The 288,358-nt window shown below is 42.5% G+C and overlaps 1 protein-coding gene across 2 annotated transcripts; it reads right to left on the minus strand.

The window, feature by feature from the left end:
* Positions 1 to 16,620: 16,620 nt before the first annotated feature.
* GAB1 (GRB2 associated binding protein 1) lies at positions 16,621 to 145,583 on the minus strand. Of its 2 annotated transcripts, XM_075860404.1 has the most exons (11): positions 144,983 to 145,583; positions 66,405 to 66,699; positions 50,629 to 50,842; positions 40,418 to 41,013; positions 37,605 to 37,684; positions 37,212 to 37,515; positions 27,404 to 27,493; positions 24,249 to 24,336; positions 22,808 to 22,931; positions 22,301 to 22,423; positions 16,621 to 17,331 (listed from the first exon to the last, which is right to left on the minus strand). In XM_075860404.1, exons 1-11 carry the CDS (start codon positions 145,085 to 145,087, stop codon positions 17,173 to 17,175), a joined length of 2,178 nt encoding a protein of 725 aa, XP_075716519.1. In that variant the 5' UTR covers positions 145,088 to 145,583; the 3' UTR covers positions 16,621 to 17,172. The 2 variants fall into 2 exon arrangements, with proteins under 2 accessions (XP_075716519.1, XP_075716520.1); XM_075860405.1 differs by lacking the exon at positions 27,404 to 27,493.
* Between the last annotated feature and the right edge of the window lie 142,775 nt (positions 145,584 to 288,358).

Consider the following 288,358-nt stretch of genomic DNA (forward strand, 5'->3'; position numbering starts at 1 on the left):
TCTGCATCCTCCGGACGGATACATTTGGTATATACACGGATGATGAGGGTTATATACAGGGTTGATGGGGTAATATACAGGGATTATGGCGGGCTGGTATAGACAAGAATCATGCTGGTCCCTGTATATTAACCCCATCATTGATGTATATATCAGCCCTGTATATAGCCCTCATCATCCCTGTATACAGGGACGGGAGTTATGACCGTGGACCAATAGGATGCATGAAATACTGGTATATGGCAGAAGACCAGCGGAATCTGAAAATATGCGCCAGGTCACTCGGAGCAGAGGGATCTCCTTCACTCATTGCAACGGGGTTGGTTGAGTATGTATTTTACTATTTTTGTGGGGGCAGTGTCCAGCGGTATATTATATACAGTAGTATACAGCAGGCTTAGGGGATCTATATTCATTTAGTGGTGTATCATGCAAATAGGGGGCGTGGCCTAAAATAGTTAATCATAATAGAGGTTACATGTTCAATTAATCGTGATTTTGATTTATGCCATAATTGCCCAGCCCTACCAAAATCTCTGAGCATGTCCTAAGCACACGTTTTATTTTGGGCCTTAAAGAGGCTCTGTCACCACATTATAAGTGCCCTGTCTCCTACATAAGGAGATCGGCGCTGTAATGTAGGTGACAGTAATGCTTTTTATTTAATAAAACTATCTGTTTTCACCACTTTATTAGCGATTTTAGATTTATGCTAATGAGTTGCTTAATGCCCAAGTGGGCGTGTTTTTACTTTAGACCAAGTGGGCGTTGTACAGAGGAGTGTATGACGCTGACCAATCAGCCTCATGCACTCCTCTCCATTCACTCAGCGCATAGGGATCCTGCTAGATCCTTATGTGCTGTCTTATACTAAACACATTAACAATACTGAAGTGTTTAGACAGTGAATAGACATTCCACGGGATGTCTATTCACAATCTCTGCACTTCGTTACTGTTTCTGTGGTAGTTACAGCAGAGGACGCGTAATCTCGCGAGATTACGCTGTAGATGACGGGTTACAACGAGATTACACTTTGCTCTGCTGTAACTACCACAGACAGAGTAACGAAGTGCACAGATTGGAATTCCTATTCACTGTCTAAACACTTCAGTATCGTTAATGTGTTAGTATAAGACAGCACATAAGGATCTAGCAGGATCCCTATGCGCTGAGTAAATGAATGGAGAGAAGTGTATGACGCTGACTGGTCAGCGTCATACACTCCCCTGTACAACGCCCACTTGGTCTAAAGGAAAAACACGCCCACTTGGGCATTAAGCAACTCATTAGCATAAATCTAAAATCGCTAATAAAGTGGTGAAAACAGATTGTTTTATTAAATAAAAAGCACTGCTATCACCTACATTATAGCGCCCATCTCCTTATATAGGAGATAGGGCACTTGTAATGTAGTGACAGAGCCTCCTTAAAGGGTTTTTTCCAGAGTCCACATTTATCACTTATCCACAGGATGTTATAAGTGTCTGATCACTGGGGGTCCGCTTGAACCCCCACCAATCACTAGAACGTGGGTCCGGAGCTCCCTGTTCTTTCTCACCCCCCAGAGTGCCTAGTTGAATAGACTGGCGGTCAAGCTTGCCCCCTGCCGCTCCGTTCAATGTCTATGGTAAGAGTAAATATTGCCAAGCGCTGTACTCCACTGTCTCTTTAGTCCTATAGACTTTGAGTAGAGCGGCAGCTCGCATGCTCGTCTGCACTCTATTCAAAGTACTCACTGTGGTCTTGCAAAATGGACTGCAAATTGACTGCTCCGTGTCCACACAGTCTACGAGGACATTCCATCTTCAACATTGATGGGATAACCAGAGGATAGGCCATAAATGGCTGGTAGGTGTTTAAACCGAACGGGAGTCCCTTGACTCTTCTTTGCGGACTCATGCCTGGCACATTCTCCATAGAAGTGAGTGGAGAGGTGGCCGTGCTAGCGCACGGCTCTTTTCAGTAAAGTTTATGGGATTTGTGAAATAACCCAAACATGTGGGATCTCATTAGAACAGCGCGTGACGAAGACAAAAGCCCTCTGCATCATCTGAAGGTTTCCTTTTGTTGTCAACAACATCCCCGAATCTCGTTTCCCAACCAATGACATCCTGTCCAAGAAATAGAAGCATCCCGCCCGTCACTTATCTCATTCTAAACTTTACGGATCTCCCATTTCAAAACTACCTCTTCTCTAAATGGTCCTCCTCTGTCTTTGGTTCCTCCAGTTTCTCATCCCTCTAAAACATCAACCTCTCAATTTCAGATGTAGCTTCCTTCGGTGACCGCTTGGACAAGAAATTGGGTTCCTTATCCACGTCCATCTTTGTTGCTGGCAGATCGTCTTGCCGATCTCCTTTTGCTTCCACCTGGGTCAGCAAGTCAATCATAGTCTGGACATGTCAGTTACATTAAAGGGGTTATCCCATGAATCCAATTCTATTGAAAACCTCCCACATCCACCTAAATATCAAATATTTGGGTAAAATGTTACCTTTTACTTAATGTTCCTCTATCTTCCAAGCCCATCAGGACAAGAGTTTCGGTGGGGGCTAAAGGGTGTGCCGCAGTGGCGTAACTACCACGGTAGCAGCCGTAGCGGCTATTACGGTGCCCGCGGCTTGAAGGGGCCCATACCGCCAGCCGACACGCACCCCCCCCATATGCCCGGTGGCACCGCTAGCAGCCGTTATGACTGCTACAGCGGTAGTGTCGGTAGTATGGGGCCCGCACTGCCGAGCCTCAAACAAGTATGGGCCGGGCGACACAGGCCCTCTCATGCCCGTAGGGGTCGCTAGCACCGGAGGGGGTCCCGATGCTAGTGACAGCCAAATACATGCATTAGCACTGAATGGCCGGGCATGTTCGGTGACCGACCATTCAGCGCCTTACAATGAAGCTGATTGGCTAGCGGCGCGATGTCTTCGCGCAGCTTCCATGCTTGAAAGGCGCTGATTGACGGGGCAAGTCATTCTGCCCCGCCAATCAGCGTCATTGTCAGCTCGTCGTTCAGCTCCTGCAGACCCGCTCAGAAGAGAGCAGGTATGCGTTCCCAGCCAACAGCGTGGGAATGGGGTCATGTGAGTATGTAAAGTTTTTTTCTCATAAAACTATGAGTGGCATTATCTTTAGTGGGGGCTCTATCTACAGGGGGGTGTCTAAATGTGGGCCACTATATACAGGGGGGGTCTATATGTGGGGAACTAGCTACAGAGGTGGTCCGTATGTGGGGCACAATCTACAGGAGGGGTCTATATGTGGGGATATGGGCCACTGTCTACAAGGGGGTCTATATGTGAGGCACTATCTACAGGGGTGTCTATATGTGGGGCACTATATACAGGGGGAGCTATATGTGAGACTATAGAGGGTGGGCTATATGTAGAGCACTATATAGGGGAGCTATTTTTTAGGGCACTTTCTATGGGGGTGGGCTATATGTGGGACACTATACAGGGATGGGTTACCTGTGGGGCACTAGCTACAGGGTGGCTATATGTAGGGCACTGTCTACAGGGGTGGGCTATATGTGGGACACTATATACAGGGGGAGCTATATGTGAGACTATATAGAGGTGGGCTATACGTGGAGCACTGTCTATAGGGGAAGCTATATGTAGGGCAGTACGGTGGCTCGGTGGTTAGCACTATTGCCTTGCAGCTCTGGAGTCCATATGTCGGCACTATCTACGGAGAGTTGTATGTGGGGCCCTATCTACAGAGGCTCTATGGGGGTCAATATTTACAAGGGGCTATGGGGGCACTATCTACAGGGGGCACGGTGTGTGTGACAGTGTATGGTATGATTATAATCAGGGACACAGTGTATGGCACTATTATAGTTAGAGGTGCACTGTATAGTACTATTATAATCGGACACAGTGTATGGCACTATTATAGTTAGAGGTGCAGTGTATGGTGCTTTATTATACTTCGAGGTGTTGAGAATTTTAACTTCGTTTATAGGTGCAGAAATGTTTTAAAAGTGAGAAGCTGAAGACATTTGAGCGGAAAACTGCAGAAATGGGTCGTGGCCGGTAGAAATCCATCATAATTGTCTGGACCGGAGGGAGAAGAAAAGAACTAGACCAGTGAGTCACTTGATGTAAATGTTTGTTCTGCCACTAATCAGTAATGTAGTCGCTGTATGATCTGCAGCGAGATGATGGGTGGTATGATTTTTTTTTTTGTGAAACAGCAACTCCCAGCATATCCTCACTATTGTTCGGGCCATGCTGGGAGCTGTAGTTTTACACCGTACAAACCTATACGGCAGGGGTTGCACTAAATTGAGCTGTATTTGTTCCGGTATTGTATATATGTACGGAAATTTGTTCTGATTCTGTATATATGTACTGATCTTGGTTCTGATACTGTATGTAAGTACTGAGCTTGGTTCTGATGCTGTATGTAAGTACTGAGCTTGGTTCCGGAGCTGTATATACGTATGAGATTGGTTTTGGTGCTGCATATATGTAATGAGTTTGGTTCTGGGGATGTATTTATGTACTGAGGTTGGTTCTAGTGCTGTATATATGTATTGAGCTTTGTTCTGGTACTGTATATATGTACTGAGCTTGGTTCTGGTGCTGTATTTATGTACTGCGCTTGGTTCTGGTGCTGTATATATGTACGGAGCTTGGTTCTAGTGCTGCATTTATGTACTGAGCTTGGTTGTGGTGCTGTATATATGTACGGAGGTTGGGTCTAGTGCTGTATATATGTACTGAGTTTGGTTATGGGGATGTATTTATGTACTGAGCTTCGTTCTGGTGCTGTATATATGTACTGAGCTTTGTTCTGGTGCTGTATATATGTCAGGTTTTGGTTCCGGATCTGTAATTATTTGGGATATATTTATAATAATAAAATTGCAGGGCAAATGGAATTGTTCTCACTTCACTGTATATTTAATGGGAATCTGTCAGGTAGTTTTAACCCCTTGAACCGCTATCCTTTTCGGCAATACGTGACCTGACCATATTTCCAAACATTCCCTTGTATGTTTTTTTCAGATGCAGCAAACTCCTTAAAATCCACTTTTAAAACGGCTCACACTATATGCCAATTACTCAGTAGAGGGTCATGGGGCGGTGCCGCTATCCTGAAGAGTCACATAGTCCTGCCTCCAAACCCACCTTTCCATGTTTGAGTAACATCTCCCTGGCTGCTACAACTTTCTCGGATGTGCCATTGCCTTGTAGCACTATACACAAGGGAGGGGGCTGTGTGGCACTATACACAAGGGGGCGCTGTGTGGCACTATACACAAGGGGGCGCTGTGTGGCACTATACACAAGGGGGCGCTGTGTGGCACTATACACAAGGGGGCGCTGTGTGGCACTATACACAAGGGGGCGCTGTGTGGCACTATACACAAGGGGGCGCTGTGTGGCACTATACACAAGGGGGCGCTGTGTGGCACCATAGACAAGGGGGCGCTGTGTGGCACCATAGACAAGGGGGCGCTGTGTGGCACCATAGACAAGGGGGCGCTGTGTGGCACCATAGACAAGGGGGCGCTGTGTGGCACCATAGACAAGGGGGCGCTGTGTGGCACCATAGACAAGGGGGCGCTGTGTGGCACCATACACAAGGGGGCGCTGTGTGGCACCATACACATGGGGGAGCTGTGTGGCACTATTTACAAGGGGGGGTCTGTGTGTGGCGCAATCTACAGGGGTCTGTGTGTGGCACTTTCTACTAAGGGGGGGGGCTGTGTGGCACTATATACAAGGGAGCGGGGCTGTGTGGCACTATATACAGTGGGAGCTGTATAGCGCTATATACAGTGGGGGCTTTATGGCGATATTTGCAGGGGGAGGTGGGGGCACTATCTACAAATGGGGTGTGACACTATAGGCGGGGCTATATAGAACTGTCTACAGGGGGGCTGTATGGCACATTCTACAGGGGGTACAATTTATAAGGGGGGCTGCTTGTGGCACACAGGGGGGGGGCCCCGGTCAAGAGTCTGCTATTGGGCCCAGTCTTTCCTAGTTACGCCCCTGGTGGGCCGCATCGCCGCAGCTGTTAAAGGGAATGTGTCACGAATTAAACTTTTTTTTTTTTTTAGTAAGTTACTTATTTCTATTATATTTTTTAAGTTTTTTTGCTGTATTTTTTTTTTCTACCACATGGTGGAAAGTATTAAAAATGAAATAATAATTTGACATGTTTTCCTTTGTTGGCCACCAAAGGTTGCACTTCCCAGAATTACAGCAAGGTGAATAAAGCAAAGCAACCTGACTCACAGCTGCCGTAAATGTGGGAGGGAATTTCACCCCCCCCCCCTACAAGCCAGGAAAAGGTGTCTTCAAATTGCTAAGCAGTGTCCGGCTGCCATTTTGGGTGTGATTGTACAAATGGCAGCTGGCAGAAGCTATAGGATACACCAAAAGGCTAAGGGTATGTTCACACGCTTACTAAACAAAGGGAAAATAGCTCCTGATTTTCAGCCATTTTTTAATCAAACTCGCATTTTTGGCAGTGTTTTTTACGGCCGTTTTTGGAGCTGCTTTTCTATAGGCAATGAAAAATGGCTCCAAAAACATCCCATGAAGTGATATGCACTTCTTTTTGGCGGACTTCTTTTTACGTTCCGTTTTTGGAAAATGGCCGCGTAAAAAACACCCCGTCGGAACAGAACGCCGTATTTCCCATTGAAACCAATGGGCAGATTTTTGTAGGCGTTCTGCTTCCGATTTGAAACCGTTTCTCGGGACGTTTACGGCCCAAAAAACAGCTGAAAACACTGCGTGTGAACATACCCTTAGAATTATGAAAGTGAAGTGAATGACTTTTCAGTTGACAGGTTCACACGGCGTGTATTTGACACATTTCTTCTGCGCATTTTACATGCCAAAAACCGCATCAAAAAACTCTTGATTTTGCATGTTTGAGGGGATGTGTGTGTGTGTGTGTTCGAGTGCGCGCGCGCGCACAGCCCTGCCCCGCGCGCGCACACTAAGCTCTGCCGCGCGCGCACACTCAGCTCTACCGCACGCACACTCAGCTCTGCCGCGCTCACACGCACACACTCAGCTCTGCCGCGCGCGCACGCACACCCACACTCGGCTCTTCTGCCGCGCGCGCACGCACACCCACACTCGGCTCTTCTGCCGCGCGCGCACGCACACCCACACTCGGCTCTTCTGCCGCGCGCGCGCGCTCGGCTCTTCTGCCGCGCGCGCGGCTCTTCTGCCGCGCGCGCTCGGCTCTTCGGCCGCACGCGCGCGCGCTCGGCTCTTCTGCCGCACGCACACAGCTCTGCCACACACACACACACACACACACACACACACACACACACACACACACACACACACACACACACACACCAGGGGAGGGTGGCATCGGGAGGGTGGGCCACCGAAGGGGGGGGGCGGTCACGAGAGCGGGGTCTGTGAGAGAGGGACAGAGACACACACACCTTACCTGCAGTGCAGCCGGTCTTCATAATGGCGCCTGCTATTTCCCTACAAACAGCTTCTATGCTGGGTGGCTCTGAACTGCGACTGCGCAGTACAGAGCCAGATAGCAGAAGCACTGAACGGGAGCAGTTCATTGTGTCCTATGCCCTGTAGCTGCCGTATTCCATCTGTGTATGTGTCGTTAAGAGACACATACACCGATGAAATAAAACATGGCAGCCCCAGTACAGTAAGAAAGTGTTAATAAAAAAACTTTGTGTGTGAAAAATTAAATAAAGTCAATATAATATTTTATTAAATAAAAACACAAATTAAAAAAAATAATAATCATGACTGTCCCTTTAAATCCTGCATCCTTTCCCCATACTGTAGCTAACGTAGTACACACTTTACTCATATGACAAAGAGAGAAGATGGCAATTACTTTGTGCCAGTTCTTTACGAGTCAGAGAAGCCGAGGATGCCATTGTAAAATCAAATGCTCCAGCACTCCATATAGATGCTCATTTGGGCTCAAGTCTGGCGAATTAGGGGGCCAGGGAAGTACTTGGAAGTCTTGGTCGTGCTCTTCCAACCACTGTCGGACATTTCTAGCCATGTGACATGTCGCATTGTCTTGCTGAAAGATTCCATCTGCTCCAGGGAATACAAACCGCGTGTATGGGTCGACGTTATCTGCAACGATGGATTCATACTCAAATCGGTTAAGAGTGCCTTCCACATGGATGAGTGGTCCCAGAGAATGCCATGAAAAAATTCCCCAGACCATAACGCTGCCGCCACCAGCTTGTGTTCTTCCAGCAATGGTTGCAGAGTGATTGTTCTTTGATGTTTCTCGCCTGACACGCCAACGTCCATCTGTTCCATGAAGCAGAAAACATGACTCATCGGGGAAGGCAACCCTTTGCCAATCATCGGTGGTAAAATTTCGATACTGCCGTGCAAATGGAAGCCTTTTTTCCCGATGCCCCTTTGTTAGCATAGGAGCAGTGACCATCCGTCTGTTTTGGAGCACCATACGCAGTAGGGTTTGCCGAAATGTTGTTTTAGACACACGTCTGGTAGCCCCCTGGTTGATTTTCACGGTGAACTGCTCCACTGTAACGTGTCATTCGGCCCTCACGCACCTTCGTTCACCTCTCACATCAATGGCATGTGGTGCTCTGCAGTTTCCACGTCGGATATTCCCAATGGTGCCATTTGTCCAGTCAAAATACACTTTTGCCACAGCATCCTGCGACCAGTTCACAAACTGCGCTGTTTGAGACATACTGCCACCATTTGCCCGAAAGCCAATAATCATCCCTTTTTTTCATTATTGTTTTATTATAAAAAGGTGTCACACAATTTAATTGAGCTGTTAAATATGTACAAGTCTTTTCATGATGTTCATCATACAAGCCAAGTGTTGCTTATTATCTGAGGCCCTTCGGGCTTATTCAGATGCGTGAAAACCACTGACCGCACACAGACACACATCCGTGTACAGTCCGTGTCAATTATATTGAAAAAAAAATGCTTGCAAGTACGTGAAAAACACATGCCACATGCAAAGTACACTGACGCAAAACGCAACGCACACGGACAGATTTACACACTTTTTATGTGCGTAAATGTGTCACGCTCGTGGGAATGCAGCCTTGGGGAATCACAATTGTAAAAAAGATTACCTGGTAAGATCTCAATGATCACCTACCTGCAATGCTGAGCACTTTTTGTAGATTGTTCATCCTTAAGTTATTGAGGAGAATGATGGCCACATTTTGATTCTTGCCTGAATTAGGCATCGTACTAAACTTATTGTCAAAGGGTAAATAAACTTTCAGAAAATTTCTGCCATGTGATAGTGACATGTCAGAATTTTTGATCGGTGGGGATCCGAGCACCGAGACTCCCACCAATTGCTAAAACAAAGCGGCAGAAGCTCTCGATTCAGCGCTGAGCCACTTGGTTTCTGATCGGCTTTCCGAGAAAAGCCAATCGGAAACGATGTGGCTCAGCACTCACCCGAGCGCTTCGATGGGGGTCTCCGTGCTCGGAACCCCACCAATCAAAACTTCTGACGTGTCAGAAGTTTTCTGAAAGTTTAGTCACACTTTAATGTATATGACAGGCACCAATTCAATTAGGTCACCCACAGAACTTATGATGATGCATATTTCTGTTGCTAATAAGATGCAGCTAATATCCTCGATCTTGACCATAGTAATTCCAGATCAACATGGGATTTGCTATCTTATGAGGTTTCCTTGCAAGATCTCTATTTTACTTCTATGTATTGCACGAAAAGGTAGTACTTAATTTACAATCTTTCTTGGTGTGTTTTGTCTCCTGAAGTTGCATGACCAAGAATTTTTTTTAAAATTCTGATCCTTAGGCAGGATTTTATGCGCAAGTGCTCCAGCACGCTGCAAGCCCTGCCCCTCTGCTCTGAGTGACGGCTCTAGCAGTCTCCTGATTGGCCGCTAGAGCTGTTACCCAGAGCAGAGACTGGCACTTCCTACCGCCACCCCAGGGGAATCAAACGTCAGTTTCTCAATCATGCAACTTGCATGACCAAGAAAAGGTACGTTTAAAAAGCCCTTCCCTTCCCCTCCCCTATATTACCCTGTCAGCAGGGTGATGGGAGGCCTTAAAACTGCGGACAGATTCCCTTTAAACCAGTTATAGACCTCTTGGCTTATTATGTAACTAAGGGCTCATTCACACGAATGTGAACCTCGTCCGTGTGGCAGCCATTAAAACAACGGCCGTCACACAGACCCAAGCATTTCAATGGGGTTCAATCACACGACCGTTGTTTCAACGGAGCGCGCGAGCGCTCCGTTGAAAAAAACAGGACCTGTCCTATGTTATTGCGTGTCACGCCTCCCTCCATAGACTGTAGTCTGTGTGGGATCCGTGACATCGAGGCCCGCACGGGTCCACCTCAGACGTGGAAAACGGCAGTTTTTCACGTCCGAAGTGAGCTACATTCGTGTGAATGTAGCCTTAAAGTTTCGTCAGCATTAGTCCCAGATTCAGTTCAGACCTTCATGTCTTTGATTTACAAAGGATAACTTCACATATCTTTAATCTCATGTCCCAAGTTATTTTAGGATGTCCTGTGTGTATTGCTTTGTCTACTTTATTAATACAAACACTACCCTTTATACACGTTTCCATATACCTGAATATATACATTTCTATATGTGAACAACTTCAAGACATGAATGTGAGAAGCGGTCTGTCAGTGTTCAGGACTGTATATAACATACCTTACCACTATCCCCATCATAGACTCCTGAGTCACTGTCCTTTTCAGGATATATAAATAATATACAAACAACTATAAATTATAGAATGGTGTGTACGTATTTCCGATATCAGAAATACTGATGCACATTTGCGCCTCAGTCTTTACCTATACTCTAATAGTGAGATTTTAGTTATTATATCTTAAAGGGTAACTAAACGTTCAAAAAACTTCTGACATGTCCGTAGTTTTGATTGGTAGGAGTCCGAGCACTGAGACCCCCCCCCCCCCACCAATCTCTAAAATTAAGCAGCAGAAGCGCTCAGTTGCTTAGCTTCGGCTTTTTCTGGAAATCAATGTAGCGGCGTACGGGCGCAATAGAAAGTCTATGAGCCTGTACTCCGATACATCAGCTTCCCGGAAAAAGCCAAACCGGAAGCGGCGGAGTGCTTCTGCACATGGACCCATGCAATTCAATAGGGCTATTCACACAGACGGTTTCCATGCAGCGTGTGTCCGTTGCGTGAAACCCACTGCATATGCTATTCTGGTCCGTTTTGCGGACCACATCGCCCATTGAAGCTTATGGGGGTGCGTGAAAATCACAGACCTGTGTGCTGTTCAAGCTTCACACACCAGTTGCTGAAAAAAAGAGAAAAAAAAGTTTTAAAAAACCGTACACCAACACTGACATGAAAAACTGATGCCCCCACGGAACAAAACACTGATGGCACAGAGAACTGCAACGCATGAAATATGGTGTGTTTTTGCGGACGCAAAACAGACACGTTCGTGTGAATCTGGCCGTACTGAAAGAGTATGTGTTGTACCACTTTTCCATTTTCAATGATAGAGGTTATGATACCTGCACCACACTTTGTCCTAAAATTCAGAGTATTTTAGGAATTTTGTAGACTGTCATTACAAAGAGTAGAAGGATACAGAGGAATCCAGTAAGTGCAGAGAATTTCCATGAAGTCAGGCCTAAAGAAATGATTCATGTGCTAATCTGCCATATTTATACTGTTTGTATTGTATTTGCGCCATCTACTGGACAATGATGTACAATACAGTAAGGTGGTTTCAAATTAACAATTTTGTATGATAAATTAAAACACATGCTTATTGATAAAATGGTTTGTAAAGTAGAGGTTTATACTTTTACTTTATATTGACAGATATGCAATTAAAACATCCTGTAGATAAATTCACGAGATCTTGGAATTGTTTAATTTACCAGGAACGTGATAACTTTATTTTTATTTTTTTTTACGCTAGTTTCAAATAGAAACAAAATAATTGCCTTAGCATCGCATCATACGAGCCTATAAGATACTGTACTTCTGTTGCATTTTGGCTTATTTAGACCAAGTTCAAACAGTGCATTTATAAAAGGGAACCGGTCAGTAGTTTTATACAGGATGGGGAGTGTAGCTACTATACCGGTGGTATTAGTCATGCAAGTTGCAACAAAAACAACTGAATGCCCTGGCGCCGCGTTCACAAGTGCTGCGGAAGCGGCCCCTTCATGTACAAGTGCTCCAGGCTCTCCTCACTGAACACTGCCAGTCCCTCTCCCTCCGCTGTGAGTATAGGGGGGCGCTTCCAGAACACTTGCAAACATGGCACCCCGGGGCATTAAAATGTCGACTTCACCCCCCAATCTGGACTTGTTTCTCCTTCATACCCCTCTTTTCTATGGCACAGACTTCTTCAACCCCTTTTTCCACCGGTAGGGTGAGCCGTTCATTGTCTGATTTATCTTGCATAATTGGCACTCCCTGTTGAGGAGGATGGTAGTGGCACACTTTAATCTATGAAGGATCCCTTCCATGCACTCATAGGGAGGTCCTGTGTCTAGATTTACTCCTCCATTCCCCTTTTGCTGCATTTCTTTTTGTCTGTATGGTTTGAGTACATACATGTGATTGTGAATCTGTCACCCGTATCATTGGACCTGTTGCACAGGAAGACAGCACTTATCCCGGCCATGCTATTAAGTCTGCACGCTACTGAATAAAAGCCTGTGCGAAAACTCAAAAAAATCTCGACTTCACAGTCATGCAACTTGCCTGTCCGACAACATCGGAATACTAGCTACACTGACAAATTTCCTTTAATGACATTTGTGTATGAAGCTTTTTCAAACTAAAACTGGAAATGGATCTACTCCTAAGGCCTTATTCACACGAACGTGTTAAACATCCGTGTGATGGCCGTTGAAATGTTTTTTATTTTTTTTTAGAGCTAAGAGCTGAGGTGACCAAAAACCAGCGATTTTGGGGTTTTAAATTCTTTATTTACAGCGTTCACACGGCCGTTGTTTCAATGGACCGTGTGAAGGGTCCGTGAGAAAATAGGACATGTTCTATTCTTTCTGGCTTCAGGCATCCCCCATAGATTCTAGTATATGGGGGATGCAGGATATCGCGTCTCGCAGCGCAGAGCACGGGGGTGCAGAGCACAGATGCACGTCCGAGATGCACAACGCCGGTGTGAATCCGGCCTAACTGAATATCCCAATTAAGGCGGTGGGGGGTTAATTTCCTTATTCAGTCTCAATACGTAAAATTTTTTAGAATTGCCTCTTCCAAGAATTGTACATCACAGAAAACAACCTCTTTTATATTGTAGTGACTTCTAGATCACTGCATAGACTTAGACCGTGACGGGCAAAGCTCATTGTGCTTCCGGTTACTGTAAGAGGTGGAAAGTTCGGCTCTGGTCACATGACGTTATGTCTTTTTGGCCTCTGTGGATGGGGGGTTTGCCATTTTTAGTAAAGGTTACATTCAGCACCACATACCCTGTATTGGGCCTTGTTACTCAACAACTAAATAGACCGACAATGAGGCAAGTGTGAGACTTTTTTTGCGCTGGGCTCCTTTAGTTTAACACCTATCCAAATTTCAAGATGTTGAGAAAACTGTATATCCTAAAAAAAATCTACAGATCCACATATTTAAATGATAAAGAAAAAAAATGTCATGAAATTGGATTACAATTGTAGTAACAAGAGGACGTTTTTTTTTGAAAAAAAAAAAATACAAAAATGGGAGAACGCAGAGATGTTCAACTGCATCAAGAAACCGATGAAACGATCCATGCCGCTATTACACAAAGACAGACGTTAACAGTGAGAAGATGCAAGAGGCAGAAACTATACAGTGAGCAAGAGAGGTTTATTTCTGTAGAAGTGGGTGCGTGGGCATTCGATCCTGCACTGGTGTCAGTGACAGAAAGTACCAGTTTTACACATTAAAAAACAATAAAAATACACATTCTTAAGTCACATGGGAGAAATGATCTTGTCTAACACTCTTCCACATGACATCCAAGTACCAGGTCAATAGCTTGTGTTCCAGCTGGTACTTATGAACACTTTGCCTGTGCCCATTGTACGTACAGTCTGAGGTGCGTTTAGTGTTTAAGACATTCTTGGCCAAATCCATGATTGATTCCAAATAAACATAGCGGTGGTGTAGAGAACGGCAGCTCAGGCTGAACAACGCGTGGGCACAGAGAAATCGCCCGTACGTATGAGTCCAAAGGAAGCACATTCCATTTGTGAATTTAACTCTATGGTACAGATATTATTAACCATTTACAAGAATAATTTGCTGACTGGGTAAACGTAAATGCCATTCCATATTGTAAATATTTTTCGGTTACCAATTGACTTTACAGTACATACACAAGGAGAAGAATTTGCATGCCCGAACAGTAGTATTATGCACGTTAGCAGAATTATAAAGTCTTATTTATAACTAGGGATTTATTCATATATTTAAATTTTGGCAAGAAAAAAAAAAGTACAAATGCTAAATCCTGTTTAAAGAGACACTATCATCACTTTGGATTTTATTTTTTTGGCAGTGTGTTTTTATGGTTTTCACGTGTTCTTACATCTGGTGTCTAAACAGGTTACACTGCAAACAGATTTTAAAAAATAAAAATAAAATAAATGAATCTGGTTTTACATCCTACATGAAACTGAATGTTATCACTTCATAAATCACAGGCGGGAAGAATGACAAGTGTAGAGTACTGCCTCAGATGAGACCCAAACGGGAGAGAGGGGTGCGATATCTGGGACGGGCTGCTGATGTCACTGCCCTTGGCAGAATCTAGTCTGTTGACTCATTGTAAAGAATCCCTCCTGTGAAGACGGGGGTGTTTCCATTAAAAGCGTTTTCTCAGAAGACAACCCTGTCCATATGGTCTAGGTACTATGCTTTAGGTACACCCCTCTATGAGCCAGAGCTGAGAGCCATCCGGAATGAGTTGCTCCAGCAGTGGCGGACCAGACGGGAACGGCCGCTGCAGAGGAAACTTTTAGCCAGACTGGAATTCCTCCGGTGTGAACAGCTAACTGCAAGCACTAGAGAAGCCGGATCCAGCTTCCATACAAAAAAGTTGTGGTCTTCATGAGACAACCCCTTAAAAGACCATCTCCAGGAACTAAAGAAAGTGAAATACAAACGAAATTTTATACTAGATGACCTAAGCAAAATTATTTTTTTACTTTGTTTTTATTTTAAAGAAGCAAGGATTTTTTTTTTTCCAATGATAATGTCCCTTTAAAAGATCCTTGGCATAAAACAGTTAATTCTAAAATGGAGTAACATTACAACTATCACTACGCTCATAGCACTATAGGGGTATTTACGAAGCTCCTTATGTACACCATAGCACTGCTTTTTTTTTTTTTTTCCAAGAATGCCAGGCCGTCAACTGGTAAGAGATCATAGCAAATTATGGGAATTATTAAATAGTATGTTTAAAAAAAAAAAAAAAAAAAAAAAGGTAAATAAGTAGGCTTATATAAAACAAGTTGCATAGGAAATTTTAAATATAAGGCAAAGCAGGTGTTAATTTAAAAAATGCCAATGCAAAAGGGCACAGTGGTGTCAAAACATTCGGCTTATGAACACAAATCACAGTATTGTACTTGCGCTAGAAAAGTTATGGCAGCGATCTCCAAAGAGCATTACAGTATTAGAACAGTTTTACATGCTTAAATGTCACTGTAACAACCTGATCATTGTATTAGCACCGCAGTGCTGTCTAAGTACCTGATTAATATTAATCCGCCTTCCGCATCCCACATTACAAAAAATGCTACTTAAAAACAACATGACACGAGGACTGCAGACTCTAAATGTGATGAGCGCAGCCCATTTATGCCAATTATTTGACTATTTCTTAGCGTAAGATCCTACCCTGCAGAATCTCCACCGAATGGACACAGAATATGTAAATAAAAATACATTATTGTATTGTAAGAAATGCTCAACATAACTGACGGACTACCATAATGTAATCAGAGCTGCTTAACATATTACGGATTACCAGTATACAACGCCTCTCCCCTAAATGAAAACGTTTAAAGGCTTCCAGACAATAATATTGGTTCTAAATGTTCGATAGGTCGGGGTCCGACCGCAGCGACTGCCACAGACTGTTGTAGGGAGGCGGAGTTTGTATGGAGTGGTGGTCAAGCTTGCATGCTGCTGCTATTGCATACCACTGTATGGGAGTTATGGAAAGAGTGAAAGCGGTGCATAGGAGATACATTTTATTACCTGGAATATTCTTAATTGTAAACCGCCAGTGTTCCTTTTAGCAAAATGAGCTGATCAGAATTGTCCCTGGCTTGTATAAAGAGATTTGTATTGACGTGCGTTGTTCAAATGTGGACAACTCCTTAAAGAGCTGTAATATGACCCCCTTGAATAAGCCCCCATATTGAGTCTGTATGTTTAGTGGCTTGTTCATTTAGATCTCGTAGAGACAACACAAACACTCCTAACTATACTTAGGGTGAGGCGGTAAAATAAAAGGACATTGGATAAAATCAATTTTTACATTCATGATCTTAAACACATGATTCTGCAGGTATGGACATTAACACTATCCCAAATTAAAAAAAAAATATATACATCTAGAACTTTGAAAAAACAATGAAAGGCTGACAATAATAATTAAAAAAAAGTTACTTACCGGGCACATAAAAGAAAGCCTAAACATCTAAATCAGTGGATACAACAAGTGAAGTTGTGACAGTGATAGAAGGACTGTATTATGCGACTATGCGCTGCAATGCATTGGTGGCCTGTCTATCACTCCGTTTTATCTAGATTTTAGTTATATTAATGTATGAAATAAAACAAATAAAGAAACTAGCGGTGTTAATGGCAAAACAAGGGTTAGCCTCAAGAACCATTGATTAAAACACACAAAGTGCATAAAACATAGTAATACTACAAAACATGGCTAAATGTGTCAAACGAATGGTCCTTGCTCCATTGCTGTGTATTTACATACATGTCAGATACAGACTGCACAGTGCACAATTCAGTCTTGGTCTCACGGAGTCATCCAAAAGGTTTCTAAAATTACAAGTTCCATTGATTTCAAATGACAGATGACATAATGTTGCACCATATAAAACTTGGCTAGCTTGTCATGATGAAATACGATTTTTGGCTGTAGAAACATTCATTTGACGCTCTTAGTTGGGGTTTCAGATTCGGTAGACTGTCTCTCATCCGTCCATGCCTTTCTGGTATTTGTCAGTGCCAGGGTTTTTTCCTTGTCAACCACAACATAATCCACCTTCTCTTCTGCTGCACTGCTCCCAGAACCAGTGCTCTTTTTCTAAAGAAACGAAGAAGAAACCATAAGCATCTGCCAACTGGAAGCACAATTCATTTTTTTTATTAGTAATGCCCTGTTCCTCCATTTGCATACATGTTAAAAGTTCAGAGCATCCTCATGATCTCAAGACAAGTTGCCTTAGCCCATTGCCTGGGGCTACCAAGCTGAACACATTTATAACTTGAGGAACAGCATATCAGAGCGCCAATGCCAAATGAAGCCCATTGATAAATGGGATTTGGCCTGGCCACACCAGGAGGGCATGTAGCTTACTGAAGCGCCTTAGAAATTTAGGCTGAAAATGACTGACTGACTATTTCCACCACCATGGACCAGTACAAGAAAAGGACAGCCATGGCGTGCTCTCCCATCTGGACCTTACCAGGGAAATCCTAACCTCTTTCTGGATCAATAATGACAGCATTGCAAAAGCCCAATGTGTGAGGCCTTCAGAGACACATCTGCTAACTTATGCCATTGCTCTCTCCACCACTGGTGAGTAAACCTAATGCTGATTAATATGACCACTAGTTGACCCTCAACGGAGCTTACCCTGACCATGAACAGGTCGTGAGTGCAGGAATGATGCTTATTCTAGTAATCCTGAGCAGTGAAACCTTCAGGGATCAGGTTCTCCATTACCTGGGGATTCAGCCTTAACAAGCAATACCCTCAGCTCAAACGCTGAAATCTGCACCAGTGAGCTCCACTTAGACCATTGATTCATTTTTTTAAGCTTGTGGGCTATAATACTGGTGATGCATTGTGGATGTCCCTAGAGAGCCAGGACGTTGCCCTTAGAAGCCACAACCAGAAAATCCAAACTTTGGACTGTGTACAGTGTAGGATGTGTTGCTCCGCTTCATTGTATTTGTGGACATCTAATCTCTCCTTCTCCTTTCCCAGACCTCCGCTTAAATTGGACTACACTTCATCATTTATTTTAACCATGTTACATTTGCTACCTCGGTACTTAATACTTCTGTGTTGCCAGCCAAAAAATTGCCAATGTTTAGGAGAGGTTTTCACTTGTTAGAAAAGGTACTAAATATTTTCTTTCTGCTTTTCCTTCCTTTACAATTAGGCTATGTTCACACGGGGTATTTTGCCGAGTTTTTTGACGTGGAAACCGCTTCGCAAAACTCGGCAGAAACGGCCCGAGAACGCCTCCCATTGATTTCAATGGGAGGCGTCGGCGTCTTTTTCCCGCGAGCAGTAAAACTGCCTCACGGGAAAAAGAAGCGACATGCCCTATCTTCGGGCGCTTCCGCCTCCGACCTCCCATTGACTTTAATGGGAGGCAGGAGAAAGCGTATATCTCGCTGTTTTATGCCCGCGGCGCTCAATGGCCGTGGGCGAAAAACGGCGCGATAATTGCCGCGAAAATCGGCGTGCAGGGAGAGGAATATCTGCCTCAAAGTTCCAAACGGAATTTTGAGGCAGATATTCCTCCCCCAAAATACTCCGTGTGAACATAGCCTTATTGGACAATCTTCCCCTTTTCATCTTTAGCTTTCCCTATCCTCAAGTATGTTGTCTACACTGCATCCACCATTGAGTCGACCATTTTCAACAAAATGTAACCGTGTTTCCAGTATTTTAGCTCACAGCTGCCTGTGTCACCCCAGATTTCCCTTCATTTTTAATTTGTGAACATATTCTTTAAAAGTGGATCTGTCAGCTGAAAATACTAAATATGCTGCCCTAGGTAAGGGCAGCAGATTACAGGTAAATATTACAATGTATTCACGTCGTGTGTATTCATGAGGAAAATGCCCCTTCTGCACCTCCTGGCAGTGATTGATGGGTTGCTTTTGTTTGTAGACACACAGTAGCCAGCCATCAAAGTGCGAGGAGGGCAGGAAGGAAGCGAGGAGAGAGAACTGTTCTCATTAATACACAATCCTTATAACAGAGTCTGGTGTATTATTTGATTGCTTCTATTAGACAAATGGCACAATATTTGTGTGCCATTTTGGCGAATTACGAGGATGGACCGGTCTGTATAATATTCTGCCCTGGTAAGGGCAGCAAATTCATCTGACGGATCCGCTTCAACCAATCATGCATATGAAGAATAATTATGTGCCAGAAGCTGGGACTACAACTGTTTGAATGGAGTGTTCTGTCCCACTTGGAGTGGGGGCTGTGCAGCATGCAGCGTTACTCTTTAGGTTAGGGCTCCACCACAACACTGCGTCACCTGCAAGCTGTGGTAAACTTGCAATGTCATTCTCCCATGTATTGTAAGGGCTAGTGAATGTGAATACCCAGATACATCTACACCATGAATGACGTGCGGTATCCCTTCTGCCTTGGGACATCCCAGTTACCAGACAACCACCCAGTTATCTTATCGATAAGTCATACCGCCACCTATAGATGCAGGTCATGGATAAAAGCAGTAGTCCTAAAAGTACACAAATAAATAAATACTTAGCCGCTCAGATGACCCAATGAGTCCACAAGAACGGAGTCCAATAATCCTGGAGGTATCCTCCTTTTTATTGGACTCCGTTCTTGTGGACTCATTGGCTAGGTATTTAACAAAATTACACACACATATATATTTATTTGTTCTCATACATTTATATTTGTATACTTATTTAGCATTTATAAAAGGTAAGCAACTTGCAATTCATAGACTTTACAGCTTGGTAATATCAGATTATTGGCAAACTGGAAGACATTCTTAACCCCTTCGCGTACCCAGACATGCCATTACGTCTGGGTGCGGGGGCTGATGTTTGGAGCACGCTCCATATGCTGCGGGTGTTGGCTGTATTTCACAGCAGACACCCGGGACTAACAGCCGGGAGCAGCGATCACGCTGCTCCTGGCTGTTTAACCCCTCAAATGCTGCGATCAATCACGACCGCAGCATCTAACGTATTGCGCCATCTGTTAAGCCCTGCCACAGCAAGGACTTAGCAGAGGCAGAGTGAACGCAGCCCTGAGGGCCTTCATTACGCCCCCGGGCTGCCATAACAACCGTCGTCACCCCCAGATCTCACTCCGACAGCTCATCACCCCTCCCCGGAGTGAGATCGGGGGAGTGACGACGGTTGTTATGAAGGCCCCCAGGGCTGCCTTCACTCTGCTAATAAAGTGTGTGAAAGTAAAAAATAGTTTAGTAGTGAAAAAAAAAAAGTAGAAGTTTAAAAATAAAATAATTTTTTTTTCCCCCTAAAGTAATGTAAAAAATAAAAAAGTAAACAAAATTGTATAATAATAATAATAATAATAATAATCAACCCAGAATGTCTATCTATAAAGTGTAGGTACTGTCTTTTAGATATCTTGGACTTACACTTCTCAAAAATAATCTTCAGCGGTGAGGTGCGCATGTGCGCTGTGTCTGCTGACGGCGATGCATTGCCCTCTTTGGCTCCTTATGCGCATTGCGAATGTCTGGAGCTCCCGTTACGCGTCGGGAATCCAGACGTGCGCTCCGGCGTTTGGAGCCGGAAGTGGGGCCTGTCTCGCTTCCAGTCGCGCCAGCGGGCATACGCTGTCTTTCTCATTGCGATGATGTACAGTAGATACATCCTCTTCTACACTATATAAGGGCCGGATAGTGTTAGGACACAAACATACACCCCCTGAGGAAGCACTCACAGCGAAACGAGCGTTGGGGCATTTGTGGTGGAGTGAACATTGGTTCATAGAATTCCTTTTGCTGTTATGGATATGGCTGTTCTGAGCTATATCTGAATGCACTGACACTTTATCCTGTTCCCCCTTCCTTTTTGTTAATAATGTTTACAGGGATTGGAGTTAATCAGTATGAAACCCTTCTGGGTCTGAAATAAAATCTTGCAGTTATCTAGTACAGTCCTTATATATATTTTTTACATGTCATCCAGCAAATTGTTTTGCTATACCTTTACTAGATTCGTGTCTTTATATGTTTAATACATTGTTTGTTATATTTGTGTAATAAAATGGTCATATTTTTGTATACTTTTGGCTATATGCTCTGGTTCTTTCTGTATGGTTTATATATTTATGGAGCTGCCTACATGGTAAATTATGGGGGGGGGGGATGTTGGTGCTATAAACATTTTCCAGCCCTTAACAGAACTGCTTTTGACAAAATTGGTATCGCTGCGTCCGTAAAAGTCTGAACGATTACAATATAGCGTTATTTAATGCGCATGGTCAACGCGGTAAAAAATGTAAACCGCCAAAATCGCTGTTTTTTGGACAACTTAGCTTTAAAAAGAAATGTCATAAAAAGTGATCAAAATGTTCTGTGTACCAAAATATGGTACCGATAAAAGCTACAGCACGTCCCGCAAAAAATAAGCCCTCACGCGGCTCAAATCGGTGAAAAAATAAAAAGTTATGGCTCTCAGAATGTGGCGACACAAAACATTTTATTTTTTAAATAAAGTTTATTATCAATAAAAGTAGTAAAATAAAAACATATAAATTTGGTATCACCGTAATCGTATTGAGCCACAGAATAAAGATAACTTGTCTTTTTTACCGCACAGTGAAAGCCGTAAAAACAAAACCCAAAAACCAATTGAGGAATTAAGTTTTTTTTTCTATTTTCAGCCCGCAAAGAATTTTTTTTCAGTTTCCCAGTACATTATATGGAACTATAAATGGTACCAAAATAAACCACAACTCCTCCCGCAAAAAATAAGCCCACACACCACCCTATTGACGGAAAAATAAAAAAAGTTATGGCTCTTGGAATGCGGGGAGTGAAAAACGAAAAATTTAAAAAAATGGCTTTGTCCCGAAAGTGTTAAACTAACCAACCAATAAACTGAGAAAAACAATATGGCACGAACGTATAAAAGGGGTTATTCCCATCTCAGACACTTATGGCATATCCACATATGCCGGACATTTATGGCATATCCTGTGGATATGCCATAAATGTCGGAGATGGGAATAACTCTTTAATGCACTAAATACAAAACAAGTTATTTATCGGTTTAGTTATTTCACATACTTTTCTTGGAGGTGTTGACTTGCCAGAGTCCAGATCCAAGTCTAGATATTCTACTTGTTTGTCACCCTTCGGTTTCACCATGGGGCTGTTCCCGCCATCTAGACTGTTGCTCTCAAATATGCACTAGATATGTAAAAATAGATAGTAGATTATAGGAGTTACGAATAGTAAGTATCATACAAACACCCACACAAAACACATAACTAATTTCTTATTCCAGCTTGGGTGATAGGTTTTAGATACAATGAAAAGCAAGCAGGTGGGAATCCACTGCCGTTGTGTGCTTGTGCCATTGACTACAGGCTGTTCACACGGAACTGCTTACTATTGTACTATTATTTTTTGCTTTGGTCAATAGAAAATAATTGAGAACTGGTAATAAAGGTAACTGGTCTGCATGGCAGCGATAGTCTGTCAGCTCTACTATGCAATCACCCAGATACATTGTAATCTCATAATGACACCTGCATCACTACGTGGGACAGCAGTAATGAAGATTCGACATACTGAGCCATCTGTGGGTAGATTTGGGTTCATAGGTACATAGTTTTCTTCACTCTCCTGTGAGTCACTGCTTGAAGCTGTGCTGTGAACAGAGTCTGGTCTGGGAGGCATTGGGAACCTGGAAGAGCTAAAGAACACACATTTAGACATATATACTTTAAATATTATATACTACATACATAAAATGACAAAGAAGCACTCCAGCTTTTTTCCACCCTCCCCCCCATTTGCAAATGTGATATATTGCAATGTAGTTATGTGAATCAGCTTACCTGGCACCCTGTATTTCACAGGTAGCCTATTCATTCTGGACCACCATTGGGTCACGTGATTTTTGTCTGACTCCCTGTATCCTACATAGTCTGCTATAGGGAACGGAGCGGCTACCGGTGAAATACAGCCCCAGGTAAGCCGACACACATTACTACATTGCACTACATCAAATTTACAAACGAGATGGAGGAGGGGGGGGGCGCGGAGTGCTTAATTTAAGGGGAAGATTAAACATATACCTGACTACAGAAACAAACATTTACAACGCACAGAGCACAGCATAAGGCCCCATTCACACGAGCGTGAATCACGTCCGTGTGCTGTGCATTGAAACAACGCATAGCACACGGTCCCCTTGATTTCCATGGGGCCATTCACACATGCGTGGTTTTTCACGCAAGTGCATGAACGACGCATGCCACTCGCAAAGCACACGGATACATAACGCAACACACACGGACCCGATTCACAGATACGCTCGTGTGAACGAGGCCTAAGTCGCACAATTTTGGCAGCTCGTTCAGTGTTGCAGAATACGTTTGTGTATTTAGAAGCAACAGAAAATAAATAAGGTTCATATGGCAAGTAAATACAAAAGCACCACCTAGGAGGAAGTACAAACATATCATGATGTGGTCACTGCAAGATCTCATAAATCAAGTAACTGAAAGCTATTATTTTACTAGCCGAGCAATAAACAGAGAAAAACTAAAAGGCCCAGATTTATTTACAATAATTTATGTTGCGCTATTAAAGAGGGCTGTTCGTGAGAATTGTACCCTTTTTATTAAAAACTGCACTGCTCAAACCTGTCAAAAATTTCAAACCGTGCCGAATTTATTATGTCTGCTACGAGCAGCCGTATACTTGCACTAACATTTTGCACTTTTATCTTACTCCACTTGATAACAGTGGTGTAACCAAGGTCTCCTGAAAGACCATGTTCACTTTCCTTGTCCTTTTCAAATTTGTGGAGTTAGAAGTAAAAAAATGGTATCAAATTTTGCAATGGTGTTCTACGTTCAGTTGTGCCTTTAAGAAATAGCGCAATTTATGGCAGAAACTGCCGTAAACAAGTTAATAAATGTGGGCCAATATGTTCCCAATGGTTCTAAAAAGACACGAACTTGCTTCCTGCATGTTATATTAGACATAACAAGTGAATACTTACTCTCGTGTAAAGCTTCTGGTTACCGGAGAGCGCACAGGTAACTCCACCCACTCAGGAACAGGCTTTATTTCCAGCGGCGCTGGCTTTACTGAACAATAGAAAACACATACGACAATGATTTTGACATTAACTAGGAAAATAGGCAAAACTATGATATTAAAAGGACTGTAGCATTCAAATACAATTTTTCGTATAACGGAGCTGTCCATCTGGTAACCCATTAGCCACATGTTCGCCACGGATTCTCTCTAAGGGCCTGTTCACACCAGCGTTGGCTTTCCGTACCGGGGTTCCGTCTCAGGTTTCCGTCGGATGAATCCCGCAACGGAAAGTCAAACTGAAACCACAGATTCCGTTTCCGTCACCATTGATATCAATGGTGCCGGAAACATTGCTAATGGTTTGCTTTAGTCACCATTCCGGCAGGTTTCCGTTTTAATGACGGAATCAATAGTGGAGTTGACTGCGCTATTGATTCAGGTCAGAAAAATGGAAACCTGCCGGAATGGTGACGAACGGAAACCATTAGCAATGTTTCTGGCACCATTGATATCAATGGTGACGGAAACGGAAGCTGTGGTTTCAGTTTGACTTTCCGTTGCGGGATTCATCCGACGGAAACCTCTGACAGAACCCCGGAACGGAAAGCCAACGCTGGTGTGAACAGGCCCTAACATCCATCATCCCTAGCAATCCCCATAGACTCCATGACATTTTTTATTAATAGCGTTGAACCTTTTAGCATATGAATACCTGAACAGCACTGCTAGTAGCAAAATGGTAAAACGGGCTAATAGTAGCCGACTTGTGTGCTCTTCACTTAGAACGCAAACAACAAATCTGCTTTATATAGTAAAATCTCCTTTCAAAAACTATAAAATCTAACATATATACCTCATTCAGTTATTATTAGCTCCTGAACTTACACGTCTGTATAAGTTTCCTGTTTGAACAACACCTTGTAAAATCTACCAGATAATTGAATGTAAAAGAAATAGTATATTGCTAACATGTTTTATATTATTACATGGTACATTTATACTCCGTATGCAAGGATAAATACTGTATAGAATAAGGGCAAATTTCAACTGTGAATTAAACTGGGCATGTCTTTTTAGGGCCTGTTCACATCAGCGTTGTCTTTCCGTTGAGGGGTTCCGTCTGAGCTTTCTGTCGGGGGAACCCCTCAACTGAAACCATAGCTTCAGTTTGCATCGCCATTGATTTCAATGGTGACTGATCCATTTCAAATGGTTTCCATTTGTCACTGCTGTGTAAGGGTTCCATTGTCTTGACGGAATCAATACCATAGTAGACTGCGCTATTCATTCAGTCAAAATGACGGAACCCTTCCACAACAGTGACAAACAAAACCATTTGCACCAGTTCCGTCACCATTGACATCAATGGTGATGCAAAAGGAAACCCATGGTCTACGTTCATGGGTTCCCCTGATGGAAAGGTCAGACGGAACTCATGAATGGAGCCCCGACGCAGATGTGAACGAAGTATCCCTTCCCTTCCTCTTACAGCCGGAGGAAGGGAAGGGATACTGTAACTGATCCAAACCTATTTCGAGCTTAAAGTGATTGTCCACCTTTTACTAATGTAATAGTTCTGTCCAAAATTCTGTACCGATTAATTCACTATATCTTTAGAGCGGTCAGAGCTAATTTTTTTTGATAAACACTAGAAAATCAAATTTATATCTATCAATATCTATCTATCAATATCTATCTATCAATCTATCAATATCTATCTCAAACTCCAAGAATACAAGACAGCACTCCAAAAATAGGATCACTTTAATCACCACTTGCGACGTTTCAGCCCTACTCCATGGGGCCGCTCTCAAGCAAATCAGGCCCCATGGAGTAGGGCTGAAATGTCGCGAGTGGTGATTAAAGTGATCCTAATTTTTCACTGAATTTGGAGTGCTGTCTTGTATTCATGGAGTTTGCTGGCTATTTGGGACATTGGTCGTATGTCCGAACAGGAACTTTGCACCCTGCATTAACTGAACGGCGCTGCTTTTTTTTTTCCGTTATATATCTATACACATATACATACGAGTATCTCTTTCTTTTGCATAGAAGTTCATGGTAGCTGCTCGCAGCCACCTCTAGAAGCTTACTGCTAATCGAAAACAGCAAGCTCCCTCTAGTGGTGGCTTCATGCATCCACTTTTTAGACTTTTAACCTTGTCTACGCAGAGGAAAGACCAAGATCTAAAAACTATAAAGATATATTACAAAATTTATCAGCACAGAATTTTGAAAAACAAAATGGTATTCAGGGTGGAAATTCACTTAAAGAGGACCATAGGCATAATATTTAAACCAGCGGACCAATCAGAGCCAATAGCATTACAAACATTTAAAACCATTCATAGATGCAAAAATGCCAGATGAAGTATGGGCCAATCAGTAATCGGCAACTACTGGCTGAAAAAAAATCTAACACGACGGATCACAAATTTGACAGACTGTTGGACATTGGTTATGTGCACGTGGCAATAAAACAAATTTGGCCAAGCAGTGGCCGACAATTTGAAAAAAATCGTCCATTTCTGCTGACATTTATCACGTTCTTGGCCGGCTTTAGAGCACGAGCGGTCACTTTCCATTGCTCACTGATCTGAACCCCCTCCTCTTACTACATGGCTTCAGGTCTTCATTGGTGATAAATAAAATGTACTTGCAAACTCTTTAAAAAGAACTTATCAGAAGCAAAACGATTAGCTGTCCTGTCCAATACCACAGACCATCACTGAAAATAGACTCCTTCCCTTATTCAACACTTTGTTTAGGAGTACTATAGCATGCGACACCATTTAATTTATTTGAACACCATGAAATTAAAGTTTCACATTATAACTATAAGAAATGGAAATCAAATATTCAACAACTTTATTCTGGTTAATAATACTACTACAACATATCTAATCAGACAGTAGTACAAGTTACAAGGTATTTCTAGGAAATGACCAAGAGAAAATCTTGATTTTAACACCACATTTATTTTTTTTAGAAGTGATCCTTATTAAGCCACAGGTAAGGGTGCTTTGGTCTCACCATATACTATAGATTTCAGCATTGCTATAAAGATGTGCATAACAGATGAAAACAGGACGTGGTGGAGAACTAAATACATACCCTTGTTTCTTCTGGGAAATTCACCTATGGTTTGTGAATCAGTTCGCTCTAAACCATGAGGTTTAGGTCTTAAAATTTTAGGACTTTGACCTAATTGGCGAAAAGAAGACTCTCTTAATAAAACAGTGGTCTGGAAAAAAAAACAGGAGGAAGAACAAAAATGGAGTTCTGCATGGAAAGCAGCGGAATCCAGGCAGCACAGCAGGGTTAATTTTATCAGCAAAAGCAACCCTGTCCAGAGAGGTTTCACAGCGGAGCTGCTTTCATGCTAAAAGTGGAAGCACCAAATTCAATAGAAAAATATTGCCACATGCCAAAAGCTTTCTGAAGCCAGCACAACAAAAGAATTCAGAAAAGTAGTCACGGCCCTCCACTACCAAAACCCACTTCAACTCTTCATGAACAAATACTCACCTAGAAGTTTCATCATCAATCGATTTAACGTATACTGTGCACTGCTAAAATATATATTATATTATATAATATATATATATATATATATATATAGATCTATCAACTAAAATTAGGTTAGGATGACAAAAGTGTACATGCACAGCGCTGCATCAACATACGTACTGAAACTCTACCTAGGGAACTACAAAACCAACATCATGACTCGAGTCAACACAATAGAAAGGTCTCTTTTACAAAGAAAAAAAATCTATAAAATCAACTATACAAATTGTAAAAATACCTACTCCTGCTATTTAAGCAGATATGGGAATTTAGAGGGATCTCTGATAAAATAGTGAATTCCAGTACAAGATACCTAAAGAATAATATTATTTTTCCCCAAGTGTAGCATCTTCAAGGTATCATCTAAAAAAGGTCAGGCTGTTGCCTAGCAATAGAAGCTCCAGTTGGAAGGTGACTACTCTGGTCTCCCATGAAGAACAATATTGTCAATTACTATTTTGCTTCCTGCATGCAATGCAAATTGAGTAAAGTGCCATTAGCACTTCCACTCCCTCCTTTTCAAAGGAGAACATTGCCCCCTGCTCACAAGGCAAATATATAGTTTACGTTTTTGTACAATTTAGAAGAGAGCATGGGGTGAAGGTGGCAGAGGAGACTTACCCCTCACCTGGGATGTTCCTTATGTTCATTAAACTATTTTTAATTGTTAACATATATAAATGTTAAAAAGAATATAAACACTATGCTTCTTGAAGCAACGCAAATCAAACCAGAATGGAACATTTATCACCATAGAATCCTTTGTTCAGAGCTGCAATTTAAAGTGAAGTGCATTTCTACAAAAATCAATAGCAATCAAGCATTTCAATTATGTATTCAGGATGTATTTCACAAGGAGATGCATGTATGTGGAAAATTGAAGCAATAGGCAAAAGTTTTATAGCACTACCTACTGCTAACTGACAGCATGAAAACGAAGGGTTTCACTTTTACTGGATGGACTGTTAAATGGTGAACCTCCCTCAGAGTATTAACAGACTTAACCGATATTAAGAAACTAAAATAAAAAAAACACTCCCAGCTTAAAGTGTAACTAAACGTTCAAACTTCTGACATGTCATAAGTTTTGATTGGTGGGGGTCCGAGCACTGAGACCCCTCATCAATCTCTATAACGAAGCGACAGAAGTGCTCGTGTGAGCGCTGAACAGCTTCGTTTCTGTTCGGCTTTTCCCAGAAAGCCGACGTAGCAGAATACGGGCTCAGACTTTCTATTGAGCCGTACACCGCTACATTGACTTACGGAAAAAGTTGAATGGAAACTAAGTGGCTCAGCGCTCACACGAGCACTTCTACCAATTCGTTTTAGCTATTGCTGGGGGTCTCAGTGCTCGGACCCCCACCAATCAAAACTTCTGACATGTCACTATGAAGTCGATAAAGTGGTGTCAGCCGGGCAATGGAACCGGCGCTTCCGGTATTTCCGTTGCTCTTCTCTGTCGGAGCAGAACGGAAAGCCGTCAGCCCCTTAAAGTGAATCTGTTACTTAGGGCAGCATAGTATGAGGACAGGCTCAATCTACCATTCGTCTACACGGCACAAAAATATTCTGCTGTTTGGCTAAGAGCCTATAGCTGTATTCGGTGTTAAGCCCTATTAGCCAAACAGCACAATATTTTCTTGAACAGGGCAGCATATTCAGTTGGCAGATCCACTTTAGGATTAGAGTTTTACGAGTAACTTTTTACAGTGTCCTGTGCCTATTAGAACATTCTATAAGTATCTCATTGAAGACTTTCAATACAATTTATTCCAGAAATGACCAGATCTCGTTATTGGCACCACAGAAGGCCATAATAGGTTTAAAAGGGGTTATCCCACCCAAAAAAATATTACCTATCTACCACACTTGGCTCAGTTAGTCAGAGTTAAAGGAGCGGCAGTGCGCACTTGTGACCTGCTTTTCCTACAGGGGATTAGAGACCCCGTTCTCTAAATCAGTGGTGGTCCCAACTGTTGGGACCCCCAGCAATCAAACACTTACCACCTAACCTGTGGATAGGTGATAAATTGTTTTGGTGAGATTACCCCTTTAATGGGCATCAAGATGACGCACTGTTTAGCATGGTTGCCTTGTAGCACTGAGGTCCTGGGTTTGATTCCAACCAAAGACAACATCTGCATGAAGTTTGCATGTTCTCCCTGTGTTTGTGTGGGTCTCTCCCATACTCTAAAAACACCGAAATTGGTTTTCTATGAAATTGGCCGCGTGTGTGTATGAAATAGTCATAGGAGCTCCTTTGTGGGCAGGGACTGATGTGAACGATCTTCGTACAGTGCTGTGGAATATGTTGCCACTACATAAGCAACAAGGAAAAAAAAATGCGACAACGTAGTTTCACTGCTCCAGCAACGCAATAGAATTTATGTGATCCTAAAATCACGAGTAGTCAGTCGGGAAAATCATGGTTAACCCTTTTTCTGCCAAGAACATATGTAATACATCAAGACTAACATTTTGCCACAATATAAGGTCAAGAGCTGGTTTTAAATTAAAACCCAGAATATTTGCTTTCAAATAATACCAGACTCAAAGCTCTAGGTACAATATTCAGGGTGCAGCACTCGTTTGAACTCAAGCAGCAAGAGGAAAAGTTTTACGTTCTTGTTTTTTGTCTGTGTGAGGGGGTGGGAGGAGGGGGGGCTTCAAGTGAGAGCAAGAAGAAAGAACAGAACCTGCCATCTCTTCCCCTTGTACCGCCTGCAGTGATCCCAGGGATATGATACATGCCATCACCCTCCTTACCAATCAAAGTTGGTATGTGGGTCTTTTTTTTCTATTCCTACTAAAGTGGTAAGAAAAGGGGTATTTGAACATCTAATTCACCCCCTGCGACATCAGGATTACAGAGATTTTTGAGCTCTTCAATATTGATGGTTTGGTGAAGATAGACATGAGTGGCGTGTATGAACGCTACACATCTTAAAACTTTTTTTTTTAGCGGGCGTGGTGCGTCTAAAGCTCTACCTGGGTCAGACTGGACATTCATTTTTTTGCATTTTGTTTTTACAAAATGGTACGCTTTGATGCAAAATTGTATGAAGGCGCCCATGAGTGCTGAGTGGCATCTTCACAATAGGTCAACGTTTGATCTACACAAAACCTGAATTTAAAATGTCAAAAATCCTATTCTAAAGTGTGAAAATGTCCTAAAAAATGCCTGGTAGCAAAAGGGCTAAAAATGTATCACTAATAGCATGCGAAGTTAGCTAATTGTAGTGGATTTCCTCCAACATATTGAAATGTATCACGTCTTTGAACACTTCTATTTTAATCTGTACTGTATACACAGGAGGTAGGACAGTGCTGGGATTCTGGGTTTTAATCCGACCAAGGGCAACATGTGCATCACATATTTGTTTTAATTCGTGCCTTTATCTTCTGGTTAATTAAAGAGGCTCTGTCACCAGATTATAAGTGCCCTATCTCCTCCATAATCTGATCGGCGCTGTAATGTAGATAACAGTGGTTTTTATTTTGAAAAACGATCATTTTTGGAAAAGTTATAAACAATTTTAGATTTATGCTAATTTGTTTTTTTAATTTTCCAGCCCATTGTTACAGTGTGATTGTGCAGTGAAAGAAGCTGGGCTGGAACAATGAGAAGTGTAGGACGCTGATTAGTCACTGATTGGTCAGCCTCATACACTTCTCTTCACAACGCCCAGTTGGTAAAAAGGAAGATCACGCCCAGTTGTCTATTAAGAAACTAATTAGCATAAATCTAAAATTGTACATAACTTTGTCAAAAATGATCGTTTTTCAAAATAAAAACCACTGCTGTTATCTACATTACAGCGCCGGTCCGATTATATAGGGGATAGGGCACTTAGAATCTGGTGACAGAGCCTCTTTAAAGTTTCTTCCCACACTTCAAGATTATACTGGTGGGTATATGAGACAGGTAAATTATTGGGAGTATCACAAGGGGCAGGCACTACAATGTGTACAGAGCGGCAAAATATTTTGAACAAACTTCAGCTTGCTAGTTATTTACAACTCCCAAAGGGCAAGAACGCAAGACACGCTTATGTCGTATGCACGTATGACTATACAAAGCGGAGACCAAAAATATTGAAGATTAAGACCTCATGCACATAGTACAAAATAAGGGCTGTCATAGAAGTTCATGAGGTCTACTGTACCTCTGTAAGCCCCTGATTACGATCAGAGGCAAACAGAAGTTATTTTCTGTCAATTTCGTAAGAATTAGACCCAAGAAAAATCATGGCATTCTTCGTCAGATGAGTTATGTACGGATACAGCAAGACACGGAGGCTGTACCGCGGTCATACATGCTCCATGCACAGGGCTCTGCCATCAGCGCTAAGTATTATAAAATATTAACTCTTTCCCGTGACCAAGTTAGTGTAGTTAGTTTAACCAAACGGATTTATAAATCACAAAAGAATACTCTCTCTCCCACCCCTATACAAGATCAGATACGTGTACTATGTCCATCCTACATCATTATAAGGTCTAAAAACCAAAGATTCCCATTAAAATTTAGGCTCCCGGTCCTGAGCTGCTATGTGGGATCTGTAAACGAGTGCAAAGCATATGTGCACAGACATTTTTGTTGTTGGTATTGGGTTATGTTCACACACGGTAGATTCGTTACGGAAATTTCTGAATCTGAAAATTCCTTCTAGTCATCTGAATGGGGCAGTTTGTGCAGCAGATCCATTGATTTTTTTTTATAACCACCCAACTATATATGGAACGGTCACAGAAATTTCAGCAACAAACCTGCCACATGGCCAACAAAGAAAAGGACCTTGCTAACCAGCTCCATGGGTAGTGAGATCACACAGGTGCACGGTAGCAGGAGGGTGGGGTACCAAGATATCCACGTAAAAGAGGAATGTCCAACAACTGCAGGTGATAAAAAAAAATCTTCTTCCTTATTACATGCTGGCCGTCTGTCTGCAAGCATGTTTTCTGCCTGTACATTTTTGGAATAAAGGAGGAGATTTTTTTTTTTTATCACAAGGAGTGGCTGGACATTCCTCTCTTATTTGGAAACCTGCCACATGTGAACGTACCCGAAGAGTAGATAAGGGTGCGGCTGGGTAGACAAAAATTAGTGGTGGCCGTGTGGATTTAGAGTAGCATTATCCATAGTATAAATGCATTATAACATGTATGCATGACGCCCATGTATAGAGCATCCAGGTTATAAAGGATGGTCCTGGCATTATGGGTGGGTTAGGAAAGGGGTCTAAAATTCTGGTATTTATGCTTTTTCCTTTGAAAGCACATATATGCTGTAGTATAATACCAATTGCTTGTTGTCAGCTTAGAGATTGCAGCATGTATAGTTAAACAAAGTGATACTTGCTTGTACATTATCTGGTTTGTGCATTGATTCATATTGTGTAGCATCACTTCCCAAACCCATAAGAGTGAAGGAGGATGGAACGGGAACATCCCGGCTGGGAGAGGTCTAAAACACAACATCTTGCCAAAAGGCCTCAAAATCCCAAATGTAGGGACTATGAATAAAAAGTATTTAGGAGGGCATGACTTGTCCCCATTTCTTAATTTACACATGGGCCCAACATTATCATATAGATACCTACTCATGTGCAATTGGGCATACACACACACATAAGGGATACGATCATTACTACACAGAAACAGCAATTGCAGCTTAAAATACAATATTAAAGAAATAAATATCAATTGTCATTCTTGGGGAGCATGTGTTTTATTTTACTTCAGAACGATCTATTCATATATACAAAACAGATTTTCTGAACAGCTTTCATGAAAATTTAAAACTCACAGCAATCGGAACAGAAAAAAATGTCAACATTTCAAAGACTTATTGAAACAAACCCAACAAAAATGGGTTTTCCATGTCAGACAAAAACTGGATCCATCTATGTGCAATTTCCAAAATTCCATTTACCCAAAAATCAGTCAACATTGTACATAGTCACATCAGCCATACCATGTGTTTATCGAGCAACACGGCAAAAAAGGTTTCATTTTATTATTATTTTCATAAGAAATTTAATTCAAGGCATTTGGTTTCGATCCTCCTTGTTGTGCGATTCCATGTAAAGGAACTCGAACATGAACACAGCAGCAAAGCATGTTAAACATTGGGATTTGTGCTTAGACTTATTAAGAAGGACTATATCATTATACAATAGTACAAATCATATGTATTGCCTCGTTCCCGCAATCTATCATTTCAATACGTTTCCCCATTAATGTTATAACTCTACGTCCAGCTTGTGTTACCTTGGAATATATGGTCCTGCTGATTGGTTTTATGCACAAAGCCCATTGTTTTCTCTACCCGCATGCAAGCAAAATAATGTTGTGCAAATGGGGAGCAAAGCGTGCTTACCCTATTTAACCCACAACATAAATGTGGAAACTTTAATGTTACAACAGAATTGCAATTATTTTCAGGTATATCAAATTAATTTGATTAAAAAAAAAACAACTAATTCATTTACACAAATTGCGACCATTATTTGTAACTGCAGTTTCCTTTCATAAAACACGGTTAAAAAAAATAGATGTCAAATTCAATAAAACAAGTTGCTTCAATCTTGACGAGAAAAAAAACAAAGAAAACCCATAAAACCTTTTCGTAAAAAAAGATCTGGAGAGGAGTGAAGGAATAAGTAAAATTTTAGTATGAATAAATCAATTCAATTGGAGCCAATGTGTGTTTTAACCCTTTAATGTGATTGATTGTATTATTACTATTGTGTATATGAATGTACTTTATAAAAGCTGACTGTTCGACAACCCCACTTATTTATATGGGACCTGCCATAACCTAATGTTTATGGGGCCTGGCACTTAAGATGGCCATAAACATATGAAATAAGTCGAACCTGCCGACGTGATCAGCCAGCAATGTATGGCGGTCACCTCAATCTCCCCTGACTGGCTGTCGGCAGATTTTGGGGGAAAGAAGTGTTGAGCATGTTTGATTTAAACAGGCCCGATCCTTTGTTCCAAGGGGAGTTAAACCGTGTGGCGTCTAGCAGTGGCGTATTCCCCTCTAACAATTTAATTAAACAGGCATGATCGTCCGAAATGAGCGTCCATGTTTACGCCACAAATCTTGGTGTTATTTCAGTAGTGGTTGCTCTATTCTCCAACTTGCGTGGCAACGTTGGCAATATTCTGCTCTCCAGACTAGCGTACTGCTCAGTCGTTATGCCAGTCTTTATAGATGAGCGCCATTTTCTTACAGCCATTCAGATGGTGGTCAGGCAGCACTCCTATAGGCGGGAGCTGTGTATCTCTCCTACTGTCAGTGTTGGATTCTGTGTGATCTGCCCCCAGCTTTATAATAGTAGCGTTACCTTCCATTGTAATCCTGCCAGTGATGATAATGAGAAGTGATCTCTACAGAACAGGAAGTATCAGTCTATTAGTGGCATGAGGGAAAATGTCAAGATTTTTTTTATTTTTATATAATGACATGGAAAAAAAATAAATAAATTTTTAAACACTAGGTCATTTTTGGATGACAATCCCTTGAGGTTTGACTCAAAGCCAAAATCACACTGAAGTGAGGGAAGAAGGGGCAAGGAGGTCTGACTGACAGTACTCAAAAAACACTATACTCCCTTGCTGCCACAACTAGTGTAAGGCTATAGTCTTTATAAATATACATGATTAGTAATGTTACCTTTATAAAAGAAGCAACTTGTGTATTATGCAACTTCTCAGTAATGTAGATATTTGATTTTTATGAAAGAAAACGGCAGATGTAAGACGAAAGGCATTTAAACCTGAAACGTTTACTGAACAGTCAGCGGAACAGAGGAATAACAGTATGCGATGCTTTCCTCTAGACTGCTGGGTCATTCACGCATTACCAATTATTTTAGGGATGTCAAAGGCAAGCTTCTAAAAGGTTTAGGATGAGATATTATGGTCAAACCCAAAGAATGAATAAATATAATGTTCTGTATACACTGTAGAAATGCATCAAAATAGGGGTCATGATAACAGCCGATATCAAATGGTATATACACGTTTGTGTGTTTATGGTAACATAGCCGATTAACCAAATGAGCTACAAACTAGATCAACAAATCCAAGACATGTCCGGCCTCTCATTAACAAATCCATATAGAAAATTTGAAAACAAAAAGGGGTAATATGCCTTTAATAGTCAGGAACTCCTGTTTATCTCTATATTCAGAGAACCATTAGTTAAGGCCTCATGCACACGACCGTATTTTTTCCCACCCGTAAATACTGGCGTAAATACGGGTCCGGTGTCACACGTATTCCACCCGTTTTGCACCAGTATTTACGAACCCGTGCCCATAAATATGGGTCCGGTGTCACCCGTATTCCACCCGTATTTACGGGCACGTTTTTGGCGGCAAAATAGCACTGCACTAATCGGCAGCCCCTTCTCTCTATCGGTGCAGGATAGAGAGAAGGGACAGCCTTTTCTGTAATAAAAGTTAAAGAAATTCATACTTACCCGGCCGTTGTCTTGGTGACGCGTCCCTCTCTTCACATCCAGCCCGACATCCCTGGATGACGCGGCAGTCCATGTGACCGCTGCAGCCTGTGATTGACCTGTGATTGGCTGCAGCGGTCACATGGCCTGAAACGTCATCCAGGACGTCGGGCCGGATGTCGAGAGGGACGCGTCACCAAGGCAACGGGCGGGAGACCGGACTGGAGGAAGCAGGAAGTTCTCGGTAAGTATGAACGTCTTTTATTTTTATTTTTTACAGGTTTATACTGATCGGTAGTCACTGTCCAGGGTGCTGAAAGAGTTACTGCCGATCAGTTAACTCTTTCAGCTCCCTGGACAGTGACTATTTACTGACGTCGCTTAGCAACGCTGCCGTAATGACGGGTGCACACATGTAGCCACCCGTCATTACGAGAGCTCCATAGACTTCTATGGACTGTCCGTGCCGTTATTACGCCCTGAAATAGGACATGTTCTATCTTTTTCAACGGCACGGGCACCTTCCCGTGAGAAAACGGGAAGGCACCCGTCGCCAATAGAAGTCTATGAGCCCGTTATTACGGGAGTTTTTACGGTCGTGTGCATGAGGCCTTAGTAAGGATTAGCTTTCCATCCCTGAGAGCATTTAATATTAGTACTTCATAAGAACGAGCGGTTAGTGTTAACCCAACTACACACCAAAAAATAAAAATAATGGCTGTTAGTTTCTAGTCTTTTTGCATTAGATTCCATTAGCACCTTTACACACCAACCGATCACCAGTCTTTAAAGCAGGTTAAACTTTTAGCAACATTTGGTAATATTGCTCACTAGAGGCAGCAGTAAGCAGCAGTTTGTGCTGTAATCCCAACCTACCTTTTCTGTCAGGTTTCAGATTTCTATCCACAGGTGGAGGCCCACAGTCCGTGGAGGGCACAGACCTCCTTGGCGGGGTCTGTGGACTGGATCTAAACCCCATGTGAGCTGGTGGTGGAACTTGCATCCCGAATGCAGAGAAATCAAATGTGCTTGGAGTCATAGGGACGTAGTTGGTTTCTTGTATAGGTTCTGTGCAGCTGTTGGAATGCTGCCGAGGAGGAGAATTGGGGTTCATGGGAACATAGTTTTCATCTAATTCCTCTGTAGAGAAACTTCCCATTGCCAACATGCTTCTGTTTTTCTGAAAGAATAAGGTTAAACATTTAATAGCCATGCATAAAGGCATACTTTGTCATGCGGGTTCAACTTGAAGCGAATATAGTTACTTACAAAATGAAAACCCTCAAGTGAGCTAGATCTATCACTGGAAAAGGGACGTGGAATATCATACAGCTCTTGAGAACTCATATCTAGAGACACAAATATAGAAAATGTTACAAAGCAACAAGGTAAAATTATTTAACAAATGCAACGTCATAGGTGGATAACTAAGTGAATTGCGTGGTATTTCCACTTCAAACATGTCAACCATAACCAAAACAGAAGACCGGCACCTATTGAAAGACATCGGTTTCTGTAAACCCCAAAGATTTGGTCTCTGCTGCTGGCCACCTCCTAGTTAGCAGTCTGCTGTATTCATCAGAGAAGTGCTCTCCGTACCCCTCTCTGCGGTGACTGACGGACTGCACGTATATGCAAAGCAGCCTGTCAGCCACCAGCCTGAGGGGCAGGGGGAGGCAGGGAGAACACTCCCCATATGAATACACCAAACTCATAAATGAGTCCAGTGTATTCTTTCACTGCTCCTATTATCCAAAACGGCACAAAAATTTTTTTGGACCGTTTCGGCTAATAGGAGTACGGAGTAGCTTATTAAAAGTATATTAAAGCGGATTTATCCACTTTAATAAAATTTTTTTTTTTACTAAACTAGCTAAAAGTATATGCCGATCAGCAACATTAAAACCCCCAGCCTCATATTGTGTAGGTTCCCCTAGGTGTACTTGGTCTGCAACAATGTTTAGGTAGGTGGTACGTGTCATAGTAAAATCCGCAAGAATACCAGGAGAACATTGCTCAGCATTATTCCGCCGTTTGCCAGATTGCGTTCTTCCCATAGGGCACCAGAATGCACACTGTTCCCCAGGAAAGTGACGCACACGGTCCACATAATGATGTGATTTTTCACCTCCTATTAATCCATGGTCCAGTTCGGATTCTCACGTGCCCATTGTAAGCAATTCATGGTGGACATGTGTTAGCACGAGTACTCTGACCAATCTGGGACGACACAGCAAGCTTCAATGCACGGTGTGTTCTGACACTTTCTATCATAACCAGCAATAAACTTCTTCAGCAATTTCTACTTCAGTAGATCTTCTGTGGGTTCGGATCAGATGGACTAGCCTTCACTCATCAATACATTTTGGCCACCTTCCTTGGACCACTTTTGGTATATAATAAGCACTGCATACTGCGAACACCCCACAAGATCTGCCATTTTTGAGATGCTCTGAGCCAGTTGTGTGGTCATCACAATTTTGCTCTCGTCATAGTCGCTCAAATCCTTACGCTTGCCCATTTTTCCTGCTTCCTACAAATTAACGTCAAGAACGGACGGTTCACTTGCTGCCTAATATAGCCCACCCCTTGATAGGCGCCGTTGTAATTAGATAATCTATGTGATTTGTTTCATCGGTCAGTGGTTTTAAGGTTATGGCTGACCAGTGTTGATTATAGATTATGCCACAACATTTTTTTGAATTCTTTAAAATTAGGAGTGAAATCCCAGATAAGACATCTTGACATGCCAGAGTAGTTTTAGGTGTACTATAATGCCAATATTGATATCCATGGAAAAGAAATGCAGCCCAACACTGGTGCACTCCTTTTACACCAATATATTGCGTCGAAACGTTGACACATTTTAAGCCACAGACCTGTGTGTGGCTTTTGCCAAGCCAAGCCCTTTTTGTATACTCGTTTGAAAAATGTCTAGTGAGCAGCAAAAGGGTCTAAAATACGAATCTGGCGCAAGGCATGAAAGCCATTTGTTGGCGCAGATTGAGCCAGAATTCTTGCGCATTTAGCTTCGCAAATCTCCCACATTAAACTTTTCGCTGTGACCCTTGTGCACAGATTGACTTTTCACAAACCTATAAATAAAAGCTAGTATGATGTGCTTGCTAAAGATACATGGGGAAATCTATTAAAACAATAAAACACCAGTATTCGGTCCAAGAAAAAAAAAAAAAAAGTAGCACATTTTGGTACACACCAGTTTACTTACATTTGTGACTAACTTCTACTCTATTTTTTTTTAAAAGCGAGTGTAGCGTTGCAAAAGAGGGCAGGAGGGCGGGGCTACCGCAGATCGGTAAATTTACCATGATTTACACCAGAAACTAACTTAATTTATGGTGCAAATATACGCCAGAACATACCTAGAGTAGATTTCCCTTTCTGGTGCATGGATGGCCATTTATTAAGAGGCGTGCGCCCCTTAATATATTAGGTGCACTATACTCCAACTTCCTTTTTATTAGGATTGGGGTATGAAGCACCAGTGTTAATAAATTCCCCCCATAGTTTTTGCTTATTTTGTGCCTTTTTGGAGTAATTAGGGAAAGTGTGATAAGAGTAATTGCTGGGTGGCTAGCTGGTAGATTCCACCCGATTTCTGGATTCTAGGTAACGCATTACAGTGTGAGAGCGTGACTGTGAGTTCATTGTATCTTAAGTGTCGGAGATAAACCATTTGCAAAGAAATCACAAGTTCAGTTTACCATGCAAAAAAGAGATTATATATATATATATATATATATATATATATATATATGAGAGAGAGAGAGATAGAAGGTGGAAGAAAACAAGCAGCACTTCGTGACTGTATAGGTTTATCCTTTGAAACATGGAACAATAAACCACAGTTTTGTTTGACAACCTATTGGAGTGCTGCGATCATTTCTTCACACACACACACACACACACACACACACACACATATATATATATATATATATATATATATATATATATATTTGAAATTTTCATTTTAATGTCAAAAGACAAAACACATTACTTTAGCAATTTATGCAAGAAGCACTTTTCATTAAAACATAAAAAGTAACTTGTAACCTTACCTTTCCTATATTTATTTAACTCTAAACTGGAAACTGTATTACTGCGTGATGCGGCCATTCCTCCTGTAGGGACACAGTAGTTACTGTCAGTCTCTGAGGCAGTGCGGGTTAAACTGTGTTCTGCTGGGGAGCGCTCAGAAGAGTAATAAGGCTTTGGTGGCCTTGGTGGGGGAATATCTGCAATAGTCTCTAACTTTGATGTAGACTGCCCTAAAGAGTTTTCATGAACAGTCCGGGGTATCTGATAAGTGCTTCCCGAGCTGGGAGGAATGTCATAGCTTGTCACAGACATATGCCTTAGCTGTGATTCCAATAAGGAGGCTCCAGACATATTAAAAACACTCTGATCCCCATCTACATCTGTACCAGAAGGAGACACTGCTTTTGGTAAAACATCTTGTGAATAGCTTCTTGGTAGGTTATACAAACTAGATTCTGAACATGATCCAGCACGGGATGGAGAGTCATATACGCTAGATTGCTGGAAATATCCATTTACGGAGTGCTTGTGTGCTGAAGAACAACTCTTATGAGTAGCAACGTTGTCATTGCAGTCTGTTTCAGATGGTACCGACTTTGCAAAATCCAGTTGAGATCTGAATATGGAATAAATATAAAAATCACTATTTATCATCCACAAAAAATTAAGCCAAGAATGAAAATGAAATAAATATCCCGAATTTAAATCACACGAGCAGGCATTACATATTAGTACATATGATTCCATTTTCTAATGTGCCGTTTCCATTTTAAGAAATATTGCTTTTCTAAACAATTATTTCTTTATATTTATTGAACATACCAGGGAGAAAATTATTTCAGCAAAACGTATATTCCCCCCCTTTTTTTTTTTTCCTTCTACTAATCTTTTTATGTTAAGAGAAGTTTCTTGCTGAATACTGCCATACCTAGTCTGCCACATGAACAAATATTAGGGAATGGCATGAACAATTGTACGGCTAATTCCCCTCAGTTTCACTGCCAGCGCATCAACAGGTAGCGAATCAGTGGAAAACTTGAATTATTTCCAGATTTTAAGTACAATATTAGAGAATTGTTGTTTATGCATCTCCAATTATAGAAGTTATGTAAGTGTAGAGAAAGAACACAGGAGCTGAGGAAAGCCTGCTTTAACAGGTCTAAGTTAGGAGACCGCACAAGAGAAAAATAAAAATAAATGTTAAAATGCAATATAATTTAGGTAGTAAAGCACAGCACGTATTACAGCGACCAGATTCAGTGACTGCCAGTTTGAATGGGAGATATAAAGTTTTGTTTTGTTTGTTTTTTTACTTTCGAATAAACTTTTTTTTCCTCTAATTTGCATTATTTTCTAGTTCTCTGAATGCAGGCAATTTAAATCAGTTAACGTCTTCATTATGGTTGCCATAACCAGTCCAGGGACACATTTCCCTAAAGTAATTGTACTTTTTTTTATTGATATGCATATATTTTAATAAGACAAAAATACCTCTCTATGCTTATTAAACAGGACAGGTTATATATAATATTTATTATATCTAGGATACACTGAAGGAAAACCAGAACAAAAACATCCACGTTTATTACATGACTAAAGACTGTCATTAAAAATAAAAAAAAGGTATTTAAATCCAATGTGTTCCCAAACTACTGTTTTTTTTTTTACATCCCCATGGTTACCTTTCTAGCCAAAAACCTTGATCAGGTATTTAAGACACTAACATTTTACCTACCACTGTGGACATCCTATTTTAGGATTCGTTCAGATCTGCGTTGGGGTCCCGTTCGGACGTTCCTTCGGAGCTTTCCGTCAGAACGGGACCCTGAACAGGCACAAACTGACATGAACGGAAACCAGAGATTTCAATGGTGACTGATCCGATGCCCGTGGTTTCCGTCGGTTGTGCATCGGCCCAGGTGCACAACAGACACAAACGGAAACCACGGGTACCGGATCAGTCACCATTGAAATAAATGGTGATGGAAATGGAAACCTCTGGTGGTTTCTGTTCCTGTCAGTTTGTGTCTATTTAGGGTCCCGTTCTGACGGAAAGCTCCGACAGAACGGGACCCCAACGCAGATGTGAACGAAGCCTTAACTAGACAAACTAATTCGCAACTGAAGTGCTCAAATGTTGTGTCAATATATTGTGGATTGCAGCCAAGGAGTAATACACGGAGTAATAAAAGGAATATACACTTACGTGTTCTGCATTATTAACAGATAGTAAATTCGGACTTGGCGGGTTCTGTGTTGGTGGGTCTCTAAAACACAGGATCCACTTGCAATCGATTACATCTAAGTTATTAACTTAGAAGTAATAGTTTACAGGTGGATCTTGTGTGTCACAGACACACAGGACCCGCCGACACTGAACACGTCAGGTCCGCAGAACTGACGGATTCAATGTAAAACGAGCGATACAGTAGATCTGTATAGAGAATACAGAACAGCTGTATCTCCAAAAGTAAAGAATATTTAATAAAATCTATTTACAAAGTTAGACTAAATCACACTGAAGCTATTATTTTTTTTTTTACATGCCTTTAAAGGTTTACTCTTTGACGAGAGTTCATTTTAACGTTTCACAAGAATAAAAACAAATATGTTTGATGTATTTAACCTCGTAAAGGTGTTTTCCCACAGTTAACATTTACCACCTATCCACAAATGTTTTTTTAAACTTTTTACATTTATTTTATTTGTCCCACGAGGGGACAAACATGCGATTGTTTGTACAATACACGGCAATACTTATGTACTTTTAAGACGTCTCCTATGAACAGAAAAACTAACAGCGTGTGGGAACAGGACAACAATGGTATAACAGAGGTCCCCCTCCCCCTCTTTCTAGCGGCTTGGATGCCTCGAAGTGCTTTAACGGCCAGGATCAGAGTTATTTCCAATCCCGGCTATTCAAGCAAAGTCAGCAGACACCAGCTGTGTCTGGAGCGCGCTCAGCTTGCCGAGCCCGCTTCATACTTCTCCTTTCCCGCTATGACGTAGATGCACATCATTTTGTAGGAAGGGCTTAAATTGGCATTCTGGTTTCAGGAAATTAAAGGGGATTCATTGTATAACGAAAAGTTATCCAATTTTCCAATATACTTTAGCAATTCCTCGCAGTTTTCAAGATCTCTGCTTTCAGTCATCTAATATGGTTTACTTCCAGTGGATGTGCTCACACAGCTGTTCAGCTCTTTAGAAGCCACAGCTCTGATACACATGCTGTAACTATCATCAGTCCGTTCCACGTAAAACAACAACGTTCAACAGCACCAAGATCTGATCCAAGTCGGGTGCACACCTCTTAACCCCTTCCCCCTGCTTGCATTCTGGGCCCTAATGACCAAGCCATTTTTTACGTTTTTCCATCGTCCCTTTCGAAGAGCTATAACTTTTTTATTTTTGCGTCGACATTGCTGTATAAGGTCTTGTTTTTTGCGGGACAAGTTGTACTTTTTAACCCCTTAACGCTCCATGACCTACTATTAGGTCATGCTAACTGTAGCGTTCGCGCTCAGTGACCTAATAGTAGGTCATGGAGTAAACACGGCGCCGTTCGCGCGGGGCGCGTTCATGAGCTGTGATAGCTGCTGTTTCCGACAGCAGACTATCACTGCTCAATGTGCCGGGACCGATCGCGGAGCTCCCCCGCCGATTAACCCCTCAGAAGCCGCGTTCAATAGCGATCGCGGCTTCTTAGGGGTTAATCCGCCATCGCCGGCCTGCTACACGATAGCGGCCGGCGATGGTGACTATGGCAACCGGACACCAAACAATGGCGTCCGGCTATGCCATAGACGGAAGCCTAGTGGGTCCTGACAACGTCAGGACCCACTATGCTTGCTGTCAGTGAGTAGCTGACAGTTCTAATACACTGTACTACGCATGTAGTGCAGTGTATTAGAATAGCGATCAGGGCCTCCTGCCCTCAAGTCCCCTAGTGGGACAAAGTAATACAGTAAAAAAAAAGTTAAAAAAAGATGTGTAAAAATAAGAAAATAAAAGTTTTAAAAGTAATAAAAGTAAAAGTCCCACTTTTTCCCTTATCAGTCCTTTATTATTAATAAAAAGATATAAACAAACAAATAAACTATACATAATTGGTATCGCCGCGTCCGTAACGGCCTGAACTACAAAATTATTTTGTTATTTATCCCGCACGGTGAACGCCGTAAAAAAAATATTAATAAACCGTACCACAATCACAATTGTTTGGTCACTTCACCTCCCAAAAAATGGAATAAAAAGAGATCAAAAAGTCGCATGTACCTAAAAATGGTACTGATCGAAACTACAGTTCGGTACGCAAAAAATAAGTCCTCGCACGGCTTTATTGATTGAAAAATAAAAACGTTATGGCTCTTAGAATAAGGTAACACAAAAAGTGAATGATTGTTTACAAAACGTATTTTATTGTGCAAACGCCATAAGACATAAAAAAAACCTATAAACATCTGGTATCCCCGTAATCGTATCGCCCCGCAGAATGAAGTGAATATGTCATTTATAGCGCACGGTGAACGCTGTAAAAAAAAAAGAATAAAAAAACAATAGTAGAATTGCTGTTTATTAGTCACCACGCCACCTAAAAATAGAATAAAAACTGATCAAAAAGCCGCATGCACCCCAAGAAAACTACAATGGATTCCTCAAGGGGTCTAGTTTCCAAAATGGGGTCACTTTTGGGGGGTTTCCAATGTTTTGGCACCACAAGACCTCTTCAAACCGGACATGGTGCCTAATAAAAAAGAGGGCTCAAAATCCACTAGGTGCACCTTTGCTTCGGAGGCCGGTGCTTCAGTCCATTACCGCACTAGGGCCACATGTGGGATATTTCTCAAAACTGCAGAATCTGGGCAATACGTATTGAGTTACGTTTCTCTGATAAATCATTTTGTGTTATAAAAAAAATGGTATAAAGAGTATTTTCTGACAAAAAAAAAAAAAGTAAATTTCACCTCTACTTTGCTCTAAATTTTTGTGAAACACCTAAAGGGTTCATAAACTTTCTAAATGCTGTTGTGAATACTTTGAGGGGTCTAGTTTCTAAAATGGGGTGTTTGATGGGGGTTTCTAATATATAGTCCCCTCAAAGCAACTTCAGAACTGAACTGGAACCTAAAAAAATAAATAAATGAGGCAATACTTCGCTTCTTACATTATACTGATAATGAGCCGTGCCCACCCCGAGATTACCCCAGTTTTGACCGTTTGTATAAACGGAGACCCCTATTAGACCGTTTCAGAGCCCGGTTTTCCCAAGCATTCACCCCCGAGAAGTGTATTTCTATTGATGAGTCCCTGGTACATTTTAAAGGGAGGGTTCAATTCCGCCAGTACCTGCCGGGTAAGAGGGCAAGGTATGGCGTGAAGATGTATAAGCTGTGCCTACAGATTTAGGATATATGAAGGAAAGGCCACCCCCAAACCAGACTGCATCCTGGACTACAATAGGTACATGGGAGGGATGGACTTGTCAAATCAAGTCCTGAAGCCCTACAGCGCCATGCGGTGTGGTACAAGAAGCTGGCCGGGCACATCATACAGATGGCTTTGTACAATGCGTACGTGCTACGTCGATGTGCAGGCCAGAGGGGAACTTTCCTGGAATTTCAAGATCTAATCTTTAGGGACCAGGAAGGGGGGGCACCCAGTACTTCTGGAAGCGAGGCCACACGCATCATACCAGGGCAACACTTTCCAGGAGAAGTTCCCCAAACCGGTGGAAAGGGAAAGAGTCAAAAGAGGTGCAGAGTCTGCTATAAGAGGGGGATAAGGAAAGTCACAATATACCAATGTGACACGTGTCCCGAAAAACCAGGGCTCTGTATGAAAGATTGTTTTAAAATGTATCATACATCCCTTGATTTTTAATTTACCCTGATGCACTCCGCACAGCTTACCCCCCTCATCTTTCCCTTCTGAGCCCTGCCGTATGCCCAGGCAGCTGATAACAGCCACATGTAGGGTATTGCCGTACCCAGGAGAACCCACATTACAATTTAAGGGGTGTATATCTCCGGTGGTGCATGCTGGGTACACTATATTGGACACTGAAATGGCATATATATATATATAAAATTGCAAATCTCACACTGCACCATCTGCTGCGCATTATCTTTTACACAGTACCTGTGGGGTCAAAATGCTCACTACACCTCTAGATGAATGTCTTAAGGGGTGTAGTTTTTAAAATGGGGTCACTTCTCGGGGGTTTCAACTGTACTGGTACCTCAGGGGCTTCTGCATACATGACTTAGCACCAGAAAAGCTCCAGTAGGCCAAATGGTGGTCCTTTCCTTCTGAGCCCTCCCATGGGCCCAAACGGCAGTTTATCACCACAAATGGGGTATTGCCGCACTAAGGACAAATTGGGCAACAAAATGGGGTATGTTGTTCCCTGTGAAAATAAGAAATTTTGATCAAAAATGACATCTTATTAGAAAAAATATCATTTTTTTCATTTCACAGCCCAATTCAAATAGGTGCTGTGAAAAAACTGTGCGGTCAAAATGATAACAAAAACCATAAATGAATTCCTTGAGGGGTGTAGTTTCCAAAATGGGGTCACTTCTGGTAGGTTTCCATTGCTTTGATACCTCTGGGGCTCTGCAAATGTGACATGGCACCCGAAAACCAATCCAGCAAAATCTGGACTCCAACAAACACATAGCGCTCCTTTCCGTCTGAGCCCTCACATGGGCCCAAACGGCAGTTTATCACCACAAATGGGGTATTGCCGCAATAAGGACAAATTGGGCAACAAAATGGGGTATGTTGTTCCCTGTGAAAATAAGAAATTTTGATCAAAAATGACATCTTATTGGAAAAAATATCATTTTTTTCATTTCACAGCCCAATTCAAATAGGTGCTGTGAAAAAACTGTGCGGTCAAAATGATAACAAAAACCATAAATTAATTCCTTGAGGGGTGTAATTTCCAAAATGGGGTCACTTCTGGTGGGTTTCCATTGTTTTGATACCTCAACACCTCTTCAAACCTGGCATGCTGCCTAAAATATATTCTAATAAAAAAGAGGCCTCAAAATGCACCAGGTGCTTCTTTGCTTCTAGGGCTTGTGTTTTAGTCCACGAGCCACTAGAGCCACATGTGGGACATTTCTAAAAACTGCAGAATCTGGACAATACATATTTAGTAGTATTTCTCTGGTAAAACCTTCTCTGTTACAGAAAAAAAATTGAATAAAATTGAAATTCAGCAGAAAAAATGAAATTTGCAAATTTCATTTCCACTTTGCTTTAATTCCTATGAAATGCCTGAAGGGTTAAAAAACTTTCTATATGCTGTTTTGAATACTTTGAGGGGTCTAGTTTTTAAAATGGGGTGTTTTATGGGGGTTTCTAATACATAGGCCCCTCAAATCCACTTCAGAACTGAACTGGTACCTTGAAAAAAAGGCTTTTGAAATTTTCTTAAGAATATGAGAAATTGCTGTTTATGTTCTAAGCCTTGTAACGTCCAAGAAAAATAAAATAATGTTCAAAAAACGATGCCAATCTAAAGTAGACATATGGGAAATGTGAACTAGTAACTATTTTGGGTGGTATAACCGTCTGGTTTTCAAGCAGATGCATTTAAATTCTGAAAAATGCTATTTTTTGTAAATTTTCTCTAAATTTTGCAATTTTTCACAAATAAAGACTGAATATATCGACCAAATTTTACCACGAACATGAAGCCCAAAGTGTCACGAGAAAACAATCTCAGAATCGCTTGCATAGGTTTAAGCATTCCGACGTCATTACCACATAAAGTGAAATATGTCAGATTTGAAAAATGGGCTCTGAGCCTTAAGGCCCAAACTAGGCTGCGTCCTTAAGGGGTTAATAGCACTATTTTGGGGTACATATAATTTATTCATTAACTTTTATTAACTTTTGGGGGGGGGGGGGGAATAGAAGAAAACCTGAAGTTACCACATTTTTTTGCGCCCTAAATCTACGTCGTTTACCGTGTGGTATAAATAACACAATAACTTTATTCAACGGGTTGTTACGATTGCAACGATACCAAATTTGTATAGATTTTGTATGTTTTACGACTTACACAGTAAAAAAACTTTTTTCAAAATTATTTGTTCTTGTGTCTCCATATTTGAAGAGTCAGAACTATTTTATTGTTCCGCCGATGCAGTTGTATGAGGCCTTGTTTTTTGCGGAACGACTTGTAGTTTTTATTGGTACCATTTGAGAGTAGATGTGACGTTTTGATCACTTATCAAATATTTTTTAAGTCAGGATTAACAGAAAACAGCAATTTTTCCATTGTTTTTATTTAATTTTTTACGGCGTTCACCATGCAGGTTAAATAATGTAATAGCTTTATAGTCGGGGTCGTTTCGGACGCGGCGATACCAAATATATGTAACTTTTTTGCTTTATTGTGTTTTTTTTTTTTAATAGTAAAGCATTTTGGAAGGGGAAAAAGTGGGTTTTTCACTTTTTTTTTCATTAACTTTATTCAACTTTTTGTTTATTTTTACTTGTCCCACTAGGGCTTTCATATGCGATGATCCGATCGCTTTTATAATACACTGCAATACTTTTGTATTGCAGTGTATTACTGCCTGTCCGTTTAAAACGGACAGGCATCTGCTAGGTCATGCCTCTGGCATAGCCTAGCAGGCATTCACGACAGGCAGACTTGGGGGCCTTTATTAGGCCCCCGGCTGCCATCGGAGACACAGACACTCGGCGATCTTATCACCGGGTGTCAGTGGGATGAGAGGGAGCTCCCTCCCTCTCTCCAAAACCACTCAGATGCGGTACACGCTATTCAACACCGCATCTGAAGGGTTAAACGGGTGAGATCGATACTTATATCAATCTCACCCGGTTGAGCAGGGACGCCGCCAGCCCCCAGCTGCCTCTGGCAGCTGAGAGCAGGGAGATTTCACGGCTCCCTGCTCGGTTTACTTTATTCTAATGCAGCGCCGTGGAATGGCGGCGCTGTAGAATAAAGCCCATTAATGACCGCCGTGAAAAGGCTTATCGGCGGTCATTAAGGGGTTAAAGAATCCGGATTACAATAATAGTAACCAAAATACAATTTGAGACAGCACTCCAGATTATAAAGAAGAAAATCAGGATTTTTTAAAGAAGTGTGCATCTGATAAGATTTTTGACCTTGTTAAGGATGCCCAATGAGTATGATAGAATATATATATATATATATATATATATATATATATATATATATATAAAACACAAAACAAAATAGAAACAATATGGACGTGAAACAAAGTACTCTGTTTATGTGTATTAATGATCAATGATGAAACGTTGAGTAATAAAAATAATAAGAACACAATGGGTAATGAATTATAATAACAGAATTTCTAAAAACCACACACATCCACAGTAAAAACGGTTATGTCTGCAAAGAGAGTTAAATTTTCAATCAAAAATATAAAAACCGTGAGCGAATCACAATATCCATGCAAAGTGCACTTGGTGTTCCGATAACCTCACACTCACTGCCATGAAATCTTTTTGCTCTCAAAATCTTCAAGTAGTAGATAATCCTCCTCTGAAGCGAGAGACGATGACTTATGTCTGATTTATTAACAAAATGACATAAGAACAAACAGCACAACATGAATTCCTACTAAAAACATTTATTACGTACTATAGCACTGCACCTAAAGCAATTTAAACTAAAGTCGGAGGTGTTTATTCTAACAGAAGTGCATGCTAACTAAAACTATTTCAGTGGCTTATAATCCATTAACGGTCTACCAAAAAAACTTTTGTAATCCAATAAAAAATCTTTACCATCCTGGGGATGCTCTACAACTATACCATTCCTAGTGTCAAACGTCCCGGTCTTTCGGGGGAACCCTTAATCAGGTACCACAGAATGCTGATTGGAAAAGACGGACCTAGGAGAAGTCCCTACACCAGTAGGTTTGTTCATAAAGGACATGGTTTCCAATAAGGCTGAATTCACACTGCAGTGTCTGCTTGGCGTATGCGTCGGGAAAGCCTACCTCGGCACATACGTCATCCATGTCCATAGGCATTAGCCGTAGACAGTTCTATTAGCGTTTGAGTTACATTTTTAATTGAATGAAAAAACATTAATACAAATGCTGCAATACCAGATATCAACAGATTTTACGGATATTGAGGAAATGCATGTAAATTTCTCAGCTGTCCTTAGATCATTATGAGGACTACTCCTTAGGAGAGAAACATTTACCTTGATGGCTCTGGTTTCTTGCTTTGGCAGTTGATTAACAGTAGATAGTCTGGGGGGTCCTCGTGACTGCTAGAGTCTAAAGGTGGTACGTTAAGAAGCTGGTAGGGTTGGGGGAGTTGACCATGGTAAGACATTGAATGAGAGGAGACTTCTGAACCTGCAACCATGGGAATCTCGATGGGAGCTTGCACAGGAACACTGGGAGCTTTCAAATCTACAAAAGCAAATGAAAATTAAATATAAACAGCAAGTTCAAATTGTTCTGACAAGCAGTGAGCTAGAAGTGTGTTAGAATAGGATGTTACAGGAACTTTTGCCAGAAAAAAAAAAAGTTGCATTTTCGGATACTAAACCAGAAGTAAGACTTTTCTTTAATTTTATCCAATCCTGATCTCGGATTATAACATTTTGCAAAAACCGCGCTAAATCTGCATTGTGTAAACAGAGACTAAAGCTAGACAAGAGATTTTAAAGAGTCATTTCCTGAACTTGGCCTTCACAGACCAACCCCACATGCATGAATGAATGTCATGTTAAATACAATACATTGCAAATAATTGGTGAAATATCCATCAACAAATAGCAACAGGAGATACTCTGGCATTGGAAGGTCATTTCATTAAGTAAATTATTTTGGGGAAAAAAATCCAATTATTGGATGACCGAAACATATAAAAGGGTCAATACCACGGTCTTTTTAATGAGCTATTTATACTGGTCTACAACTATGGGATTTTTTTTTTTAACCAAAGGATTTTAAAGTGGCCTTCCTAACTTGTAATTGTTCCTGCATATAGCTAGGATATGCCATAACATTATCATCGATAGGAGTCCTACCTATGGGACCCCACCAGTCCTGAGAAAAGGGACCAAGGTCCCTTTGGCATTTCACTTACACATTGGCACTGTCCGCCACCCACTGTGCAAGGAACTGCAACACAGCTTTATTAGGAATGGGGGTAGGGAGTCCGCAGAATGAATGGAGCGGCAGTCGCATATGTGCGCTGCCACTCTATTCATTCTCTATGGGATATCTAAAAAAAAATGTCTGCCTCCCTCCATTATTTAAAGTTCCCCAGGGTTTGTGCAGCCCTCCCCATTACATGTATGTGTAGGTGAAAGGTTCTCTTCAAGCAATCACTTTTTTCTGGCCACTTCCATAGAGCTTAACTCTGAAGTATCTGTCCATAGAACTACTAAGTCGTACACGCCACAATCTCCGCTGTGAATCTTTGGAGCTTCTTAAGTGGGTTTTTTTTTTTTTTTTTTTGAATCTCCAAATAATGCCCGTTCTTTAAGTTTAGACGGGCTGTCTTTTCTCTTGTCAGGTTTGTAGTTTTTTTTATTCCAGCCCTGATCTATATTTCTCCACAACTTGGACAGCTCCTTGTCTTCGTATTCCTTGCTTAGGATGCAATCATACAGTGCAGTTTTTTGGAGCACTTTGTAAAGGCACAAATCAGGAGTGGATTAAAAAAAAAAAAAAAAAAAAAAAAAGAGAAGAAGTAGTATCTTTCCTATATATTTTCCGTCCCTTAAGGATCCACTTTGTGGCTTCAAAGATGGCATTAAAAAAACTGCGCCAAAAATACACTGTGTGAATAAGGCCTTAAAAGGGTTGTCCGAGATAAAATGACTGCGTTTTAATACTTATAATTGATGTAAATACATTTGTAATATACTTACATTTTCCAAAGTGGCCCCATTTCCAAATCCTGCCGTGGGGTACTTGACGGGTGATGTCACTCTATGGCCGCTGTGTTGATCTGCAATTATTTTCCGGGTATACGATACGTCACTTGTGACGTTCCGTGTATAGGCTGTTCTGCTGTAAGGCGCATGCGGGGTCCCTGCTGTTTTCTCGAGAACAGCAGGGACCCCGCATGCGCGTTACGGGCTGTATAGCAGAACAAGCCGATATACACGTCACAAGTGACGTGTCGCATACCCGGAAAAGAGAGTGACGTCACCCGTGAAGTACCCCGCGGCAGGATCTGGAAACGGGGCCACTTTGGAAAATGTAAGTATATTACAAATGTATTTACATTTATAAATTACAAGCTTTAACACAGTCATTTTATCTTGGACAACACCTTTAAGAGGTGCTGCAGGTCTTTCAGAACAGGTGTATTTATACGGACATCACGTGACAGATCATGTGCCACTTTGATTGCCCACAGTGGGACGTTATTCATCTAAATATGTGACTTCTGAAGTTAATTGATTTATGGGTTTCATAGCAAAGGGGGTGAATACATATGCACTCAATGTTTCAGTTTTATTTTTTTTTAAAAAGGTAAAAAAAAATTTTCATTCCGCTGTAACAATGTGGACTACTTTGTCAGGTCCATTACATCAAATCAAAATCCATTCTACAACACACAAAAAACACCAAGAAAGGTCAAGACTTTTGCAAGGCATTGTATCCATTAAAAGGGTGCCCTAATAGTCTATAGGTGACAGATTATACGGTTAGGCATCAGTCACAGCCTAAATCTCAAGTTTACATTGATAGCTTTTCTCGGCATATACGTCAAACCAACACCAAAAACCTGATGTGAACATAGCCTTAGATAAATCAGTTTGTTTTATGTAATAATCATGATACCTTATCTTGTGAAACCCCTACAGCTTTACCACGGACTAAAAGAGAATTATTACTATTTATATACTTGAAGGTCACACAAGGTAAACCTATTTTTTAAGCACTATGTGCATGGCCAATGCAGGCAAAAGCAAGTGGACATAGATTTCCAAAACTAGGTTACCATATAGTAGATGGGAGTGATTTGTATATATTTTTTTGTTGTCAGGCCTGCTGCCTGTCAGATTTGACGGACAGCGTGCAGGGGAGGCCCGGGGAACAAAAATATAGTTATACACAATCTATTTTTTCGTATTATAGACCTGAAGATGTTTTCAGAAACGTTTTGTTCAAATACATCAGTATGATCGGCCTCTGACAGTCTTAAGTGTATTGGCCCTTTAAAAGCATATATGAAATAAGTGGAGGTAAGATTGTTACTTTCATGGTGATAATTGTATCCTACTGACACGTAGCTATATACTTGACACTTGTCAACGAAGGAAGTGACAAAGAATAAAGACTGGATGACAAATGTTGTGTTTATTTCTTCAAGCAAAAGTATCAAAGTTATTAATATACTAAAAAGAATGGGGAAGGCATATAAACCGAATGACACTTTCTTATGGTACGGAAAATAGAAACAAAGAAATCTTAGAGTATGAAAGGATTAACAATGCACATAAATGTTCATTGGAGGTAAAACACTTTCTACTAGAAGCCTTCATTTGTCTATTTGCTTTATCATAAAATAAGATTATAAAGGGTTCTAAAGTTTTGACTAATAGTTATGGGGGGGGGGGGAGGGGAACATACACATTGCCGTGAACATTGAATTATCACTACTGATTCATTTTGATCCTTTTGATTTTTAGACTAAATAATTAAATATCATAAAGATTATTAATACAAAGCGAATCTGCAAAAACACATTACCTCAAATAACTAAGAATAATAATCTACTGGACAAAAATCCTGTACTATTTAGGCCCTGTTCACATCGAAAAATTCCACCTCCCATTCATTTCAATGGGAGGCGGACTCTTTTCCCCGCTATCCGATTTATTCAGCTAGACAAAAGAAGCGTTCTGCCCTACCTTCGTGCGGACTCCGCCCAAACCTCCCATTGAAGTGAATGGGAGTAGGAATCTTCCTGCTGACCGCAGGAATAATTCTGCAGCGGATTTTGCGGCGGGACCCGCCAAGCAAAATCTACCCTGTGAACATAGCCTTAAAGAGGCTCTGTCACCACATTATAAGTGGCCTCTTACATAATGTGATCTGCGCTGTAGAGAACTGCAGTGTTTTTTATTCAGAAAAACTATCATTTTTGACATTATGCTAATGACTTTCTTAATAGACAACTGGCCGTGTTTTACTTTTTGACCAAGTGGGCGTTGTGGAGAGAAGTGTATGACGCTGACCAATCAGCGTCAAACTTCTCTCCATTCATTTACACAGCACATATTGATCTTACTAGATCACTATGTGCAGCCACATATACACACATTATCGTTACTCAAGTGTCCTGACAATGAATAGACATCACTACCAGCCAGGACGTGAGGTCTATTCACAATCCTGACACTTCGGTAACATTTGTGTGAGATTTACAGCAAGGCAACCGTGATCTCACGAGATCACGCTGTAAACTGTCATTTAAAACTAGATTACACTTGCCTTGCTGTAAATCTACACAAACGTTACCGAAGTGTCAGGATTCTGAATAGACATCCCGTCCTTCCTGGAGGTAATGTATATTCACTGTCAGGACACTTGAGTAACGTTAATGTGTGTATGTGGCAGCACATCATGATCTAGCAAGACCACTACGTGCTGAGTAAATGAATGGAGAGAAGTGTATGACAATGATTGGTCAGCATCATACACTTCTCTCTACAACGCCCACTTGGTCTATAGTAAAACACGCCCAGTTGTCTATTAAGAAAGTAATTAGCATAAAGCTAATATAGGTCATAACTCCGTCAAAAATGATCGTTTTTCTAAATAAAATAAAAACTGCTGTAATCGACATTACAGCGCTGATCACATCATGTACAAGATAGGCCACTTATAATGTGGTGACAAAGCTTCTTTAACCCCTTAATGACCGCCGATAGGCCTTTTCACGGCGGTCATTAGTGGGCTTTATTCTGATGCATAAGCCTTTTCACGGCGCTGCATCAGAATAAATAAACCGAGCAGGGAGCCGTTAAATCTCCCTGCTCTCAGCTGCCAGACGTAGCGGAGGGCTGGGGGCATCCCTGCTCGACCGGGTGAGATCGATATTAGTATCGATCTCACCCGTTTAACCCCTCAGATGCAGCTCTCAATAGCGAGCGCCGCATCGGAGTTGTTTTGGAGAGGGAGGGAGCTCCCTCTCATCCCACCGACACCCGGCGAGTGTCTGTCTCCGATGGAAGCTGGGGGCCTAATAAAAGGCCCCCAGGTCTGCCTGTAGTGAATGCATGCTAAGCTATGCCAGAGGCATGTCCTAGCAGATGCCTGTCCGTTTTACACAGATAGGCATAACACACTGCAATACGAAAGTATTGCAGTGTAATATGCGATCATCCGATCGCTTTTATAATAAAGTCCCCTAGTGGGACTAGTAAAAAAAATAATTTAATAAAGTTAATAAAAAAAAAAAAAGAAAAACCCACTTTTTCCCCTTACAAAATGCTTTAAAAAAAACACAATAAAGCAGAAACGTTACACAGATTTGGTATTGCCGCGTCCATAACAACCCCGACTATAAAGCTATTACATTATTTAATCCGCACGGTGAATGGCGTAAAAAAATAAAATAAAAAACAATGGAAAAAGTTTTCTGTGAATCCGGACTTTAAAAAAAATGTGCTAAAAAGTGATCAAAAAGTCACATCTACTCCAAAATAGTACCAATAAAAACTACAAGTCGTCCCGCAAAAAAAAATCCCTCATACAACTGCATCGGCGAAAAAATAAAAAAAAGTTATGGCTCTTCAAATATGAATTATTTTTTTAAAAAAAAGTGTTTTTACTGTGTAAAAGTAGTAAAACATACAAAAACTATACAAATTTGGTACCGTTGCAATCGTAACAACCCGTTGAATAAAGTTCGTGTTATTTATACCACACGGTAAACGGCGTAGATTTAGGACGCAAAAAAGAGTGGCGAAATTTGATTTTTTTCCTATCCCCCACCGCAAAAAAAAGTTAAATAAATAAATATGTACCCCAAAACGGTGCAATTAAAAAATACAACTTGTCCCGCAAAAAACAAGACCTTATACAGCTATGTCGACGTAAAAATAAAAAAGTTATAGCTCCTCGAAAGGGACGATGGAAAAACGTAAAAAGTGGCTTGGTCATTAGGGCCCAGAATGCAAGCAGGGGGAAGGGGTTAAAGAGGTTTTCCTACTATAGGAAACCTATGGCATATTGCCAAGATCCGCAGAACAAATGGGCTGCAGAGCTAATTAAAAAGATTCTGTAACCTGAATATGCGGCTATGTTTAAAAGGGCAGCATAGTATGGAGACAGGTCTGTTGAACTATCAGCCAAAACGGTGACTGCTAATAGGGATCGAAGGTGGTGGGGAGAGGAAGGGAAGGGACGGGAATTAGGAGTCCACGGTCTTCATGGTTACCGGTTATTAACCGATTGGCACAGTATTTGTTTGTGCCGTCTTGGCTAGCAGTGTGCAGATTTTTCTCCACACGATGCTGCTCTTAACAGCATAGTCTGATGACAGATCTGCTTTATGTTCAAGTACTGCAGATCCCTCACAGATTTGTGGTTTTCTGCACAGCGAGAGGCCTAGAATGTTTTGGCGGAAAAAATATAGTTAAGTGACCTCAAAAACCAGTAATTCATTTCTGCTCAGCTCAGGCCCCTATGCCAAAATACCATTCTTTTGGGTCGAATACGTTACCATCCCTAATATAATGGTGTTTCTTATATAATGAAGAGACAAGCAGCCGATCGCTTCTGCTCTAGATTGTATTATGGAGAAGTACATATTTCCTTTAACATTGGGATTGGTATTTTTTTAAATGTATTTAGTGATCTGACACTGTTTAGTAAAGAAGGCCCACTTACCAGTTAGGCAACATTCACACGACAGTAGAAAACAACCGTGACAGCCGTTTTTGTAATGTTCGGCCATTTTTAGAACAATGAAGTTCTATGGGTGTATTCAAACGGCTGTTTTTATAACGGCCCGTGAAAACTGGGTGTCAAAAAATAGGACATGTCCTATTTTTGTCCACTTTCACGGCCAGACGGCTCCCATAGAAGTCAATGGATCAGTTTTTAACCCCTTCCCGACATTTGAGGTATCCATGCGCCAAAGTCGAGTAGGGGGAAGTATGGAGCGGGCTCACGGAGTGAACCCGCTCCATACGATGCCGGTGTCGGCTGTTAGTTACAGCCGACACTTCAGAGTAACGAGCGGCATCCCGCTCGTTTAACTCGTTAATTGCTGCGGTCAATACCGACCGCAGCATTTAAATAGTTAGAAAGAGGGGGGCGACCCCCTCTAACAGCTCATCGCGCCCCCCGTAATGCAATCGGGGGGGGGGGGGTGATTGTTGCTATGGCTGCATGGGGGCTTAATGAAGGCCTCCAAGTCCGCCATCTTTGTACACTTATTAAGCCTTGCCTCCAGCAGGGCTTAATAGAAGCCTGTCAGAATCACGATATACTGCAATACATTAGTATTGCAGTATATCGTGCAAGTGATCTAAAGATCGCTGGTTGAAGTCCCCTAGGGGGACTAATAAAAAAAAGTAAAAATTAGTGTTTTTTTTGTGTAAAAAAAGAAATAAAAATATTAAAAGTTCAAAAAACCCTCCTTCTCCCATTTTCCCCCTAGAGCATAGTAAAAAAATAAATAAAAACATAATTGGTATCGCCGCATCCGTAAAAGTCTGAACTACTACAATATATCATTATTTAACCCGCGCGGTGAACGGCGTAAAAAAATTAAAATTGTAAACGCCAGAATCTCTATTTTTTGGTCACCTCATCTCCCACAAAAAAAAATGAAATAAAAAGTGATCAAACCGTCGCATGTACACCAAAATTATATTAAAAACGACAACTTATACCGCAAAATGGATGAAAATTTAGAGACACACTGATACAAAATGGCCATAAAAAACTGATCAGATTTAGGCCCCATGCACACGATCGTAAAACCACGTAATACGGTTCGCGGTTTTACGGACACATTCAGTTCTATTGGCCGCGGACACCTTTCTGTATCGCTACGAATGGGTGTCCATGCCGTAGAACCCGTGCCACAAATTATGGAGCATGTCCGTTTTTACGGGCCGTGCTCCCATACTTTGTACGGGAGCACGGCCTGAAACCGCCAGCGGCCGAGCTCGCAATTGTGGGCCACGATTACGGGCACGGTCGTGTGCATGGGGCCTTAATTGCTTTTCTTTTCACTGTCGTGTGAATGTAATGTAGCCAACAACCTCATACAAACTTCATGTTGTATTTAGCTTTGTAAAGGCATTAAACGATCTTTGAAAAGTCTACACTGACCATAACAAATACTCCTTGACCAGAGAAGGATCTGAACAAGATTAAAGTTCAGAATAGCATAATGCTTTTTACTAGAGGTTCACACAGGGTACTCAAAAGTTTATTGATAATACAGCGAGTCACTCGCCTGTTTAAGGCTTCTTTCACATCTGCGTCGGAACTCCGTTCATGGGTTCTGTCGACGCTTTCAGTCACAGGAACCCATGAACGGAATCCAAACTGAAACCATAGGTTTCCGTTTGCATCACCATTGATTTCAATGGTGACTGATTTGGTGCAAATGGTTTTTGTTGGTCATCGTTGTGTAAGGGTTCCGTCGTATGGATGCTATTCATTCCGTCAAAACCCTTACACAACAGTGACAAACGGAAACCATTTGCACCAAATCAGTCACCATTGAAATCAATGGTGATGCAAACGGAAACCTATGGTTTCAGTTTGGATTCCATTCATAGGTGCCCCTGATGGAAAGCACCGGCGGAACCCATGTACGGAGTCCCGAAGCAGATGTGAACGAAGCCTTAAGCCTAATATAGGCGAATGTGTTTTTGCGTCCGCAATTCAGCCGCAAAAACGTGGATGAAGTGCGGACCCATTCTTTTTCTAGGGGCCCATGTACATGACTGGTTTCCACGGTCCGTGCATCGGCCGGGAGCCCAGACCGAAAAAAAAAAAAAAATAGGTCAAGTCGTTATACGATCCAGATTTGCGGTCTGGGCTCATTTAAAGCAACGTGTGCGGACGGCCCGCGGATGACACTCCGCGGCTGCCCATGCCGTTATCACAAGCCATGCACACTGCTACGACCATGTGCATGAGACCTAAGCATTGTCCAATATTTTTTGTGTTCGAGAGTGAGCTTGGTGGCTTTATCTGCTTATGCGCAAATACGCAAAATAGTCTATTACCAAAGATCAAGCACTAAAGCTTGAAAGATCAGCAAGACACTAATCATTTGCTGCCCACAGACACAGAGGGGCTCATGTATAAGAAGGGGTTCATTGTGATGTAAAAGTCAATGGCAACATCAGTGACATATTTAGAAAATATGACGCCAGAAATTTATGAAGTATTGAACAAGGTTTTCTGTTTTTACAAGATACATCCTTTAACCCCTTAACGACATACCACGTACTAGTACATGGTAGCAGTTAAGGAGGATGTATCAAGCGGGCTCACAGGCTGAGCTTGCTCCATACTCAGCGGGTGACGGCTGTGTTATACAGCCGAAACCTCACTGCAACAAGCGGAACCAAAGATCACTTTGATTCCGCCCGTTTGACAAATTTAATCCCGCTGTGGTCAATTGCGACCACGGCACTTAAATAGTTAGAATCAGGGGGCGCCCCCTTGAAAACGGCATCGCGCCCGCCCGCGATTGGATCGGCCGGTGACTATGGTTGTTATGGCAGCCAGGGGGTCTAACGAAGGCCCCCAGGTCTGCCATCTTTGTACTACTTTGAAGACTGTCAGTATCACGATATACTGCAATACATTAGTATTGCAGTATATCATGCAAGCGATCCAATGAGCGCTGGGTCAAGTCCCTTAGGGGGACTAATAAAAAAACGAAAAAAACCACAAACCGTTAAATAAAGATTTTTATAATGTTCCAAAAAAAACAAAAAAACCTTTTCCCATTTTTTTCCCTAAAGTAATGTTCAAAAAAATAACAACTGGTATTGCCGCGTCCGTAAAATTCCGAACTATCACAATGTAGTGCTCGACGTAAAAAAAAAAATAGGAATTAGACCTACCGGTAATTGTATTTCCAGGAATCCATCATGACAGCACTACAGGAGGTTGCCCTATTGACCTCTGTAGGGACAGGAAGACAGAGAGGTTAAAAGGCCCCTCCCACCACCCACTTGCCAGTGTTTTTCAATTACTACACCAGGATGGATGCAACCCTATTTTATTTCTAGGGATAATAACCGACATGTTAATTGCACAAATCAGAATTCAATAAGGGAGGGAATGTAAGGGTGCTGTCATGGAGACCCAGGACCAGACCCCTTTTCTCCCAACTTCGCGAAAATCCTAGATTTTTTACAATCGGGATTCAAAAAAGGGCTTAGTCCTAGTACCTTAAAAGTACAGATTTCAGCCTTAGGTAATTTTTTTAACACTCCTCTGGCTGAACATCGGTGGATCAGAAGATTCACCCAAGCGGTCTCTAAACTGAAACCTTCCCTAAAGAAAATCAGTTCCTACCTGGGATTTGAATGTGGTGTTAATGACTCTTTGTGAGCCCCCCTTTGAGCCGCTCGACACAATTAGTATGCATTTTTTAACTCTAAAAGCTGCATTCTTAGTCGCTATTACTTCAGCAAGAAGGATTGGAGAAATCCAATCTCTGTCAGTCATAGAACCGTACCTAAAAGTACAAGAGGATAAGATCATTCTAAAGCTGGATCCTTCCTTTATTCCAAAGGTATCTACTGCTTTCCATAGAGAACAAGAAATAATTCTACCTTCCTTTTATCCAGATCCAAAAAACCAACAGGAAGAAAAATTCCATTGCCTGGATGTCAGGCGAACAATTCTTCAGTATCTGGATAGAACCTCCTCCTGGAGACAAGATAAAAATCTATTTGTCCTGTTTGGGGGAAAGAATAGAGGAAAGAAAGCCTCAAAAGGCTCTCTAGCGAGATGGGTAAAAACCACCATACAAGAAGCCTACAAGTCCCAAGGACTATGTGCCCCACAAGGCATCAGAGCCCATTCAACGAGGGCAGTTTTGGCATCCTGGGCAGAAAAGAGAAGCCTCTATGGACCAAATCTGCAGAGCTGCCACTTGGTCAAGCCATCATACGTTTTGCAAACATTATAGGCTTGATGTTCTGTCCGATACGGATTTAAGTTTTGGACGGAAAGTCCTTCAATCCATAGTCCCGCCCTGAGCATTATAATCTGGTATTGCTCCTGTAGTGCTGTCATGAGGGATGTACTGGAAAATAGGAATTAGACCTACCGGTATTTGTATTTCCAGGAATCCATCATGACAGCACCCTTACATTCCCTCCCTTATTGAATTCTGATTTGTGCAATTAACATGTCGGTTATTATCCCTAGAAATAAAATAGGGTTGCATCCATCCTGGTGTAGTAATTGAAAAACACTGGCAAGTGGGTGGTGGGAGGGGCCTTTTAACCTCTCTGTCTTCCTGTCCCTACAGAGGTCAATAGGGCAACCTCCTGTAGTGGTGTCATGAGGGATGTACTGGAATATATATATATATATATAATTTAAAAATTACTGTTTTTTTGTCACCTTAGCGCTCCAAAAAAAAAAAAAGTATTAAAAAAGTGATCAAAAAGTCACATGTACCCCAAAATGGAATTGGTGAAAAACTACAGCTCACCCCGCAAAATTCAGACCCTCACACTGATAAATTAATGGTAAAAAAAAAAAAGTTCTGATTCTCCGAACATGGCGAGGCAAATTTAAAAAAAAAAAAAAAAGTGGTAAAACATAAAACAAAACAAATTTGGTATCGCCGTAATCATATCAACCTGTAGAATAAGGTGAATATGTCGTTTTTGCTGTCTGATGGACGCTGTAAATACAAAACCCCAGAAAAACTGTGTAATGGCTGTTTTTTGCCCATTTCACCCCACAAATTTTTATTTTTTTTCAGATTCCCAGTACATTATGCCGTACAATAAATGGTGCCATGAAAAACTACAACTTGTCCCGAAAAAAACAAGCCCTCATAAGGCTATGTGTACAAAGAAATAGAAAAGTTATGGCTTTTGGAAGGCGGGGGAGGAAAAAAAATGAAAAAAACTGAAATTGGCCTGGTCTTTAAGGGATTAACCCATTAGTGACCGGCCCATAGTGTTTCTACGTCTGTCACTAACGGGCCTTATTCCGATGCCATAGACTTTTTACGTCGCTGCATCGGAATAAGTAAACAGAGCAGGGAACTGTCAAATCTCCCTGCTCTCAGCTGCCAGATATAGCTGAGGGCGTCCCTGCTCGAACGTGTGAGATAGATATTAGTATCGATCTCACTCGTTTAACCCTTCAGATGCGGTGAACAATAGCGTGCACCGCATCGGAGTGGTTTTGAAGAGAGGGAGGGAGCTCCCTCTCATCCCACTGACACCCGGCAATAAAATCGCCGAGTGTCTGTCTCTCCAATGGCAGCCGGGGGCCTAATAAAGGCCCCCAGGTCTGCCTGTAATGAATGCCTGCTAGGTCATGCCGGAGGCATTTGTCATTCAGCTGCTGCATGAAACTCCTCGACTAACTTATCATCAAGTTGACATGTGTACAGTAAACACCAAATTGCATTTTTGGACATTTAAATGGTCACTGATGAATGTGGGTTGCTGCAGACGGACATCTTCCGGAAAGTCACATCTTTTAACTCCCCTACTGCATGCCCCATCGGCCTACACCAAATTCACTATTAAAGCCATCCCGGCTTATCAGCTCCTTAGGATGAGGTGCATCTGTTCCTCTAATACTGCGTTTGAACATCAGTCCAGGGACTGGAAATCTAGATTTAGGGACAGGGGTTATAGCCATAGAAATATAAAAAACATTGTTATAAAAAAGCAAAAGCCAGCAATGACCTTTTAAGTATGAAAACACAACGGCAAAGAGATGAGAAAATTGGATATATAAGCACCTTCAACAACCAATGAGAAAAGATTAGGCTAATATTAAATAAACATTGGCCCATCCTCAAATCAGAACCGACCTTCTCCTCAATTCTGGCAGACAGGCCACTAATGGCGACCTGGAGAAGTAGGAATCCTAGCGATTTTTTGGTCAAGCGTCACTACGTACCCATAAAACAATCCATTTGGGTCTCGAGTGCCAAGACAAAGGTTGCTACCCATATGGAGACTGTTGGTCTTGTGCTAACATTATTCAAACGACCTCTAAGTTTGGAAGATGGTACCAAACAATTTGAAATTCACAAATATATCTCATGTAGCACCACATGTTCAATATTATGGCACATGTGGTTCAAAGATTTTTGTGGGCGTCACTGGAGAACTCAGGGTCAGCACACGGGAGCTTTTCCGGTACAGCCTGAATTCCAAGGAAGCAAGGGATCTTACACAACTAAAGACCCATCAAAAAATTGTAAACTACATCATGGTTGCAACAGGAAAAGCCTACAGGTTTGGGGAATTGATAGAATCCACTGGGGGATCAGAGGGGGAGATGCGAGTAATGGTTTTGGCACAACGAGAGTGAAAATGGATAGTAACTCTTGGAACAATGTCACCTTATGGGTTAAATGAAAAACCGAGCTTTGTCCCGTTTTTATAGAGGTCTGCTGTTTCAGTATGTTTTATTAAACAGTTTTGCGGTTAGGAAAAATATGAAATACCGCAATCCTCTGATATTCTGATATAATTAGAGCTGAAACGGCAGAAAGTTTGGATGAAGCTTGTCAAAGAACAAGAAATGGGCATTCTAAATTTAAACCGATTTGTATTCATTATCGCTCTACTTGGATGATTACTATATTGGGCATATTATTACTGGGTTTTGCTGCTTTCCATTCTTCCTTTTATGTTTTCCCAAACAGTCTGTCTTTTTACCGTTCCCTTCCCTCCCCTTTTTCCCTTGCAGCTCCATATGTCAGGTTGCTTTGTTTTCCCTTTCTTGCGATATTGGGTTACCTTTTATTGATTAGGTTGGTGTTAAACTTACTTGAATAATCACAATGAGATAGAACAGTGTCTGAAGTATTGGACAAGGCTGGAGACCCCTAGATAGGTATATAACTTATATTTATGAGAAATAGTGTGTCAACCATTAGGTCAATAAAATATCTTGATTGATTGGCTGTGCCAATGGTTAGGTTTACTGCTTTCTCTACTTAAAATATCAAACCATTGGGTTATGAATATGTTGTATATAATTATAATAGAATAGGGATATGATTTTCAACAGTCCCTCTCCATGTAAACTATGGGATTTTAGAATTATGACAGTATTGGACTCATTTGCGGTTTTGGTTTAAGTTGTTCAATACTTCATACATTTCTTGCGTCATATTTTCGGTTTTGACAAAATAAAGGATAGATCCTTTAAGATCCATCATGATCAGTTATGATCTGTTTGACAGATCTGTCATTAAACCTTTTTTCTTTTACTCCCATGAGGACTTAGTCCGTCAGCTACAGTGCCGTTTGTTGCATTACAACCTGTAATTAAAATCGATTTTAAATTTGATTTTATGTAATGGACCTGACAAAATAGTCCACATTGTTACAGTGGAATGAAAAAAAAAACCTTCTTAAAAAAAAAAAAGTTGTGAGTGTATGTGAATTCACCCCCTTTGCGATGAAAATTCCTAACAATTATTCATTAGTCAAATAACTAGTTAAATGTCACATGATAGGTCACAGGTCAGTATAAATACACCTGTTCTGAACACCACTAAGTCTGTAACACCACTAAGCAAGCAACAAGAAAACCAAGGAGCTCTCGAAAAAGGTCAGAGACAAAGTTGTGGTGAAGTATAGATATGGGTCGTGTTATAAAAAAAAAAAAAATGTCCCAAGTCGCGGAATGCTGGTCAGTTGCCATGGCAGCTGGAGGCCTATTGAAGGCCTCCAGTTCTGCAATCAGTGTCCTACTATTAAGCCTAGCTAGAGGCAAGGCTTTATAGTAGGGCACAGTTGAAGTGTATTGCATGAGCGATCTAACAATCACATCAAAGATTCCCATAGGGGACTAAAATGAAAAAAATGTTTAACAACATTTTTAAAAATGTAAAAAAGAATTAAAATATGTAAAAGTAACTAAACCCTTTTTTCATAAAAAAATATGGATGTAAAAATATAAAAAGGAAACATAATTGGTATCGCCGCGTCCATAAAAGTCTGGTTAAATAATGTAATATTTTACTAGTTCAACCAGGTGAATGCTTTAGGAAAATAAAGAATAAGGATTAAAAATGCAGCCATAGCCGATTGTCTGTGCCGACACAAAATAAAGTAAACGTTGTTTGTAACGTATGCCGAACACCCTAACAAGTAAAACAATGGAGGTATCACTGCTTTTTTCCCCCATTTAACCCCACAAAGAATTTCTCAGTTTCACAGTACATTACATAGTAAATTAGATAGTACCACTACAACTCATCCCACAAAAAACAAGCCCCCATATGGTTACTGGACTGCAACAATGGAAAGAAATTGGCCGTGTCTCCAAGGGGTTAAAGTTCTTTTTTGTCTTAATTATTGTTTATGGCTCACAGTAAAAAATATTTATCAAATTTAGGCATTGTATCGGTTTTCATTTCACTGGAAGAATAGCAGCAGCATACTACGCTATTCTGCTCTGCGAAAAGCAATGGAAACCGATTAAAAATTCTAAAAAAAAAACAAAAAAAAAAAACTAATGCAAGGGTGAACATAGCCTTAGGCTTCTTACACGGTTTCCCCTGCACGTTTGATGTATGCGACAAAGCTCTGAGTGATTACGTAAAACATACCCAGAGACTCCAGTTATACCAACAAGGGCAAGAAGAGAGAGTGTCCTTTTGGCTTATGTTGGGGATACAGTGTATTTGCTGGATAGAATAGCGTAGTCTACTACGCTATTCTGTTCAGAATCATCTCGCAAAACAAGGATGGTGTGCATTCGGATAGGAGATTAAGAAATGAATCACTCTTACCGTCTTCAGTGGGATTGAATCCACAGATGTCACATATGCTTCGAACCCACCGATTCATTTCCTCTTCACTTTCAGCCACTAAATAAAATATTCGGTCAATGGTTTTGATATCGAAAATATAACTATGTTCAAATTCTTTTTTGGGGAAAACCAGTCCAGCATCAACTTGCTCACAAAGGTTCAAGTCAATAATACGGATAGGCTTCTTGGCATGGTCATTCTTGTAGTATTCTAGCACATCGGGATCTCCTGTTAAACGTCCGCTGCGAAGGACAAACCACCTCCGCTTCCATGCCTAGAAGACAAATACAACAAGTTATAAATCCCATACAGTCCAGGACATATTACATAAAATACAATATTTGTATTTTGCATCGCAAACTAGCACATCACATGTACTACATAATTCCCTGGTCTCCTTAATTGAATTCCATCGGCAAAGTGAAACGTACTTAACTCTTATAATAAAGTTAATAATAAACTAGAATAAATTAGGTATTGGACCTCAACATTTCTACTAGTATCAATTTTTACAAGTGAGGAGACCAGTGTCAGACATATGTGACCAGGAACAATTGCTATAGGGCAAGAAGAAGCACAGTATGTAAGTGTGAGTTGGGTACTGGGGGGCATTTGTGGCTGGTAATCTGAGGTACAACTGAGGCTTAGGCACATATTTTAAAAGGAAAGTTTAATCCCACACCAAAAAAAATTAAATAAAAAACAAAAAAAATACTATAAATTGCTACTTTACTGCATTTGCTACAGTGGGTGTGTTACTTTTTTTTCCATTTGTAGGATGGAAAAAATGTACAGAAATAGGAAAGACAACCCTCCTACAAAATCTAACTATGATGGCTCATTCCGGCGAACATGAATATCGTCAGTGTGCTGCGCAGGGAAATCACGCGCAGCCCGCGGACCCATGGATTTCAATGGGGCCGTTCACACATGCAGGAGATTTCATGCAGCGTGTGTCCGTTGTGCAAAGCTCACTGCATGTCCTATATTGGTGCGTTTTTCACGCACCAATCACCCATTGAAATCAATGGGTGCGTGAAAATCACGCACAGCACACGAATGCACATCCGTGTGCTGTGCGTGATTTACGCATCAATTCAATTGAAAAAAAAATAAAAAATAGATGTGCTTTGCGAGTGCCTGAATAACGCATGCCCCTCGCAAAGCACACTGATGCATAATGGACCGGATTCACGCGCGTGAATCTGATCCGCTCGTGTGAATGTAGCCTTACATATGTGAGCAGATATCACAATGAATCCAGATAATCTGCAGTTGTAATGTTTTTTTGCAGTGCTATGCAATCTAAAAGCTTCAACAATTGAATTCCTGATTGAAATTGCAGCACTATATATATATATATATATATATGGGGATATGAAAAAACTCTAAAATCGAAAAACGGAGATAGGTTATGAATTGGTGTCAGAGGCCAAATATACCACTTCAATACAAAATAGTCATCCTTTCCAACACATCCTCAATTTCCCCTTCCCCAAAAAAAAGTGATGTCTGAACAGTTTGCATTACTCATCAGAATGAGTCTCTCTGGCTTTGCGCTTCCCTCAGATGTCTAATTGCGTGGCACAGCACATAACTACACTGCTAACTTCAGTATAGAGGCACCTGCTACTCTTTATGTAGGATCCTTTCAATAAATGAGTCACTCATTGGTACTGGAACAGATTAAAACGAAAATGGGGGGGGGGGGGGGGGGGGGAGCAAATTACTGACTGTGCACTTTAGCAGGGCATATACAAAGGTCTCCTGGCTGGGAGTACAAAGAAGAGTTTAGTAGTAGCATAAAGCTTAATGCCAGACAAGCAAACTGACATCAGCACCCATGCCAATCATAGTACAAAAGTGGCTCTGTTTCTGTCAGATTGCGCAAAACTCCACATAAATTACTCTTTGTTATTGGAGAATATCTCACATTCTTACAGCGCTTCTATTTTTGGATTTAACGTATTCAGGACCACAGTAGAGATCGTCCCTGCCGGCTTTAGAATACACTTAAAAAAATGTAATGCATCTAAAAGACAACACTTTGATAAGCAGTCGTTTTAGTCACAATACGTGTCCTTTTAGCATATGCCAGGCCGGTAGGTGTTGGCATGCCTTGTTTTTTGCGGCATTAATATGCTTAGTAGACTAGCTGATTGGTTCTGACTTGATGTGACCAGATTAGTTATCACGAGATAGCTGTAGTCCTAAAGAATAAAATTTAAATGCATATACAAGCCAATTTCATGAGCCTAAAACACCAACAAAACAAAAAAAAAAAAAAAAGCACTTATGGCAAACACAAATTTTGTAACTGCTGCTAAAGAGAAGAGATTTACACGGAAAGTCCATATATAGCCCAAGCAACGCATTTTCGAGTGCAAGGACCCTGCGCACAGGCACACGTCTCTACAGGTCTGCATTACAGGCCGTGGGAAATACATGAGACGCTATATTCTCCACTAGTAGCAATGCTTCTAAAGGAGACTACTTTCAGAATACTAAGGCCTCATGCACACGAAAGTGCTTTTGTGGACACAATTCCCCCGAAAATCCACGGGAGAATTGCGGCCCCATTCATTTCTATGGGGCCATGCACGCGACCATAGTTTTTACGGTCCGTGCATGGCCCGGGAGCCCGCACCGCAAGAACAACGGACATGTCTTTTTACGGCCGTGTCCTGCAGTCCGTGCTCATTGAAAATAATGGCAGCGGCCATGTGCATGGCCCGCGATTTGCGGCTGACAGTCCGCTGCCGGCCGACCCGAAAATCACGGCCGTGCACATGGCTACGGTCGTGTGCATGAGGCCTTTAGTGTGAATGAGCGGGTCACAATTTTCTTGCGTATTCACATTAAAAAATTCGAGCAGCTCTCGCTCTGGATAACCTCTCAGACAAGCCCATGTACACCTGGAAACCACTAAATCTATCCGTATATTTTCCTATTTCAGTTAATGTATGCCAAGAATGTGATTTATGATACTTATGTAATGAAAACATGAATATGATATGTGTGACCGTGAAGTAGTAGTTGAGGGCAGTAACCCGGGACCAAGGATTGTTGGCAAGGCACGTGTATTTCATTTATGTTAATTAGCACTTTAGGAAATGGTTTTCCAGGAAGTAAAACAGATAGAACTGAACAAAATAAGGAAAAAACAGGCCGAATGGAAGTTTCCACTCCAGTAACCACCATCCTGATCATCTGTTACGCATGCACATTTGGATAACATTTCCTGTTGTTGAACTATTGTCACCACTCACTAGGTTTTTTGTTTTTTTTTATGTTGATTCTAACTTTAAGTTGTGTAAACAGCCAAAATGCACTAAAATAATGATAGTAGCATGTAGGTTAGGCTCTGCTCACATCTGCGTTGGGGTCCCGTTCTGACGTTCCGTAGACTACGCTATTGCTTCCGGCAAAACGACGGGTCTGGTTGCACAATAGAGACAAACGGAAATCACGGGCACCAGATGCGTAACCATTGAAATCAATGGTGATGGAAACCAGTTTGTGTCTGCGCAGGGTCCCGTTCTGACTGAAAGCTCCAACGGAACGTCAGAACGGGACCCCAACGCAGATGTAAACAGAGCCGAAAAAGGTTTATTCCCAAGTGATGACAAAATGTCTCTGTAAACCTCTAATACAACAAAACAAAGAAATACAAAAATATTTGCCCTAGTAGGTGCCCCATTGTACCCCTGAGGGCGACATCTCGGCGAAACATGTCGGGGGGCTTTGTTGAATGTTTTTAACATACCATCAGCTCAGAATGAATTCTTCCCTCTAGTATAGACCGTATATTATTATATTAGATCATATCTATATGAGTGAAAACGTCTCTGGGCTCATGGGTTGTTTTTAGAATATGGGCTACGTGCCTTTAAAAAAAGGTTATTTTCATTATTAGGAATTATGGGACTAGAAAAATTCAATATCTTCTGTTAGGAGTGTGAAAAATAGGGTTTTGTTGCCTTAGGATATGTTCAAACTGAGTATTTTGCAGCTGGAAAAATCTGCCAGAAGAACACTTGCGTTTTTCGCCCGCGACCGAAAACTGCAGCGAAAAGTGCGATCTCTGCCTCCCATTGATATCAATGGGAGGTCAGAGACGGAAATGCCCGAACGGCACGTCACCTTCCATTGAAATTCTTGGGAGGCGATTTTGGGAATTTTTTGGTGCGGTTTCCGACGCGGTTTTCGTGTCAAAAACAGCGACAAAGTACTCAGTGTGAGCTAGCCCTTATAGGCAAATTGTGTTTTGTCCAAAAAATCTCTGTATTGACTGAAAAAGTTCTTGTTTGCTACATTTGTATTTATGCAGTTGAAATTGGCCATGCTGCTATTAGATGCTTCACACGCCAACATATGCAGGTTTGCTGGTGCTTTGCCTTTAGCATCATTATGGCAGAAATTGTCACCTCTGCTAAAAAAAAAAAAAAGCATCTGACTGCATTGCCATTTACGGTTACCTTAAACGATCACCACAATGCCAAAGCAAACCTCTACAACTATAGATGTAAATCTGCTCTTTCACTGATGGCTAGAACGATATTAGACCCAAAATGAAAGCCTCATACAAAACTAAATAAAGGGAGTGGTAAAAGGTTTAACTAATACATGCCTTGTCACACACAGATTAGTAGACTTCCATCAACACAATGTTACTCAATAGATAAATGAATAGATGAATAGACCCAACAGAGGTCTAGCAACAGGAAAAATGATGACATGGCGGGAAGTCTCGTGTTAATTATCGGGAGAAAGCTGCAGTCCAGAGGAAAACTTTGCGTTGCATTCCAATCTAAGGGTATGTTCACACGCAAACTCAAAAAGCCACTCCCGTTTTTCGCTGCACTTTTTTTCGTGCCATTTTTTACGGTCGTTATTGGAGCGGTTTTCAATAGAGTCTATGAATAACGGCTCCAAAAACGTCCCAAGAAGTGACCTGCAATTTTTTTTTTTTACAGCATTTTTTTTATGCGGCCGCGCAAAAAAATGGCCCGTCGGTACAGAACGCCGTTTTTCTCATTGAAATCAATGGGCGGATGTTTGGAGGCGTTCTGCTTCCAATTTTACGGCCGTTTACAGCCCGAAAATAGGCAGTGTGAACATACCCTAAGGCCCCATGCACACGACCGTATAATCGGCCGTAATTACGGGCCCATTTGTTTCTATAAATAAGTCCTATTTTTTGATTTTACGGACCGTGCTCCCATACTTTATAATGGGAGCATGGTCCGTAAAAAAAGGCGACTGTCCGCGCCAGTCATTACGGGCACGGTCGTGTTCATGGCGTGCCTGTTTACATCAGCGTTGCTTTTCCGAACATGGGTTCCGTTTCAGCTTTCCGTCAGAGGAACACATGAACGGAAAGGCAAACAGAAACTATAGCTTCCGTGTGCATTACCATTGATTTTAATGGTGATGCTTCAGTTGCAAATGGTTTCCGTTTGTTTCCGTTCTGTAAGGTTTCAGGCTTGTTCAAGTGGAAATAGCGTAGAAGACTATACTATTGTTTTTCGTTAAAAAAAAAAACAAAGGAAACTATTTGTAACAGAAGAATTACCATTAAAATCAACGTGAATGCAGAAGGAATATTTTGTTTCCGTTTAGCTTTCTGTTCATGGGTTCCTCCAACGGAAAGCTGCAATGGAACCCACGAATGGATGGCCAACTCTGATGTGAACACCGCCATAGACATTTATGGCATATTCACAGGATATTCCATAAATGTCTGATAGAAACGAATCCCAGTTCTGGGTGATGCCGAACCCATCCGTGGTTAGGCATTATCTACACAAACATTTCAGATTCGCACAGCAAATAACTGTTTTTCACGCATAAGTTATGTCAGTGTTGCGTCCGTGTGGATTCCATGTATCATTCGCTTTTCTCATCAGTTTTTCTCCACTACCTGGTTTCACTTTTTTTTTCTACATTTTTTAACAACTGAAAAACGGACAGCACACGGCCATATCTGCTCCGCAAAAACGGACCAGGGTAGGACATGCGGAGAGTTCCTTGCAACAGACGCGCTCTGTAAATAAGAAAAAACGGATGTCTGAATAGCTCTATTGAATTGCATGGCTCCGTTAAAACAGACAGCACACGGACAAAAAATACGTTAGTGTGAATAAGGCCTAAGCTTGAATTAAGGCCGTAAATAAAACGGAAAGGTGTCAGTGGACAATAGAAGTGAATAAGTCCGTAATTACGGTCAGCAATTAGAGGCGATTTTTACGGTCGTATGCATGGGGCCTAAAACAACTAGATATGAGGGTATGTTCACACGCAGGGTTTTCAGACGTAATACGGGCGTTTTACTCCTCGAATTATGCCTGAAAAAATGCCTACAAACATCTGGCCATTGCCTTCAATGGGTTTTACGGTATTTTGTTCCCACGAGCCTTAATTTTACACGTCCCTGTCAAAATATGGCGCGTAAAGAGAAGCCTGCGAAAAAGAAGTACATGTCACTTCTTGGGACGTTTTTCATTTACTCCATTGAAAAACAGCTCCAATAACGGCCGTAAAATACGCCGCGAAAAACGCGAGTTGCTACAAAAACGTCTGAAAATCAGGAGCTGTTTTAGTCTGAAAACAGCTCCGTATTTTCAGACGTTTTTGGTCACTACGTGTGAACATACCCTAAAAGTTATATTTTTACCATGTTCACATACTATTAAAAAGTAAATAAAAAACACCTAAGCAAATATGCACCTGTCGTCCATCCCATGTAGGATTACATTATATGTGGTTTAAGCACTAAATACATAGTGAAGAAAGGTTAAAAAACAAAAAAACCGGAGGGGAAAAATCTGTAATATTGAAAAAAGTACACGCTCTACTAATCCGGCGCGTGAAGCAATACTGAAAAGTTAAATTGGTTACAGTTCCTTTTGCTCAATAAAAACATGCCAACCCCATCACACAATCCTGTGCCTTGACAAATGACAGCTAAAAAGGCTCGTGACCTAAAAGAAAAATACAATCACAGTAACAAAAAAAACAAACAAACACATACCACATACTACAGTACTGAAATACCGCACAACCGAAAAATACAAAAGCAAGGGTGGAGCCCACTCAACCGTCCTCTTCCCCAGCAATTTTCCTACATAATCTGTATGGTCATCTACCGGTGGGTAACACAGACACTGCTTTGGCTCTTAGCAAAGGATCCTGGTGGAAGTCTTCAGTACCAATGCACCACAGCCACTCTGGCAACTACGGAGTTAAGAGTGGACAGAAGAAAAGCAGCTTTCATTGACGCAACAGGATGGTGGCAATGCCGTCTAAAAAGCCCATTTCATACAGCAGCAGCGACATCCTCACCGTGAACGTTCTCCGTAATTGAACGCAAAGTGCAAACTCAGAGGGGGAAGCAAATTACCTTTGTTTTCCCAGCAGAAAACCAAAATGATTTGAAGCTTGTGAGCGTTTAGACCTGCAGCAGAGGCTTTCTTTCCTGTAAGCTTCCCATCTCCATGCAGAATCCCCATCATAATAACCTTTGACCAACAGGAAGCAGACACAATGGAAGTGGAAATAACAGTGGCTGCAATCATCCAGTAGGATTTCATGCATGAGAGGTGGGGGGCTGCTTCCCTCTTGCAGCTGAGGGGGTGAAGAAAACAAAGACCGCCATTCCTCCCCAACAATACACAGATCTGCTTTAAACAGGTGCCTGGGAAGTGAGGAGTTAAAACTATGGACCATTGCCAGGGAAGTATTGAGCCTCATCATGCCCGTTTTACAGATTGGCACTAAAAAAGGGTCATCTTCCAATTTTCGATTAAGTTTTAAATGTTGCTATTTGTTTACTACGGTTTGTAAATCTATTCACGAGTTTAGCGTGTCGATGGATTTATTTTGTAAAACTTTGCCAAATTAATGAAGACACCATGGTTGTCTGCAGGAGCATAAGGGTATGTGCACGTAAGGGTATGTTCACACGGCAACGCAAAATAAGTCTGAAATTATGGAGCAGTTTTCAGGCGAAAACAGCTCCTGAATTTCAGACGTTTTTACAAGTGCACGCGTTTTTCGCGGCGTCCATTACAGACGTAATTGGAGCGGTTTTTCAATGGAGTCAATGAAAAACGGCTCCAATTACGTCCCAAGAAGTGTTCTGCACTTCTTTGACGCGGGCGTCTTTTTACGCGCCATCTTATGACAGCGACGCGTAAAAATACACCTCGTCTGCACGGAACGTCGTAAAACCCATTGAAATGAATGGGCAGATGTTTGCCGACGTATTGGAGCAGTTTTTTCAGGCGTAATTCGAGGCGTAAAACGCCCGAATTACACCTGAAAATAGGCCGTGTGAACATACCCTTACTGGCATAAAACACAAATTTTAGAACTGTTCACAGGTCCTCAAAAGCCATGTTCCCACAGAGTAAATTTGCTGCAGATTTTGCCAATATTTTACAGGCCAAAACACATACATAAGAGAAGTATTTCTAGGTTTGCTCTCCTGGATCCAATTCTGGTTTTGGCTTAAAAAAAAATGCAAGCAAATTACGAGTATCTTGCCTGTGGAAACATACCCTTAATGAGCCAAGGAGGATACACTGAACGAACAAAATAAAATTAAAAAAATGCATGCAAATGGAAAAAGTCTAACTTTTTTATTTGTTGGGCTAGCCACGTGATTTTTGTAATTTTTTTTCGTAGACCATGAAGCGAAAGCTGCATCTATCCTCTCCTCAGGGTCCTACGGCAGTCACTGACTGGCGGAACCCCGACATTCAGCTGCCCGATCGCTCGGACAGCAAGCTAAAACCCGCGCCGTAAATAGTCTATGGCACGGGTTTTAAGGACCCTGACCGCTGGCCGTAAATACACAGCCAGCGGTCGGCAACCGGTTAAACATTTTTTCAATTTGACATTAGCAAGTTTTATTTGCTTTTTACGATTCAGCTTCTACGTATGCACCATACATAAAAACTTCATAGAGCCACTGTAAGCCAACTCCGTCAGCTGGACTGACAGCACCTTCTGTGTACCTCCGACACACAGAATAATCCTAAGGGTATGTTCACACGCTTAGGGTATGTGCACACACACTAATTACGTCCGTAATTGACGGACGTATTTCTGCCGCAAGTCCCGGACCGAACACAGTGCAGGGAGCCGGGCTCCTAGCATCATAGTTATGTACGATGTTAGGAGTCCCTGCCTCGCTGCAGGACAACTGTCCCGTACTGTAATCATGTTTTCAGGTAATACCACACAAAATAGTTACTAGTTCACATTTCCCATATGTCTACTTTATGTTTGCATCGTTTTTTGAACATCCTTTTATTTTTCTAGGACGTTACAAGGCTTAGAACTTTAGCAGCAATTTCTCATATTTTTAAGAACATTTCAAAAGGCTATTTTTTTCAGGGACCAGTTCAGTTCTGAAGTGGTTTTGAGGGCCTTATATATTAGAAACCCCCATAAAACACCCCATTTTGAAAACTTCACCCCTCAAAGTAATCAAAACAGCATTCAGAAAGTGTTTCAACCCTTTAGGCATTTCACAGGCATTGAAGGAAAGTAGAGGTGAAATGTACAAATTTCATTTTTTTTTACAAAATTCATATGTAATACATTTTTTTCTGTAACACAGAAACGCAACTCAATATTTATTGCCCAGATTCTGCAGTTTTTAGAAATATCCCACATGTGGCCCTAGTGTGATAATGGACTGAAACACAGGCCTCAGAAGCAAAGGAGCACCTAGTGGATTTTGGGGCCTCCATTTTTTAGAATATATTTTAGGCACCATGTCAGGTTTGAAGAGGTCTTGTGGTGCCAAAACAGTGGAAACCCCCAAAAGTGACCCAATTTTTGAAACTACACCTGTCAGGGAATTTATCTAGGGGTATAGTTAGCATTTTGACCCCACAGATTTTCTCCTAAATTTATTCGAATTAGTCTGTGAAAATGAAAATCTACTTTTATTGTGGAAAAACTTAGAATTTTCGAATTTTTGCAAGGAATAAAGGAGAAAAAGCACCCCAAAACTTTTAAAGCTACTTCTCCCGATTACGGAAATACCCCACATGTGGTAATAAACTGCTGCTTGGACCCACGGCAGTGCTCAGAAGGGAAGGAGCGCCATTTGGATTTTGGAGCACTGATTTTACTGGAATATTTTTTGGTGCCGTGTCGTGTTTGCAATGCCCTGGAGGGACCTAAATAGGGGAAACCCCCCAAAAGTGACTCAATTTTGGAAACTATGCCCCTCAAGGAATTTTTCTAGTGGTATAGTTGGCATTTTGACCCCACAGGTTTTTTGCTGAATTTATTAGAATTAGTCTGTGAAGATGAAAATAGACTTTTTTTCTGAAAAAACATAGAATTTTCTAATTTTTATAAGGAATAAAGGAGAAAAAGCACCTAAACATTTGTAAAGCAATTTCTCCTGATTACGGCAATACTCCATATGTGGTAATAAACTGCTGTTTGGACCCACGGCAGGGATCAGAGGGGACGGAGCACCATTTGGATTTTGCAGCTCAGATTTTGCGGAATTGGTTTCCGGGGGCCATGTCGCATTTGCAGAGCCCCTGAAGTACCAGTATAGTAGAAATTCCCCAGGTGTGATCCCATTTTGGAGACTATACCTATCAAAGAATTAAATTAGAGGTGTAGTGAGCATTTTGAGCCCTCAGGTGTTTTATAGATTTTATTAGAATTGGGCCGTGAAAATGAAAAAATTTTTTTTTTTCCAATAACCTATAGATTTAGCACATAATTTTTCATTTACACAAGCAATACAGGAGAAAAGACACCACAAAATGTGTGACAAAATTTCTCCTGAATAGGGAAGTACCCCATATGTGGTTGTAAACTGCTATTTGGACATACAGCAAGAGTCTAAAGGGAAAAAGTGCAATTTCGTTTTTGGAGTGGAGATTTTACAAAATTTCTTTTTTACTCCATGTTGCATTGCGCTGAGGTACCAGTACAGTGAAAACCCCCGAAAAGTGACCCCATTTGGGAAACTACACCCCTCAAGGAATTAATCTAGAAGTGTAGTGAGCATTTTAACCCCAAAGGTTTTGTAGAAATTAGTGCACAGTGGATGTTGCAGATTTAAAATTGCCATTTTCCACATATATGCTATTTCAGTGCCCAATGTGTTGTGCCCAGCTTGTACCACCGTAGACACACACCCCATAAATTATTGTTAAGGGGTTCTCCAGAGTACAGTAATACCCCATATGTGGTCATTAACTGCTGTTTGGGCACACTGCCAGGCCCAGAAGGACCTCCATTTGGCTTTTGGAGCACAGATTTTGCTTGGTAGTAGTTTTGTTTAGTATTTTACTGGTGTTTCAGCTTATAATATGGGGGCATATGTAAGCTGGGCGGAGTGTATCAGGGTATATGTAAACTGAGCGGAGTGCATCAGGGTATATGTTAGCTGGGTGGAGTGTATCAGGGTATATGTAAGCTGGGCAGAGTGCATCAGGGTATATGTAAGCTGGGCGGAGTACATCAGGGTATATGTAATATGTGAGGAGTACATCAGGGTATATATCAGCTGGGCGGAGGGCATCAGGGTATATGTAAGCTGTGCAGAGTACATCAGGGTATATGCAATATGTGAGGGGTACATCAGGGTATATGTAAGCTGTGCAAAGTACATCAGGGTATATGCAATATGTGAGGAGTACATCAGGGTATATGTAAGCTGTGCGGAGTACATCAGGATATATGTAAACTGGGCGGAGTACATCAGGGTATATGTAATATGTGCAGAGTACATCAGGGTATATGTAAGCTGGGCGGAGTACATCAGGGTATATGTAAGCTGGGCGGAGTACATCAGGGTATATGTAAACTGGGCGGAGTACATCAGGGTATATGTAATATGTGCAGAGTACATCAGGGTATATGTAAGCTGGGCGGAGTACATCAGGGTATATGTAAGCTGGGCGGAGTTCATCAGGGTATAGGTTTGCTGGGTGGAGTGTATCAGGGTATATGTAAACTGTGCGGAGTACATCAGGGTATATGTAAGCTATGTGGAGTACATCAGGGTATATGTAAGCTGGGCAGAGTACATCGGGGTATATGTAAGCTATGTGGAGTACATCAGGGTATATGTAAGCTGGGCGGAGTGCAATAGGTCATAATAGGATGATGTAATAATGGGGAGAATGAATAATAAAATGAATGATCCCAGGATAGTGACGTACGCTTTGAACCAATCCTTCATGCACAGGCCGGATTTTTGGGTGTAGGAGTCGCACTTCTAAAGGGTGTCTGTGGTGTTGTACAAAATATCCGCACTCCTGTATTGCCTAATCTTTGACTTCTTCACTAGCCCCATATGTAGCACAGACCCCAAAATTTCATAGATTCCGCTGCATTTACAGGGTCTACAAATGGGGGCTGCAAATAATCACGTGGGGTTTTAGGTGAAGAACTGCTGCACATATAAATTAGTCTGGGTCGTCGTTTTGCATTATTGCGTTCCAAGAGTCATAACTTTTTATTTTTCCGTTGACGAGCTTTGTGAGTGCTTGATTTTCATGTGATGAGCTGTCGTTTTTATTAGTATCATTTTGGGGTAAATGTGATAATGTGATCAGTTTTTATGACATTTTTTGGAGACCAAAAAACAGAAATTCTCTCGCTGTTTTTTTTTAATCAATTTTTAACGGCGTTCTCTGTGCTGCATAAACAACATGTTTACTTTATTCTGCGGTTTGATACGATTATGGCAATACCAAATTTATATAGTTTTTATAGGTTTTACTACTTTTACACAATAAAAACCCTTTTTATAAATAAAATGTTTTAGTGTCACCATATCCTGAGAGCCATAACTTTTTTATTTTTATGTCGAAGGAACTTTGTGAGGGCTTGTTTTTTGCGTGACACACTGTAGTTTTTATTGGTACCAAGTTTGGGTACATGCGGCTTTTTGATCACTTTTTATTCCATTTTATTGGAAACAACGTGACCAAAAAAGGAAATTCTGCTATTGTTTTTTATGGTATTTTTTTTACGGTGTTCACCGTGCGGGATAAATAATATTATATTTTTATAGGTCACGCCGATACCTATTATGTCCAGTTTTTGTCTTTTTTTCCATTTTTTTCTAATTATAAAGGACTTGATCAGGGACACAAGATGATTATTGTTTTTATTACATAAAACTTTTATTTATTTATTTATCTAAAACTTTTTTTAACCTTTTTTTTACACATACTAGGGGACTGGAAGATCTGATCTTCTGATCCCCTGTACAATACACTGCACTACTTGTGTAGTGCAGTGTGTTATAACTGTCATTTTATAACTGACAGTTGAGCCTATTACGTCCTGCCTCGGGCAGGACCTAATAGGCTCCCGTACCTGGCAACCAGGAAGCCATTGCTAGGCTTCCTGGTTGCCATTGCAACCATCAGAACCCCGCGATTTTTCACGGGGGGCCAACGGGGTACAGAGGGAGCCCCCTCCCTCTGTATCAATCACTTAAATGCCGCTGTCGCTATTGACAGCGGCATTTGAGGGGTTAAATGGCGGCGATCGGACAGAACAGTGATCGCCGCTGTTGCAGCGGGATGTCAGCTGTATATTACAGCCGACACCCGCTGAGGATGAAGCGTGCACAGCTCCTGTGCCTGCTTCATCCTCAGGACGTTACTGTACGCCCATTTGCGGGAACGAGCCGATAAAAAGGACGTACAGTAACGCCGATTTGCGGGAAGGGAAGCATAAGATGGCGTCAGAGACCTTGATTTCAGTGTTACGTATGGGTAAGGTTTACGGTTTGTAAAACGAACATTTTAAATCTCATTGCACTATGAGGAAGAGTCCAGCGTATTCATGAGGTGCAATAACCCCGCCCTCATTTACAGTTTTCTCCCTTGTTCTGTGCATAGGGAGAAAACGGTCAATCAGCGGCTGGAAGGCGGGGTTCACACCCCTCATGAATATGCTGGACTCTTCCTCACACAGTGTGACGTGAGCGCTGCGCCGATTAAGGCCCCATGCACACTACAGTATTTTTCATCAGTAAGTACGGACCCGTTCATTTCTATTGGCCACGGACAACTTTCAGTATTTTTAGTGATGGGTGTCTGTGCTCAAAAAAAATCATAGAACCGGTCCTATTCTTGTCAGTAATTACGGCAAGAACTCTCCCATAGAAGTCTATGGGAGCTTCCATAAATACGGACGGCTACTGATGTGCATCCGTATACCGTCTGTATTTACTGAAGCATTGCTAGGCAACATGTTGACGACATCATTTGCAACCGCCCTCTTTTTGTAAAGATCCGTATATACGGATGCAATACGCACCATATTTACGGACACCCTGCTGTATATACTGATGAAATACGGATGCCTACTGATCCGTATTTACTGACCGTATTTCTGGATAGATGAAAATACTGTCGTGTGCATGGGGCCTAAGATGCACATTTTGCAAACAAAAATAAGAATACACCTCACTTTTACGCTAAAATCAGCGTATCTATAACTCTCTTATGTTACCCTCAGTGACCGCAGAAAAAAGGGGGTGACTGAGGCTCTAAGTCCTGCCACTTGGCAAAGTCCCACCCCTCAGCCATTCACCAGACAAAAATGGAACGGATCAGCAGGAAATTAACCCTTATGATCTCAACCAGATTTTTACAGGACTATTTGAGGAAGATGCAGGACATGCTGAAGGATGAAAGAGTGAACAAGATTATCTATGGTTGTACTTTTACCATTTATTTCTAGCCATTTTTTTATTTTATTTAATATCGATGCAAATGTGACGTATAGAACAACGATGCGTCTAACATGCCTTGTGAGCAATAAAAAGCCCTTTCATTCTCGTGATCACGGGGTACCAGTGGGGGTACCGAGACCGATCACATTGATCGCATATTCAAGTTTTATGCCCTCAATGTTTAGGCTTTCCCAACCCCTTTAACTATGTGTTTGCCAGAGAAAGGTTCTTCACAAGTCAGACCCTAGAGAAGTGATTGGTTTTGCCCTTGAACTTCTAATTTCAGAGCTGTAAGGAATGTAACATCTCTTTATTGCAGACCTCTGGCATTGGGCACTGTCTAGTATTGTAAAGAGCCTCCAGCACTCTAATGGGTTACTTTTCACGCACACAACAGTCCCCAGCTGGGTGTATATTGTTCTGATGTGAAGATCAACTACAAGATCTTGTGCGAGCCTGCATTCAATCAGCTAATGCGATGAGGTAATCCTTGTGCTGCTTCACTGTACGGCCTTCATGGTAAGCCATTACTTCAATCCCCCGACAGCCTAATGCAGCCGTGCCATCTACTGATCTGTTCACTACACTGGTGAGATAGTATTGCTTTCCTGGTGTTCCCATAAAGCAATCTGGCAGCAGCCTATAAATTATCCCTGTTTGCTGATTAACTAATAAACCGTGTGACAACTACCATAATGAAACGAACATAGAAAAGAAAACGGGAACAAAATAATACCAATAATAAAAATAAGACAACGTCCTATGGAGAAATATTCAGCTGCACTACAATATTAAACAAAATCCTAGTTATCGGAGGTCACTGTAATGCACACAGGGTGGAGATACACTGTGTTAGGCCCCCTGCACGGCCATAGTGATCACAGGCACGGACAGCCGCGGACTGTCATCCGCATTTGCAGGCCGTGCTCCTATTATAAAAGTATGGGAGCATGGTCCTTCAATTCAAAAAAATAGAACATGTCCTATATTTTGCGGGTCATTCCTACGTCCCGGACAAATACCTGTAAATATACAGGAAAGTGTCTGTGGGCCATAGAAACGAATGGAACTGCGTAATTGTGGATTAAAATTGCGGCTGTGTGCAGGGGGCCTAAGGCTGGGTTCACACGAGCACATTAAAGTCCGTAATTGACGGACGTATTTCGGCCGCAAGTACCGGACCGAACACACTGCAGGGAGCCGGGCTCCTAGCATCATACTTATGTACGATGCTAGGAGTCCCTGCCTCTCCGTGGAACTACTGTCCCGTACTGAAAACATGATTTCAGTACGGGACAGTTATCCTGCAGAGAGGCAGGGACTCCTAGCGTCGTACATAACTATGATGCTAGGAGCCCGGCTCCCTGCACTGTGTTCGGTCCGGGACTTGCGACCGAAATACGTACGTCCATTACGGACGTTAATGTGCTCGTGTGAACCCAGCCTTAGAGTACACAGCGTATCCTTCCTGGAATACATAGGGAATTCTGACTGAAAAATGACACCAAATCGTGGTCAAGATTTTTGGGCAGAATCCCCACTGCGGAAATCGTGCTAGGAAAATTAAACAAAATGCATGAGCCCGCACTGCATATCCATTTATGAACGTTTTTTCTGATTATTTTTTCTGCAGTGTGTGGATTGATCAAATGTCATCCACTCTGCTGCTACTATAACATGCCGTGGTTTTTCTGCAATGAAATCCGTTGCGGAAAATCCAAAGTGTTTACGCCGTTTGCGTCCCTACCCTTACGGTAAAATATGGGTTTAAAAAGGACCGTCTATGTTACGACAATAGTGAAAATGTCAATTCAACGCTAGAAGCAAGTGTTCAAACCATCGCTCATTTAACGGGAGGTTGAGAACCAAATGTGTAAATACAGTTTAAGTGGCTGGTGTTGCCAGAGACCCCGTTTAGCAGATAAATGACACTTTACAGGATTGAAGGGGTCACTCATTTGTATACATAAAAAGTTAGACTCTCTATATCCAGGTGGGTTTGGTAGAGCATATGTTTAACAGAGAAAGTTTGAAGTGTGAAGACTTTCTCCAGTTTTACCTTGAAACCCCTTTAGATTTGGCTGTAAAAAAAAATAATAAATAAAAAAATATGCATCAAAAATTGCACCGTTTTAAAAAGCACGTGTAGCTTTGGAAGCTTTTCACTAAATTTACTTCTGTAATATTTTTATTACTATTTATCTTCACGCCTTTGTAAAAGCATACATTATTCCGGTCAGCAGTGGTTTGTTTTGCATACAATACGAAGTTATGCCAAACTGCTCATTAATATGTTATTTTATGTCACAAATATAGAACATTGTAACATATTGACTTTCAAAATAATTCAATGTTCAAACCACACTTCAATGGATCTTACCGCTTTATGAGCAGCGAGAGGTATTCTTTACATTTTACAATTTCAGTTCTCGCTAACCAGCACAATTTAAAAAAAATTAATAAAATAAGTATTGGGCCTACAATAAAAAAAAAAAATGAAATGCTAGTAACATTTGTCAGTATTGGGCTATATTCACACCTGCGCTGTGCTGCTCCGTCAGAGGAGCAGAACGAGGGAATGACGGAACCAACTGTTCCGTTGCATAACGTATACCGCCGAAACCCTTTAACTAATAGGCTCCGTCGGCGCGTCAGTGATTTTACCGGATAGAATATCGCAGCGTGCGACGCTATGGTCTCCGGTAAACCCTGCTGGATATACGAAGGAGCCTCCACCGCAAATGTGAACAGAGCCTTATAAGTTAGGTTACCTGTGAAATAAGTACTGTATACTATACCTAGTACTAGAGTATAACAACTCCAGGGCTAGGATTCCACAGTACAAAGCAGATTACAGTGGTTGTCCCAGCGTTTATTTATAGCCAATAATTCGCCATGGTAAAAATGAAGTTATAAAACAAAGTCCAGAACGTTTGTTTTCTCCTCCTAAATATAGGACTTGTACAAGTAATCTCGGACATGGACACAACGCACTCTATTGCCATTACAGATGCTTTAAAGATTTTAACGCTCATTAAAATTGCATAAGGTTGAAAGACAGATTCTCATTAGCCTAGAAGATAAAGTGCATTGAATATCAACCACAAGCAAAAACTCAACATGTAAAACGGTCTTCTATACAATGATTTAAGTACAGATGCTACAATACGGTCTCATAAAATGTCAACTAGGTTAAAATACATTGCCTTCTAATTTACCTTTCAGCTGAAAACTCTGTATCTAGAAATAATTCTAATATTTCAAATATATTCCACTGTTACAGTAACAGAGCATTTAGAAAACAAGGAATATTTGGTAGGGTTTCAGAACATATTGCAGATACCCCTACAAACATTTGCAATCTACAGACAACATATGGTCCGACCACAACACCCCACAATGGTAATAGCATTGGCCATACACTGCAGATTATAACCAAAAGAACAAAATCCAACACATATGATCACATTTTAGATAAGGCTCCATTCACATCACGCCAGATCCCCACGTCAAGTGACGCCTATGCTTAAGAATACGTTTGGCCAATGCGCTGGGAGCTTTTTCAAGCGGATACGCCAAACGTAAGGCTCGGTGAGAAGAGCCTCAGCCATTGTTCTATAGCATCTGTGACAAACAATGCAGAGAAACAACATTGACCAATTGTTGTCAGAAGTTATCTATGTCTATTTCCATATCTATGTCTATTTCCAGCTTTAAGCTACTTTTATAGTTTAATAACATTTAAAAAAAATAAAATAATAATTAACACCATCAAGAGCACTTGGTTATGAAATGAGACTTTGGGTTCAAACAAGTTCATTCTGCTGGCTATATACAGAGTATAATACCAGAATTTGCTTCATACAAGATCAAAGCAGTAGACAAACCTGTTTGCCATGTCTCTACGATCCAGCATCACATCGGTCTGCAGGAGCTGCGCTCTGCAATGGGCGGCTGACCTGGGTCAAAGTTCTGACTTCAACTGTACTGTATATTAATAAAACAAATGCAGCAATACACAAGGGGCTACAAAGAGCATACCAGGATTGGTGGACTAGGATAGTTCTCTTTTGCATAAAGATAATGCTGCCGCACAATATTCTCTACCCGCATTTCATAAAAGGAATAGAATAATCAAGGCTACATAAATCACTCACTATGAAAATGTGCAAACAAGAAAAGGATATGGTTTCTCTTTTTTTTTACATTATCATACTCCAAACTGATAAGGGGAAAGACATGGGCAATAATTTATTGCTGCAACAATAGAGGCAAGCACCAGCATATAAAGAGTTAAAGATAGACTCAGCATCTAGTATTCAAAGTTCACTTGCCATAGGGTTGTAATTATAATTTTTGGAAGATTCCAATTGAAATATCCATACAGAGCCATAGATGGAAAGATACTTTACCAATATAGGGGGTCAACATCACATCTGTCACTCAACCGCCTATGCATCAGCAGCAAGAGTGTTCCTCAACATGTTAGAGAATTTATAAACCCCCACTATACATGGCCTCGTTGTCATTGGATCAGGCCATGTAAAACCAGCTTACTGAAATAGGATTTAATCCAAAATCTGTTATGAACATGTGTCATGGGTGTAAAAAAATAATATTATAGAATTTATGTAGTTTAAAGGGAAAAGTCTTCCCACATCAAAGATGATCCTAGTCACTCTAAACTAAGCTTAAAGCGGTTGTCCACTACCAGACAACTGATGACCTATCCACCGGACAAGTCATCAGTATGTCATCGGTGCGTGTCTGACACCTGGACCCCGCACCGGTCAGCTGCTCTGGTGGCTTGCAGGCACCGAATGTTATTGCCCATTATGCGATGTACGGAGCCAGAAGCAGTTGGCTCCAGACATAGCATAGAGGCCATGCTGCAGTACTGCAGCTCTGCTTCTATTTCAGGGCCGGAGCGAAGTGCTTCCGGAATGTACAACCAATGCCCAGAGGCAAATTAAAGGGGTTGTCCACTTTCTGAAAACATCAGTATATGACCGATGCGTATTCGACATCCGGACCCCGCAACAATCCACAACTCCGGCTGCCTTCGTGCACTTGATGTTTGGAACGGGATGCAGTAGTTGGAGCCGGAAGCAGATGGCTCTGACCACTGCATAGCGGCTGTTCGGCGGAATTGCAGCTCTGCTCTTATTCACTTGAATAGGAGCAGAGCTGCAATACTGCCGAACGGCTGCTATTCTTTGACAGGAGACATCTGCTTCCTGCAACATCGTCCAGCGCCCAGAGGCAGCCGGAGTGCCGGATCGGTGCGGAGTCCGGACATGCATCGATCATATACTGAGGCCCTATCTGGTGGATAGGTCATCAGTTTTCAGAAAGTGGACAACACCTTTAATAGGATTAGCCAGATTAATGTGGCTGCTTTCTTTCCAAAAACAGCGCTACACCTGCCCATGGGTTGTGGGTGTCTGGCAGCTCAGTATCATTAAAGTGAACGGGCTGAACAGCAATACCAGCTCAGCCCCAATCTATTACCTGCTCTAAAAACAAAATCCTGGGCAACCCCTTTGAGGCCTAGTTCACATGTTCAATGGTCTATTGTTTCTTGTATACACTGAGAACAATTCCTGGCGTATACATTAAACGTAGGCTGTGAGGGATGCTTAAGAATGGCATGTATCACACAGATTATAATGGTATCCGTTTAACATACAAGTCAAACGCTCATATCCCATTTCTATGACTGATCTGTTAAACCATTATAGCGTATGGGCGACATGCCACGGTGAGGCACTCCACCTATAGACTATTATGGTATACGTGTAACATTTGAGTCATTAATATCTTTTGAAAAACCCACGACCTATGCATTAAACAGTTGCCTGTGACGTATGCACGGTATACTTCTTTGCGGGATGCCCCAGGATGGAATAGCGTAGTCTGCTAGAGCTATTTCATCACTACGCCATTCCAACTTTTGTCGGGCTGGATGTTGGATGTCCGTATCTCGTTATTTTTTTGGGAGGTCAAAAAGACACTGTCTCCACTGAGCAAATGGAGCCCCAAGGGAACGTTTAGTATGTACGGCAGGAGCTAAACATAGGGCCAAAACGTAATGTGAAGTAGTCTTAAAGAGGCTCTGTCACCACATTAGAAGTGCCCTATCTCCTATATAAGGAGATCGGCGCTATAATGTAGATGACAGTAATGCTTTTTATTTAGAAAAACGATTTTAAACCACTTTATGAGCGATTTTTAGCTTTATGCTAATGAGTTTCTTAATGCCCAAGTGGGCGTGTTTTAGTTTAGACCAAGTGGGCGTTGTACAGAGGAGTGTATGACGCTGACCAATCAGCGTCATACACTTCTCTCCATTCATTTACACGGCACTAGCGATATAGTTATATCGTTATGTGCAGCTACATACACAAGCCCTAACATTACTACAGTGTCCTGATAATGAATATACATCACTACCAGCCAAGTAGGATATAGGGCACTTATAATGTGGTGACAGAGCCCCTTTAAAGTGACCCTCTGGTCTCAGGGCAAAATTATGTGAAGGCATATATGGAGTAATATTACCTTGTGCCCTCCAGTTGCCCCCCTATGCTGTGGATCTGCCGTTTCAGGGCCCACTCAGTGCTGTCTCAAAGACACTCCATTCTTTCACGGATTGGACAAAACTGCTTTTGTGAGCAGCTTTGGCCAATCCGAAAACAGTGGGAGTGTCCCAGACTCGTAGTCTAAGAAACGCTACAGCCATTTTGGGACAGCACAGAGGGGACCCTAAAATAGCAGAGCCACGACAGAGGGCCACAACTGGAAGGGCAGCATGTAATATTACTTCATATACACCATCATATTCAAAAATGTCCCAGGACTGGAGGGTCGCTTTAAGGCATCCTACGCACACACACTTTTTCAGCAGATTAAAATTCATGTAAAAACCTCCATGCGATATTTACACATGTTTTAGTACTTTATTTAGGGTTATTTTGTACTTGCGTTTCTCTGGCGTTTTTGAAGACTTATAAAGACTCCTGTAGGAAAAAAAATAAAATAAATGCCATACCTTCAGCATGCTGCAATTTGGCAAAAATGCCTCTGACCCCAAAAATGCTACATTACCAAACCAATGTGGAAGTAGGCTTATATTTCACTATAGACTTTAAAGTAACATCTGGAACACATCTTTTGGAAAAAATAAAAATCAGCTAAATACGCGAGTAAACGCGGTGTAAAAGTTAATTTCATTATATGTATTTAGAGAATTAAGAAATGGCTGCGGTATGGTATATAAACTATAGTTACTAGCATTGAAGAAACTTGCCAGTTCGGGGACTATAGCCAAGCATTTTAATTTCCCTTCTCCCACAAGCACGCTTATAACATTAAATTGTATTGTATTAAATACGGGAAACACTACTCATTGTATAGAACAAGTAGGTGATTGTTTGCCCTTGGTAAATGTGAAGTAATTATGGCTCTGTATTCATCTGTTTCCAAGAGGCACAATAAGACTTGTGTGCCCTGGTGATGGGCATTAGATGTAGGATAACGTGCAGAATGGGAAGCCACAGCATTACAAATAACACAGAATACCAGAAAGAAGTCTAAAAAAAAAATTATTTATATTTTATCTGTCTGAAAACTGAATTTTTGACCTAGCTTTAGGTACATGTCAAGAATAGGTGGTTAGCTGTGTACAGTAGCAGAGTTTACAATAGGTATAGCGGTTTACTCAAATTTATATAAGATCTCAATGATCTTTGAGCGTAAATCAAAAAGGATCTTTATGTACTGTATATATGTTTTATAGAAATATAAAAAAAAATAAAAAATAATAAAGCTCTGTTTTGTTTACAGAACAAGTTAATTTCTCGTTAGGCCTGTATGTGTGGTACTTATGCGACAAACTCCTTTAACCCCTTTAGTTCCTGGCCCATTTTTTCTTTTTGGAGTCTCAGTTCCCTATGAATAAAAAAAAAAAAACAGCTAAAGTTTGTAGGTTTTGTACAAAAAAAAAAAAAGTATTAAAGTTAAATATAAAAAAAAATAAGCCCCTTCCCATTTTTCCTTAAGATATGTGAAAGAAATAAAATAAAAAACTACTGTTACAATATACCATGACATGGCGTGAAAAATACTGATTGGTCAGCGTCATACACTCCTCTGTACAACGCCCTCTTGGTCATATAGTAAAACACGCCCAGTTGTCCATTGAGAAACTCATTAGCATAAAGCTAATATAGGTCATAACTCCATCAAAAATAATCGTTTTTCTAAATAAAAAACACTGCTGTTCTCTACATTACAGCGCTGATCACATCATGTACAAGATAGGCCACTTATAATGTGGTGACAGAGCCTCTTTAACCCCTTCCCGACCAAAACAACTCTCAGATTTTCATTTGCGTTTTTTCCTGCCCACATTCCAGAAGCCATAACGTCTTTATTTTTCCGTCGATATAGTATTATGAGGGCTTGATTTTTGCGGGACGAGTTGTAGTTTTTCGTAGCATCATTTATTTTTCCGTATAATGTACTAGGAAACGTGAAAAAAAATATTTGTGGGGTAGAAAATGAAAAAAACTGCGATTCCTCCATGGTTTTTTGCGCGCTGTTTTTACGGAATTCACTGTGCATTTAAAACAACATGTTAACTTTATTCTGTGGGTCAATACGATTACGGCGATACCAAATATATATAGTTTTTTCTATATTTTACTACTTTTACAATTAAAAACCTAAGTGTAAAAAAGAAAATTTATTTTGCGTCGCCAAATTCCGAGAGCCGTAACTTTTTTATTTTTCCGTCAATTAAGTGGTATGAGGGCATATTTTTTGCGGGATAAGCTGCAGTTTTTAATAATACCATTTTGGTGTAAATGCGACGGTTTGATCACTTTTTATGGGAGATGAGGTGACCAAAAAATTCTGGCGTTTACAATTTATTTATTTTTTTACAGCGTTCACCGTGCGGGTTAAATAATGATATATTGTAATAGCGCAGACTTTTACGGACGCGGCAATACCAATTATGTATATATTTTATTTTTTTTACTATACTCTAGGGGGAAAATGGGAAAAGGTTTTTTTTTAACTTATTTTTTTTTTTTTGACACAAAAAAAACTTTATTAAACTCATTTTTACTTTTTTTTTTTATTAGTCCCCCTAGGGGACTTCAACCAGCGATCGCTAGATCGCTTGCACGATATACTGCAATATTAATGTATTACAGTATATCGTGATTCTGACAGGCATCTATTAAGCCCTGCCAGACAGGACTTAATGGGTGTACAAAGATGGCGGACCTGGGGGTCTTCATTAGGCCCCCAGGCAGCCATAGCAACCATCGCCCCACCGCGATTGCGTTGCGGGGGGCTCTATGAGCTGTTAGAGGGGGTCGCCCCCCTCTTTCTCACGATTTAAATGCTGCGGTCGGTATTGACCGCGGCATTTAACTAGTTAAACTAGCGAGATCGCACTCAAGCTAGTTACTCTGAAGTGTCGGCTGTAACATACAGCCGCCACCGGCATCGTATGGAGCGAGCTCACTGCGTGAGCCCGCTCCATACTTCCCCTTCCCGGCTATGACGTAACTGTATGTCATATGTCGGGAAGGGGTTAAGGCAAAGTTCACTTGTAATCCATTTTTTTTTCTGTAACACAGAAGGTTTTACCAGAGAAACGCAACTCAATATTTATTGCCCAGATTGTGCAGTTTTTAGAAATACCCAACATGTGGCCCTAGCGTCCTAATCGACTAAAACACAGGCCTCAGAAGCAAAAGGAGCACCTAGTGGATTTTGCAGCGCTGATTTTGCTGGAATAGTTTTCAGTGGCATGTCGCATTTGCAATGAACTGGAGGGACCAAAACAGTGGAAACCCCCCAAAAGCTACTCCATTTGCGAAACCACCACTTATAGAGACTCTGTCACCACCTTATAAGTGCCCTATCTCCTACATAAGGAGATGGGCGCTATGATGTAGGTGACAGCAGTGCTTTTTATTTAGAAAAACTATATATATTTTTACCACGTTAACGATTTTAGCTTTATGCGAATTACTTTCTTAATGGACAATTGGGCGTGTTTTACTATTGACCAAGTGGGCGTTGTACAGAGGAGTGTATGACGCTGACCAATCAGTGACCAATCAGCGTCATACACTTCTCTCCATTCATTTAGTCAGTGCATAGGGATCCTGCTAGATCAGTATGTGCTGTCTTATACTTGCATAGTAACATTACTGAAGTGTTTAGACAGTGAATAGACATTCCTTCCAGTCGGGACGGGATGTCTATTCACATTCCCGACACTTCGTTAACCTTTCTGTGGTACTTACTGCAGAGCAAGCGTAAATCTCACGAGATCATGCTGTAAATGACAGGTTACAGAGAGATTACGCTTTGCTCTGCAGTAAGTACCTCAGAAACGTTTACGAAGTGCCGGGATTGTGAATAGACATCCCATCCTGGCTGGAAGGAAGGTCTATTCACTGTCTAAACACTTCAGTAACGTTAATGTGTCAGTATAAGACAGCACAAACTGATGCACATTGTTTTAATTTTTTCATAAGCCGCCAGGAAATATTATAAATTAGATTCTAATTTATAACATTTCCATGTTCTGTCCACTAAAGGGAGCAGTTCCCAAAATTGCAGCATGGTCACTGTAGTAAAGCAACCTCATTGCTTTATGCTGCAAATTTGGGGTGGACACACTCTCCTCTAGTGTCCGTACACAATCCCCCCCTCCCTTCTTCTAGCTAGTGCCAGGGTAAGGAGGGGTTTGAAGGTCTTCAAACCTCCTACACGGTCTGCCGCCATTTTCTGAGCAAATGCACAGTGGTAGGAGGATTAGATACAGGGCTCAGCAGACCGTATCACACAAGAACATACACGAACATAAATTACCTGCTCCTGCCTCCGCTGGTCTAACAAAGTTCTTGCCGCCTACGCTCCTCTTCCTTGCGCCTTCGCTTCGTTGAACATGTGGCCGGAAATAGTCATCTTACTGTCCGGCAGCGGCTTACGGTCCACATGAAAATGGCGCCAGATTTCGCTCCACGAACGAGCTTAGTTTTGGTCTGTGTGGGAGCACCACATGCACCGTTCTCACACAGACGGCGCACGCTTGTGAGAACAGAACAGCTCCCGTTCGCATGATCTATGGGGTTGTATGTGCCGTATAGCATCTCTGTATGTGTCGTTAATCAGATTATAAGTGCCCTGTCTCCTACATAATCTGATTGGCGCTGTAATGTAGATAACAGCAGTGGTTCTTATTTTGAAAAACGATCATTTTTGAGCAAGTTATGAGCTAGTTTAGATTTATGCTAATGAGTTTCTCAATGGACAACTGGGCGTGTTTTTACTTTTTACCGACTGGGTGTTGTACAGAGGAGTGTATGAGGCTGACCAATCAGTGACGAATCGGCATCATACACTTCTCATTGTTCCAGCCCAGCATGATCCACAGCACAGTGTGATTGTGCAGTGAAAGACGTAAACACACCCAGTTGTTAAAAACACAATACACGCCCAGTTGGAAATAAGAGAAAACACGCCCAGTTGTCCATTAGAAAGGCTCATTAGCATAAATATAAAATTGCTCATAACTTAGCCAAAAATGATCGTTTTTAAAAAAAATTGCAGCGCCGATCACATGCAATAGGAGATAGGGATTTGAGAATCTGGTGACAGAGCCTCTTTAATGTAATAATAAAAAAAGAAAAAAAATCATGACACCTTCCCCTTATGGGATCTATCTAGTAGTATAGTGAGCATTTAGACCCCACAGGTCTTTTGCAGAATTTATTAGAATTAGGTCATGAAAATGAATATCAAGATTTACACTTAAAATGTTGATTTTTTTTCATTTTCACAATGAATAAAAGGCGGAAAAATGCACCCCAACATTTGTAAAGCAATTTCTCCCGAGTATGACAACACCCCACATGGTCAAAGGTTGTGTTTTTTTTTTTAGGAAATTAATTAACACTTTCTGGACGGATCTTTTTTTTTTTGCTTTTATTTATGTTTTTCACTGTCCACCTTCCAAGAGCCATAACTACTTTTAGGGAGGAGTTGTATTTTCTATTGACACCATTTAATATACTGGGAAACTGAAAGTAAAAATCTTTACAGGCTGAAACTGGGAAAAACGGATTCCTCCATTGTTTCTTGGGCTTTGTTTTTACTGTTTTCAACGTACAGTAAAAACGACACGTTCAATTTTTTCTGTGACACCATACAATTACGGTGATACCAAATTGATAGTTTTTTTTTATATTTTACATTTATGTAAAAACGATATTAACATTTAAAAAAAAAAAAAAATTGTTTTATTACACCACATTCCGAGAGGCATCACTTTTATTTAAATGTTTTGGTCGATTGAGTGGTGTGAGGGCTTATTTCTTCCGGGACAAGCTGTAGTCTTTATTGGTACCATTTCTTGTTACATAACATTTTGAGCCGTTTTTATAAAAACATTTTAGAGCTAAGGTGACCAAAAAACAGCGATTGTGGCATTTTAAATTCTCTATTATTTACAGTGTTTACCGTGCGTGCTAAATAATGGTATATTGTAATCGTTCGGACTTTTACGTTAGTAGCAATACCAATTTGGTGTATTTTTTACATTGCTTTAGTGAAAAAATGGGAAAAGGGTTTTCTTTTGGACTTTTTTCACGAATAACTACTTTTTTTTTTTTTTTTTAACACGTCATTAGTCCCCCTAGGGGGCTTGAACCAGTAGATACAACACACTGCAATACTAATGGATTGCAGTATATTGTAATTTTTACAGGCTCCTGTAACCGCACGATCGCTGTTCCTGTCCGTTAGTCCCGGGTGTCAGCTGTAATACACAGCTGAGACCGGCAGCATATGGCTCCACTCGCGAACCCGCTCAATACATCACCCACCGTACCACGACATGCTAATAAGTTGTGGTGCGCAAAGGGGTGAATGCGCAGCGGATAGTGCGGAGTGAAAATTAAAATTTTCTACCAATATGCCATTTTAGTGCACAATATGTTGTGCCCAGTTTGTTCCACTGAAGACAAACCTCATAAAATATTAAAATCGGGTACTCCCGGGTATGGCAAAGCCATATCTGTGGACGTAAACTGCTTTTTGGGCACACAGTAGGGCTCATAAGGGAAGGAGCGACATTTGGCTTTTGGAGAGCAGATTTTGAGAGGTGGCTGTTCTGTTTGGAGTTTTACTGGTATTTCAGTTTATAATGTGGGGGCATATGTAAGTTGTGCGGAGTACATCAGTGCATAATAAGAGGGTATAATAATGGGGTAAATAAATAATCCGCAGATGTGTGGCCAATGTTGCACTGATAAATGGTGCCCGATCTTATCCACTTTTGGAACACTGCATATTTTGCATCACCATATTCTAGAGCCAGAACTCGTTTTTTCTCCACCGGAGCTGTGTGAGGGCTTATTTGTTGCGGGACAATCTGTAGTTTTCATTGGTACCATTTTGGGGTACATGCAGTTTTTTTGATCACTTTTTATTCCATTTTTTGGCAAGCAAGGTGACCAATGTTTTTTATGCTTTCTTTTTTTGCGGCGTTCACCGTGGGCTATAAATGCCAATTTTACTTTATACTGCGGGTTGATAAGATTACGGCGATACCATATGTATATAGTTTGATTTTATTGCGCAAACGCTGCAAAATATAAAACACTTTCTTTTGTAAAATAATAAAAAAATTTGTGTCACCATATTCTGAGAGCCATAACTTTTTTATTTTTCAGTGAAAAAAAACTGTGTAAGGGCTTGTTTTTTTATTAGTACTATTTTGGGGTACATGCGACTTTGATCACTTTTTATTGTAGATTTCGGTAAGGGTGGTAACCCCAAAAAAAAAAAAAAAGTGATTCTTGCATTGTTTTTTTACTTAATTGTTTGCGATCTTCACTGTGCGGGGAAAAACAACACTATCGTTTTATAGTTTGGGTCGCTATGAACGCAGTATGTGTACTTTTTTTAACGTGTTCATTTTTTTCCTATAATATAAAAAACTTGTAGAAAAAAAAAAAGCATTTTTTGTTTATGTAACTTATAACGTTTCTTTTTCAACTTTTATAAAAAAAAACATTTTTATTAACTTATTCATACTTTTTTTTTTTTTTTTTTACTTGTCCCACTAGGGGACTACGAGACTTGTAGCTCTGATCGCTGCTAGAATACATTACACTACCTACGTAGTGTATTCTGTCATTATGACGTGACCGTCACTCTGACAGGAAGCCTAGGATGACCAGCCTCCGGCTGGTCCTCATAGGCTTCCTTACATGGCCATGGCAACCATAGCCGGACCCCATGATTTCGTGTGTGGGCTGCCGATCTGCTCTCAACGCCTTAAATGCGGCGATCGCAATCGACCTCCGCATCAAAGTGGTTAACTGCCGAAATCAGCGGCGATGTAGCGCCGGTCAACTGTCAAAGTACAGACGTAACTGTACGTCAAGGTGCGCAAAGTTACTGCTCACCTTGACGTGCAGTTAAGTCAATGTGCGGGAAGGGGGTTAACAGAGCAATGATCGGGAAAGAATATTCAGACGAACGCTCATTCGCCCAATCATTGGCCCATGGGCCTTTTAGAGATAAGAAAACAAACCGGTTAGGGTATGTTCACACGACAGCGCAAAATACGTCTGAAAATACGGAGCCGTTTTCAAGGGAAACAGCACCTGATTCAGAAGTTTTTTGAGCAACTCGCGTTTTTCTCTGCCGTTTTTGGAGCGATTTTCAATAGTCTATGAGAAAACGGCTCCAAAAACGTCCCGAGAAGTGTCCTGCACTTCTTTTGACGAGCCGTCATTTTACACACCGTATTTTGACAGTGACGCGTAAAATGCCTCCATTACGTCTGAAAATAGGTCGTGTGAACATACCCTTATGGTTACCTGTACTCACTAGCAACTTTTTGCCGTCACTTTTTGAAAGTAATAACAGTTTGAAGCTATTCTTCACACAGGGAGATATGTGCTGCCAACAACGATAATATTTAACTTTTTGAAAACAATACGATCAGCAGACGATCCAGCGCCTGCTCGTTCATCTGCTAATCGCTGCCCTGTTTACACTAGGCAATTATCGGCAACGAGCGTTCTATGAACGCTTGTCTGCCCGATAATCGTCCAGTGTAAAACTGCCTTAACATGTACGGTTTCCCACTTACAGTTTTAGGATATAATACAAACATAACTTTCTAGGAGATCAAGCATGTCCTTTAAAGAGGACCTGTCACCTGCCCAAAGAACTGCAGTTGACATCTCCGTTAGATTGCAGGCGCCTCACAGATTCTGATTCTTTATATTTTTTTACTTCTAATCCCCACCTTTCCTGAGATATCAGGGCCGTTAGTTGTGGTGTCCGATGTGCAAAGGAGGCCTTTGACTGTCAAGTAAGCGGTTATCCCTGATCAAGCGACAGGTGTTACCCGCCCACTTGATAATCAAACACCTCCTTTGCATATCGGACAAGAGAACTAATGGCCCCGATATCTCAGGAACTGTGGGGGCTAGAAGAAAAAAAAATAGCGGCAGAATCGGAGGCACCTGCAATCAGATGTCAGCTGCAGTTTTTTGTGCAGGTGACAGGTTCTCTTTAAAGGCTACATATAGTAACTAATTGCAGCTCTAAAATTGAAAGATTGAATAATTATTGTAAATGATTGCCCCATGTTGTGTCCCGAGGATGCGTTTTGTAAAACAAACCGTGTAAAGTATTTAGAGACCGCATACATAAAGTTATGGTATCAGAATTCTTAAGGGAAAATTACTATTTGTTTCCTAGATTCTTGCGGCGGATTGAATACGTTTTTACATTAAAATGAACTAAAATAATTATGACCCATTATTTATACAGCACTAGCATTATTGAACAGCTCGGTGCAAAGAAGCTTTTTTTTTTTTGCCATTTGCTCAGTTTTCATAGGCTTCTTTATACATTTTTAACCCCTTCGTGTCTAAGCCTGTTTTGGCCTTGTGGACACAGCCGATTTTTGCAACTCTGACATGTGTTACTTTATGTGGTAATAACTCCAGAATGCTTTTGCCTATCCAAGCGATTCTGAGATTGTTTTTTGTTGTACTTTAGGATACTGAAAAAAATGTGGTCGTTAAATTCAATATTTATTTGTAAAAAACACCAAAATGTAGAGAAAATTTGCAAAAATCTGCATTTTTCTAAATTGTAATGTATCTGCTTGTAAAACAGATAGTAATACCACACAAAATAGTTACTAGTTCACATTTCCCATACGTGTACTTTATGTTTGCATCGTTTTTTTGAACGTCTATTTTTCTAGGACGTTACAAGGCTTAGAACTTTAGCAGCAATTTCTCGCATTTTCAAGAAAATTTCAAAAGGCTATTTTTTCAGGGGACAGTTCAGTTCTGAATTGGCTTTGAGGGCCTTATATATTAGAAAGTCCCCATAAATCACACCATTTTAAAAACTGCACACCTCAAATTATTCAAAACAGCATTCAGAATTGTAACCCTTTAGGTATTTCACAGGAAATATTGCAAAGTTTTTTTTTTACGAAATTCATTTGTAATACAGTTTTTTCTGTAATACAGAAGGTTTTACGAGAGAAACGCAACTCAATACTTATTCCCCAGATTCTAGAAATATCCCACATGTGGCCCTAGTCTGGTAATGGACTGAAACACAGGCCTCAGAAGCAAATGAGCACCTGGTGGATTTTGGGGCCTCTATTTTATTAGAATATATTTTAGGCACCATGTCAGGTTTGAAGAGGTCTTGTGGTGCCAAAACCGTGGAAACCCCCCCCCCCCCAAAAGTGACCCCATTTTGGAAACTACACCTCTCAAGGAATTTTTCAAGAGGTATAATTAGCATTTTTAGCCCACAGGTTTTTTGCTAAATTTATTGGAACTGGTCTGTGAAAATGAAAATCGACTTTTTTTTTCTGAAAAAACATACGATGTTTTAGTTTTTAGAAGGAATAAAGGAGAAAAAGCACCCCAACATTTGTAAAGCAATGTCTCCCGATTACGGCAATACCCCATATGTGGTAATAAACTGCTGTTTGGACCCACGGCAGGGCTCAGAAGGGAACGAGGGCCATTTGGATTTTGGAGCGCAGATTTTGCTGGGATGGTTTTCGGTGCCATGTCGTGTTTGCAAAGCCCTGGAGGGACCAGAACAGCAGAAACTCCCCAAAAGTGACCCCATTTTGGAAACTACACCCCTCAAGGAATTTTTCTAGGGGTATAGTTAGCATTTTGACCCTACACGGTTTTTGCTGAATTTATGGGAATTATGCCGTGAAATTGAAAATCTAAATTTTTTTCTAATAAAATGTAGTTTTTAGCTCAGATTTTTTTTCATTTTACAATAGATAAAAGGAGAAAAAACACCCCAATATTTGTAAAGCAAACTCTTCTGAGCACAGCAATACCCCATACGTGGTAATAAACTGCTGTTCGGACACATGGCGGGGCTTAGAAAGGACGGAGCGCCATTTGACTTTTGGAGCTCAAGTTTTGCTGGAATGGTTTGCGGCCCCATGTCACATTTGCAAAGCCACTGAGGGGCCAAAATAGTGCAAACCCGGCAAAAGTGACCCCATTTGGAAAACTATACCCCTTGTGGAATTTATCTAGCGGTATAGTGAGCATTTTGACCCCACAGTTTTTTTGCTGAATTATTGGGATTATGCAGTGAAAATGAAAATCTACATTCTTTCCACTAAAATGTTGCATTTTTTTCATTTTCACAAGGAATAAAAGGAGAAGAAGCGCCCCAACAATTGTAAATTAATTTCTCCCGAGTACGGCAATACCCCATATGTGGTCATAAACTGCTGCTTGGATACACAGCAGGGCTCAGAATGGCAGGAGTGCTACTTGGCATGTAGATTTTGGTTGATTGTTTTTTGGGCGCCATGTCGCAGAGCCCCTGAGGTACCCGTACAGTAGAAACCCCTGAGAAGTGACTCCATTTTGGAAACTTTACCCTTCAGGGTAATCATCTAGGGGTGTACTAAGCATTTTGATCCCACAGGTCTTTCATAGATTGTATTAGAATGAGGCAGTGAAAATGAAAAATGTATTTGTTCCCCCAAAAAATATGTAGTTTTGCAACCAATTTTTTTTTCCACAAGGAGTAATAGAAGAAAAAACACCACATAATTTGTTACCCAATTTCTCCCGAGTATGGCAATACCCCCATGTGTGGCCCTAAACTGCTGTTTGGGCACATGGCAGAGCTCAAAATGGAAGAAGTGCCATGTGGCTTTTAGAGCACAGATTTTGCTGGACTGGTGTACGGGCGCCATGTCGCATTTGCAGAGCTCCCTTAGGTACCAGAGTAGAGTGTAAAACCATGAGAAGTGACCACATTTTAAAACCTAGTAAAACAAACCCCCAAGTAGTGACCCCCCATTTTGGAAACTGCACCCCTGAAGGCATTTTATTAAGGGGTGTAGTGAGCATTTTGACCACACAGGTTTTTTTTTTTCTATTAGAAATGAACACTCAGTGGATGGTGCAAAGTGAAAATTGCAAATTTCCACAGGTATGTGCCATTTTAGTGCACAATATTTTGTGCCAGTTTGTGCCACTGAAGACAAATACCTCAAACTGTTAAGCGTGTTCTCCCGGGTATGGCGATGCCATATATATGGACGTAAACTGCTGCTTGGGCACACTGCAGGGCTCAGAAGGGAGGGAGCGCCATTTGGCTTTTGGAGCGCAGATTTTGCTTGGTAGTAGTTTTGTTTGGCGTTTTGCTGGTATTTCAGTTTATAATGGGGGGCATATGTAATCTGTGCGGAATACATCAGGGTATAATAAAAGGGTATAATAATTGGGTAAATAAATAATTATCTACAGATGTGTGGCCAGTGTCGCACTGATAAATGGTGCCAGATCTTATCTGCTTTAGGACACTCTGCACATTTTGCATCGCCATATTCTGAGAGCCAGAACTCCTTTATTCTTTCACCACCGGAGCTGGGAGGGCTTATTTGTTGCGGGACAATCTGTAGATTTCATTGGTACCATTTTGGGGTACATGCGATTTTTTGATCACTTTGTATTTCATTTTTTTGGCAAGCAAGGTGACCAAAAACCTGCGATTCTGATGTTGTTTATAATTTTTTTTTTACGGCGCTATGAATGACAATTTAACTTTATTCTGCGGGTCGGCACGATTGCGGCGATACCATATGTATATAGTTTCTCTTATGCTTTGCAGCGTCTGCACGATAAAATCACATTTGTTTCAAATAATTTATTTTTTGTGTCGCCATATTCTGAGAGCCATAACTTTTTTGTTTTTCCATCAAAAAAGCTGTGGGAGAGCTTGTTTTTTGCGGGACGGGCTGCAGTTTTTAATAGTATAATTTTGGGGTACATGCAACTTTTAGATCCCTTTTTTTATTCTGTTTTGCGAGGGGTAGTGACTAACAAACAGCGATTCTGGAATAGTTTTTTATTGAATTTTTTTACGGTGTTCACCGTACGGGTAAAATAGCGTGATATTTTTATAGTTTGGGTCGTTACGGACGCGGGGATACCACGTGTGTACCTTTTTTATGTTTTTTGGTTTTTTCCTATAATAAAAGACTTATTATAGGAAAAAAGGCTGCTTTAGGCGGGGGGAAAAAAAAAAATGGGAAAATATATATTTTTTGGACATAAAAAAAACAAAACTTTATTTTACAAATTTTGACTTTTCTTTTTATTAGTCCCCCTAGGGGACTTCAACCAGTGATCGTTGGATCGCTTGCTCTATATACCGCAATGCTAATGTATTGCAGTATATCGTGATTCTGACAGGCTTCTATTAAGCCCTGCCAGAGGCAGGGATTAATAGGAGCACAAAGATGGCGGACCTGGGGGCCTTCATTAGGCCCCCAGGATGCCATTGCAACCCCGCGATTGAATTGCGGGGGGCACGATGAGATGCTAGAGGAGGGGGGGGGGTCGCCCACCTCTTTCTAACGATTTAAATGGCGCGGTCGCTATGTACCGCAGTGTTTAACGGGTTAAACGAGTTGGATCGCGCTCGAGCACGATCCCCACTCGTTACTGTGAAGTGTCGGCAGTAACATACTGCCGACACCCGCATTGTATGGAGGGGGCTCACTCCGTGAGCCCGCTCCATACTTCACCTACCTGGATAGGACGTAGCCATACATCAAATGTCGAGAAGGGGTTCAATGAGAGAACATAACTGAAAGCTTGCAATGGGAGCTTGTTACACAGCTCTCTACCACACTTCTATAAATAAAATTTAGATGGAGTTGCAATTGCGGTGTTTAAAAAATTCACTTCCTTTTGTAAGTTTCCGGAGACAAAATGTTTACTTCACAGTGGGATGTGGAACATTAAAAACGTCAACATCCAGAAAAGTGCTTCCATACAACTCACCAGATGTGGATAATAAGGGACATCAGTTTACTATGCAGTTTAGGGTTAATAACTCTAATCTGTGCACTTGTTTTTACAATGTATCCACGAAGTAAAGTGCAGAAAGCGGAAGCAGAAGAATTATATTCACATTGGACTGATCGTAGAAGAAAAAGCTGCACAAAAATGTGTTAGGCCCCATGCACGCAACCGTAAAAACTCTACATAATTGCGGACTGTAATATGGTCCGCAACTACGGACCCGTTTGATTCTATTGGGCACGGACACCTTTCTGTATCGCGGATAGGTGTCTGTGTGTCGGGAATTATGGAGCATGTCCTACTTCTCGTATTTTACGGGTCCTGCCCCAATACTTTGTATGGGAGCACGGCCCGAAAATAGGGCCCACAGATGTCAGCGGCCAGCCGTGCCTGCAATTGCGGGAGCCGTGATTACAGTCACGGCTGTGTGCATGAGGCCTTGGTTAAACTTGAGGAAATATGTCTTTTTTTTCCAACTGTATTAACGAAGGGATGGAAGAAAGGGAAGGGAGAAATTATAAAGCTTTGTTTTACCCAGAAAGTATATAAAAAAAAATTACCCATAAGGCATTAACCACTCTACACAGGAACAATTCCCTCATGATCCCAAGTGACTAGATCCATATTAAAACAAGAATTCTACACCTTGACATAGCTGATATTTTTTTCATTCTAGGAAATTATCTTTGCCTTTTTTAAAGCCATCTACTGTCCCTGCTGTGACCAGCTCCTGCGGTGACTATTCCCTAAATTCACAGTTCTCACAGTAAGGCCGGATTCACACGAGCGTTGTGTTTTTGCGAGCGCAAACAACGCTGCGTTTTGCGCGCGCAAACACTATTTGACAGCTGCGTGTGTCATCCGTGTCTGACGTGCGGCTGCGTGATTTTCGCGCAGCCGCCATCATAGAGAGGAGTCTAGTCGACGCCCGTCACTGTCCTAGGTGCTGAAAGAGCTAACTCTTTCAGCACCCTCGACAGTGAATGCCGTGAAAAAAAGAAAAAGTTCGTACTTACCGAGAACTTCCCGGCCGTTGCCTTGGTGACGCGTCCTTGGTGACGCGCCTCTCGACATCGGGCCCCACCTCCCTGGATGACGCGCCAGTCCATGTGACCGCTGCAGGCTGTGCTTGGCCTGTGATTGGCTGGAGCTGTCACTTGGCCCGAATTGTCATCCCGGGAGGTCAGACTGGAGGAAGACGCCGGGAGTTATCGGTAAGTCAGAACTTCTTTTTTTTTTTACAGGTTCATGTTTATTGGGATCGGTAGTCACTGTCCATGGTGCTGAAACAGTTTAACTCTTTCTGCACCATGGACAGTGACTATCTCCTGACGTCGCGTACCGATAATTTTTTTGCCGGGTTCGGCCAAATAGAGTTCGGCCGAACCCGGTGAAGTTCGGTTCGCTTGTCCGGCTTCGCTAATCGCAAAGACACTCCGTTTGGATGTTCGGAAACAGAAAAGCACGTGGTGCTTTTCTGTTTACATTCATCCTTTTGACAGCTGTTGCGCAAACACGTAGTTCGCACGGAAGTGCTTCCGTGCGACATGCGTGGTTTTCACGCACCCATTGACTTCAATGGGTGCGTGATGCGTTGAAAACGCTGAATCAACGGACATGTCGTGAGTTTTTTGCAACGGAGCAACGCTGCCATGTCTGCACGGCCCCATTGACTAATATAGCTACGGGCAACGCACGTGAAAATCACGCGCGTATTTTACGTTCGTCTGAATAAGCCCTAAAGAAGACTTGTCGCCTCTGCAGGTTGAACCTTTTTTTCCAGACGGAGGGAGTGCCCCCTTGTTTTTTGAGGGGGTTTTACATGGAACAGGATTTCACCATATTTTTTGTATGTGCCATTCATATATTTATATAAGTTAATCATGTCCCCCCTTAGTCTTTTTTTCAAGGCTAAATAGGTTTAATCCTTTTAATCTTTCCTTTTTTAATCTTTCCTCGTAACTAAGATTCTCCATGCCCCTTATTAGTTTCGTTGCTCTGGATACACCTTTATTTTACGGTGTCTGCGCTTAAAGGCTGTGTGCATTTGGTACAGCTTTGAGATACAGCTGCTTTGTATCCTGTATACAGAGCAGCTGTATCTTGTGCTGAAACCTGTATCTGTCAGGACAGCGGCACGGACTGGTTCAGCGACAGTGTGTCTTGCGTGTCTAACACGCAGGATCGAGCAGTTACCGATCACATAAGTTCATAACTCAGATGTGATCAATAACAGGTGGATCCTGCGTGTCAGGGACAATCAAGACCCGCTTTCACCGAGCCAGTCCGTACCGCTAACCTGACTGATTAAGGCCTAAGCGCAAGATACAGGATACAAAGCAGCGGTATACAAAAAGTTAAACTAATTTTTAATTTAAAAAAATTCTAGAAAGTTGCAAACAAACACTTATTTAAAATAAAAAGTTTCAAAAAAAATTGTACATAGCCTTTAAAGCATTTAGCGAAAATGTAATAGTTTTTTAGACCATAAGCTTTTTTTGTTATGCCTTATTCAGTTGGTATCTAAGGATATCTAGCCAAGAAATGAGTATACTGAAGATGGTACCCTCCTCTCTTAACTCATAAGTCCATAATAAGTTACACGACAGCCCCCTAAAAAGGATTTATCCATAGTGAGATCTGGGGCTGGAAATGAAATAAACCAAAATCGAAATACTTACCTATGCTTGCCCCCCGTTATCCAGCGCTGAGGCTCCGACGGCACTCCTGGTGGTCGTTTACATGCACATCGCATATTATCGCTGCAGCCAGAGGGCTCAGCGGGGCTGAATCGTATTTTTGGAGTAATGCAAGAAATACAACACATGATCTTATTGGCTGCAGCAGTCACATGATACACGCACGTAAAGGACCACCAGGAGTGGCGTCGGAGCGTCTGGGACAAGAATAGGTAAGTATTGCTTTTTTTAGTTTATTTGCTTCATTTTCTGCCGCTACTAAAAAAAAAAAAAAAATTTAAGAAAGTTAGTTCTTTTTATTATATTTTACGTTTTTTTGTTGTATTTTTTTTCTTCGGCAAGGTGGGAAGTATTAAAAATTAAATCATTTGACATGTTTTCCTATGTTGGCCACCAGAGGGAGCACTTCCCATAATTACAGCAAGGTGAATAAGGCAAAGCAACCTGACTCACAGCTGTTGTAAATGTGGGAGGAACACGCTCCCTTCTAGTGACCACTCACCACCACTATTTTTGGCTTCAAGCCAGGAAGAGGGGTCTTCAAATTGGCAAGTATAGTGCAGCTCAATTTTTGGACTTCTTGTACAATGGTAGGATGTGCTGATCACGGCAGCAGCTACAGGACACACAAAAAGGCTGGAAGTCAAGAGGGAAGACCCTGAATGAGTTTTCAGTTGGCAGGTTCACACAGCATGTATTTAGGCGCATTTTACATTCCAAAAAAACACTTGATTAAGCTTCCCATTTACATCAATGGGAAAGTGCGCCGTTAGTACATACAACACACTTTCTTACGTGAGCATTTTTAAAAAACGTGTTGCGTAAAAAAAGAAGCGTCGGGTCAATTCTTTACAGACTTCGCTTGAAGAGGGGAAGAAGGCTTTAATACTGTGAACCGCCGCTACAAGTCACAGAAGTAGCAGGGAATGAAGGGGAAACAGCGGCAAAATGCTGTTCCTTCAAAATGCTGTTCCTTCAAAACTGCTGATCAGCAGGGGTCCTGGGAGTCAGACCCCCACCTATCAGATATTGAAAGTAGGTCAGTGACTTCAGGGGCTGCCGCTCTTCAATAAAATGGCGCCCCTTACCTCTTGAATTAAGGGTTGCCGTCTACTGCGCATGCCACAGTGCAAGCGCAGTTCAAAGCTAGAACGGCACCGGCCAAGGAGAGTTGACTCCCGTCCGTAGTCTATTCCTTGGGTGTGTCATACAGCCCGTGTATGCGTCGTGCAGAGACATCTACACAGATGCTAAGAAAGATGGCTGCCTCCACAAAAGTAAGACACACAAAGTTAAATTAGGGAACAAACAACACCTTCCCGCACCTTGATATAACTGCACGTCAAGGTGATCAGTAGCTTCGCGCACCTTGACGTACAGTTACGTCTGGACTTGTAAGGGTATGTTCACACGATTAACAAAATACGTCTGAAAATACGGAACTGTTTTCCTGATTCAGACGTTTTTTGAGCAACTCGCGTTTTTCGCGGCTGTTTTTGGAGACGTTTTCATTGGAGTCTATGAGAAAATGGCTCCAAAAACGTCCCAAGAAGTGTCCTGCACTTCTTTTGACGAGCCGTCATTTAATGCGCCATATTTTGAGAGCGATGCGTAAAAGGACAGCTCGTCTACACAGAACATCGTAACACCCATTGCAAGCAATGAGCAGACGTATTGTAGCCGTCTTTTCAGGCGTAATACGCCTCCATTACGCCTGAAAAGAGGTCGTGTGCACATACCCTTACTGTTAACTATGCAGGGCGCCTGCCCTGCTCTCCCTGTTGCCGATCAGCGGCCCATCTCCGCTAATTTTGGCAATTAACCCCTTAGATGCAGGTCGGTTGCCTTATTGAAGGGGCTTAGAGGAGATCGGCAGCCCCCACACGCAATCGCAGGGGCTGCCGATGGCCAGATAATGGCCTCTGGGCTGCCATGTACGGAAGGCTTCCTGACAGAGTGACTGTCACGTCACAATGACAGTTAGAATACATTACACTCGATATAACACAGTGGACCAACACCGTTTCTCAGTGGTCCAAAGTCCTGTTTTCAGATGAAAGTAAATTTTGCATTTCATTTGGAAATCTCGGTCCCAGAGTCTGGAGGAAGAGTGGAGAGGAATCAATACAAGTTGCTTGCGTTCCAATGTGAAGTTTCCACAGTCTGTGATGGTTTGGGGAGCCATGTCATCTGCTGGTGTTGGTCCACTGTGTCATGTCAAGTCCAGAGTCAGCGCAGTGTCTACCAGGAAATTTTCGAGCACTCCATGCTTCCCACTGCTGACAAGCTTTATGGAGATGCTGATTTCATTTTCCAGCAGGACTTGGCACCTGCCCACACTGCCAAAAGTACCAATACCTGGTTTATTAACCACAGTATCACTGCGCTTGATTGGCCAGCAAACTCGCCTGACCTAAACCCCATAGAGAATCTATGGGGTATTGTCAAGAGGCAGATGAGGGACACCAGACACAACAATGCAGACGAGCTGAAGGCCACTATCAAAGCAACCCGGGCATCCATAACACCTCAGCAGTGCCACAGGCTGATCGCCTTCATGACACGCCGAATTGATGCAGTCATTCATGCAAAAGGAGCCCCGACCAAGTATGGAGTGCATATACTGTACATACTTTTCAGTAGGCCAACATTTCAGTATTAAAAATAATTTTTGAAATTGGGCTTAAATAATATTCTAATTTTCTGAGACACTAAATTCTGGGTTTTCATTAACCGTTACCATAATCATCAACATTAGAAGAAAAATGCTGGAAATAGATCACTCTGTGTGTAATGAATCTATATAATATAGGAGTTTCACTTTTTGAATTGAATTACTGAAATTAACTTTTTGATGATATTCTAATTCATTGAGAAGGACTAGTATAGGGCGCTCAAAGCCACTTCAGAACTGAAACCTGAAAAAAAAAATAGCCTTTTGAAATTTTTCATGAAACTATGAGCAATTGCTGCTAAAGTTCTAAGCCTTGTAACATCGAAGAAAAATAAAAGGATGTTAAAAAATGATGCAAACAAAGTAGACATGTGGGGGATGTGAAATAGTAACAATAGTGTGGTATTGCTATCTGTCTTACAAGCAGATACATTTAAATATGGAAAAATGCAAAATATGCGCACATTTTCTCTACATCTAGGTGTTTTAAAAAAAAAAAATTAATCAACCACATTTTTTCACTAACAAAGTACAATAAGTCACGAGAAAATCTCAGAATCACTTGGATAGGTAAATGTATTCTCAAGTTATTACCACATAAAGTGACATGTCCGATTTGAAAAAAAATAAAAAAATGGCTTCGTCCTCAAGGGGTTAAAACGCTTACAATTTTCTTTTCTACTTATTTATTGGGACACCTTTCCTTTAACATTAGGTTGTTAAGGCCTCATGCACACGACTGTAGCCATGTACACGGCCGTGATTTTCGGGTCGGACGGTAGAGGAATGTTACCTGCAAATCGCGGGCCGTGCACATGGCCGCGTGCATTAACCTCTATGAGCCTGGACCGCAAAACACGTCCGTAATAAGACATGTCCATTCATTTTCCGGTCCAGGCTCATATGAATGGGGCCGCAATCCACCCACAGATTTGCGGGTGAATTGTGGCCGCAAAAATACGTTGTTTTGTAAGGGGGCCTAAGATGAACCCCCCAAAAAAAAAAAAAGTGACCTTTTTCGGCTTTCACTAATACACATTTCAAAGTCTATGCACATGTTTCTTTAGCCACAATAAAAAGCGCTCAAGAGATTTTAATGTGAAAAGAAAATAAAGACAGATCACCTGCCCAAGACGGTCTACCACAAAGCAAACCAAACCGGAAAATCAAGTTTCAATTACATATTATACATACAGGTCTTAGGGCAAAGCTGTGGCAAGTTGAAACATTTGTGAGAGAAGTAAATTTTCTATGCTTGAGACTTCTCGCTCTCTCTCAAGAGAAAACAGCTCCTGATTTTCAAAAGTTTTTTTTAAGAACTCGCGATTTTCACTGCCTTTTTTTACACCCGTTTTTCAATAGTCAATGAAAAACGGCTAAGGAAGTGACATGCACTTTTTTCGCGGGCGTTATTTTTGTTTTTTTACACAGCCGTTTTTCAGAACGGCCGTGTAAAAAAAAAAAAAAACGGATGGTCGGAACAGAACGCCAGTTTTCCCATTGAAATCAATGGGCAGATGTTTGGAGGCGTTCTGCTTCCGAACGGCAGTGTAAAAAAAAAAAATTGCCTGCGAAAAAGAAGTGCATGTCACTACTTGAGACGTTTTTCATTGACTATATAGAAAAACAGCTCCAAAAACGGCTGTAAAAACGTGAGTTGCTTAAAAACGGCTGAAAATCAGGAGCTGTTTTCTCCATATTTTTAGCTGTTTTTACTAAGCGCGTGAACATTAGCCTGAGGCCGGATTTACACGAGCGTGCGGCATGCGTGGTTTTCACGCACCCATTGACTTCAATAGGTGCGCGATGCGCGAACAGCGGACAAAGATAGGACATGTCGTGAGTTTTTTTCAGCGGACTCACGCTCAGCAAAACTCACGGACTGTCTGCATGCCCCCATAGACTAATATAGGTGCGTACGACACGCGTGAAATGCACGAGCGTCGCACGCACGTATATCACGCTCGTGTAAACGAGGCCTTTGGCTATTTTTAAAAACAGCCGCGTAATAAAATGCCACGTGGGAACGGAACGCCGTTTTTCCCATTGAAATTAATGGGCAGATGTTTGTAGGCGTTTACACCCCCCCCCCCCACATTTTTAGCCTTTTTCTCGGGGAGTTTACAGCCCGAAAATGGGTCGTGTGAACATACCCATAAGGCCATACTCACACGAACGCGTCAGTTTTGCGTGCGTAAAAAAACGCAGCGTTTTTCCTGCGTTGCAGTTCCGTGACATGGCACATGGATGTGCGTTCGTGTGCTGTCTGATTTTCACGCACCCAAAAACACAATGTCTGAATGGCCCCATTGACTTGCATAGGTCCATGTGACACACGTTATTTTCACGCTCGTAACACGGACGTGAAACACGCTCGTGTGAATTAGGCCTACGAACAGAAAAAAGAAAACGGCTTTGGATAGATAAAATAGCATTTCTACTTTTTTTAGGATTCCACAGGCTTCCTCTAAACTTGTCATAACATCTATCCATACAGGTTAGACCCTGGTTCACACAGCGGATTTTGCATGGTCCTGATGCAAAACCTGCTGCGGAATTATTCCTGTTGTCTAAATCCGCCCGGAGATCGAGCCCTAAAGAGACTCATTTATATGAACGTACCCGATCTTTTCTTTGCCTTCCATTGCTTATCTGGGGTGGGTGGAGGTCCCAGCGGAAGGAAAAGTGTCCCAATGAAATGACGACCGTCTGTGATTTACACAGTAGTGCCCAAGGTATTAAAGAGTTTTTCCCATTTTAAAGATAGATGAGGGTTTACATGCTGGGACTCCCCTTGATCATGCGATCAGCCGCTTAAATCTTTTCTATATACCTAAATATATCCACCACAGTTCTATAAAAAATGCCCATGACCAATCAAGCTTTATATGTAAATTATTTATAAGGTGACCACACATAAAAGAGATAACTACCTGCAATAGTTAGAATATAATTACCTGTTTTTATGTAATGCTGGTTTAACAAGCTGCAGTAAAACTAATATTCGGCAAGTAATCCATATCATAGCATGTGTGGCCTACTACCCAAGTAAGACCGATGACTATCTAATCTCTTAGGCGGGATTCACACGACCGGGTCCCGCCCGAGCCCGAGTGTCGGCCGGTAAAATTTTGCCCGGCCGGTTTGCATAAAGTTTTGCATCCGTTCCGGGCCGGGCAGATCTGGACAGTGACATCAGCGGCAACTCCTGAAGGGGAATCCCCATGTTTTCGGGGATTCCGCTTCAGGAGTTTCCCCTGATGTCACTGCCCAGATATGGACAGAGACATCAAGCGCTCTGTCCAGGAGTGGAATCCCCGAAAACACGGGGATTCCGCTCCTTCAAGGAGCTAAAGTGGGGCTAGCACATAGAGCGGGGAGATACCTCCCTGCTCTGCTATAGTGGCGCCGCTACAGTAGTAGCAGCCGCAGCTGCTAGCGGCACCATGGAAGGTGTCGCCGGGCCAGGGCGCTTTTAAAACAAGCAGGGGAAGGGAGCCAGCGCAGCGCTCCCTTCCACCTGCTGTACACCCCGGCCCTGCCACACAGTATCTCCAGTGTAGCCATTCGTCCGAATGGCATCAACTCCTCCTCCTCACATGCACTCTGCGCTGTGAGGAGGAGGAGATAGAGCGCAAGCGACGGAAAACCCGGCCATCACTTGGGACACATTCCGGTGATGGCCGTGTATTACCCGGCCCCATAGACTTCTATGGGAGCCGGGCGGCCGGGTACCCGGCCGAAAATAGAGCATGTCCTATTTTTTGACGGCCGGTTTTCCCGGCCGTCAAAAAAATCGGTCGTGTGAATAGCCCCATTAGGGGTCCATTATTCCTAATGCAGCCGGGTGCCGGCCGATTTATGAACGGCCGGCACCCGGCCGGGAAACCTGGCCGTGTGAATGAGGCCTTAGGCCCCATGCACACAGCTGTAATTTTGATCTGCAATTACTGACCGGAATTACGGACCCATTTATTTCTATTGTCCAAAGATACTTTTCCGTATATTAAAGGGAAGGTGTCCGGGCCGTAGAAACGAGCCGCAAAAAATAGGACATGCCCTATTTTTTTATTTTACGGACCATGCTACCATACGTGATGATGGGAGCACGGCCCGAGAATGCAGATGACTGTCCGTGGTCGGCCTTGCCCGTAATCACCGGCCGCAATTATCGGCACAGCCACGTGCAAGAATGTCTACAGGCCTTGGAACTCTGGTATGACCAACATAAACCATATGGCCAGCTTGTTAAATAAACAGTCTGGCCTACTTTGGTTTTTCAAACCTAGTTAAGAGGAATACTAAACTTAATACAGAAATATAAAAAAAATATACCAGCAATTCCTCCCTTATTATTCTCACCTAGATGGTTCCTTTGCATGTAACTGGAAAAATAAACACCTGCAGTTGAAGATTTATTGGGAAGAAACACCTGAAAAACGCCATCCCCTCAGCATGCTGGGTTTTTATAAAAACACAAAGGTCCATTTGTTTTCAGGGAGTTCCCTTATAGATCAGATTGAGTCAGAGTGGAGTCGCAGAAAAACTGGCCATACACCTAATATTATGATCATCCCGAATGCGGCCAATCAATCCAACAGTAACATGCCAACTAAACTGGCAGATAAAAAAAAAAAAAAAAAGAGTTCTCCCACTACGAATATTTATCACCTATCCATAGATTAGGTGATATAGATGATCGCGGGTGCCCCACCGGTCACTAGAATGGAGGTCACGTCCCCAATTCCCTTCTCTCTGTCCCCCATTTACTGCGGCAGGAGACACACACACCCGGCTGTACTGTCTATACAGACAATATAGTCAGGAAGTGAGTGCCTCCAATATGGCAGCCCTTGAAATTTTATTTTTTAAAGCCCAAAAAAAAAAAATTGCTCCAGAAAAAGCAAACAATTAGGGTATGTGCACACACACTAATTACGTCTGTAATATACGGACGTATTTCGGCCGCAAGTACCGGACCGAACACAATGCAGGGAGTCGGGCTCCAAGCATCATACTTATGTACGATGCTAGGAGTCCCTGCCTCGCTGCAGGACAACTGTCACGTACTGAAAACATGATTACAGTACGGGACAGTTGTCCGGCAGCGAGGCAGGGACTCCTAGCGTCGTACATAACTATGATGCTAGGAGCCCGGCTCCCTGCACTGAGTTCGGTCCGGAACTTGCGGCCGAAATACGTCCGTAAATTACGGACGTAATTAGTGTGTGTGCACATACCCTTATATAGATTTAAAAAAAATTATTATATGTATTTCACAGGTATTGCAGCCTTCTTCTCCCATTCACTTCAATGGGAGAAAAGGCTGCAATACCTGTGAATCGCCTCTAAACGCATGTCGACGACTCACAGTGAGTAGGCCATCAATTTTTAGTGGCTGGAGAACCCCTTTAAGCCCTGTTCTGCATCAATATGCCCTTTGTCTCCTATAAAACATGGTTTTTATACTTAATCTTAAAGTTCTATATAGACTTAAAAAGTTATTGCACACTACCTTCTACAGGCAGAAAGGCCTAATAAGCTTACTATTTATATTCTCATGAATACCCATCAAAATCTGCCTCAAAATTCTAAAACAGAATTCTGAGGCAGAATTTTCTGCCTGCAAAAAAACTCTGTGTGAACATACCCTAAGGCCCTGTTCACACTGAGTATTTTGACGAGCTTTTTGGCACGGAAACAGCTCCGCAAAACTCGTCAAAAACCGGCCGAAAATGCCTCCTATTGATTTCAATGGGAGGCGGGGGCGGTTTTCTCCCGCGAGCGGTAAAACCGCCTAGCGGGAGAAAGAAGGGACATGCCCTATCTTCGCGCGGTTACGCCTCTCACCTCCCATTGACATCAATGGGAGGCAGAGAAAGCGTATTTCGGGGAGTTTTTTGACCGTAGCACTCAATGAGCGCGAGCGAAAAACGCCGCGAAAATCGCGGCACACGCCGTGCAGGAAGGACAAAATCTGCCTCAAAATCCAAAACGGAATTTTGAGGCACAATTTTCCTCCTGCAAAAAAACTCTGTGTGAACACAGCCTAAATGTTAATGCCAGAGATGTTAATTTATACTTGGCTTCTAACTTTAAAATAAATCTGTTTGAAGAATAGTTCTAGATGTTATTGTAAAACCTGCTTATTAACAATACAATGATGTCCAACTCCAAAGTAATACCATAGTAGCCCCACCCAACTAAATGATCTATATTTATAGACAAGACTACCAAAATAACTGCTGTGACTGCTTGGAGAGTGGCTCATACTGCCTATTTGCATTAAACATACATGCCATGTGAGCTGCAAGCAATACAAACTGATTGACTAATGAAGATAAGCACCATGCAACTCGTTTGCCCGATAATTCTGATGCTATAGCAAGTGGGTACGGTCATGCAAAAATGGGAAACAATTTTTGGACTTCTGTGCCATTTTTATAATGCAAGATTGATCATCCACGTAGAGTACTAGTATAGCTGGGAGGGGGGAGTCAGATAAACATTTACAGATGTAATATGAGATTTCCCAAGATTAAAAAAAAAAAAAAAAAAAAAAAAATATATATATATATCTTTTTTTTAAATGTCAATTTAGATGTATTGGAGCAAAAACTAATTGCTGCAAAAGAGTAGACCGGTCAGCTCTCCTAAGGTTTGTATCAGAAATACTTTTATTCCACATATAACAATTCTGGAGCATCTGTTATTTCTCCTGAATTTGTATGAAGAACTTGACAACTTGCTGTTACCATTCCCCTTGGCAATAGTTTTTCTCTTAACTGTCTAAGGTCTCATTCACACTTGCATATTTGACAAGTATTTTGCATCCATTTAAGCCAAAGTCAGTAGTGGATACAAAAAAAAAAAAAAAAGAAGACAAATGTTTAAATCATATTTTTTCTAGATTTAGAACGCACTCTTGGCTTTGGCTTTAAAAATTTTTTTATCAAAATACTGACCAAACGCACAAGTGTGACAGCGTTCTACACACCATAATGACAAGAGAACAACATATTTGACTGTAGATATTAGCACTTCTGGGTATCAAAAGTTCTTACATGTAAGGCCTCATGCACACGACCGTAAAAACTCCCGTTATTACGGGTCGTAATTACGACCCGTAATAACGGGCTCATAGACTTCTATTGGCGACGGGTGCCTTCCCGTTTTCTCACGGGAAGGTGCCCGTGCCGTTGAAAAAGATAGAACATGTCCTATTTCAGGCCGTAATAACGGCACGGACAGTCCATAGAAGTCTATGGAGCTCTCGTAATGACGGGTGGCTACATGTGTGCACCCGTCATTACGGCAGCGTTGCTAAGCGACGTCAGTAAATAGTCACTGTCCAGGGAGCTGAAAGAGTTAACTGATCGGCAGTAACTCTTTCAGCACCCTGGACAGTGACTACCGATCAGTATAAACCTGTAAAAAATAAAAATAAAAGACGTTCATACTTACCGACAACTTCCTGCTTCCTCCAGTCCGGTCTCCCGCCCGTTGCCTTGGTGACGCGTCCCTCTCGACATCCGGCCCGACGTCCTGGATGACGTTTCAGGCCATGTGACCGCTGCAGCCAATCACAGGTCAATCACAGGCTGCAGCGGTCACATGGACTGCCGCGTCATCCAGGGATGTCGGGCTGGATGTGAAGAGAGGGACGCGTCACCAAGACAACGGCCGGGTAAGTATGAATTTCTTTAACTTTTATTACAGAAAAGGCTGTCCCTTCTCTCTATCCTGCACTGATAGAGAGAAGGGGCTGCCGATTAGTGCAGTGCTATTTTGCCGCCAAAAACGTGCCCGTAAATACGGGTGACACGGGACCCATATTTACGGGCACGGGTTCGTAAATACTGGTGCAAAGCGGGTGGAATACGTGCGACACCGGACCCGTATTTACGCCAGTATTTACGGGTGGGAAAAAATACGGTCGTGTGCATGAGGAACGCATTTTCCAGGCTGTCTGTGGTCCTGCAAACTCCTAGTTACAGTACCTGGTGAGCACTGTATTTAAAATAAATAAATAAATGCTCTGCCAAGTCCCTACAGTTAGGGCTTATTCAGATGAACGTGATATACGTCCGTGCAACGAGCGTGATTTTCACGCGCCACGCACGGACCTATGTCCTATATTTGTGCGTTTCTCGCGCATCACGCACCCATTGAAGTCAATGGGTGCGTGAAAATCACGCGCAAATGTGGAGCAGTTTTTTGCGGCAACCTTATGTGAACAGGCCTTTAAATAAAGTTATATTGTAATAGTTTAGACATTTATGGATGCAGGGACTCTTATTCTGATTTTTTTTTAATTTTATTTTTTACTTTAGGAGGAAAAATGGGAATGGTTTTTGTTTTTTTTACTTTTAATATTTATATATTAAAAACTTTATTTAACCGTACAGCTGCTTTTATAGGCCAATTTTTATTTTTATAAACTACTCCCTTTAAGTTAGGGATAAATAGGAGCAGAAATATGACAGACCTGGGGGCCTTCATTATGCCCCCAGGCTGCAATGACAACCATCGGCCATCCGCGATTCCCCCTGGCCGTTGAAGTGAAGCATTGGTTGTAACAAACAGACGACTGAGTATGGAGCAGTCTCAGCCCGTGATCAGCCCATATTCCCCGTTTGCGGCCGTGACATACAGTTACGTCACACGTTATTAAGTGGTTAACCACTTTGCGCAATAAAACTTACAATAGCATGTCAAGTATATGGCAAAGGTTGCATCAGGTATCATCTAAGGCAATTGCACCTCGCGGCAAAATCGCCATGCTGATGGGTTACCATGGCAGTCGCATGCCTAACAAATGGCCCCTAGGTCTACCATCAGTCTCTGTCCATTGGACCATGTCTGTAAAAACATCCATCTGCTGCAGTAAATGCAAAGGCTAAACCCAGCCTAAGGCCCCATGTACACCAACGTATATTTTTCCTCTCGTAAATACGGGTCACACGTATTCGACCCGTATTCCACCAGTATTTACGGACCCGTGCCCGTAAATACAGGTCCGTTGTCACCAGTATTTACGGATCCGTTTTCTCTGCACTAATCGGCAGCCCCTTCCCTCTATCAGTGCTGGACAGAGAGAAGGGGCAGCCCCTTCGGGCAGAGTTTCCGCAGCAATTGAAAGTAAAAAGTTGCCTTGGTGACGCTTCCCTCTTTTGACATCTTGTCCGACCTCCCTGGATGATGCGGCAGTCCATGTGACCGCTGCAGCCTGTGATTGGCTGCAGCGGTCACATGGGATGAAAAGTCATCCCGGGAGGCCGGACTTGAAGAAGCAGGGAGTTCTGGGTAAGTTAACTTTTAATACCATTAACTCCAGCGGTAGCTACTGTCCCGGGTGCTGAAAGAGTTACTGCCGATCAGTTAACTCTCAGCACCCTGGACAGGGACTATCCCCTGCCGTCGCCTAGCAACACTCCCGTAATTACAGGCACACACACGTAGCCACCCGTAATTACGGGAGCCCCATAGACTTCTATGGGCCTGCCCGTGCCGTAATTACGGCCTGAAATAGGACATGTTCCATATTTTTCAAAGGCCCGGGCACCTTCCCGTAAGCAAACGGGAAGGTACCCGTGGCCAATAAAATTCTATGGGCCCGTAATTACAGGCCGGAATTACGGGCGTTTTTAAGTTTGTGTGCATGAGGCCTAAAACTGACCGTGCACAATAGATCACATTAAATAATGTAGCCCTTCAAATTAACGCGATTGTTCATACAAATAATCCGACCATCAGCATGCCAGACTGAAAGAGACTGTCACATTATAAGTGCCCTATCTCCTACATAAGGAGATGGGCGCTATAATGTAGGTGACAGCAGTGTTTTTTATTTAGAAAAACAATCTATTTTCACCACATTAGGAGCGATTTTAGCATTATGCTAATTGCTTCTTAATGCCCAAGTGGGCGTGTTTTTACTTTAGACCAAGTGGGCGTTGTACAGAGGAGGGTATGACGCTGACCAATCAGCGTCATGCACTTCTCTTCATTCATTTAGACAGCGCATAGTGACACTGGGTTGTTCACGATGTGCTGTCTTATGCTATGTTCACACTGAGTTTTTTGACGAGTTTGACGCGGAAACCGCGCCAAAAAACTTGTCAAAAACGGCCCGAAAATGCCTCCCATTGATTTCAATGGGAGGCGGAGGAGTCTTTTTGTGTAGGTCTCCATTGTGCTGCCAAAACGGCTCTGACTCTTATTGGCACGGACTCTGAAGGTGTCCTGTATTATCTGGCTCCAAAAAGTTAGCAGCAGAACCTTTAAAGAGACTCTGTCACCACATTATAAGTGCCCTATCTCCTACATAAGGAGATCGGCGCTATAATGTAGGTGACAGTAATGCTTTTTATTTAAAAAAACGATCTTTTTTCACAACGTTAGGAGCGATTTTGGTTTATGCTAATGAGCTTTCTTAATGCCCAAGTGGGCGTACTTTTACTTTCGACCAAGTGGGCGTTGTACAGAGGAGTGCATGACGCTGACCAATCGGCATCATGCACTCCTCTCCATTCATTTACACTGCACTAGCGATATAGATATATCACTATGTGCAGCCTCATACACAAGCCCTAACATTACTACAGTGTCCTGATAATGAATACACATGACCATCCAGCCTGGACGTCATGTGTACTCAGAATCCTGACACTTCTGACTCTTTTTGTGAGATTCCGGCAAGTGAAACCAAATCTCGTTTAGCTCCGTGATCTCGCGAGATTTCGTATCCGTTGCTGGAATCTCACAAAAAAAAAAAAGAGTAAGAAGTGTCAGGATTCTGAGTACACATGACGTCCAGGCTGGATGGTCATGTGTATTCATTATCAGGACACTGTAGTAATGTTAGGGCTTGTGTATGAGGCTGCACATAGTGATATATCTATATCGCTAGTGCAGTGTAAATGAATGGAGAGGAGTGCATGATGCCGATTGGTCAGCGTCATGCACTCCTCTGTACAACGCCCACTTGGTCGAAAGTAAAAATACGCCCACTTGGGCATTAAGAAAGCTCATTAGCATAAACCAAAATCGCTCCTAACGTTGTGAAAAAAGATCGTTTTTTTAAATAAAAAGCATTACTGCCACCTACATTACAGCGCCCATCTCCTTATGTAGGAGATAGGGCACTTATAATGTGGTGACAGAGTCTCTTTAAGTCCTGTAAATTGTGACAAGAAGCCTGAACGGATTGGACTTGTTTTTCCAGCAGAATCCCACAGACGCTCGATCGGTTTGAGATCTTCGTAAATTAGAGGCCAATTCAACACCTTCAACTCTGTCATATTCCTGAACAATTTCTGCAGTGTGGCAGGCTGTATTTTTCTGCTAAAATAGGAAACTACCATTAGGGAAAACTGCTGCCATGAGGAAGCGTACTTTGTCTGCAACAATATTTAGGCTGGTGCTACTTGTCAAAGACACATCCACATAAATACCAGGACCCAAGTTTTCCCAGCAGGACGTTGCCAAGAGCATCACAATGCCTCAGTCCGCTTGCGGTCTCCTCAGTGTATCCTGGTGCCAACTTTTTCCCAGGCAAGTGACCCACACCCCGGTCGTCCATAACACGTAAGGCCACCTTCTTTCAATGCTCCATGGTCAAGTTCTAATGCTCACATGCCCACTGCAGGCGCTTTCAGCGGTAGACATGAGTCAGCATGACCACTCTGACCAGTCTGTGGCTATGCATCAAGCTGCGATGCACTGTGTTCCATCATAGTAAGGGTATGTTCACACGGCCTATTTTCGTCCGTTTACGCCCGAAAAATCAAAAGCAGAACGCCTCCAAACATCTGCCCATTGATTTCAATGGGAAAAACTGCGTTCTGTTCCGACGGCCGTTTTTTTATGCAGCAGTCTTGAAAAACGGGCGCGTAAAAAGAAGTGCAGGGCACTTGACGTTTTTGGAGCAGTTTTTCTTAGACTATTGAAAACCGCTCCAAAAACGGCCGTAAAAAACGTCTGAAAATCAGGAGCTGTTTTCCCTTGAAAACAGCTCGTATTTTCAGATGTTTTTGAGTTTGGGTGTGAACATACCCTAAGCATTATCTTTTTCAGCAATTTGTGCTGCAGAAGCTTTTCTGGCAGATCGGACCACACAGGCTAGCCTTTGCCCCTCATGACCCTGGTCTTGGACCACTTTTGGTAGCTACTAACCACTGCATACCAGCAACACCCCCAAAAGACCTGTTCTGGAGATGCTCTGACCAAATCGTCCTGCCATCACAATTTGACCCATATTAAAGTTGGCCAAATCCTTACGCTTGACCATTTTTCCCTCTTTAAACACAACTATTTCAAGAACGGACTATTCACTTGCTGCTTCATATAGTCCACCCCTTAACAAATGCCACTGTAACAAGATAGATCGTACGCTATTGCTTCTCTATTGCTTCCGGCAAAACGACAGGTCCGGAGCACCACAGAGACAAACGGGAACCGGATCAGTCACCATTGAAATCAATGGTGATGGAGACGGAACCCTCTGGTTTCCGTCGGTGTCTGCTCAGGGTCCCGTTTTGATGGAAACCTCAGACGGAACGTCAGAACGGGACCCCAACGCAGATGTGAACGAAGCCTAACAATAGTGATCATTTTTATTATGCAAAACCAATTATGCTTTTTTGTTAATTGTTTCTTGTATTAAGGCAGGGCTTATAATGTGCGTTTTTAACCCCTTCCCGCCGCAGCCCTTTTTCAGATTTTCATTTTTGTTTTTTATTTTTCCGTCGATATAGTCCTAGAAGGGCTTGATTTTTTGGGGTAGAAAATGAAAGAAAAAAAACAGCGATTCCGCCATTGTTTTTTGTGCGTCGTTTTTATGGAATTCACTGTGCAATTAAAACATGTTAACTTTATTCTGTGGGTCAATACGATTACGGCGATACCAAATACATATAGTTTTTTTTCTGTATTTTACTACTTTTACAAGTAAAAAACTAAGTGTAAAAAATAAAATAGATTTCGACAAATTCTGAGAGCCATAACTTTTTTATTGTTCCGTTGATTAAGCGGTACGAGGGCTTATTTTTTGCAGGATAAGCGGTCGTTTTTAATGATACCATTATGGGGTACATGCAATGTTTTGACAATTGAGATTCTGGCGTTTACAATTTTTTTTACGGCGTTCACCGTGCGGGTTAAATAACGATATATTGTAATAGTTCCGACTTTTACGGACGCAGCGATACCAATTATGTTTAGTTCTTTTTTTACTATGCTCTAGGGGGGGGGGGGGTTTAACTTATTTTTTTTTTACCCAAAAAAAATTATTTTAATCATTTTTCCTTTTTTTATTAGTCCCCTTAGGGGACTTCAACCAGCGATCTGACAGGCTTCTATTAAGCCCTGCTGGAGGCAGGGATTAATAGGTGCACAAAGATGGCGGACCTAGGGCCTTCATTAGGCCCTAAGGCAGCCATAGCAACCATCGCCCCCCTGCGATTGCATTGCGGGGGGCGCAATGAGATATTAGAGGTAGTCGCCCACCCTTCTAACAAATTAAAAGCTGCGGTCGCTATTGACCGCGGCATTTAAAGAGTGTGCTCGCACTCGAGCGCAATGCAGCTCGTTACTCTGAAGTGTGGGCTGTAACAAACAGCCGACACCGGCATTGTATGGAGTGGGATCACTCCGTGAGCCCGTTCCATACTTCCAACCCGACTTTGGCGTATGGATACGTCAAATGTCGGGAAGGGGTTAACATTACATTTTTTCGGTTTTCGCAGATAAACTTCCACGTCTCTTAATGAGATCATCAACCAAAACAAAAATTTGTTCAAATCTCATCCACTCAGCTGCTACTATATTATGCTGTGGATTACCGCAACAAAATCCATTGTGGAAAATCTGCAGTATTTACACTACGTGTGAAATTACCCTTATACTTTTCAGGGTACACTCCTGCTCCGGATGAAAAAGCATTGTGGACATGGCCTAGAATTTGTGATGCAACGCCCTCTTTATTGAATATGGTCTGGACAGAACTTCAAGTTGCTGACATGTGAAAACACTACAACGCACCCTCCTGTATGTGAGCATCTATTAAAAACATGAAAGTGTGCATACATGCTTTCCAAACCCAATAATCAAGTTACTGACAGAAAATGTGTTGTCTTATAGTCCATTAACGGTGAACATCTTTACTAGATGGCTAAGTGGTTTACATACATTGTGGGGGTCAAGTGACTGAAAAACACTTTCTTGTACTAATCTATTCTTGAGTACGTTGCTGCTAGTTATAATGGAATCTGAAAAATAAAAAATATAAAAAAAAAAGCAGAAAGCTTGAGAACAAGCCTCAAAGAAAAACTCAACAGTTCACTGTTCCGTTTAAGGTAAATGAATATCTCACTTATTAAATCTCATAATGAAGGATTTAAATATACAGTAAAAGTCCGTTCATTCAGACAAAGAACATGAGCAGCCCTAACAGGAATTAAGATACGTTCACATCACATTTTTTTTGCCTACGTTTGAGGATTACTTCGGGGAGAAAAAAAAAAAGCTTCCAATATATACACACATTAAAAGTAGTCAGTGACACATGTCCAAGGCTTTGTTCACATCTGGATCGGGACTCCGTTCATGGTTTCCATCTGACCTGTCAGGGGAACCCATGAACGGTATCAAAACAAACTAGGTTTCCATTTGAATCACCATTGATTTCAATGGTGACGGATCCGGTGCAAATGGTTTTCGTGTGTCACCGTTGTGTAAGGGTTTCGTTGTTTTGACGGAATAGCACCGTCGACTATGGTATTTAGTCAAAACAACGGAGCCCTTACATAACAGTGACAAACGAAAATCTATGGTTTCCGTTTTTTTCAGTTTGTATTACATTTATGGGTTCCCCTGACGGAAAGGTCCGACGGAAACCCATGAACGGATTCTGTGAAGCCTACGGCCTCTTGCACACGACCGTTGCCACTCGGGCCGTTTTTTTTACGGCATCCGAGTGGCACACGATAGTCTTCACGGACCCATTCACTGTGACGGGTGAATCGGATCCGTGAAAAATGGTCCGAGTCACTCGGTCGTGTGCATGAGCCGTAAGGCTCTATTCATACGAGAGGGTCCGAGTGTCGGCCCATAAAAACTGCCGTTTTGGTCTGTTTTGCATGCATTCAGTTTGTTCTGGGCCGGGTTTCCGTTTTTAACGACTGATTTTGACCCGTTTTTTTCCCTGTCGGTTTTAAAAAACGGATGAATTTAATTTATACATTTTTTAACACACACTTAACTCTGTAGATAATGCCACAGCCCCCTGTAGGTAGCGCCTCACAGCCCCCCAGTAGGTAGCGCCACACAGCCCCCCAGTAGGTAGAGCCACACAGCCCCCCAGTAGGTAGAGCCACACAGCCCCCCAGTAGGTAGAGCCACACAGCCCCCCAGTAGGTAGAGCCACACAGCCCCCCAGTAGGTAGAGCCATACAGCCCCCTGTATGTAGCGCTACACAGCTCCCCTGTAGGTAGTGCCACAGCACTCCCCACCCCCATGGATGGCACCCCCCCACCTTTCTGTAGATAGCGCCACCGTTCCAGGAGAAGTAACACCGGCCACAGCGCCAGGGATTGCGCTTCAGCAGTCCCTGACGTCACGGTGTCCATATATGGACAGTGAAGTCAGGGACTTCTCCTGAGTGTTTCCGAAGCGGTGGATTAGGAATTCCGCTCCTACAGGGAGCAAAAAAATACCCTCCTCCTCACATGCATTTCGCACTGTGAGGAGGAGGAGGAGGAGAGAGCGAGCGATGGAAGACACGGCCGTCACTCGGAACACATTCGAGTGATGGCCGTGTATTACCCGGCCCCATAAACGTCTATGGTAGCCGGGCGAACGGCTAAAAATAGGGCATGCACAATTTTTTGGGGGGCCAGTTTCCCGGGCCAGCAAAAAAAAACTAATTAAAAATAAAAAAAAACCGTTGTGTGAATAGCCACATTTGGGGTCTATTGTTCCTAATGCGGCCGTGTGATGTCCGGGAAGCTCTGTTGTGTTAATAGGGCCTAAGAGTGGCATCCAACACCATAAACTTGACGACGTATCCGATTAACAGATACCATTATAGTCTACAGCTATTTAACATATCCGTTGTCCAGAGACTATAATGGTAACCGAAGAGCCTGTGGTGTATATAAACGTATGTATACAATGAATAAATAGACTTTACAATACATAGGGGTGTAGTGTGCCAGTGAGATGCTTCACGTGATCGCAAAAATAACCAAAATATAGAAATGGGCACATCAAAAAAATGAGACCACAACCCGTCAAAGTTGAAAAGATATAGAAAGCGCTTGAGAAAGGGGGGTGGGGTCCCCCGAAACGTCGCACCTGGCGTAGTCCAACGCCGACTTACCCTCCACTTAGGTCTCTGCCGAAGTCCTCCAGATCTCAAGTCCGGAATACGTGATATCTTACCGGCTTATCTGAATGAAAGGACTTCGCCATATGGGGCGATTACTTTTTTGCACTTTCGCATTATTGTTATAGTGCTTTTGTATACCATCATATTTATACGAAGAGATTTTTTTTTCAACTTTAACAGGTTGTTGTCTCATTTTTTGATGTGCCCATTTCTATATTTTGTATACAAACGTATACCTGTGACGTATGCCATATTGTGGTATATCACACCCATTGGCTATGTAAAAAAAAAAAAAAAAAAAACATACTGCACGGTATACTTTTTTGCAGGATCCAGCTAAATGTAATAACGTAGTCTACATTCCAGCCCCTCCTTGAAAAAGCTGACGGTGAAACGCACGTCGGTGTGTCTGTTTGTGGTCTGTGGTTTGTCCTTTTAGGGGATCAATATGCAAAACACTGGCTGGTACTTGACCTAATTTGGATCTTTGATCCTTGTCACTTGTACATCTGTACCCCTTGTCTAGTGATTGTGTATTCAAATACTAGTAATTTATGAGGTGTATTTTTGTACCGTTATTGAGTATTTATAGACCAGACCCCATTATTGATTGTATATGTAATTCGATGCACTGTGATCTCTCATACCACCACCACATTTTTTTGTATGTTATTTTATATATATTTTTTGTGATGGCCTATACATGTTTTTATAATATGTTCTAATAAAGGTATTTTTGGATATACTGGATAGTGCTATATTTTGTACTATTGGTTATTATATTTTGGACTTATTGCGCCTATATTAGGTTTCTATAGGTAATCTAAATGCAATAATGTAGTCTACATTCCATCCTCAGTGTTCCAAAGTCAAAATCAGATGTGTCCAAAACACGGAAGAGGTGCCAAACTTTCTATCATACTTTTTCTACGAGGGTTCCACTTCAGTATTTTGCTTGTGTATTTGTAAGCCAAAAATAGATCATAATACTGCCGTGTGAAAGCGGCCTGAAGTGCATAATCCCATCCTGAATACGCAAGAGTTCTGATGACAAGCAATGTGAATAAAGCAGAAAAGCGATACATAAAGCACGCCTCTTAATAAATTAGGCGCATCTCTGACCATCCATGTGCCAGAGAGTCGTATCTAAGCTATGAGCGGCCGTGGATTTGCACTATAACGGATGCCAGCCTCTGGTGTGAATTTATGTAAATTTATCGTGCTGTGGGAAGCACCGTCACTTCTGCTACGCTCAGTCCATTTTTCGTTAGTATCGGAAACCACACAAAAGACGCAATGTCCAGCAACAGACTTGGTAGCATAGGCTTTTAGGCGGCCTTCTTGGAGGTTCTCTACCATTAAGCACTCGTTCAAACATCACAGATTTATTGTGGAAAAATCCAGTTATTTAGATCAAATAAAACTTTGAAAATACATCTTTGTCATGGAATTCACCCATTTCAATGCGGTCGGTAAAATCTGTGGCATTTCTGAATGGAGTAGATTTGACATTCCCCAGCAGCAGGCTCCCAAAACCATGCGGACATTGTACCGTACTTTGTTGCAAGAAATACACAATTTTCCCATACAATTTTCTATGACCATGCTGTAATCCAGAACATTTAATAATTCTGCCCCCTCCAGCCCTTTTACTGTACTAGTGAAAAAGCTGGGCAACATGCACTGTGTGCACAATTATGAGGCAAGTTGTATTTTTGAGGATTCATTTTATTATTGAACAACTACAGTGCGGTCAGTCAATTCAGAATGTTAATAAACCTCAAACCTGAATATTTAACCCCTTCCACACATACAGTTACGTCATAGCCGGGTAGGGGAAGTATGGAGCGGGCTCACGGAGTGAAATCTCTATACGATGCTGGTGTCGGCTGTATGTTACAGCCAACACTTCAGAGTAATGAGCGGCATCGCGCTCGAGCGCGATACCGCTCGATTAACTTGTTAAATGCTGCGGTCAATAGCGACCGCAGCATTTAAATCGTTAGAAAAAGGGGGCGGCCCCCTCTAACAGCTCATCGCGCCCCCCGCAACGCAATCAAGACCCCCAGGTCCGCAATCTTTGTACACCTATTAAGCCCTGGCTTAATAGATGCCTGTCAGAATCACAATATACTGCAATACATTAGTATTGCAGTATATCGTGTAAGCGATCTAAACGAAAAAAATATAAATATTAAAAGTTCAAAAAAACCACCCTTTTCCCATTTTGCCCCTAGAGCATAGTAAAAAATTAAACATAATAATTGGTATTGCCGCGTCCGTAAAAGTCTGAACTATTACAATATATCATTATTTGACCCGCACGGTGAACGCCGTAAAAACAAAAAAAAAAATTGTAAACGCCAGAATGTCTATTTTTTGGTCACCTAATCTCCCACAAAAAAATTAAATAAAAAGTGATCAAACCGTCGCAAGTACAAACTACAGCTTATCCCGCAAAAAATAAGCCGTCATACCACTTAATCGACGGAACAATAAAAAAAGTTATGGCTCTCGGAATTTGGCGACACAAAATAAAATTATTATTTTTTTTTTACACGGCCTCATTCACACGACAGGGTCCGAGTGTCGGTCGGGAAAATCGGCCGTTTTTGGCCGATTTTCCCGCTCGGTTTGCATCCGTTCCAGGCCGTGTTGCCATTTTTACCGGCCGATTTGGACCCGATTTGCATCCGTTTTTTTCCCTGACCGTTTTTTTAATCGGATGAATTTTTTTATATTATCTTCACATTACTAATAATGTTCATTCTTTTACTTCATTAGTTTTCAACATTCTTTTGTATGTCCCCCTGGACAGAGCGCTTGATGTCTCTGTCCATATCTGGATAGGGACATCAGGGGCAACTCCTGAAGTGGAATCTCCATGTGGCCGGTGATTCCGCTTCAGGAGTTTCCCCTGATGTCACTGCCCATATATGGACAGAGACATCAAGCGCTCTGTCCAGGAGCGGAATCCCCGAACACACGGGGATTCCGCTCCTTAGGGAGCTAAAGTGGGGCTAGCACAGAGCAGGGAGATACCTCCCTGCTCTGCTATAGTGGCGTCGCTGCAATAGTAGCAGCCGCAGCAGCTGCTAGCGGCGCCATCGACTGTGTCGCCGGGCCAGGGCGCTTTTATAACAAGCAGGGGAAGGGAGCCAGCGCAGCTGCTGTACAGCCCAGCCCTGCCACACAGTGTATCTCCAGCGTAGCCATTCGTCCGAATGGCATCAACTCCTCCTCCTCACATGCACTCTGCGCTGTGAGGAGGAGGAGAGAGTACGTGAGGGATGGTAGACCCGGCCATCACTCGGGACACATTCCGGTGATGGCCGTGTATTATCCGGCCCCATAGACTTCTATGGGAGCCGGGCACCCGGCCGAAAATAGGGCATGTCCCATTTTTTGACAGCCGGTTTTCCCGGCCCGTCAAAAAAAATCGGTCGTGTGAATAGCCCCATTAGGGGTCTATTGTTCCTAATGCAGCCGGGTGACGGCCGATTTATGAACGGCCATCACCCGGCCGGGAAACCCTGTCATGTGAATTTCGCCTTTTTACTTGTAAAAGTAGTAAAATCTAGGGAAAAAAAAAATAATATATATATATATATATATATATATATATATATATATATTTGGTATCGCCGTAATCATATTGACTCACAGAATAAAGTTAACATGTTTAAATTGCACAGTGAATTCCGTAAAAACGGTGCGCAAAAAACCATGGAGGAATCGCTGTTTTTTTCATTTTCTACCCCACAAATACATTTTCCCCCGTTTCCTAGTACATTATACAGCAAAATAAATGGTGCTACGAAAAACTACAACTCGTCCCGCAAAAATCAAGCCCTCATAGTACTAGATCGATGGAAAAATAAAGACGTTATGGCTTTTGGAAGGTGGGGAGGAAAAAAACTAAAAATTAAAATCTGAAAGTTGTTTGGAGCAGTTTTTCATTGACTCCAATGAAGAACAGCTCCAAATTACGTCCGTAAAAGACGCCCCGCAAAAAGCGAGTACATGCAATTACGTCTGAAATTCAGGAGTTGTTTTCTCCTGAAAACAGCTCCATAATTTCAGACGTAATTGCAGTTATCGTGTGCACATACCCTTAGGAGAATATCTGTGCGTGCAGAATTATTATGTAACTAAATGAAAAAGAAACATTTTCCCCATCTCACTATTTTCAGATGTTAAAGTGAGAATAATAAACTCAATTTACAAACAAACAGTTAATATTTCCACCCAAAAAAAAAAAAAGAAAAAACGAACAAGAAAAACCCAGTGACCAATATAGCCAACCTTCTTTTCAATAAGACCTGGTTCACACGAACGCTGCGCATCTCGGACGTGAAAAACTGCAGTTTTTCACGTCTGAGGTGCATCCGTGCTCAGCGATGCGGGACGCGATGGCACGCATCCTCCATAGTCTATGGAGGGACGCGTGAAAAGATAGGACCCGTCCTATTTTCCCCACGGACCCGTCACACGGTCCGTTGAAATAACGGCTGTGTGAACGGCCATATTGAATTACATTGGTCCGTGGGACGGCCGCTGTTTCAACGGCCGTCCCGCGGACGTTTAACACGTTCGTGTGAATCAGGCCCTACAGTCATAAGCCTTCCATCCATGGAGTCTGTCAATTTCTTAATCTGAAGACGATCAACTTTGTGCAGCAGCAACCACAGCCTCCCAGACTCTATTCAGAGAGGTGTACTGGTTTCCTTCACTGTAAATCTGCCGTTTAAGAAGGGCCCACAAGGGTTTAATAGGGTTTAGGTCAGGTGAGGAAGGTGCCAGGTCATTACCCTTTCATCTTTAAAGAGGCTCTGTCACCACATTATAAGTGCCCTATCTCCTACATAATCTGACGTGCGCTGTAATGTAGAGAAGTGGTTTTTATTTTGAAAAATTTTTGAGCAAGTTTTAGATTTATGCTAATTACTTTCTTAATGCCCAACTGGGCGTTTAACTTTTGACTAAGTGGGCGTTGTAAAGAAGAGTGTATGACGCTGACCAATCAGCGTCATACACCTTTCCATTCATGCCCATTTGTACTCGGCACAGCGTGATCTTGCGAGATCATACTGTGCTGTCACATACATCCACATTAACTTTACTGAAGTGTCTAGTCAGTGAAAAGGCATTGCCTCCAGCCAGGACGCGGTGTCTATTCACACTCTCGACACTTCGGTAAAGTTTGTGTGGGACCTAATCACAGCACAGCGTGATATCACAAGCTCACACTACTGCTGTCATTCATAGCAAGATCACGCTGTGCAGCGATTAAGTCCCACACACACTCTACCAAAGTGTCGGGAGTGTTAATGGACATCGCTTCCTGAAAGCGATCTATTCAATCTCAAGACACTTCAGTAAAGTTAATGTGGGTGTATGAGACAGCACAGAATGATCACGCTAGATCACGCTGTGCTGTGTACAAATGGACATTAATGGATAGAAGTGTATGACGCCGATTGGTCAGCGTCATACACTTGTCTTTACAACGCCCACTTGGTCAAAGGTTAAAAAACGCCCAGTTGGTCATTAAGAAACGAATTAGCATAAATCTAAAATTGCTCATAACTTGCTAAAAAATTATTGTTTTTCAAAATAAAACCACTGTTCTCTACATTACAGCGTTGATCACATTATGTAGGAGATAGGGCATTTATAATCTGGTGACAGAGCCTCTTTAAGGCCTTTGCTGGCTAGCCATGCAGTGGAGTACTGCGATGCATACGATCGAGCATTGTCCTGCGTATAAAAAAAAACAAAAAAAACAGGGTTTTCTTGAAAGTTGCAGACTTTTTCCTGTACCACTGCCTGATGAAAAAGTGTCTTCTAAAAACTGGCAGAAGGTTTGGGAGTTGATTTTTAGTCCATCTTCAACACGAAAATATCTAACTAGCTCATCTTTAATAATACCAGCCCATAGCAGTACCCCACCTTGCTGGCATTGATGTCGAAGTGGAGCTCTGTGCCCGTTGTTGATCCAGGCGCAGGCCCATCCATCTGGTCCATGAGTCCATAAATCCTTTGAAAAATCTGTATTCAGATATTTCTTGGCCCAGCCTTGACGTTTCAACTTATGTGTCTTGTTCAGTGGTGGTCGGGTTTCTGGCTTCCTTACCTTGGCCAGGTCTCTGAGCGCTGAACATCTTGTACTTCCGGGCACTCCAGGGAGGTTGCAGTTCTGGAATTAGACAGCACTGGAGGATTCTGGGTTCCTGGTCTCTTCACGTTTGATTCTTCTCAAATCTTTGGCAGTCATTTTGCGTATTTTGTTTCTCAACACTTTTCTTGTGACCCTGTTGACTATTTGCAACAAAACGTTTGATGGTTGATCACGCCCCAATATCTTAGCAATTTCAAGAGTGTTGCATCCCTCTGAAAGACTTAATAATTTTTGACTTTTCAGGGTCAGTTAAATCTCTTTTTGGCCCATTTTGCCAGAGGTAAACATGTTGCCTAATAATTCTTGCACACCTTGATATAGGGTCTTGACCTCCTTAGGCCACACCCTCCCTCATACGAATATACATCACCCGATATGCTTCAACCAATAAGAAGTCAAGTTTATACAGCTTGGAGTTGGAAAATATGCATAAAAATGATGTGGTCAAAATACTCACTTGCCTAATAATTGTGCACACAGCGTATTGTAAATGGAGAAGATTCTTCGGTTGACAAGAAAATATATTGCCCCAGTAACTTTATTTTTAAATAATTCTGTGGTTTAATAGGACTAAACATTTTTCCTAGTTATTTCAACTACATTTTCAAAAGGACAGCCCTCATCGGATTAGTTATTACCATATAGACACTCTTGATGGGGAAATGTAAAACTTAAGACGTTTTTCCCACCATTAGAAGACATGGCATATCCTAGTGCTATGCCATCACGCCCTGATTGACAGGGGCTGACAGGCAGGCTCCCACAATCCTCAGTATAAAAGGGCTGCAAGGCTAGGTTAGATAAGTTAGATCCATGTTCAGGATATTTGCAGACAGTGAATACTTATTTACATTCAGTCAGCAAACACATACATCGTTTTGAGCAGTGGCTATGCTATGTGACCTAAATACATCAGCTGCACAAATCTCACTGATAAGTCTGCTACAATGTAGAAGTCTGGTGTTCAGGCTGTTTAGCTCAAAGAATTGGGGCACTTTTAGGCTCTGTTCACATCTGCGTTGGGGTCCCGGTCTGATGTTCCGTCTGAGCTTTTCGTCAGAACGGGACCCTTAGCAGACAGACGGACACCGACAGAAAACAGAGCCTTACAAAGACTGGCGATAGTTTCAAGACATTGTACTGATTGCACAGGTCTTCCGTGTATGCATTGGTCAGTACCTACCAAATGTGGTCCAAGCAAGGACAACTGGTGACCTGGCGACAGGGCCATGGGTGTGTGTGTATAAGGCTTGTATAAACTCCGGTTTACAGCCTCTGAATGCAAACAAGATTGTTCTCATTCACTGACAGCAAACTAATTCTTTAAAGAGACTCTGTCACCACATTATAAGTGCCCTATCTCCTATATAAGGAGATGGGCGCTGTAATGTAAGCCACAGTAATGCTTTTTATTTAAAAAAACAATCTTTTTTCACAACGTTAGGAGCGATTTTGGTTTATGCTAATGAGCTTTCTTAATGCCCAAGTGGGCGTACTTTTACTTTCGACCAAGTGGGCGTTGTACAGAGGAGTGCATGACGCTGACCAATCGGCATCATGCACTCCTCTCCATTCATTTACACTGCACTAGCGATATAGTTATATCGCTATGTGCAGCCTCATACACAAGCCCTAACATTACTACAGTGTCCTGATAATGAATACACATGAAATCCAGCCTGGACGTCATGTGTACTCAGAATCCTGACACTTCGGACTCTTTTCTGTGAGATTCCGGCAAGTGAAACCAAATCTCGCGAGATTACGGAGCTAAACGAGATTTGTGCACTCCTCTGTACAACGCCCACTTGGTCGAAAGTAAAAGTACGCCCACTTGGGCATTAAGAAAGCTCATTAGCATAAACCAAAATCGCTCCTAACGTTGTGAAAAAAGATCGTTTTTTTAAATAAAAAGCATTACTGCCACCTACATTACAGCGCCGATCTCATTATGTAGGAGACAGGGCACTTATAATGTGGTGACAGAGTCTCTTTAAAAAGGGTGAAGAATTCAAACATAAAAGGTAGATTAGAAATTATACAAAGATTAAGCTCTATTTACATAAAACCTTGCTTGCCCCACATCCCTGCATTGCTTGGCAGATTAACCATTCTGGAGTCAGGAACGGTACCGTATGGCGAACACAGAAGGGAGAAACCGTTCGAACTAGGAAAACGCAAGGCAAGATAACTCAAATATTCATCTGTCATTTTTTTTTTACATGTCCTCTCAAATGCCTACATTTTTTTTTTCTTTTCTCTATTTATTATAAAATAGGCCTCATATATACATAGGCAGCAAATTTGAGCAATGTTAGGCCACTCAGCTCTCAAACAGGATTGTCCTTACATCAGACATATTATAGACCTACAGGGTGGCCATACATGATGCAGCCGAGAACCACGCAGCAAAAAAAAAAAGCCCCGCAAATTACTGTCTTTGCTGCAAGCATAAGTAAAGCACATAGTTTTTATGTGCTTCATTGGTACTTGTCGGAAAACCAGGGCACGTCATGGATTGGGGGAACAATAAATAAATAAATTGCATCATTGTTAATTGCAACTTTTTTAAAAGCTGTTTACCGCGCAATGTAAACAACAAGTTAACTTTATTCTGCAAGGCTGGGATTAGAGCTCTCTACTAATCACTGTTTAACCCTTTAGATGCCGTAGTAAATAGCGACTGCAGCACCTAAGTGTTTTTACAGAGAGGAGGCTTTAGACAGTGTTTAAGTATTGGAGTGTATAGAAGCCATCAAATAATCATTTTAAAATTTCTAGTTTATACATAAAAGTTAGACAAAAATAATCAATGAGTTGTATATACCCCAAAAAGGCACCTCATACCACAAAGTTATTTATAACTTTTTTTTTTTTTTTTTTTTTTACTTGTAATGTATTAGCATACACCTGTATGCTAGTACATCATACTGTGTCACTATGACACAAGCTGCTGTTGGGGCAGCAGTGTGCCCGAACAGCAGGCTTACTGAACAGACAGCCCCTTTGACTGCAGAGGGATTCCCCGCTGTTTGATCACATCACCGGGTTTGTGTTTACGAGATCAAAGCGGGTAGTTCCCTTTGATCTTGCCGCGGTCACGACGATCAAAGGGTTAAACAGCTGGGGTCCGGATGTTTTCCGACCCTAGCTGTATGTAGCAGGCTGCTCGGAGGTCAGGAGCTGTAAGTTACAGCTCCTGCTTAGAGGATGACCGCTCATCAGCCTCTTCTACAGCGACGCCAAAAGATGTCGCTGTAGACGGAGGACATGTACCGCCTGCCGTCAAAAGACGCTGGGCGATCGTTAAGGACTTGATAAAAATGTTATTCAATAAATTACATGTAGCCCAAAATGGTGCCATTAAAAAATAAAACTCGTCCCGCAAAAAACAAGCGTTCCTACGGCTACGTTAGCGGAAAAGCTAAAAAGTTATGGTTTTCAGAATGCCGAGATGAACTGGAAAAAAATTGCTACGTCTTTAACCCCTTTGCGCACCTGAACATAACTGCATGTCCTGGTGCAGGGGGTGAAGTATGGAGCGGGTTCAAGCGCAGAGCCGGCTCCATACACTGCGGGTGTCAGCTGAGTATTACAGCTGACACCCTGGACTTGGTCAGTAACAGCGATCGCTCTGTTCCTGGCTATTTAACCACTTAAAATCTGCGGTCAATAGCGATCGCGGTATCTAAGCCGTTAGCAAAAGAGGGGGCGCCCCCCTTTGACAGCTAATTCCCCCCCCCCCACGACACTATCATGGGGGGCTGATGGTTGTCATTGCATCCCAGGGACCTAAAAAAAAAAAAAAACGTTTTCAGTTTTTGGTAGTGGAAAAAATAATTCTTATATAAAAGCGATCAAAAAGTGTTATGTACCAAAAATAAAATGGTACCAATGAAAACCGCAAATAATAAGCAGTCGCACCGATCAAATCAACGGAAAAAAAAATAATATTATGACTGACGTGGTGGAACAAAACAATTTTTTTCTTTAACAAAGAGTTGTCTTTGTAAAAGTAGTAAAATATAAAAATAAAAAAAAACCCCTATGCAAATTTGGTATCACCATAATAGTCTTAAACCGTAGAATAAAGTTAAGTTGCAATTTTTATCGCACAGTTTAAGCCGCAAAAAAGAAACCCAAAAAACAAATGGAGGAATCGCAGTTTTTTCCAATTTCACCCCACAAGTACTAAGTTCTCACACCACTCCATTGATGGGGGGGGGGGGGGAATAAAAAAAAGTTATGGCTCTTGGAAGGCAGAGAGTGAAAAACAAAAAAGCAAAAAATAGCTTGGTCTCAAAAGAGTTAAAGGTCCAAACTAAAATGCGTCCTCAGGCTTCGTTCACATCTGCGTCGGGACTCCGTTCATGGGGTTGGTCCGAGCTTTCAGGGGAACCCATGAACGGAATCCAAACAAACAAACGGAACCATAGGTTTCGGTTTGCATACCATTGATTTCAATGGTGACGGCTACAGTGCAAATGGTTTCCGTTTGTTCCTGTTGTGTAAGGGTTCCGTCGTTTTGATGGAATCAATAGCGCAGTAGACTATGGTATTGATTCCGTCAAATTCACATTTGCGTAAACGCTGCTCATTTGTTGCGGGATTCAATGGAAAGTTAAATTCACAATTACAACACTTCGGTAACGTTTGTGTGACTTACTCACACAGCATGCTCTCGCGAGATCACGCTTGCTGTCATTATGTCCCACACAAATGTTGCCGAAGTGTCGGGATTGTGAATAGACACCCTGTCCTGGCTGGAAGCGATGTCTATTCACTGTCAAGACACTTCAGTAACGTTAATGTGTGAGTAAGGGCTTATTCAGACGAACGTATAATACGTCCGTGCTACGCGCGTGATTTCCGCACAGACCTATGTTAGTCAATGGGGCCGTTCAGACTGTCAGTGATCTTCACGCAGCGTATGTATGTCTGCGTAAAACTCACAACATGTCCTATATTTGCCAGTTTTTTGCGCATCAGGCACCCATTGAAGTCAATGGGTGCGTGAAAACCGCGCACGGCACACGGACGCACTTCCGTGTGCCACGCGTTATGCGCGCTACAGTAGTCAAAACTATAAATGAAAAAAGAAAAGCACCACGTGCTTTTCTGTTTACAAACATAAAAACAGAGTGTCATAATGATGGCGGCTGCGCGAAAATCACGCAGCCACGCATCATATGCTCATGACACACGGAGCTTTTGTGGACCTTTTGCGCGCGCAAAACGCACACGCTCGTGTGAATTCAGCCTAAGTAACAGCACATCATGATCTAGCAAGATCACTATGTGCTGAATAAATGAATGGAGAGAAGCGTATGACGCCGATTGGTCAGCATCATACACTTCTCTCCACAACGCCCACTTGGTCAAAAAGTAAAAACACGCCCATTTGGGCATGAAGAAATTCATTAGCATAATTCTAAAATAGGTCATAACTCCGTCAAAATTGATAGTTTTTCTACATAACACTGCTGTAATCTACATTACAGCGCCGATCACATTATGTACAATATAGGCCACTTATAAAGGTGTTGACAGAGCCTCTTTAAGGGTATGTTCACACGCACTAATTACGGACGTAATTCGGGCGTTTTTGCCCCGAATTACGTCCGAAAATAGCGCCTCAATAGCGCTGACAAACATCTGCCCATTGAAAGCAATGGGCAGACGTTTGTCTGTTCACACGAGGCGTAATTTACGCGCCGCTGTCAAATGACGGCGCGTAAATAGACGCCTGCGTCAAAGAAGTGACCTGTCACTTCTTTGGCCGTAATTGGAGCCGTTATTCATTGACTCCAATGAAAAGCAGCGCCAATTACGTCCGTAATGGACGCGGCGTTCAAGCGCCTGCACATGCCGTTACGGCTGAAATTACGGGGATGTTTTCAGGCTGAAACATCCCCGTAATTTCAGCCGTTACGGACGCCCTCGTGTGAACATACCCTAACAACGGCTGAAAAATCGGAAGCAGAACACATCCAAACATCTGCCCATTGATTTCAATGGGAAAAACTGCATTCTGTTCTTACTGGGCGTTTTTTACGCGGCCGTTTTCCAAGCCGTTTTTCATATACTCTATAGAAAAACAGCTCCAAAAACGGCCGTTAAAAACGCAGCGAAGAACGCGACTTTGAATAAAAAAAGAACTTAGATGTGATCGTTAACAGCTCGATCCTGCAGGACCCACTGTCACTGAACTCGTCAGTCCCACTGATCTGACGAATAAATGTTTCAGCGCTAGATACAGCTGCTCTGTATACAGGATACAAAGCAGCTGTATCTGAGAGTAAAAAACTATTTTGAAAGTTGCACAAGACACTTTTTTATAAATAAAAATATGAAATATGTCAAAAGTTAATATTATTTTTTTTATATAAGTGTAAAAATACGTTTTTTTCCTATAATAACTCTTTTATTAAAGGAAAAAAATGAAACCGTTAAAAGTACACACATTTGGTATCACCACATTCGTTACGACCCAAAGTATAAAACCATAACGTTATTTTTCCTGCACGGTGAACACCACAAAAAAAAACAAATGAAAAACTATGCCATTTTGTGGTCACCACCCCTCCCAATATATAGAACATAGTGAGCAAAAAAAAAACAAAAAAAACACGTACCCCATAATATTTTATTGGTACTAACAACCGTCCCGAAAAAAACAAGCCCTTACAAAAAAAAAATTAAAAATAAAAACTACCGTATTTTTCTGACTATAAGGGGAGATTCACACGAGCGTTGCGTTTTTGCGCGCGCAAACAACGCGGCGTTTTGCGAGCGCAAAAACCATTTGACAGCTGCGTGTGTCATGCGTGTCTGATGCGCGGCTGCGTGATTTTCGCGCAGCCGGCATCATAGAGATGAGGCTTGTCGACGCCCGTCACTGTCCAAGGTGCTGAAAGAGCTAACTCTTTCAGCACCCTCGACAGTGAATGCCGAACACAACAGCGAAAAACCTGTAAAAAAAAAAAGATAAAGTTCCTACTTACCGAGAACTTCCCGGCCGTTGCCTTGGTGACGCGTCCTTGGTGACGCGTCCTTGGTGACGCGCCTCTCTTGACATCGGGCCCCACCTCCCTGGATGACGCGGCAGTCCAAGTGACCGCTGCAGCCTGTGATTGGCTGCAGCCTGTGCTTGGCCTGTGATTGGCTGGAGCTGTCACTTGAACTGAAGTGTCATCCCGGGGAGGTCGGACTGCAGGAAGGAGACAGGAGTAATCGGTAAGTTAGAACTTCGTTTTTTTTACAGGTTCATGTATTTTGGGATCGCAAGTCACTGTCCATGGTGCTGAAACAGTTTAACTCTTTCAGCACCATGCACAGTGAATCTCTCCCGACGTCGCGGACCGGAAATTTTTTTGCCGGGTTCGGCCAAAACGAGTTTGGCCGAACCCGGTGAAGTTTGCCTCGGTTGTCGGGGTTCGCTCCTCGCAAAGACACTCCGTTTGGATGCTTGGAAACAGAAAAGCACGTGGTGCTTTTCTGTTTTCATTCATCCTTTTCACTGCTGTTGCGCGAATCACGCTCGTCCCACGGAAGTGCTTCCGTGTGGTGCGCGTGATTTTCACGCACCCATTGACTTCAATGGGTGCGTGATGCGCGAAATACGCAGAGTTATTGAACCTGTCGCGCTTTTTGCGCAGCAGACAAACGCTGCGCAAAAAGCACGGACTGTCTGTACTGCCCCATAGACTTGTATTGGTCCATGCGTGCCGCGTGAAAACCACGCAGCCCGCACGGACCGAATACACGCTCGTGTGAATCCCCCCTAAGACGCACCCAGGTTTTAGACAACAGAAAATAGGAAAAAATGCTCATATTTTACTGGTTAAAAAAAACAAATAATTTGTTCGATTTCACCACATAACCAGCCATAACTTATATTTTTTCATCGTTTCAGCGGTGTGAGGGCTTATTTTTTGTGGGACGAGCTTTAGTTTTTATTAGCACTATTTTTTTCTTGCTAAAAACTGCGTCTTATAGTCCGAATAATACGGTATATAAATTTGGCATCACCGTAATCGTATTGAGACGCAGAATAAAATTAAATTGTCATTTTTACCGGGCGGTGAAAGACGTATAAACGAAACCCCAAAAACAATGGAAGAATCATTTTTTTCCAATTTCAGCCCGCAAGTAAAAAAAAAAATTCTGTTTTCCAGTACATTAAATGGTGTCAATAGAAATTACAACTCCTCCTGCAATAAATAAGCCCTCACACCGCTCTATTCATAGAAAAATTCAAAAAAGTTATGGCTCTTGGAGGGCGGGGAGTGAAAAACGAAGCAGCAAAAAAAAAAAAGGAAGAGTCCTGAAAGGGTTCATTTCTAATATAAAACATTTATGACCACATACGGGGTATTGCCGTACTCGGGAGAAATTGCTTTTTAAATGTTGGTGTGGTTTCTCGCTTTTATCCCTTGTGAAAATTTTAAAAAAAAACATTTTAGTGGACAAAAATGATGATATTTATTTTCACGGCATAATTCCACTAAATTCTACAAAAAAACCTGTGGGGTCAAAATTCTAACTATACACCTAGAAAAATTCCTTGAGGGGTGTAGCTTCCAAAATTGGGTCACTTTTGGGGGGTTTCCACTGTTTTAATCCCTCCAGGTCGTTGCAAACGTGACATGGCACTGAAAGCCATTCCAGAAAAATCTGCGCTGCAAAATCCAAATGGTGCTCCTTCCCTTCTGAGCCCTGCTGTGGGTCCATACATCAGTTTATGACCACATATGGGGTATTGCTGTAATTGGGAGAAATTGCTTTACAAATGTTGGGGTGCTTTTTGTAAAAAGGAAATTTAGCATAAAAAAAAAAAAAGTAGATTTTCATCTTTACAGACTAATTCCAATAAATTCTGAAAAAAAAAAAAAAGTGGGGTCAAAATGCGGACTATACCCCTAGAAAAACACCTTGAGGGGTGTAGTTTCCAAAATGGGTTCACTTTTGGGGGGGGGGGGGGGGGGGTTGCGATTGTTTAGACACCACAAGACCTCTTCAAACCGGACACGGTGCCTAAAATATATTCCTAAAACAAGGGAGGCCCCAAAATTCTCTAGGTGCTCCTTTGCTTCTGAGGCCGGTGCTTCAGTCCATTAGCACACTAGGGCCAGATGTGGGATATTTCTAAAGACTGCAGAATTTGGGCAATAAATATGGAGTTGTGTTTCTCTGGTAAAACCGTCTCTGTTACAGAAAGAAAAAATTTCATGAATTTCAGAAAAAAAAAATTATTAATTTGTACATTTCACCCCTACTTTGCTTTAATGCCTGTGAAACACCTAAAGGGTTCTAATATACAAGGCCCTCAAAGCCACTTCACAACTGAACTGGTCCCTGAAAAAATTAGCATTTTTCTAAATTTAAATGTATCTACTTGTAAAACCAGTCAAAATAGTTACTAGTTAACATTTCCCATATGTCTACTTTGTTTGCATAGGTTTTTTTTCACGTCCTTTTATTTTTCTAGGACGTTACAAGGCTTAGAACTTTAGCAGCAATTTCTCACATTTTCAAGAAAATTTCAAAAGGGCTAAGCCTTATAGCCTCCTAGAAAAATAAAAGGACGTGAAAAAACGATGCAAACATAAAGTAGACATATGGGGGATGTTAACTAGTAACTATTTTGTGTGGTATTACTATTACTGTTTTACAAGCAGATACATTTAAAGAGGCTCTGTCACCAGATTTTGCAAGCCCTATCTGCTATTGCAGCAGATCGGCGCTGCAATGTAGATTACAGTAACGTTTTTATTTTTAAAAAACAAGCATTTTTGGCCAAGTTATGACCATTTTTGTAGTTCTGCAAATGAGGTTTGCAAAAGTCCAAGTGGGTGTGTTTAAAAGTAAAAGTACAACTGGGCGTGTATTATGTGCGTACATCGGGGCGTGTTTAATACTTTTACTAGCTGGGCGTTGTGACGAGAAGCATCATCCACTTCTCTTCAGAACGCCCAGCTTCTGGCAGTGCAGACACAGCCGTGTTCTCGAGAGATCACGCTGTGTCGTCACTCACAGGTCCTGCATCGTGTCAGACGAGCGAGGACACACCGGCACCAGAGGCTACAGTTGATTCTGCAGCAGCATCAGCGTTTGCAGGTAAGTCGATGTAGCTACTTACCTGCAAACGCCGATGCTGCTGCAGAATCAACTGTAGCCTCTGGTGCCGGTGTCCTCGCTCGTCTGACACGATGCAGGACCTGTGAGTGACGTCACAGATCTGCACTGCCAGAAGCTGGGCGTTCTGAAGAGAAGTGGATGATACTTCTCATCAGAACGCCCAGCTAGTAAAAGTATTAAAAACAACCCCGATGTACGCACATAATACACACCCACTTGGACTTTTACTTTTAAACACACCCACTTGGACTTTTGCAAGCCTCATTTGCATAACTACAAAAATGGTCATAACTTGACCAAAAATGCTCGTTTTTTAAAAATAAAAACGTTACTGTAATCTCCATTGCAGCGCCTATCTGCTGCAATAGCAGATAGGGGTTGCAAAATCTGGTGACAGAGCCTCTTTAAATTTAGAAAAATGCTAATTTTTGCTAATTTTCGCTAAAATGTGATGTTTTTCACAAATAAATATTGAATTTAAATCGAACAAATTTTTCTCACTAACAAAGAACAATGTCACACGAGAAAATATCAGAAGTGCTAGGATAGGTTAAAACATGCCAAAGTTATTACCACATAAAGCGACATGTCAGATTTGAAAAAAAATCATCTGTGTCCACAAGGCCAAAACAGGCTGCGTCCTAAAGGGGTTAATAGTATTAAGAAAATAGAGATTCAAATCGAAAATCACTCATTGAAAAAAAATAAAAATCTAGAATTTATTTTTTGACAAAATCGCCCAGCCCTAGGTGGACGTGATCTGCAACAATGGATTCATACCCAAATCGGTTCACAGTGCATTCCACATGGATGAGTGGGCCCAGAGAATGCCATGAAAAACTTCCCTAGACCATAACTCTGCCACCACCAGCTTGTGTACTTCCAGCAACGGTTGCAGGGTGATTGTTCTGATGTTTCTCGCCTGACACGCCATCCATTTGATGAAGCAGAAAACGCGACTCATCGGAGAAGGCAACCCTTTGCCAATAATCTGTGGTCCAATTCCGATACAGTTGTGCACATTGAAGCCTTTTTTCCAATGCACTTTTGTTAGCATAGGAGCAGTGACCATCCGTCTGTTTCGGAGCCCCATACACAGTAGGGTTTGCTGAACTGTTTTAGGCACACGTCTGGTAGCCCCCTGGTTGAATTTCACGGTGGGCTGTTCCACCATAGCGTGTCGTTTGGCCATCGCGCACCTTCGTAGCCAACATTAAATGGCACGTGGTGGCACGTGGTGCTCCGCAGTTTCCAAGTCGGTTATTTCCAATGGTGCCATTTGTCCACTCACGATACACTTTCACCACAGCAGCACGCGAACAGTTCACAGTTGATAAATACTGCCACCCTTAGCCCAAAAGCCAATCATCCTTTTTTTTTGCAACGCTGATATATTGCCCCTTGAACCCTTGGCAACAACGAGTGATGTGTGTTCCGACAGCCTATCGCAAACCTTATATACCCACCAAGCCAGCCCACGACATCACTTTCTTCATGGGCTACGCGCTGCCGACGTCAGAAGTAGGAGGTGGTCATAATAACGTGACTCAAATGTGTATAAAAGGTTATACGTTCCCTTTAAAATGGGCCAGTCTAACATGCAAATTGGACCAAACTAGTGCATTCTGCGATTTTCTCTGTACAGACCGATAGTTTGTGCGAAAAATCAGACATGTGAATGAGCCCACATGACTTTAATGAGTCAGTGTTCAGTCCACGTGCTGTCAGTTATACACTCGACAACACCCGGACGTGAACATCACAAGTCTGAATAGTCCCGAACATTCTTTTTACTTTGGTCTCTGAGAGGAGATCTCAGGGACTGCGGCAACAATGGAAGAAAACAAAACTAGCCAGAATCATGGCTGCACACACGAACAAGGAAAGAGTGCAGGAAATATAGTAAAAGCACATTGATTTCTTATTCCAATCTTTATTTGCAATAGAAATAAACCAAACAGCGCCTTAGAGGGGATTTGTCAAGCAAAGCCCTGTCCTTATGCCCTATTAGTATACACTTTAAAAGGGTTGTCCAACGAAAAGAAAAATTATTATTTAGCATTTTTTAATGAAAGCACTTTGTAATATACTTTCTTTTTCTAACCTCCACGGCTCGCAGGTTTTCGGTCCTTGTCGTGTGGACCCATTAGTTCGGAGCTGACGGTCTTGCGGTGACGCGTCGACACAGGCTCCGGGAGAAATGAGCTCCCTTCTCTCTGCGTCGATGACGCAGTTGAAGGGGCTGGCTGCCTGAATTCGTCAGCTAAGCCCCTCTACCATCACGGCTGTTTGAAAGACCGAGAAGAGGGCTTGCTCAGTTGATTAATTCAGCCAGCCCCTTCATCTGTGTCATCAACACAAAGAGAGGGGGAAGGGTTCCTTCCTCTGGAGCATGTGTTGACGCATCACCCCAAGAACAGCAGCTCCAAACTTCCAGGTCCATCCAACAAAGACTGAAGACCTGCGATCCTGTGCACGTTGGATGGAGAAAGTATATTACAAAGCTTCTTCCTAGAAAAGCAAAATAATAAATAGTTTTTCCTTTGCATTGGACAACCCCCTTAAAGAGTCTCTGTCACCACATTATAAGTGCCCTATATTGTACATGATGTGATCGGCACTGTAATGTAGATTACAGCAGCTTTTTTTTATTTAGAAAAACGATCATTCAGAATCCTGACACTTCGCTAACACTCCCGACACTACAGCACCAGCAAGCGTAATCTCGCGAGATTACACTGTAAACCGTCATTTCAAACGAGATTACGCTTTCTGTGCTGTAGTGTCGGCATTGTGTTAGCGAAGTATCAGGATTCTGAATAAACATCACGTCCTGGCTGGAGGTAATGTATATTCATTGTCTGGACACTGCAGTAACGTTATAGTGTGTTTATGTGGCTGCACATAGCGATATAGCTATATCGCGATCTGCAGTGTAAATGAATGGAGAAAAGTGTATGACGCTGATTGGTCACTGATTGGTCAGCGTCATACACTCCTCTGTACAACGCCCACTTGGTCATATAGTAAAACACGCCCAGTTGTCCATTGAGAAACTCATTAGCATAAAGCTAAAATAGGTCATAACTGTCAAAAATGATCGTTTTTCTAAATAAAAACCACTGCTGTAATCTACATTACAGCGCCGATCACATCATGTACAATATAGTGAACTTATAATGTGGTGACACAGCCTCTTTGAGCTTCAGTGTTATCTATTTCAGTGAAAAAAAATCCTCGTTTTTCATATGTAAACCAAAGATTAGGTTAGTCAAGATGTTGTAGTTCCTATTCTACTAGGATATGGTCAACATCAAACTGTAGAATGCAGAATAATGGATCATTGTAAACAATAAATCAGACAGATCACTCCCATCATGGTGAATGGCATGTATTGATCTATTGCAACTTTAAAAGTGATTAGATCTATGGAATGCTCGAGAATATTCACAAACCAAAAGGGAAAGGAAGAAAAAATAAAAAAGTACTATATATATATATATATATATATATATATATATATATATATATATATATTATATATCTTTTATTACTACGTAGTGCCTTTCCACTATGAGCAGGAATATGCCCTCTCAGCAAACAGTCAGTGCTACGTGAAGCCTCCCGACGACGCTGCCAGCCAGCATTCCCACACATCCCCACTCAGGCTACTATCACAGGCGCAGACTGTTTTGAAATAGAACTCTTAGCTCTGAATAACAAGCAGCGCACATTACAAACACAAGCACTGTTACCTCCCGCCCTCCAGTAACAACAACTGGCACAGATACCACCACACCCCACCCCCTACAGAGGTGGCATCTATCCCGACTGGAATGCAGAATGGAATGCAGGGTTCACAGTTCTATTTGGGGCACTTGGTGCTAGAGAGCGATCAATACAAAATCCTGTAAGAAATGCACATTATTTGATGCAATTAATGTCTTATAAGAGGCTATGACTGGTTTCTGCTGTATCCATAGACTGTCCTACTGGGAATCAACTTTATACCATGTTACATAAAAGTAGCTGAGCAACTTACAAGTTACATAAATGCACTTAGATGGGCTACAATCACACCAATAAGAATGAAATAGGTCACACAATGTACACAATCCAGAGCTAACGCTGCACGGCTAGGAAATAGCAGGTTACAATCTGATCATGTCATAGTCGCACTAAAATAGCAGAGAATGGGGACCCAGGGGGGGGGGGGGTTACATCACAACACCAGGTCCAGCCTGACAGTTCTTAGCAGGCAGCATATTGATTAATCTGGTACACACTTCACTAGGGGCAGAATAGCGCGCCATTCATACTAGTCTGCAAATAACTGCATCAAAATGAAAAATTCTGAACTGGGCCATACACATACATGCTCATATGATAATGGAATGATAATAATCTTACATTCCATAGTAATAATATAATTATAATTATTAACAACAAATACCATGATGAACACTCATCCACTCACAAGGCTCTGTGCTCACTGGCATCCTGATTTTTTCCAGGATTTATAATGGATCCATCAGGTTACCATTTATTTCCTGGATAGAGTAGTGTAGCCTAGTACATTCCCAAAAAAAAAAACCTGACACCACAGAACGAATGCAAGTGTGAACAGAGCCTAGAGCTAGCCATAGACTCTTCTTATTTTTTTGTTATTATTATAATAATAATAAAAGTTGGTAACATAAAACAGATAATCAGCCCCACAAGACCCTTCAGCCGATACTAGTCATTGATATCATTGTACATAAAACCCTCTTATGTGATGTTCAACTAATACTAATCATTATTTACATAGTGCCAACATACACCGCAGTCACCCATTTAAACAGTAGGGTGAAAGTCCTAGGAAACAGGATATGCCTCAAAATCGACCAAGTGGGGAATGATCAGCCCCACGGAAAGCAGCCGATTAAAACATTATTGATCTAACGATCTCTGGAAGAATCTTTATGTGCAACGTATATGAGCCAGCAAGACTTGTATGAACAGCACGTAACTCCACACAGCATGAGCCAGCAGATCCAGTGCCACAGGGCAGTGCTACAGCTGGTAAACCTGTGGCTTTCCAGCTGTTGTGAAACTCCGTGCATGCTGGGAGTTGTAGTTTCACAATAGTTAGAGAGCCACAGGTTGCAGACCCTATAGCCAGGCACCCGGAGATGGTGGCACCCCCGTTCTGCAGCTACTTCCATAGGACGGGCTGCAGCCGAGCACTCTGAGGCCCACTCCCTCCTCTCCACAACAACTCCCGTCACACAGTGCACCACACTTACAAAGCGCTTTAACTTTTTCTCCGGCGGGGATTTACGGAGCCAGCCCGAGCACACCACCTCGCCGCCGCCTCCCGCTCCTCCGCCACCTCCAGAGCTCATCATCATGGTTCTCCTCAGTGTGCTCCCTCCTGATGGACACAGGCTCCGGACTCCCGCAGCCTCCTCCTCACCCCGCAAACTACCGTATACAGGGAAACTTCAGGAAAACTTTTACCCCCGCTCTTATTAGTACTGGCAATGGGAGAAGGATCCGGGGTTAGAGGAGTGGAACGTTCTCCGCCCTCCTCTCCTGCGCCCCTTTCCCCGGCAGGAGTCGCTGGGCGGTCGGGCGGTCTCTTCCGCTTCGTCTTCTTCTTCCTTCGGCCACAAGTTTCCCCCTGAATAACAGTGAACGGGTCTCTCCCCTTGTCTAGTGTATGGAATAGGAGCAGTGCAATAGTCCCGGACGGGGGGAGCCGCGCTATGTCCCGTCTTCTTGTGATATCGCACGGGATAGATTACGGTAGAGATACATGTTTCTTTTTTTTTTCTCCCAAACTGTGAATCTCTGTTTCTTTCTCCCTCCTTCTCCTTTTCTTTCCCCCTCCTCCTTGTCCTCCGCCCCTCGCTGTCAGCGTCGTCCTGCTATCCCTCCCAGCGTCCTGTCCCGCCTTCTTCCCTCAGGAGCCGCGCAGAGAAGCCGTTTCTGTCAGAGCCGCCTCAGCTTACCTGCATTGCCTCGCATCACATACGACATGTGGTGTTTCTACGATATTTATTAAATACATTTACTTTATGGCATTACGTAAAAATCAGAAAAAAAACAACAATAAATAAATAAAAATATTCTGTCAAGTCATTGGGAATGTGAACAGAACCTCAGCTGATGTGCAATGTCCTGGTGGGATTTCCATGAAACCTGCAGCATATTTGCCAATTTTTCAAGAGGGACATTCTGAATATCCTAATGTTAAGTGGCGTGCGCAGTGCAATTTTTTTTCGCTTTTGTCCCACCTATTTATTTAGGATACACCCCAACCTACTCCATTTCTATCACAAATAGTGCATGTGACCCCTCTCGAACACTTCCTAAATGAATACAGACTCCAGACCGCTGACTATGGTGGCACCTGGGAGCGAAGAGATGGCAGGAATGGGATGAATATATTTTAAAGAAGACTCAGAGCATCTGCAAGATCTGCCTTCTCTTATAGAAATCTGGAAAGCCTCGCCTTCCTCCGGGAGTCCCCATGACATTCCAGGGGGGTTGACATTTTTAGGGTAGGGTGCTGCGTAAAAGTACACAACGTATCTGTCCTGGAAACCGGGTGGAATGTCGGCTGCGGAAATATTGCAGGAAAAATAAAAAGTTTATACTTACCACCCGTTGTCATGGCGATGCGCCGCTCTGTTCTGAGCGCAGCCCAGCCCCCTGGGATGACGCTGTAGTCGATGTGACCGCTGCAGCCTTTGATTGGCTGCAGTAGTCACATGGGATGAAACATCATCCCAGGAATCCGGGCTGCATTCAGAACAGAGCGGCGCATCGCCATGACAACGGCCGGGGTATGTATATGCTTTTTTTATTCATTTAAAAAAAATAAAATAAAATAAAGCTTTTTTTATTTGCGCGTTTTGCAGCGGAATCGCAGCATTTCCATCGCAAAAGTCGCAGCACATGGCTCCCTGTTACGGGTTTTATCTCCACAACGCTCACAATGGGGAAAACCTGCAACAGAAGAGCAGCGATTCCACAGCATAAATTGAAATACTGCGGATTGAAAAAACGCACCCCAGGTAAATTTATGAACGGTTTCTCAGCTGATTTTTTACGCTGTGTGTGGATACGATTTGCTCAAAACTCATCCACACTGCTGCTACTGGAATATATTGCAGATTTTGAGGACTGAGCCTGTTTTGGCCTTGAGGACGAAGCCGATTTTTTCAAATCTGACATATGTTAACTTTTGTAGTAATAACTTGGGAATGCTTTTACCTATTCAAGTGATTCTGAGATTGTTTTCTCGTGACATATTGTACTTTATGTAAAACAATTTGGTCGATAAATTCAATATTTATGTGTGAAAGATACCAAAATTTGAGAAAATTTGCAAAAATTAAAATTTTTCTAAATTTTAATATATCTGCTTGTAAGTCAGACAGTAAGGGTATGTTCATACGCAGAGTCAAAAACGTCTCAAAATACGGAGCTGTTTTCAAGAGAAAACAGCTTCAGATTTTCAGACGTTTTTTGTGCCTCTCGTGATTTTCGCGGCGTTTTTTAAGGCCGTTTTTGGAGCTTTTTTCAATAGAGTCTATGGAAAACTGCTCCAAAAACGTCCCAAGAAGTGTCCTGCACATCCTTTTCACGCCCGTTTTTTATGTGTAAAAACGCTCCGTCGGACAGACCGCCGTTTTCCCATTGAAATCAATGGGCAGATGTTTGGAGGCGTTCTGCTTCCGATTTTTCGGCCGTTTTTCTGGCGTTTACGGCCACGAAAAACATCCGAAAATGGGCCGTGTGAACATACCTTAATACCACACAAAATAGTTACTATTTCATATACTCCATATGTGTACTTTATGTTTGCATCATTTATTGAACATCCTTTTATTTTTCTAGGACGTTACAAGGCTTAGAACTTTAGCAGCATTTTCTCATATTTTCTTGAAAATTTAAAAAGGCTATTTTTTCAGGGACCAGTTAATTTCTGAAGTGGCTTTGAGGGCGTTACATATTAGAAAGTCCCATAAATCACCTCATTTTGAAAACCGCACTCCTCAAAGTATCCAAAACCGCATTCAGAAAGTGTTTTAACCCCTAGGCGTTTCACAGGAATTAAAGCAAAGTGGAGGTGAAATTTACAAATGTAAACTTTTTTTTTTGCCAAAATTCATTTGTAATAAAGTTTTTTTTATGTAACACAGAAGGTTTTACCAAAGAAATGCAACTCAATATTTATTGCCCAGATTGTGCAGTTTTTAGAAATATCCCACATGTGGCCCTAGTGTCCTAATGGACTGAAGCTCCGGCCTCCGAAGCAAAGGAGCACCTAGTGTATTTTGGGGCCTCCTTTTTTTAACATACAGCCCAGGGCTATAACAACACATCTTGTGGTGCCAAAACAGTGAAAACCCCCCAAAAGTGACCCCATTTTGGAAACTACACCCCTCAATGAATTTATCTAGGGGTATAGTTAGCATTTTGACCCTACAGTGTTTTTGCTAAATGTATTTGAATTAGTCTGTGAAGATGAAAATCTACTTTTTTTCTAAAAAAATATAAGTAATAAAAGTAACAAAAGTAATAAAGGAAAAAAACACCCCAGCTTTTGTAAAGCAATTTCTCCCGATTACAGCAATGCCCCATATGTGGTAATAAACTGCTGTTTGGACACACAGCAGGGCTCAGAAGAGAAGGAGCGTTATTTGGATCTTGGAGTGCTGATTTTGCTGGATTAGTTTTCAGTGCCATGTTGCAGGGCTTAGAAGGGAAGGAGCGCTATTTGGGTTTTGGAGCTCAAATTTAGCTAAAAAGGTTTTTGGGTGTCATGTCACATTTGCAAAGCCCCTGAGGGACCAAAACAGTGGAAACCCCCCAAAATTGACCCCATTTGGGAAACTACACCACTTAAGGGATCCATCTAGGGGTATAGTGAGCATTTTGACCCCACAGGTCTTTTGCAGAATTTATTAGAATTAGACCGTGAAAATGAATATCGACATTATTTCCACTAAAATGTTGAATTTTTTAGTTTTCACAAAGAATAAAGGAGGAAAAAAACACCTCAACATTTGTAAAGAAATTTCTCACAAGTACGGCTATATGTGGTCATAATTTTTTTTTGTAGAAATTAATTAACCCTTTCTGAACTGATCCATTTTTTGCTTTTTTGCTTTTTATTTTTCACTGGCCGCCTTCCAAGAGCCATAACTTTTTTATTTCTCGGTCAATAGAGTCGTGTGAGGGCTTATTTCTTGCGGGAGGAGTTGTATTTTCTATTTACACCATTTAAAGTACCATTTAATGTACTGGAAAACTGAAATAAAATTCTTTCACAGGCTGAAACTGGAAAAAACTGTGATTCCACCATTGTTTTTTGGGTTTTGTTTTTACTGCTTTCACTGTGCAGTAAAAACAACAACTTAAATTTTTTTTCAGGCGGCTCCATACAAATACCAAATTGATATTTTTAAAAAAAAATATTTTACTACTTTTACAAAGTAAAAATGATTTGTTAAAAAAAGAAATTGTTTTGTTACACCACATTCCGAGAGACGTCACTTTTTTTATTTTTTAGTTGATTGAGAGGTGTGAGTTCTTATTTTTTGCGGGATGAGCAGTAGTTTTTATTGGTACCATTTTCTGGTACATACAACTTTTTGAGCTCTTTTTATTAACATATTTTTTAGAGCTAAGGTGACTAAAAAACTTGTAATTCAGTTTATAATGTGGGGGCATATGTAATCTGTGTGGAGTACATCAGGGTATATGTAATCTGTGCGGAGTACATCAGGGTATATGTAATCTGTGCGGAGTATATCAGGGTATATGTAAGCTGTGCGGAGTACATCAGGGGCATAATAAGAGGGTATAATAATGGGGTAAATAAATAATAATTCGCAGATGTGTGGCCGGTGTCGCACTGATAAATGGTGCCAGATCTTATCCGCTTTTGAACCCTCTGCACATTTTGCATCGCCATATTCTGGGAGCCATAACTTTTATTTTTTCAGGACAATCTTTCGTTTTCATTGGTACCATTTTGGGGTACATGCAGTTTTTTTGATCACTTTTTATTCCATTTTTTGGCAATTAAGTGACCATTGGTGACCAAAAAGCATCAATTCTGTGTTTTATTCTTTTTTTTACGGCGTTCAGCCTGGGCTATAAAAGACAATTTTTCCTTATTCTGCAGGTTGATACGATTACGGCGATACTATATGTATATTGTTTTTTTTTCTGTTTGCAGCGTTTGCGCAATAACATCACTTTTCTATAAAATTATTTATTTATTTATTTAATTATTATTTATTTTTTGTGTCACCATATTTTGAGAGCTATAACTTTTTTATTTTTCAGTCAAAAAAGTTGTGTAAGGGCTTGTCTTTTGCAAGACGGGTATTAGTTTTTATTGGAACAATTTTTGGGTACATGCGACTTTTTGATCACTTTTTATTGTATATTTTGGAAGGGGTGGTGACCAAAAAATAGTGATTCTGGCATTGTTTTTTACTTATTTTTTTGTGGTGTTCACTGCGCAGAAAAATACCATTATTGTTGTATAGTTTGGGTCATTACAAACGCGGTGATATCAAATATGTGTACTTTTTTGTAACGTGTTCATTTTTTTCCTATAATAAAAGACTTATTATAGGAAAAAAAGCATTTTTTGTTTATGTAACTTTTTTTTAAAACTTTTATAAAACATTTTTATTAACTTATTTATACTTTTTTTTTACTTCTCCCACTAGGGGACTACTAGACTTGCAGCTCTGATCGCTGCTAGAATACATTACACTGCCTACAGTACGTAGTGTAATGTATTCTAACTGTCATTGTGACGTGACAGTCACTCTGACAGGAAGCCTACGAGGACCAGCCTCCGGCTGGACCTCATAGGCTTCTGTACATGGCAGCCCAGATGCCCTTGCCTGGCTTTCGGTTGCCATGTGATTTTATGTGGGGGCTGGCGATCTGCTCTAAACTCCTTAAATGCGGCGATCGCAATCGACCGCCGCATCTAAGGTGTTAACTGCTGAAATCAGTGCCGATGGGCCGCTGATCGGCAACAGGGAATGCAGGGCAGACATAACTGGTTACTGGTCACCTTGACTGGTCACCTTACGTTAAAGGCTATGTAAACCTTTGAAAGAAATTTATTTGTCTTTAAATAAAAAGGTCAATCAGTGTGATTGGTGCCACTTTATAATTGTTTTTTATTAAAAAAATGTTTTGAGATACAGCTGTATAGTTCGCTTAGGGCCTTTTCACATCAGCGTTGTGTTTCCGTTAAGGGGTTCCGTCTAAGCTTTCCGTCGGGGGAGCCCCTCAACAGAAAGGTAAACGGAAACCATAGCTTCCATTTGCATCACCATTTATCTCAATGGTGACGGATACTTTGCTAATGGTTTCCGTTTGTCACCGTTGTGAAAGGGTTCTGTTGTTTTGACGGAACCAATAGCTCAGTCGACTGCAGTATTGATTCCGTCAAAACAAACTTTAACCTTACGCAATGGTGACAAACGGAAACCATAAGCAACGGAATAATAATAATAGTCTTTATTTATATAGCGTGTCACGGTTTGTGGGTATGTGGACCCACTAGGCCGCACCGCCGTAGCAGGTAGGCAGCTGGCCAAACAACAGAGCACCCCAGTAATACAAAGTCCCGCACTAGGGTACCTGGATAGTCCAGACAGCTTCCGCAGCTCTGGTACGGATGGAGGTGGGTGCAGCAGGTTACGCCAGACGTTGCGGATGACAGCAGGTGCCGCAGGTTGCGCCAGACGTGGCGAATCACACTGGACGTGGAAGATGACACTGGACGTGGCAGAAGACAGAGGACGTGGCAAATGACAGCAGGTGCAGTAGAAACGACTCCACGGGTAACAACTGGAGCGGGAAAACACTAAGAGACAATTTGCAAGACAGACTTGGGAAAGACTAACAACGCTCAGGCAAGGGTCAGAAGGGCAGGGATCTTCTTATAGTCCAGGAAATCATGTGTGTTGATGATGATGATTGTTTTCATGTGCGCGCGCTGGACCTTTAAGACCGGGTACGAGCGTGCACGCGCACCCTACGGGACACAGCGGACCGGAGCGGAAGTGAGCGCTGGCGTCTCCTAGGAAGGAGATGGGGACCAGCGCTGACTGATCCATGGCTGCAGGCGTCGTGAGGTGAGTAAACCCGACGGCCTGCGGCCATGGACGCTACAGTATCCCCCCTCTTATGCCCCCACTTCTTGGGGCCAGAGCGAGAGAGGAATTTCTTAACAATAGCAGGGACATCAACGTACTCTTCCGGCTCCCAGGACCTCTCCTCAGGACCAAACCCTCTCCAGTCCACCAAATAGAAAGTCCTTCCTCCTACCCTTTTGCAGTCCAGGATCTCCCTCACCTTGAACACATCAAAAGAACCACTAGGAGCAACTGTCCAACTGGAAGTCTTGCTGTAGTGGTTCAGGACCACTGGTTTCAGGAGGGACACATGAAAGGAGTTGGGGATTCTGAGGGTAGGAGGCAGCCGCAGCTTATAGGAGACAGGGTTTATCTGTTGCAGAATCTCAAAGGGACCGAGGAACCTGGGAGCAAACTTGTTTGAAGGCACCTTCAAACGAATGTTCCGTGAGGACAGCAAGACTTTGGTACCTGGAAGATACTGAGGCGGCTCTTCTATTTGTATCCGCTTTTCGCTTCATGCAATCGACTGCCAGCAAAATAGAGGACCGGGTCTGTTTCCAGATTTGTTGGAAGTCCCCAAATGCAGAGTCAGCAGCGGGTACCTGAAATGTAGTCGACACTGGAAGAGGGACTCTAGGATGTTGACTGTACACAATGTAAAATGGAGTGGAAGTGGTGGACTCGCTTGGGTGGTTGTTGTACGAGAACGCCCATGGAAGAAGCTGTACCCAGTTATCATGCTGTAAGGAGATAATTCCCCATGATCTGGTTGATCCTATCGACTTGCCCATTGGACTGGGGGTGATAGGTTGAGGAAATGTCCAATCTCACATCCAGGAGTTTACAGAGGGCTCTCCAGAACTTTGAGGTAAACTGAACAGGGCACAATGTGAATGGGCAAGTCATGCAGTGAAAGATATGCTGAATGAAGAGACTCACCAGTCGGGGAGCAGAAGGTAGGCCAGTCAGCGGGATAAAACGTGCCATCTTCGAGAACCAGTCCACCACCACCCATACAGTGTTGCATCCTGCTGAGGGAGGAAGGTCTGTGACAAAGTCCATCGCAATGTGCTGCCAGGGGGCATTGGGTACAGGCAGAGGTTGAAGCAGGCCGGCAGGCTTGAAGTGTGTAGCCTTGTTAGAAGCACACACCATGCAAGAAGAGACAAATTCCACAACATCTTTGGGTAGCGTGGGCCACCAGAAGTGACGAGCAATCAGGTGTCGGGTTTTATGAACACTAGCGTGCCCAGCCAGTTTAGAACTGTGTCCCCAGCGGACAATTCTCCTGTCTGCCAACCAAACAAAAGTCCTCCCCAGAGGGAAGTCTCTAACCTGCAAAGGATTGGCAGTGACAATGCAGGACAGGTCTATGATACTTTGAAGGGACTCCACCGTGTCATCCGTCTCAAATGACCTGGACAGGGCATCGGCCCTCACATTCTTGTCAGCGGGACAGTAGTGGAGCACAAATTGGTAACGGGTGAAGAACAGCGACCACTTGGCTTGACGTGGATTTAGTCGTTGAGCGGACTGAAGGTAGGTGAGGTTCTTGTGTTCAGCGTACTTCAGGATGGGGTGCTCTGTGCCCTCTAAAAGATGTCTCCACTCCTCCAGAGACAATTTGATGGCTAGTAGCTCTGTGCTCTGCAGAAGAAAAAAGTCTCGAGTAGTAGCCACATACTACTGCCTTTCCTTTGGTGCTCCTCTGGAACAGAAGTGCACCTGCACCAACAGAAGAAGCGTCCACCTCCAATGAAAACTGCCGAGATATGTCAGGATGAAGGAGGATCGAGGCTGAAGTGAAGGCTTTTTTGAGACTAATAAATGCGGATTCTGCCTCTGGAGTACACACCTTGGCGTTCACACCCTTCTTGGTAAGGGTAGAGATGGGAGCTGTCAGTGATGAGAAGTTAGGGATAAACTGCCAGTAGAAATTGGCGAATCCCAGGAAAAGCTGTATGGACCTCAGGCCTTGAGGACATGGCCACTCCAGGACATCTCTCACTTTCTCAGGATCAATCTTGAGACCTTGATCCGAGATGATGTAGCCCAGGAAGGGCAGAGAACTCTTCTCAAAGACGCAGTTCTCCAGCTTGGCATATAAACGATTTTCCCTTAATCGTAGTAGAACTTGACGGACATGTCTCCGATGAGTCGTCGGATCTGGGGAGAAAATCAAAATATCATCTTAATAAACTATAACACAGATATAGATGAGATCTGGGAAGATATCATTAATTAATTCCTGGAAGACCGTGGGAGCATTACACTGTTCGAATGGCATCACCAGGTATTCGTAGTGCCCGTCTCGGGTGTTGAACGCAGTCTGCCACTTGTCCCCTTGACGGATTTGGATCAAATTATAAGCCCCACGCAAGTCTAGTTTAGAAAAAATTCTGGCTCCTCGTATACGGGCAAACAGTTCAGATATAAGTGGCAACGGGTTGTTTGTTCTTGACCGTAATCTGGTTGAGACCATGGTAGTCAATGCAGGGTCGAAGGTATCCATCTTTCTTTTTAACGAAGAAGAACCCAGCCCCGGCCGGGGAGGAAGACTTTCATATGAAACCCCTCTACAAATTCTCCTTGATACAGGCCGACATGGATAGAGACTCTGGCAAGGAAAGAGGATATACCCGTCCATGGGGGAGAGAGGCATTAGTAACCACTTCAATGAGGCAGTCATAAGACCTTGACAAGGCATCGCCCCTCACATTTTTGTCGGCAGGGCGATAGTGGAGCTCAAACTGGAACCGGGCAAAGAAAAGTGACCCCCTGGCTTGATGGGGATTCAGCCGTTGGGCTGACTGGATATAGGTGAGGTTCTTGTGGTCGGTAAATATCAGAATGGGGTGAGCTGCGCCCTCCAGTAGATGTCTCCACTCCTCCAGAGCCAACTTGATGACCAGTAACTCCCGATCCCCAATCGAGTAGTATTGTGGGCGCAAAAAGTTTCGAATAATAGCCACATACCACTGCCTTGGCTTTTGGATCTATCTGGAACAGAGGTGCGCCTGCACCAACAGAGGAGGCGTCCACCTCAGAAGAAAACTGTCCAGACACATCAGGAAGATTGAGGGTTGAGGCTGACGTGAAGGCACTCTTCAGGCTATTATATACAGATTCTGCCTCTGGAGTCCACACCTTGGCGTTCATGCCCTTCTTGGTGAGGGTAGTGATGGACACTGTCAGTGAAGAGAAGTTTGGGATGAACTGCGGGTAGAAGTTGGCGAATCCCAGAAAGCGCTGTATGGAACCTTAAACTTTGAGGGCGTGGCCCTTCCAGGACGGACTTTACCTTCACAGGATCCATCTTGAGGCCTGATCCGAGATTATGTAGCCCAGGAAGGGTAGAGAATTTCTCTCAAACACGCATTTCTCCAGCTTGGCATATAGGCGATTCTCCCTTAATCGCAGCAGAACTTGACGGACGTGTCTCTGATGGGTCGTCAGGTCTGGAGAAAAGATCAAGATGTCATCGAGGTAGACCTTGACACAGACATAGAGGAAATCTTGGAAGATGTCATTGACGAACTCTTGGAAGACCGCATGAGCGTTACACAGGCTGAAGGGCATTACCAGGTATTCATAGTGCCTGTCTCGGGTGTTGAATGCCATCTTCCATTCATCACCCAGCGAATCCGGATTAAGTTGCAAGCCCCCGTAGGTCTAGCTTGGAAAAAATCTTGGCTCCTCGTATGCGGTCAAACAGTTCGGAGATTAGCGGCAACGGATATTTGTTCTTGACCGTGATTTCATTGAGACCCTGGTAGTCGATGCAAGGTCGAAGAGATCCGTCTTTTTTTTTGACAAAGAACCCGGCCCCGGCCGGGGAGGAAAACTCCTCTCCAAATTCTCCTTGATATAAACGGACATAGACTGGGTCTCTGGCAAGGAGAGAGGGTATATCCGTCCACGAGTAGGGGACTCATCAGGAACCAGCTCAATGGGGCAGTCATATGTCCGGTGTGGGGGTAGCATCTCAGCCTCCTTCTTGCTGAAGACCTCTGCAAACTGTGAGTAGTGAGGGGTCAATCCTGCCAACGACCGAGGCAAGGGAGATCAGGCCAGATGGATCTCTCCCAGACAGCGGTTGAGACACTTGGGCCCCACTGGAGAACCTCTCTGGAATTCCAGTCCAGGACTGGGGCATGTAGTCGAAGCCAAGGCAGGTCCAGCTGCACAGCATTGACGGCCTTTGGCAGGATAAGGAAAGAAATTATCGCTTAGTGAAGGGCTCCAACTTGGAACCTCAGTGGTTTGGTCTTAGATACGACTGCATGGGGCAGAGGCAGACCTTTCACTGAGGCAACAGACAAAGGAATCTCCAGAGGAACTGTGGGCAACTGGAGGAGATCCACTAGGTCTTTTTGGATAAAATTGGCTGCAAATCCCGAGTCCAGATAGGCAGAGACCCTGTGGGCACTTTCCGCTGGACACAATGGCCACGGGAATGTACAGTTTTGAGGAGAGTTTTTTTATCCATAGCTGTATTGCGTAGGGTTGTCTCCCCAACCAATCCTAGGCATTGGAGTTTTTGCACTTTTGAGCGCACAACATGGCCACCGAGGCCGCAATACTGCCAAAACCCCCGAAGTGCGTCTGCATTGTTTCTCCTGGATGGATAACTTAAGCCGGTCCACCTGCATAGGCTCCTCAGGTGGGCCAACTGGCGAGGGCAACAGGGATTGCTGGAAAGTAGGGGCCAGCCTAGGGAATCTTCTCTCCCGACTAACCTCTTGAGATCGTTCCCGGAGCCTCATGTCAACCTGGGTGGCAAGTAAGATGAGGTCATCCAGGGTAGATGGCAGATCACGAGCGGCAAGTTTGTCCTTGATCTCGGACAACAGCCCCTGCAAGAATGTAGCCACTAAGGCCTCATTGTTCCAGGACAGGTCTCCTGCAAGGGTGCGGAAGTGAATGGAGTACTCGCCCACGGAAGTAGCTCCCCGGCGAAGGTTCAGCAGGGAGGCAGCTGCTAACGAGACCCATCCAGGCTCCTCAAATACTGTGCAAAATGTCTGTAGGAACCCCTGGAAGTCACGGGTCTCTGGTCCTTGACGTTCCCAAATAGGATTCGCACATGCTATGGCCTTGCCAGTAAGATGGGAGATAATGAAAGCGATCCTTGCGCCATCAGAACGGAACGCTCTGGCATGTAAAGTGAAGTGGATCTGGCACTGGTTCAGAAATCCCCTGCAGGTACTTGCGTCTCCGTTGTAACTAGGCGGTAGTGGCAGCGAGAATCGGGGATCAGCACTGGTACTGGCAGGAGGAACAACAGGAGCTGGGGAAACTGCAGCTTGCGCATCCAGCCGCTGTGTAATGGAGTTCACTGCTAGGAGTAGTTGTTCCTGGCGTCACGGAAGATCTCGCAGTTCTGCTCTCATGGCTTGTGAAGTCTTGGTCTTGGGACACAGCAAAACAAAGTGGAAGTGAGTGCTGGCGTCTCCTGAGAAGGAGATGCAGACCAGCGCTCACGGATCCATGGCTGCGACCATTGAGGGGTGAGTAATCCTGACGGTCCGTGGCCATGGGCGTTACAGGCTTTACCTAGCAACCGGACATAAATGCCTGCTGGAGCTATCACAGTCAAAGGAGCGAAGAAATGTGAATAACTGTAACAGTTCCTAAGAGGCTTAGGGAATACTTTGAGTGAAACTTGGAGCATGACTGTCCTCCTTAGGAATACAGGTTCACTCTTCAGGACCATATCCTTTACAGTAGATTAGATGATAGAATTTTCCCTGAACTTCTTACAATCCTGGATTAGCTTAAACTCAAAATCTGCTGAGGATATGAGAGTGGGGGCAGAAGAAGACTTGACCTTCATAGAGAACCTGTTGATGACCAGAGGTAGAAGAACACAGCTATGTAATCTATTAGGAATCCGGAGAGAAGGCAGCATCTTTAGGCAGAAGTTAACCTGGTTAACTAGCTTAGGTACCTGGCATGGCCCAATGACAGGTGGAGCAAGTTTATAAGACAAGACTCTATCCCCAGGAACAATTTTGGGACCCCGGTGGCGGTGTTTATCGGTACCCCTTTTTTCTTTAGCAGCAGCACCTTTCAAATTCTTGTGGACCTCCGTCCAGATGTCCTGAATATTTTTACAAACAACCATGACAGCAGGTACCTAAGGCTGCAATGTTATTGGAAGAGGAATACTCGTACTTCGGCTGTAACCTTCTCAAATGGAGATTTACCAGATCTGTAAAGGATCTGCCAGACACAGCTTCTGTGTCGACGCCCATGGTTACTCAGTCTGCACCTGCTCCTAAGTCTGATAGAGTGACTCGATCATCTACCACTCGGGCTGGGAGGCTGAGAAGTGGGAGAGCCTATCACAGCCTGGCCAGACGGAGCTAGCTCCCGCCCTCTGTCTATTTATACCTTCGTTTCCTGCTTCTCCTTTGCCTGTGATTCTGCTGGTTTCCTGGCTCTGCTGCTGCTGCTTGTACTATTTGTCCTCTGCTTCATACTGACCCTGGCTTTACTGACTACTCTCTTGCTCTGCGTTTGGTACCTCGTACACTCCTGGTTTGACTCGGCTCGTTCACTACTCTTATAGCTAACGGTGTTGCAGTGGGCATCTGCCCCTTTTCACTTAGCTTCTTTGTACCCTTGTCTGTCTGTCTGTCGTGCACATAGTGAGAGTAGGGACCGTCGCCCAGTTGTACGCCGTCGCCTAGGACGGGCCGTTGCAAGTAGGCAGGGACTGAGTGGCGCGTAGATTAGAGCACACCTGTCTGTCTCCCTACCCCATCATTACAAGATCACTCTGAGATGTAGTTGTGAGCAAACTCATCCCAAGGTTGTAGCTCAGACCAATTATCCTGATGAGAATTAGCACAAGTTCAAAGATATTGCCTGAGGACCTGTTGGTCCATGCCGTCTGACCGTTACTCAAGTACAGTAACCAGGGGAAAAGTACGGGAGATCTTAAAGGCCGTACACTCTAGAATTTGGAAAGAAACTGCACTCCACGATATTAAAGGGATCCTGTCACCAGCATTTCACCTATTAAACCAGCAATAGCGGGTGAAAAATCATTTCTATATAACCTATAATTTTCTTCTTAGTCAGCTCTGTAGCTTTAGTATTCAGTTTTTTAGTGTTCCCACACAGGGCCGCCATCAGGAATTTCAGGGCCCCCTACAGCTAAATTTTCTGGGCCCCACTACCGTGGCACCGCCTGTTAACGGTACTCCGTCCAGCACTATATCATGGTACCCAGGGCCGCCATCAGGGGGGTATTAGGGGTACTGATGTGAGAGGCCCGGCCAAACCTAATTGAAAGGGGGGCCCGGCAAACTGCCGCGACTTGCCTTTGGTAGAAAAAAAAACAGGCCCCTGCAATGGGGCCCGTTTTTTTCACCAAAAGAATGTCATGAGCTGCGGGCCCCACTTTCAATTAGGTTTGGCCGGGTCTCTCACATCAGTACCCCTAATACCCCCCCGGATGGCGGCCCTGGGTAGCATGGGGGCCGTCAAACACCGCCGCCTGTGCGACCGATCGCGCGCACCCGCAAACTCCCGCGCATGCGCACCGGCGTCCGCCTGGTGCCGCGCACCGAATTTTGAGGCAGATTTTGACCTGCCCACACTATCTTGCCGCGTTTTTTGCCCGCGGCGATTGAGGACAGCAGACAAAAAATGCAGCGAAAAATGCATTTTCTGCCTCCCATTGATTTCGATGGGAGGTCAGAGGCAGAACCGCGGCAAGAAAGGACGTGCTGCTTTTTCTTTTTTCCGCGACTGGCTCCCATTGATTTCAGATTAAATCAATGGGAGGCGGTTTTGGAAGTTTTTTGGTGCTGATTCTGACGCAGTGTCCGAGTCATATCAAGGCCCAAAAACTCTGTGAACTGGGCCTTATTGTTAGGGCTTATTCAGACGAACGTGTAATACATCCGTGCAACGTGCGTGATTTTCACGCGCCTCGCACGGACCTATGTTACTCTATGGGGCCGTGCAGACTGTCAGTGATTTTCACGCAGCGTGAGTCCGCTGCGTAAAGCTCACGACATGTCCAATATTTGTGCATTGTTCGCGCATCACGCACCCATTGAAGTCAATAGGTGTGTGAAAATCACGCCCAGCACTTCCGCAGCAGTATAAACTATGAATGAAAACAGAAAAGCACCACGTGCTACAAACATACAAACAGAGTGTCATAATGATGGCGGCTGCGCGAAAATCACGCAGCCGCGCATCATATGCTGCTGCCACACAGAGCTGTTATGGACCTTTTGCATGCGCAAAACGCCACGTTTTTGCTCGCGCAAAAAGCACACGCTTGCGTAAATCCGGCCTTAGGGTAGGAACACACTAGGCATGAACACTGCGGATTTTATGCAACACATTTTATTGTGGAAAATCCGCAGCGTATTACACTGGCAGCCGAGTGGATGAGATTTGAACAAATCTCATCCACACGCTGCAAAAAAAATGGACCTGCAGTGTGGGTTTTTAAGCCTCAGCATGTCAATGTATTCTGTGGAATCGCCGCTCCTCTGTTGCGGAAATGCTGCGGTTCTGCCGCAAAAATCACAAATGAGAAAAAAAAAGGTACTTTTTTAAATTGATAAAAAAGTTTAGACTTACCCCGGCCGTAGTCCTGGTGACGCGATCCTCTATTCTTAGCGCAGCCCGGCCTCCTGTCATGACGTTTCATCCCATGTGACTGCTGCAGCGGTCACATGGTCTACAGCGTCATCCCAGGAGGCGGGGCTGCGTTCAGAAGAGAGAGATGCGTCACCAGGACTACGGCCGGGGCAAGTCTAAACTTTTGTTTCCCTGCAGGATTCCCGCAGCGGACATGCCTTATGATGGGTGCGTGATGCGCGAACAATGCACAAATATTGGACATGTCGTGAGTTTTACGCAGCGGACACACGCTGCGTGAAAATCACTGACAGTCTGCACGGCCCCATAGAGTAACATAGGTTCGTGCGAGGCGCGTGAAAATCACGCGCGTTGCACGGACGTATTACATGTTCGTCTGAATAAGCCCTAACAATAAGGCCCAGTTCACAGTGTTTTTGGGCCTTGATATTGACTCGGACACTGCGTCAGAATCAGCACCAAAAAACTTCCAAAACCGCCTCCCATTGATTTAATCTGAAATCAATGGGAGCCAGTCGCGGAAAAAAGAAAAAGCAGCACGTCCTTTCTTGCCGCGGTTCCGCCTCTGACCTCCCATCGAAATCAATGGGAGGCAGAAAATGCATTTTTCACTGCGTTTTTTGTCTGCTGTCCTCAATCGCCGCGGGCAAAAAACGCAGCCAAAAAACGCGGCAAGATAGTGTGGGCAGGTCAAAATCTGATTTTTTGTATGAACAGGGCCATACAGAAACAGCACTTTCAGACATTTTACTCACTGTGTCTGAAGAGCTGCTGGCTCCCACTCCAGTCCTCTTCAGGCGATGTCTTCGGTCCAGACGTCCAGTCCTTCACCTCCAGCCAGGCTCCAGGTAAGTTGTGTCCATGTGTGTGTCCGCGGCTGCGCGCGCTTCCGTGGGTGCGCGCTTCCGTGCTTTCGCGGGTGCGCGCGCGGGCGGTCTCGAGTGCGGGCTTTTGTGGGTGCGTGCTCGCGGACGCTCGCGAGTGCGCACGCGTGGGAATTTCCTTGTGCGCGCGCGCAGGAGTTTCCTTGTGCGCGCGCGCGGGCGGGCGGTTCGACGCCCCTCATGACGAGAGGGGGGCCCGCAGCTCACGACATTCTGTGGTGAAAAAAACGGGCCCCATTGAAGGGGCCCGTTTTTTTCTACCAATGGCAAGTCGCGGCAGTTGCCGGGCCCCCCTTTCAATTAGGTTTGGCCGGGCCCCTCACACCAGTACCCCTAATACCCCCCTGATGGCGGCCCTGTTCCCACACCATATGCTGATGAGCATAAAGGAGTCATATCTTCGTTTAAAATAGTCAGATCTTCGTTTGAAAGGAGTCATATTTTCTTTCCTCAAGTCTTTCCGAGTTTACCCCGCCTCCTTACTTTTGATTGACAGCTCCTCACCTTCCCCCAGCACACAAAATCCCGCACTTGTGCATTGATGTCCTCTTCTGGTGTGTGCGCAATGAACAACACCGGATTATTACAATAAAAAGCGCAACATTTTTGCAGACCATTATTTACAGTCAGAGGAGGAGTTTAGGAGAGGGGATAACGGTAATGAACTTTTGATAGCAGTGGCCAGTGAGGGATAAGTAAAGATAAATAGGTAAAATGCTGGTGACAGGTTCCCTTTAAGACTATGTGAACAGGAACACCATGGGGGCAAATTATTTACTTACAGTGAAGGAAATAAGTATTTGATCCCTTGCTGATTTTGTAAGTTTGCCCACTGTCAAAGACATGAACAGTCTAGAATTTTTAGGCTAGGTTAATTTTACCAGTGAGAGATAGATTATATACAAAAAAAAAAAGAAAATCACATAGTCAAAATTATATATATTTATTTGCATTGTGCACAGAGAAATAAGTATTTGATCCCTTTGGCAAACAAGACTTAATACTTGGTGGCAAAACTCTTGTTGGCAAGCACAGCAGGCTCCATCCATTCTCCCATTGATGCGGTGAAGTAGTCCTGTGCCCTTAGCAGAGAAACACCCCCAAAACATAATGTTTCCACCTCCATGCTTGACAGTGGGGACGGTGTTCTTTGGGTCATAGGCAGCATTTCTCTTCCTCCAAACACGGCGAGTTGAGTTAATGCCAAAGAGCTCAATTTTAGTCTCATCTGACCACAGCACCTTCTCCCAATCACTCTCAGAATCATCCAGATGTTCATTTGCAAACTTCAGACGGGACTGTACATGTGCCTTCTTGAGCAGGGGGACCTTGCGGCCACTGCAGGATTTTAATCCATTACGGCGTAATGTGTTACCAATGGTTTTCTTGGTGACTGTGGTCCCAGCTGCCTTGAGATCATTAACAAGTTCCCCCCGTGTAGTTTTCGGCTGAGCTCTCACCTTCCTCAGGATCAAGGATACCCCACGAGGTGAGATTTTGCATGGAGCCCCAGATCGATGTCAATTGACAGGCATTTTGTATGTCTTCCATTTTCTTACTATTGCACCAACAGTTGTCTCCTTCTCACCCAGCGTCTTACTTATGGTTTTGTAGCCCATTCCAGCCTTGTGCAGGTCTATGATCTTGTCCCTGACATCCTTAGAAAGCTCTTTGGTCCTGCCCATGTTGTAGAGGTTAGAGTCAGACTGATTAATTGAGTCTGTGGACAGGAGTCTTTTATACAGGTGACCATGTAAGTCAGCTGTCTTTAATGCAGGCACCAAGTTGATTTGGAGCGTGTAACTGGTCTGGAGGAGGCTGAACTCTTAATGGTTGGTAGGGGATCAAATACTTATTTCTCTGTGCACAATGCAAATAAATATATATCATTTTGATAATGTGATTTTCTTTTTTTTTTATATATATATATAATCTATCTCTCACTGGTAAAATTAACCTAGCCTAAAAATTCTAGACTGTTCATGTCTTTGACAGTGGGCAAACTTACTAAATCAGCAAGGGATCAAATACTTATTTCCTTCACTGTAAAACATATCTGAGTCAACTGAGGAGGTGAAAGTAAACCAGTGGTAAACAATGAGGAAATGATTCACCACCACCCAGATGGTAGTAATTTCCTGAGCAGTGTCACGATCTAGGGGTATGTGAACCCACTAGGCTGCTACGCCGTAGCGAAGTGGCAGCTGGCCAAACAAAAGCCTATACAGTTTATGCAAAGTTCTTTAGCACGAAAGTACCTGTATGAGTCCAGACAGTAGCAAAGGCTTGGGCACGGGTAGAACTTGGCGTGGCAGATGGCACCAGGTGTGGCCGATGACAGCAGACGTGGCCAATGACAGCAGACGTGGCAGATGATATACACGTCTCCAACTAAAGGCTTAGATACAGGAGACAATACAGCAACAGGATACGGGATATGGGAACACTCGGAGCAGGATACAACTAAGGGACTATTTGCAATACAAACACAACAACAACGCTCAGGCAAGGAATGAAAGGGCAGGACCCTTCTTATAGTCCAGGGTGAACTGGGGCTAATTAGTCATTATTTGCATGTGCGCGCTCTGGTCCTTTAAGGCCGTGCACGAGCGTGCGTGAGCAACCTGGAGGACACTATGGGGCACAGTGGCCGCATGTGCTGACGTCTACGGGGAGGGAGATGTCGGCCAGAAGACAGGAGTCTGCAGTCGCGGCCATCAGATGGTAAGGAGACGCGGTGGTCCGCGACCGCAGATGTTACAAGCAGGAGGCAAATCTTCATAAGGTTCTGTTTAAAAGGGCAAGCACTGAAGAAGACCCGATGGTGCTTGCCTGGATGGTTTGAACTAAGCACAGGTGGAACAGGAGGCAATGAGCTCTGTAACTTCTTGTTTGCATCCAGGTCACCAATAGTATTGCAAGAGTAATTTGCTGATGCATTGACTCCAGGATGTTCTGCCAACAGTGAAGGAGATCAGGGGGTACAAAGCAACGTCGTCTGGGAAAATATCAAAAGAAATAGATGTAGCGGCCAAAATACAGTTTAGATCGATGATATGTGCTGGATTCTGAGTAAGGAATTTAGACACATCATAGGACCTGCAAAAAGCAGCTATTGGGCATTATACTGTGGGGGCAGCTCTGAGGACATTATTCAGTGTGGGGGCAGCTATAGCGGCATTATACTGTGTGGGGGCAGCTATAGGGGCATTATACTGTGTGGGGGCAGTTGTGGGGGCATTATATTGTGACTGTGTGGGGGGCAGGTTTGGGGGCATTATTATGCATGGGGGCAGCTATAAGGGCATAAAACTGTGTGGAGGCAACAAATGGGTCCATATACTGTGTGAAGGACACAATGGGGGGATTATCCTGTGTGTGGGGCAGCTATATGGGCATTATCCAGTGTGGGGGCTGCTACAGGGGCATTATCCTGTGTGGGGGCAGCTATGGGGGCATTTTGCTATGTAGGGGCAGCTATAGGGGCATTATTCTGTGTGGGGGCCATTAAGGGGTCATTATACTGTGAGGGCAACTAAGGGGTCATTCTACTGTGTGGGGGCCACTATGGGGCATTATACTTTGTGGGGGGCACTATACTGTGAATGAAAGTTACGTAAACAGCGTAGCTTGCTTTGCTGCGCTGTTTCTGTAACACCCATTCACTTCAATGAAAGCTTACAGAAACAGAATATCACAGCAAACTATGCTGTTTATGTAAGCCTGACTCCACCGGATGCGCCTCTGCAGTTGTAAACATGCATTGGGGGGTCCACTGCGTTAGGGCCCTCTCAGATGTGTTTCGCCTCCCTGTGCTAAACCCCTAGCTGCGCTTCTGGTATACAGTGATAATGGCAACCACTACATAGTACATATAATGGTCTCAGATTCCTATAAATAAAAGGGGCTTATTCCCAACAGACGTTATACAGTATCACAAATACAGTTAACATCATTGCCACATCATATCCACTTTCACATTCTAATGCTGAAAAAAGTTTAATATTAAGAGCTTAATCTTCACAGTGCCACCACAGCATCAGGGTACTTGTGATTAGAGATGAGCGAACCGGGACAACCGAACCCGGTTTCGGTCCGAACATCCGGAAAAGTTCGGTTCGCAGCGAATCCGAACTTCACCGGGTTCGGCCGAACCCGTTTTGACCGAACCCGGTCACAAATATTATACAAATCGGCAGCCACTTTTCTCTATCAATCACTGATAGAGAAAAGAGGCTGCTGATTAAAAATAAAATAAAAAGCATTTCATACGTACCCGGTCGTTGTCTTGGTGACGAGTCTCTCTACTTCCTCCAGTCCGACCTTCTTTTCTGACGCGGCAGCCTGTGATTGGCTGCAGAGGACAAAGACAAAGATATAGATAAAATATTTTATTGAAATAAAGCACCCCCAACACAACCCTCATTAACCATTTTATTGTAGAAAAAAAATGTCATCTAAGTAGTCCTCGAAACCGATGTAGTCCAAACACCAAACCTGTAAAAAAATAAATAAAAAAAAAATGAAATAAAACATGTCGTAGGCTTAGATTCAGTTTAATGTGTGATACTGACTGTTATACCATGTATAGAAGCCTGCCGCGAAGTTGACTTAGATACAGGGCGCCAGCAGACAGTATCATAAATGGCCATACAGACATATATACAAACAAACATACATGCAAACATACATACATACATATATACAAACAAACATACATACATACATACATATATACAAGCATGCACATATATACATGCAAATATACATACATGCAAACATACACACATATATACATACATAAATGCAAACTATCATACATACATACACACACACATGAAAATATACATACATACAAACAAACATGCAAAGATACATACATATATACAAGCATGCACAAATATACATGCAAACATAAATACATGCAAACATAATTACATACATGCACATATATATAAACATACATGCAAACATACATGCAAAAATAAAAACATGCAAGCATACATACATGCACATATATACATACATACATGCCAACATACATACATGCCAACATACATACATGCAAACATACATACATGCAAACATACATACAAACATACATGCATGCAAACATACATACATACATACATGCAAATATATACATGCAAATATACATACAAACATGCACATATATACATACATGCCAACATACATGCAAACATACATGCACATATATATATACATACATACATGACAACATACATACATGCAAACATACATACATGCAAACATACATGCACATATACACATACATACATGACAACATACATACATGCATGCAAACATGCATACATAAATAAACTCACCTAAGACGTTCCCACGAAGATTTGAACGGTCCCGTCACTTTTCTTCTTACTGCTCCCATTCACAATAACAGAGCGGTGGGCGTAATCACGTGTGCCTGATATGATTACGTCATCTGCGCCACAACGCATGTAATGTAGTGTAGTGTAGTGTAGAGTGCGCTGCAGCCTGTGATTGGCTGCAGAGGCCGGTCACGTGGGATGAAGCGTCATCCCTGGAGGCCGGCCTTCTGATGTCATCCTGACGTGCGTGACCGCCACTACAGCCTGTGATTGGCTGCAGCGGCGACATGGATGAAACGTCATCGCTGGAGGCCGGACAGGAGGAAAGTAAGTATGAACGTATTATTATTATTTTTTTATTACATTAAAATTTTATTTTCCGCGCGCCGAGCATGTACTGTCAAGGTTGCTGAAAGAGTTAGTGCAGCCCATTAACTCTATCAGCACCCTGGACAGTAGCATGCTCGGCGCACGGAAATTACAGGTTCGGTCCGAACTAGTTCGGTCCGAATCGAACTTTTTCGGGAAATTCGGCGAACTAGCCGAACCGAACTTTTGATAAGTTCGCTCATCTCTACTTGTGATGACAAAAATCTCCTTTATTTCATCTTTGAAACCATCAAATGTAGTGAAACGCAGAAATCATCCCTCAGGTGTTCTATAAAGACAAACACAAATAATTCAAATTTTTTTTAAAAATAACCCTAAGGGATTTTTTTTATTAAATGCACAAGCAATCTACTCATTTATAACATAGCTAGTTAGGATTATCAGGAGTTTTTATCAATTAAATACATTTAAGTTATATTCCAAAATTACATCTTGGAACTAACGTATCCAATTCATGTATCCACCGAACTACTTTTTGCTTTAATAAGCGTTCTCTGTTGCAACCCCTTCTAAGTATTGGGCCATGGTCTATCACCCTGTATCTCAATTCACGCACATAGTGTGCCATATTCAAAAAAAATGTAACCACAGGAATTTCATAGTTTTTAGTTCTGATGGTACTCTTATGTTTGTTGATGCGTCATTTGACTTCATTAATTATTTCGCCTATATATGCCACCCTACAAGGGCATGTTAGCATAAAAATGACATACTTTGACTCACATGTATAGCAACATTTTAATCAATATGGGGATGATTACAGGTGCTTCCCTTGATTATACATTTACAATTGCAACATTGTAAACGTAGAAAATTTACTTACCTGAAATTTGTATTTCCTGTAGTCCGTAGGCAGCACATGATGGGTTAATATCCGTAGGACTAGTGTGAATATAAGAGTGTTAATGAGCAATAAATGAAAACTATTAAATGATTAACCAATTAAGTCCCTATATAGCAACCCCCAAGACAAGTCAAGGACCAAACGTATTTTGTATGCAGCAGTGAGTTTAATGAGGGGAGCAGTGAGTTTAATGAGGGGGGGGGGGTGTATTTGTGCTGCCTATGGACTACAGGAAATAAAAATTTCATGTTAGTAAATTTTAGACTTACTAGACGTCCCATGGCAGTACATGATGGAATATGCTAAGCAGTGCAAAAATAAACGAATTAAAAGGGAGGGATTTTTTAAACTGGAGCAGCTTTTTTAAGCACCGTAATGCCAAACCCTCAGATGCCATTACATCCAATCTATAATGCCTCATGAAAGTAGAAGGAGATGCCCAGGTAGCTGCTTTACATATTCCTTCCGAGTTAAATGGCCAGCTCCAGCCCAAGACGTTGACCTGGTTTAAAGGGCTTTTAATTCCAAAGGTGAATCCAGACTTTGTGCTTTGTAACAGATTTGAATGGTTTCTTTAATCCATCTGGATAAGGCAGGTTTTGCGGCTTTATTACCTAAATTACTGCAAACTGTAGAAACAAAGCTACCGATTTTCTAACATCACTAGTTATATTCAGGTAAGTACTTATAGCTCTCTTGATGTCCAGAGGATGAGGAACTGGATTATCATTCGCAAAATTGGAGGTAGAAAAGACTAGCAAAACAATTTCTGAATTGATATTATTGACAAAAGCGATTTGAGGTAAAAAAAAAACCTGGCATGGTTCTCAAAATGACACATTCTGAGCGAATTTTTAAATATGGCTCTTTATAGGATAGCGCTTGAAGTTCAGTAATTATTCTTGCAGTAAATATAGCAATTAGAAACAGTGTTTTGTAGGCAAGACATTTTATGTCCACATTTTCAGTAGGTGAGAGGAACCGAGAGGCAATTAAAAACTAATGATAAATCTCATGGGGAAACAGGCTTGTGATTGAAAGTTTTCAGTTTATTAAGGGCCCTAAAGAACCTAGAAATCAAATGATAAAGCCCCATGCACCCCCATGCATTTGCGGGCCGTGCTCCCATTATAAAGTATGGGAGCACTGTCTATAAAATAAAAAAATAGGACATGTCCTATTTATTACGGCAGCTTTCTACAGCCCGGACACCTTCCTATAAATATACGGGAAGGTGTCCGTCGGCCATAGAAATGAACGGGACCGTAATTACTGATGAAATCTACGGTCGTGCGCATGGGGCCTTACTGGAGAACTTCCCTTCTAACTGGGCTTTGCTAGCTGTAATGTGCACTTTAAGGCTATGTTCACACGGAGTATTTTGGGGGAGGAATATCTGCCTCAAAGCTCCAAACGGAATTTTGAGGCAGATATTCCTCCCCCAAAATACTCCGTGTGAATAGCAATTATCGCGCCGTTTTTCGCCCGCGGCCATTGAGCGCCGCGGGCATAAAACACGCTTTCTCCTGCCTCCCATTGAAGTCAATGGGAGGTCAGAGGCGGAAGCGCCCGAAGATAGGGCATGTCGCTTCTTTTTCCCGCGAGGCAGTTTTACTGCTCGCGGGAAAAAGACGCCGACGCCTCCCATTGAAATCAATGGGAGGCGTTCTCGGGCCGTTTCTGCCGAGTTTTGCGACGCGGTTTCCGCGTCAAAAAACTCGGCAAAAGACCCCGTGTGAACATAGCCTAACAGTGTTAGATTTCAGATTTTTCTTAAAACCTTTTTGTAAAAACACTAGAACTGAATTAGGATTTGAATATGCCTTGCTATTAAAAACTTTAGCTGAAGTTGCTGCAGAGGCATAAATCTTTTTGAGGAGAAAGTTTTGCAATAGGTAAGTCAACCTTTGGAATCGAATCCTAGGAGGAAAAGTCAGAGGGACTCTATAATCTTCTTTGAATCTAGAATTTAATTCTGTATGCTTATCTGGATTATCCCAGAAAGAAATTGAACCATTCCTTTAGCACAGAATGGAAGGGAATAACTTTTTCTTTCTAGACAGGATAATAGAAAAGTCATTTTTTTCTTAGAGCACTCTGAATAATCTTTATCTGTCCCAACCGTTTCTTTAACTGCCTTGTGCAGAGGGGACATTTAATCCTTATGAAGAAGGTAATAATCTTCCGCTGTTCCTTCATCTGATTCATCAGAGAAAACTTTTCCCTCAGACAAAAAAACAGATTATGAAGAAGATTCAGTTTGAGCCACATGTTTAGAATGTCTATGGCCAGTTTTTTTAATGAGAAGCAGGGCAAAAATTCTGAAACACTTCTGACAATTGGCTTTTGAATGAAGAAATAAGTTATTTTGTCTCAGACTGAGTCTACACATGTAGCACACATATCTAATTCCCAATCACTGGGCATGGGCTAGTGACATGAAGCACATTGTGTATGCTTCGAATTGCAGAGGTTAAGTCAAAGGAAAGAAGGATTCCAAGCGGGAACCAAATAGCAACCTGAGTTACCTTTAGCAAAATTAGGGTTCAGGTGCCTGGCAAGGTGCAGCAACCTCATATACTGACTGGCTTAAATAGTGAAATATTCTCATGAGAGTTAAATCCCCTGCCCCCACTTTGCACCCACCTGAACTAAGGAGCGGGTGAGAAACTTAGGAGGTGACATCCTGTGATGCAAAACGGAATTAGCTTACCAGTGCACACTAGACACTGACTTTGCTTAAAGAGGCTCTGTCACGCCATTATAAGTTCCCTATCTTCTACATAATATGATTGGCGCTGTAATGTAGATAACAGCAGTTTTTTTTATTTAGAAAAACAATCAATTTTCACCAAGTTATCACCTATTTTAGATTTATTCTAATGACTTTCTTAATGCCCAAATGGGCGTGTTTTTACTTTTGACCAAGTGGGCGTTGTGGAGTGAAGTGTATGACCCTGACCAATCAGCGTCACACACTTCTCTTCATTCATTTATTCAGCACATAGTGATCTCGCGAGATCTCGCTGTAAAAGACAGCAAGCGTGATCTGAGTAAGTGACACACATTAACATTACCGAAGTGTCGGGAATGTTTAATAGACATCACGTCCTGGCTGGAGGTGATGTCTATTTACTTTCAATACACTTCAGTAACGTTAATGTGGGTGTATGTGACAGCACACGCTGTGCTGAGTGAATGAATGGAGAGAAGTGTATGATGCTGATTGGTCATAACTTGGTGAAAATTGATAGTTTTTTCTAAGTAAAAACCACTGCTGTAATCTACATTACAACGCTGATCACATTATGTAGGAGATAGGGCACTTATAATGTGGTGAAAGAGCCTCTTTAAGCCGATCCACATCAGTCCCTCTCTCCTTCCCTCGCCCATGTACAGCTCCCTTGCACTATTCACTTTCAATCAACTTAAACCATCTCATCCCACTGCTCAACACAAAAGTTACTCTTATAAATCACTGAACCATTTGCAGACTCTCTCCATTCTCCTGCTATTCGCTGCAGGGGACATCTCTCCCAAACCTGGTCCTCCCTTTTCTTCTGCCAAGCTCAACCCCTTACCTGCAACACACAGAAACCCTGCTAATCTTCTTACCATTCCTTGTATGTCTTCTCCTGTCTCTTTTAACTGTGCGCTCTGGAATTCTCGGTCCGTGTGCAACAAACTCACCTTTATTCACGACTTATTCCTTTCTAACTCTCTTAACCTCCTGGCTATTACAGAAACATGGCTACACCTGTCTGACACTGCTTCCTCTGCTGCTCTATCTTATGGTGGTCTCCATTTCTCTCATGACCCTAGACCTGAGAACAGGCAGGGTGGAGGAGTAGGTATACTTCTTTCCCCACACTGCACTTTCCAGGTCATTCACCCTGTAGTCTCACACATATTTCCCTCTTTTGAAGCCCACACCCTCAAGCTCGTTCACCCATTCTCCCTCTGAGTGGCAGTTGTCTACCACCCTCCGGGCTCACCATGTCAATTCCTGGATAATTTTGCTGCCTGGCTTCAACAATTCCTATCATCTGAAACACCAACTCTCATCATGGGTGACTTTAACATTCCCATGGATAACCCAATCTCCTCATCTGCCTCCCAGTTTCTATCTTTAACCCCTTAATGCTCAGCGACGTACTATTCCGTCATTGAAACCATCCCGTTCACGCTCCATGACGGAATAGTACGTCGTGGGAGTAACGGCCATTTCGGCTGTCTTCCCGACACATACAGGAGCTGTGACAGCTGCTGTCTTGTACAGCGGTTGCCGCAGCTCCTATAGCGGGGACCGATCGCTGTGTCCCCGCTAATTAACCCCTTAAAAGCCGCGTTCAATAGCGATTGCGGCTTTTTAGGGGTTAAGCTACCATCGCCGGCCTGCTACACGATAGCTACACTACAGATGTGTAAAAATAAGAAAATAAAAGTTTTAAAAGTAATAGAAGTAAAAATCCCCCTTTTTCCCTTATCAGTCCTTTATTATTAATAAAAATATATAAACAAACAAATAAACTATACATAATTGGAATCGCGTACGTAACGGCCTGAACTACAAAATTATTTCATTATTTATCCCGCGCGGTGAACATCGTAAAAGAAAATAATAGTAAACCGTACCAGAATCACAATTGTTTGGTCACTTCACCTCCCAAAAAATTGAATAAAAAGAGATCAAAAAGTCGCATGTATCTAAAAATGGTACTGATAGAAACTACAGTTAATTACGCAAAAAACAAGTCCTTGCACGGCTTTCTTGATGGAAAAATAAAAAAGTTCTGGCTCTTAGAATATGGCGACACAAAAAGTAAATTATTTTTTACAAAACTTATTTTATTGTGCAAACGCCATAAGACATAAAACAACTATAAAACATCTGGTATCTATTTGTATGTCCACCTTTGAGGTATTTGTCTTATGCTTGATATTTTCTATTGTCATAATCAAACATGTATAAGTCTTTATTTTTGAATCTTTCTGTTAAAAAGGCAGGAAGCTCTACTAAGAGCTGTCTGTACGTGTTTATTTGGTCAAAATGTGATTTTGCTTTGTTGTAATAATATGATGTCCAAAATAATAAAAAGATATTTGACATAAAACATCTGGTATCGCGGTAATCGTATCGCCCCGCAGAATAAAGTGAATATTTAATTTATAGCGCACTGTGAACGCTGTAAAAAATCTAAAATAAAAAAACAATAGTAGAATTTCTGTTTTTTAGTCATTACGCCACTTAAAAATAGAATAAAAACTGATCATAAAGCCGCATGCACCCCATGAAAACTACAATGAATTCCTCAAGGGGTCTAGTTTCCAAAATGGGGTCACTTTTGGGGGTTTTCTACTGTTTTGGCACCACAAGACCTCTTCAAACCGGACATGGTGCCTAATAAAAAGGAGACCTCAAAATCCACTAGTGTAATGGCAGGGGGGTAGGGAAACAGACAGTGAGCCCTAATCTACCCACCACTCAGTCCCTGCCTACTTGCAACGACCCGCCCTAGGCGACGGGGTACAACTGGGCGACGGTCCCTACGCTCAGTAGGTGCACGACAGACAAACAGACAAGGGGACACAAGCAAAGGGAAATGGGGCAGTTGCCCATGGCAACACCGTGAGCAACAAGAGAGGTGAACGAGCCGAGTCAAACCAGGAATGTACGAGGTACCAAAGGCAGAGCAGGAGAGTAGTCAGTAAGCCGGGGTCAGTATGAAGCAAGGTCAAATAGCTAGGAGCTGCAGCAAGGCCTGGAAACCACACGAGAAGAATCACAAGCAAAGGAGGAACAGGAAAGGCAGGTATAAATAGACAGAGGGCGGGAGCTAGCTCCGTCTGGCCAGGCTGCGATAGGCTCTCCCACTCCTAAGCCTGCCATCCTGAGTGGTGGAAGATGGAGTCAGTCTCAGAGACAGAACCAGGTGCAGACTGATTACCCATGGGCGTATACACAGAAGTTGTGCCTGGCAGATCATTTACAACTAGGTGCTCCTTTGCTTCGGGGGCCGGTGCTTCAGTCCATTAGCGCACTAGGGCCACATGTTGGATATTTCTCAAAACTGCAGAATCTGGGCAATAAATATTGAGTTGCGTTTCTCTGGTAAAACCTTTTGTGTTATAGAAAAAAATTGTATAAAAAGGAATTTCTGACGAAAAAAAAAATTGATGTAAATTTCACCTCTACTTTGCTCTAAATTCCCGTGAAACACCTAAAGTTCATAAACTTTCTAAATGCTGTTGTGAATACTTTGAGGGGTCTAGTTTCTAAAATGGAGTATTTCATAGGGTTTTCTTTTTTTTTAATCAATTCTTTATTTATAGAAAGAAAAAATTCACAATATTTTGCATAGCAAAGGAGATAATGACATTTTAGAGAAGCTCTACAAGTCATATGCCAGCAAATAACAGGTACATACACAAAATATACACCAGAGATGTAATAAGCAAGTACAGCAATATGAAGTACAGAAGAAACATAACATAAACGTAAAAACTATGTACAAAGGAGAGAATTAGAACTGTGCTCATTAAAGACCATGCAAGTTAAGAGATTGAGAGACAATGGTAGTGAAACTGAGGAAGTAAGCAAGGGAATGGACTAGGTACATGGGTGAGGGTAAATCAATCCAAAGCAATAGCGTCCCCGGCAGCCCTCCAAGGACCCCAGGTCTTCTCAAATCTAGCATGATTCCTATCTTCCCAGCAAGCAAGCTCCTCCATCCTACAGAGGTTATCAACCTTATCAACCCACATTCGAATAGAAGGTCGGTCAATAGACCTCCATTTAACCCCTAGGCGCACCATGACGCAACTGTACGTCCCTGCTGCCAGTGTCTTAGCGCACAAGGACGTACAATTACTGAGTTTTTCCCGGTGCACACTGTAGACGACAGTGTTCACCGGGAACCGGGAAGTCAGCTGTCGCCTACAGCTGACACTCCACTCTTGCCGACCAGCGGTCCTTTGCCGCTGGTTTCGGTTAATTAACCCCTTAAATTCGGCGATCAGGTGCAATCGCCGAATTTTGGGGGTTTCTAACATATCGGCAGACCCCGGTCCGAAATCGCGGGGTTTGCCGATAGTTACTATGGCAAACGGAAGCCAAACAATGACTTCCGGGTCTGCCATGGACGGAAGCCCATCAGGACCAACCTTCGGCTGGTCCTGATAGGCTTCCTGTCAGAGTGACAGGAAGTCACTGTGTCGTTCCCGATGGCACACTGTCGGCGACAGTGTGCATCGGGAACTTGGAGATCATCCGTTCCTTGATTTAGCTGATTTCGGCAATTAACCCGTTACATGCGGGGCTCGATTCTGATCTCCGCATGTAGCGGGTTTGTAGCGCATCAGCAGCCCCCATGCAATCGTGGGGGCTTCTGATGCTTGTGATGGCACCCGGGGGCCAGACAACGGCCCCCAGGTCTGCCATGTGTGTCAGCCTATGAGGATCAGCCTCTGCTGATCCTCGTAGACCAACTGTTAGAGTGACTGTGACGTCACACTGACATTTGGAATATGTTACACTACCTAGGTAGTGTAATGTATTCTAGCAGCGATCAAAGCTGCAGGTCAAATAAATAAAGTGTAAAAAGTAAAAGAAAAGTTAATAAACAAAAATATAAAGTATAAAAAGTTAATAAAAATGTTTTATAAAAGTGTAAAAATAAGTTGTTTTTTTCCTATAATAAGTCATTTATTATAGGGAAAAAATGAAAACGTTAAAAAAAAGTACACATATTTGGTATCACCCTGTTCATAACGACCCAAAGGGCGCACGGTGAACGCCGTAAACAAAATAAACGGAAAACTATGTCAGCATCGCTATTTCTTGGTCACCACCCCTCCCAAGATATAGAATAAAAAGTGATCAAAAAGTCGCATTTACCCCAAAATAGTACCAATAAAAACTACAACCCGTCCCGCAAAAAACAAGACCTCCCACAGCTTTTTTGACGAAAAAATAAAAAAGTTACGGCTCAGAATAGCGTGTCCCAGAAAATAAATTATTTTATAGAAACGTCATTTTATTGTGCAAACGCTGCTAAACTTTTAAAAAAACTATACACATATGGTATCGCCGTAATCGTACCAACCAGCAGAATAAAGAAAAACATAATTTATTGCGCACGGTAAACGCTGTAAGAAATAAAGAATTGAAAGTGCCAAAATCGTTGTTTTTTGGTCATCTTAGCTCTAAAAAAGATCCTGTGGGGTCAAAATGCTCACTATACCCCTAGAAAAATTCCTTGAGGGGTGTAGCTTCCAAAATTGGGTCACTTTTGGGGGGTTTCCACTGTTTTGGTCCCTCCGGTGCGTTGCAAACCCGACATGGCACTAAAAACCAATCCACCAAAATCTGCGCTCCAAAATCCAAAAGGTGCTCCCTCCCTTCTGAGCCCTGCTGTGGGTCCAAACATCAGTTTACGACCACATATGGGGTATTGCCCTAAGCGGGAGAAATTGCTTTACAAATGTTGGGGTGCTTTTTCTCCTTTATTCCTTGAAAAAAAGAAAATTTTTTATGTTTCCACAAAAAAATAGGTGATTTTCATCTTCACAGACTAATTCCACTAAATTCTGCAAAAAAACTGTGGGGTCAAAATGTTAACTATACCCCTAGAAAAATGCCTTGAGGGGTGTAGTTTCCAAAATGGGGTCACTTTTGGGGGGTTTTGACTGTTTAGGTACCACAAGACCTCCTCAAACCTAACATGGTGCCTAAAATATATTCCTAAAAAAAGGAGGCCCCAAAATCCACTAGCTGCTCCTTTACTTCTGAGGCCGGTGCTTCAGTCCATTAGGACACTAGGGCCACATGTGGGGTATTTCTAAAATCTGCAGAATCCGGGCAATAAATATTGAGTTGCGTTTCTCTGGTAAAACCTTCTGTGTTACAGATTTTTTTTTTATTACAAATGAATTGCGGCAAAAAAAAATGACATTTTTAAATTTCACCTCTACTTTGCCTTAATTCCTGTGAAACGCCTAAAGGGTTAAAATACTTTCTGAATGTGGTTTTGAATACTTTGAGGGGTGCAGTTTTCAAAATGGGGTGATTTATTGGGGGATTCTAATATATAAGGCCCTCAAAACCACTTCAGAACTGAACTGGTCCCTGAAAAAATGGCCTATTGACATTTTCTTGAAAATATGAGAAATTGCTGCTAAAGTTCTAAGCCTTGTAACGTCCTAGAAAAATAAAAGTACGTGAAAAAAAATGATGCAAACATAAAGTAGACATATGGGGGATGTTAACTAGTAACTATTTTGTGTGGTATTACTATCTGTTTTACAAGCAAACGCATTTAAATTTAGAAAAATTGTAATTTTTGCAAATTTTTGCTAAAATTTGACGTTTTTCACAAATAAATATTGAATTTATCGACCAAATTTTTTCACTAACATAAAGTACAATATGTCACGAGAAAACAATCTCAGAATCGCTTTGATAGGTAAAAGCGTTCCGGAGTTATTACCACATAAAGTGACATGTCAGATTTGAAAAAATTGGCTGTGCCAAACGGCCAAAACAGGCTGCGTCCTAAAGGGGTTAAAGTGGATAAGTAATTTTGCCGCGGTAATCATGAAAGTCACTAGATCATGTTTTGCAGGTTGAAGTGTTGGATCAGGTTTCCGCAAGAGAACTAAAGCGGCTGACAAAGTCACATGTTTGCTGCATACAGCTAGAATGGAGGAGGAGATTGCCCCCCAGAAAGGAATAATCTTTGGACAGCTCCACCAGATGTGCGAGAGTGAACCAGTGTGGGCTCTGCAATGCCAACAAAGATCATCTGGGGAGAAACTTAATTTGAACAAAAATTCCGGGGGTCCTATACCACCGAGTGAGGGTTTTAAAGGAGTTTCTCACACATCTAGTGAAACCATGAGAACCCCTGAGTATCTGGGTTAAGTCTGGTTCGTCTATAATCATCCACAATTCCACTTCCCACGCCTGAATGAAATTCGGTTTTCCATCTGCAGGGACTTTACGAATCATGATGTCAGAATGGATTTTGGACAGTAATTTTTTAGGGGGTGAGGGGAAGCGGGTGAGAACATCTAGCCAGGAAGCTGCAGGGAGAACAGGGAAACTATTTTTGAAAGTTTTACAGGAATGGCGAAAACCCAACAAGTGCAAAGAGTTAGTATGGTGCGATGGTAAAATGGATGAGACATCTGCGGAAATCAGGTCATCAAAGACCTCTGAAATAGGGATGCTCCCTAATGAGTCCCAGATGCCCTCCAGTGGGGGTTTACCGCCCAATATAATAGGGACCATACGCAAGGGGGCGTGCGGGGAAAACTGTGTGGGCGGATCTGAGGAGGCAAGATAGGAGCGAAAACCTATTATAGTGCCTCTGGAGAGTGGGCTAATGTTTTTGGGAACAGGAAGGTGCGGAAACAATCCCCACAACAGCGGGGAGTGTAACTCACCCAATAAGTGTCGTTCGAGCGCGACATGGGGTGGGGATCTTCACTTCCTCTGCACAAGGAAACCCATCTACTTAAATGTGCCACCTGATAGTAATCAAATGGGTTCGGTAGACCAGACCCACCCTGCTGCAGTTGCAGAGACAGTGAACGATACGACAGCCTGGGGTGTATTTTGGCCCACAAGAAACGCGCCAACACTCTCCTTAATTTAATAAAAAAGGACAGGGGTAGGAAAATGGGTATTGAAAAAGAAAAAGAAAGAAATGTTCCAGGAATATAGCTAGGCACTCTTGGGTTGGATAAAATTTAACAAAGTATTTTATTTATAAATCCAGATAATACCGGCAGTATAATTTATACAAAAATAGTTTAAAATATTTTTCTCCTGGCCAGGAAAAAGAGACATACAATAGCACCTCTATGCTTCTATAATATCACCTCATAAGTATGTATATAAACATCATATATGCATGGAACAATATTTGAGAAGATAACAATTTTCAACACAAAAACGCTGGGTTATGTTCACACTTGCGTTTTTCAACCATATATGTTGTTTTTGTCACAAAGTGGCCAGAATTCCTATATAGAGTGGTTGGTAATGATGTTTTGAAGACATTCTTTTTATAGGGAATATAAATCTCAAAAATAGGAAGGCAGTCCCATATGCTAAGGGGATATGATTTGCCGCATATCTTTTTCCCTCATAAGCGGATCCTTGATTTTTGTATATATCTTACGGTCATAGAAAGACCTTTCACAGACCTATTGAGGTCAATATGTAACATATGAGTCTTATGAGGATAGGTAGTCTTTCCACCGGCCTTTAGGGTCAATATGTAGCCCTCAATCTTAAGCTTTAGAGGTTTTTACCTTGAACAGCCAGCGAATGCTAGGAATCCCTGCATAAGAGCAGTCAATCCAAATGGATGGAAGGTCAAGATCTTCATAAAAGGCAAAATTCACCTGTATGGCCATACATTTCATCCAAGCCTCTCGATCTCCATGGGCATTCACCACTGCACTCCGAAAGACATGGGCCCGGCAAGGCAGAATCACACCCTGGCAGCCAGGTAAGTTTAAAATTCTATTGTATGTCTCCTTCCACGTGGTGTCTCCAACACTGGACAGGAGTACACAGGGCAGAGTATAGACGTCACTACCTGCCCTGTCTGATTGAGACAGCTGACGCGTTTCATCCCAGTACGGGATTTCTTCAGAGCCGTTTGACAAATACTGCCAAACATGATACCTTTATAGTATCCCAAAGTTCATTCATTGGTTCCATGGTTGTACAAGTAATCTTCCATGGGGATAATCCAAGAAGCATTATAGGAGTCACATGTAGATCTTTCATAAGATACAATGATCAATTTTAATAGGAAATAGAGGCATTTTTTTTAAAACAAATAAACAGTACATTTATCCATTAGTTTATATATGTAGAGAATGTATTTGGTGTTCTCATAGGGAGAGCAATCAATATTGCATCCCCATACAGTTTTAACAATGATATTAATTGAGTATGAATCCTCCATAAGAATATTAATATTATCTAGGTCTAATTATTAATATTAATTTATCCAAGAATATACCTAGCCAAAATTCGCTATTATTTAAACCTTGTAGCGGCATTATGGAGAGATAAATTTCTTAACATAAAAATCCCTTGCTACATAGTTTATATAGTAATGCTATATCATAAACCATATACCAAAAAGAATCAGCTAAATTAATCAGTATTTCAAAACTAAACAAATAATTTGTTCCATTTGCAGCTATCTTTATATATATATATATAGAATTCGTAATGTGTTTCAGGGGAAGCAGGGAAAAAGGGCCCATACCTATAAAGGCATCAGGACCTGAGTCCCCACTAAACCCAGAAAATGTTCAAAAACAGTGATCCATCAGTATAGTGGCAGGGTCCTATAGGGACACTTTTATCACTAGATCTCGTGATCGTTAGTTAGACATATATAGCTGTTACTAATGAGGGGAGCTGCCAAGGAACCCCAAGGGAGGCAGGGAGAGGGACCAAATGCCCAAGGGATACCCAGAGGGCACCAAGTCCCTAGTCCCCACCACCCACAGCGGACCCATAAGCAACCCCTCCCACTGCAAAGGATTACAAGAGGTGGGTAGTATATTATTTTATTACATTCACCCAATTGATTGAATATTTTATATTGAGAAAAAACCATTCACATTCATTCTACAGAAAAACAGGTTCCATTGTATAAACGAAAATGGGACATCCAGAACAAAGGCACACTGTTAACATTGATGTCCAATTCCAAGGGAAAAGTTTTTTTTATATGTATATATAAGTTAACCTACGAGTTTCAAATTCGATTTTAATATCGAGCTCTCAGAAGAGTATATATATATATTTGTATTGTTTGTTAACGCTATGTAGCTCGAAACAAACAAAAAATCTCTCAAAGGGGGGGCACCGTACCACAGAGACAAGACCACTTAATGTACTCATACCAGGATCCAAAAGGAGCAAATGGAGATCACTGCGGGTGCTGGTATTACAGCCATCCCAGTGAAAGTCCATCAGTTCCCAATGGGTAGAGTCTCAGAGGAACATATTAAATTTTATTTCATTGTTAAGTCCCCTAGGATTCAATGTTCCCAATGTATAGATCCACATAGTTTCTTTTTGAAGGAGTATTCGGTTAAGATCACCTCCCCTTCTATCTTGAAATAGTTGGTAGATCCCCATGAATTTTAGACCAGTCGGTGATTGTGCATGATATGTTTTGAAATGTGCAGCTAAGGGATTTGTTATTTCACCTTTAATAATGTCCCGGACATGTTCATTGATACGAATGTGTAGCTCTCGCTTCGTTTTACCAATATATTGTTTCCCACATGGGCAAACAATGGAGTAGACAACCATAGTTGAACGACAGTTAATGAAATTAAGGACTTTAAATTCCCTTCTGTGTTCACTATCAAAAAAGGTGTCTGATTTTGACACATACTTACAGCATTTGCAAGAGCCACACATGAACATTCCTTTTGGACGTTTTTGTAACCAGTTCTCATTCCCTGGAGTCCTTCTCTTAAACTCCGAGCTCACCAACATATCCCTCAAAGTGGGGGCCTTTTTTGGGACCATACTCGGTACATTCCCTACTATTGACTTGATTTTTTTATTCAAAGTCAAATGTGGCCAATTTTTTATCATCAAGTTTCGAAGTATATCCCAATGGGACCCATATCTAGAAATGAATCTAACTCTGCTGTCACTATCGTCTTTTTTACCTCTCTTGAGGATTTCTTCTCTATTCTGTCTAGATGCCCTATTATATCCTTTCTTAATCAATTTTTTGGAGTATCCCCTATTTTCAAAACGGGAAGACAGATCTTGTGCTTCACTTTTGAAGTCCCCAAAATCAGTACAGTTGCGACGAATTCGAAGAAATTCACTTATCGGGATCCCCTTAATTTGAGATGGAAAGTGATGGCTACTTGCTGCCAACAGGGTATTACCTGATGTTGGTTTTCGATATGTGGTCGTTTTTAATCTGTTTCCCTCCCTGTGGATATTAAGATCAAGGAAACTAATATGATCTTCACTATAAGTGAAGGTCAGGAGAATGTTTAGTTTATTGATATTTAGATCTCTAACAAAACTTTCCAATGAATCCAATGATCCCCTCCAACATAAGAGGACATCATCCATATATCTAAGCCAAGCGGAAGCACATTTTCTGAAGAGGGGGTGTGGGTATACTATAAATTCTTCCCACCATCCCAGATGTAAACAGGCATATGATGGTGCACAAGAGGATCCCATGGCTGTTCCACGGGTCTGGCGATAGAATTTGCCATCAAAACAAAAACAATTATAATTCAAAACAAATTCCAACATTTCAATAATAAATTCATTCTGATGAGCCCAATCTCCTCCTCTCCTCTCCAGAAAATGTGCAACCGCTTTCAAGCCAACATCATGTGGGATGGAAGTATACAATGACTCCACATCCAGACCTACCAGTATGAAATCCTCCTCTAGAGTCAATTTATCAATTTTATTTAAAAGATCTCCTGTATCCAAAACAAATGAGGGTAGTGTACGGACAAAGGGTTTCAATTTTTCATCTATGTATTTCCCAAGGTGATCTGTTGGACCATCACACCCCGAAATAATAGGTCTACCCGGAGGTGTATTTCTATTTTTATGCACCTTGGGAAGCACATATATAGTAGGCATGCGAGGTTCCCTTACTTCCAGATATTGGAACTCATGTTTGTTAATTAAGCCCTCATCCAAAGCAAAAATCAATTTTCTATTTAAAGTTGTCATTGTATTATCCGATGGATTATCATTCAAGAGAGAATATGCATCTGTTTCCAATTGTTTTTTAATTTCACTAACATAGTCCTCCTCTCTGAGGAGGACAACATTTCCACCCTTATCACTGGGCTTAATTACGATGTTTTTAATATTTTGCAATTCTTTTAGGGCTTTCCGTTCCTTTCCAGTTAAGTTATCCTCACACAGAAAAGAGGACCAATCAATAACACTTATATCTCTAAGCATAGCCTCCAAAAATGCATGTGTATACCTATTGGAGTATGCACTTGGCATGGTACTACTTTTTTCCGCAAACCCGTATATTCTGGGATTATATCAATAGAATCCTGCTCAGGATCTCTTGTATTCTCCAATGTGTTACCTTCTCTCCATAACTCATTTAAATCTGCCAAAGTATCCAAATCAGACATTTCTAAGTTAGGGGTCATACCAAATTCCATTATGTCTTTCTGTAGTTGAGATGTAATATTCTCATTTTGACTATTCCCCTCATTTTTTTCCCCATGCCAAAGTCTCAAAAGAATCTTTCTGAGAAAAAGGTGAAGGTCTTTGCATATCTCAAATTCTTTTCCAGGGGTAACTGGTGAAAAGCCCAATCCCCGATTTAATAAGGATATATGATGTATTGATAAGGGAAAATCTGTTAAATTTATTATATTATTAGCATTATTTTCTATCTTCCCCTGCGTTGTCTTGTATTGGGTCCTCCTTTTTTCTCTACTATTCTTTCCTCTCCGAATTTCCCTCTGTTTCGATCCCCTAAAAAAGATACCTTTGACTGTGATTCCTCCACTCTGGTATATTTTCCCATCTCATTGTCACTAGATGGGTCACTAGTGGTTTCCCCATCTGTTGACATAAAGGTATTCCTTCTTACTCGTGGTCTACTTTTATTTTGTCTTTCTCTATTTTTTGAGAAGGAAAAAATTTGTTTCTGCTCAAAATCAAAGGTATCCCTTTGAAATTTTTTCCTTTTGCGTATCGATATTTCTCGAAGTTCCTTTTCCACCTCTTTTTTAAGATTATCATTTAGTTTTTCAAATTCAGGATCCTTACAGAATATGTCCAACTTTTTAACACTCTCTTCAATTTCTGCATTAAGCGAGCTTAGCATTTTTTTCTCCTCATCTATGAGTAAATCCATCAGATTCCTTGAGTGTCTCAAACACTCCTCATCCCATTTCTCCAAAAATAACTCACTTTTAAAGTGTGATGCAGGTATTGTACGTCTGCGTAACCCTCTTGGGGTTATTTTGAACATCTTGTATGCCTCTAAGCTCTGGATATCCCATTTACGTCTTAAATGACTCAAAATTAATCTCCGATGATTTTTAAATAAAATATGTATGTCTCCTCCAAAATCCTCAATACTTTTATTCATTTCACAATTTAAGAGGGCAGCAATCCGAGCATCTACCTCTAAGTCTAGGCAATAAGCCATACTGAGGACACAAGACTAATCACCCTCAAATTTAAGGAGAAACTATAATTAATTCAATTCTTAAGGTATATAAGAAAAAAGGAAGGAAAAGACTACCCTCCAAAATATATTTCTAGAAAAAAGATGTGGTTATACGAAACCATACCTAAACATACCCAAAGTTGCAATATAATATAGCACGGTGCCATTCCTGATAAAGAATATTGAAAAAGAAAAAGAAAGAAATGTTCCAGGAATATAGCTAGGCACTCTTGGGTTGGATAAAATTTAACAAAGTATTTTATTTATAAATCCAGATAATACCGGCAGTATAATTTATACAAAAATAGTTTAAAATATTTTTCTCCTGGCCAGGAAAAAGAGACATACAATAGCACCTCTATGCTTCTATAATATCACCTCATAAGTATGTATATAAACATCATATATGCATGGAACAATATTTGAGAAGATAACAATTTTCAACACAAAAACGCTGGGTTATGTTCACACTTGCGTTTTTCAACCATATATGTTGTTTTTGTCACAAAGTGGCCAGAATTCCTATATAGAGTGGTTGGTAATGATGTTTTGAAGACATTCTTTTTATAGGGAATATAAATCTCAAAAATAGGAAGGCAGTCCCATATGCTAAGGGGATATGATTTGCCGCATATCTTTTTCCCTCATAAGCGGATCCTTGATTTTTGTATATATCTTACGGTCATAGAAAGACCTTTCACAGACCTATTGAGGTCAATATGTAACATATGAGTCTTATGAGGATAGGTAGTCTTTCCACCGGCCTTTAGGGTCAATATGTAGCCCTCAATCTTAAGCTTTAGAGGTTTTTACCTTGAACAGCCAGCGAATGCTAGGAATCCCTGCATAAGAGCAGTCAATCCAAATGGATGGAAGGTCAAGATCTTCATAAAAGGCAAAATTCACCTGTATGGCCATACATTTCATCCAAGCCTCTCGATCTCCATGGGCATTCACCACTGCACTCCGAAAGACATGGGCCCGGCAAGGCAGAATCACACCCTGGCAGCCAGGTAAGTTTAAAATTCTATTGTATGTCTCCTTCCACGTGGTGTCTCCAACACTGGACAGGAGTACACAGGGCAGAGTATAGACGTCACTACCTGCCCTGTCTGATTGAGACAGCTGACGCGTTTCATCCCAGTACGGGATTTCTTCAGAGCCGTTTGACAAATACTGCCAAACATGATACCTTTATAGTATCCCAAAGTTCATTCATTGGTTCCATGGTTGTACAAGTAATCTTCCATGGGGATAATCCAAGAAGCATTATAGGAGTCACATGTAGATCTTTCATAAGATACAATGATCAATTTTAATAGGAAATAGAGGCATTTTTTTTAAAACAAATAAACAGTACATTTATCCATTAGTTTATATATGTAGAGAATGTATTTGGTGTTCTCATAGGGAGAGCAATCAATATTGCATCCCCATACAGTTTTAACAATGATATTAATTGAGTATGAATCCTCCATAAGAATATTAATATTATCTAGGTCTAATTATTAATATTAATTTATCCAAGAATATACCTAGCCAAAATTCGCTATTATTTAAACCTTGTAGCGGCATTATGGAGAGATAAATTTCTTAACATAGGAAAATGGGTACTGCCTGAATTAAGTATACGAATTTGGGGAGAATGTAGGTCTTAAGAAAGTTTTTCCTGCCCAACCAGGCCACAAAGGGTAAGGTTAGACCGTCCAAGTATGTTTGAATGTGTTGTAAGAACGAGCTAAAATTTAGAGAGTATAAAAGGGCCAGATCTCTAGGTAAGAGGATACCGAGGTGTTTAATCACAGTGTCTGGCCATTTAAAGGGTGAGCTTCTTCTAATAGGATCTACAACCGTAAGGGGAGCCGACACGTTTAGAACTTCAGATTTAGTAAAATTGATTTTGAAATGAGATGCTAGGCCAAAGTTTGCAAAGATCCGAAGGATCACCGGGAAAGCGGGTCCGGGGTTACAGATAATGAGCAATAAATCATCTGCAAAGGCAGCAGTCTTGTGTGTAAAATTTCCTACCCTTAGACCCCTGATCTCATCTGACCCCCAGATCTTCTGGATGAGAGTTTCCATGGTTAGTATGAAAAGGGAAGGGGATGTGGGATACCCTTGCCTGGTGCCATTCAGTATTTGAAAGGATGGTGAAAGAGTGCCGTTAAGTTTCAATCTAGCCCTAGGGGAAGTGCATAATGAGAAAATGGCCTGAATAAACCCAGGAGGGAAACCAAATTTTGACAAAACGGCTCTCATGTATTCCAAGTTGACGCGGTCGAAAGCTTTCTCTGCGTCAGTACTTAAGAATACCAAAGGGACGTGTGATTTTCTACCATAACGTACGAGATTTATTAAGCGGCTAGTGTTGTGTCTGCCTTCCCGTCCCGGAACTAACCCAGCCTGCTCCGGACCAATCAGGTTGTGCAACAAGGGTTTAATCCTGTTTGCAAGTAACTTAGCCCACAGCTTCAGATCCACATTCAGTAGTGAGATAGGACGATAGCTACCACAGTCAGCATTGTCCTTCCCCTCTTTGGGGATAAGGGTAATATGAGCTTCGAGGGCTTGAGGCAACAAATGGGAGCCCATGAGTAAGTCATTGCAAACAGCAAGAAATTTGGGAAGAAGGAGACCCTGAAATCGTTTAAGGTAAGAGATAGGAAGGCCATCAGGACCTGGGCTTTTTCCCTTGGGTACCAAACTCAACTTGAGGGTCAGCTCCTGTAGGGTAAACTGAGCCAGTAAAGCAATTCTATCCGTTTCGGAAAGAGAAAGCAGACTCAAAGAGCTCAAGAAATTTTCGATGTGAGTGGTGGTTTGTGCATCTACCGGCAGATTATAGAGAGAGGTGTAAAAGGACATAAGTTCCCGGGTAATATCGCCAATATCCGATATGGTAGAACCCGTGTTAGTTTTAATTTCCGATATATGAGCAACACCCACCCGTTTATTAACCAGGGAGGACATAACTTTAGATCCCTTATCACTGTGCGCATAGAAATTAAATTGACTACTTTGATATAGTTTGGCTGATCTGAAATTGAGAAGGTTGGCATCGCAATGCACAGAGGTCGTCTTGCAGTGAGATCACTAAGAATCTCTTACCTATAGTTTCCATAGAAGAAATTTGGGCTAGTAAGGAATTTCGTTTGGACTGTCTCTGTTTTTTCAATCTGGAGCCTAAGGCAATGAACTCGCCCCGAATAAATGCCTTATGTGTTTCCTACACTAGATGAGGGGAAACGCCCGGAGTCTCATTCCTTTCAAAAAAGTCAGATAAGGCGCCCTCTAGTCGAGCAACCTCCCTATCATCGTCCAGAAGTGTCTCATTAAGATTCCATGACCAGCATCGAGGAGGGAGGGAAGTAATGGCAAGTCGTATGTGAATAGGTGCATGGTCAGACAGTGTGATATGTCCAATCTGCATGGAATGTATTAACGGGAGATGAGAATCGGAAAAGAAAAGGTATTCTAACCTATGGTAGGTGTTATGTACGGCTGTATGGAATGTATAATCCCGATCACGTGGGTGCTGAAGGAGCCACGCGTCTACCAATTTGGCCGAATGGAATTTAGCAGTCAATCTTTTAAGCGAAGAAAAGGTTTGCGCAGATCTTGTGGTCGAGGAATCGATTAGGGGATTGATCGCTAGGTTTAGATCTCTGCCCAGAATAATCATGCCCTCTGCAAAAACTAATAGACTATCTATCACCTCCAGCAGCCAATTAACGTGGTTCACATTCGGTGCATACAAATTTGCTGTCGTAACCATAGTCCCAGCAAGGTGGCCCTTAACAAAAATAATAAAATGGCCCTCCGAGTCAGATTGAGTCAGAGTGGGAGAAAAGGGGAGAGACCCTTTAATAGCAATGCTAGTACCTTTAGAAGCGGAGGAAGGGTGTGTACTGTGGAACCACTACGAATAATAGTGACGTGACAACTGGGGGATCTTGTGGGATTTAAAATGAGTCTCTTGCAGTAGAAGAATATCAGAACCAGATTTCTTTAAAAGGGAAAGTATTTGACTACGCTTCCTAGGATCGTTGAACCCTTTGACATTATATGAAGTAACACAAACATCCTGACTAGCCATGAAATGTATTTCCTACCATGGGAGATGCCCAGAGAGTAACGACCTCACACGGAGGACCAGAGTCTCCCAACCGTGTAAGACTGAGAAGAATGAGCACAGTAAACCTCTGATGAACAGGGGACAGAGACAGAAACAAGTAATGACAACCAGAACTAGACACTATAGGACCACAATCACCCAGTTGAGAAATCTGGGTCAACGTGTGACCATATAGGGAGTGTAAAACAGAAATACAGGTATTGCAAAGGGAGGGGTATTGACTAAAACAGTCATAATATATGGTGTATCAGGGGTAGGGCAGAACCCCCAGATCAAATATAAATGCAAAGATAATCAAACATTGTTCAGAAATATAAGAATAGAAACAAACGGTATGCATGAAGGTCAACAGTGCAAACAAATATCACATGTCCCAGCTGAAACCTGCAGACAAAGGGTTAGTGACAGCATGTAATGGCAAACAAAGGATATTTCACAGATCGGGTGGTGTCCATGATGATCTTCTGAGGTGTAAATTTCCCAAACCTTCTGCGCGACTTGGTGGAGTGGCTGGGTTTGCTCGGACCCACAACTTCCCAAGGAGTAGGTGGTTGTAGAGCGGAAAGAGAAGCTAGATCTTGAACTCCCGCCCAATCAGGTATGGATAAATCTGGTTGGATGAGGGTTGCCAGGGCATCAGGGAGGTCTCTGTGATGACGGATGATAAATCGTCGGCCTGAAACCAAAAACATGATACCAAACGGGAAGAGCCATCTGTATATGATACATTGGCGACGCAGTTCATCGGTCAGGGGTTTCATAATTCTCAGTTTTGTAAGCGTAACAGTGGAAAGATCTTGAAAAATAGCAATGGAAGAATCTTCAAAACTGAGAGGGTGCATATCCCTGGACTTTCGGAAAATAGCATCCCGAACTTGAGAGCTGAAGAGTCTACAAATGATATCTCTAGGAGGCTCGGTAGGTTTACGCTTAGCTCTGAGCGCTCTGTGGACCCTTTCAATCGAAATTACATCCGGGAAGTTGTCACACAGTATTGAAATAAACAGTTGTTTAACCGTAGAAGTCAAGGTTTCCAACACTATGGACTCCGGCAAGTCCTTTATGCGCAAATTATTCCACCGTCCTCTATTATCTTGATCCTCTATGAGATCCATCAATGAGTTGAGGTGGGTTTGGCAAGCTTGGAAAGAGGTAGTGGAAGCCGCAGTGTAGGCAAAGACTTGCGAGTGAGAGGACTCCAAGGTTTCAACCCTAGAGCCAATCTGTTTAACCTCCTGTTTGATTTCTTGTAGGTCCCGTATCACGGGGTCTAGAGCTTTAAGCAGAGCCCTGTTGATGAAAGATCTGGATATGGGCAAGTTTAAGGAAGACTGTCGATCATCGTCGTTGCTGCCCGAGTCCTGTTGCGAAATAGCGGGAGGTTTGGTAGGGCCCATTGCGGAGGCTGCTGAGAGAGTTATAACCAAGTCTGAAGCAGAGTTCTTTTTTAAGAAGGTATCTAGGTTACCATGTCTGGCAGAGGCAGCAGAATCTCTAGGTTTGCTGGGACCAATTTTAACCATCGTATATATGTTTCTTATACTCAAAGGATCATGAGGCTACCCTACATAGGTCTAGGATCAAGACATATTCAGACCCTCAGGGTGGACATAAATTAAAAAGTGTGGTAGGAAGCTGGCGGCTATCCCAGAAAAATTAGGGCCGGGCCCTTAATAGAGGGGAGGCTGTATAGTCCAGAAGACACAGAGTAGACCCCTGCAGCAAGGTCCAGAAAAATTGAGGCCAAACCCCTAGCCTGTCCAGAATACCCTTAGGTAATGTATGTTCAGCAGAGCAACTTGCAAATGGCGGGCACCTATGTCCGGTGAGGGCAGGTGTGGCAGACAGGTGTGACAGGTGTGGTGGGGGTTGTGGCAGGGTGACGATATTGTAGCGGATATCACAGTGAGTTTATGCCCAATTCAATTGCCTCATAGAGGGTACTCACCAACCCCCAAGAACAAACACACGTGAAGGCCGAGATGAGCCCAAGATGGTGGTAGCAGTCCAGCACTAGCCGGCCCCTGGGTCCCTGTATGGTAGAGAGAAGCCCTTTTGCAGTGGTATGCAGGATGAGGTACTCAGAGAGGAGCTCCTCCGTCTCCGAGGTTCCGAAAGAGAGATTGTCAGGCACGCCGCCGAACAGGCCGTCCGTCCGGCCGCAATGAAAAATCGAGGCCGCGGCTTCAGCTTCACTCCCGCAGGTAGGCCTCAAACCCGGGATGCGGCCGAAACAGCTGAGCCCGGTCTCAAAATGATCAGCGGGAGGTGAGGGGGATAGTGCCGCTGATGGTATCCCGGCTTCCAGGTGGAAGAAGTCCAGATGGCGCTGGATGAGGCTTGGTGTTCAGGAGCTCTCTACAGATGCTACCATCCAGTTCTGCCGCTAGCCACGCCCCACCTGTGCCCCCTTTTTGACAGGTATGTGCACCGTGTCAGTGTGACTGATTTGGTTGCTCAGAAGATGTGGTACTTCCTTTGCGACTCTTGGCTTTCTGCCGACTTCGCGGACTGTCAGATGGATCGCTTCATAGGGTTTTCTAATATATAGGCCCCTCAAAGCAACTTCAGAACTGAACTGGAACCTAAAAAAAATAAAAAAATTAGGCAATACTTCGCTTCTTACATTATACTGATAATGAGCAGTGCCCACCCCGAGATGACCCCAGTTTTGACCGTTTGTATAAACGGAGACCCCTATTAGACCATTTCAATGCCCGGTTTTCCCAATCATACACCCCCCCCCCCAGAAGTGTATTTCTATTGATGAGTCCTCAGTACATTTTAAAGGGAGTCTTCAATTCCGGCAGTACCTGCCGGGTAAAAGGGAAAGGTATGGCGTGAGGATGTATAAGCTGTGCGAGAGTGCATCAGAGTATACCTGCAAATTTAGAATATATGAAGGAAAGGACACCAGTATTCAGCCCCCAGAATGCCCCCCTTTACTGGGAGTTAATGCAAAAATTGTGTGGGATTTGGTGCACAGACTGCTGGACCAGGGTTACCACCCCTACCTGGATAATTTTTATACCAGCGTCCCATTCTTCAACTGCCTCGCTTCCAGAAGTACCGTGGCATGCGGCACTACTAGAAGAAATCTGAGAGGCCTCCCTAAGACTGTGCTTGGGCAAACAAGAAGGGGTGAGAGCAGGGCACATTCTAGCAGCAACATATTGTGTGTCAAATACAAGACAAGAGAGATGTCGTTGTATTGACAACAATACATGGCCACACCAGTACCCATGTACCTGTAAGAGGTACCAGTACAGAGACCCCCAAACCAGACTGCATCCTGGACTACAATAGGTATATGGAAGGGGTGGACTTGTGAGATCAAGTCCTGAAGCCCTACAATGCCATACGGTGTGGTATAAGAAGCTGGCCGTGCACATCATACCGATGGCATGGTACAATGCATACGTGCTACGTCGATGTACAGGCCAGACGGGAACTTTCCTGGAATTTCAAGTGGTGGTTATCAAGAAACTAATTTTTAGGGACCAAGAAGGGGGGGCACCCAGTACTTCTGGAAGCGAGGCCACACGCATCGTACCAGGGCAACACTTTCCAGGAGAAGTTCCCGAAACTGGCGAGAAGGGCAAAAGTCAAAAGAGGTGCAAAGTCTGCTATAAGAGGGGGATAAGGAAGGACACAATATATCAATGTGACACGTGTCCCGAAAAACGAAGGCTCTGTATGAAAGAGTGTTTTAAAATGTATCATACAACCCATGATTTTTAATCTACCCCAGTTTTACTTACCCTGATGCACTCCGCACAGCTTATCCCCCCTCATCTTTCCCTTCTGAGCCCTGCTGCGTGCCCAGTTAGCTGATAACAGCCACATTGAGGGTATTGCCATACCCGTGAGAACCCACATTACAGTTTATGGGGTGTATGTCTCCGGTCAAAATGCTCACTACACCTCTAGCCTTAAGGGGTGTAGTTTTTAAAACGGGTCACTTCTTGGGAGTTTCAACTGTACTGGTACCTCAGGGGCTTCTGCATACATGACTTTGCACCAGAAAATTCCCAGTAGGCCAAATGGTGGTCCTTTCCTTCTGAGCCCTCCCATGGGCCCAAACGGCAGTTTATCACCACAAATGGGGTATTGCCACACTCAGAACAAATTGGGCAACAAAATGGAGTATTTTATTTCTTGTGAAAATAAGAAATTTTGAGCTAAAACGACATATTATTGGAAAACATTAATTTAGTTTTAATTCCCAGCCCAATTCAAATAAGTTCTGTGAAAAAACTATGGGGTCAAAATGGTCACAACACCCATAAATGAATTCCTTCAGGGGTGTAGTTTCCACAATAGGGTCACTTTTGGTAGGTTTCCATTGCTTTGATACCTCTGGGGCTCTGCAAATGCGACATGGCACCCGAAAGCCAATCCAGCAAAATCTGGACTCCAAGGAACAAATAGCGCTCCTTTCCTTCTGAGCCCTCCCATGGGCCCAAACGGCAGTTTATCACCACAAATGGGGTATTGCGGCACTCAGAACAAATTGGGCAACAAAATGGAGTATTTTATTTCTTGTGAAAATAAGACATTTTGAGCTAAAACAACATATTATTGGAAAAAAATTTATGTTGATTTAATTTCCAGCCCAATAAAACTAAGTTCTGTGAAAAAACTATGGTGTCAAAATGGTCACAACACCCATAAATGAATTCTTTGAGGGGTGTAGTTTCCAAAATGGGGTCACTTTTGGTGAATTTCCATTGCTTTGATACCTCTGGGGCTCTGCAAATGCGACATGGCACCCAAAAACCAATCCAGCAAAATCTGGACTCCTAAGAACAAATAGCACTCCTTTCCTTCTGAGCCCTCCCATGGGCCCAAATGGCAGTGTATCAATCACCACAAATGGGGTATTGCTGCACTCAGGACAAATTGGGCAACAAAATAGAGTATTTTATTTCTTGTGAAAATAAGAAATTTTGAGCTAAAACGACATATTATTGGAAAAAAATATTTTTTTTTAAATTCCCAGCCCAATTCAAATAAGTTCTGTGAAGAAACTATGGGGTCTAAATGGTCACGTTACCCATAAATGAATTCCTTGAGGGGTGTAGTTTCCAAAATTGGGTCACTTCTGGTGGGTTTCCATTGCTTTGATACCTCTGGGGCTCTGCAAATGCGAAATGGCACTTGAAAACCAATCCAACAAAATCTGCACTCCAAAGAACACACAGCGCTCCTTCCCTTCTGAGGCCTCCCATGGGCCCAAACGGAAGTTTATCGCCACAAATGGGGTATTGCTTCACTCAGTAGAAATTTGGAAACAAAGTGGAGTATTTTGTTCCCTGTGAAAATAAGAAATTTTGATGAAAAATGACATCTTATTGGAGTTTCCAAAATGGGGTCACCTTTTGAGGATTCCTACTGTTTTGGCACCTCAACACCTCTTCAAACCTGGCATGCTGCCTAAAATATATTCTAATAAAAAAGAGGCCTCAAAATGTACTAGGTCCTTCTTTGCTTCTGAGGCTTGTGTTTTAGTCCACAAGCACACTAGAGACACATGTGGAACATTTCTAAAAACTGCAGAATCTGGAAAATACATAAATTTAGTAGTGTTTCTCTGGTAAAACCTTCTGTGTTACAGATTTTTTTTTTAATACAATTGAAATTCAGCTAGAAAAATGAAATTTGCAAATTTGAAGGGTCTAGTTTTGAAAATGGGGTGTTTTATGGGGGTTTCTAATACATAGGCCCCTCAAAGCCACTTCGGTACCGAACAGGTACCTTAAAAAAAAGGCTTTTGAAATTTTCTTAAAAATATGAGAAATTGCTGTTTATGTTCTAAGCCTTGTAACGTCCAAGAAAAATAGAAGAATGTTCAAAAAACGATGTCAATCTAAAGTAGACATATGGGAAATGTGAACTAGTAACTATTTTGGGTGGTATAACCATCTGTTTTACAAGCAAATGCATTTAAATTCTGAAAAATTCTATTTTTTATAAATTTTCTCGAAATTTTGCAATTTTTCAAAAATAAACACTGAATATATCATCCAAATTTTACCACTAACATAAAGCCCAATGTGTCACGAGAAAACAATCTCAGAATCGCTTGGATAGGTTTAAGCATTCCGACGTTATTACCACATAAAGTGAAATATGTCAGATTTCAAAAATGGGCTCTGAGCCTTAAGGCCCAAACTAGGCTGCGTCCTTAAGGGGTTAACCTCCTCCCTAGGTCTGTCACAACTTACTAACTCTCCTACACATGAAGACAGGCATTCACTTGACCTAGCCTTCATCCGTCTCTGCTCAGTTTCTGACTTTTATAATTCTCCTCTCCCGCTCTCTGATCACAACCTTCTCTCCTTTACTATCAAAAATGTTCTGCCTCCACAGGACATGCCTACCTATCAGACATACAGAAATCTACATGCCATTAACCCCTTCCCGACATTTGACGTATGGATAGGGGAAGTATGGAACGGGATCCCGGAGTGAACCCGCCCAATACGATGAGGGTGTCGGCTGTATGTTACTTCAATGTTACTTCACAGTAATGAGCGGGATCACGCTCGAGCGCGATTCCCACTCGTTTAAATCGTTAAATGCTGCGGTCAATAGCGACCGCAGTAATTAAATTGTTAGAAAGAGTGGGACGAGCCCCTCTAGCAGCTCATCGCGCCCCCCCCGCAATGCAATCGCGGGGTGGCGATGGTTACTATGGCTGCCTGGGGGCCGAATGAAGGCCCCCAGGTCCACCATCTTTGTGCTGCCTCCGGCAGGGCTTAATAGAAGCCTGTCAGAAAGACTATATACTGCAATACATTAGTATTGGATCGCTGGTTGAAGTCCCCTTGGGGGACTAATAATAAAAAGTAAAAATTAGTAAAATAAATTTGTTTTTTTTGTGTAAAAGTTTTTTTTTAAAATTAAAAGTAAAAAAAAACCTTTTCCCATTATGCCCCTAGAGCATAGTAAAAAAATAAATAAATAAACATAATTGGTTTCGCCGCGTCCGTAAAAGTCTGAACTATAACAATATATCATTATTTAACCCGCATGGTGTACGCCGTAAAAAAAAAATTGTAAACGCCAGAATCGCTATTTTTTGGTCACCTGATCTCCTACAAAAAATGTAATAAAAAGTGATCAAAACATCGCATGTACCCCAAAATGGTATCATTAAAATTTAAAGCTTGTCCCGCAAAAAGTAAGCCCTCATACCACTTAATCAACGAAAAAATAAAAAAGTTATGGCTCTAAGAATTTGGCGACAGAAAATCTATTTTATTTTTTGCACTTAGTTTTTTACTTGTAAAAGTAGTAAACAATAGAAAAAACTATATATATTTGGTATCACCGTAATCGTATTGACCCGCAGAATAAAGTCAACTTGTTGTTTTAATTGCGCAGTGAATTCCGTAAATCGGAATTGCTGTTTTTTTTCATTTTCTACCCCACAAATAATTTTTTTCCCATTTCCTAATACATTATATGGCACAATAAATGGCACTACGAAAAACTACAACTTGTCCCACAAAAATCAAGCCCTCATAGGACTATATCGACGGAAAAATAAAGAAGTTATGGCTTTTGGAAGGCGGGGAGGAAAAAACAAATTAAAATCTGAAAATTGTTTACGACGGGAAGGGATTAACACTCAGCAACTCATAGACAATCTACAGTCCACATTGTCCCCTATCTCTTCCCTCTTATGTCCCAATCTGGCCGCCAAATATTACAATAACACTCTCAAAAATGTTTTGGATGAAGCAGCCCCCCTACCCTCCGAACTACCCGGCAAAGACGTCCACAACCCTTGCACACACCTCAATCCCGCTTTCTTCAGATGTGAACGTCTGTGGAGAAAATTGCACTTGTCAGCAGATTTCCTTCATTACAAATTTATGCTGAGAACTTACACTCTGCCCTTCACGAAGCCAAACAAGTCAATTTCACATCTCTCATCTCCGCATCTAATAATCCAAAACGCGTCTTTAAACATTTTCATTCTCTCCTTAGTCCTAAAGTGCAGACACCAATCACAGATCTCAGTGCTGAAGACCTGGCCACTTATTTTAAAGTTAAAATTGACAACATCCGGCATTATATTATTTCCCAGTCCCATAGTAACATCGATCCCCTTCCCTCCCGAACTCCCTCTTCTTTACTTTCAGCATTTGACCCAATAACGGAAGAAGAAAAATCTAGGCTCCTTTCTACTTCTCGTCCTACTACCTGCCCCAGTGACCCTTTCCCCTCACACCTCGTCCAGTCCCTCTCTCCGGCTCTCACTAGTCACCAAACTAAAATTTTTAACCTCTCCCTTTCTTCTGGAATCTTTCCCTCCTCTTTTAAACATGCCATTATAAACCCATTACTGAAAAAAACAACTCTTGACCCATCCAGCGCTGCTTACTACCGACCTGTTGGAAATTCACTGAAGTGATAATGAGTAAAATATAACTTTTAATCCATAGCTATCTAAAAACAGGGGTACAATCACCACTGTGAAAAGCCCAACCGTGTATTTAAAAACGTATTAAACAAAATACTCCAAATCCTAGTTCATTTGCGAACCCTTATTGACTGGGTATGTTAACAAAGATAACAAATTGTGGAATCAGCGTTTGAACATTGGTGTACCAGTGGTTTAGACCCTCGTACACACAGGAGCCTGCATTTACCGCGCCTGAATCTCCCAATGCACAGATGCACAACAATGCCACTTTCCCCTACACAAAATTTCTTCACTTCACCCGACCCTACGCGTTTCTATACTTATCATCAGGGGTCTGTCAGTCTGGCCAGGATGCCAGCGATATTTTCTTCAGCAGCAGGTATTCTACTGCACAACACGGAAGCATGCACGCATAGATGTCAGCGGCATGCTTCACTACGGGACTGAGAGTAACTATAAACTCAATACTCCTCCCCCCGGCCTCGGCGGGTGAATTCAACTTTCTATTTCCACAATTCCCCATTATGGCATGCTTCTATAGCCTGCCAAAAATCCACAAAGGCTATCCTCCCCTGCGTGGTAGACCCATTGTGTCAGGTATTAACAATCTAACCCAGAATGTGAGTACGTATATAGACCAGGTGCTGCGTCCATTTGTGATAGGTCTTTCATCATATGTACGCGATACTATGGATGTTCTGAAACAAATTGAGGGCATCACATTGGAACAAAATACATTTGTGGCGAGTTTAGATGTAGAGGCTTTGTATTCCTCCATTCCACATAGACTTGGCTGTGAAGCAGTGGAATATTTTCTAAAATCCAGGGGTACTCAATATGTGGCTCATAATCAGCTTGTTTTGCAATTACTACATTTTGTGTTGGAAAGGAATGTTTTTATCTTTGAAGACCGTATTTTTCACCAGCAACGTGGAACAGCAATGGGGAGTCCCACTGCTCCCACTTGTGCGAACTTGTTTCTTGGCTGGTGGGAAGAGACAGTTGTCTTTGGGGATAAATTTGTCAAATGGACTTCATCAATAGGTATCTGGATTAGATATATTGATGCTCTGGAATTCCACAGTGGAGGAATTCAACAATTTTGTGGCAGCCCTTAATATTAACGATTTAGGGCTCAGATTCACATGTGAAATCAGTGATCAGGAATTATCTTTTTTAGACCTCAAGATAATTAAAACTAAGGAAGGCACAATACGTACTAAAGTACACCGCAAGGAGAAAGCAACTAATAGTTTCCTTCAATGGAACAGTTGTCACCCTTATCCCCTTAAACGAGGAATTCCCAGAGGCCAATTCATGAGAGTACGCCGGAATTGTAGTTCAATGGACGATTTTGAATCACAGGCACATGACCTCACTAACAGATTGAAGGAGAGAGGCTTCCCTAAGGGGGTAATTAGAAAGGCCTATGAGGGAGCGAGGGATGCAGATAGGCAAAGTCTTTTAGTCCCTAGACAACGAAAAGAAGAAAGGGTCACCAGGCTCATAGGTACTTTTGACTCCAAACAATCTGAGATCATGGAAATACTCAAGAGGTACTGGCGTATTCTAGGTGCCGATGCGGACCTGGCGGATCAGATAACACAATGGCATTCAGTCACGTTCCGTAGAGGAAAAAATATTAGGGACAGGGTGATGCAGAGTTGTTTTGATCCTTTAATCCATAAGGGTACTTGGTTGGACAGGCAGATACCAGGCACACACAGATGTGGTAGTTGTAGAGCCTGTGATTTTATCAAAACGGGAAAAAAATTCAAAAGTGTTACCACCAATCTTGAGTATGATATCCGAGATTTTGTGGACTGCAAAACGGCTGGCGTAGTCTATTTAATTACATGTCCGTGCCCACTGAACTATGTGGGCAAAACGATACGGCAGTTTCGGCGCCGGATTAGGGAACATGTTGGAGACGTTACAAATTTGAGAGACACTTCCATGTCAAAACATGTACATGCAAAACATCAAGGCAGGGCAGAATGTTTGAAATTTCAGGCAATTGAGTTGGTACGTCCTCCTAAACGGGGAGGAGATTGGGATAACCTCATTTTGCGCAAAGAGGCCCAATGGATTTACAGACTGGCTTGCGTACATCCTGAAGGTTTAAACGAGCAAACAAATTACACCTGTTTTATTTAAAGAGGCTCTGTCACCAGATTTTGCAACCCCTATCTGCTATTGCAGCAGATAGGCGCTGCAATGTAGATAAGAGTAACGTTTTTATTTTTTAAAAACGAGCATTTTTGGCCAAGTTATGGCCATTTTCGTATTTATGCAAATGAGGCTTGCAAAAGTACAACTGGGCGTGTTGAAAAGTAAAAGTACAACTGGGCGTGTATTATGTGCGTACATCGGGGCGTGTTTACTACTTTTACTAGCTGGGCGTTGTGCATAGAAGTATCATCCACTTCTCTTCAGAACGCCCAGCTTCTGGCAGTGCAGTCACAGCCGTGTTCTCGAGAGATCACGCTGTGACGTCACTCACAGGTCCTGCATCGTGTCAGACGAGCGAGGACACCGGCACCAGAGGCTACAGATGATTCTGCAGCAGCATCGGCGTTTGCAGGTAAGTCCATGTAGCTACTTACCTGCAAATGCTGATGCTGCTGCAGAATCAACTGTAGCCTCTGGTGCCGACACGATGCAGGACCTGTGAGTGACGTCACAGATCTGCACTGCCAGAAGCTGGGCGTTCTGAAGAGAAGTGGATGATACTTCTCTTCTCAACGCCCAGCTAGTAAAAGTAGTAAACACGCCCCGATGTACGCACATAATACACGCCCAGTTGTACTTTTACTTTTCAACACGCCCAGTTGTACTTTTGCAAGCCTCATTTGCATAAATACGAAAATGGTCATAACTTGGCCAAAAATGCTCGTTTTTAAAAAATAAAAACGTTACTGTAATCTACATTGCAGCGCCTATCTGCTGCAATAGCAGATAGGGGTTGCAAAATCTGGTGACAGAGCCTCTTTAAACTCATATCAAGTCATAAGGTTTTGTCGGTCCCATGAGTGGGGCTATGGCAATCCAATCCTAGTCCAAACACAGTTACTTGTAATATACCATTTAAAAGTAACAAGCTTGACAATTTAGTCCAGGAGTGGTTCAAATGTTCTAAGTGTGGCTGACATTAACATCGTCTTTCCATTCGTACAGTATATATTTCCAGGGTAGGTGTTTGTATCATGGTAGTCCAATTGCGGTCCTAAGCTGATCCGCAATATGTATCCAATACAACATTGTTATACTCCATTCTCTAATAGTAGGAGGCTCTGTGCGGCAAGCAGATACTTGTACAGCCTCTCATTCAGTCTGCACGATCTGTGGTCTTTACACTGTGGCTTCCGGGTATGTCAGCTGACGGCCGGGAGTCACATGGGTGGGCGTCGCGGTTGTGCTGAGCTGGTATGATTGGCAGGCTCAAAGTATGCCGCCGAGGCTGGGGGGAGGAGTATTGAGTTTATAGTTACTCTCAGTCCCGTAGTGAAGCATGCCGCTGACATCTATGCGTGCATGCTTCCGTGTTGTGCAGTAGAATACCTGCTGCTGAAGAAAATATCGCTGACATCCTGGCCAGACTGACAGACCCCTGATGATAAGCATAGAAACGCGTAGGGTCGGGTGAAGTGAAGGAATTTTGCGTAGGGGGCAGTGGCATTGTTGTGCATCTGTGCATTAGGAGATTCAGGCGCGGTAAACGCAGGCTCCTCTGTGTACGAGGGTCTAAACCACTGCTACACCAATGTTCAAACGCTGATTCCACAATTTGTTATCTTTGTTAACATACCCAGTCAATAAGGGTTCGCAAATGAACTAGGATTTGGAGTATTTTGTTTAATACGTTTTTAAATACACGGTTGGGCTTTTCACAGTGGTGATTGTACCCCTGTTTTTAGATAGCTATGAATTAAAAGTTATATTTTACTCATTATCACTTCAGTGAATTTCCAATTGTTCATATTTGTGGGAGCACAATATATATCGTTAAAAATCAGTGAATTATTACTACCGACCTGTCTCTAATCTCCCCTTCATCTCCAAACTCCTGGAACGCTTGGTCTACTCTCGCCTTATCCGCTATCTCACTGCTAACTTAATTCTAGACCCCTTACAATCTGGTTTCCGCACTCTACACTCCACAGAAACTGCCCTTACTAAAGTCTCAAACGATCTCTTGGCGGCTAAGTCTAACGGCAAATACTCTATCTTGGATTCTTCTGGATCACTCTGCAGCCTTTGACACTGTAGAATACAAACTCCTACTTAGCATTCTCCACTCTATTGGCCTTAAATACATGTCTCTCTCTTGGTTTTCTTCCTATCTCTCTGACCGCTCGTTCAGTGTGTTATTTGCTGGTTCTACTACTCCTCTTCCACTTGCTATTGGGGTTCCTCATGGATCTGTCCTAGGTCCGCTTCTGTTTTCTCTCTACACAGCCCCTATTGGACAAACCATCAGCAGATTTGGCTTCCAGTACCATCTCTACGCTGATGACACCCAACTATATACCTCTTCCCATTATTTCACCCCTGCCCTAATACAAAACGCCAGTGATTCTCTATCCGCTGCCTCTAACATCATGTCCTCTCTCTATCTAAAACTGAATCTTTCTAAAACTGTGCTACTTGTTTTTCCACCATCTACTAACCTACCTAAACCTGATGTCTCCATCTCAGTGTGTTGCACTACCATAACTCCTAGGCAGCATGCCCACTGTCTTGGGGTTATTTTTGACTCAGATCTTTCCTTTACTTTTCACATTCAATCACTTTCATGCTTCTGTCACTTTCACCTTAACCGCTTCCCGACCGCCCACTGTATATTCACGTCGGCACTTGCTGGGCTCTGTGCAGTGCCGACGTGAATTCACGGTGGGTGTTAAAAGCACGATCCGGGTGTCTCAGAGTAGCGCTGACACCCGGATCGCGCTGTTATCACCTGCCTCTGGTCCCGGAGATATGATCGGGACCTGATTAGTTCAGGTCCCGGTCATGTGATCGCAGGGAAAGTGTGTTGTAGCAACGAACTGGAAAGTTTGTTGCTATAACAAACTGGAAAGTTTGTTGCTACAACAAACTCTCCCGGGGACCGATTGCTGGTGCTGCAGTCGGTTACAAGGCAGAACCGGGGGCCATATAACGGCCCCCGGGTCTGCCATGCACAGCAGCCTATGAGAACCAGCCGGATGCTGGTTCTCATAAGCTTCCAGTCAGTGTGACTCTCAGCGTCACACTGACAGTTTATAATACATTACACTACCTAGGTAGTGTAATGTATTATAGCAGCGATCAGTGCTGCAGGTCTTCAAGTAAAACAAGTAAAAAGTAAAAAATAAAGTAATAAAAAAGTTTTATAAAAGTTTAAAAACAAGTTATAAAAGTTACAAAAAAAAAGAATGCTTTTTTTCCTATAATAAGTCTTTTATTATAGGAAAAAAATGAAAATGTTAAAAAAAAGTACACATATTTGGTATCACCGCGTTCGTAACAACCCAAACTATAAAACTATAATATTATTTTTCCCGCACGGTGAACACCGCAAAAAAAATAATTAAAAAACAATGTCAGAATCACTTTTTTTTGGTCATCAACCCTCCCAAAATATAGAATAAAAAGTGATCAAAAAGTCGCATGTACCCCAAAATAGTACCAATAAAAACTACAACCCGTCCCGCAAAAAACAAGCCCTTACACCGCTTTTTTGATGGAAAAATAAAAACGTTATGGCTCTCAGAATATGGGGACACAGAAAATAAATTATTTTATCAAAGTGATTTTATTGCGCAATCGCCACAAAACATAAAAAACCTATATACATATGGTATCGCCGTAATCGTACCGACCCGCAGAATAAAGTAAAATGTCATTTATACCGCACGGTGAATACTGTAAAAAAAAAAATACAAAAAACATTGTCAGAATTTATGTTTCTTTGTCACTTTGCTTCCAAAAAAATCTAATAAAAAGTGATTTTAAAAAATCACATGTACCCTAAAATGGTACCAATGAAATGTACAGATTGTCCCGCAACAAATAAGTCATCGCACAGCTCCGTTGGAGAAAAAATAAAAAAGTTATGGCTCTCAGAATATGGCGATGCAAAATGTGCAGAGTGTTCAAAAAGCGGATAAGATCGGGCGCCATTTATCAGTGCGACACCGGCCACATATCTGCGGATTATTATTTATTTACACCATTATTATACCCTCTTAGGGTATGTGCACACACACTAATTACGTCCGTAATTGACGGACGTATTTCGGCCGCAAGTCCCGGACCGACCACAGTGCAGGGAGCCGGGCTCCTAGCATCATACTTATGTACGATGCTAGGAGTCCCTGCTACTCCGTGGAACTGCTGTCCCGTACTGAAAACATGATTACAGTACGGGACAGTTGTCCTGCAGAGAGGCAGGGACTCCTAGCATCGTACATAACTATGATGCTAGGAGCCCTGCTCCCTGCAGTGTGTTCGGTCCGGGACTTGCGGCCGAAATACGTCCGTCAATTACGGACGTAATTAGTGTGTGTGCACATACCCTTATTATGCCCTGATGTACTCTGCCCAGTTTACACATACCCCCACATTATAAACTGAAATACCAGCAAAACCCCAAACAGAACAGTTACCAAGCAAAATCTGCGCTCCAAAAGCAAAATGGCGTTCCCTCCCTTCTGAGCCCCACAGCGTGCCCAAACACCAGCTTACGTCCACATATATGACATTTTATATCCGGGAGAACCCGCTCAACATTGTATGAGGTATTTGTCTTCAGTGGCACATACTGGGCACAATATATTGTGCATTAAAATGGCACATCAGTGGAAAATTGTAATTTTCACTTTGCACCATCCGCTGCGCATTAACCCCTTGGCGCACCACGACTTAATAGCATGTCGTGGTGCGAGGGGTTATTTATGGAGCGGGCTCATGCGCTGTGCACGCTCCATATTCTGCAGGTGTCCGCTGTGTATTACAGCTGACACCCGGGACTAACGGACAGGAACAGCGATCACGCTGTTACAGGAGCCTGTAAAATGACATTATACTGCAATACATTAGTATTGCAATGTATTGTACCAGCAACCTAATGATCGCTCGTTCCAGTCCCCTAAAGGGACTTTTGGGAGGTTTCCACTGTTTTGGTACCTCAGGGGCTTTGCATATGCGACATGACACCCGAAAACCATTCCAGCTAAATTTGAGCTCCAAAAGCCAAATATTGTTCCTTCCCTCCTGAGTCCTGCCGTGGGTCCAAACAGCAGTTTATTACCACATATAGCGTATTGCTGTAATCAGGACAAATTGCTTTACAAATTTTGGGGTAATTTTTCTCCTTTATTCATTGTAAAAATTAAACATTTCTATGTTTTTTCAGAAAAAAGTAGATTTTCATTTTCACGGCCTAATTCCACTAAATTCAGCAAAAAAACTGTGGGGTCAAAATGCTAACTATACCCCTAGAACAATTCCTTGAGGGGTGTAGTCTTCAAAATGGGGTCAGTTTTGGGGGGATTCCACGGTTTTGCTCCCTCCAGGGCGTTGCAAACGCGACATGGAACTGAAAACCTATCCAGCAAAATCTGCGCTTCAAAATCCAAATGGCGCTCCTTCCCTTCTGAGCTCTGCCGTGGGTCCAAACAGCAATTTAGTACCACATATGGGGTATTGGCGTAATCGGGAGAAGTAGCTTTACAAGTTCTGGGGTGCTTTTTAATCTTTATTCCTTGCAAATATTATTTTTTTTTATATTTTTTCAGAAAAAAAGTAGATTTTCACTTTCACAGACAAACTTCAATAAATATAGCAAAATACCTGTGGGGTGAAGATGCTAACTATACCCCTAGATAAATTCCTTGAGGTGTGTAGTTTCCAAAACCGTCTCACTTTTGGGGGATTTCCTCTTCAAACCTGACAAGGTGCCTAAAATATATTCTCAAAAAAGGAGGCCCCAAAATCCACTAGGTGCTCCTTTGCTTCTGAGGCCAGGAATTTCCGTCCATTATCACACTAGTGCCACATGTGGGATATTTCTAAAAACTGCAGAATCTGGGCAATAAATATTGAGCTGCATTTCTCGGGTAAAACCTTCTGTGTTACAGAAAAAAATGTATTACAAATGAATTTCAGCAAAAAAAATAAAATTTGTAAATTTCACCTCTACTTTGCTTTAATTCCTGTGAAGCGCCTAATGGGTTAAGAAACTTTCTGAATGCTATTTTGAATACTTTGAGGAGTGCAGTTTTTAATATGGGGTGATTTATGGGGTCTATCTTGTACATAAGGCCCTCAAAGCCACTTAAGAACTGAACTGGTTCCTGTAAAAATGGCCTTTTGAAATTTTCTTGAAAATGTGAGAAATTGCTGCTAAAGTTCTAAAAGTTGTAACGCCTAGAAAAATAAAATAATGTTCAAAAAACTATGCAAATATAAAGTAGACATATGGAATATATAAAATAGTAACTATTTTGTGTGGTATTACTATCTGTTTTACAAGCAGATACATTTAAAATGAGAGAAATCATAATTTTTGCAAATTTTCTCAAAATTTTGGTGTTTTTCACAAATAAGCAATGAATTTATTGACCAAATTTTTCCACTAACATAAAGTACAATATGTCACGAGAAAACAATCTCAGAATCGCTTGGATAGGCAAAAGCATTCCGGAGTTATTACCACATAAACAGACACGTGTCAGATTTGAGAAAATGGGGCTGGTCATGAAGGTCAAAATGAGCTTGGTCTTGAAAGGGTTAAAAACATCTCCAGAATCCGCCCTTTTCTTACTGTGGAAACAGCCAAAACTCTCATTGTTGCTCTGATTCACTCTCGTCTTGACTACTGTAACTCGTTACTAATCAGTCTTCCATTCACTAAACTCTCCCCTCTCCAAACGATACTTAATTCAGCAGCCAGGCTCATCTTTCTGACCAACCGCTACACCAACGCCTCTACCCTCTGCCAGTCACTGCACTGGTTGCCCATACGATTCAGAATTAAATTCAAACTTATTACTCTCACCCACAAAGCTCTCCACAGTGCTGCACCACCGTACATCTCCTCCCTCACATTTGTTTACCACCCTACTCGTGTTCTATGTTCTGCCAACTACCTCAGACTAACATCTGACATAATCCGAACCTCCCACTCCCGTCTCCAAGATTTTTCTCGTGCTGCACCAGTCCTCTGGAATGCACTACCCCAGACAATCAGATTAATTCCCAACTTCCACAGCTTTAGACAGGCCCTGAAAACACATGTTTTTAGACAGGCCTATAATATTCCCTAATCTAATTCCTTTCCCTGCCCTCCTTCGCATATGTAATAAGGCCCCTTCATTTAGCAGTATCCCCCACACTCCTTGCACCCTAATACACTTCATGTCTGTCATACACAGATACTGGCTGGTGACCGGCTCATGCAGCTTTTTGTGTACTACCCCATATGTATAAAAGATGACTGGACAATTGTACTTTTTTACACTTTATGTCTCCCTTATTTCCTCATAGATTGTAAGTTCTTGCGAGCAGGGTCCTCACTCCTCTTGTTTGAATTATAAATTAGTTTTGTCAATATCTAATGTCTGATTTTGTCTGTACAATGTACTCCCTGAAATGTAAAGTGCTGCGGAATATGTGCGCTATACAAATAAAAATTATTATTATTACTATTAGACACATTGCCTCAGCGACATGTCCTAGTGATGGACTTCAATTCTGGTGTGACACCACGTGGAGACTGAATCCGGCGACATCCTGGAAGCCACGATACAATGTGCGAACTCAGGTCGCTCGTCCCAAAGATTGGCACACAATACAGAGGTAAAACCAAGCGGCCGGACTTACCATAGGACTAGAAGTTACCTAGCTGACTTGTATCAAAGTGCAGACTCCATAAGTCAGAGTAACTATATACATGCCGAGGGACAGCCCAGAAACTGTATAGAGTGATGTATAATGAGGGGCGATGGACAGAGACATTCTCTGTATACAACCCAGAATCTATGGTTTGTAATGAAGTGAAGAACTTCTATCCAACAGAAAAAAATATGTTTGGTCCTTGCCTTGGGGGTTACTATATAGGGACTTAATTGGTTCATTATTTAATTGTTTTAATTTATTGCTTTATTGCTTATTAACACTCTCTTTTATCCACACTTGTCCTACGAATATTAACCCATGATGTGCTGCCGTAGGACGTCCTGGAAATAGGAAATTCCCTGTTTTTGGGGGACATAAATCTGTTTGTGTATCTTTTTTCCCCTAAATCAAGTCCGTGGTATCAGGTATTAGAATATCTAATATCGCTATAGCTATATCGCTATGTGCAGCCACATAAACACACTATAACGTTACTGCAGTGTCCTGACAATGAATATACATTACCTCCAGTCAGGACGTGATGTTTATTCAGAATCCTGACACTTCTGTAGCGTCTCTGTGATATTTACAGCAAGGCAAGCGTAATCTCGTTTGAAATGACAGGTTACATTGTAATCTCGCGAGATTACGCTTGACTTGCTGTAAATAACACAGAGACGCTACAGAAGTGACAGGATTCTGAATACACATCACGTCCTGACTGGAGGTAATGTATATTTAAATTCACACCATAATTGATCCAAATAAAGTGAATAAGTGTTTTTTATGAGTGGATATTAAAATGGTAAGGAAGTGCTTTTTAACCCCTTAACGCACCAGGACGCACTAGTACGTCATGCATTGAAGTGCTTTAAGGCACAGGGACGTACCGGCGCGTCCTGGCTAATTTCTGTCACCCTGTCAAAAGACAGGGTAACAGAACTGTGCCGTCAACTGTTTATGACAGTTGATCGACACAGTAACATGGCAGGGGACCAATAGTAGCGGTCCCCTGACGACGATCGCTGTAATTGGTCAGTCTGCTGTGACTGACCAATTACAGCGCATGACAACAGTAACTGGGCTGTCATCGTCTGATCTCTTCAGTCCGAGAGTGAACATTGTAGAGATCAGACGTGCCAGTTAATTTCACCTGTCAGACCAGCGATAACTCCACATTAACCCCTCCTCTGCCGCTGTTTACCTGCACCCTGCTCCCTGCTTCTGTTTTTTTTTTTTTTTAAATAATAATAATAATAATAATAGAGAAAGAGAGAGAGACAGGGATAGAATAGAGAGGAGAGAGAGAGAGAGAGAGAGAGAGAGACAGAGAGAGAGGGAGAGAGATAGAAATTTTACTGATAGTGAATTTAGGGATAACATACAGGTTTAGATTATTAGGGATTAGTTAGATATAATTATATAGGTAGATAGGGATAGTTGGCTAGGAATAGTTAGGGAGGTTTTATAAAAAAATAAAAAAATAAAATAAAATATATATATATATAAAAAAAAGTTAATATTTCTGTGTTGAGCCTATGAGGCAGTTTCTCTGTTGTTGTTGTTGTTTTTTTTTTTCACGTAATGTTTTCCTTGCTCAGGTTGTTCCCTCCTCTTCTCGTCTTTTTCTGTGTGGTGATCCTGGTCTCCTTCCTCTCCTGTTCTCTCCGGAACATTTCAGACTGCGGTTCCGCATCCGCCCATGGCTGACCTCACTGTGGCCTCCTTCAATGTGAAGGGGTTGAATACACCTGAGAAGAGAGCACAAATCCTGCACCACCTCCATAAGCGGCAGGTACATATTGCTTGTTTCCAGGAAACACACTTTAAGGAGGGTCATTCCCCGCCTATTAGACACAAATCTTATACACACTGGCACTTTAGTAACAACCCACATTCCAGATCCTGTGGGGTAGCCATAGCTTTGCACAAATCCCTCTCCTATCAGGCCCTCAATATTGTCACCGACACGGACGGTAGATATGTCATCCTAGTCTTAAACATTGGTGGACGTGAGTTCACGGTGATCAATGCCTATGCCGCTAATACTGGTCAGGTCCCTTTCCTCCTTGAGCTCATAGACACTGCCATACCGGTTGTACGGGGGACAATAGTGTTATGCGGTGATTTTAACCTCACCTTGGACCCGACCCTAGATAATTCTACTGGTCGCTCCAGTATCGCCTATGGCGTTATCAGACGGGTGAGACGCGCACTATCTCAGCTTCAGTTATGCGATGCTTGGCGCCTTCAGCATCCCTCTGATAAAGACTTTAGCTTCTACTCTAATCCGCATGGCACCTACAGTCGCTTGGACTACATCCTCCTCCAACATCATGCCCTCCCATGGGCAGTTTCCACGTCCATAGGTAATATTTTATGGTCCGATCATGCTCCGGTGTTTTGTACTCTGCACCTTCCTTTTCTCACTAAAGGTCCCTGGTCTTGGAGACTTAATGAGTCCCTGCTTCTTGATGGGGTTTGTGGTACTGAGCTGTTACAAACTATTGATCATTTTGTGTCCGACCACGCCCGTGATACCACTTCCCCCATGATGCAGTGGGAGGCGCTTAAATGTGTGCTCCGCGGAGTCCTCATTAAACATGGCGCGCGGCTTAAAAGAGAACGGGCCCACTCCCTGAAGCTTGCTCTTCAAAAAATTAGCTCCCTTGAATTGGCCCACAAACGTGCGCTCTCTCTCACACTCCTGCGGGAGCTGCAGAATGCCCACCAAGAAGCTAGACGTCTGTTAGACTCGGCCCAGCAGCATGCCCTCCAAGTTTGTAGGAGTACGTTTTATGAGTTTGGAAACAAAAGCGGACGCATGTTGGCCAGGGCGTTAAAGGCCCGGTTGGCCCAATCCCATATACCACTCATTAAATCCCCTGTTGGCCAAGTAGTCCACACGACCCCCGAGATCGCGGATTGTTTTCATACCTTTTATTCGGATCTCTATAACCTTCGACCCTCTGCTGACTCTTCCTCCCCGGATCAAGCCTCTCTCCCCTCTCCCTTCACTCCTTTATCTAGTGGCTGAGGAGATGGACGCTGATTTTACTTTACCGGAGCCCCTTGCAGTTATCAGGGATCTTCCGGGGGGAAGAGTCCAGGTCCGGATGGATATACTGCCAAATTCTATAAGACATTGACTGATGGTTTGGCGCCACTTCTTCTCCACACCTTCAATTCTATCTCCCCTGCAGTTTTGTTCCCCACGGGCTCCACCTTGGCACATATTACAGTTATCCCTAAACCCGGTAAGGATTCACAGCTCTGCTCCAGCTATCGCCCCATTTCTTTGCTCAATGAGGATTTGAAAATATATGCCAAACTGCTCGCGAACAGATTAAATACCCACCTTCCCCATTTAATTCACCCAGATCAGGTGGGCTTTGTACCGGGCCGAGAGGCACGGGATAACACCCTGAAAACCCTAGATATTATCAATCATGCCCAGTCCCACCATATCCCCCTCATGATCCTGTCCCTGGATGCAGAGAAGGCATTCGATAGGATCTCCTGGCCCGCTCTTCTCCAGACTCTCCAACAAATAGGCCTTGGTCCTTCCTTCCTAGGTAAAATTATGGCCCTTTATCATTCCACATCTGCCCAAATAAAAATAAATGGCTCCCTCTCTGCGCCCTTTACTATTCATAACGGTACCAGGCAGGGCTGTCCTCTCTCCCCATTGTTGTACGTCCTCGTCATGGAGCACCTCATGGCCTCCATCCGGAACAGCTCGGATATTAAAGGTATTAGCATACGGGGGATGGAGTATAAGTGCTCCGCCTTTGCTGACGACCTTTTGGTCTATCTTACGGACCCACATATATCCCTCCCATCGTTGATGTCCGAGCTGTCCCGTTTTGGCTCATGGTCTAACTTTAAGATCAACCTCTCCAAGTCCGAGGCCCTGAATGTATCTCTTTCGCCCACGACATTCTCACTCCTCAAAAGTAATTTCCCCTTTTCCTGGCCTCCTAGGGGTATAACGTATTTTGGAGTTCGTATAAGTTCTGACCTCTCCCAACTCTTCAATAATAACTTTGCCCCTCTACTAGGCAAATTCCGCACTGATCTCGCCTCATGGCATAAAAAGGAACTTTCCTGGTTTGGCCGTATTAACATTATTAAAATGTCTCTACTTCCCAAGTTGCTGTATCTCCTGCAGACGGTCCCCCTCTCCATCCCCTCTTCTTATTGGCTGCGTATGCAACAGTGTTTTGGAGCCTTCATCTGGCCAGTAGGTCGCCCCCGCCTGAGTAGGGCTATTCTTACTCGCTCCAGGGGAGCGGGTGGGGTCGGTCTGCCGGACTGTCGTCTTTATTATCTGGCGTCGACTCATGCTCGTGTTCTCGACTTCTTTCATAATTTTGACTCTAAACTTTGGGTTCAATTAGCCTAACAGCTATGTGCCCGTACCCTGTCTACTTTGCCATGGACCCTGCCTGGGAACAGACTGAGACCCGACTCCTTTGTTGTCTTTCATACTCTCATGGCACTGCGCTCTTCCGGGAAAGGGGGTTCGCTCGTGGACCCACTGGGGCCATTGACCCCTGTTACCGACAATCCAGCATTTCCTGCTGGGGAGGCGCGCCTCTCCTTCTTGGGCAGGTCTTCCACTAATCCTATGTATTTCACTCAGGTCCTATCCAACTCTTCTTTGCTCCCATTAACTAGTATCTGCCCGGCTGAACCGCCCTCACCGCGCCACATATTTCAATATGCCCCCCTGCACATACCATCTCCACACTCTATAGGTTACTCTTAGACCAGCGATCTTCTCACCTACCATCCTTTTGCAAGGCTTGGGAGGTTGAATTGAACATGACATTTACTGACGCACAGTGGAGGCGATCTTTCCATCTGTCCCAGAAAGCCTCGATTGCCATACAAGCTCAGGAGACCAGCTACAAAATGATCTCTAGGTGATACCAGGTCCCTTCTGCACTGCATAAATGGTACCCGTCTGTACCTGACACGTGTTGGCACTGCGGGGCAGCGGGGGGATCCATGTCTCATATTTGGTGGAGTTACCCCTCCTTGCGAAGCTTATGGGACACAATTCTTAAAATCATATTGGAAGTTTCGGGGAGGGCGGTAGCTCCTCCACTTTTGGAGGACTGGTTTCAGGAGATTGCATTGATACAGCGTATGGAACGCTTCTTGGCTCAGACCCCAGCTGCCTCTGCACACTATACAAATATGTGGTCCCCGTGGCTTCAGTTTCTCTCTTCTCCCACCTACCGCACTGTGGTGGCTTGAGGTCCAGCACTCATCCCTTCTCATGTGATTGCATCTGAGAGGGGACTGCGTGCGAGTGTAAAGGAGAATGCTGGTTTGCTCGGCTCGCTCAGGTATTTATTATGTTTATAAACAGATGTCTCACAGGGACAGGTAGCTGGTTCAACCCACATTGGTATAAAGTACCCCCACAGTGTCATGAAATAGCAAACTCACTGATAGCATAGCATATATATGAGAAAGAAAGAGTCATAGGCTATATATAAAGTACAAAATACAATTTTATTTGATATAATTAACATAAATAGTTTTAATAAAAAACATGGCGAGGTTTTCTAAAAAGAAGAGATATGCCTGTGGGTCACATTTGGAGAGTATACGACCATGGGTACATTAGTATAATAGACAATGAATGACACAGGAGCATACAGGTATATATTGCTCAAAATGCACAGTTAGCAGTTTAACCAGCACTGCTGATATTAAAGGGAAGAAGGACAGCATGAAGTCTATGTCAAAGGTGAATGTGCCGTATAAGGAAATCCCTACTACTGGTACAAAGTGCCATCCAATCTAAGAAGTCCAAGGACTTATAGTGATAGCTGCACTCAATGTGCAAAGTATACACCATATGCACGGCTACTACTCCGGAATCACCGGATAGAGCCAGGAAGCGTACACTCACCCATGGTTGAAAGAAAGTGATGTCGTGATCCGCAGACAGTGAAAGGCCACCCCAACGCGCGTTTCGCTGTATCAGCTTCCTCAGGGGGTCTGATCTAAACTATATCCTGTCCACCCTTTTATATTGTCCCACGGCCCGGATCGCATAGCGGCCTTTTCTTACTTTTAGGTCTTCATGAGTATCCAGAGATGGAGCCCAGGCTCACCACAACCTACCCTAGTCTCTTCCCTTCTTTGTTTGTCTACTATGCTATTGTTTCCCTCTCTTCCTTGTGTCTACTATGAATGGTCTTTGCTCCCTGTGGTGGTGCTCCCATGCTTTGGCCATTGCAGCTCAGGTTTTACAGGAAGTTGACGTATTGCACATTGTTTGGTTCTCCTCACCATTGCTTTTTCCGTCTTACTCCTTCCCATTGTGTTGCCCAGATGGCTGTAGTGGTGGGGGCTCCTCATGGGTTGTGATGTTTACCCTTTTTGTTTGGGCTGCGCCCTATTTGCCATGTTATATTATGGAGACACATTTTCTAGGTATGTTTTTGTATGTGTTTGTATTACAATTTTTTTTTTTTAAATTACATAGTTCACTGTTACAATACAGTTTATTGTAACAGATTAATTTTACTATAGAGAGATACACAGACACTTTGCTGTATCAGTTTTTCACGTGTGTGTGTATATATATATATATATATATATATATATAAAGGGCAGTATGGCAAAGCGATCATATACAGCGGAAGAGGCATACGAAATGCTGTGCTCTGATACTGAATCAGCTAGTGGCGGATCTGAATTTATTCTTGCCTCATCTTCCAGCGATGATGAGGAAATTCCTCAGAGTCACGAAGTGGGCCGCCATCAAGTCTACCCTGATAATAGCAAACATTTCTGGGTTCCCACCGTTAATTATACCCCCCAAGTTCTAGAATTTAACGCTACTTCAGGGATTCATGTAGACACAGCGGGTCTTGATGATATAAGTTTTTTCAAACTCTTTTTTTCAAATGAGTTTGTTAATTTTATTATTATGCAAACTAACTTATATGCGGAGCAATTTTTTGCCGCTAATCCGCAGTCATTTTATGCCAAGCCAAACAGATAGCATCCTGTTAATGCCGGGGAAATGCAAAAATTCTTGGGTTTGCTGTTAAATATGGGCATCACAAAAAAACCCTCTGTGAGATCATATTGGTCAACAGACGTGTTGCACCATACTCCCACATACAATGTCCAGGGGAAGGTTTGACGCAATAATAAAATTTCTGCACTATAATAATAACCTGCAGTGCCCACCCCCAAGTGACCGCAATTCTGATCGCCTCTATAAAATCCGGCCTGTGATCACACATTTTACCAACAAATTCAGTGAAATATACACCCCTGGAAAAGAGATCGCAATTGATGAATCCCTCGTTGATTTTAAGGGCCGGCTAAAATTCAAGCAGTACCTCCCCAATAAAAGAGCCAGATACGGCATCAAAATGTACAAATTATGTGAGTCTGAAACTGGCTACACATACACATTCAGGATTTATGAGGGCAAAGACACAAAGATTCAGCCCGCAGACTGCCCTCCTGTCCTAGGTACAAGTGGTAAAATTGTTTGGGATCTCTTGCACCCCCTGCTAGACCACGGCTACCACTTGTACCTAGACAATTTTTACACCAGCGTTTCACTTCTTAAATGCCTGACTGTAAAAAAAAACGTAGCCTGTGGAACAGTACGGAAAAATCAGAGAGGCCTCCCAAAGACCCTCCTAGGCCAAAGGCTACAAATTGGTGAGAGCAGGGCAATGTGCAGTGATGGGGTGCTCTTCTTAAAATATAGGGACAAGAAAGACGTCCATATGCTCAGCACAATACACAATGACGCAAGCACTCTCGTCCCTGTGAGAGGCAGATCTGCTGAGGCCCCAAAGCCTGTTTGTATACAGGCGTATAATAGATATATGGGGGAGGTCGATCTCGCCGACCAGATGATTAAGCCCTATGATGCTATGAGGAAATCAGGACCTGGTATAAAAAAAGTCATGCATCTTGTCCAGGTAGCGATGTACAACTCGTACATTTTGTACAGATCTGCTGGCCATCGCGAAAAATACTGGAATACCAGGAAAACATCATCCGAAAATAAATTTTTGAAGGCAGTGAGGAGGAAGGAGAACCTTCAACATCAGCCAGTGAAGCCTCAAGAGTAGTTCGAGGGCAACATTTTCCTTCAGAGGTGCCTCCCACAGACAAAAAGTTACGGGCACAAAAAAGATGTTGCGTGTGCTACAAACGAGGAATCCGAAAAGATTCTCGCTATCAATGCGACACTTGCCCCTCCGAACCTGGCCTTTGTATAATAGATTGCTTTAAAACCTTCCACTCCTCTTTAGATTATTAATTTTGTTAATTTATTTCCATCTTTCACATTTATTCACTGCCACTTTTGCCCCTTTTAATTTTATAAATTTATCCTTATGCCACTTGCTTTATTGCCCATTACAAACTTGAACACAAAATAACTAAACAAAACTAAAAATTCTCATTACACCCCTAGAAACATACGGAATATTTCTGTACTACAGAAAAAAGCAGAACAGACATTTGTTTCTCTATTGTTACCAACTGCAAAAAAATGTAACTAACTGACACATCTGAAAAGAATAACAATTGTTACTCTGTACAACCTCATACATTTCTGACAACCCCTTGTGCTTTAAAAATTCTTATTACACCACTAGATGAATACCTTGAGAAGTAAATAATTATCATATGTTTTGAAAAACTGAGGTTTTTATATTTTTGCTTGTCTTTGCCTGTTATTATGACCATATTCTGCCACATTCCGCTGTTATATTTATTCTCATAACTGGTGATATGGGCATCTTGCATTTTTTTTTTGGAGGATATCAAGCTGTTCATTATCAATACAGTATGGACTCTAGATAGTTCTATTCTGTTTCTTCACTGACCTCTTAAAACCGACAAAACTTCTAGTAAAGCTCACAATACTTTGGGGACTGGTGGTCCTATTGTAAAGGATCTGCCAGGCACAGCTTCGGGGTTAACGCCCATAGGTAATCAGTCGGCACCTGAGTCTATGTCTCTGAGACTGACTCCAGCTTCCACCACTCAGGCTGGCAGGCTTAGGAGTGGGAGAGCCTATCGCAGCCTGGCCAGACTCAGCTAGCTCCCGCCCTCGGTCTATTTATACCTGCCTTTCCTGTTCCTCCTTTGCTTGTGATTCTTCTCATGTGGTTTCCTTGCCCAGCTACAGCTTCTGACTATTTGATCCTGCTCCATACTGACCCTGGCTTACTGACTACTCTCCTGCTCTGCGTTTGGTACCTCGTACACTCCTGGTTTGACTCGGCTCGTTCACCTCTCTTGTTGCTCACGGTGTTGCCGTGGGCAACTGCCCCATTTCCCTTAGCTTTGTGTACCCTTGTCTGTTTGTCTCGTGCACTTACTGAGCGTAGGGACCGCCACCCAATTGTACCCCGTTGCCTAGGGCGGGTCGTTGCAAGTAGGCAGGGACAGAGTGGCGGGTAGATTAGGGCTCACTTGTCCGTTTCCTTACCCCTATCATTACATAATCACAAGCCCATTACCTAGTCTACCCTGGTCCCTGTCTCTACTATGGACCCCCTTGAGACCCTGGCCCAGCAAATGCAGGGTCTCTCCCTACAGGTCCAGGCCCTGGGTCAGAGGGTCAACCAGCCTGACGCTACCATGGTAGTGCCCCTCACCACACCTCTTGAACCCCACCTCAAGTTGCCTGACTGGTTCTCAGGGGACCGGAGGACTTTTCTCTCCTTTCGGGAGAGTTGTAGGCTCTACTTTCACTTAAAGCCTCACTCCTCAGGTTCTGAGAGCCAGCGGGTGGGTATAATTATGTCCCGGCTCCAGGAAGGGCCCCAAGAGTGGGCCTTCTCCTTGGCTCCTGACGCCCCTGAACTTTCCTCCATTGATCGTTTCTTTTCTGCTCTCGGACTCATTTATGACGAGACTGACAGGACTGCCTTTGCCGAGAGTCAGCTGGTGACCTTACGTCAGGTTAAGAGACCTGTTGAGGAGTATTGTTCTGACTTTAGGAAGTGGTGCGTAGTTTCTCGGTGGAATGACCCTGCCTTAAGGTGCCAGTTTAGGTTGGGTCTGTCGAACGCCCTGAAAGACCTGCTAGTTAGCTATCCCTCTTCTGACTCCCTAGACCAGGTTATGGCTTTAGCGGTACGACTTGACTGACGTCTCAGGGAACGACAACTTGAACGTTTTTGTGTTTTCCCCTCTGACTCCCCCATGAAGCCTCCCGAGGTCCCGTTGCTTCGCTCTTCCACGGAAGACTCGGAGGTACCTATGCAACTCGGGGCCTCCGTGTCCCCCCGACAACTAAGAGAGTTCCGCAGGAAGAATGGTCTCTGCTTCTATTGTGGGGATGACAAGCATCAAGTGAACACCTGTCCTAGGCGTAAGAATAAGCAGCCGGAAAACTTCCGCGCCTAAGTGATCATCGGGGAGGTCACTTGGGCGCACAGGTATTTCCCGTAAATATTAAACGTAATAAAATCTTGCTTCCCTTTCAGGTCTCTTTTGGTGGTAGGTCTGCTACCGGCAGTGCCTTCGTGGATTCAGGGTCTTCTGCTAATATCATGTCTGTGGAATTTTCTATGTCTCTAGCTATGCCTTTGATTGATTTGCCTAAACCTGTCCCGGTAGTGGGTATCGACTCCACTCCTCTTGCTAATGGTTACTTTACACAGCATACCCCTGTTTTTGAACTCCTTGTTGGCTCCATGCATTTGGAGCAGTGCTCTGTACTGTTGATGCAGGGATTATCGTCCGATTTGGTTTTAGGCCTTCCCTGGTTGCAGTTGCATAATCCCACGTTTGACTGGAATACTGGGGAGCTTACCAAATGGGGTAATGAATGCTTGACGTCATGTTTTGCTGTTAATTCCATTTCTCCCCCTGAGGAGGTGAACACGCTACCTGAGTTTGTGCAGGACTTCGCTGATGTTTTCTCTAAGGAGGCCTCCGAAGTGTTACCTCTTCATAGAGAATACGATTGCGCTATCGAATTGGTACCAGGAGCTAAGCTCCCTAAGGGTAGGATATTTAATCTTTCTTGTCCCGAACGTGAAGCCATGAGAGAGTATATCAAGGAATGCCTGGCCAAGGGTTACATTCGCCCCTCTACTTCTCCGGTAGGTGCTGGCTTCTTCTTCGTAGGGAAGAAGGATGGTGGTCTTAGGCCATGCATTGACTACCGTAACTTGAATAAGGTCACTGTAAGGAACCAGTATCCCCTTCCTTTGATTCCTGATCTCTTTAATCAGGTTCAGGGGGCCCAATGGTTCTCTAAGTTTGATCTACGGGGAGCGTATAACCTTATCCGCATCAAAGAGGGGGATGAGTGGAAGACTGCGTTTAACACGCCCGAAGGTCATTTCGAATTCCTCGTCATGCCCTTTGAGTTGTGTAATGCTCCTGCGGTCTTCCAGAATTTCATAAATGAAATTTTAAGGGATTACCTGGGGGTATTTCTTGTAGTGTACCTTGATGACATACTGGTGTTTTCCAAGGACTTGTCCTCCCACATTGAGCATGTCAGGAGAGTGCTCCAGGTCCTTCGGGAAAACAAACTGTTTGCGAAAACCGAAAAATGTGTGTTTGGGGTACAAGAGATACCATTTTTGGGTCAAATCCTCACTCCTCATGAATTCCGCATGGACCCCGCCAAGGTCCATGCTGTGGCGGAATGGGTCCAACCTGCCTCCCTGAAGGCGTTACAGTGTTTCTTGGGGTTCGCTAATTATTACAGGAGATTTATTGCTAACTTCTCGGTCATCGCTAAGCCTCTTACGGACCTCACTCGCAAAGGTGCTGATCTCCTCCACTGGCCTCCTGAGGCTGTCCAGGCTTTTGAGGTCCTTAAGAAGTGCTTTATCTCGGCTCCGGTGCTGGTTCAGCCCAACCAAATGGAGTCATTTATCGTGGAGGTTGACGCATCCGAGGTGGGAGTGGGGGCTGTCTTGTCCCAGGGTACCAGGTCCCTCACCCATCTCCGTCCCTGTGCCTACTTCTCCAGGAAGTTTTCGCCCACTGAGAGTAACTATGATATTGGCAACCGCGAACTCTTAGCCATTAAATGGGCATTTGAAGAGTGGCGCCACTTCCTGGAGGGGGCTAGGCACCAGGTAACGGTCCTTACTGACCACAAGAATCTGGTTTTCCTAGAATCTGCCCGGAGGCTAAACCCGAGACAAGCTCGATGGGCGCTATTTTTTACCAGATTCAACTTTTTGGTTACCTATAGGGCTGGGTCTAAAAATATTAAGGCCGATGCACTGTCGCGTAGCTTCATGGCCAGCCCCCCTTCGGAGGAAGATCCTGCTTGTATTCTTCCTTCTGGTATAATCATTTCTTCTATTGATTCTGATTTAGTCTCAGAAATTGCGGCTGATCAAGGTTCAGCTCCCGGGAACCTTCCTGAGGACAAGCTGTTTGTTCCCCTGCAATTCCGGCTAAGGGTACTTAGGGAAAATCATGACTCCGCACTATCTGGTCATCCAGGCGTCCTGGGTACCAAACACCTCATTGCCAGAAACTATTGGTGGCCTGGGTTGCCTAAAGACGTTAAGGCCTACGTCGCCGCTTGTGAGGTTTGTGCTAGGTCCAAGACTCCCAGGTCCCGACCAGCGGGCTTACTACGTTCTTTGCCCATTCCCCAGAGACCTTGGACCCATATCTCCATGGATTTTATCACCGATTTGCCTCCATCTCAAGGCAAGTCGGTGGTGTGGGTTGTAGTAGACCGCTTCAGTAAGATGTGTCACTTTGTGCCCCTCAAGAAACTACCCAATGCCAAGACGTTAGCTACCTTGTTTGTCAATCACATCCTGCGTCTCCATGGGGTCCCTGTCAATATTGTTTCGGACAGAGGGGTACAATTTGTTTCATTGTTTTGGAGAGCCTTCTGTAAAAATTTGGAGATTGATCTGTCCTTCTCCTCTGCCTTCCATCCTGAAACTAATGGCCAAACCGAGAGGACTAATCAATCTCTAGAACAATATTTAAGGTGTTTTATCTCGGACTGTCAATTTGATTGGGTCTCATTCATTCCCCTCGCCGAATTTTCCCTTAATAACCGGGTCAGTAACTCGTCAGGGGTCTTCCCCTTTTTCTGTAATTTTGGGTTTAATCCACGGTTCTCCTCCGTTTCACCTGGTAGTTCCAACAATCCCGAGGTAGAGGTCGTTCATCGGGAACTGTGCACAGTCTGGGCCCAGGTTCAGAAGAACCTAGAGGCGTCCCAGAGCGTACAAATAACTCAGGCTGATAGAAGACGTTCTGCTAACCCCTTGTTTATGGTCGGGGATCTGGTGTGGTTATCGTCTAGGAACTTGCGCCTTAAGGTCCTGTCCAAGAAATTTGCTCCCCGGTTTATTGGGCCATATAAGGTAATTGAAGTCCTCAATCCTGTCTCCTTCCGACTGGAGTTGCCCCCATCTTTTCGAATACACGACGTGTTTCATGCCTCCCTCCTTAAACGCTGCTCCCCGTCCTTGGCTCCCTCGAGGAGACCTCCTGTTCCCGTTCTCACCCCTGAGGGGGTGGAATTCGAGGTGGCCAAGATTGTGGACAGCAAGATGGTCCAAGGCTCCCTCCAGTACCTGGTCCATTGGAGAGCATACGGGCCTGAGGAGAGGACTTGGGTACCCGCCCGGGATGTTCACGCTGGGGTATTGGGCAGGAAGTTCCACCTTCGTTTCCCCAATAAACCAGGTCCACTTAGAAAGGGTCCGGTGGCCCCTCATAAAAGGGGGGGTACTGTAAAGGATCTGCCAGGCACAGCTTTGGGGTTAACGCCCATAGGTAATCAGTCAGCACCTGAGTCTATGTCTCTGAGACTGACTCCAGCTTCCACCACTCAGGCTGGCAGGCTTAGGAGTGGGAGAGCCTATCGCAGCCTGGCCAGACTCAGCTAGCTCCCGCCCTCGGTCTATTTATACCTGCCTTTCCTGTTCCTCCTTTGCTTGTGATTCTTCTCATGTGGTTTCCTTGCCCAGCTACAGCTTCTGACTATTTGATCCTGCTCCATACTGACCCTGGCTTACTGTCTACTCTCCTGCTCTGCGTTTGGTACCTCGTACACTCCTGGTTTGACTCGGCTCGTTCACCTCTCTTGTTGCTCACGGTGTTGCCGTGGGCAACTGCCCCATTTCCCTTAGCTTTGTGTACCCTTGTCTGTTTGTCTCGTGCACTTACTGAGCGTAGGGACCGCCGCCCAGTTGTACCCCGTCGCCTAGGGCGGGTCGTTGCAAGTAGGCAGGGACAGAGTGGCGGGTAGATTAGGGCTCACTTGTCCGTTTCCCTACCCCTATCATTACACCTTTACTATCCATATATATGATGTGGACATTCCCCTTAAATATTCTGCAGGTGACAGGTTGTTTTGCGCATATTTCAGTTCCTACCTTGCCGGGCAGGGACTTGTTATGGTGTGCCAACGTCACTTGGCACGTCCGTCTCTCATATAGTGATTGATGGTGCTAAAGAGGCGTTGTACAACCAGTCCCTTTGAAAAAAGATGATGAATATATTTCCCTGCAACTGTTCTTTCATCCCGTGAACACGCTTTCGTTTCAACACGGTTGTATCTATTTTTTTTCTCCAATTTTTAGATGGATTGCCCTTCACTACAGGACAATTTTTCCTTGCTTGCTAACTTACTATATATCAAACCAGGACTATGTTTGATGGTCAACAGCTTTGTTGGCATTATATGGTCATGCAGTAACTACAGGCAAAAATTCACTGTTAGGGACAAGCCTTTTTTACCAGTAAAAATTGGCGCTCCTCTATTGTTTGATCCCCCAGAAACGCAGCATATTTCTAAACATAGGAGTAACAGAGTAAAGGAATAAATTGTGAGAATACATGCCATTTATATATGCTGTACCAGAATGGCACATTTCCATTTTTTTTTTTACATCTAACCCCAATTATTTTCCGCTTTAAAAACTTTTATCACTACATCCCTAGATGAATAGTTCATGGGGTATATTTTTCAAAATGGAGTAACTTCTGGGGATGATGTATATTTTGGGGCCCTGTCGTGTGGCTAGGCAGCAGACTATGGCCAAAGTAGAGATATTACTGAACACAGAAGAAACGGTGCAATAAATATTGGGGTGCATTCCTTCTGTATCATGAATTTTGCATGACAAAAATACCCTTAAAATGAAACTTTGCATAAGTTCTGGACCAAAATGTGGGCTCAAAATGCGCACTACACCCCCTAGATGAATACCTTAGGGGGTTTAATTTTGAAAATGGAGACAATTCTGGAGGTCTTACATCATTCTGCAAGTTGAAATCCCCAGAGGTGTGGAATAGGGCCTATAATTTAGATAAAATTGTGACCTGAAAGCCGCAGGGTGCTCCTTTTGGGGCCCACCATTTGATCGAGCAGCAGATGGGGGTATTTATAAACATAGAAGAACAGGTATAATCAATGTTGGGGTGCAATTATTCAGTTTAATGTACTTTGTAGGAAATGTGTAAAAAAAAAATCTGATTTAAATTCTTCACATGGAAATGCATCATATCTTACAAAAAACTTGGGCTCGAAATACTCACTACTCCACTAGATATATACTTTAGGGGGTGTAGTTTCCAAAACCTTTGGGGGCTACCCCTATTCTGGTACCTCAGGACCTCTGCAAATGCGACATGGCTCTCAAAAACCATTCCAGCAAAATCTGCATTCCAAAATCCAAATGGCGCTCATTCCCTTCTGAGCCCTGCCGTGTGTCCAAACAGCAGTTTATTACCACATATGGGGTATTGCCGTAATCGGGAGAAGTTGCTTTACAAATGTTGGGGTGCTTTTTCTCCTTTATTCCTTGTAAAAACTAAAACATTGTATGTTATTTCAGAAAAAAGTAGATTTTCATATTCACAGACCAGTTCCAATAAATTTAGCCTAAATCCTGTGGGCTCAAAATGCTAACTATACCCCTAGAAAAATTCCTTGAGGGGTGTAGTTTCCAAAATGGGGTCACTTTTTGGGAGTTTCCACTGTTATGGTCCCTCCAGGACTTTGCAAACACGACATGGCACTGAAAACCATTCCAGCAAAATTTGCATTCCAAAATCCAAATGGCGCTCGTTCCCTTCTGAGCCCTGCCGTAGGTCCAAACAGCAGTTTATTACCACATATGGGGTATTTCCGTAATCGGGAGACATTGCTTTACAAATGTTGGGGTGCTTTTTCTCCTTTATTCCTTGTAAAAACTAAAACATTGTATGTTATTTCAGAAAAAAAAGTAGATTTTCATATTCACAGACCAGTTCCAATAAGTTTAGCAAAAAACCTGTGGGCTAAAAATGCTAACTATACCCCTAGAAAAATTCCTTGAGGGGTGTAGTTTCCAAAATGGCATCACTGTTTGGGAGTTTCCACTGTTATGGTCCCTCCAGGGCTTTGCAAACACGACATGGCACTGAAAACCATTCCAGCAAAATCTGCATTCCAAAATCCAAATGGCGCTCGTTCCCTTCTGAGCCCTGCCGTGTGTCCAAACAGCAGTTTATTACCACATGTGGGGTATTGCCGGAAATCGGGAGACATTGCTTTACAAATGTTGGGGTGCTTTTTCTCCTTTAGTCCTTGTAAAAACTAAAACATTGTATGTTTTCTCAGAAAAAAAGTAGATTTTCATATTCACAGACCAGTTCCAATAAATTTAGCAAAAAACCTGTGGGCTCAAAATGCTGACTATACCCCTAGAAAAATTCCTTGAGGGGTGTAGTTTCCAAAATAGGGTGACTTTTGGGAAATTTCCACTGTTTTGGCAGAACAAGACCTCTTCAAACCCGACATGGTGCCTAAAATATAATCTCAAAAAAAGCAGGCCCCAAAATCCACTAGGTGCTCCTTTGCTTCTGAGGGATGTGTTTTAGTCCATTACCACTCTAGGGCCACATGTGGGATATTTCTAAAAACTGCAGAATCTGGGCAATAAGTATTGAGTTGCGTTTCTCTGGTAAAACCTTTGTTGTTACAGAAAAAACTGTATTACAAATGAATTTCGTAAAAAAAAATAGAAATTTGTAAATTTCACCTCTACTTTGCTTTATTTCCTGTGAAACGCCTAAAGGGTTAAAATAATTTCTGAATGCTGTTTTGAATACTTTTAGGGGTGCAGTTTATAAAATGGGGTGATTTATGGGGACTTTCTAATATATAAGGCCCTCAAAGCCACTTCAGAACTGAACTGGTCCCTGAAAAATAGCCTTTTGAAATTTTCTTGAAAATGTGAGAAATTGCTGCTAAAGTTCTAAGCCTTGTAACGTCCTAGAAAAATAAAAGGACGTTCAAAAAATGATGCAAACATAAAGTCGACTTATGGGAAATGTAAATTAGTAACTATTTTGTGTGGTACTACTATCTGTTTTACAAGCAGACACATTAAAATTTAGAAAAATGCAGATTTTTCCAAATTTTCTCTACAGTTTGGTGTTTTTTACAAATAAATATTGAATTTAACGACCAAATTTTTTCAGTATCATAAAGTACAACATGTCACGAGAAAACAGTCTCAGAATCGCTTGGATAGGCAAAAGCATTCTTGAGTTATTACCACATAAAGTAACATATGTCAGATTTGCAAAGATCGGCTGTGTCCACAAGTCCAAAATAGGCTTAGTCCTTAAGGGGTTAATGTCTGTGTATCCTATCCCAAAAGCTGGCCATAGACAGTTTCTATTGATTGTTGCCCATCCTTTTGCACCAATAACAAATAACTGTCAGACAATTGGGGAGAACTTTTAATACTGGCGCATTGTGCGAGTGGTGCGCAAATATCCCTGCCCCGTTCAGCAAGCACCACATTTATCAAAAGGACATATGCACTGTTGATGTATGTGGTATGGGCTAAAAACGTCAAGTCAGGCTTAATGATTTCTGCCAATTTTTTTCGTATAGTGGTTGGCTGTATCCTATAGTTTATGATCGGACAATTAGGCCCAGTTCACACTGAGTTTTTTGGCACTGAATTTGAGACGGAAACCGCACTGGATTCAGCGCCCAAAAAAATACAGGTGTAACCTGGCCCTATGTAACTTAATTTACGGGGGGAACTCGCCCCTGAAGGAGCAACCCCATTCACTTGCGCCTGGTACACCCTCCGGATTCCCTTACACAGCATCCCAAGACGTTTCCCCGTTAGATTCGAGTCCATCAGATGACAAAAGAGGAATGATAAAAAAAACAATCCTATGGATGCAAAAAGCAAATGCATATGTGGTGGTAAGATAACAGATGCATAACCCATATACCACCCAAAAAGAGAGACCAATAAAGCATTGATAGCCACTCAGACCATGCTCAGATGTTATGGCGCTATAATAGAGGCAGCATTTATGCCAATTGGGTCATAGAATTGCTTGTGCATACCCCAATTTACACTTAGGAAAGAGAATAGTTATTACTTGTTCTATGTTTGGAGCTTTCAATTTCAGATTCACGTTCAAATTAAGTACATTAATATGTTTCCGGACAATTGTCAGATCTACAGGGCATTCCATTGTAAACCATTAGCTGAGGACTTATTCACATTGTAAAGTAAAGTTTTACTACTTTCTACTGATGGGATCCAGATGTAACGTCGACTAAAACTATGGCCATGCGTATGTGCACATAGAGTACACAAATATTGCTGCTGTGACCCTTAGGGTATGTGCACACGATGAGAGGCTTTTACGGCTGAAATGACAGACTGTTTTCAGGAGAAAACAGCTGCCTCATTTCAGACGTAAAAGCTCCTCCTCGTATTATGCGAGGCGTCTGTGACGCTCGTAAATCTTGAGCTGTGCTTCATTGAGTTCAATGAAGAACGGCTCAAATCACGTAGCAAAGAAGTGTCCTGCACTTCTTTGCCGAGGCAGTCAATTTACGCGTCGTCGTTTGACAGCTGTCAAACGACGACGCGTAAATTACAGGTCGTCTGCACAGTACGTCGGCAAACCCATTCAAATGAATGGGCAGATCTTTGCCGACGTATTGTAGCCCTATTTTCAGACGTAAAACGATTATACGCCTCGTTTACGTCTGAAAATAGGTCGTGCGAACCCAGCCTTAGCCTTCCTGGTTTGGTAAATCTATAAGTTGTATCACAATTGCATTACAAAATAAGTGGAAATGTAAGTAAAATTTTCTAAATTTGAATTTTATCATCTTTAGTTTTTTTTTTTTACACACAAATAAAATCAATTCCTCTTTTATTCCAATGGGTTGCCACAAAGGAAGCTTTTAAATACCACATTTTCATATCTGGTTTATCCATTCCAGGTTAACTCAACTTGTGTTTCTCCTGGATGTCTTAAAGTAGAACATTTTTAATATGGAGATACTGATTAATATGTGAACGAAACAGATCATGACTTAACTGCTATTAAATTAGCCTGCATAGAATATTTCATCACAAACAGACATGTATTTTTACAAAAAATGATTCAATCACTTGAAATGAAATATTAAAAAATATTCACCAAATTAAATATATATTAGCACTGTTTTTATTTTTGCAGACGAATCCAAACAATGTAGTTTTGTTCAGTCCATTGAAGATGTTCATAAATGACAAGCCAACTTAGACACACTGAATGTTTGGACATTCACTTGGCAAATGAGATGCAATGTGGATAAATGTAAAGTAATGCATCTAGGTACTAATAATCTGCATGCATCATATGTCCTTGGGGGAGTAGAACTGGGAGAGTCACTTTAGGTAGTATGAAGTATGAATTTGGCACATCTTTGGCTGTCCGTGGGGCAGAATCTGAAATCTACACCTGCTATAAGCTGGCATAGATTTACACCATTATCCATGCCAATTTCCCACCCCCCTCCAGGTAAACGCCAGCTTTTCTCGACACTTTTGAAAAGTGGCATGAGGAGTGAAAAGTCGCAAATATGGCGTGCCCCATAAATTGCCATTTTTCTACGGCATAAAACTGGCGTGCATTGTTTTATATATTCATACCATAGTCTCTCACTCATGGGGAACTCACATTGGTATTATGTGACCAACTGAATTTCGGATGCGTTCCTTTATGTTTCATATCTTTCCCTGCTATACCATGACCTTCAAGTTTCCCTACAATTAAAAATCCAGTGAGCTAAGCTTTAATGGAGTAGACCAGAGTGGACTATATAGGCACACATTAACCAATCTGGTAACCCGGAAACTATAACCCCACTAGTCCGTATGTATGGAGACTTTTGAATCACCCTGTAGGTGTAACAACAGCTAGTGTGTCATTTATAGGCAAATACCACCTACAGAGCACTTTGCTGTCATCAAGCAGATTGCCCTTGGAAATGGTAACCGGTAAACACAGGCACGTACAGTGGAAACAATAATATTCAAAGAGAAGATCACATACTAAAAATAAAGGAATCCACCCAAATAATAACATTTCCTGAATAAGTAATACCAAGAGAACATTTTAGCAAGGAGCATCTACACAAGTAACATTCTAGGGTGCTTAAATGAGCAGTATGGAGGCTCTAAAATTCGGTGGGTTTCACACAACTGTAATATTGTCACAGTTTTGTATCTGTACTACGCAACAACCAGTGGACCCTCACAGTTCTACTGAACTGAACTTCGATCACTACGTATCCATAATACCTCCTATCTTTCAACTTTTTGGTTGACAAAATGTGACTATGCTCTCGTATTTGTTTAATTTACTGTATTCAGATGCTGCAAAGAGGATAATGTATATTTTGGTGAAAGTGGGTGACTGTTTTTTCAGTCTCAGGTTTAACTAGTTTGACAAAATGCAGGACTATAGGTACCAAAACTTTCCATTATAGTAAACTACTGTATGTTAACATCATTCATAGGTAGATGCCAGTACTAAGCCCCATTAGAAAAATAAGTTCCAGCAACTATGAAAACAACGATAATTGTCTTCAAAACCAGAGAATACCATACAAAAAAAGAATCAAAATATGAGTATATGGTGCAACAATGACAAAATATTCCGTCTGGCGTATCTCAACATCATTCATAGCTAGATGGCACTGGAGTCTTCTGGAAACAATTTAATAATAAAGTAAAAATAAAATAATACGAATTATGTGCCTGTTTTTCAGAAACTAGCTTCTCAAATCTAGGTTCTGTGTTTGATACACATACAATGATTTAATTTTGAAGTTTAAGACAATTTCTTGCTTTTGTTTTCATGGTAGTCATAGATGAGAAAGTTATTTTGCACAAATACGAGGTTGCAAATGGTATAAAAAAAATTAATTGCTTCTTTTCCAAGCTCAGGGTATTCTTGCATTTTTATTTACCCAAAACTGGTCTACGCTCTGGGAAAAAATCTCAACATTCCATCAGCACATATTTCAACGAGTTTTTTTTATTTCACACTACAGTCAGTCCTGTTAATGATGGCGGCGCTGACTAATTCAACACACTACCACGAGGAGGAAGGTCACATGAAGAGCAAAAGCCAAGTTTATTTGGTCTTGCACACTTGACGCAATGTCATCATTGGCGCAAGCAGGCGCCAGCTTTTTTCATTGGTGCTCGCCGGCACTTAGTGATGCATGTGGGCGGGCTCAATGTATCTATGGCTGCTGGTGGTGTGTTATAACAGAATATTTTGTTTCAATTGGACATATGACTTTCGAGAAGTTACCCAAAATTCTACATACAGTCCCAAATGGCAAAACATTTCAAAAGAATTCTCAATAGACCTGTACACTTCCCTTCTGAATTTTTGGGCATTTCCAAATGAGGTGAAAAAAATCTGCGAATGGTTGGCTACACCATAAGCAATTGGAATTATCCCTTACTTCAATTTTGCTGCAAAAACAATGAAGAGTAATATACTCGATTTAAGATATTAAATTATATCAATTTATGCTTCGCACTAAGGGAAATCAAGGGTCCATTTTTCAAAATATTTTCCCATTGAGAATTCTCCAGTTCACCCATGTCCTTATGCCGCTTACTCTCACCCTAGTATTAAATTTAATTTCACTTGTAATTACTTTTAATAATCTGTGCATATATCGGCAAAAAAGTTATTTTTTAAGAATTGAACATATACACTCCTCAATATTGAAATTGCAACACCAAGAAGGGCAAGCCATAAGTTTATACAAATCAAGTAAGTAGCAGGTATCACTAAGATCTGCAAATTATCAAATTTTCAAGCACCTAGATCCAATCTGTGGCATGTGGCATAAAGGCCAGATTGAAAGCATTGTTTTTAAGCCACATGAAACCTCAAATATTGAATCAAGTGGTGTAAGACGATTGTGCGATGCCTCCTGTTAGTCGACGTGATAGTTATCGCCACTTGTCGCAAGCTGAGAGGGACAGAATGCCTTGAACTGCGAGACCTTGGTTTTTCACGCCGGCAGATCGCTACGCACCTAGTATAAGATGCCAGCACTGTTCAATGTTGCATCTCCTGTAGGTTGGGAGAACAACAACGAACGGGAATGACAGCAAGAGTTACAGACGGATTGTCTGATTCGCAGGATGGCGCGTAGTTATCCATTCTGCACTGCAGGTGAAATTGGACGTCACATCCCAAGCCTAGGGCGGCAACCAATGTCGACACAAATCATCAGAAGTTGTTTGCATGACATTGGGCTACATGCCAGATGTCCAGCAACAGGTGTTCCATTGACCACACGCCACCGCTCTCAAAGGCCTTCATAGTGAGCAAGACGGCAATGGAGGCTGGAATGGAGGTCTATCCTATTTAGCGGAGTCCCACTTTTGCCTCGGACGCAATGATAGCCGGATTTTGGTCTGGAGATGACGTGGGCAACACCATGAAGAGGCCTTCACAACGGAACGTCACCCCAGTCCTACTCCTGGGATTATGGTGTGGGGTGGCATAATGTACAGTAGCCGGACCCCTCTAGTATTCATTTCAGGTACACTGAAAGCTCGGCGTTACATTGATTTGGTCTTGGAATCAGTGCCATTTCTCCAAAGTGTCCCAGAAGCCGTTTTTCACCAGGGCAACGCAAGCCCGCCTGTTGCTCATGCTACTGTGAGCAGCCTGCCTGGCCAAAACGTGCTACCATGGCTTGCAGCATCTCTGGACTTGTCTCCCATTGATCACATCTGGGACATCATTGGTTGGAAATTGCAAAGGGAGTTGCCAGCAGCCAATCTTGATGATTTGCGTGCCCAAGTGCATTTAGCATGGCATAACATATCTCAGGCATGTAAGTGTGCATTTCTGCTCATAGCGCTCTTCCTCGATACTGAATAAAGCAAGACGTTTGGAATATTTTGGTTGCATTTGCATTTCATTAACATGTCTATCAATCCTGTGATTTCCACAATTCCAAAACTTTTTCTTCTTGGTATGGCAATTTCAATGTTGAGGTGTGTAATATTATAATATCTTTTGTATCCTCCATCTTTGTGAACACATGATAAAATTAATAATACCTAAACCTATATTTTTTTGTCAATATAATACAATTTTGCAAATAATTCAAATGAGATAAGTTTCCCATCTGGCTGTTTTGGCATCCACAGTCAAGATTGGTATGTAAAATTGGCTATAGATATTAGATTTTTCTTTTCAGATCTTGATTATTTTGACAGGCTCTACCAACATGCTAATGTTTACACCCTGACTGTCTCCTACCATCTTTAGTTCAAAGGAAGCAGTAAGCAGGGATAGATTCACGTCTTAATTTTACCTGTTCAATCTACTGTTCACTGAAATAAGCAGCGATATAGATACATGGCAGCCACTCATCTTCATAGAGCTGGCAGACCACTCAGATGACCTGGGGAGTGAAGGAAGATAGCTATTGTTGAATGATTGTTCTATTACAACTTCTGATCATCCACAATCAGCTGTTCCCATAAAACAGTCCAAAAAATCTGATCAATTTTTCAACAGATTATCTATAAGGATTGAGCATCTGGAACAAAAAAATTGCCTATTATCGGATATTGTTCTTTTCATTTGTAACTATGCCATATGACCATCTTAAGATCCTGCCACTACTTTCTCTAAGAAGGAACTCGGAAATTTATTGCTGGCATTTTCATTGCTCATCTTTAATAATCTTGTTAATTTACATGGGGTAATTATTCAAATGAACACTTGTTATTGTTCAGCTCTAAATAATAATTGCTTTTGGTAACCAGGCCCATAAACTTCAAGGATGAAACAAAATATTTCATGTGTAAGCAATGTCCATCTTCTGACTATATGTAAAAAGTTGCACAGGTATCCCATAGATCAGGAGTGGTCAAAGTTTTTCAGTATGGGGATCTTCCTTTTGCAGATCCTGAGTTAGGGACCAAGGATAGGTACATGTGGCACATTGAGGACACTGATGCCATTTTTTAATATGTCCATTTTTCAGATGCCCCATTTCCCAACAATAGTGATGCAGAGGTTTACAATTTCAGACGGCAGGCTAAAGCATATACTCATCCATTAAACTTGAGTCTGATTAAATAGTTCACGTGGCTATGTTTTTTTGGGTCACTATGTAAAGATTAAGTCGATTTTGTAGATGGCTGTACATACAATTCACAAGTTTGAGAGGCGTCGAAGTGCTCTAAATTTGATTTGTTTGCTAAATATACTTAGCAGTAAAACATCAGTAGATCTGAGGGCAGTCATAAAAACCATTACGCTTTTGACTCTACTAGGATACCTAATATTGTTAAAAGGTATTTTGGCTCTCAGAAGGATGATCATGTTAGAAAATATAAAGCACATTAGGTTGGATATGAGCCATGGTATCAATTTACTAAATTCATGCTATGCTGTTAAATTAGTTAAAATCATCTGGCTATTTTTATATTGTCTATGCATTTTGATGCAATGCTGTACACAAGCCATTTATATAAATCATTACAACAGTTATTTAAACAATGACACATCCGATCAAATTGCAGGTGCCTAACAAACACTAAGACAAAGCGTATTGTATTGTATTGTTTAAATCTAAAAGAGGAGAAAAAAACTTTAAAAAAAACAACTGCACAGCATCTCATGGTGCAGGTCACCCAGGTTGAAAACAATAGAGAGAAAGTAGCAAGTAACAGGCACAACACTGTTGTGGGTGGATAGGTGGATGGAGATGACAACTGCAGCTATTCCCGTGCCGGTGAACAATAGTGTTACCGCAAAATGTAACATCAACAATGGATAAAATATGGGAAATTCAATAACAGCGCTGATGTCATCAGATAAAAGACCATGCCAAAAGTTTAAAGGGTAACTAAACGTTCAACAAACTTCTGATATATCATAGTGACATGTCAGAAGTTTTGAATGGTGGGGGTCAGAACACTGAGACCCCCACCAATCGCTAAAACGAAGCGGCAGAAGCGCTTGTGTGAGCACTCAGCTGTTTAGTTTCTGTTCGGCTTTTTCCGGAAAGCTGATGTCGCGTTTCAGCACTGGACCAGTGTCTACATCTGTAGCCTGAGGAATACACTGGTCCAGCGTGGAAACGCGTAGCCAATAAAGACTATTCTTATTCTTTACCTTTTGGCATGGTCTTTTATCTCATGACATCAGCGCTGTTATTGAACTTCTCGTATTTTTTCCATTGTTGATCCAACGTTCAGGTAGAGTTTCATTTAGGCATTCGCGAACATCCAAATGGAAACGTAGAGGTGCACTATTTTGCTGATAGACTACATTTGGAAGTTCTTCCTCTATCTGTGACATAAGCCATTCCTTTAACATGTCCAGGTAGGAGTGGCCAGTGACAGCATCCTCGACAAAAAATAAGGGACCATAGACATTGTGCCTCCTCATTGCACAGAACACGTTTACTTTGGGTGAGTCCCTCATGTGCTAGATAAGGCCACCTGTTTTTTTTGAGCCCCAAATTCTAACATTATGGTGATTGAACGGTAGCCTCATCGATGAACACCCCTCCCCCTTTAGGCAAAATCGTACTCTTCTAATCTGCCCTGCAGGTCAATGAAATAGTCACAGTGTTTCGGTTGTCGTCTGGTTTCAGCTCCTGAAGAAGATGCAATCTGAATGGCTAACAACGCAGACATTTTCGTAAGATACGCTATACCGTGATTTGTAGCACCTGTAGTTCCATACTAGTCAGCCTGGTCAACATTCTAGAACTACGCTCGTACGTTGCTCGAATCCTGTTCACTGTCTCTTCCAAAGTCTTTGGGCGGCCTGGACGTTTCGCATGACTTAAACCCTCAGTGGTTTTGAATTGCTTCACCCAACGCAAAATGCAGTTTCTATGTGGAGAACTGCTCTCAGTTGGTATAAATTTGCCCTCAGGCCTCTGTAGAGCTTGCTCTGTTTTGGCTTGCTAAATCAAGTGGTTTGTATAACAAGTGGAGTTACTAAACCGGATTGACTTGCTGTGTTCTTGTGTGGGGTATTGTGTGGGATACTGTGTGTGATATATAAATTGAGTGCTTGCTAATAGAACTTTGCAAAACTGACACAATTTAAAACCCTTTTTTCCTTCTTAGCTTCTGTCCTGCTGTGCAGCTGACTAGGGGGAGGGGTTAACTGCTCTCAGGTGGTATAAATTAGCCCTCATGCCTCTGTCGAGCTTGCTGGTTTATATAACAAGTGGAGTTACTAAACCGGAGTTGAAAAGAGGAGTTAAAGCCCCTATAAGTACTCTTTGTCCCAGTCACAGGGTATGTGGACCCACTAGGCCGCTCCGCCGTAGCGGAGAGGCAGCTGACCAGGTCTCAGTCTATACAAAAGTCTATAGCAGTACGTAACACTCGGGTACCTGAACTAGTCCAGACAGTGGCTGTGGCTTCAGCACGGATGGAGGTCAGTGCAGCAGGTTGCGCCAGATGTGGCGGACAGTACAAGATGTGTCAGAAGACACTGGACGTGGTAGAAGACACTCGCCGTGGCACACGACAGCAGGTGCAGTAGGACACGACTCCAACACTAGTAGGCACAGGAACAACAACACAGCACGGGATACAGGAACAGGTAACAGGGCATGGGTAACAACTGGAATGGGAAACACTAAGAGGCCAGGCTGGGTCAGGATTGGCTTGAAGAGGATCTGTCACTATGTTATTAATGCCCTATCGCCTAACTAATCTCTAATAGGTGCTATGATGCTGCTAATTTTTTTCAAAAAAATGGTTATTATTTGCAAAGTTATGTGCAATTTTCTAAATATGCTAATTTGGCTATACTTGCCAAATTGGAGGTTACTCTTTCTTTTCACCCTGGGCAGTGTAATATTTTCTGTATGACGCTTTTCCAATCAGCAAACAGTTCTGCTCTTCCCAGCCCAGCAATACAGTGTGATCATATATTAATCAGCTTCCATTCCCGACTGTGTTTTCAACTGCTGATATCTCCGGTTGTTTCACAGCTAGAACTGCGATCCTGGTGCCATATAAAAGATTAGAATCTCCTCTTTCATATGCCAGCACTGTTCTAGGTGGTCCACAGCCCAAGATATGGCTATTTGAAGTGTTCCCCTTTCCCTCCAGCCTCCGTTGTGAGCAGCTTTATGCTGATAGGACAGCGTCAGATGCTGTCAGGTAGCTCCTCCTCAGGACAATTGTTTGTCTAGCATAGCCTCATTTGCATATTTAGAAAAAGCTCATAACTTTTAAAATAGCATTATGAGTGTGACAGCGCCTACTAGATTAGCTAGGGCATTATTAAACTAGTGACAGATCCTCTTTAAGGTTCCTGGAGGACCCTGGGCAAAGTTTTTGGTGGAGACCCCCATTCCATATTATTGGTTCAGTAGCAGTCACTCCACTAACCTTCGATTGCAGCTGACTGAAGTGTTCTACTCCAGGAAGAGATTCTGCCTTTATTATATGTCAGCAGCTCATACATTGGCAGCTAATGATGCGACAGTGCGACATGTAACACAGCGGTCCCTCTAGCTACAATCTTCTCATGTTACAATATCTTCAAAAACAATGGTGTTTCCTGGGACATTGTAACTTGAAACCACCTACAACATACAATGCCACAGACAATTCAGATCTGCTGCCAGTGTAATTGGCTGGAAGATCCAGCAATCTGCATGGGCATTTTACTGGTAATACACCTGTATTACTGAAGTGTAGACACTGATTGGCTGTCTAATAGCAACTTTCTACAGTACAGCACAATTCTACATGTCCTGTACTTTTCTTTACCTGTGGCAGGATTAGTTGCTCCTTTACACCAGGACCTGTCCTCATCATAGAAAGTGATTTACAGTTTCCAGCAACTATTTACGACTTTATATGGACGGACTAGCCTTATCTGTATTATTTATGTGATTAATAATTTTGGTTGTCATTTTAGCACTTTGAAATTAATGGTTATGGTCTCAAGTTACAATATTTTCAACTTACAATGGTTGTCTTTGAACAAATTAACCGTTTCAGGACCAAGCTCATTTTGGCCCTTCAGGACCAGCCCTATTTTTTCAAATCTGACGTGTCATTTTATGTGGTAATAACTCTGGAATGCTTTTTCCTATCCAAGCGATTCTGAGATTGTTTTCACATGACATATTGTACTTTATGTTAGTGGAAAAATTTGGTCGATAAATTCATTGCTTATTTGTGAGAAACACTAAAATGTAAAGAAAATGTGCAAAAATTATGATTTTTTGAATTTTAAATGTATCCACTTGTAAAACAAATAGTAATACCACACAAAATTGTTGCTAATTAACATCCCCCATATGTCTACTTTATATTTGCATTTTTTGAACATTATAACATTTTTCTATGGTATTACAGTGCTTCGAACTTTAGCAGTAATTTCTGACATTTTCAAGAAAATTTCAAAAGGCTATTTTTCAAGGACCCGTTCAGTTCTGAAGTGGCTTTGAGGGCCTTATGTACTAGAAGACCCCATAAATCACCCCATTTTAAAAACTGCACCCCTCAACGTTTTCAAAACAGCTTTCAGAAAGTGTTTTAACCATTCAGGCGTCTTACAGGAATTAAAGCAAAGTAGAGGTGTAATTTACAAACTTCATTTTTTTTACCGAAATTCATTTGTAATAAATAAAATTCTGTAACACAGAAGGTTTTACCAGAGAAACGCAACTCAATATTTATTGCCCAGATTCTGCAGTTTTTAGAAATATCCCACATGTGGCCCTAGTGTGGTAATGGACTGAAGCACCGGCCTCAGAAGCAAAGGAGCACCTAGAGGATTTTAGGGCCTCCTTTTTTTCGAATATATTTTAGGCACCATGTCAGGTTTGCAGAGGTCTTGTGGTGCCAAAACAGTGGAAACTCCCCAAAAGTGACATGGTTTCGGAAACTACACACGTCAAGGAATTTGTCTAGGGGTATAGTTAGCATCTTGACCCCACAGTTCTTTTGCTATAATTATCGGAGTTTGTCTGTGAAAATGAAAATCGACTTTTTTTCTGAAAAAATAGAACATTTTTTAATTTCTACAAGGAATATAGAATAAAATGCACAACAAAACTTGTAAAGCTATTTCTTCTGATTACGGCAATACCCCATATGTGGTAATAAATTACTGTTTGGACCCACGGCAGAGTTCAGAAGGGAGGGAGCGGAATTTGGCTTTTGGAGCGCAGATTTTGCTTGGTAATAGTTCTGTTTGGGGTTTTACTGGTATTTCAGTTTATAATGTGGGGGCATATGTAAGCTGGGCAGAGAACATCAGGGCATAATAAGAGGGTATAATAATGGGGTAAATAAATAATAATTCATAGATACGTGGCTGGTGTCGCACTGATAAATGGTGCCCAATCTTATCCGCTTTTGGAACGCTCTACACAATTTCTGTTGCTATATTCTGAGCGCCAGAACGTTTTTTATTTTTTCTCCACCGGAGCTGTACGAGGGCTTATTTGTTCCGTTACAATCTGTAGTTTCATTGGTACAATTTTAGGGTACATCACGTTTGATTCGATTTTTTGGAATGCAAAGTGACAAAACAACATACATTTTGACAATGTTTTTTGTCCTTTTTTATATTTTTTTTTTACAGAGTTCACCGTGCGCTATAAATGACATTTTACTTTCTTCTGCGGGTCGATACGATTACAGCAATACCATATGTATATCGTTTTTTTTAATGTTTTGTGGAGTTTGCGCAATAAAATCACTTTTCTATAAAATTGTTTCTTTTTTGTGTCACCATATTCTGAGAGCCATAACTTTTTTATTTTTCAGTCAAAAAAGCTGTGTAAGGGCTTGTTTTTTGCGGGATGGGTTGTAGTTTTTACTGGTACTGTTTTGGGGCATATGCGACTTTTTGATCACTTTTTATTCTATATTTTGGGAGGGGTAAAGACCAGAATAATAGTGATGCTGGCATTGTTTTTTTAATTTATTTTTTTGCGGTGTTCACCGTGCGGGAAAAATAATATTATAGTTTTGTTTTGTTTTTTAAACATAAAAAACAAAAAACATGACAGTGTTCAGACTTACACAGTTTACACAAGTATACAAAATATATCAGCTGAAATTTTACAAAACATGGCATGACATCTGTACACTTGTTCCAAAAAGTCTTCGTCCTGCACTATCCGTTAATAATACTGAAATTATGCAACACTATATAAAGTCAGACCGCTATATCAATACTATTTTCTTATACTGCATATAGCACATAATTCCATACATAAAGGCAATACAAAAGAAGAACTGTAAAAAAAACAAAAAACAATTAATGCTTTAACCAAGGCAGACATTCTATCATTTATTCAATACACATAAACGTCATCACCCCTCTCATTTTCAGTCTGTATATCTCTAATTAACGTCTTGGGGTTGCTACCTTCAGTTTACCTAAAGTCCCATTTTGATCTTCTGTGAGGTACCATGTCGTATATTGAAATCCCGCCACCACATCCCAAATATCTGAATCTGACAATTGCACCAAGAATGCTTTCCATTTTTTGAAAAAGCCCGCTGTTTTTTTTTTTGTGTTTTGCTGCATCAATCTTATCCGAATACAGACAAGCCTTCAACTGCTGTATTAGTTGGTCTAGTGACGGTACATTGAAATCCAACAAATTTTGCAATATACTGTACATATTTTGGCTATGAGCAGTATGACATGGACTAGTGGTGGTACATGCGTGACAGAAACCCCCTCATCTGCATCTATTGAGGCTATTGAATGGAAGAGAAGAAGCATAGGGACCATCGGGAAAGTTTTATCCCAAAGTTTATGTATATATGTTAGAACTTCCCTCCAATATCCCTGTGTAGAAGGGCACATCCAAATGCCATGATACAAATCCGTGTGCGGTTGGGTACACTTGGGACAGGCATGTATTCTACCAGGATTATTAGCGTTAGGTGGTATGTTAAAAGCGTAAATGGCCGCATGCATCAATCTAAAATGTGTCTCTCTCCATACCTCATTTATAACATGCTTCTGTACTGCATTCCATCCCTCCAATAGATATGTGTTAATGTCTGGTATTTTCAAAATGCGCCTCCAATATGTGAAATGATTCTTCGGGTCTATCCGTATGTATAAGTCTTTAATCGTCTTATATAAAACATACAACGACTTTCTATGTGACGCCTCACCAATAAGACCATCAAATGAATTGTCCACTACCTCTCTCTCCAAGTGCCGTACTAGCTTCATACCGAAAGATTTGACTTGCAGATATTGAAGAAAATGTGTTGGCAGGATTCCAAATTACCCCACCAGCTCGGACAATGTTTTTATTCTAGGCTCTGAGGCATGCAATATGTGTCCCACCATTGTTATACCCCCCTGCTTCCACATATTAAACAGACTACTGGACATCCCAGCTGGGAAATCTATATGTGACCATAAAGGTAAATATTTAGACAACTGATAAGACAAACACTGCTTTTCCTCACCTCTTTCCAGCACATAATGGTGTATCTTAAAAATATGGAGTTCTTGACATGTCGAGGCAGAGATGCCATTTTAGTATGTAGCAGCGCTGAAATGTCATAATCACCTGCTAGTGCTGACTCCAATCCATAATTGGAATAATGGTCTGTGTGATGTATCCAATCCAAGACATGTCGAAAAAGGCTTGCCATATTGTATCCCCTCAAATGTGGTATGTTTACCCCCCCCCCTGGCAATGGTAACCCTGTAATTTGGCTAACGATATACGGGAGCGTTTGTGTGACCATATGAATTTAGAGATAGCAGTGTTGAAAGCCTTGACATCCGCGTGTTGCAATAAAATAGGCAAGGTCTGTAGTGGATATAATAACCTGGCAAATGAGATCATCTTAACCAGATGACATCTACCAAACATTGAAAGCGGCAAGGTGGCCCACTTGTCAAGTTCGGCTTTTATTTTATGAAAAAGAGGTCCATAATTTAAATTGTATAAAGAGCCTGGCGTTTTCCCTATCTGGATCCCTAAATATGTTATATGGGTTTTCGCAAATTTTATACCCATCTGACGGAGTTCTAGATCTCTTGAGTGATTGTGGGATGTCAAACCCAACAGCTCGCTTTTGTGTGGATTAATTCTGAGCCCCGCAAATGATCCATAAGTGCGAATTAAGTCAAAAATTTGTTGCAAATGTTGAGATGGCTGTGATAGAAACAACAGAATATCATCTGCGAATATAGCGGATTTCACTTCAATGTTTCCCACATGTATACCAGTGAACAGCTGACCATGCTCCAAAACATAAATCAATGGCTCCAACGCTAAGTCGAACAATAGTGGTGACAAAGGGCAACCCTGTCGCGTGCCCTTGTGTAGATTAAACGCCTTAGATCTAAATCCCGGCGTGCAAACACCCGCTGTGGGGTTAGTGTACAAAGATTTCAAAAACAGTCTAAAACCCCCCTGTATATTAAATTTGGCCAGGACCATGTTCAGCCATCGCCACTCAACATTATCAAATGCTTTTTCTACGTCTAACAACACAAGTGCCGGGTGGTTGAAGAGCGATGACCGAGTTTTAATCTCATCCATTACCCCCAAAACTTTTCTAATATTTGTTACTGCTGCTCTGGCCTTGATAAACCCCACCTGTGACGGACCCACCAAAAGGGGCATCAATATCGCAAGCCTAGCCGCCATAATCTTTGATATCAGTTTAAGGTCCTGATTGATAAGTGAAATGAGCCTATATGAACTTGGTTGTAAAAGATCTTTCCCAGCTTTAGGCAAAAACTTGATGTATGCAGTATTCGCCGCATCAGGTACATCTGCACCCTGCAGTAATGAGTTAAAATAGGACAATAATGTCGGGGTTATCTGTTCCTGTAAGATTTTGTAAAATTCTGCCGGGTACCCATCAGGCCCCGGTGCTTTCCCATTCCATATATCCCTGATAGCCAATTGCAATTCTTCTAGCGTTATTAGAGCATTAAGACCTTCTAGCTCAGGGGTCTCAAGCACGCGGCCCGCGGGCCGTCATCTGCGGCCTTCGTGACACAGAACCGCTAGTACAGACTCTGCTCCAAGACTCTGGAATTCCCTGACATCGCTGTTCACATATGAACAGCGATGTCTGGGGCTTCCCCAGAGCCGGAGTCCCATGCAGAGCGCTAGTACAGGCTCTGCTCTGGGACTGTGGAATTCTCTGACATTGGTGTCCATGTTTGGACACACGATGTCAGGGTCTTCCCCAGAGCGGAGACCCGGGCAGAGTGCTAGTATCGGCTCTGCTCCGGGACTCTGTGGAATTCCCTGACATCGCTGTCAATATATGGACAGTGTGTCAGGGTCTTCCACAGAGCGGAGACCCGGGCAGAGTGCTAGTATCGGCTCTGCTCCGGGACTCTGTGGAATTCCCTGACATCAGTGTCCATGTTTGGACACACGATGTCTGGGGCTTCCCCAGAGCCGGAGTCCCGGGCAGAGCGCTAGTATAGGCTCTGCTCTGGGACTCTGGGGAAGCCTCTGACATCGCTGTCCATACATCGACAATGATGTCAGGGGCTTCCCCAGAGCAGGAGTCCCAGTGATGTCAGGAGCACAGCTGGAGTCCCAGGAAGAGCCTACTAGCGCTCTTCCCGGGACTCCAGCTCTGGGGTTGCCCCTGACATCTCTGTCCATATATGGACAGTGATGTCAGGAGCAGAGCTGGAATCCCAGGCAGAGTGCTAGAAGCGGCTCTGCTCTGGGACTCCAGATCTGGGCAAGCCCCTGAGATCACTGTGGCAGCATCTGTGGAGGGCACTGTGGCAGCATCTGCGGAGGGCACTGTGGCAGCATCTATGGAGAGCACTGTGGCAGCATCTACAGTGGGCACTGTGGCAGCATCTACAGAGGGCACTGGGGCAGCATCAACAGAGGATACTGTGGCAGCATCTACAGAGGACACTGTGGCAGCGTATACAGAGGACACTGTGGCAGCATTTACAGTGGGCACTGTGGCAGCATCTACAGAGGGCACTGTGGCAGCATCAACAGAGGGCACTGTGGCAGCATCTACAGAGGACACTGTGGCAGCATCTACAGAGGACACTGTGGCAGCATCTACAGAGGACACTGTGGCAGCATCTACAGTGGGCACTGTGGCAGCATCTAAAGAGGGCACTGTGGCATTATCTACAGAGGGCACTGTGGCATTATCTAGGGGTGTGTTGGATTATCTACAGAGGGCACTGTGGCATTATCTACAGAGGGCACTGTGGCATTATCTACAGAGGGCACTGTGGCAGCATCTACAGAGGACTCTGCGGCAGCATCTACAGAGGGCACTGCAGCAGCATCCACAGAGGGCACTGTGGCAGCATCCACAGAGGGTACTGCGGCAGCATCCACAGAGGGGACTGCGGCAGCATCCACAGAGGGCACAGCGGCAGCATCCACCGAGGGCACAGCGGCACTATCTAAAAAGGGTCTGCCCAATCTTGACATGTGTGTCTGCCAAACACTGCTAACTGAGCTGCCTGACTGCATTTAGTAACACTTAAACTGGAAAACTGGATTGTTGAAATAAGCACTTCGAGAATTCTCTCAAATTTTAAACCTAGCGGTATTATTATAGTAATGTAGTATTATTATTATTATTATTATTATAGTAATATAGTGTTACAGTAGTTCAAATAACTAATTGATTAACAATAATTTTGTATTGTATCAAATTTGAAAGTAATGCGGCCCGTCAACTTCCCATTTTTTCTATATGTGGCCCACTTACCCGGCCAAGTTTGAGACCCCTGTTCTAGCTGTTCTGAAGTTAGGGTAGGCAAAGACAGGTTTGAGAGAAACTGATTCCCTAGTGTATCATGCTGAGTGTGTGTGTTATCATATAATTTCTGGTAAAAGACCTGAAAAATGTCCTGGGGTCGGAATATGTTTGTCCCATTTGATCCGTCAAACTGGTTATATGTGTGTGTGGTCGAAACCCTCTGGATAATCCGGCCAATAACTTCCCTGGTTTATTACCATACCGAAACAGTTCAGCTTCATAAATTGATCTGCCAAACTTCTCCTTCCTGTCCAACCATGATTCAAAATGCCTTTTAGCTTCTATCCACTTAGCTTGGTTATCTGGGGATGGGTCTGCCAAGATAGACGAATATGCTTCTCTAAGAATATCGCTACATTCCTTGTATTTCTGAAAGGTCTGTTTTTTCTTGTGAGTTACATAAGCTATACTGTAAGTCTCCCCCATAGGAAAGCCTTGGCTGTTTCTCAGTAAAACACATGTTCGGTTCTATGAGCCGCATTATCGCTATCATATTCTAACCACCATCCTTTTAACAGATCTTGAAAACCCTCATCACCTGCTAAAATTGTTGGAAACCTCCAATGGAAATCTCTCGCTTTAGGGTGGGCATCTGTTAACTCTACTCGCTCAGGAGCATGATCAGAGATAAGCAGATTCAAGATGTCAGCCTGTTCTACCCGTTGGAGTAAGTGCGAGCTCAGAAAAATAAAGTCCAGTCTGAACCAAGATTTCCGATATGGTGAAAAATAATTTAACTCCATATCAGCAGGGTGCATATGCCTCCAACTATCAGTTAATTGCGTGGCATGTCAGAGCTCCGGTAAAATTCCATCAGTGGCCAGAGATGGTGCATTAACATTTCTTTTCCTAGCCTCAGATGTGCGCATGACTGAATTGAAATCACCCCCTACTAATTTCAGCATACAAGTATCTGACAAAAGTGTAGATTGGAGAGTCTGTTAATATGCGTGGTTATTTGAATTAGGTGCATAGACATTATATATACTAAGTTCACCCAAGGGACCATCCTTTAGCACATGTAGTAGTCTCCCTTCAGCATCTGTATACTTCGAACGTATTGTGGATGCAAATTTTTTATGTACCAGAATCATTACCCCATTTTTTTTATGGATTGCCGGGGAGCCATAAACCTCTCCCACCCAATATTTAGACATTCGGAAGAAGTCTTGGTCCTCCAGATGCGTTTCCTGAAGCAGGGCCATATCAGCTTTTAATTTACTAAGATTCCGCAGGACCATAGATGTCTTGTGGGGGGACAAGAGGCCCTTAACATTTCAAGTCACTACTCTCATAAAACAGCATAGAAACAAGGGCTATGGTAGTCGTCCGTATGTCATATACAAATCCGAAGATGTAATGTGCCATGTGAACCAATGAGGGATAAAGAAAGATACCCATGCTCCTTGGAGCCAGTGTCTGATTGTCGATTAAAGCTGTCTTGTAACCAAAAAAAAATAATAACTTTTAGAAAGTATTGTAACTCTCCCTGTTCCCATCAGGGATCTCCACCTCTCTCCTTTTTAATTTCTCTGGACTTCTCTTTTTTCTGACATGTTATCTCTTCGACCCCACCGTAAGATTTTAATATACAAACATCAGGGTAGGTCTAGACCAGGTGTCCTCGCAACATCAAATAGACACCAAAGACACCTAACCCAAGTTTGGGACTATACTGACTGATCAGGATGGATACAGTAGATATACATAACAGTTGAATAAAGCAAATGAATTAGTCTCCTGGGTTACTCACTGCTCACGGTCACAGTAGAAAGAAAAAGAGATAACAAAAGGGCTGTCTCACGGCTTTGCTTTTCTTTTTTTTAGTTGCTACACATGTCGTGGGGTTTGAGGCAATCTTTTATCCTTAGAAGTCTGTCCCCTTGGGTAGGAAACACTCTGCTCCAAAACCCATCCAAGAGACGCTTCATCAGTAGCAGGAGTAGTTTCCTTGAATAGATCCCTGAACACCGCCTCCGCTTCTTGATGGTCAGTATAAACCTGCAGGGTGCCGCTTGGTGTAGTGACCCTTAGAATCACTGGATATTGTAATTGGAATTTCATTCCATGGTTATGTAACGCAGTGCAGATCTTGCTGAACAGCTTTAGCTTTTTGAGACTTCTGCCGAGCAGTCTCCAAACAGCATGACCATGACCCCATTCAGCTTTGTCGGACCCCTCCGAGCCTTGTAGGAACGTAGTAATGCTTCCTTATCAGAGTAGTCCAGATAATGCACTATAATCTGCTTGGCTCTTTTGCTGGAGCCCTGTTGATGCTGTGAGTTTTGTCTGTCTGGACCCACTATATGCGCTCTTTCCACTTTACATGGTCCCTCCATATTCAGCACCTTTGGTAGGTCATATTCACATAGACGTTTTAAGTGCAATGCCAGTACAGTTTCTGGAATGCCTAGTATCCGGATATTATTTAGTGGCGATCTGTTTTCTAGATCATCAATCTTGGACATCATCCGCTGTTTCTCCGTTAAAGAGGCTCTGTCACCAGATTCTCAAACCCCTATCTTCTATTGCATGTGATCGGTGCTGCAATGTAGATAACAGCAACGTTTTTGTTTTTTTTTAAACGTTCATTTTTGGCCAAGTTATGAGCTATTTTATATATATGCAAATGAGCTTTGAAATGGACAACTGGGCGTTTTTTTCCGTTATGTCCAACTGGGCGTGTATTGTGTTTTTAACTGGGCGTGTTTATGTGTATGACGCTGACCAATCAGTGACCAGTCAGCATCATACACTCCTCAACATCTACACGCTCCTCTCCTGAAATATTCTGTGCTGCTGTGAACTCTGCTCTTACCATTACGTAGCTCTCAGTCTGTTACCTCTCCTCCACTCCTGTCCTCAATAACACCTTCACATGATTGGCAAGTCACCACCCCGCAGAAGATCCGCACGCTCATCTCCTGAAATACTCTGTGCTGCCTTAAACTCTGTGGACAAGTCAGGATCCTGTTTTTTTTAAATGCTGCTGGGGAACCCGCTCGATCCACTATATAAGGCTGCGCCTCCATCCTCTTCTGCCCCAGTCACTTATTCCCAAGCACTGTAAACTTTCAGATTGGTTGCGCTGTGAATATTCGGAGAACGTGATTGGTTTATGTGCAGGGTAATGAACATACAGACAAGCAGTAGAAGACTGAATTCAATGAAATGCTCAGCCCTTAGTCAGTCTTCTACTGCTTGTCTGTATGTTCATCGTCCAAATAATGTGTTATTGATGTGTTGCCTGTCTCCAAACGCAAAACCCATTCTAAAAACGAGCTGAACATTTCAAAGTAGCGGCAGGAGATAGAGCAACCCATCGGCAAACACATGTCCACGTAGTACAAACCATTCAATTGACATCCCAGCAAATGAAAACAGTCAGGGTGAACCGGAAGGAGGCGGAAGGCCGATTCAATGTCCGACTTGGCCAGCACAGCCAAAGGACATGCTTTTGAAACTAAATGCATCGCCCTGTCAAAAGAGATGTATGATACCGACGCCTCCTCTTTTGATATTCCGTAATTGACTGATTCACCTGGAGGGAAAGACAAATGATGTATGAGGCGAAACTTACCCGGTTCTTTTTTGGGCACGATCCCCAAAGGGGATATTCTGAGGTTATCCAATGGCAGCTCAGTAAAAGGGCCCGCCATGCGACCCAAGCTCACCTCTTTATCAATTTTTTCCTGAGCAATTTCTGGTTGGGATAACACGGATTTTAAATTAGACGCAAACGTAGCAGCTGTTTGGTACACATGCGTTATATGGAAACCATGTGTAAAACCGTTAATGAGCATTTCTGCTTCCTGCCTCCTGGGGTACCTGTCTAACTAATGACGCATCTTTTGGACGTTCACTGGTGTCCTCTGGCTTACCTGCGGCAACCGGTCTCGTGGGGATCTTACCTCTCTTGTAGCATCGCAAGGCCGAATGGGAACCCCCAAAGATGGAGCATTCATGCTTGAACTTGCATGAAGTGAAAAATCGACAATGCCCTTCATTGAAGAGCCAACATGCCCCTGTTCTGCGACCCGCAGCTGCTGACTGTGAGGGCGCAGGGGGGAGGCAAGAAAGGAATTCTGCGGTCTTTGTGTCATCATCAACTGTATCCATACATCCGTGGCCTTAGACGACCAACCTATGTCCGGCCGAATCGCCAAACGCCGCCTGAATTCCTCGTCATACCTCCACCAAGCTGTACCCCCGTGCAACTTGTGCGCTCAATAAATGGTATCCAAATACGTGAATAGCTCAAAGGCTTTTTCTGGTTTACCTTGATTCATTATACTAGCCAAAACAGCGAAAGCCTGCAACCAATTACCAAACGTTTTTGCCACTTTGAGCTTTTTATCATCGGTTTTTTCAAATCTCCTCTCTTTATCCACGGTTAGCTGCTCTGGTGACACTAACGCCCATATATCAACATATTCACATTTTAATATTTTTTCTCTCACTTCATTTGTTAAATGTGTTCCCAGAGGAGCCACCCCACAGAAATAAGAATCTCTGAGCAACATGCCCGTATTATCCAATGCCTGCACAGGCTGCGGTTCCACCGCTCCTGGGACCTTAACTGGGATATCAGTCCCACCCATTTTTTCCAATACATTTTTTAACATAATTTCGTTACCATTGTTAGCATTCTGGTTCCATGCCTGTACACATGATAACTCACCACTCTGCTGAACCCCCGGCTGAACTTCTGGAGTCTGCGTCGTGGGCGGCGGAGAAACAATCGTTGTTGACTCCGCCGTTGCACTGTCCGTGTGTCGTCTTCGGTCAACGGATCTGCTTTTCCGCCCACGTTGTCTGCTTACGCGCGACCTCCTACTGTGCCTGTCCATGGAATCCTCCGTGGACACTGAAGACGTGCGATACACTGACCGACTCCTCCGTGAGCCTCGGGAACGATGCCTAAATCGTCTACTATCCGAGCGCTGCCTACGCCTACTCCTTCTCTCCCTCTCGTTGGCGCGCCTGTGAGAACTATGCCTACTCTGCTTTCTTCTACCTGTGCTATCCGAATCTGAGTCTGAGGATGTGTCCGTACCACGGCCCCTTGTCCCGCGCCTGCGGGATCTGCCGGCGATCACACATCTATCCACTTGCTCACTGGCCCTATCCTGCGGCGTACCGGGTATACACTCAAAAAAGTCATCCTCACTCTCCTCTACCATTTGACTAGTCCCTGCTACGCTCGGATTAAATCCAACCTCCCCCTCGTTCTCTCTAACTTCTGTTGTATCTTTTTCAATAACTTTGGCAGGTTTTCTGCCAAACCACCTAGCAAGCCTGCCAGGTGGTCTCGGATCGGCCTGCTTCTGTCCAACCTCATGCCCCCTTACGCAGCTAATTCCCGCCGCGTCGGCTACACGCGGGGGCGTACGTGGCCTTGCCATTACTGGCTGACTGCCCTGTTGTCCCGTAGGGAGAGAGGGCTGGCTGCCAACTACGGCTCGCCTGACATGAGACAGCGGTATGTCTCCTGCCCTACACTGCTCGTTCACCATGACCTGCTGCTGTGCCGTGTGATGAGACGGCGCCCTCCCCCGTTTTTTGGGCCTAGTGGGGGAGGGACTCAGCCTCATAGGCGGACGGCACCTCCTTGCAGGCCGCCCTCCGCTGGCTAACGGCTCTGACACCGTGCCATCAAACTGCTCCGACCCACCTCGTAGGAGCGGGGTAAGCCACGCTGAACCCTCCTTCTCCAACTTTTCTTTCAGAAGCGCCAGCAGCGCTTGCTCCGCCATGCTAAACGTGCCTGCTCCTCTGTGTGCTGACTGTAGAGGTAACGTTCCTGCACTCAGCCAATGAAGCGGGAAAGAGGCTGCATTCAGGAAGTACCTCTCTTTTATAAACTTAGGCCCTCCCCTCCATGTGATCTTTCTGACCACTTACATTCAAAAGCACCTCAGGGAGCCTACGATATATTTTAAAGGGGACCCGACACACAGTCAGTGGCTCCCATGCCTATTACAGCCTGAGATCCTTAAATCTAGGGAAAAATTTAAATTTTTACTTTGCACCATCTGCAGCGCAATCATTTATGGAAAAGACATGTGGGGTCAAAATGCTCACTACACCCCTTAATAAATGCTTTGAGGGGGTGTAGTTTCCAAAATAGGGTCACTTCTGGGGTTTTTCTTTTATTATATCACATCAGAGCCTCTGCAATTGTGAACCAATACTTTGTAAATCGCCAAATTAGGCCTCAATGTCGCATGGTACTCTTTCACTCCTGAGCCCTGATGAAGGTCCAGGCAAAAGATTAGGGCCACATGTAGGCTGTTTCTAAAACCAGGAAACACAGCATAATAATTGGAGAGCTGTCATGGTGGCACGAGCTGGGCACAACATATTGGACACTGAAATAACATATCCATGGAAAAATTGGCATTTTCATTCTGCAACATCATGTCTGTGTACACTAATTTCTAAGAAAACACCTATGGGGTTAATATGCTTACTACACCCTACGTAAATACCGTGAGGGGTGTAGTTTCCAAAAAGAAGTCACTTCTGTTGGTTTCCACTGTTTTGTTCCCAAAGGGGTTCTGCAAATGCGACATAGCGACCAGAAACCAATCCAGCAAAATCTGCACTCCAAAAGCCAAATGGCGTTCCTTCCCTGCCGCTCCTTCCCTGCTGTGTGCCCAAAAATCAGTTGATGACTAGATATGGGGTATTAAATCACTGTCAGTAATTCTCAGTCTCCGTTAGTTTTCCACAACATGAATAGTTAAGATTATTTTCACTGAGTCGCTTAAGGGATACATATCTTGGCAGTCAACGCTACACTGCCAATGTTTGTATCGTAAATATGTCAGCTTATATAAGATAAATGATACAATATATCAAGAATATGTGTCTAGTGCTTTCGCACTTTGCATTGACACAACATAAATTAATCTAGTGTGGTAGGTAATGATGCTAAAAAACTTAACATATCACATATATTCATGTCTAGTTTGTATCTTAGTAGCTATCTATTTTTATTTGTTTTTGTATATGTTTGTAAACTGGACATAGGTTATCAGAGATATGAGTGGGTCACAATAACCCCACCTATAGAGATCTGCACAGGGTAAATAAATTCAATCCAAGTCCAGCACATCCAAGTTAGGTGCAAGGAATATTGTTCAAGTGCTAAGACCCTTAATTCCTATCCTACCCACTTTTAGCCCTACAGGTTTCTTTGCTATCTATTTCTGCAGCAAATCTTCAGGGGCCTACAGCAATCAATCTATTAGATCTTCTAGCATTCTAGAAGTCTAAGTGTACAATGCACAGAATGCAACAAATCATGCTATAACGTTGACATAGTAAGCTAGCTACTGTTGGTGGCCAAACACTCCATCATATAAGGTGAAAGACACTCCCCCCACATGTGCATATTGAACCAATGGAAAGGGCCCAGCACGTAATGCCAGTCACACCCACGTAGGAGGGGGCGCGTACAGGTCAACCAATCATAGTGCAGCATAGAGCCGCCTCTCCTGAGATGACGATTGGGGCTGTGATTGTAGACTATGCGCTGTCAATCAGCGTATGGAGTGTCCCCAGCAGCAGTGGGCTGAAACACTGTTCCAAAAAGTATAGTATATATGCGCTGATTCCACATAATGAACATTGCTAAGGGGGTAACATAAGGTGTGAGCAGGTATATCATAAAATAAAGGCTAAGATGCACTAGATTTGTAATGATAGGCGCAAAATAACAAGATCGTGTTACACAAATCATAGCAGTAACTCAGATTAATGTCAGACATTAAGATAAACAGACTGGATGATGTATAATGTTAAATAAAGCTAGTATAGGATATCTAGTCATTAACCCCTTCAGGACTGAGCCTGTTTTGGCCTCGTGGACACAGATGATTTTTTAAAATCTGACGTGTCACTTTATGTGGTAATAACTTTGGAATGCTTTTACCTATCCAAGCGATTCTGAGATCGTTTTCTCGTAACATATTGTACTTTATGTTAGTGAAAAAATGTGGTCGATAAATTCAATATTTATTTGTGAAAAACTTAAATCTAAATTTAAATGTATCTGCTTGTAAAACAGATAGTAATACCACACAAAATAGTTACTAATTAACATACCCCATATGTCTACTTTATGTTTGCATCGTTTCTTTCATGTCCTTTTATTTTTCTAGGACGTTACAAGGCTTAGAACTTTATACATCTACTACAAATGAGGTCGATTAAAACAAAAATATTTATAGAAAAATACAAAATATACTTTATTGTTACATATATTGAAACAAACAGTTTAAAACTGAATCATACAGTGCAATACCAAAGTGTCTATCAGTGCAAAGAGCATATGGATATAAACCAATATAGTATATGGCCACAAGAAATATAGAAATAGATGCAAAATTGTTATGTGCAAAATCCCTATGCATGTATTCAAAAGAGACCTAGGTCAAGCCATGACAGTATTTATAGAAGGATAATAGGTTGTCTAAATAGTATGAAAGAACTCCCTGGTACATATGCTGTTGGCATTGAAAGGGTAATTTGACCTAATAAGATAGAAAAGTGGACAGAATGAACCTACCCATATTGCTGCTCCTGCACCATGGAGACACCAAACCCTATCTTATTAGGTCAAATTACCCTTTCAAAGACTGGGCCCCATAGCAAACTCTTGACCGGGCCCCCCCCCCCGGGTGCCACAAGCAGCCCCCCTTATAAATAGTGCCCCCTGTAGATTGTGCCATACAGCCCCCCTGTAGACAGTGCTCTATAGCCCCCACCAAAGACAGTGTCACACCCCATTTGTAGATAGCGTCCCCACCTCCCCCTTGTAGATAGTGCCATACAGCCACCTGTAGATATTGCCATAAAGCCCCCACTGTATATAGCGCTATACAGCTCCCACTGTATACAGTGCCACACAGCCCCCTTCCTTGTATACAGTGCCACACAGCCCCCCCTTAGTAGAAAGTGCAGCACAACCCCCCTTAGTAGAAAGTGCCACACACAGACCCCTGTAGATAGAGCCACAGCCCTCCCCCTTGTAAATAGTGCCATACCGTTCCCCCATGTGTATAGTGACACAGAGCTCTCCCTTGTGTATAGTACAACACAGCTCCCCTTGTGTATAGTGCCACACAGCCCCCCTTTGTGTATAGTGCCACACAACACCCCCCCTTGTGTATAGTGCCACAAGGCAATGGCGCATCCAAGAAAGTTGTATCAGTCAGGGAGATGTCACTCAAACATGGAAAGGTGGGTTTGGAGGTAGGACTATGTGACTCTTCAGGATAGAGGCACCGCCGCATGATCCTCTAATGAGTAATTAGCATATAGTGTGCGTCGTTTTAAAAGTGGATTTTAAGGATTTTGCTGCATCTGAAAAAAGCATACAAGGGCATGTTTGGAAATATTGTCAGGTCATGTACCACCGCATGGTGGCGGTTCAAGGGGTTACAACTACCAGACAGGTTCCCATGAAATATACAATGAATTGAGAACAATTCCATCTGCTCTGCAAATACAGCTCAATTTAGTGCAACCCCTGCCATATAGGTTTGTACTGCATAAAACGACAGCTCCCAGCATGGCACGAGCAATGGTAAGGATATGCTGGGAGATGCTGTTTCACAAAAAAAAAATCATATCAACATCATCTCGCTGCAGATCATACAGTGACTACAATACTGATTAGAGGCAGAATAAACATTTACATTAAGTGACTCACCGGTGACGTCTCAGATTCTAGTTCTTTTCTTCTCCCTCCGGTCCAGACCTCTATGATGACTTCTACCGGTCACAGCCCATTTCTGCAGTTTTCCGCTCGGATGCCTTCAGATTCTCACTTTTAAAACGGTTCTGCACCTATAAACCAAGATAAAATTCTCAACACCTCTAAATATAATAAAGTGCCATACACTGCACCTCTAACTATAATAGCGCCAAACACTGTGTCCCTGATTATAATAGTACCATACACTGTCACACACACTCAGTGCCCCCGTAGATAGTGCCCCCATAGCCCCCTGTAGATAGTGACCCCATAGAGCCTCTGTATATAGTGACCTACATAGAAGCCTCTGTAGATAGTGTCCCACATACAACCCTCTGTAGATAGTGCCCACATATGGACTCCAGAGCTGCAAGGCAATAGTGCTAACCACTGAGCCACCGTGCAGCCCTACATATAGCTTCCCCTATAGATAGTGCGCCATGTATAGCCCACCTCTGTAGATAGTGTCATTCAGCACAAATGCATGTATTTGGCTGTCGCTAGCACCGGGGCCTATGCACATGAGGGCCTGTGTCGCCCGGCCCATACTTGTTGGAGGCTCTGCGGTGCGGGCACCATAGTAGGGGCGCTACCGCTGTAGTAGCCATAAGGGCTGCTAGCGGCGCCACCGGGCATAGGGGGGTGGTGTGTCGGCTGGCGGCACGGGCCCCCTCAATCCGCTACTCACGGGCATCTGGGTCCAGGATCAACTGGGACAAGTGTGAAAGTCTCTGGCTGGGGGGGGATCCCAGTTTTGATCTCCCGGACACCCTCCCAGAGCCCAAAGGGTCTGCTAAAATCTTAGGCGTTGAATTTAGCCCGGGTGATTACCCCAAGAAAAACTGGGAAAGTAGGCTATTAATAGCTGCCCAGAAGGTTGGCCAATGGAAGTGATGGTCTTTGTCCCTTAGGGAAAGGGTTCACCTGGCCAAGGCTTACCTGATGCCCATGTTGCTCTACCTTGGCAGCGTGTGCATGTTGCCAGAACCTCTCTGGACTCGGATCTATAGCCTGTTCTTCCAACTGTTATGGGGAAACAGGCTTAACCTAATCAAGAGGGAGGTTACTTACCTACAGAGGAAACTAAGTGGGTTAGGTATGGCGAACCTCTTTGAAAGAGAAAGGGCTCCTCTGTGGATTTCTTGACAGAAAGGTCTTGTTGACGTGCTTCCAGAAGCCCCTGGCGCTCAGGGACTGCCCAAGTAGAGACCTCTGGGTGGGATTAAAACTTTTAAACTCTGTGAGAATTCCCCAGAAGTTTTGGGATCTGGCTTGGCGCTGCTTCCATGGGAGGCTGTATGTAAGGGGCAATCTGAAGTGCAGAAACTCCGATGAAAGAGGTTGTCCTCGGGAGGAGTGCGGTGACACGCTGGAAAGCATGGACCATTTCTTGCTTCAGTGTCCCTTCAATGCAGAGGTTTACAAATGGGTGGGTGCTTCCATCGGTTGGCCCGGTCTGACCAACCTCTCCTACGCTGGTTGGGCCTATGGGGCATTCGGAGACTTGGGTGGAAGGGATCATTGCACTTCTTTTTTAGTTAGTTTAGTGATCGGGTATTTCACGTGGAACTCACGGTGCTTAGTATCGTGGAGGACGAGGTGTGTAGGAATATCATGGGTGACCTGGTGAAGGTCCGGTCTCTGGAGGTTGAGAAACTGGGTGCATCCAAGGCCTCTCGACTTTGGAGGGGCTTTAATTTTAGGGTTCCCTAGGTTGAACCAACCTTCAGGGGGAGGGGAGGGGGTGCCCCTGGGTATTAGACTGGAGGTAGGGGTCTACACCTGGCCATGACACCGGGAAATAGCGATAGGGACATAATGAGAGACAGCAGGATGGACAGATTAGTTTATAAAGTAATAAGGGATAGAGATAGGGCAAGCAGGATAGGTTTAGCGATAGGGACCGGGGTGGTGGTTGAGGGTGGCTTTGGCCTCTGGGCTGGTGCTCTAGGGGGGCTTTCCTCTCTCTCTCTCCTCTGGTGATGGGCTGAGTAAGCACAAGTAGGTTTTTGTTTTGAGCTTTTTGGAGACAGAAAAAGGGCTTACAAGCAGCCAAACTTAGGTTTTCGGGTTTATGTATATAGTATGGCATTGGGTTATAGTTATGTGTCGGTATGATTATACGGTTTATAGGGGTATGCATGGGTTTGTGTGAATGTTTAGGTAAGATAGGCAGTAGATAGGTGGGGTGGGGGGCCTGGGGGTGTGCCCAGTCCGATTCTGGACTACGTGGACGTGAGGACATGAGATGTGGGATTGGGCTTGGTGGGTGATGTGTTGACTGGTGGGGGCCAGCATCTGAACTGCGGACATGGAAGGACATGAGGCGTGATGCTGGTTGGGGGAGGTGATGGGTGGTGATGGATAAGTTAGTATGTACATGGTTAGGTATGAATGTGGATAAGTTATGTGTACTTTTATTTATTTTTTACACTTTTACTAAATAAAAACACTTTTTATGGAAAAAAATGGTTTTATTTATTTTTTTACTGTAATTTTTATTATTAATCTTTATTTCACATTTATTACTTATTTTATTAGTCCCACTAGGGGATTTTACTGTGCGATCTTCAGATCGCTGCTATAATGCTTTGGTATACTTCGTATACCAGAGCATTATTGCCTGTCAGTGTAAATCTGACAGGCAATCTATTAGGACGTGCCTCTGGCGCGTCCTAATAGGCATATGTCCAGGGCAGACTTGGGGGCTTTTATCAAGCCCCCGGCTGCCATGACACCACATCGCAGACCCGCGATTGCATTTTGCAGGCCGCCAATGGGTGACAGAGGGAGCGCACTCCCTCTGTAAACAAGTTAAATGCCGCGGTCGCTATTGATTGCGGCATTTGACAGGTTAAACGGCCGCGATCGAAGTAAACTGTTGGAGCAGGAGCCTAGCTGTCATCAGACAGCAGAGCCCCGGCTCCAGCCTGCACGGGACACCCGTGCAGGACTTAGACTGGGCCAATGTGAAAAGGCGACGGCCTAGCCTAAGGCCCCTTAGTGACCAACGTGAAAAGGCATACTGGTGGTCACTAAGGGGTTAAATGCCTGTAGATCCCTGGTGAATTGCAAATGTTTTCTCTCTTTAATTGTTATCTGCAGTTTCTCTATTGTTTGATGTAACTGGATCTCCTGCTGTTCGAATGCACTATCATTTTTATACATTCTAATTTTTTCCATCTGCTCCTTTAATAATAAGGAAGATTTTTCTAAGGTTTTGTTCTCCTGCTCCAGTAGAATGCGCATAAAGCGTACTAAGCAAGCCGTAGCTTCTGCTGCCCATTTTTCTAGTACCTCTGGGGTTCTGGCCCTTCTTGCTGGAATGATATTGACCCTTAGGCCTTTGGAGACTATATTCTGCTGTATATAATTTTCCAAACTTTGGACTTCCCACCATGATTTTATATTGCCTTTATATGTATTGGTAACTATGTTAAATGCTGATTTCAACGTCGGAGTATTAGTAATGGTTAAATTGACTCGATCTGAATAAACCTCTTTTGCATAAATTGGAGTAGAGTGCAACACATTTATTAAGAAACGAAAGCCAGTTGTGGCTCAATGACCGCAGCCACGCGCAATCCATTTCCCCCACATCGGCCATAAAATGTTTAAAAAAACCATACCACACTCTCCTTACCGCTCTTCTTCTCCCCTCCGATTCCCCTTGTCGGTCCAAGTGTAGCTCATACAAGGTCCTGATACCGAGCAGTGTCAGAGCCTTAGATGCAATACAGCGCTTCAACGTCATCAGTGCTGCATCGCATACAATGTCCTGACAATGTCCTGATGCTGCGTGACGTCATTACGTTGTATGATCTAGGATCTGTCATAGAATTCCACTATAATTTGCGCCAGTTTTCTGGTGTAAATTATAATAAATTTGTCAGTCCCTAGTGGTAACGCCCACTTTCCCTGAAGCCACGCTTCCTTTTCATAAAAGTGGCGAGGGTGGAAAAAAAAGGCCAAAATGTTAAAAGTTTGGATTTGCACCACAAATTCTCACTTTTGGGCCCTTTTGAAATCTTTCTACGCGTAGAGAGTTTGATAAATTACCCCCATATTGTTTTACCAGTTTACATGCAACAAATATTACAGATGCAGTCAGGGGCGTAGCTAGGGGGGGGCAGGCGGGGTATGTGCCCCCCGGGCGCAACTTAGAGGGGGGCGCCAGCTCCTCCTGCACTATAATTGTACCTGTGTCTATAGTACACAGGTACAATTAGAAGCATGAATGGCCGGGTACGTTCCGTGCCCGGCCATTCAGCACTTTTGTATGAGTGAAGTGGTATCGCGCTTTCGTCGCTGAAAGGCAGTGAATGGCAGGCATAGTCATCCTGCCCAGCCAATCAGCGCCTTTCATAGATGCTTCGTTCAACCCCCAGGAGACCTGCGCAGAAAAGAGCAGGTCTCCATTGCTGCTGGCTGGTGTGGGAACGGGATTAAGGTGAGTTTGAATAGTTTTTTTTATTTTTATTGTAATAAAAAAGTGTGGGGCTTTATCTACAAGGGGGACTTTATCTACACGGGGGGGCTTTATCTACGGGGGAGTGTCTATCTACAGGGGGGCTATATACTGGGGGGGCTATCCATGGAGCACCATATACAGCGGTGGGCTATATCTACAGGGGGGCTACATACAGGGGTGGGCGATCTATGGAGCACTATATACAGGGGTGGGCTATATCTACAGGGGGGCTATATACAGGGATTGGCGATCTATGGAGCACTATATACAGGGGTGGGCTATATCTACAGGGGGGCTATATACAGGGGTCGGCGATCTATGGAGCACTATATACAGGGGTGGGCTATATCTACAGGGGGGCTATATACAGGGGTGGACTATCTGTGGAGCACTATATACAGGGGTGGGCTATAACTACAGGGGGGCTATATACAGGGGTGGGCTTTCTGTGGAGCACTATAGGGGAAGCTATTTGTGGGATACTATATACAGGGGTGGGCTATATCTACAGGGGGGCTATATACAGGGATTGGCGATCTATGGAGCACTATATACAGGGGTGGGCTATATCTACAGGGGGGCTATATACAGGGGTCGGCGATCTATGGAGCACTATATACAGGGGTGGGCTATATCTACAGGGGGGCTATATACAGGGGTGGACTATCTGTGGAGCACTATATACAGGGGTGGGCTATAACTACAGGGGGGCTATATACAGGGGTGGGCTTTCTGTGGAGCACTATAGGGGAAGCTATTTGTGGGATACTATATACAGGGGTGGGCTATATCTACAGGGGGATTATATACAGGGGTGGGCTATCTGTGGAGCACTATATACAGGGGTGGGCTATATCTACAGGGGGCTATATACAGGGGTGGGCTATCTGTTGAGCACTATATACAGGGGTGGGCTATATCTACAGGCGGGCTATATACAGGGGTAGGCTATCTGTGGAGCACTATATACAGGGGTGGGCTATATCTACAGGGGCTATATACAGGGTGGGGCTATACGTGGAGCACTATATACAGGGCTGGGCTATATCTACAGGGGGCTATTTACAGGGGCAGGCTATCTGTAGAGCACTATAGGGGGAGCTATTTGTGGGACACTATATACAGGGGTGGGCTATATGGGGGCACTATCTACAGGGGGCTCTATGGCAGACACTATCTACAGGGGGCATAGTGTGTGTGTGTGGGACACGGTGTATGGTGCTATTATAATTAGAGGTGCAGTGTATGGCGCTATTATATTTAGGGGCATAGTGTGTAGTATAATGATAACTTTATCTTTATTTATAGGTGTAGAAATGTTGGAAAAGTGAGAAGCTGAAGACATCTGAGCGGCAAACTGCAGAAATGGGCTGTGACCGGTAGAAGTCATCATAGAGGTCTGGACCGGATGGAGAAAAAGAACTAGAATCTGAGACGTCACCGGTGAGTCACTTAATGTAAATGATCATTCTGCCTCTAATCAGCACTGTAGTCACTGTATGATCTGCAACGAGATGATGGGTGGTATGATTATGATATGATTTATTTTTTGTGAAACAGCATCTCCCAGCATATCCTTACCATTGTTCGGGCCATGCTGGGAGCTGTAGTTTTACGCCGTACATACCTATACGGCAGGGGTTGCACTAAATTGAGCTGTATTTGTGCTTGTGCTGTGTATATATATATATATATATATATATATATATATATATATATATATATATATGTATTGAGCTTGGTTCTGGGGCTGTATTTATGTACTGAGCACTATTCTGGTGTTGTGTATAGAACTATATTGCTTGTAAAATGTACAAATGTTTTTATGTTCGAGTTACATAAAAAGAAATGTGGAAAAGAAATGACACGTCATTGATTGGTAGAGAAAATAAACACGGCGAGGGGGAAGGAGATGTCGGGAAAGAGGTTGGGGGGGGCGCCAAACTGAATCTTTGCCCCGGGTGCTGGAGAACCTAGCTACGCCTCTGGATGCAGTAGTAAGATATCGAGACTGAGTAAGTAACCATGTGTCACACAATGTCTACCTAGAAAAGTTGTCCAAAAATAGTTACATATTGTGAGAGTAGCTGTAGAATTCTTTGGACCATTACAATATGAGTGTATGTCCGCTTTGATGGCGCTTTGATCTCTACAATACCATGCGGAAAGTTTACTAAGCTAAATGTGGAAAAATTCGGCCTCAATTTGTGCAAAACATTGGCGTAGATTCTTTGCACCAGATTTAATATGTTTCTAGACACTTTTTGCACCTCACTAGACAGTTTTGAAAAGTGTCTAGAAAAGGGGCCGTGGCTTATTGAAGTCTTAAAATGAGGCAAAATTTTGGCTCAAAATATTGGTCTAAAGTAAGCCAACCAAGATGTGGCGTAAAGAAGACAGCATCTAGCAAGATTCGCCAAATCTATCACACAGCATGTGTCACTGTGATAAATTAGGCACATATTCTGCCTGCCTGGTCCAGTTTCAAACTGCCTAAATTTAGGAAAGTATTAAAAAATCCCCCCCAATGTGTACAATATATGTATATGATGAGCTAGGGCAAATCTGGTGGAAAAAGAGTTTCACAATTGTCTATTACAAGTTTCTATTTCTTGGTATAGCAGCTATCCCTTTGTTTAAAGAGGCTCTGTCACCAGATTTTGCAACCCCTATCTGCTATTGCAGCAGATAGGCGCTGCAATGTAGATTACAGTAACGTTTTTATTTTAAAAAAACGAGCATTTTTGGCCAAGTTATGACCATTTTTGTAGTTATGCAAATGAGGCTTGCAAAAGTCCAAGTGGGCGTGTTTAAAAGTAAAAGTCCAAGTGGGTGTGTATTATGTGCGTACATCGGGGCGTTTTTAATACTTTCACTAGCTGGGCGCTCTGATGAGAAGTAACATCCTCTTCTCTTCAGAACGCCCAGCTTGTGACAGTGCAGATCTGTGACGTCACTCACAGGTCCTGCATCGTGACGGCCACATCGGCACCAGAGGCTACAGTTGATTCTGCAGCAGCATCAGCGTTTGCAGGTAAGTCGATCTTACCTGCAAACGCTGATGCTGCTGCAGAATCAACTGTAGCCTCTGCTGCCGATGTGGCCGTCACGATGCAGGACCTGTGAGTGACGTCACAGATCTGCACTGTCACAAGCTGGGCGTTCTGAAGAGAAGAGGATGTTACTTCTCTTCACAGCGCCCAGCTAGTAAAAGTATTAAAAACGCCCCGATGTACGCACATAATACACGCCCACTTGGACTTTTACTTTTAAACACACCCACTTGGACTTTTGCAAGCCTCATTTGCATAATTACAAAAATGGTCATAACTTGGCCAAAAATGCTCGTTTTTTAAAAATAAAAACGTTACTGTAATCTACATTGCAGCGCCTATCTGCTGCAATAGCAGATAGGGGTTGCAAAATCTGGTGACAGAGCCTCTTTAAGGGTACCCACGCACGTGTCGGATTTGTTGCATATTTTCCGCAATGTATTTGTAGAATTTGCACTGCGTTTTTGCAGCAAGATCCGCATTTGTTACTTACAGGCTTTGCTGATGATATCACCTTTTGTACATTGAAAAGGGTGACATCCGCAGTGAACATCCAGAACAGAATTAGCATTCTGCGGATTTGAAAATATGCAGCATGCTCTGATTTTCATGCGGAAAATGTTCAGCAGCATGTGGATGAGATTTTTAAATCTCATTCACTTGCCTGCAACAGTCTTGCTGTGGATTCTCCACCTACAAATGAGGATGTAAAATCTGCAACAAATGCGCTACATGTGCAGGGGCCCAACATTTTTTTTTGCATACTAAAAAAGTTCTAGACTTTCTCATATACTTTTGTTTCAATGCCTCACAATTTTTAAAACATCTGCTTGATGTCAGCGAGTGGAAACATTCTTGTTTATCTACGAGGGTCATTTAGCAAACCAGGGTTGTTTCATTCTTTCACTCTGGTCCCTAAAATACAAGTTTCTAAGGTGTACACTAAAGTTTCCTAACACTATAGGAAATAACAAAATTTTGCAGGTTACTAGGCTGTACAGATGAATTTACAAAAATGATGCCCCCTTTACTGACATCACTCAGTGCTTAGCATCTATATGCTGAAGCTTCACCTCACAGACCACCTGCTCCACCCGCCCTGTGCATGGATTTTGCACATAATACTGAGAGCTCTCAGCTCCATGTTAGCTGCTTCCTTGTATTTGGACCAAAAAGCAGGGAGAATTATCTGAAAGGCTGCAGAGAGTTCTCAGTATTATCATTATTATTTGCAGGAGGTGGAAAGAGGAGGAAGTCTTCGAGGAGAAGCTTTGGCCAATAGCTGCAGAGTACAGAGTGATGTGAGAGAAGAGGTGTTGTTTTGGTAATTTCTCCTGTACAGCCCAGTAACATGCAGCCATTTTGTTATTGCCTGTGGGGTTACAACTTAAATCTGAGAGACCAGAGTGAAATAATTAATGGCCCTGGTATGTAACATGATCATTACACATCCATTTTACTAAGTATGAGAATTTGCCTGGAGTCTTACTTTAAGTCCAGAGGCTAAGATCCTGTCTTGATCTCACCGCTCGTTAAAGGGTTTACCCATCTTTGACATTTATGGCATATCCACAGGATATGCCATAAATGTCTCATAGATGTGGGTCCCAGTGCTTTATCGAGAACAGGGGTCACTTGAACTCTGATTAGCCTGGTGCAGCAGCCCCTGGCTGCAGAATCCAGAGGGGACTAGTGGAGAAAGGGTCGCGCATGTGCGCAGCTCTCTCCATTCTGTTGTATGGTTGTTACGGAAATAGCTGAGCAATGCCAACTCAACAGTTTCTGTAACTCTTATTGAACAGAACAGAGAGAGCCGTGCTTGTGCATGACCCTCTCTCCACTAGTCCCCTCAATATAGGTGCGTGTCCCATGGCTGGATCCCGCATCTGTCAGACATTTAATGCATGTCCTGTGAGTATGTCACGAAGGGTCTGTGGACAAACTGGGCCGTACTGCCTTGGCGGTATGGCAGCTGGCCAACAGGGCGCAGGTCAATGTCTATAGTTCGTATAGGTACCTGTGGTAGCAAGGCAGGCTCAGCTGGGACTAGGCAGCAGGTAGACGTCAGGTGAGGTGAAGCAGGTCAGGCGTGATATACAGCACGGCACGACTTTGGCTCAGCACAGTACTCGACCAGGATAGTATGGAATGCAGCGAACAGGAACAGACTAGGAGACCATTGCATAGACAAACTAGGGAAACAACAACAACGCTCAGGCATCAAATCAGTGGGCTTGTCCCCTCTTATAGTCCAGGGTACTCACGGCCTGATGTTCATCAAAGTCCGGTGTGCGCGCTCCCTACAGGATCCGGCTGAGGTGAGTGGAAGCGAACGCTTGCGTCTCCTGAGGAGGAGGCTGGGGCCAGTGCTTGCCGACTTGTGGCTGCGGCTGTCAGCCCGCAGCCACGGACATGACAGTATGCCATAAATGGCTAAGATTTGAAAACCCCTTTAAGTCCATTAGCGCTCTCTCTGTTAGGCTAGGTTCACACTGCAATTGGGAACTATGTTTGGTGGGACCATCTAAACATTCTATTGAAGCTATGCCCCGGATGTATGCAACTGTATGCCTAAACAGTTGTATACATCTGCCATTGACTCCCATTGAAAAAAAAGTATACCTCATGTTTTTTTCATACCGTTAAATTGAAAAAACAGACATATTGACGTTTACTGGCCAAAAATATGCCTAAAGGACACTCTTTTACCAAATGTTTATCTAGTTTAATTGATCGTCTATGAGCATGTTAGACTTATACGTCTGGAGAATTTACAAGTGTATAAGCCCAAATGTAGCGAGAACCTAGCCTGAGTTGGAGGGCTAGGTTAACCATCAGTTCATGGATATTGTTTTCTTTTTATAAACACACAGACGCTCATATCTGCAATATTATCTAGACATGTATTGAAAGCTTTAGCAAAAAGATGCTTAAAGTAACATATATACACCAATCAGCCATAACATTAAAACCACCTGCCTACTATTGTGTAGGTCCCCCTAGTGCCACCAATACAGCTCTGACCCGTTGATGCATGTAGTCCACAAGACCTCTGAAGATGTCTTGCGGTATCTGTTACCATGGCATTAACAGTAAATCCCTAAATTGCGAGGTGGGGTCTCCATGGATTGAGCTTGTTTTTCCAACACATCTCGCAAATGCACGATCAGATTGGGATTTGGGGAATTTGTAGGCCAAGTCATCACGTGAACCCTTCGTCATGTTTCTTAAACCCTTCCTGAATAATTTTTGCAGTGTGGAAGGGCACATTAGCCTGCTAAAAGAGGCCACTGTCATAAGGGAATATTGTTGAATAAGAGGATGTACTTGGTCTGCAACAATGTTTAGGTACATGGTATGTATCAATGAAACATCTGCATGAATGCCAGGACCCAAGGTTCCCCAGCAGAACATTGCTCAGAACATCACATTGCCTCCACCGCCTTGCCTTTTTCCGATACTGCATCCTGGAGCCATCTCTTCCCCAGGTAAGCGATGCACACACACCTGGCCATCAACAGGTTGTATATAAAACGTGATTTATCTGACCAGGATACAATGGTCAAGTTCTGATGCTCATGTGCCCAATGTAGGAGCTTTTGGACAGGGGTCAGCATGGGCACTGTGACTAATCTTCAGCTATTCAGCTTCATACGTGATAATTTGTGCTACAGTAGCTCTTCTGTGGGATCAGGTAAGACAGGCTGGCCCGCTCCCCTCGTGCATCAATGAGCCATGGGTTCCCACGACCATGTTGCCGGTTCACTGGTTGTCTTTCCTTGGACCACTTTTGGTAGGTACCAGCCACTGCATACTGGAACGACCTGCTGCTTTGGAGATGCACTAAGTATTTATGCTTGCCCATTTTTCATGCTTCTCACATCAACTTCAAGACCTGACTATTCACTTGCTGCCTAATAAATTCCACCCCTTGATGGGCACCTTTGTAATGAGATACTCAATATTATTCACTTCTCCTGTCAGTGGTTTTAATGTTATGGCTGATCAGTGTATGTACTTGATGATTTCCTCTGCAGTGCAAAATTATTTGAGTGGGTTTAGATTTGCAAATGCTTGTGTGAGACATTTAATATTCTTCATTTATTTAACCCCTTCAGGACTGAGCCTGTTTTGGACCTGTGGACGCAGCCAATTTTTTCAAATCTGACGTGTCACTTTATGTGGTAATAACTTGGGAATGCTTTTACCTATCCAAGCGATTCTGAGATTGTTTTCTCGTGACATATTGTACTTTATGTTGGTAGAAAAATTTGATCAATAAATTCAGTATTTGTTTGTGAAAAACACCAAAGTTTAGAGAAAATTTGCAAAAATTAGCCTTTTTCTAAATTGAAATGTTTCTGCTTGTAAAACAGATAGCAATACCACACAAAATATTTACTAATTAACATTTCCCATATGTCTACTTTATGTTGGCATCGATCGTTTTTTGAACATCTTTTTTTTTTCTAGGACGTTACAAGGCTACTTTCCAAAACCTATTTTTATAGGTATCAGTTCAGTTCTGAAGTGGCTTTGAGGGCCTTATATATAAGAAACCACCCAATTTTAAAAACTGCACCCATCAAAGTTTTCAAAACAGCATTTAGAAAGTTTCTTAACCCTTTAGTTTTTTCACAGGAATTAAAGCAATGTATAGGTGAAATTTACAAATTTATTTTTTTTGTCAGAAAATCCATTTTAATCCTTTTTTTCTGTAACACAAAAGATTTTACCAGAGAAACGCAACTCAATCTTTGTTGCCCAGATACTGCAGTTTTTAGAAATATCCCACATGTGGCCCTAGTTTGCTGATGGACGGAAGCACAGGCCTCAGAAGCAAAGGAGCACCTAGAGGATTTTGGGGCCTCCTTTTTATATTATATTTTAGGCAAAACAAGCTTGTGGGGCCAAAACAGTGGAAACACCCCCAAAAAGACACCATTTGGCAAACTACACCCCTCAAGGAATTTATCAAGGGGTATAGTGAGCATTTTAACCCCACAGGTTTTTTGCTGAATTTAGTGAAATTAGTTCGTAAAAATGAAAATCTAAATTTTTTCCAATAAAACTTAGAAATTATAAATTTTTACAAGGAATAAAGAAGAAAAACGACCCCAAGATTTGTAAAGCAATTTCTCCTGATTATTACCACATATGGGATATTGCCGTAAACGGCTGTTAGGGCACACGGCAGGGCTCAGAAGCGAAGGAGCGCTATTTGGCTTTTGGAGCTCAAGTCATGTCGAATTTGCAAATCCTCTGCGGGACCAAATCAGTGGACACCCCCCAGAAGTTACCCAATTTGGGAAACTAGAGCCCTAAAAAGACTTTATCTAGGGCTATAGTGAGCATTTTGATCCCATAGGTTTTTTGCTGAATTTAGTGTAATTAGGCCGTGAAAACTTCTATTGTTTTTTTTTTGTTTTTTTACAGCGTTCTCCATGCGCTATAAATTACATTTAATTTATTCTGTGGGTGGATGCGATTACGGCGATACCATATGTATGTAGGTTTTTTATGTTTTACAGTGTTTGCATGATAAAATCACGGTTTTAAAAAAATAATTCTAAGAGCCACAATTTTTTTATTTTTCCACCAAGAAAGTTTTGTGTGGGGGCTTGTTTTTTGTAGAACAAACTGTAGTTTTTATTGGTACCATGTTTGGGTACATGCGACTTTTTGATCCCTATTTATTCCATTTTTTGGGAGCTGAAGTGACTAAAAATAGAGATTTTGGTATGATTTTTTTATTTAAAAAAAATAATGGCGGTCACCGTGCAGGATAAATGACATTATATTTTTATAGTTCAGGCCATTACGGACGCGGCAATACCAATTATGCATAGTTTATTTATTTTTTCCATTTTTTTCTAATAATAAAGGACTTTACAAGGGAAAAAGGGCGATTTTTAATTTTATTATTTTGAAATTTAACTTTTTTACTTTTGTGCATTTTATTGTGCTTTTTTTTTTTTTAGTCCCACTAGGTACTTGAAGATCCAATTCTTGGATCGTTGTTATAATACCCTGCAATACTTATGCATTACAGGGTATTATACCTGTCAGTTACACACTGACAGGGGGGCATATTAGGTCTTGCCTCTGGCAAGACCTAATCGCCTTCCATAGATGGCAGACTGGAGGCCTTTGTTAGGCTTACGGTTGCCATAGCAACAATCGGCGCCCGCAATCGCGTAGCAGGGTGCCGATGTTGTTATAACAACTTAAATGTGGCGGTCGCTATTGACGGCCGCATTTAAGGGGTTAATCGGCGGGGATCACCGCTGTGATCCGACCCGATTTTATTCCCCGGTACTAAGGCTGCTAGTAGCAGCACATACTTGGAGATGCCGGGCTGCGGGGAGTGCCTGTGTGTTCTGTTAGGAGCACACGTAGATTAACTGGCAGCAGGCACAAGGACCAGTGCTGCAGCCCGTTAATCTACGTGGGGTGGTCGGGAAGGGGTTAAGCTTTCATCATATAGAATTGAAATTCCTGTAATTATAAAAAAATTCAAGAAGTGTAAAAAAATATCTTCTTATAAACAAACCACTGTCTTCTGTCTTTTCCTCCAAAGCTATTGTTTTTGTGTAGCATAAAGCAGAGCAAACTAACGCCTTGCAGTTCTACACTCAAGTGTTCCATAGTTCAGTTTCACAACCTTGCTTGTTCCCATTTTTTGGATACTCGTGTCAATGAACAGGAAATATGTTTTGAAACCTTGCAAGACAATATAGTATATATATATATATATATATATATATATGTTGTTGTTTTTTTAAAGCTGAAGTATTGAGTTAAGGAACACAATGACAAGTGACCGAGCAGTTCTATTTGGCTGGGTTCACACGTGGCGGAATTTCACTTGAATTCCGCTGCGGATACTCCGCAGCGTTAATCCGCAGCGGAGCCGTTTCTCCATTGACTTCCACTTAAATTTAGAAGTGTTAGTTTAGACGATGCGTAAAATTCCGCTGCGGAGCATAGGCTGCGGAGCGGAATTTGGTGTCCGCAGCATGCTCTGTCTGTTGCGGAGCAGTGGCGGACTGGTTACGGACTCATGGCGGAATTTCTCCATTGACTTCAATGGAGATTCTAAATTCCGCAATGAAGTCCGCAGCTGTCATGCACATGTTATATGTGCTGCGGATGCGTCTTGCTTTTTTGACATGACATTTCTTCATTCTGGCTGGACCTATGTATTTCTAGGTCTACAGCCAGACTGAGGAAGTCAATGGGGCTCCCGGAATTACGGGAGCGTTGCTAGGAGACGTCAGTAAATAGTCACTGTCCAGGGTGCTGAAAGAGTTAAGCGATCGGCAGTAACTGTTTCTGCACCCTGGACAGTGACTACCGATCCCAATATACAACAACCTGTAAAAAAATAGAAGTTCATACTTACCGAGAACTCCCTGCTTCTGTCTCCAGTCCGGCTTCCCAGGATGACGTTTCAGTCTAAGTGACGGCTGCAGCCAATCACAGGCTGCAGCGGTCACATGGACTGCCGTGTCATCCAGGGAGGTCGGGCTGGATGCCGAAAGAGAGACGCGTCACCAAGACAACGGCCGGTAAGTATGAAATTCTTTTACTTTCACTAGGGAAAGTGCTGTCCCTTCTCTCTATCCTGCACTGATAGAGAGAAGGGAAGCACTTTTTTCGCAGTCCGCAGCAGCTAGTCCGCATCAATTTACTGCACATTTTGGGCAGATCCGCAGCCGTAATCCGCAACCCGGATTAGGTGCGGCATTGATGCGGACAGTTGCGGAGGAAATCCGCCACGTGGGGGCATGCCCTTATAGTAAAGGCCCCTTATTTTTCTACATGATTCATTTACCATTTGAGCATGACCAGACTTGAGTGAATGCAATTTTTTATAAAACTCCACCTTATTTCATATAAAAACAGAATACATTTTATGGGTCGAGTTGGGAGTATATAATACAAAGTTATATCAGTACAGTGTAGACCAATATTACTGCAGCCATACTCCCTTCCATCTGTCCCATACTTCTTGCTAACCTAACAAATGTATGAGTAAGGCTGGCCATATGACAGCTATTACTTATAATTCCCCCATACACATGCACTTTCGGCTGGCCACATTTGCACAGGACTACAGGGTCAAACTACACCAGGTTTGCAACCATGGTTGTGGGCTCAAATCTTTACACATGACAGCAGTGTCAGACTATACCGGGTTTATAACCATGAAGACACATACATCTGCATAGGTGCTGTAGGCACAAAACAGGGTATTTTAAATCAAGACAAAGTTTCTTTATTTTTTATTTTAGATGCATTGGAGCGATACAAAAATGTGGTTGCAACAGTGGACACAGTCTTTAAAGTGTAGGTTCACTCAGCGAGCTACGCAGTTTCCGTAATTCATGGTCGGGACTCACACTTTTCAACTACAACACATAGCAGTAGAATGGGGTTTCGGGGGCATTCAGATGGTCGGGTGCTTGATTGTATCCGGCTCTTCCCAGCACCCCTAGTGGCGGTGGGTACCTGGCTAATAATGGGGGTTAGTGTTAGCCTCTTCACCGGCTAGCACTAAGCCCCGCCTTAGTAATGGACGCTGTATATCAGACAGCCGCCATTACTAAGGCCTCATGCACACGACCGTAAAAACACCCGTTATTGCGGGTCGTTATTACGACCCGCAATAACGGGCTCATAGGCTTCTGTTAGCCACGGGTACCTTCCCGTTTGCTCACGGGAAGGTACCCGTGCCGTTAAAAAAGATAGAACATGCCCTATTTCATGCCGTAATAACGGCACGGGCATCCCATAGAAGTCTATGGGGCTCCCGTAATCATGGGTGGCTGCGTGTGTTCACCCGTGATTACGGGAGCGTTGCGAGGTGAGGCGAGGTCAGGGGACTACCCGGTCTGCAGGCCACAGCCCAGTGGCGTAACTACCGCCGGGACTACAATGAAAACTATGGCAGAGCGGGGAGGTATCTCCCCGCTCTGCCATAAACAAAAGACATGTATCCCCTATCCTGTAAAAAATAAAAATAAAAGACGTTCATACTTACCGACAACTTCCTGCTTCCTCCAGTCCGGTCTCCCGCCCGTTGCCTTGGTGACGCGTCCCTCTCGACATCCGGGCCGACGTCCTGGATGACGTTTCAGGCCATGTGACCGCTGCAGCCAATCACAGGTCAATCACAGGCTGCAGCGGTCACATGGACTGCCGCGTCATCCAGGGATGTCGGGCTGGATGTGAAGAGAGGGACGCGTCACCAAGACAACGGCCGGGTAAGTATGAATTTCTTTAACCTTTATTACAGAAAAGGCTGTCCCTTCTCTCTATCCTGCACTGATAGAGAGAAGGGGCTGCCGATTAGTGCAGTGTTATTTTGCTGCCAAAAACGTGCTCGTAAATACGGGTGGAATACGTGTGACACCGGACCCATATTTACGAGCACGGGTTCGTAAATACTGGTGCAAAACGGGTGGAATACGTGTGACACCGGACCCGTATTTACGCCAGTAAAGTGCTGCCCATTGTGTTGGATTGTCAATGCAACCCTCTTCTCCCACTCTTCACACACTGATCGCAACACCGCAGAAGAAATGCTAGCACATGCTTCCAGTATCCGTAGTTTCAGTTGCTGCACATCTCGTATCTTCACAGCATAGACATTTGCCTTCAGATGACCCCAAAGATAAAAGTCTAAGGGGGTCAGATCGGGAGGCATTTCTTCTGCGGTGTTGCTATCAGTGTGTGAAGAGTGGGAGAAGAGTGTTGCATTGACAATCCAACACAATGGGCAGCACTTTGAACACATTTTATAAGTGGTCAGAAACTTGTAAATAACTCATGAAAGACTAAAGTAATGTTAAAACCAAGAACACCATTGCTTTTCTTGTGTAATTCTCGATAAGTTTGATGTGTCACATGACCCTCTTCCCATTGAAAAAACTAAAGTTGGATACAAAATGTCCGACTTTAAAATGGCCGCCATGGTCAACACCCAGCTTGAAAAGTTTCCCCCCTCCCATATACTAATGTGCCACAAACAGGAAGTTAATATCAGCAACCATTCCCATTTTATTTAGGTGTATCCATATAAATGGCCCATCCTTTAGTTTACAGTTGGTTTAATGGGGCTTTCCTGGATTTAACATAGTAAACCTATCCTTTGAATAAACCATTAGTGCGTGATTGGTGAAAGAAGGGCCATGATGCTCCAACCCTTTTACTGCAGTACCCCACACAGCGCCACTCTTGTACATGTGGCTGTCTCTGGTTCTGCAGTTGAGCACCAGGTTAGCCTTTTTCACTTAAATGAGGCTGACCTGTAGTACCAGTCACAACATCAAGGATATGTTGGTTACTGCAGTGGGTGGGGTGTTTGGGTCCCATTGTCCTGCTGATCAGTGGGTGTCCCAGGATCAGACCCCTACTAACCAAAAATTTTTATACCTTGTAAAACTTCTTTAAAAATGAGGGTTCATCATTAATAATTCAGTAATACACCTACAATTGCAGAAATGTCTCTTTATGGGAAATAGGGTAGAGTTACTGCCTCGTCATAAACATTTTCCAATTTGTCTGAGACCCATTATACTGTTCATGAGTCGAATGGCAGAAGTACAGGCAAGGCTGACACACGGATTTAGCAATAGGAAAGGTTTAGTTAACTCTGAGAACTGTCATAATTGAACTTTCATAGAGATTTAGGTTATAATACTCTATAAGGAAACTCCATAGTGGATTTGTTTTGAACACTTACCCTAGATTGTATATTGGAATGAGAGGGGGGCGGCAGGGGAGGAGCACAATTCACACTTTATACGATATATAAATAATAGGTTATGTTTTTTACTTTTTATTTATTAAGCCTTGAGGTTTGTTGAATGCTGGGTAACTTCAATCTTACTTTACATGACGTTTTCACTGTATCATTTCATTGGAAAATAGAATACTTCAAAAGCTTCCTTATTTCACAACAAAATGACCATTGTGCACACGCTGTCATACTTGAAATATTTGCTCAATGTTGAGTAAAATATTTTTCTTCCGTAAATCTAGTCAGTTTTTTCCCATATCTAGGGAGAAACAAACCACTTGTGGCTAATAATGGACTTACATTTTTTTTTATATATTTGCATCTATCTATTTTTATCTGCTACCTTACGACATTTCATAGAAATCTGTTTATATTTATTAGAATACCAAATTTTTTTTTTTGGCCCATTGATTTTCTCCCCTATTAAAAAACATGCTTTTTTTTTTTTTTGTCTTTCTATGAAATGAGCCCCACTGTGTCTGATGCTGTGAAATTGCAATATACTGATATTAATGATTTTATGCTGCGCTGTGGAATATGTTGGAACTATATAAATAACGGGTGACATAATAAAAATAATCCAATTCCTTGACGTAATGAATGTTAATATACAAACTATGATCAGTGCCCATAATAAATCCACTAAGAAGTTTCCTAATGAAATATAATAACCTAAATAACTGTGCAACCAACACAAGACTTTTCCTACTCCAATCATAAGGAAATTTGCAAACAATGTAGATCCATAACCACCAGAAAGAGTGGAGTCTGCTTAGTATAAATGGAATCTTCAGAACATAAAATTGAATTGTGCGGCTTAGGTCAGGATTTTTAAACGTGAATGCCAGTCACTCATTGTAAGTTTGGAAGGTGTACATACCCAGATACAAGAAGTAGAGAACAGCATCATGACAGCGGTTGGAAAAATGCAATACTTTGCATGATATTATCACAGAAATTAGATTCAACAGCAATGTAAAATTGAAGGAATGCATTCTTTTTTTAAACAGTATTCACCAAGAGGATAAATTATTTGGTCGTTTTATTGTATGGGGTATTAAAGTTAAAACGATATCATATATGTGTATATTGTAAACTTTATGTGACAAATAAACTTTTTATGATTTTTTTTTTTAACTTTGTGTCTTTAGCTATGAGAACAGTAATCTATACTGTAACATGTTGAATTAACAGTGGACTCTGGGGTTCTCCGTAGGACCCTGAGCTGTCTAATCATAAAGGAAATCCCAGATGATGATTTTATCAGGATTCTCTTTATGTTAAACTGGATAGACTCTTTTAGGGTTTGTCCACATGTAGCAGAATTGCTGCGTTTTTCCGTCCGGAATTGCGGATAGAAAAAACGCAGCAGAATACAGCAGCAGCAAAGTGGATGAGATTGAACAGATAGATAGATAGATAGATAGATAGATAGATGTAGATAAATACTGAGCAGAAAAAACGCTCAGAAATGGACCAGCGGTGCGTAATTTTAGGCCCGAGTTCACATGTGACCGCCGCTACAGCCTGTGATTGGCAGCAGTGGTCACATGGGATGAAACGTCACCACACTGGAGGGAGGAACATAGATTTCTGGGTAAGTATGAGGGTTTGTTTTTTCGGCAGATTCGCTGCAAATCTGCCTTAAAATACGCAACAACTGCTATTTGTTGCTGGATTTACCTTCCCATTGAATTAAATGGGGAAAGCTTACAGCAAATAAGCAGCGTTTACGCAAATACAATTGACATGTTGCAGAATAAAATTCAACACCGCAGGTCAATTTTTGAGCGTTTTTTCCACTTAGTATATTCCGCTGCAAAAAACGAAACTCAGAAAAAAAATAAACCACTATACTTACCTAGGAGTCTGTGTTTCTTCCTCCAGGCCGGCCCCCTGGGATGACGTTTCATCCCATGAGACCGCTGCAGCCAATCAGAGGCTGTAGCAACGGTCACATGGGATAAAACGTAATCTCAAGAGGCCAGCCTGGATGACATCAAAGGGCCGGCCTCTTGGGATGACGCTTCATCCTATGTGACCGCCACTGCAGCCAATCACAGGCTGCAGCGCTCTCCTGGGATGAAACATCATCCCAGGAGGCTGGCCTGCTAGTAGGCCGGTAAAATGCAGCAGTTTTCCGCAGCAGACATTCCGGGCGAAAAACGACACCACAGTTTGGTGAGGTTTTTCGCCCGGAATTCCCTGAGGCGCACAGCACTGATACGCTGCGTGCTTTTACGCAGAGTATCCACCCCGTGTGAACCCGGCCTTAATCTACTTGTTGAGCACTGCAATAGACAGACTGACGAAAAAGATTGTCAGCAGAAACTTAAACCAGGAAGTCTAAAGATCTGCCAAATTTATCACAGTGGCACACGCTATGATAAGTTTGGTGAATCTTGCTAGACACTTTTCCCTTCCTAATACTAACTTTAAGTTGGCTTAGTTTTAGTGACATTTTAAGCCATACCCCCTTCCTTGCTAAGACAAGCCACATTTTCTAGACAGTTTTTAAAAGTGCAAACATGTGTTCTTAAATTAGTAAAAAAAAAAATGGACAAATTGCGGTGCATTTTTTTAAAAACATTCTAGAAGCAGACAAAGTAGTAAATCTGTCCCAATGTGTTTAATGGGTTACATAGCAGCAATCAGAGCTTCTTCTAAACACCACTAGACAGCATGTTTGGCTGTATATGCAAGGCCAACTTCCAGTTTTACTCGTATGGGCACATCAAGGAAAGGGGTTAATAGGTTGTGCTGGGCACAGAAACTAGATAATTGTCGGATTCTACTCAAAGTCCAGCTGTTTCCATGAGGGAAACAAATATCAAAGATTGTATTTTTACATGTCTAATCCTTGGTTTCCACTAAATTGAGCGGTGCCAGAGACGCATGTCAGGGAAGGTTTCGGTCTTCTATGCGGTGCAGCACGCACCACCCAATGTGACAGCCTGAGGGTATCCGGAGCAGTCCCTCTTCCTCTCCAGTCGCGGTTGCACCACTCTGTTATTCCTTCTAGAGATGTATAAAAATATATTGACAACTGGGCGTTACAATTCCCATCGTAAATAGTGTGTGTTCTAACAGTCTAAGAACTGGCTCACCTGCCCCCGCCATTCCATTGTTCTGCTCTATCAGAGGAGCAGAATATAAGGGAATAACCGGAAGCGCCAGTTCGGTTACACCAAGGACACCACTGGCAGCCAACGGAACCTATTGACTTTAATGGGTTCCGTATTGTAACGTCCATGGTCGCTGACCACGAACTCCTTCCATCCAGTCGACGCCCTTCTCTCAAGAGATGTTTGCACATATGGCCGTCCTGTATACCATGCCTGTCCTGCTTCTCTACGCCTGATGTCTACCTGCTGCCTAGTTCCTGCCAAGCCTGCCTTGCTACTGTCCGAGCTGCCACAGGTACCCTATATAAACTATAGACTCTGACCTGCGCCCTGTTGGCCAGCTGCCATACCGCCAAGGCAGTATGGCCCAGTGGGTCCACGAACACTACGTGACACACGTATTGACAAGAGGAATAGTAACATCCAGTTGTCAATTTCTTTTTATACATTTCTAGAAGGAGTAACAGAGGAAAGGAGCAACACAGAATTTTAAGATAAGATGCTCCTGAATTTTTATTTTGTGGTGAATCGAGCATTTACTAAAACAGACATGTAAGGGGAGCTAACTGGTTCTCTTGAAAGGTGCTGCAATCAATCGAGGTGAATGTCTTTTGATGCAATTTACTTTAAGGATTCAATGAAAACATTCGGTAAACCTGTACTGACCTAGTCCTGCCTTTCACAAATGTGGGTTTGTTTGACTAAGTTCACACTACGTTTTGTCATTATGTCATTTAATTTCAAGGCGGTCATATGACAAATAGTGTGTGCATAGCCTGCTTATTTTGGCGGAATCCGTCTACAATCAAATGTATATGGAGGTTAGCACTGTGGCTTCAAGGCACTCGGATCGAATCCAACCAAGGACAACATCTGCATGAAGCTTGTATGTTCTCCCTGTGTTTGTGTGGGTTTCCTCCAGTTTCTCCAATGACATACTAATAAGTTAATTGCCTTCCTATAAAATGGTCACTTGTGTGTGCTGCCTAATATGTTGGTGCTATATAAGCAACAGGAAATAAAAATGTTGCCCAATCCTTTGTTCTGCCAGAAGATAAACCGTTGTCAGTAGTCCCTGGCAGCGGCTTGTCTCCCTCTCTCCATAACAGAAAAAACATGCAAGCTTTGTTGAGCCGAAATGCTTTGTGGTGAGGTCGGGGGTTAACATCGGGGTGTCGTCCATGTTTATTGAATAGGGGAGAAGAAGACGAGCTGCTGTCAGAAATGTTCTGGCAGAACAAAGGATAAGGCATATTTTCGGTAGGTTGTCGGTGGGATCTGCTGACATATTTTTTTATTGAGCATGGACAACTTTACAGAATTAAGTGATTTGCATACATGGGGACTGTTTTCTCCGGACTGGGGTTTTGGTGTCATAAGCAGAACAATATAATTGAATAAAGTTGATAAACAAGGAGACAATCTTAAATTTCACTGCCCAAAATAAAAAGAAAAGAAAAAACAACATACAGGGGAAGTGGTTGGACTGGATTGATCCTTTAGTAAATCTTTTCTTGGCTAAGTAGAGATTAAATAAAATCTATGAGTGACTGAAGAGTGGTCATTTCTCAGCATGACAATAAGGCACACCCAAGTAGGGAAGTCATTGTTTTTACTATTCTCCATCATCACCCGGCAAGTCATATTGAGATTGGATTGTGGGAGCGACGAGCTTGGAACAAATCCGAGCAAGGAGGCATAAGGGGCCCCATGAGTCTCCCTTAGCTGCTCTTAGGGGGGCTTAAAATGGGGGCAGCTGCATGGCACGGCGCCGACAAGTCTAAGGTGGGCTGGGTAGGAAGCCCACCTGTAGTGAAAAGGGGCGTTTCGTTAGGAAAGGCCTGCCAAATGATTAGTTGGCTAGGAAAAGTGGGCGGGTAGAGAGGGGTAGATAAGGGGCAGCCAGGTAAGGGGCTAGTCAGTTGCTGGAAGAAAGCAAAGATACCCACCCTCCCTCCCTGTTGAATGTTTTTTATTGTTACATAACTTTGTAAGGCGGATCACGATGCTACGCTTTGAGAAGGGCAGATTGATTTGTTTGGCAACAGCAAGCAAGCCACGAGCCATACAACAGGGTGACCTTCGCTAGTGGGGGAACACGAGCCGTAAGGCAGGTTCCCAGGTAAGATCACGGCCCGGGTAGCTACAAAAGGTCAACCTAGACAGCTGACGGTTGCCCGGGGGCCGACCAATGGCATACAGGCCCGGTTGGTTCTTGCGTAGGTGGAGCATGCATGTCCCTGCTCATAGAGTGTGGTGTCTCGATTTGTCGGGCTCCCCTAATCACTGTATGTTTATTTGATTAATAAAATTGGGTGATAGCGACATTTTGCTAAAGAAGGTGTGTCGTGTGGTTACTAATGGGGGTTGGCGAAAGAGCTAGGGGAAATAGCATGTGCGCTCCTTATGGAATGCAGTGCCTCGAGGGATTTCCACACCTTGTAAAGAGACACTGAAGCACTGACGTATACAGTACATCCTCCATAGAACGTATATAAATCGGTGCAGGGTAATCAATACTTTTTTTGTTGTTTACAAATGTATAGGAGTTTCTTTACATGTGGCTATATGGGAAACCGGCATATACCCAGGTCCAAAGTGATTTAAAGTCTTAAGTACAGTAGCTAATACAAATATTACATATCATTAACCCTTTGGTTGCTGTAAGTAGATTTCAAACGTCAGCATTGTTTGTACTTTCATGCTGGTTCAGCATCATCAGCTTCAATCTCTTTCATTTTCATGCTATCTTATTTGCTTATCTTTTCATTAATCTGACTGATGTTACATGCATATTTAGCCACATATATTACCCTATGCCTGGCAATGGCTAAAATATGCGACAAAGCCAGAAAAAAACCTTGCAAATAGGATTTGAAAATCCAGAGCATGCCCTCAAATCCGCGATTATTTTTTTATTGCAGCACGTGTATAGTATAGATTAGACTGTTTAGCTCTCAGGAATTGTCACGATCTGTGGGTATGTGGACCCACTAGGCCGCACCGCCGTAGCGGGGTAGCAGCTGGCCAAACAACAGTGTACAAAGTCAATATAAAGTCTGAGCACAAGGGTACCTGTAATAGTCCAGACAGTAGCAATGGCTTAGGCTCAGAAGGGACCTTGGCGGCAGGTGATGCAAAATGCAGCAGATGACACCAGACGTGGTGTAAGTCAGCAGTAGATGGCACAACACGACTCCAAGACTAGAGATGGCACAGGAACAAATACAGCACTGGATACAGGTAGCAGGTCATGGGAACACAGGGAACAGGATGCAACTAAGGGACCATTTGCAAGACTAACAGAGGAATCCAAACAACGCTCAGGCAAGGAGTAAAAGGGCAGGGATCCTTTAGTAATCCAGGGTGATTTGGGCTTATTAGAACATATTTACATGTGCGCGCACGCTAGTGCCCGGCCTTAAAGGGCCACTGCAGAGCGGAGCGGAAGTGAGTGCTGGCATCTCCTGGGGAGTAGATGCGGGTCAGCACTCACAGATCTATGGCCGTGGACGTTACAGTATCTCGCCTCTTACGCCCCCTCTTCTTGGGACCATAGCGAGAGAGAAATTTCTTAATGAGGGTAGGGGCATTGAGGTTCTCTTCTGGCTCCCAGGACCTCTCCTCTGGACCAAACCCCTTCCAATCCACTAAAAAAAAGTCCTTCCTCCTACCCTACGAAGGCACCTTCAGACGGATATTCCTTGAGGATAGCCAGACTTTGGTACCTGAAAGATACTGAGGTGGCTCTCTTCTTCTATTATTCGCTTTTCACTTCATGCGATCGACTGCCAGCAGAATAGAGGACAGGGTCTGTTGCCAGATCTATAAAAAGTCGGTGAAGTATTAGGAACCAGTTAAATCAGGCAGTCGTATGCCCGATGTGGGGGAAACATCTCAGCCTCCTTCTTGCAAAAAAACGTCCGCAAACTGTGCAAATTGAGTGTGTAAACCTGTCAACGACTGAGACATAGGAGGCAGGACTGGCTGAATCTGTGACAAGCAGTGGTGGAGACATTTGGAGCCCCATTGGAGAACTTCTTCGAAATTCCAGTCCAGAACTGGGGCATGAAGCCGGAGCCAAGGCAGACCCAGCAACCCCGGATTGACGGCTTTGGGCAAGATGAGGAAAGTAATCTGCTCGGTATGAAGGGCTCCCACTTGGAGCTTCAGTGGCTTGGTCTCAGACACGATTGGGTCAGGCACAGGAATTCCATTCACCGAGGCAATAGCCTGGGGTGTCTCCAAGGTAATCGTCGGCAACTGGAGCTGATCCACTAGGCCACTGTTTTGCCTTTCCAAGCCTAATAATACCAGCCTGCGGCCGGCCCAGTGCCCGACCATCGCTACAGATGGTCAGGTACTGGATCGTACCCAGCTCTTCCTGGCACCCCTGGTGGCGGTGGGTACCGAGGTAATAATGGGGGTTAGTGTTAGCCTCTGTGCCGGCTAACACTAAGCCCCGCCTTAGTAATGGACGCTGTCAATCATCCTGCGCCCATTACTAAAGCGTTAGTAGCGAGAGTCTGGAAAAAACATTCTCCTTGTATCGGGCGCTCCTGTGCGGCTGGTTCAGTAATTTCACAGAACCATCGGATGGATTTAAATCAATTTATTGGACATACTAAAACAATAAAAATTACTGCTGTAATGTGTTTCAACCTCATGCTGAGGTCTTCGTCAGGCATATAAAATTTAAAAAAAGACATCATCTTAAATAGCCGTGTCCTATCGTTCACGCCCAGGTGAGAGTTCATTGTGGGAGTTTACTGGAGGTTTGCATATATTATATTGTTTCTAAACCTTTTATTAGTTTCTTTATGATTACTTTATTCGTAGTGTTTACTTGTTCGTTTTAGGATGCATCTCTAAATTGAGTGAAAAAGGGGCATATGGAGTATTGCACCGTATATTCCAATTTCTCTTGTTTATATTTATTTATTTGTTTCCCCCCTCTCTCTCTCTCTCCGCACTACGTTATAGGAGAGTTTTGAGGAGTAGTTTTGTGTTCACATCTTTATGTTAAGGGTTCATTATACTGGTATAGGGCGTCTCATTTTTCCACGTTGATATAACTGATGTTAGGTTTCTTTCTATAATTTATCTTGCTTCTCTCTAAATTTATTTAGATTGTCGGGTTTCTGCACCCCCGGAGGGATTGAAACAAAACAAAGACACCTAAGGTAATGTTAATGCTATGTTATTATTTTTACATGTGTCTTGAGTGTGACTTATATCACAGATTTCTTTGATATTTTCTGGGTGCGGCGATATATTGTTTATTTTTGCTAACTGGGTAGCGCAACATTTTCTGATGGATAATATATTGCTTTTGAACAATCATAGGTTACATTTAAAAATTGTTTGTCTCTGTTCAAAAACAATTCTATTTTCTCAAATGGCTTAAACAGAGTCTACATTCTCATTGAGTCCATTTTGGCTCAGGGATTCAAATTTAAAAATCCAATAGGATTCACATTTGTTTAATATTGATATTCTATTGTTTATTTTTGGGTCTATTTGTTCCAATGGAGAGATTCTTATATTTTTAAAATGTGATTGATGATTTTGTAACAGGTGTCTTGATAGACTGGGTTTAATAAAACCCTTTTTGGCATTGAAGCGATGACCATTAAGCCACCTCCGTAATGTCTGTGTTGTTCTCCCTACGTATTGTAATCTGCATTCACATTCAATCATATATATTACATAATCTGTGTTACAGGTCATAAAGGAATTGATTCGAAAAGTTTTGTTGGTTACATTTGATGTAACTTCCTTTTTTCCTGCGTTAATGCTTTGGGAGCATAAACATGTTTTTTTTTCCGCATCTGAAAATGCCCATTGCTCTCGGAAAGGGATTCAGGGTGGTAACAGTCGTTTTAACTCTAAGTCTGCTGGGTGCTAGCATATTTTTAAAGGTTTTCCCATGTCGAAACGTAATCCCTGGTGTGCATGGAATAATTTTATTCAAAATTGGATCGCTCAGAAGGATTCTCCAATGTTTATTCAGGGAGCCCCTGATAGTAATATCGTCTGAATTATATGTGGTTAAAAAATTACTTGAATAGTCTTTTGCCAGGACTTCTGTGTCACATTTTAAATGATCTTTCTTTTTTTCTATAAGACCTGTTTCTTGAGGGGTAGCTAGTTTTTTTTTGGTATTCATGTTTATTACGCTTCATTGGGTAGCCTTTTTCTTTAAACCTTTTTTTCAGAATTTTTCATTGATCTATATATGTTTTTGTTGTGGAGCAATTTTTCCTGATTCTCCTGTACTGACTATGTGGGATATTTTTAGTCCATCTCTTGTAATGAGCACTGTTAAAATTCAGAAAGCTATTCTTATCTACATCCTTAGGGCTTGTTTAGACGAACGTGTAATACGTCCGTGCAACACGCGCGATTTTCACGCGTGTCGTACGGACCTATATTAGTCTATGGGGCAGTGCATACAGTCCGTGATTTTTGCGCAGCGTGGGTCCGCTGCGAAAAACTCACGACATGTCCTATATTTGTGCGTTGTTCGCGCATCACGCACCCATTGAAGTCAATAGGTGCGTGAAAATCACGCATGCCACATGGAAGCACTTCCGTGTGACGCGCGTGATTCACGCTACAGCTGTCAAAGTATGATTGTAAACAGAAAAGCACCACGTGCTTTTCTGTTTACAAACATCCAAACGGAGTGTCATAATGATGGCGGCTGCGCGAAAATCACGCAGCCGCGCATCATACGGGGATGACACACGGAGCTGTTAAGTGCATTTTGCGCACGCAAAATGCCGTGTTTTTTGCGTGCGCAAAACGCACACGCTCGTGTAAACCCGGCCTTAAAATGAGTTTTAGTGATAAAATTGTTATTTAAGTGACCAATTAACAAATCCAAGAATACAATGTTCCGTTCTGCAATATTTGGGGTGAATTGTATTCCCCATGTATTTTTATTTAAATTATTTACAAAACACTCAACCTTTTTCTTTATATGGTCAGGGACCCAAAAAGAGGCTATCAATATATCTACGGTAATAGATTGTTATTTTTGTACAGATGGTCATTCTCGATGTTTTGGGACTCAAAATGCCCCATAAATAAGTTTGCATAGCTGGGAACTACCCGTGTCCCCATCGCTGTGACTTTCATTTGTTTGTATAGTATAAAATTGTATTTGAAGATATTGTGATTGAGAATAAAATGTAAACCTTCTAATATGAATGTATTTTGTCTATTTAATAATGTACTATTGGTTTCTAAAAAATGCTGAGTTGCTTTTAGTCCAAGATCATGATCTATATTGGAGAATAAGGAGGTCACATCTAACGTCATAAAAATATAGTTTTCTTTCCAATTATATTTTTGTAAGCCCCCTGATAAGGCTTGTGGCATCCTTGAGGTATGATGGTAATTTTATAACTAAATTCTGTAAATGTAAATCGATATAGTGTGATAATTGACTAGTTAGTGAGTTAATGCCCAATATTATGGGTCTTCCTGGTGGATTTTCTTGATCTTTGTGGATTTTTGATAAATTATAAAAAAAATTGTGTTTCTGGGTTTGGTACTATTATGAAGTTCTTTTCTTTTTTATTTATAATTCCTTCCTCAAAATTTATTTTTATTAAAGAGGTTCTGTCACCAGATTAAAAATGCCCTATCGCCTACATCATTTTATCGGCGCTGGAATGTAGTTAACAGCAGTGTTTTATATTTTGAGAAACAATCTTTTTTCAGCAAGTTATAAACAAGCTTGGGTGTAACGGAGAGAAGTGTATGATGCTGATTGGTTAGCGTCATACACTTCTTTGTAATACGCCCACTTGGTTAAAAGTTAAAAAACGCCCACTTGGGCATTAAGAAACGAATTTGCATAAATGTAATAAAGGTCGTAACTTGCTGAAAAAAGATCGTTTCTCAAAATAAAAAACACTGCTGTTAACCACATTCCAGCGCCGATCAAAGGATGTAGGAGATAAGGCATTTTTAATCTGGTGACAGAATCTCTTTAAATGTAGGAATTCCTCTTCATATTGAATTGTGGGATCTTTTTTTAATATTTCATAATATTTATCGGAAAGTATTCTGTTTGCTTCGTCAATATAGATCTCTCTATCTTGGATTACTATACCACCTCCCTTGTCTGCTGATCTAATTACTATGTCTTTATTGCTCTGTAAATTTTTCAATGACTTTTTCTCTAATTTTTCAAGGTTACTTTGGCATGATTTTCTTGTTTTATTTATTTATTTTTGTTTAAATTCATCTGCATGTTGTGTGGGGCAAAATGCTAATCCCTTGAATAGAAGGTTTATTTCTTCATCTTTAAGAGTATAGCTGGACAGATTAAATATATTATTCGGTTTCTTCTGTTTATTAGGAATTGCTGTTGTTTTATGAGGGTTTATTATCAATCCCCCCTGCTCTACTTGTGCGGTTCTTTTTTTTCTTCCCTCCTCTGCATCCTCTGGTCTTTCTTTTTTTTTTTTGTAGATGTTGATTGATGTGTTTCGTTTGGAAGAGTTTGGAAATATTTGGTGATGACATGATTTTTGGTGACTGGTGTGGTGCATGAAGTGTATATTTGGGGACTGATGTCTGGGGTGGGAGGGAATTCCTGAAAAAGAGATGTTCGATAGTGTGCTAAGTGGTGAGGTGTTTGAAGATGCAATACCAGGGGTGGAGGTGCTGGTGCTAGGTGTCTCTTGCTCATTGAGATAAATAACTAAAGGAGAGGAAAAAAAAATGATGATTCTTGAATTTTTTCTGCTTCGTACAGAGTTCCAATCCAACGAAGAGTTGTGTTGGTCCCATCTGATGAGTCATGTATGGTAAAGAAGGTATTGTCAATGGGACTGGTGGTATATGATGTATCTATGTGTACTTGTTCACATAGACAGTAATCTTATACTGTATAAGATTACGGTCTGCTGGGGCCCTGTATCTAAGCCTACTATGTGGTAAGCTTAGATACAGGGCCCATCAGACATGGGCCATGTATCTAAGTATACCATTTGGTAGGCTTAGGTACAGGGTCCATGTGTGACACGGTCTGTTAGACCCTGTATCTAAACTTACCACAAGATAGGCTTAAATACAGGACCCCAGCAGACAGTAATCTTATACTGTATAAGATTGCTGTCTGCTGGGGTCCTGTATCTAAGCCTAACGTGGAAAGCTTAGATACAGGGTCCATGTGTGATACTGTCTATTAGACCCTGTATCTAAGCCAACCACAAGGCAGGCTTAGATACAGGACCCCAGCAGACCAGAACGTTGCACTTACCCTCCTCTTCAGCTCCGAGTGAAGCGGATGTCCCGACACCATATAGCGTCGCACAGCGTCGTGACCTCATGATGGGAGAAGACGTCAGGACTTCCGCTGTGCTCGGGAAGGAATATGGGTAAGTATGTGTCATTACTATAGTAACAGGGGCCCGTGTATTTTATTACATAGGCCCCGGTTACTATAGTAACTTTTACAGATGCGGGCAGCCGCGGCCTGGTCGCAATTGTGACCTGAATGTGGCAGTTGTCGGGGATCCAGGGCACCAGGACAGGGGCCCCAAAGGCCCGGTGCTAGTGACGACCCTGGTACAAGGCACTTTTCATTGTAATGTTTGCCAGCCAGATTGGTAAAGGAGAGAGAGGATATAGGGGACACAGGGAGGAGATAGAGGACAATGAAGACTGTAAAGTGTCTATAAGTTGCTGAGTGTTAATGACATGAAGATTTCTGTATGTGTAATGAGTAGGTGTATCCTGGGAAGGCATAGCATTTTTTATAGCAAATGTTGTGGTCAGAAAGCGGGAGATGACAGTTAATGAAGTCAGAAACTAAGACGACAGATCAAGGAAATTTCTGTCTTTATGTGTAGGAGAATTAGCAAGTTGTGAAAGGCCTAGAGAGAAGGTTAAAAATAGAAACAAAGGCAGATGAGGAAGTTGGTTGTCAATGGGGAGTTAAAGTCACCTATAATGAGTGCGCATTTCACAGGATATGAAATGAGGAAGCCAGGCAGCAAAGTGATCATGAAACTTTCAAGGTAAGCCCGATGGGGCAGTTGACAAATGCCAATCGCAGGGATTCTGAGGGTGTGGACCTCAAATGAGGGGAATGTTAGTGAGGATTTCAAGGGAATGACCTGGAAAGTGCAGTGTGGGGAAATAATTATGTCTAGTCCTTTATCCTGCCTGTTCTCCGGACTAGGGTTAGGAACAACATGTAAACCACCATGAGTTAAAGTGGCATGGAAAGCAGTGTTAGGCCGAATTCAGACAAACATGTGCAAACTTGGACATGAAAAGTAGCAGTCCTTCAGGTCCGAGTTGCCCCCCGTGTGGGTCCCGTTTTTACGGATCCCCATAGACTTGAGTCTATCGAGGGATCCGTAAAAGCGTAACAAAATAGGACAGGTTTTATTTTTCAATGGACCCTTCACACGGTCCGTTGAAATAACGGCCATGTGAACGGCCCCATTGAAATACATGCGTCCTGTTGTTTTAACGGCCGTCACACGGACATATACTACGGTCGTCTGATTTTGACCTTAGACTGTTAGAGCCATATTTCTGTGCTAGACAGCAGGTGGCAATGGAAAGGAAAAGGAAATGAATAAAGGGGAGTTTGTTGCACACAGCCTGAGAGTTCCAGAGTGCACAGTTATTCACCTTCCTGCCGCTGCCATGTTTAATTTTTTTAATTTACATTTTTTACCGCCTTCCAAAACCTGTAACTTTTTTATTTTTTCCATCAACAGCCGTATGAGTGCTTTCTTTGCGGGACTCGTAGTTTTTAATGGTACCATAGTGGATCCTCATAGGTCAGTTTACGGCGGCCGACCGGGGGGACCATGGCCGTCCAAAGAATAAAACCGCATCGCAGTTTTGTCACGTTTTTTTGCCACAAATAGCAGCAACAAACGCGTCAAAACTTCTTTGTGTATGGGGCAGAAAGTCCCCTGTGACAAGGACCATAAGGCTCTTACATAGAAATCAATTGTTTCAGCGTCCTTCTGGATGCAGATACAATTGACAGCGCTGGTGAGGCAAGGAAACTAGCGCTTTTTTGTGATTCACATGGCGCCATTACAACATTGCGCCATCTGCGTCGCTCCACTGGATGAGGCCTGGTCAGAAGGGACCAGGTCTGCCTCGCTGGGGAAGAGGACGACGCAATAACAGGTGAGTGAGGTGCGATCTATAGGTGTGTGTGTGTGTGTGTGTGTGTGTGTGTGTGTGTGTGTGTGTGTGTGTGTCACTATCTACAGGGGGTTACTGTGGCACTATCTACAAGAGGGGTGTGTGTCACTATCTACAAGAGGGGTGTGTGTCACTATCTACAGGGGGCTCTATGGGGGCACTATGTACAGGGGACACTGAGTGGCACTATCTACAGGTGGCATTGTAAGTGGCACTTTCAACAGGGGGCACTGTGTGTCTGGGGGTGTGGTGCTTTACTTTACAGTTTTATTATTTTATTGTTTGGGGGGGAATAGAAAAAAAAAAAAACATAAACTCCGACATTGTTCTATGCGTTTTAAATTCACGCCGGTCACTGTGTGGTGTAAATAACACGTTAAATTTATTCTATGGGTCGGTAGGATTACGACGATACCACATATGTATAGGTTTTTTATGTTTTACCACTTTTGCACAGTAAAAATACTTTTGAACTAAAATTATTTGTTTTTGCATCGTCGCTTTCCAAGAGCCTTAATTTTTAAATTTTTCTGTCAATGTAGTGTAGAGGGCTTGTTTTTTTGCGGGCCAAGACGTAGTTTTGATTGGTACTATTTTGGGCTACATGGGACTTATTAATTAACTTTTATAATGACTTTTTTGTTTGCGGTTGTGTTGCAGTTTAAAATGACATATTAACTTTATTGTTTGGGTTATTACGGTCGCAACGATACTATATATGTGTACTTTTATTTATTTTATACACTTTCACTAAATAAAACCACTTTACCATGCGATCTTTAGTGTGAAACTGACAGTTAATCTATGCCCAGGGCAGACCTGGGGGCTTTTATTAGGCTCCCGGCTGGCATGACACCCCATCGGAGGCCCGCGATTACATTTGTGGGCCATCGATGGGTGATAGAGGGAGCTCCCTCCCTCTGTAAACAAGTCAAATGCCGCGGTCGCTCTTGACCGCAGCATTTAACGGGTTAAACGGCCACGATCAAAGTAAATTTTGATCGCGGCCGTTGGAACAGGAGCCCAGCTGTCAGACAGGCGAGCTCCGGCTCCAGCCTGCACGGGATACCCGTGCAGGACTTAGACTGGGCCGCCGTGAAAAGGCAGCAGCCTAGCTAAGGCCCCGTGAAAAGGCTTATTGGTGGTCACTAAGGGGTTAATACCCTCCCCAACCCACCCAACACAAAAAAAACAGCTAAAAAAATGCTTCCCCATTCCTCTTATCTAAGGCCTTATTTACACGAACGTGTGTTTTTTGCGCGCATAAAAAGCGCAGCTTTTGCGCGCATTGCAGTTCTGTGGGTCATCAGTGTTTGGTGCGTGTCTGCGTTATTTTCACGCGTATGCCATCCTTATGTCACGCGGTTTTGATGTTTACAAATTGAAATGGAGGTGGTTTTCTTTTTCCCATCATTTCTTGAGCAACTGTTGCGCGAATCACGCACAGCACATGGATGTGCGTCCATGCACAGTCCATGATTTTCACGCACCCATGGACTTCAATGGGTGCGTGATGTGCTAAAAATGCTCAAGTATAGGACATGCAGTGAGTTTCACTCAGCGACCACACGCTGCGTGAAAAACACGGAATGTCTGAATGGCCCCATTGACTTGCATAGATCTGTGCGACGTGCGTGATTTTCACGCACGTATCACGGACGTGAAATACGCTCGTGTAAAGAAGGCCTAATAGTAAAGCCCAAAGCCCAATCCGTTTATGTATGGACCAGCTGGTACCCCAGTATTTGAACCACTCCTCAATGTATTCACTCAATTTTATATCTTGTTTCCTGTTCTTATTTATCCATTTCTCATATCTTAAGAAATGACTACCCACTTCACACCATTTCTTTATCTGAGGTTCTTTTTTTCTTTGATAACCAAACCCTTGCTGTGTTTAGTCGGGCAGCAAATACCAATTTATATACAACTCCTTTTTTTGTATTACTCATTGTTCTATTATCATATCTCCCAAAATTGCGAATTCGTATCCGTCTACTATCTCTACATCATACACTTTTTGAATTATCTCCAAAACCTTATCCCAATATCTCCTGAATGAGTCACATTCCCACCATTCATGTTCCAATTCACCCTCATCCCTTAAACATGTATTACAGGTTCCGGTTGCCCTACAGCCAATCTTATATAACATCCGTGCTGAAAAATATAAACGATGATTTCTAAAAAAAATTGGGTTACCTTGTGCTCATTAGCTCTGAGCAAATTATTGCTTGACTGATATATTTTATCCAAATATCCCTCCTTTTTACATCCAATAATTCCCTCCCACTTTTTTGTATAAATCACCATTTTTTTGGCCATCTCCTCACTTAATATCATATAAATTCTTGAAATGTTACCTTTTCTATTTCCTTGCATACCCACTCTTTATGAAATAGTGCCTGAATCTGTTGTATTTAAATTTATCTTTTAGTTTCGTGGCTACCACCACGCTTTTCGTCTGTAAGTACCTCAAAATACAAATATGTGTATTATTTTCTTTTTTTTTTTTTTAAGACCACATACCTCTTAAATATACCTCCCTCACTAAATGTTGCTATTTTTGTTAAACCCTTGGCAACCCAATAAGCTGGGTCCGGCACTTTTACCATCTCTGTAAGAGAATCATTAAAAAATATCGGAGTAATATCTAAGGATCCTGCCTACCTGACTATCTTTTTAGTATGATTCCAAACCCACCCCAATAATCCCGTCAGTGAATTTTTAGGAGCCATTTTATTTGACTTCATTTCTAAAACATCAAAAATACTTTCTGCCACTCCATCCTAGGCTTTAACTTGTGCAATCAAAAAAATTTATATTTTTCCATTTCCATTACAGATAGTGTATATCAAACAGAAATCAGAACTATATACTAGGGCAAGGAACACTATCCAGATAATCCTCAGAAAGATCCAAAATCAATCACAATAATGTGCATATGCCCCTGGGGTCATTGTGTCAGGACAGTCATCCAAATCGGAACAGCAGTCCAGACACAATTATTCCAAATTTCTCATATAAAATAATATGAAGTGCCCTGAATGTTTTCTATAAATTAATCTAAACACATTCAGGAGGAAAATCTATAATAAGACACTTTGGGGCTAAAGAATCCAATTTATCGATCCACTGTAACTCCCGTTGTTTTAAAGAGGATCTTTCACTAGTTTATTAACTCTCTACTAGTTTATTATCTCCTAACTAATCTAATAGGCGCTATGATGCTGATAACTACAGTGTAATTGTCACGGACACTGGGTTTGTGGACCCACTAGGCCGCTCCGCCGTAGCGGGGAGGCAGCTGACCAGGTCACAGTCTATGCGAAAGTAAAATTGCAGACAGTAATGCTTGGGTACCTGAAATAGTCCGGGCGGTGGCTGTGGCTTCAGCACGGATGGAGGCAGGAGTGGCAAGTGGCGCCAGACGTGGCGGGCAGTATCCGATGAGCGGTAGACACTTGATGTGGCAGATGGCACTTGGCGTGGCAGATGCACTTGACGTGGCAGATGGCACTTGAACGCGGGTAGGCACAGGAACAATACGGAATACAGGAACGGTAACAGGGCACGGGTAACAGCTGGAACGGGAGACACTAAGGGACCATTTGCGAGACAGACTGGGAAAGACTAACAACGCTCAGGCAAGGATTAGAAGGCCAGGGGCCTTCTTATAGACCAGTAAATCGTGGCAGTTGATGATGATGATTTCCTAATTGCGCGCTGGCCCTTTAAGGCCGGGCGCGAGCGTGCGCGCGCACCCTACGGGACCCAGCCGGACGGAGCGGAAGTGAGTGCTGGCATCTCCTAGGAGGGAGACGGAGGCCAGCGCTCACAGATCCATGGCTGCAGGCGTCGGGAGGTGAGGAAACCCGACGGCCCGCGGCCATGGGCGCTACAGTAATTTTTTTTCAAAAACATTTATTATTTGCAAAGTTCTGTACATTTTTATAAATATTCTAATTTGGCTATATTGGCCAAATAGGAGGTTACTCTTTCTTTTCACTCTGGGTGGTGTAAAGTTTTTTGTATGACGCAGTCCAATCGTCATACAGTTTTCCTCTTCCTAGCCCAGCAAAACAGCGTGAACATAGTATACAGCTTCCATTCCCGACTGTGTTTTCAACTGGTGATACCTCTGGTTGTTTC

This window comes from Rhinoderma darwinii, chromosome 1 (genome assembly GCF_050947455.1).
Source record: "Rhinoderma darwinii isolate aRhiDar2 chromosome 1, aRhiDar2.hap1, whole genome shotgun sequence".
NCBI classification, from domain to species: domain Eukaryota; kingdom Metazoa; phylum Chordata; class Amphibia; order Anura; family Rhinodermatidae; genus Rhinoderma; species Rhinoderma darwinii.

Coding starts and splice junctions, on each gene's coding strand:
- GAB1 (XM_075860404.1), bottom strand. CDS start 145,087: ATGATGATGAGCTCTGGAGGTGGCGGAGGAGCGGGAGGCGGCGGCGAG. Junction 66,700..144,982: donor AGAAAAAGTTAAAGCGCTTT/GTAAGTGTGGTG, acceptor TTTGTCTTCTAG/GCATGGAAGCGGAGGTGGTT. Junction 41,014..50,628: donor AAGAAACCAGAGCCATCAAG/GTAAATGTTTCT, acceptor TTCCATATTCAG/ATCTCAACTGGATTTTGCAA.